The sequence below is a fragment of the Triticum urartu genome, chromosome 6A (genome assembly GCF_056163025.1).
Source record: "Triticum urartu cultivar PI428250 chromosome 6A, HENAU_Tu73, whole genome shotgun sequence".
NCBI lineage: Eukaryota > Viridiplantae > Streptophyta > Magnoliopsida > Poales > Poaceae > Triticum > Triticum urartu.
The window spans coordinates 383894314-384182671 of record NC_141878.1 but is presented as its reverse complement, the minus strand read 5'-3'; the positions used below and the strand labels follow the sequence as shown (position 1 = coordinate 384182671).

Here is a 288358-nt window from a genome sequence, read left to right as displayed (position 1 = left end):
CCATGGAAGGTATACTCTCTCCCTCCCCCTACCGTGGTACTACTCTTTGTGTCCACGGCGATTAAGCCGTGGTAGGTTCTATGTTGCTGTCCATGCAAATTTATAGCATTTGGGGCTGTAGGTTTCAGTGGATTTATTTAGCAATAATTAATTCTATTAGTTGACACAAAACAGTTTGACTATAGGTGTACAGAATTAGCAATGATTCTCTAGGCTGGTGATAACTGTAAATTCATTTCAGTGGATTTGGGTTGTAGTTTTGTTCCATAGTGTGGTGAGCACCTGTAGGTTTGTTTGTTTCCTATTGGATGACTGAAACTAACTAGAGCTAAATGTTTTGGTTCAGTTTCAGATGACTAAAACCGTTTTGGTTCAGTTTGCTAAATAACTAGAGAAGAGAAGAGAAGTGGTACTGTCACTGACATTGCCCTTGAATGCACACCAGCACTTAGGATATTGTCCGTATTATTTTATTGAGCCATGTTGTGCTGCAGGCTGTGTCATATATTGTGGCATTTGTATTAGTCATCAATGACAACTAACACTCATGCCGGTATCTTTTCATAATCTTAACAGGGTCATAGCTCTTGCTATAGTTGTAAGTTGTGATCATAAGTTTAAACTTGATGGTGCTAAAATTACAAATGAATTCGGGGTAGTGCATGTCAATATAGCACTTGTGAAAACTGAAGATTTGGTATGGAGTTGCAAAAGATGTAATACTCTTGATAATGCACAAAAAAAAGATTGCGTGGCCTTCAACCTTTGTATGTGCCTAATATCCTGCCTCTATCACTACTTGCATCATGTCAATTCATTATGTATTAACAGTTCATTTTGTTACTTTCTTTGTAGATTCAAAAGATATATGGATGATTATATGGGTATGTGGCAAGTATACTCCAATGATGATGATGATGTTTTGGTTCACGATGATGATGATGATGATGATGGATGCTTTTAGTTTTAGTTAAGTTGTAGGGATGATGTTCCTGTTGGATGATGTTCCTCGGTTAAGTTTAGTTATAAATTGTTAGGATGTTGATGGATGCTTTCTGTTTAATTTTCACTGTCAAAGAAAATATTTAGATTATGCATCACGTTTGGATGATGTTTCTATTGTATTAATATCCAACATTGTAATCCAGCTGCTTTATCCAATATATGAGTCCTCCTCTTATGATTATATTCTCTCTTTTTGTCCTCACTTGATATACATAATTATCACCATTATGTTGATCATTAGTTTAATTGTTGGCAATATTATTCACATTATTTATGTAACAACACCTCAAGTGTAGCAAATTCCTAGTTGCCAAGCAACGAGATTTGGATTCTTGTAAATTTAGCACCAACATATACAAGTGTTGTAAAAGTTGGCGTTATGTGTTGTACTCTTACAACGGTCCCTCTTACCAATGATGGTATAAGCGTTGCATTATGCGCTAGCAACACTGGATAAGGCTACGCATCCCAAACCGTTGGTAAAGACGTTAACAACGCATATATGGACTTATAGATACGGAAAGAAGCGTTGCTATAGGTGGGGTATTGTTGTAGTGAGTTAAGTTCAGTTTCGACAGTTAAATTCAGTTTCGACAATTAAGTTCAGAGATGAGCGGCTGATGTATCTTACATCTAGCACTTTTTGGTCATGTATTTTACGTCATGTATTGGAGATGCTATTAGAATTCCACTCAGGTTAACGTTGTTCGTTGTCTCTCTTGTCCTGCTTCAGCCTCGGCGTCGTACAACTCACTAGAGCTGCTCCAACGACAAAACCCTCCATTACAGCGGAGCAGTACCTCGGGCTCCATATCCAGACGCCTAAGATCTTCTTCCCCTCCTCCGAAAGCCAAGTCAGTCGGAGCATCCTCACCGGCCAACCCAACCACGCTGAGATCGACATGGCTTCGCCAAAGAGGTTGTACACTAGTTGCATCTCTTTTTACTCTACATGTTATATATATTGTCCACTGAGCACTCGTAGTAACGGGAAATACGATTATTTTATCCTACTATATGACAAGCAATGAGGTACCAGGCAACTTAGCTATCCGTGATGGACTCTCTTGAACGCCATCATTATTTATCTCTGCGCGTTTGAGCTGTGCATTTGTCGATGGGCCTGGGAGTTGAGCTAGTATGGCAGTGGCCAAGGTCCAAAGTAACAGAAGTAGCACAAAAACATTTTTTTAGTGTAGGATTTTCCTTGCTCAAGCCTGCCTACCAGAATCGCCAGTGCTTGAAAGGAAAAGTGAATGAAAAACATTGGAATTGGAAAGTTTCCTATGGTACTACTTTTCATGAATTTGGTGCAGAGGAATGGAGCAAAGGAAAACTGTAGGATTTGTTCCTTTAGTGTCTCCTTGAAAGAAAAACCGTACGAATTCTAATTTCCACTTCTCCACCTTTTCATATTCCTATTCATCAAGCACAAGACTAAGAGATAGTAGCATAATAGCATTATAACCATACATTTTCTTGTGGTTTGACTTAATCTCACCATGCTTTTTTGTATCCTGTGATCTTCCAATTGTTGTGAATCAAACACCCAGATTGGCAGAAATCCTGTGTTTTTAAATTCTCTGTTTTGCACGTGCATTCCTATCCTATTCCTGTCTATTTCCCATCCCTGCATTGTTAGAATCCTCAAATTCAAACAAGCCCTTACTCAATTACTTCTGTTACAGATATGTGTCAAAGAAAACCTTGTGTGGTTTGTCCTGCTCCTGCGGTGTTGTGTTCCACCCAAGCTCAGCTGCTCCAACGATGGAAGGGTTCACCACAGCAGGGATCCGCTCTCCAGACTGTCTTTCGCCGCCTCAGATCTTCTTCCCCGCCGCCGGCAGCCACGACAACTGCATTACCATCATCAACTGAGCAGATGACCTTGAGGACTACACGGGTCCGCAAGAGAGGTCGCACTCTTCCATGTCTGCTTATGTTATGTGTCGCTTAATATGATGCCATGCTACATTATCATCGTGTTCACCTATTAGACTCCGAGTCACGTCCAAACTAATGCTGAAACTTGAGTTTTTAAATGGTTGTGGGGTACATATTGGGGCAGCAATCAGTACTATCTGTCTACTATCTGGTTAATCTCCGGTGTCTACTATGAGTTTCATGTTGGGTGCAAACAAACATTAAAGGAGCCATTATTTGTATTTTTTTAACTAAAGCTAGTATCTGCCTGCTATCATTGGTTTTGGGTCTATCCATAGTTTTCTACCATCACTCTGGATTTGTGCATGCACTCCTTACATAATCTCACTATGTTTTATTCCTATGCATACCAGTTATTGTACACAATGGAACTGATCATGTAGAGCAAAAGAGACGAGCCTTGCGTGGCAATAAAATTTCATGCAGACGTCGGTCCATGGTGGGCGCAAAGGCAGGCCCCCTCCACTCATTTCGGATCATAATCAAGAGGAAGATAACTGTTATGAGGGGGATTCAGAAGGAGAAGACCACTCCTATTTACCCCATGAGGTCTTCGCTCTAACTTGGCATGCTGATGTTGGTAATATCATGCATATGGTGCCTTGCATTGCTTACTGTATACATTAAAGATGTCATCTGCTTAGTTTAGACATGCTTTGTGTCAATGCCATCTGTTTAGTTTCTTTATCGTATATGTGAATCATGCAATGCCATCTTGTCTAGCCAGGCATCATATATGTGAATTTTGCAATGCCACCCTGGTTAGCCAGTCATCTTATATGTGAATTATATCATGCCATCATTTTTTATTACGTGTTAAATTTGTCAACAATTTTAGTACATTCAATTACTCTTCCTGTGCATCAGCCATTTGGCATGGTCATGGAAAAATCTAGAGTGGAAACAAGGTCTTCAGAGCAGACAATGCTATCTGACGAAGCACATGTCTTGCTGGTTACCGATAGCTCCTCAGAGGAGGATTCAAAGAGATGACCAGTCATATTTCCCCCCCGAGGTGCATGCCCTAACTTGGCAGGGTTATGTTGCTCATATCGTGCGTATGGTATCTTGCATTGCTATGTCATTTGCTTAGTTTAGACATGCTTTGTGTGAATGCCACCTGTTTAGTGTCTAATTACCATATATGTGAATTATGCAATGCCATCTTGTTGCAAGACATTATATATGTGAATTATGCAATGTTATCTTGTTGCAAGGCATTATGTATGTGAATTATGCAATGCCATGTTGTTTAGGCAAGCGTCATATATGTGAATTATATCATGCCGTCCTTTTTTTGTATTTCTCATTGCTTTTGTCGACAATGTTTGTATATTCAACTGCTCTTCCTGTGCATCAGCCATTTGAATTGGTGATGGAGAAATCTGGAGTGAAAACATGGTCTTCAGAGCAGACAATGCTACCTGCTGAAGCAGATATCTTGCTGGTTACAGATAGCTCTTCAGAGGAGGATTCAGAGGCAGATGACTAGTCCTATTATCCCCCTGAGGTGTATGCTCAAACTTGGCAGGGTTATATTACTCATATAATGCATATGTTGTATTGCAATGCTTAGTTTTTACATCATATACACAATATTGAATGCCATCTCCTTAGTTGACACATCATATATGTGATTGCCCTCTGCTCACTTCCTTAGTATATAAATAATATATTTGAATTATGTCATGCCATGATGTTTACATAGACATCATGTATCTGAATTATGGCATGCCAACCCATTTTCTAAAGACATAATATAGTTATATCATCTCATCCTGTTTACATAGTCATCATATTTAAATTATGTCATTCTATCCGTGAATTATATCATGCCATCATGTTTCCATCGATGGCATGTTTTTGATTTATGGCATGCCAACCACTTTAATAGACACATCGTATAGTTATATCATGTCATCCTGTTTACATAGTCATCATACTTTGAAGTATGTCATTCTATCCTATTTAGTTAGCCATCATACATGTGAAATTGTGTCATGCTATCTTGTTTAATTAGCCATCATATATGTGAAATTATGTCCTGCTATTATGTTTTCTTAGACAACATAAATGTGAATTATTTCATGCCCTGTTTTCTTCCCTACTATCCATTGCACCTATCTATCTTACAATGTCTGTACATTCAATTACTTTTCTTGTTTATCAGCCATTTCAATTGGAGGGAGTGATGGCAGTATCTGTGGGAGTAAAAACACGGTCTTCAGAAAAGATTGTGCTACTTGTCGATGCAGATAGAACCACGGTTGTACTTGCCCAAGAACCAGCCCCACCACAAATAACCCACACTCATGCAGATTGTAGCCCTACCCAGTTGGACAGAGAACCAGCTACACCCCTTATAACCCCAACCCTAGCAGATAGACACCCAGTTCCCGTTGACACAGCACCATCTCCACCACAGAGCACCCGAACACGAGCAGTTAGTAAGGCAACTGCAGTGCCCAAATCACGAGGACCACCACTCCGAACCCGAAGTCAACACTTAAAGCAGAAGAAGAATTGTTCTCAGGTCAGGTTCCGTAGCTATGGTTCATACTACTTTGCTCTTGCATCATTGTATTTACAGGTACCAACTAATTTCAAATTTGAATGATGCAATTGAAACTCCAATGGCGCAGCAGGTATGTTCTAAACCTGTTTCTTCAACGTGTTTGGCTGTTTGTTGTCGTAACTTGCTCTATGTTGATTTCAGTTTCAATTGAATAAACAATTATGTTCTCATGCCATGCACATTACAAGTGTTGTTATTGTTGTGTAGTTTCCCACACTTATATTCTGTCTATGCTGCTTTGTCTTAAAAAGATATGATTCGAACTGTATCTATCATAATTTGGCAACATAAACTAGAATGATATAGACCATACAGTGACCATACTATATAGATATATGTTTGTTTCATGCTGTTATCCTATCCACCTTACTACTGAACTGGTTTACCAAAATGAGTTTCATATACTACATTGTAAACCTGAGATGTGTTTGTTTGTTTCTCTTTTAGAACGCGGATAAAACATTGGAGAAGAGTACCCTATTATGCAATGGTAAAGGAAGTAATGCAGATAAGGTTCAAGATAGTGAGACATTCCTGTTGGTCTCCAAGAAAGCTGATAAAAACTATATTGAAGACACTGAGACAACCCCAAAGTCTTGTCTTGATGTAGTGTTCCAGTTACTGGCTACCACTGCTGGCACCAGCTCTTCGAACTCATTGCCTGATTCAGTTCGGCTTCTTGAGTCTCAACTTCCAGTTGAAAGACATCGATCAGATGTTATGCGACAGGAAGCCGAAGGACTGAGGAAGTCCCTGCAAAATTCAGATGCATACTTTCTGGTGCAACAACAAGCGCTGGAGGACTTAAGCGCCAAACAAGAGAAAGTTAATAAGCTTGCTAAGCATCTTGCCAGCATTATGGGTACCCAGGGTATTGTTTCTTGAGCTCTTCTGAAGTGGTTTCAGTTCTGGACTTGTTTTGATGCGGCGTTTATATGCTGCTGTGTTCCCTATATTTGCACTGGTGGCGAACTTTGATGCCCAGTGGATGTAATATGTGTAATAGCCGTGATAGCCTAGTGTAAGTTGCTTGCTTATTTATTTCCTTGTTGTCTTGTTTATTTGTTTGCTTGTAGTCAGTGCAGTTCTTTTTCTTCTGTTTGCTAGTGGCTGCAATAACCTATTTTTTAAAACTAGGCCACAATAACCATGGGCTAATATTTACTGTAGTGACACTGGGCCTCCTACGGACCGTAGAAATAGTGGGCCTTCTACGGGCCGTATAAACACTGGGCCTTCTACGGGCCGTACAATGAGTGGGCCTTCTACGGGCCGTAGAAACAATGGGCCTTCTACGGGCCGTATCACCAATAGGCCTTCTACGGGCCGTATCATCAATGGGCCTTATACGGGCCGTATGATCGATTGGCCAAACATGGGCCAAAGAGATCGCATTATGGCCGTAAACGGGCTAGAGTTGGAATCGTCCGTTCATGGGCCGACCATAACGGGCCATCATTAATAGGCCATATTTGATGATGCTATGAAAACGGCCCAACGCATTAACGGACCACAAACGGGCCGACTGTAACCACGGGCTGAATTTGGCCCACAAGCAGAAAATGACAGTAACGGGCCGTAAGTAAACGAATGCTGGAAATGAGCCCAAGAATAAATGGGCTCTGAGAAGGCTGAAAGATAACATGGGATGGAGACGGCCCAACGGAATAACGGACTGTTAATGGGTATAAAGTGATACACTATTCATTACGGGCCAGTTTCACCATGGGCCGTTAATGGTGTAAAGTGATACACTGTTCATTACGGGCCAGTTTCACCACGGGCCGTTAATAGGCCAAGAGTTACATAGGGCCTCATATGGGCCGAAAGACGTCATGGGCCATACATGGGCCAGAAGTGAAAACGGGCTAGAATCATATTGGATGGCCCAGATGATGCTACTGGGCCTAATTTGGATAGGGCATAACGGGCCTTGGGTTAGCGGGCTGTAAATGGGCTATATGCGAACAGGCCGTTAACAGGCTTTCCATGGGCCGGCCCGCCACCTTTTGACCAAGTCAAACGGGCCGTCCTTTTCACAGGAATGGGCCTCTGTTGGGCCATGCCACATGTCAATGTATCATAGGAGCCTTTTGTCCAATGAGTGGATGACATCTGTCCCGACGATGAGCTGACACGTGTTTCCTTCAGCCAATGATGATTTTACACGTGGAGAATCCCCATTGGTCGGGGCTGTTAACGGGTTATCGGATCCAAAACCCAACCCAATAGCTTAACGGTGTTCCGTTACGGTGGATGCCACGTGTTGTTCACCCTTGACGAAAGCACTTCTGTGACGCACGATTTATCGTCATGGAAGTGGACACTTCCGTGATGATAATTTTGGTAATGTCATGGAACACTTCTACGGCAGCACATGTATGACTATCTTGATTCTATCATAAATTTGTCATGGATGTACATGCATGACAAAAAACGCGACCTACTGTGACAAACACGTATCATCACGGAAGTGTATTTTTTTCTAGTGCTAGTAGTGATGCTAAAGCTCACTAGTCGCATGTGCTAGTTGGAATCTGAATCACGGAGATTTTGCGGAGGGATGCTGACTTCAGTGGGAGTATTTCTGTTTAAGGCTAGAATTACTCTACATAAACACATTGCTTAGTGATTGCATATTTTTCTGTTGTAGATCAATGGCACCACCTGCTCAACCCAACTTTGCATTGAAATCAATTATTGAAAAGGATAAACTAAATGGAACAAACTTTACTACCTGGTATAGAAATTTGAGAATTGTTCTCAAGCATGATAAAAAGGAACATGTTCTAGAGGATCCGCTTCTTGAGGAACCTGCCGATAATTATAGTACCACAACCAAGAATGCCTACCAGAAACTCGTTGATGAATCAAACAAGATCAGCTACCTCATGTTGGCTTGTATGGAGCCTGATTTGCAGCAGCATTTTGAAGACGTTGGGGCTTTCGATATGATCGAGAGTCTCAAGATCATGTTTCAGGTGCAGGCTAGGACTGAAAGGTTCAACTTCTGGCGATCCTTGATGGATTGTAAGCTGAAGGAAGGTGATCCACTGAGCCCGCATGTGATCAAGATGATCGGATATGTGCAAGCTTTGGATCGGTTGGGCTTCCCGCTCTTGAATGAGCTGGCTACTGATGCAGTTCTGGGTTCTCTTCCGCCCAGCTATGGGACGTTCATCTCGAACTATCATATGCATGGCATGGATAAGAAGCTCACTGAATTGCATGGGGTGCTCAAAGTGGCAGAGCAGGATATTAAGAAAGGCACGCATCAAGTGTTGATGGTGCAGAAATCGGCAAAGTTTAAGAAGAGTTGGTCTAAGAAGAAGGCTAAGGCAAAGGGCACGGAGATGGTAACCTCCGCCGCTATGCTGAAGTCTGGACCGGACTCAAAGACCATTTGCTATCATTGCAAGGAAACTAGTCACTGGAAGAGGAACTGTAGCAAGTGGCTTGCAAAGCATGGCAAGAAGGCCGGGAATGCTACTTCAGGCAAAGGTACACTTGTTGCATATGTTATAGACATTTACCTTGCTGACATACCTAGTAGCTCTTGGGTATTTGATACCAGGTCAGTTGTTCATATTTGCAACTTGATGCAGGGGCTGGTAAGAACTAGGCGTGTGGCACAAGCGGAGATTGACATTAGGGTCGGCAACAAAGCAAGAGTTGCTGCATTGGAGGTCAGCACGATGCAGCTCCAGCTTCCTTCTGGATTTATTTTGGAATTGAATAATTGTTATTACATTCTTGCACTTAGTCGGAACATTATTTCTACCTCATGCTTGATGAGTCAGGGTTATGAATTCAATTCAAAGGACAATGGTTGTTCGATTTATTTGAATGGTATGTTCCATGGCTATGCACCCATTCTTGATGGGTTATTTATATTGAATCTAGAACAAGAACCAGTCTATAATGTGAATGTCAAGAGGCATAAGCCCAATGAGATAAATCCAACATACTTCTGGCATTGCCAGCTTGGACACATTAGTCTGAAACGCATGAAGAAGCTCCATGATGATGGACTCCTAGCTTCGACCGACTTTGGGTCGTTTGAGACATGCGAATCATGCTTGCTCGGCAAGATGACTAAGTGTCCTTTCGCAAAGAGTTGCGAGAGGGCATCCGAGCTGTTGGAACTGATACACAGTGATGTGTGTGGACCAATGAGCACAACTGCCAGAGGTGGCTATCAGTACTTCGTGACTTTTACCGATGACTTGAGTAGATATGGATATATCTATTTGATGAGGCACAAGTCAGAGACTTTTGAAAAGTTCAAAGAGTTTCAAAACGAGGTGGAGAATCAGCCCGGCAAGACTATAAAACTTCTACGATCTGATCGTGGAGGTGAGTACATGAGCCAGGAGTTTGATGATCATCTGAAAAGCAGAGGTATAGTACCTCAGCTCACACCTCCAGGTACGCCACAGAGAAATGGTCTATCAGAACGGAGGAATCGCACCTTGTTGGACATGGTTCGATCTATGATGAGCAAGTTGGATTTACCCTTGTCATTCTGGGGATACGCTCTAGAAACTGCAGCTTTCACACTTAACAGGGTACCATCATAATCCATAGACAAGACACCACATGAGATGTGGACCGGGAAGAGTCCTAGTTTGTCTTTTCTAAAGATTTGGGGTTGTGAAGCATTTTTCAAGAAACTTATGTCAGACAAGCTTACACCCATGTCGGATAAATGCTTATTCGTGGGATATCCGAGGGAAACCTTGGGATATAACTTCCACAACCGAGAAGAGAACAAAGTGTTTGTTGCTCGGAATGGGGTTTTCTTGAGAAAGAGTTTCTCAGTCGGGAGACCAGTGGGAGGATGGTCCGACTCGAAGAAATTCGAGGACCACTCGGGGACGGCTCGGCTGGTGATGATATCATACCGGAGTCAGTCAGGGAACCCGTAGTGGAAGCGGCACTGGAACCACAGAGGTCGGAAAGATTGCGCAGAATGCACAATGTATTGTTGCTAGAAAGCGACGAGCCGACCACATATGCGGAAGCGATGGTGAGCCTAGATTCCGAGGCATGGCTGGAGGCCATGAGATCCGAGTTAAAGTCCATGGATGAGAATCAAGTTTGGGACTTGGTTGATCCGCCGCCTAGCGTGACGGCCATTGGTTGCAAATGGGTCTTTAAGAAGAAAACCGATGTGGATGGAAATGTTCAGATCCACAAAGCTCGGCTTGTCGCTAAGGGTTATGGACAAGTTCATGGAATTGACTACGACGAGACTTACTCACCGGTAGCGATGCTAAAGTTGGTGACGATTGTACTAGCTATAGCTGCATATTTCGATTGCGAGATATGGTAGATGGATGTCAAGACGACTTTTCTTCATGGAAATTTAACCGAGGACATGTATATGATATAGCCCAAGGGTTTTGTCGATCCGACTAGCACTAGTAATGTATGCAAGCTCAAGAGATCCATTTATGGGTTGAGTCAAGCATCTCGGAGCTGGAACATTCGTTTTGATGAGGTCATCATTGGTTTCGGCTTCATCAAAAGCGAAGAGGACTCTTGTTTATACAAGAAGTTAAGTGGGAGCTCAATAGTGTTTTTTATCTTGTATGTGGATGACATACTACTGATCGGAAATGATATTTCGATGTTGAACTCGGTCATGGAGTCATTGAATGGCAAGTTTTCGATGAAGGACCTTGGTGAGGCAATGTACATTTTAGGCTTTAAGATCTATAGAGATAGATCAAGGAGGCTGCTCGGCTTAAGCCAGAGCACGTACATAGATAAAGTGTTGAAGCGGTTCAACATGAGTGAGGAAAAGAAAGGGTTCTTGCCACTCTCACATGGTATAAGGCTAAGCGAGACTTAGAGTCCTTCGACATCTGATGAGAGAAGTAGGATGAGTAGAATTCTGTATGCCTCGGCAATCGGATCCATCATGTATGCCATGAAATGTACGGGGCCTAATGTTGCTTTTGCAATAAGCCTCACAAGTAGATACCAGGCCAACCCAGGTGAGAGTCACTGGGCAGCGGTAAAGACTATTTTGAAGTAGCTGAAAAGGACTAAAGAGATGTTCCTAGTTTATGGAGGTGAGGAAGAGCTCATCGTAAGGGGTTACGCCGATGCTAGTTTCCAAACCGACAGAGATGATTGTCGATCATAGTCTAGATTCGTGTACGTCATGAACGGAGGAGCAGTGAGCTGGATGAGTTCCAAGCAAGATACGGTGGCTGATTCTACTACAGAAGCCGAATACATTGCGGCTTGTGAAGCTGCAAAGGAACTTTCTGGATGATCTTGGTATTTTCCCAGCCTCGGTAAAACCGTTGGACCTTTATTGTGATAATTCTGGTGCCATCGCACAAGCCAAGGAGCCGAGGAATCACCACAAGGTCAAACACATAGATCGGAAATATCACCTGATACGAACGATCGTAAAGAGTGGTGATGTAGAGTTATGCAAAATTCACACGGATGCAAATGTTGCGGATCCGTTGACTAAGCCGCTTCCACAACCCAAGCATGAGGGGCACGTTAGAGCTATGGGCATTCGATGTCTATTTGATTGACTCTAGTGCAAGTGGGAGATTGTTGGAGATATGCCCTATAGGAAATCATGAATGATGATATTTCCTATGTGTTTATGAATAAAGATAGTCCTTGGACATTATCAATGATGTGTATCAGCAAGTACGTGACTTGTTTGTGGGACTATGCATTGTATGATGACTGTCCTAAAAGGTTCCTAGTCGAAAGGGCTGTCTGGACGCGCAGGCAACTAGACTGGCATATGACACGGTCGATGGCTTGGTCTCACTAGCCATGGAGCATTGGATGCTAACCGGATAATATGGACTTGGAAGGATCTAGTCGGATTCGACGTAGTCGGATCCGAGTCGAGATAAGGTCCAAGTCGGACAGACCCAACTATGAGACGCAGTGATATGTCATCTGTGAGTCTCTAGTACAACATATATTCTATGTCCTAAGACCTGAGCTGACGCATGTACTCGGGATGGTGACAGACTTGCTTTGGGCCGACCAAACGCTACTCTGTAACTGGGTAGTTTTAAATGTAGGTTTCGGGTTTGTCCAGAACCATGCTGCGAGACGTGGTCGAGCAAGATGGGATTTGCCCCTCCGATCAGGAGAGATATACTCTGGGCCCCTCGTGTGATCCGACCAGGATAAGCATGGCCATGGGACAAGGATTATGAGATAATTTGGTTTGTGGTCGGCATCACTGGAACGAGAAAGAGGTCGGGCTAGCACAAGGATGACAGACTCGCCTTGAGCTCGACAACATATGTCGTGTGTCAAAAGGAATGGAAGTGTGATGTACAGGTTCGCTAACCAGCTTCATAGTCTGCTTGGTGTTCGACATGCCTTGCTAGAGGCCGCTACCAACCGTGCAGTTTGGAGGTGACCCGAACTGCGACCAGGCCGACTTGAACCTAAGGGGTCGCGCGCTTAAGGGAAGGAACCTACGAGGTTGGATCCGAGGACACTGGTCGGATGTGATCCGAACTGTATTCGGATTGTGGCCGAGTAGACTTATGGGCTTTAGGGTCCGTGCGAGGCCCAAGTGTTGAGCCCGTGACGGACGCCTATATATATAGTGGAGGTGCGGCACACTCATGGGCTGATCACTTCGGCGCTGTCACTAGGGTTTGCATGTGTTGTGAATAGACACCTCCACTCGCCGCCGGTTGTGTGATCGGACCTAGCAGTCCGCCGCACGATGTTCCTCCTGCACGCGCAGATACTATTAGAGGCGGTGCACTTGCGCCGCTCCGGCGAACCTGTACGTGGGAACCAACCACCGACGATCCACGCGGACGCGCTGCCCCAACTCTTCTTCCGCTACACGGCACTGCGCGTCTAGTGCTAACAAACTGTGATCCATCTCCCGTAGCATGTTCTTGGTTGTTCTGCGTGTAGGAAATTTTAATTTGCAGTCGACGCACCCTACCATAGATCCCATCAGGATGGAGCTCACTCTTGGCTCCTGAACCTGCAGCACGGCTCAATCTCCTCCTGGGACGAGATGCGTGACCGCTTCGTCGCGAACTTCCAGGGCACTCACGACCGCCCACCGGCCGTGGGTGATCTACGCCGCATCAGGCAGCAACCAGGAGAGACCCTCCAGAATTACATCCAGCGCTTCAACAACACCCACCTCAACATCCCCAATGTCACGGACGACGCCAGGTGGGCGCCAGCGCGCGCAACGTCCTTGTTTCCTCTTTGGTGCTAAGGAGGCCAGTGTTGGCGAAGAGTATCGAAGCATCGGGCAAAGGTTGCTATATTGGTGAACGAGACCAAGACTAGGAGGACGGCAAGACGGAGGTCATCTTGGAGCCCAAGACGGCGTCACCACCAGATCCTTTCGTAGGCGAAGACTAATTTTGTAAGGATATCTTGTACTAGTTGTCCCCTTCAAATTTGCCCGCCGTTGTTGGCTCCCTTCCCGCTCGATATCTGGGAAGAGGACCAGGGCCTATATAAGTAGAGCTAGCCACCACAGAGAAGAGAGAAGAGAGAGGGAGAGAGAGCTGAGCTGAGCTGGGCTGAGCTAATCACATCTCATCTCATCTTTGCTTGATCCAACCCAATCGAGAGCCTACTCACAAGAACACCTCAACCTCAGGAGGTGGTTCTTCCCTTGTACTGTTCATCATCTTCCCTAGAGGCAATCCACCACCACCACACTGGAGTGGGTATTAACCACAACGGTGGCCGGAACCAGTATAAACCTCGTGTCTTTCTGTGTTGCAAGTTCGTCGAGTTCGTCCGCGAGATCGTAGGAGCTAGGGCGTAGATTGGTGGGAAGGAAAGACTTCGCACACACCCCATTGTTCGAGCCTTAAGGGTTTGCCAGAACCCCACATCCGACAGGGCGACGGGGCGGCAAGGCCTTGCCGCGGTCTTGCTGATCTTCCTGGCAAGGGTCTTGCTAGGGCCTTGTGGGCGCCCTCGGCAAGAGTCTTGCCAGGCATCCTCGGCAAGGAGTGTCGGGGTTCTGGGAACGGGGGTCCCCAGACTTGCCTGCCTGCGGCCTACGGCGTGGCTCAAAGGGGGGCCCAGCACGGCCCATCTTCACCAACACAAACTCAAGACCATCGCGAGGGGCCAAGCCTCGCGGGGCGGACGACGCGGAGCTTCCTCAGGCACGGCCTCGTCAGGCTGGCTCACGAGGAGGCGGAGAGATCAAGGCGGGGTACCTCGCGAGGTGCCCGTGACGCAAGCCATGACGACTCAGGGCGCCAGGCAGGTGCCAGCCTGCGCAGTGTCCTCCTTTCCTCTTTGGTGCAAAGGGGGGCAAGCGCAGCCGCGGAGTACCGAGGCATCAGGCAAAGGTTGCCATTTCGGTGCAACGAGACCAAGACCAGGAGGACTACGACGGAGGTCACAATGGGGCCCAAGACGGCGTCATCACCAGAGCTTTGCGCAGGCGAAGACTACTTTTGTTAGGATAGCTGATAGTTGCTGTCCCCTTTCAAATTAGCCCGCCATTGTTGGCTCCCTTCCCGCTCAATATTTGGGAAGAGGACCAGGGCCTCTATAAATAGGACCGGCCACCCACGTAGCAAAGGGTTCGGCTCAGTCTCCTCCAAGGGCTCGACAAGTAGAGAGGAAGTAAGCAGAGAGAGAGAGAGAGAGAGAGAGAGAGAGAGAGAGAGAGAAAGGTGGCTGAACTCCTCCCAGCAGTTCATCACCCAAGCCAAGAACAGACCCTCGCGAGGCTGTTCATCATCATCAGCCCAAGAGGCAATCCACACACCACACACTGGAGTAGGGTATTACACCACAACGGTGGCCCGAACCAGTATAAACCCTGTGTCCCTTGTGTTGTTCTTTTGATAGCTTTGATCCTAGCGTGGCGGAGGGGTGCAGGAAGGTAGGAGGCGAAATCTCCGCGCGCACCCCAGTGTTCGAACCTCAAGGGTCTGCCGGAACCCGAAATCCGACATTTGGCGCGCCAGGTAGGGGGGCGCCGGAATTCGTCTTCCACCGCTCCGTTCTCCTCCGACCATCGCGCCCATGTCTGACGCACGTCGGGCCCGCGCGGAGCATCGGGCCGCCCTTGCTTCCCGCGTCGCCCAGACAGCCCCTGTCGGCGGGCGCCTCCACCGTTCCCCGTCACCTGCCGTCAACGCCGCCACCGGCCCGGCGGGGAACGAGCGGCAAGCATCGTCCCGGCATTTGTCCGTGCGGCAAGATGGCCGCACCGCAACTCACTCGCTCACCCCAGCTGGTTCTTCGTCCCGCGTGCTCCACACGCCCATGGAGCCCCGCAACCTCTTCCCCGCCTATCGCGCTGCACCAACACTCCCAGTCGTCGCGGCCCTCTTGGGCGGCTCGCAGGCGCCGCCTACAAGTTACCACGTCAAGCCGTTCATCCGCCGGGTCAGCGCCGCTTCCACACGGCAGGGGGCTCCCCTGGATCAGGCGGCGCCCGAGACCGGCCTGAGCTTCAGCCCGGAGGACCACCCCTCCAACTCGGCCTGCTCGGGCGCGCTCCCCATGCTATGCACCCCCACCATCTGCCAGGTGGCCGTCACCAGAACTCATCGATGGCGGGGCGGGCTTTAGCGTGCTCTCAGTCGAGGCCTTCAACCTCCTCTGCATAGCCCTGGAACGGTTGCAGCCCAGCCGGCCCTTCTCAGGCGTTGGGGGCAGGTCGTCCAGCTCCTTGGTGCAGATCCGGCTCCCAGTGACCTTCGGCACCTACGACAACTTCCGCACGGAGCTGGTCGACTTCGACATCGCCCCCATCGGCCTCCCCTACAATGCCATCCTCGGCTACCCAGCGCTGGCCCAGTTCATGGCCGCAACGCACCCGGCGTACAACCTCATGAAGATGCCCGGGAGCAGCGGTGTCCTCACCATGCACGGGGATACCGGTGACGCTCTGCGGGTGCTCAGGCTCGTCTTCAGGACAACAGCCTCGGCAGAGCCTGCCGACTTGGGGGCCCCCGAGCCCAAGGGGGCTGCGCCCGCCAAGAAGAAGCAGTTGTTCACCCAAGACAAGGCAGAAACCAAGCAGGTACCCGTCGATGAGGACGGGTCCACCAGTGCCACTTTCACCATAGGTGCCCACCTCAAACCCGAGCAGGAGGAGGCCCTGGTCGTGTTCCTGCGCGCAAACAAGAAGGTATTCGCTTGGGAGCCGGACCAGTTGGCAGGGATCCCCAGGAGCGTAATTGAGCATCACCTCAACGTGTGCCCCAACGTGCGCCCTGTGAAGCAGAAGGCCAGGCGGCAGTCCACAGAAAAGCAGGCCTTCATCGTCCAAGAGACCCGCAAATTAGAGGCCGCTGGGGTCATTCGCGAGGTCTGATACCCAGATTGGTTGGCCAACCCTGTCGTTGTGCCGAAGAAGGTAGGGAAGGAACACATGTGTGTCGACTTCACCAACCTCAACAAAGCGTGCCTGCAAGATCCGTTCTCGCTCCCCCGCATCGACCAGATTGTTGATTCCACTGCGGAATGCGACCTGTTGTGCTTCCTGGATGCCTTCTCTGGGTATCACCAGATCAAGATGGCGGTGGAAGACGTCGAGAAGATGGCCTTCCTGACCCCGTGCGGGGTGTACTGCTACACCTGCATGCCATTCGGGCTGCGTAACGCAGGGGCGACCTTTCAGCGGCTGATGCGTATCACCTTGGGCCCGCAGCTCAGGAAGAATGTTGAAGCTTACGTCGATGACATCGTGGTAAAATCTTGGGAGGCCAGGACCTTGATATAAGACCTGGAGGAAACCTTCGCTAGCCTCAACGCAGTGAACCTATGGCTCAACCCAGAGAAGTGTGTGTTCGGAGTCCCCTCGGGCAAGCTCTTGGGTTTCCTCGTGTCCCACCGAGGCATCGAGGCTAACCTGGAGAAGGTCAAGGCGGTGGAAGACATGAGCCCGCCAAAGACCCTCAGAGAAATGCAGAAGCTCACGGGGCGTGTGACCGCGTGAGGGCGCTTCATCTCCAAGTTGGGGGAACGAGCCCTGCCCTTCTTCAAGCTAATGAAGAAAAAGGGGCCCTTCGAGTGGACTGAAGAGGCCGACAAGGCGTTCCAGGATCTCAAGATATACATGACCAGGCCACCGGTCATGGTGGCCCCGCGCCCTCAGGAGCCCCTGGTGCTCTACCTCGCCGCCACTTCCTACACCACCAGCGCAGCCTTGGTAGCAGTCAGAGAGAAGCGCCGGATCAAAACCACGGCAGCAGCCCGGGATAAGGCAGAACAGGGACAAGGAAGGCCCACAGAAACCGCCATCACGGCTGAGGAGGATCAGCCGCCGCAGAGGGGCGCACCAGAGGCGGAAGAGGCCCCTCTTCCAGATGGCCAGTCTCAGGAGGCCCCATTGCCTCAAGAGGCGCCACGGTCTTTGAAGGGAGCCACCAGCACTGACGCACTCCACCTCGTTGAGCACCCAGTGTACTTCGTCAGCACAGTGCTGCGGGATGCAAGAGCACGGTACCCCATGCCTCAAAAACTCCTCCTCGCGCTACTGGTGGCTTCGCGAAAACTGCGGCACTATTTTCAGGGTCACCCCATCAAGGTCGTCTCGTCATACCCCCTGGAGAGGGTGCTCAGGAGCCCCGATTCAGCTAGGAGGGTCGCTGAGTGGAACATAGAGCTGCAAGCGTTTCAGCTCGAATTCAGCACGACCAGAGTCATCAAGGGAGAAGCATTGGCAGATTTTGTGGCAGAATGGATGGAAGCGCCAGGCCTCAAGGCCGACGAGGATTGGTCCCTGTCCCCAGGAAGCGAGGCGCCAGAAGGCTGGGTCATGTACTTCGATGGGGCGTTCTCCAGACACGACGCAGGGGCTAGGGCGGTACTTATATCGCCCACCCAGGACAAGCTCTATTACGCCGTGCAGCTTTGTTTCCAGCACGGCGAAAAGGTCTCCAACAACATAGCGGAGTATGAAGGTTTAATAGCGGGCATGAAGGCCGCAGCTGCCCTGGGGGTGAAACGCCTCACCATCAAGGGCGATTCGAAGCTCCTTGTCAATTTCTCCAACAAGGTGTGCGAGCCAAAGGATGAGCACATGGAGGCCTACCTTGCAGAGGTCTGCAGGATGGAGAAGCAGTTCTGGGGGTTGGAGTTGCAGCATGTGCCCCGTGGCACCAATCAGGAAGCCGATGACATCGCCAAACGCGCGTCCAGGCGGTTACCTCAGGAGCCTGGAATTTTCGAGGAGCGGCTCTTCAAGCCTTCAGCCTTACCGTCATTATCAAACACGGCTCAGCCCAGGGAGGAGCTCCCTTAGCCACCTGCCTCAGGAGCTCCGGCTTGTGGCCCGGCCTCGGGAGCACGCCTGCTCCTGACGATGGAACCTCAGGAGGGATGTTGGATCACGGAGCTCCAGAGCTACCTAACGCAAGGGACCCTGCCGGAGAAGGAGGAGGAAGCAGAGCGAGTGGCGTGCCAGGCCACGGCATACTGCATCAAAGATGGAGAGCTCTACTGGAAGGGACCGAACGATGTATCCCTGCGCTACACCTCTAGGGAGCAAGGGAAGGAACTACTGGAAGATATACATGGCAAAGACTGCGGACATCATTCGTCATCATGGACCCTCGTTGGCAAGGCGTTCCGCAGTGGGTTATACTGGCCCACCACGCTCAATGACGCCGTTGAACTAGTGAAGGCTTGTGAGGCCTGCCAGTTCCACGCCAAGCAGATCCATTAGCTGGCAGGGGGCTTGCAGACTATCCCCCTTTCGTGGCCATTCGCAGTCTGGGGGCTTGACATCTTGGGTCCGTTTCCTCGGGCGCTAGGGGGCTACCGCTACCTTTACGTTGCCGTGGACAAGTTCACCAAGTGGGCTGAAGTGGAGGTTGTCCGCACCATTCCTGCGGGTTCCGCAGTCAAGTTCATCAAGGGCATCGTGAGCCGGTTCGGGGTGCCGAATCGCATCATCACGGACAACGGTTCGCAGTTCACTAGTAACCTCTTCAAAACATACTGTGCTAACCTTGGAACGCAGATATGCTACGCTTCAGTGGCGCACCGCCGAAGCAACGGCCAGGCCGAGCGAGCCAACGCGGAGGTCCTGAGGGGCCTCAAGACCAGGACGTTCAAGAAGAAGCTGGAGGCTTGCGGCAGAGGTTGGTATGACGAACTGCAGTCCGTGCTGTGGTCCATCCGCACCACCGCGACCAAGCCGACTGGAGAGACCCCGTTCTTCCTGGTCTATGGAGCAGAAGCAGTCCTCCCTCACGAGGTCAGACGTCGCTCCACACGGGTCCTGGCGTTCGACGAGGCGCAGTAGGACGCCATGCGGGGGGCGGACCTCGTGCTGGGGGAGGAGCGTTGCCGGGAAGCCGCGCTGCGAGCGGCGAGGTACCAACAAGCACTGCAGCGATATCACTGCCGCAACATCCGCCCCAGGACTCTTGAGGTAGGGGACCTCGTGCTCAGGCGGGTTCTCTCCAGGGAGGGATTACACAAGCTCTCTCCCATGTGGGAGGGCCCGTTCAAGGTTGTTCATGTTTCCAGGCCCGGCTCCGCGCGCTTGGAGACTCAAGAGGGAGTGCCGGTCCAGAATGCATGGAACATCCAGCACCTCCGAAGGTTCTACCCCTGAAAAGGCCCAGATCCTGTGAAGCAAGGCGAGTGCCTGTGAAGCTATCGCATTTTGGAAAAGGCCTAGAGCCTGTGAAGCAAGGCGAGTGCCTGTGAAGCTATCGTGTTTTGGAAAAGGCCCGGAGCCTACGAAGCAAGGCGAGTGCCTGTGAAGCTATCGCATTTTGGAAAAGGCCCGGAGCCTGTGAAGCAAGGAGAATGCCTGTGAAGCTATCGCATTTTGGAAAAGGCCCGGAGCCTGTGAAGCAAGGCGAGTGCCTATGAAGCTATCGCGTTTTGGAAAAGGCCCAGAGCCTGTGAAGCAAGGCGAGTGCCTGTGAAGCTATCACGTTTTGAAAAAGGCCCGGAGCCTGTGAAGCAAGGCGAGTGCCTGTGAAGCTATCGCGTTTTGGAAAAGGCCTGGAGCCTGTGAAGAAGGCCAACGCCTGTGAAGCTCGCTGCCCGTGACACTCTCACGTAATAATGAGTTGGGGCTGTACACGCCCCGGAGTCTCAGGAGCGCCAGCCTCAGGCCCTGGGGCTCCCTCCCACGCCTAGTGGCAGCACTTAGCTCTGCGCTGGTGAGAAGACGTCGAAGACTAGACTAGGTGCCGGACGCGGCTTTTCATTTGCTTTCCGCAGTTGGCTTGTTCCTCTTCGTTTGGAGTTTTATTGAAGTTGTTGTCATCTTTGGCTTGCGGTTCTTCGGCTTTTCGCTCTCTTGCCTCGGTTTCTCTTGTGCAAGGCCTCGCGAGGGGGAGAGCCGAGCACCCTCGTGAGTGTTCCTATCCTAGTCACTCAAAGAGTTCGCGGCCTGGGCCCCTTACAGGAGCACCCCTCCAGTCCGTGCCCCACGGGCACCGCGACACAAACAAAGGGCCTGGGTCGGTCGCCCCCCCCCCCCACGGCCGGGGACGGGAACTATCCACGCTCGGGCACATAGCCGGAAGGTACGGTAACAAAAGCAAAACGATGATTAACAAGCAATAACCCAAACACGCCCCCGCGGGGCTCCGCACTATTGTCTTTGTTACGCAGGAAAAAGGGAAAAGGAAGAACAAATCCTGCGTGGCTCACCTCACAACGGCCCGCAGGGAAGGCCCGAGCTGCCTCCGGAGCTCAGGCGGACTCCCTCTCGTGCTTCACCAGGGCGCGGCGGCGGGCGGACACGTTGCCACCCCCAAGCAGATACGACGACGTGGAGGCTGATCGCGGCCACCGCTAGAGGAGTCGCCGCCTGAAGAAGAACCGGAGAAGCTTGGGGAACCCCGAACGCCACCAGCCATGCGAGCGCTGCTCTCTCCATCATCACCGGAGCTGGGTTCCCAGCCGCGGTCATCACCCTTGGGGCAACACCCTGTGCGGCGACCATCTTCCCCAAACACCCTCACGTAGAGGGTGGCGTCGCCGTCGAACATGAAGTGTAGGGTGCACCGACGGCTTAGGCCACGCTGCGCGGGCAAACGTCTGCCAACCGCGGGCCAGGGATAGGCTCCCGGCCGCGGAGACCTCCAGAGAGACCCATGAGGCCCGGCTGCAGTAGCCGTCGGCCTGGAGCTAGAGGGCGCCCAGGGCACTGGCCGGGAGCTCGCCGAGGAGGAAGCGAGGAAGCGGAAGCCGGGTGCTAGCCAGCTCCGCCGACCACACGATGAACTCCGGCAGCACTTCAGCAGCACGAACGCGCGACCTCGGGGGACACGCAGCCGGAGCGCCCCCCCCCCCCCCCGGCTACAGCAATCCGCCCGTCGCCGTGCTGAAGATCGCCTCCACGGCCGCGGGGAGCCACCGTGGTGGCCACAGGATGCTTGCGAGGGCGCCCTCGGCCGCGCTTGGGTGGGGGAGAGGCGGGCTCAACCCGGCAAGCCTTCCCCTTCTCGGCGGCTGAGTACCTCCTCGATGGGGCCATGAAGAAAAAGGAGAAGCAAGGGGGGATGAACTGGAAGGATGCGCACCGGTCCATACTTATGGCTGGCGATGGCCAACCAACGGCCCCCACGGTCGCAGGTAATTATGACCCACTTTGCATGCAGGGACTTGTCCAATCCGAGCAGTTGTCGAGGCGCCGTGGGGAAGTGGAGACGCCCACGTCCAGTCAACCGCCATGCGGCACCCAAGGCCGCAGGCTATTAGGGCCCGCGGCGCTTTGCTCTTTCCCTTCCGCCTCCCTACATGGCCAAGTCCAGGCGCGCCTTGGGCCCGGGGGCTACTGTCGGTGTTCTGGGAACGGGTGTCCCTAGACTTACCTTCCTGCGGCCTGCGGCGTGGCTCAAAGGGGGCCCAGCACGGCCCATCTTCACCAACACAAACTCAAGACCCTCACGAGGGGCCAAGCCTCGCGGGGCGGACGACGCGGAGCCTCCTCAGGCACGGCCTCGTCAGGCTAGCTCACGAGGAGGCGGAGAGATCAAGGCGGGGTACCTCGCGAGGTGCCCGTGACGCAAGCCATGACGACTCAGGGCGCCAGGCGGGTGCCAGCCCGCGCAGTGTCCTCCTTTCATCTTTGGTGCAAAGGGGGGCAAGCGCAGCCGCGGAGTACCGAGGCATCAGGCAAAGGTTGCCATTTCAGTGCAACGAGACCAAGACTAGGAGGACTACGAGACGGAGGTCACCATGGGGCCCAAGACGGCGTCATCACCAGAGCTTTGCGCAGGCGAAGACTACTTTTGTCAGGATAGTTGATACTTGCTGTCCCCTTTCAAATTAGCCCGCCATTGTTGGCTCCCTTCCCGCTCAATATTTGGGAAGAGGACTAGGGCCTCTATAAATAGGACCGGCCACCCACGAAGCAAAGGGTTTGGCTCAGTCTCCTCCAAGGGCTCGACAAGTAGAGAGGAAGTAAGCAGAGAGAGAGAGATAGAGAAAGGTGGCTGAACTCCTCCCAGCAGTTCATCGCCCCAGCCAAGAACAGACCCTCGCTAGGCTGTTCTCCCTTGTATTGTTCATCATCATCAGCCCAAGAGGCAATCCACACACCACACACTGGTGTAGGGTATTAAACCACAACGGTGGCCTGAACCAGTATAAACCCTGTGTCCCTTGTGTTGTTCTTTTCATAGCTTTGATCCTAGCATGGCGGAGGGGTGCAGGAAGGTAGGAGGCGAAATCTCTGCACGCACCCTAGTGTTCGAACCTCAAGGGTCTGCCGGAACCCGAAATCCGACAAGGAGCCTTGTTGTTGTCTTGTTTCTTGGTTCCTATCTAGGCCTCGCAGGCCCTTTGTCTTCACAAAGGTCTGTATGCCACCATGGAGGCGCCTCCCGAGCCTTGGTTCCGATGTGGTTGATGGCGTCAGGAATCTTAGACTCAAGGGTGGCAGCCTTGTTGGTGTTGGGAAAGTTTCCCCGACAAGACTCTTGTCGGGGCTATGCAAACTTCCCTGGCAAGGCTCTTGCCGGGGAAAGCCCACCTTGTCCCTCAGCTTCTCGCGCCTTCGGCTTGGCGCTGCTCTGGTAGTCTTGTGTCTTCGCTTCCTTCGCTCCACCAAGTGTGGCCGCAGGCGTGTTGTTGCGACTGCACGCGCACAAGTAAATGGGTACAAAAAGGACCCCTACTTTTGTACACCGACAGGAGCCCCCGGGCCTGGGCCACATATAAGCACGGAGCGTTATTGGGCCAGGCCTAGAATGGTGTGCGGGTACGCGTGCAGTGGAGTTTTACCGTAGTAACTCCCTCGCCAGTTGCGCTTCCCCACGACCCGCGTTGAATGCGTGACGTGGGGGTCGTGCGTAGAATGACCGGAGCATGCTCGCGTCATCCCGCGATGAATAGTAAAGAGGCGGCTTGCGTGTCCCTTTTAAAACTACAGGGCCGCTGCTCATTTTCTCTCTCTGCCTTGGAACCATCGTTCCACGTTTCCCACTACGCCCGCCCCTTGTGCCACGTACACTGCATGCATGGTGTGGGGTAGGTGACAGACGTACAGGATATGGGAAGGCGCGCGTGGCCAATTTTTACGCACCTTTGATTGGGCGGGGAGGGCAGTCGACGGCCCTGCTCGTTGCCAACTTAATGAGCCGGACCAGAATGGGCTCTTCAGAGGCATAGAGCCAGTCTTTTAGCCTTCCCTGCTCAGCTATAAAAAGGGTACTTGGGAGGAGGAGGAGGAGGAGGAGCATCTCCTCGCGTCTCCCCCTCGTCTCCATTCTCCATCCACCGCCATGGTGAGAGGGCGTGGTCGTGGCCGTTCTCCCGCGGAGGCGACCAGGTCTTCCTCCCACCAAAGAGCTGCGTCAGTCAAGGAAGAGCCGGACGCCCAGGGTGAAGATCATGCTCTAGGCAGAGGTGTCGGCCAGGGTTGCATTCGGTGAGGCGGTCGAGGCAGAGGTGGGTGTGGGTGTGGAAGGGGGGCACCCGCGTCGTCACCATCTCCTCCTACTTCGTCGAGCGGCCATGTCGGGGACACGACGCTGGAGTTCATCCTGCAGTTGCACGAGCCGCCGCGCAGCTGCCTTCGCCTTCCTGGGGCGTTTGCGAGGGTGCTGGAGATCGACCAGCTAGCGAGGTTAAGGCTTCACATGGAGGGGTGTTGCCATGGCGACATGTGGGTGAACACAGGGTTCCCCACCCCTCGTGTGATGCTCCTTTTCATTGGGGCTGGAAAATCTTCACGCGCGCCCATTGCTTGATGGATGGGCACGTCCTTTACTTCAAGCTAGCGGAGAGTGACCTGCTCTCTGTCAAGGTCTTCGGGCGCTCGGGACACAGGCTAGGGTGCTGTGCAGAGAGCTCGACCGATGACGAAAGCTCCTCCTCAGGTGACGGTGATGACGAGGACAGTGATAGTGACGACGAGGGTAGCGGGCGGGAGGATGACGGGTCCGACTAGGCATCAGACACACCGTTCTTGGGCGATGCCGGGAGCACCATCATCTGCGTCGCTAGCTCCTTGAACTTCTCGGGGTCGTCGCCTTGGGCGGATGGTGTTGGAAGGATGGGGACGATGAAGAAGGTAGGTGGAGGGACGTCAAGTCAGAGTACGATGGCATTTACGCCTTTGTCTCGTATTGCCGGCCCGCTACCTCGTCTTTCGGCTCTTCTTCCGGCACCATCATCACCGGCCTTCTTCCGGACGATTGCCGAGATGTTCTCTTGGTGTCTTCTCTGCTCGTACCTCGCCTAGGCACTCCTTTTGCCCTCCTACTATCTTGATCTGCTTCCTGGGGAGAGGGACAAGAAAAAGGGATTACGGGCATCTTATACTTTTTTAGTTTTTAAGCCTGCGGGCATTTGTCAGATTTAAACCTTCTAATCCCCTTGCTCATGTTTACATTCTGTATGAGTTGTACTTGTTCGCAACGTATTAATGAAAAAGGGGGCTTGTCGGGTTCTTTTGTGTGTGAGCAACGCTCACACCAAGGAACGAGTCCTTGTTATCTTAAGATAAGCACTGTTGCCCGGCAGCAGACCTTGCCGTCCTCCCACTTCATAGCTCGACCATACTCACGCTTTTGGCGGAGGCAGGGGCGAAGTAGGATTAGGCCCTTCGTTTGTTTCCTTGTCACCGCAACTACAACCAAGTTCCATCCCAAAGAAGAGTTCTTGGGCATAGGAAAGGGGGAGCACGGTGGCCCGGGAACAAACAAAGTCTCATACATCCAAGTCCCATACGGAAATGCATAACAAGAGATAAAAGACTTATCTGAATCTGCATCCCTCGGCAATGGCTTGTTGTGGTTGAGGATGTCGGTCCGTCTCCTTGATCTTAAATGGTTTGGCAGAAATGCCTGTGCAACCTGTGAACCAAAGAAAGGACTGGAAAGGACAGAAAGACACACAATCGACCTCTATTCTAGGGGTTAGTTGCCGCTGAGCACTATCAACCCTAACAAAGAGAGAGAGACTTAACCTAGCATGCATGCTAAAACTTAGGGTGCCGGTGCTTCATTTATTTGTGCTCAGGGTTTGCGACTGGCTCTGTACAAAGGGTTACATGCCTTGCTGCAAGGCTTGTACAAAAGGTGGTTTGCCGGGAGGCCCGGCAACCGCGCCTCATGGGTAAAACTTACGAAGATGTTCGATGTTCCTGGAATTTCTCACTGGAATACCATCTTCGGTCTCCAGGCGAACTGCGCCAGGCCTGGTGACTCGCGTTACACAATAAGGGCCTACCCACCTCAGCGTCAACTTGTCAGAATTCTTGGCCGACTGAACGTGCTGAAGAACAAGGTCACCTTCCTCAAAACTTCAGGCATGAACCTTGTGGCTATGGTAGTAGCGCAAGGCTTGCTGGTAGCGTGCAGCTCGCACAGCCGCCCAAAGACGATCTTCCTCAAGGAGCGTCGCGTCATCTTGCCGCAACTGCTCTTGCTCGAGCTCATCATAAGCGAGCACTCGAGGTGACCCGTATGTGAGTTCCGTGAGGAGAACTGCTTCTGCCCCGTATACCAGGGCAAAGGGTGTCTGGTCGGTGGCTCGATTTGGCGTTGTTCTAGTCGACCAAAGAACCGCCGGCAACTCATCAATCCAGCGTCTTCCACATTTGTGCAACCTGTCAAAAGTCTTTGTCCTCAGGCCTCGCAGTACTTCAGCATTTGCCCTCTCCTCCTGGCCGTTGCTCTGTGGGTATGCCACTGAAGCAAAACAGACCTTGCTGCCGAGGTCCTAGATGTACTGCATGAAGGTGCAGCTTATGAATTGCGTGCCGTTGTTGGTGATGACCCTTTTCAGCACACCAAAATGGCAAACTAGCCCCTTGAAGAACTTGACGGCTGACTGTGCTGTCACCTTCCTCACTACTTCCACTTCGGGCCACTTTGTGAACTTGTTGACTGCAACGTACAAGTACTCAAAGCCCCCGACAGCGTGGGGGAAGGGGCCAAGTATGTCGAGCCCCCAGACCGAAAATGTCCAGTAGAGGGATTGTTTGAAGGGCTTGAGCTGGTTGATGAAGCTTCTTTGAATGGAACTGGCACGCTTCACACTTGGTTACTAGTGCAGCTGCATCCTGGAGGGCCGTGGGCCAAAAGAAACCTTGTCAGAATGCCTTGCCGGCAAGGTCTCTCTACCCTATGTGGGAGCCACATACGCCTCCATGTATCTCTGCCAATAGCTCCAGTCCGTCCTCTTGAGGAATATACTTCAGCTTCACGCCGTTTGGCCTCCTTCTGTACTGGGTATTATCCACAAACTGGTACATGTTCGACCGACGGGCTACTCTTTCTGCTTCTTCATGTTCCTCAAGGAGTTCCCCTATTTGGAGGAAAAGGACGGTGTGTTGCACCCATGCCGGAGCCTAGGGCTCGACGGCGAGGACAAAAGGCTCATCTTCGGCTGTAGGGGTAGTTGTCTCTACGGTCAGGGCCTGAGGCCCTGACAGAGGTGGTTGCCCCTGGGCAAGCTTGGGGTACCCGGCAACCTCCTTGCCGGCGGCTGCTGGGAGCTCGGCGGGAAGGTACTTGTAGGGGCTTGTCTTCCTTCGCTTGTTCTGCCCTGCTGATGGCTCAATGAATGGCTGAATTAACTAAAGTACAAAGGTACCTGGTTCCACAGGAAACTTGAGGGCAACGCATTTCGACAGGTCGTCAGCAATGCTGTTCTCCGCTCAGGGAACATGCTCCGCCTGTAGGCTGTCAAAACGTTCTCCCAACTTCCTCACTTCCTTCACGTAGGCTTCCATCACCGGGCTCTGGTAATCCTTGTTAACTTGCTTGACGACGAGCTGCGAATCACCTTTGATGATGAGCTTCTTGATTCCGAGGTCTGCTACGATCCTGAGACCGGCAAGAAATCCCTCATACTCTTCCATGTTGTTTGTTGATTTTCTCAGGAAAAGTGCATCTGGACTACGTACTTGAGGTGCTCTCCAGTGGGCGCGATGAGTAGCACGCCAGCACCAGCACCTTGCAGTGAGAAAGCACCATCAAAGTACATAACCCAATCGTGGCAGGTCTCCTTGCCAGGAAGGGTGGTTTCTTGAACCTCTTCATCGGGCGTTGTGGTGCATTCCGCTATGAATTATGCCAAGGCTCAGCTTTTAATCATTGAAGTACTTTAAAACTTGAGGCCAAAGCTCGACAGCTCCAATGCCCACTCCACAATCCTCCCTGTCACATCTGGGTTGTGGAAAATCCGTTGCAAAGGGAGGTGGGTGACGACGGTGATCTCATGTGCTTGGAAATAGGAACGCAGCTTTCTCGAGGCCACGAGGAGGCCGAAAAGTAGCTTCTGCATACCAGAATATCTTGATCTAGCCCCCTGCAAGAGGGAACTGACAAAATAAACGGGGTGCTGCACCACCTTCTTCTTCTGTCCCACTTCGCCCATCTGCTCAGACTCTGCCTTGCCGGGGATATGCCTCGCCGGGGGTTCCTCCTTGCTGTCATCAGGCTCTGCCAGGGAGGGCCCTGGCCCGCCATCTGATGGCTCTGCTGCTATTGCCGCTTCTTCCTCAAGTTCCCTCTGCTCCACCAGTGCAGCACTGACCACTTGATTCGTTGCTGCTAAGTACAGCAGCAACGGCTCTTGCGGTTTAGGCGTGACTAGTATTGGCGTGGAGGAAAGGTACCTCCTCAAATCTTGCAGCGCTGCCTCTGCCTCCGGAGTCCACTTTACTGGACCCGCCTTTTTCAAAACTTTGAAAAAGGGGAGGGCACGCTCAGCAGATTTGGAGATGAACCTACTCAGGGCAGCAACGCAGCCGGCGAGCCTATGGACGTCTTTGACCCATTTTGGCACCTCAATCTGCTCGATTGCCTTGGTCTTGTTGGGATTTGCCTCAATTCCGTGTTGAGACACAAAGAACCCAAGAAGTTTGCCGGAGGGGACATCGAACACGCACTTCTCTAGGTTGAGCTTGAGGTTGATCTTGTGCAGATTTGCAAATGTTTCTTCTAAATATTGCACGAGCGTGGCCCTATCCTTGGTTTTGACCACTATGTCATCCATATAAGCTTCCATATGTCTATGTAGCTAGGGCTCAAAACCAATCTGGACTGCTCAGAAAAACGTTGAACCAGCGCTCTTCAACCCGAAAGGCATTCGTACAAAATAGTACGTACCACATGGGGTGATGAACGCGGTTTTTCTTCGTCTTCCTTCATCATGAAGATCTGGTGGTATACTAAATAGGCATCGAGGAATGACAGCAGGTCACACCCGGCAGTGGAGTCCACAATCTGGTTGGTGCGTGGCAGAGGAAAAGGATCCTTTGGATAGGCTTTATTGACATCTTGTAGTCAATACACAGCCTCCATTTCCCATTTGCCTTATGCACCACCACCGGATTGGCCAACCATGTAGGGTGGAGCACTCCTCTAACCAGGCCTGCCGCCTCCAACTTTCTGATCTCCTCGATGATGAACTCTTGTCGCTCCAAAGCTTGCTTCCTGACTTTTGGCTTGACGGGCCGCGCATGAGGATAGACGGCAAGATGGTGCTCAATCACCTCCCTGGGAACGCCGGAGATGTCGAATGCTTTCCATGCAAGACCATCGACATTCGCCCGCAGGAAGGCGACGAGCGTGCTTTCCTATTTGTTGTCGAGGGTGGAGCTTATAGTGAAAGCCCCGCCCGTGCCTTCCTCCTTGACGGACACCTTCTTGGTTTCTGGTGGTACAGGCTTGGACTTCTTGCTCTTGCCGGTGGAGCTCTCTGGCACGTCCTCGATGGGAGTGCAACACTCCGAAGAGGCACGCTTGCCGGAGTGGGTGCAAGAGGTCTTGCCGGAAGAGGTCTTGCCAGAAGGGGTCTTGCCGGCCTTCTTCCTTCCCGGGGCGACAGGAGCAAGTGCCTTGGTGGCTGTTGCTGCAACTGCCTCTTAGTAGAGTTGGTCAGCGCAGATGAGCGCGTCTTTCTTGTCAGAGGGGACGCTGATGATGGTCAGCGGCCCCGACATCTTCAGTGTGTTGTAGGCGTAGTGGGATGCCACCATGAACTTGGCTAGCGCTGGGCGGCCAAGAATCCCATTGTATGGCAAGGGGATTTCGACGACATCGAAAACGATCTTCTCCATCCTATAGTTTAGCTCACCCCCAAACGTAACAGGCAGCGTAATTTTGCCTTTTGGCTAGCTCCTTCCCCGGTTGACCCCTTGAAACGTGCCCGTCTCCTCGAGATCTCCATCGGGAATCTGCACCCTCTTGATCACAGCAGGCAAGATCAAGTTCAAACCGCCCCCATCGTCAACTAGCACTTTTGTCACCTTGAGGTTGCGTATTGTTGGTGAAACCAACAACGGCAAGCACCCGACCGCAGTTGTCCGATCAGGGTGATCCTCAGTGTCAAAAATGATGGGTGTGCAGGACCACTTCAGTGGCTTCTGGGCATCGAACGACGGCTCCGCCGCAGTGACCTCTCATGCCCACTGTTTTAGTTGGCGATGAGAGGTGTGCAACGAGGCGCCATCGTCGACGCACGTGGCCTCTGTAGCTTTCTGGAACTCGTGCTCGCCGAACTCGTCGTCCTCGTCGTGATTGAGGGAGTCCTGGACTAAGGGGTCCTCGAGTGTCCGATCTATTGGATATGGGCCGGACTGATGGGCCATAAGCATACAAAGACCAAAGACTCTACCCGTGTTCGGATAGGACTCTCCTTGGCGTGGAAGGAAAGCTTGGAGACCAACTATGAAGGTTCCTTTCTCTGTAACCGACCTTCTGTAACCCTAGATCCCTCCCATGTCTATATAAACCGGAGGGCTAGGTCCGTAGATAGGCCAAATCATGAATAATCATAGCCAGGTTAGACTCTTAGGGTTTAGCCATTACGATCTCGTGGTAGATCTACTCTTGTAATAATCATATTCATCAAGATCAATCAAGCAGGAACTAGGGTATTACCTCCATAGAGGGGGCCTGAACCTGGGTAAACACCGTGTCCCCTGTCTCCTATTACCATCGACCTTAGACACACAGTTCGGGACCCCCTACTCGAGATCCGCCGGTTTTGACACCGACATTGGTGCTTTCATTGAGAGTTCCACTGTGCCATCCTCAAAAGGTTTGATGGCTCCTTCAATCATCTACAACGGCGGTGTCCAAGGGGAGGTCTTCCTCCCCGGACAGATCTTGGTGTTCGGCGGCTTCGCACTGCGGGCCAACTCGCTTGGCCATCTGGAGCAGAACGACAGCTACGCCCCTGGCCGTCAGGTCAAATTTGGGAGCTTGAACTACGTCACAGATATCTGCTGAGACTTGATCTTTGATGGATTCGATACCACGCCAATCGCTCCCCGTCACCTCGATGAACATGACTTAGATCTGTCATCGGGCCATACCCAGGAAATTGCACCTGTAACCGCTCTGGCCTTAGATTCGGAGCAGGTCGCGCCATCCAAGGACAGGAAGCTTAACCCCGCCATGGAAGCCACAGACTCCACGGCGTTGGAGCCGCACACAGACCTAACCTCGGGTAATGCCTGTGTCACCGGAACCTCGGGCTCGTTTCCGCTTAAAAGTTCCAAACTATGTGCGTCCGTGCATGTCGAGCACGATCGATTATCTATCGCCGAATTCAGCACCACGGACATCTTCCGGCACTCACCCATGGGCGATGTGCTGAATTCCTTAAAAAAAATCTATCCTTAGCGGGGGATTCATAGCCGAACTATATCCAGTTCGAACTAGAAGTTGATGACAGGGAATTTCGCTCCCCACCCGCCACCCACTTCATAGCCACTGTCGAAGACTTAACTGACATGCTCGATTACTCTAATAACATCGACGGTATGGACGACGATGCTGGAGAAGAAGAGGCCCAGGACCCACCGTTCACCGGACGCTGGACGGCCACTTCCTCGTACGATGTATACATGGTGGATGCACCAAAAGAGAACAACGGCAATGACAAAGAAGATCCAGTTGAGGATAAACCTCCTGAGATACAATCGAAATGCCGGCATCAGCGGCGCCGCTCTAAGTCACGCCACAGTAAAGATAACAACACCGGCACAGGAGAAGATAACACTCCGGAAGGTGCCAAAGACAATGAAGACCCCGTTGACGCAGCTACTGAACAGGATGAACGGGAAGATGGGCAGGTTAGCCCTGGTAAACAGGCCACGCATGAGGACTCAAAGGACAGTAGTTATCTTCCGCTCTTCGAAGATGTGGCGAGCCTCGGCACCGAGGATTTCATCGTGCCTGAGGAACCTCTTGAGCAAGAGCGCTTCAAGCGCCAGCTAATAGCCACTGCAAGGAGCCTGAAAAAGAAGCAGCAGCAGCTTCAAGCTGACCAAGATCTGCTCAATGATAAATGGACTGACGTCCTATAAGCCGAAGAATACGGCCTCAAGTGCCTGACCAAAAGCTATCCGAAGCGCAAATTACTACCTCAGTTCGACAACGAGGCGCCAGAACACATACCACCATCGCGCAATGTGGCTGACCGACCACCACGTGGCTGAGACAAAGCGGCAACTCAAGCCAAACACCAGCCCGCCCCGCCTCATCGCAAAGGCAGAGGTAAATCAGCTCACGGTCATACATATGACCTTCGACATGACCTGAACAATAAAGCAGGACATACCAGATCGATCTACGGATCGTGAGGACATGCCCTGACATGCGACGACGGCCATCTGTTCGGACGTGACAAACCTAGTCATGTGCGGGATGAAAGCCGCATACGGACCCCATCAGAGCTACATCGCGATACGACCCGATATAGAGGCGCCGCACACCCTCATTGCTTCATCGACGAAGTCATGGAACATGAATTCCCAAAAGGGTTCAAACCCGTGAATATAGAATCATATGATGGCACCACAGACCCCGCGGTATGGATCGAAGACTTCATTCTCCACATTCATATGGCCCGCGGCGATGACCTTCATGCCATTAAATAACCCCGCTGAAACTCAAAGGACCAGCACGGCACTGGTTGAACAACCTGCCCGAAAACTCCATCGGCAGCTAGGAGGACTTGTAAGAAGCCTTCCTTGATAACTTCCAAGGTACATACATTTGTCCTCCGGACGCCGATGACTTAAGCCATATAGTTCAACAGCCTGGAGAGTCCACCTAGAAATTCTGGACCAGGTTCCTAACTAAAAAGAACCAGATAGTCGACTGTCCGGATGCCGAAGCCCTAGCGGTCTTTAAACACAGCGTCCGCGACGAATGGCTCGCCCGCCACCTCGGCCAAGAGAAGCCAAAGTCCATGGCGGCCCTCATGGCACTCATGACCCACTTTTACGCAGGCGAGGATAGTTGGATGGCCCATAGAAAAAACAATGCAAGCGACGCCGGCACCCCTGAAGCTAAAAATAGCAACGACAAGTCTCGACGCAACAGATACAAACGTCGAAAGAACAATGACAACACCGAGGACATGGCGATCAATGCCGGATTCACTGGCTCTAAGCCTGGTCAGCGGAAGAAGTCGTTCAAAAAGAACAATTCGGGCCCATCTAGCCTGGACCGCATACTTGATCGTCCGTGCCAGATTCATGGCACCCCAGACAAACCACCCAATCATACCAATAGAGGTGGTTGGGTTTTTAAACAGGCCTGCAAGTCAAATGCCAAAAACAAGGATAAGGGATCTCAAAGTGAAGACGACGACGAGGAGCCCCGGCCGCCGAACAGAGGTGTCACAACCATAGAATTTGATTGCAAATAGTTGCACAAGCATCCATGCATCATGTCTAAATTTCTTTGAAAGTTGAAATGGGGATTTGTTGAAACCCTAGCACCAAATGAATTCAACTAGGCTCAATAAATATATTTTCAATGAATCCAAATGCCCTTTAGAAAAGTTCATGATTTTTGATAAAGGTGAAAACCTCTGCCAAAAGTGATGCACATATTTCTAGGCCATTCTGGATTTTTGAACTAAATCTTATTGTATTTGACTTTGGGCATTTAAATACTATAAATAATTTAAATGTTCAAATAATGTTGGAACTATTTTTGGGCCACTCAAATAATTCAGAAAGTGTCCATGAATATTTTTAGGGTTTTAGAAAATTCCTTGGTATTTTTCCTAAGCTCAAAACTACAGCAGAAAACTAGAAAACAGAAACAAAAGTAGAAAGACAGAGAGAGAAAGAAACCCACCCAGGCCTTTTTACCTTGAAATCCTGATGGCCCAGCCCACTTGCCTCCTCGCTCATCGTCTTCCTCCTGATAGTAGGCAGGAGCGAACACGCACGCGCACCCGCGGAGCCCTCCACCTCCAGCTTCGCGCTGGAGGCCGCTCCTTCATCCTAATCTGCGTCTGGAGACGCCCGAGGCCCCCCTCTCACTTTCCCCTTACTCTCTGCTTTCTCCTTCGCCCTCTATCTCTCTATTACGCAGCCACCCGAGAGCAACCATCGCCGCTGTTCAAGCTTCCTGCGACCATCGTCGTCACCTCGTCGAGCCAGATGTACAGGACGTCGCCCTCGTCTTCTTCGACCTCTCCGCAAATGAACACGAGCTGAAGAGCTCCAAGCCGATGGGATCGGCGTCGTCTCCAACCTTCTGCCATGGAACACCGTCGATGGATTCGTCGTCGTCACGCCGTCCCCGAGGCCCCCAAGCTGTTCTTCCGGGTCCCTGTGAGCTCCTTCCCAGTTCCCCTCCCTCATTCTGCTGGTTCCCGTGCTGTTGCACCCTCGCCCACGTGCCCGAGCACCCCGTCCGCCATGGCCGATGCTATGCTTGATGCCGAGCTCGTTCCGCCCTGCACAGCTGCCCATCGTGCTCCGGGTGCTCTACTGATGCTGCCCCGCCGCTCCACTGGGTCGCTAGCTACCCGCAGCTCCGCGCCCGCGCACCACCGCAACCCGGCCGCCGCTCCGCCCGTCGCTGCCGCCGCTACACCCCATGCCGGCGGCTGCAACGACCACCACTGGACGCGCCGCACTGCGGACGTTCGAGCAAACCCACCCACATGCCCAGCTGCTGCCCCTAGCGCCACTCCGGCGAGCCGCCGCCGCTCTGGTTGGTCGCCTCGGCTAAACACCCACGTAACCGGCCATTAGGGCATAATCACCCCACTAACCAACCCCCTGGGCCATTGACGCATGGGCCCCACACCCTAATTAACCCCAGTTTTATTTCTTCTTAGATTAGTTATAACCCAACGGGACCCAGACGTCAGAGTTGACCATGCTGACGTGGTCGTTGACCGGACCCACCTGTTCATGACACTAGTGAGGCCGGGTCACAGACCAGTGGACCCCACTAGTCAGGTTTGACCCTGGTCAGCCCCAGTCGACTTGCTAATGTCATGCCACTGTCATGCTGACGCAGTAATCTGTTTCTGGATTTTAAATAAATGAGTAATGCTTTATTTATTTTCAGAAAATAACCTAAACTTTGAAAAATCATAGAAAATCAACCGTTGCTCAGAATGAAATAATTTATATATGAAAAATTATTAGAAAAATCCAATCTATCCATCTGTACAATTTTCATGCATGTTTGAGCAACTTATGCCTGCTGATCAGGTCAAATCAAATAAATGGCATATGAACTTTAACATATGGGGTTTGAATTTGAACCTAGGTTTCAAACCAGCTTCATTTAAATCATTGCTAGTTGCATTAGCTAAAATCACAACATATTGCCATGTTACATTCATGCATCATATTGTTGCATTGCATTGATTGTGTTCCCTCTTGTTTGCCGATGGTTGTTCCCCCTCGGTAGACGTATGTTCCGACGATGAGTTCGATGACACCGATGAAGAGCTATATCATCTTCAGATGTGCCAGGCAAGCAAAACCCCCTTGTTCATTTCGATACAATCCCACTCTCTCGCCCTGCTCTCTTTTATTTCATTAGGACAACAACGATTCAACGGTTACATGCCGCGGTAGTTGAACCCCTTTCCTCTGCATGACCTGTCATTGCCACAATAAATAGATGAAACCCACTAGCATGAGTAGGAGTTGTTTGAGCCCTGATGTGCCTACTCATTCATGCTTGTTGTCATGCCTACTACTTCTTAGAGTTCAGTCAGGTCTGATTCATCGGGGATGAATTGGAATGTGGTGAACATGTCCTATTGTTAAGAGCTAAGTGTGTGAACACGATTTGGTAAAGGTAGCGGTGAGAGGCCATGTAGGAGTACATGGTGGGTTGTCTCATTGAAACCATCCTTAGGAACTGAGTTCTGTGTTTGTGATCCATGAACAATTACTACCACACATTGGGTTCCGGTAACTCGACCCCTCTTGGCTTATTAATCGCCTCGATCTCTGTCCAGGAGTTGCAACTAGTTTTTGGTGTTTGTAGGATATGCATTGGGGGCCGTGCATAGCGCTGACCCTAGGGTGGGCTATGATGCGGTAGGGACACGAGGCACGGTGTACCTGAAAGTGCTAGTGATCGACTAGAGGGGGGTGAATAGGCGATTTTTAAGAAAGTCTTCAAAACATGGGAGTTTCAAAGACAAACGATAGAAATAAACCTATTACCATGCAGCGAAAGGTAGACTACACTAAGCAAGCCATAGTCAAGTATTCAATGAAGTGAAAGCACAACGACTAATGGCAGCTAGGTAGTATAGATCAGATAGGAAGATAGTATGAAGCCAATCAGAACAAGCAGTCACCCAGTGAAGACAAAAGATAATGCAAACAGACAATGACTTCACAAGGACCAACTATAAGTAAAGAGATGGGAAGGATAGAACAAGTGACTCGTTGAAGACAATGATTTGTTGGACCAGTTCTAGTTGTTGTGAGAACTGTAAGTCTGGTTAGGGAGGCTGAGATTCAACTCAGAAGACCGTGTCTTCACCTGATTCCTCTTGAGCTAAGGACACCCAGTCCTCGCCCAATCACTCTGGTAATTCTTCAAGGAAGACTTCCAAACCTTCGCTCAGCTTCAATGGATGAAGCAAACACTCAAGGACTATGGCATTCATCTGAAGCAAGTGCCACTCTATGCGACAACGAGAGCGCCATCAAGATTGCTAACAACCCAGTTCAGCACTTGAAGACAAAGCACATTGAAATTCGTCATCACTTTCTCAGAGATCATGTCATGAAGGAAGATATATTGATATCATACACGTCAACACTGAAGAGCAACTGGGAGATATCTTCACAAAGCCCTTGGATGAGAAAAGGTTTTGCAAGTTATAGTGTGAGCTAAATATCTTGAAATCCTCAAATGTCCTGTGATCAGGCACACTTCCTAACACTTGTGCATGTTGATGACTTAGATGTGCAACACACGAAGTAACATATGTCTTCAATCAATGAAGACTTGCATTCTGAGTGTGAATACATTAACGTGGAATTTGACTTCGGAGTGCCACAATAATTGTGCGCCGTGTCTGGGTCTAATACTCCCTAAGAAGTGTTTTTCACATGGCGTTACATTTGCAAAGTCTTCGCTTTCTGTTTGTCTTCAATGTTAACATGGATTCACGTTTATCTTCAACGTACGAATTTGGTTTCTGTCCTCTACAGCATTCACTTATAGCTATGAATTCTTGCTGAATCTTTTGAACTAAGTGAATGTGATCAGACCCTAACCCCTCTATGCTTCTTTCCTAAGTCTATCTGGTGCCAATTGAAAGTGCTAGTGATCGACAAGAGGGGGGGTGAATAGGCGATTTTTAAGAAAGTCTTCAAAACATGGGAGTTTCGAAGACAAACTATAGAAATAAACCTATTACCATGCAGCGGAAGGTAGACTACACTAAGGAAGCCATAGTCAAGTATTCGATGAAGTGAAAGCACAATGACTAATGGCAGCTAGGCAGTATAGATCAGATAGGAAGATAGTATGAAGCCAATCAGAATAAGTAGTCACTCAGTGAAGACAAAAGATAATGCAAATAGACAATGACTTCATAAGGACCAACTGTAAATAAAGAGATGGGGAGGATAGAACCAGTGACTCGTTGAAGACAATGATTTGTTGGACCAGTTCCAGTTGCTGTGACAACTATACGTCTGGTTAGGGAGGCTGAGATTCAACTCAGAAGACCGTGTCTTCACCTTATTCCCCTTGAGCTAAGGACACCCAGTCCTCGCCTAATCACTCTAGTAAGTCTTCAAGGTAGACTTCCAAACCTTCACAGACTTCGTTCACCGGCAATCCACTATGACTCTTGGATGCTCAAAACGTGACGCCTAACCGGCTGGAGGATTCACAGTCCTCAAGTGTAATAAGTCTTCAGATCACACAGACAGGAAGACTTAAGTGATGCCTAACACTCTTTGGCTCTGGGTGTTTAGGGCTTTATCCTCGCAAGGAATTCCCTCTCAAAGGCTTCGAGGTAGGTTGCTCTCAAACGACAAAAGCCGTACACTAACTCTGAGCAGCCAACCGTTTATGGTTGTAGGGGGTGGGCTATTTACAGCCACTAGGCAACCCGACCTGATTTGTCCGAAATGACCCTGGGTCACTAAGGAACTGACACGTGTTCCAACGGTCATATTTCAAACACACACGACAACTTTACTTGGGCTACAAGCAAAGATGACTTATCCAGCTCTAGATAAGATTTGCTCTCATTATCTTCGCTCGAAGACATAGGATTTTGGTTAAGCATCACTTCAGTCCTTCTGACTGGTTCTCTTGGACCCCACTTAACAGTACGGTGGTTCCTATGACTCAATGAAGAAGTAAAAGAATGACGAAATAACTAAGTCTTCGCACTCCATAGTCTTCACACGATGTCTTCTCTTGTCATAGTCTTCAATGTGAATGTCTTCACATCTCACCTTTGGCTTCTATGTCTTCATACATTTTTAGGGGTCATCTCTGGTAGGAAAACCGAATCAATGAGGGACTTCTACCTGTGTTATCCCACAATTCTCACAAACACTTTAGTCCCTCAACCAGGTTTGTCATCAATACTCCAAAACCAACTAGGGGTGGCACTAGATGCACTTACAGTACCGCGACGCCCGATTGGTGCCTCAGGAACCCTGCTCTCATCGTTTGGGCTGTGAGCGAAACCCCGGCCGGATCTCCTTGCGGATGGAACCCGAATAGGCGATAAACCCAGACTGGAGACCTGTGTGGTTAGTCAGGTCATGGCCGACTCCTTCGGCAGGCTTCCGCTTGAAGGTTGCCGAGATACACGATCTGTACATGGTGGTAAGTGGCGAGAGCGTGTGTGAAGAAGTACACCCCTACAGGGTTAACATCATCAATTCGAATAGCCATGTCCGTGGTAAAGGACTGCTGGGTTGCCTGTACAGTTCATAGACAAGTGAAAGTGGATACTCTAAAATGCACAAGATAAGCGTGAGTGCTATGGATGGCGTTCTCGTAGGGAGACGGGAGCGGATCCATAGTGGTGTATTGATGTGGTGAATATGTGGACTCGTGTGCGCCACCTCAAACGAGTTACTTGCAGAGAGATTTCAGTCTCACTAGTAGTTCCGTGTGGACTTTGACATTTAGCTTGTTACCTCAGCAACAATCTTGTGTCCTCGGCATGATTTTGTAGATAGTCAGGCTTCTCAGCCTTTTTCATTTGTAGATGTTTGTACTCAGACAAGATAAGCTTCTTCATGTGATATTGCTTGTATGACTTGAATGCTGGGTCATGAGACCCATGTTTGTAATATCAGACTCTTCGGAGTCTTATGAATAAATACTTTGAGTCATAGAGTTTTGTTGTGATGCCATGTTGTATTTCCACATATCGAGCATATTGTGTGTATGATTGAAATGCTTGGTATGTGTGGGATCCAACAACCTAGTTGTTTATCCTTGGTAGCCTCTCTTATGGGGAAATGTAGTCTAGTGCTTCCACTGAGCCATGGTAGTCTGCTACAGCCCGGTTTACAGGAGTCCTGCTAGCCCAGTTACTACTGCTCCGGAACACTTAGACTGGCCGACATGTGATCCACTTCGTTCCTGTGTCTGTCCCTTCGGGGAAATGTCACGTGGTGACTTCCAGAGTCCTGCTAGCCTCCTATAGCCCGAGTTCTCGGAGTCCTGTTAGCCAAGTTGCTACAGCCCGGATTCACACGCTGATGACCGACACGCTCGGTGCTGCTTCATGTATGCCTGTCCCCATAAGTCAGTGCCACTTTGGGTTCACGACTAGTCATGTCGGCCCGAGTTCTCTGTCATATGGATGCAAGCGACACTATCATATACGTGAGCCAAAAGGCGCAAATGGTCCGGGGCCAGGTAAGGTGGCACCCATGGGAATACCGTGCGTGAGGCCACAAAGTGATATGATGTGTTACATGCTAGATTGGTGTGACTTAGGATCGGGGTCCTGACAGCTTTGGTATAAGAGCCTGACTGCCTATAGGATTACCAAGCCAAACTGGTCGAAGTTGAGTCTATAAATGCTTTATTTATATAAGGGAATTGATTGTGGAAGGGAACGTAAGGCTCTTTTTACTCCTTTACCTTATGCCCTTCTGATCTAAGTCACCCTCATCTTTTCTACGGGGATAAGAAGCTAGGCCTTCTCTTCTTTCTATCAGGATGACGAGTTACTAATCCATAGACATATAGGATTGATGGATTCAAGTCTCAGTTCAGTTTCTACTACTTCCGTGTGTTCATAGTTGATCTTGGAACCTTGATATTGTGATGTTAAGTGGTTATGCCACCATTTTCAGGATGTCTCAAACCTTTTTCAGCAATTACAACTGTTATGTTGTCCGAGTCTTCCCAGGTTTCTAAATAATCTGATGCATTTGCAACTCCCTTCTTTCTGTTCTCGATGTTCTTTTGGGCCAGATTAACCACACTAATCAGTGTGTTGAGGTACTTCATTACTTCGGTATATATGTTGGAACAATTATTATGACTCTAGGCATCTTAGAGGATCACCTGGTAATCTAGACATGTTTTGTGTTCCCAGTGTGATGAATCTGGCCGCCATTCTTGAAAGTATCTCATGATGTTATTAGCTAGTAGGTATTCCATTCCTGGGTTCTTGAACCCAAGATTCACTCTACTTACCTCATGTTGATAGTGTTTTCTTGTTCCTTTAGGATATTAGTAAACTTTGCGATAGTCCTCGAGGTCCGTAGTATTTTCCTCTTCCAAATATGACGAACTACTTATGGCAGAAGTTCTTTGAACCAAAAGATCACAACCAGAGTGCTCTTAATGAGTTCTCCATTCTACATTGTGAATCTGCTAGTTCTACCTTCTGCATGGGTTATCCGGAAGAAATGTTGAGCTTTGCTCGACATACTAATCTATGCATCCACAACTCAGAAAGATATATGTTCCTTGAGTTGTTACTCTTCACTTGTATTCCGACCATTGTCTATCAATCGATAGTCTAGAGTATGTGTGCATTCGTTCATCGATACCTCATATCCTTGTGGTCTATCAAGCCATTCTATTATGGAATGACTAGGAGAAACAAACTCTAGTACCTTGTCCACTGCGAGGATTGGGTCAAAGTAGTTGTATTCAGTGGATCAAAATGCCAATCGAGCTTTTGCTCTGTTCTACCTTGGAGTGTTACCATCTTTATGTCAAGAATGTCATTAAGATTGCACCACCTCTTATGAACTCTTGACGCAGTGATACTTCTCGCCATCATTATTCATTCCTCGTTCCCGTGTTGTTGTAACCGGAATGCCGAAAAGTGAACTGTGATGTGTGAAATCAATACTCCTAGCAACCTCATTGCTTGGTAGTTAATGGACAATAATTTCATTCTTAGCGTGTTGGTTATTGAATCAGCATCCTAAGATCTATTGTGTGACCTAGTCCATTTTCCCTGGTGCACCCCTCGATCAATGAGATAAGATTGTGTCAATCCATCACTCTCTTGCTCACATCGTCTTGCCCTAAAAAGCAAGATTGCTCTCGAGCTTAGTAACATATTGGTGGTTCGTGATTTTCCGAATATCTTCTCGGAAGTGTTATCAGGTTGTCACCTGACTGCTATGTTGAGTTCGTGATCAAGTTGGTTTTTTTGTAAACCACACCTTTCTCCAAGAGTCTGTGTTGAATACCCCTGAGCTTGTTGGATAGGCTAAACAACAACTTGGAGAGTTGGAAGATAAAATCTTGTCTGACTTAGTTCATGTTAAGGGATATCTATTTATGTGTGTGTGTGTGTTGAATAAGGATGATATCTTCATCGATTGGTCCTCGTGATCAGTTATTGGATCTATTGTCTTGTCCAAACTTCGATTTGAGTGTGGGCTATCCTCAAATCAAATCAGAACAAATGATGTTCGTAATGTTGTCTTACTTATGGTTGATCCCTTGGGCATACACCATTACATCCTTTGGTCTGACCAATGCTATCACCGTGTTCACTTAATTGTGGAATTCCATCTATATGGAAGCCTGGATGGTTTGTTCTTGAGCCCATCGACAACATCCTTATGTTCTCCATGATTTTGTCGGGCATCAAGCTAGTGTTGCAAACTTGTGTAAGCATTTCTTCATGTTTCGTTCATGAAGCATATGTTTGGATGAAAGAAGTGACTACCTCTAATTCACGTGCATTTGGTGAAATTTGCCGCCGTGAATTTGAGAAAGTTAATTTTGCTTCCTCTCGAATCATCCCAAGTCAGTCATGCACAAGTGCAAAGTATTCTATGGTTTGGAGACTTGCCACCTTCATTCTATATGTATCCCCAGCACACGAAGCCACTGATTGATTTGTTCAAGGATAAGAAGTTTAAATGATATTCTCGAAGGGCCCAGACGGACATGCACAAGACTTTGTTATATTCAATGATGGTTCCCAACCAAAACTCGGTAGTGTTTTATTGTAAGACTACTATGTGGTCATGCTTGTTTGGACAACGTGTTCACATGTATGTAGCAGAACCAGCTCATGTTTTGGAGCTTGCTATCGTAGTTCATTTCCTGAGAATCTCACAACGTCATCTCGTCGGTTTGTGCTGCAACCTTTCCTTTTCAGACATGCCATCTGAAATATCCTGCTACCAACCAGATCTGAATCTCAGGTAGAAATGATGGTTGGGACATTCCCAAGAATTATAATATAGGTCTTTTGAACCATTAAGTGGATGTCATGGCCAACACACTTATCCGGGAGATCTCTTATTGTAGTAGTCAGCAATTTGGCCATTCTTCCATGAGGAGTTGGTATGACTTAATCCATAAGTTGTTCCTTATGGGTTCTTTGAGCTCCCAAAGTCAGACCTTTACTTGATGTTCCAGATACCAAATGGTATTGGGTAAGCTGGTACATCAAGGAGAACATTAGAAGCAGAGTGATAAATGTCTCTCGGCTGATCCTTCAGATTTCGTTTCCTTGGCATTGCTAAGGTGAAATCCGAGAAAGTGTTGCCTTCCTATGCATCTGCACCGTCCATCACTATTCATCATGGTAGTACGATGTGTTCCAGGATCCTCGGCACGGATGTTGGTAAGTCCCTGATGAATATGGAAATGCTCTAGTTCTTGAGAGCATGCTCAGACACTAGGTTATATCCTCGGTATCAATTGGAATGTGCCTTCCATTTGCCGAGTTATCTTATAACTCTAGTTTCCTTTCCAAACTAAGTATGCCATTCTTTCGAATTCCTTCAAATGATCAATTGTGAATTGCCTCAGGCTGGTATGAAGAGTTCAAATGATCTATGCATCAAAAGTAATTCTTTTTGCCACTTAAGGGAATAATTCTATGAGTCACCTTCCCTAAGGTGTCACGTTATGGAATCATGGCAATTATCTCCATGCTACTTTGAAACCATGCACCATCTTACTCAAGCGTGGAATCGTTGCCGACCAACTTGAACCTTTGTCATCTACTTATCCATCACCCCTGATGTGTGTTATGTGTCTCGGCCCAAGAGATGTTATTATGTCTCATTCCATGAATTGATCATGAGTTGCTCGATCTTCGAGAAGATTAAATCCCGTAGAGTTTATTTCTGTCGTCGTGTTGGATAAAGATCTCGAAAGCAAATATGTCAAGATCAAGATGATGATCGAATCAACGTTCTTATGAAATGCAAGTTGGATCATGAAGATCGTGTTAGCTTTGTATCCCCATTTGTCTTCTTACCTCATGTCTTGAATCTCGGGACGAGATTCTTGTTTAGTGGGGGTGAGTTGTCACAGCCCTAGAATTTGATTGCAAATAGTTGCACAAGCATCCATGCATCATGTCTAAATTTCTTTGAAAGTTGAAATGGGGATTTGTTGAAACCCTAGCACCAAATGAATTCAACTAGGCTCAATAAATATATTTTCAATGCATCCAAATGCCCTTTAGAAAAGTTCATGATTTTTCATAAAGGTGAAAACCTCTGCCAAAAATGATGCACATATTTCTAGGCCATTTTGGATTTTTGAACTAAATCTTATTGTATTTGACTTTGGGCATTTAAGTACTATAAATAATTTAAATGTTCAAATAATGTTGGAACTATTTTTGGGCCACTGAAATAATTCAGAAAGTGTCCATGAATATTTTTAGGATTTTATAAAATGACTTGCTATTTTTCCTAAGCTCAAAACTACATCATTAAACTAGAAAACAGAAACAAAAGTAGAAAGAAAGAGAGAGAAAGAAACCCACCCGGGCCTTTTTACCTTGAAAGCCTAACGGCCCAGCCCACTTACCTCCTCGCTCGTCGTCTTCCTCCTGCCAGTAGGCAGGAGCGAACACGCCCGCACACCCGCGGAGCCCTCCACCTCCTGCTTCGCACTCGAGGCCACTCCTTCATCCTAATCTGCGTCTGGAGACGCCCGAGGCCCCCCTCTCACTTTCCCCTTACTCTCTGCTTTCTCCCTCGCCCTCTAGCTCTCTATTACGCAGCCACCCGAGAGCAACCGTTGCTGCCGTTCAAGCTTCCCGCAACCATCGTCGTCACCTCATCGATCCAGATGTACAGGACGTCGCCCTCATCTTCTTCGACCTCTCCGCAAACGAACATGAGCTGAAGAGCTCCAAGCCGATGGGATCGGCGTTGTCTCCAACCTTTTGCCACGGAACACTATCGATGGATTCGTCGTCGTCACGCCGTCCCCGAGGCCCCCGAGCTGTTCTTCCGGGTCCCTGTGACACTACAAAAAAAAGACACATCCGTGACATTTTGGGCCGAACGAAAAAAAATTCTGTCATACATATGATACTTTTATGACGATAATTGTGAATAAAACCCGGTATGATCATAGATGTGGTGGGCTCCTACTTCTATGACAAAAGAACATGACAGAAAATGGGCTTTTCATCCTGGGCGGGCCGGAGACGCAGCTGCATGACATTCTTTGGGCCGTCCATGACGGAAAAAAACATGGTAGAAGCGAGGGCGAGGAAAATTCGGGGAGTTCCCAGTTACGGTGGGAGGTCGGGGGCCGAGCGATGCGTGTTTCTCTCGTACACGTACGCATGTGTGTGCGAGGCGTTGGCTCTAATTGAACCCGAGGGAGGCGTTGGGCTCTAACTGAACCCGAGCGATTGGACTGCAGGCTACGCGTTACTGAACCCGAGCAATCGATCGATGGCTGTTAACTGAACCCGATCGAGCGATTCCTTCGCTAGTGCTGCTAACTGAAGCCGATCGATGCTGCCTCTGGGATGAACAGTGAGTGTTGCGGGGGGGGGGGGGGGTTGGATGAACAGTGAGCGGTGGCGTTGCCTCTGGATGAACAGGACCCCGTGGTGTGGTGGAGGGCTAGATGAACAGTAGACAGTGGAGGGGTGCCCGTGGAGGGGTGGTTGAACAGGACCCCGTGGTGTGGAGGGCTGGATGAGCACTAGACGGTGGAGGGGTGCCCGTGGAGGGGTGGTTGAACAGTAGCCGGTGGAGTAGCGCATGGTGGACGCTGGAGGAGGTCGACGGTAGCCCGTGGAGGCTGGAGGAGGTTGACGGTGGAGATGAACAGTATCCCGTGGAGTCTCGTTTTGTGGTACGCCACACCCCTCCCGATGAACAGGACCCCCGTTTCGACCGTAGGAGGTCTGTTTTGTCCGTTTTGCGGTACGCCACACCCCTCCCGATCAACATGACCCCCGTTTCGACCGTAGGAGGTCCGTTTTGTTCGTTTTGCGGTACGCCACACCCCTCTCGATCAACAGGACCCCCGTTTCAACCGTAGGTGGTCCGTTTCCTCCGTTTTGCGGTATGCCACACCCCTCCCGATCAACAGGAACCCCGTTTCAACCGTAGGAGGTCCGTTTCCTCCATTGTGCGGTACGCCAGGCCTCGTTTCCATCGCCTGTTCCGTCCAAGCCCTCCCGATGAACACGACCACGCATTCCGTTCTGACCCAGCCGGTTGGCTCCCACGCGTTCCGTTGCCTCCTGATGAACACGACGCATTCCATTGCCTCCCCATGAACACGACGCATTCCGTTGCCTCCCCATGAACACGACGACGATGCTGTTTCTCCGTTCTGACCCAGCCATGTACACGAGCCCTGGTCGTACGTATGCGCGAGTAGGCATTCGAGACCCCGCCCGTATGTACACATACATGGCCGTATTTTCTTTCTTGCACCCTGGCCACTGTACGTACGTGTACATGCTACATGCGCGCCTCTACTACGACACGTGCACGCCTCTACATCCACCAGTATATATGTACGTACACGTTCGCAACCAGAATGACAACGCTACGTACGCTTCGACCAGGTGGGTTCCGACTGTCAGGCACTTCCTTGCCTGAGAAGATGTAGCCGGTGGGTCCCAGCAGTCTGGGGGGCGAATCATTTTTTTTGCCCGGACGCACTTCCTTGCGTGCGAAGATGTAGCTGGTGGGTCCCAGCAGTCAGGGGCAAATGTTTTTTCGTGAGATACGGTGGCCCGTCCGGTGTGTCCCCGCTGTCAGGTGGAGGAATAATTATTTTGCACGTAATAAGGAGGCACTTCCTTGCTGCGGCCGTGGACCCAGCTGTCAGCCTCTCCACGTACAGTCCACGTCCGATGGAAGCCGTTCCTTGACCACGTTGACCACGCCGCGCCGAGAGCACCAGGGCGGTGGACAACGGCGAGGCCTAGGAAGGGGACGACGTGGAGCCGGGGAAGACGCGGCAGTGGATGCCCACGCGTAGAGGAGTACGAGGGTTCACTGGTTCGCTGCGATGTGAGGCTGCCGTCGCCGCAGAATAACAGGGGTGTGGGTGAGTAGAGGGATCGCCTAGCTAGCGGTGGGAGTAGTAGGGGCGGTGAGGCCTCCGCCGCATCGTAGCCGGCCACGGGAGGCAGGAGCACGAGGCATGGCCGGCGCTAGTTTGGGCGGCTGGAGCAAGAAGACCAGATGTTGAAGAAGCACTATGGCCATTGGATGGACATCGTACGGTCACTGGAGCTAGAATCGTGCATATTGACTAAGTTGACAAAGCCCTCCATCCCCGTCAACTTAGTAGGCCCACAAGTCAGCCTGCCACTATACTGGGTCCCAGCTAACAGTGGGAGTATTCATTTTTTTGTGCGTAATAAGGAGGAACTTCCTTGCGTGCGAAGATATAACTGGTGGGTCCGAGCTATCAGCGGCGGTAACGTTTTTTCATGAAATACAGAGGCCCGTTCGGTGGGTCCCTAATGTCAGGTGGAGGAATCATTATTTTGCGCGTAATAAGGAGGCATTTCCTTGCGTGCGGCCATGGACCCAGCTGTCGGCCTCTCCACGTACAGTCCACTTCAGATGCATGTCGGACGTTGACCATGTTGACTAGGCCGCGCCGAGAGCACCAGGGCGGTGGACGACGGCAAGGCCTAGGAAGGGAACAACACGAAGGCAGGGAAGACTCGGCAATTGTTTCCCACGCGGAGGGGAGTACGACTATACGAGGGTTTACTGGTTCGTCTGCCGTCGCCGGAGAATAACGGCAGGTGTGAGTGAGTAGAGGGATGGCTAGGCCAGCGATGGGAGTACGGTGGGGCGGTGAGGCCTGCGCGGCAGCAGAGCCGGCCGCAGAGAGGAGGGAGCAGGTAGTCCCACCGGCGCTTGTTTGAGCGGCTGGAGCAGGAAGAGCAGAGATTGAAGAAGCACGATGGCCGTTGGATGGCCATCCAACAGTCACTGCTTATGTGTCAACCTTTTTTAGGAAAGCCTCAAATCTGTGGAAAACAGCATACAACCCATCTGCCATTATTTCTAAAAATTTACAGCCCATTTGCTAATTACTAAGGTTTTTTTGGAGCACATATTCTTTTTGTTAGCATTACATCCCATATTGTGGCCACGGTTAAAAAATTATACGGAATTTTGCATATTCCAGTGTGGTCCGAACTGTTTTTAATCCCGAAATTTTGACTCACATTCAAACTAATTTTAAAAATAAATGTATATCAATATAAAATCCAACAAATTCTCCACGCATAAAAATTAATGTAATTTAAAATCTGGAAATGAAAAAAAAAGATATTTGAAATTAATTGCTGGTTTGATGTGTTTTATAAATGTACAACCCATTTCTCATTACTGATGGGCCATTTTCTCGGCCAGCCGAATGAAAGCTCTCCTCGTCTTGAAAGATTTGCAGCCCAACAGGCCTGACAAAGTGACTTACTTGGCAAACCACGAAAAAACTGGGCTGTGGCCGTGGACCCAGCTGTCAGCCTCTCCACGTATAGTACTCTTCCGATGGAAGTCATTCCTTGACCACGTTGACCACGCTGCATGGAGAGCACCACGGCGGTGGATGACGGTGAGGCCTAGGAAGGGGACGACATGGAGCCGGGGAAGACGCGGCAGTGGAAGCCCGCGCGGAGAGGAGTACGAGGGTTCACTGGTTCGGCTGCGGTGTGAGGCTGCCATCGCCGCAGGGCCTGGCCAGCGGTGGGAATACTAGGGGGCGATGAGGCCTCCGCGACAGCACAACCGGCCACGGGAGGCAGGAGCATGCGGCACGACCGGCGCTGCTTTGGGCGGCTGGAGCAAGAAGACCAGAGGTTGAGGAAGCACTACAGCCGTTGGATGGACATCGTACGATCACTGGAGCTAGAAAAGTTCATATTTACTTAGTTGACAAAGCCCTTCGTCCCCGTCAACTTAGTAGGCCCACAAGTCAGCCTCCCACCAAGGCGGGCCCCAGCTAGCCGGAGGAGTATTCATTTTTTTGTGCGTAATAAGGAGGCACTTCCGGTGGGTCCGAGCTGACAGCGGGGGAACTTTTTTTCGTGAAATACGGTGGCCCGTCGGGTGGGTCCCAGCAGTCAGGGGGAAAACGTTTTTTTTTCGCAAAATACGGTGGCCCGTCCAGTGGGTCCCTGCTGTTAGTTGGCGGAATCATTATTTTCCACGTAATAAGGAGGCACTTACTTGCTGCGGCCGTGGACCCAACTGAGACTCTCCACGTACAGTATACTTCCGATGGAAGTCGTTCCTTGACCGCGTTGACCTCGCCGTGTTCCGTTGCATGCATGCGTCCATGGGCGTGGTGCGTCCCCATTGTCAGCCTCTCACGTACAGTCATCTTCCGATGACTCTCGGTTGTTGACCATGTTGACCACACCATGCCGAGCGCACCCAGACTGGAACGACCCAGAGATGGGGAAGACGGGGCAGTGGAGTCGCAGATGGAGAGGAGTGGGAAACTTCACTGGTTCGGGTGCGCGGCAGCATAGCCGCGGTGCCGCCCACGTGAGACATGAGCAAGAACAGAGGTTGAAGAAGGAGCACGGCTATTGGATTAACATCCAACAGTCCAGCTGCTAGAATCATTTGTTGATTAAGTTGACAAAGCCGTGCATACACGTCCGCTTAGTAGGTCCACAAGTCAGTCACCAAATCTGACAGGTCCCAGCTGTCAACGGGATGAATAATTTTTTTCGCAAAACAAGGAGGCACTTCCTTCCGTGCGAAGATACAGCCGGTGGGTCCCAGCTGTCAGGTGGAGGAAACATTTTTTTAGCTTAATAAGGAGGAACTTTCCTTGCGTGCGACCATGGACCTCGTGGGTCCCAGCCGTCAGGCTCTCCACGTACAGTCCTCTTCCGATGACTCTTGTTTGTTGACCACGCCACACCGAACGTAGCGATGCGGTGGACGACGGCGAGGCCCCGGACGGGAAGGACTCGGAGATGGGAAAACGTGGCAGTGGAGTCGCAGATTGAGAGGAGGAGAAGGGTTATAACTGGTTCTGTTGCGGCGTGGGGCTGTAGTCTGTTGAGAATAACAGGAGGTGTCGAGGGGTGGAGGGATAGCCTGGCCGGCGGTGGGGTAGCGCTTCGCAGCGATGCGTGCTGAGCAGAGCCGCTAGCCGCCGGAGGCCGGACCAGGCGGTCCCAGCGATGCTGGAGGAAGAAGACGAGAGATTGAAGGTGCATGCCGGCCGTTGGATATAAATCCAATGGCTGTGGATGACACAATCATTTGTTGACCAAGTTGACAATGCCTTGCGTAGGCTTCGACCTATTGGCCCACATGTTAGCCTGCAAAAATGTGGCATATATTTAACCCATGTTTTCTAGAATGTACAGTCCATTTGCTGGGCTGGATGAACAAATAATTTCGCATCAGTCAGGCCCATTTATATTTTCTAAGAAATCCCAGCCCATTTGCACTTCCTTGAAATACACGTATTAGGTGGGCTCGTTATATATATAATGTTATGTTAGAAGGAGCAATTAATATCAAAGAATAAACCGGAGAGGCACATTTTTTTATATATATAATTAAGAAATTAGCGAGTTATTGCTCAAAATAAAAATGAGCGTGTTATTATTAAATTGGTCCTTAAAATCTTCGCTAGCTTTTGTACGCAATCACCAGGATTTTCCTTGCCTGTGAGTCAAAAACAACCAGGATTTTCCTTGCCAACTTCCGTTAAACATTTACTTTTATAAGTTAATAACAGGTGGGATGTTTTTATAATGTATATATAAGTCTCTATAAAATATACTATAATAGTAATAATATAAATATATATAATGTGGTTAGAAGGGAAAACATAAATTGGACACAGCATTACTTTTATAAGAGACCTGCGTTTTATACCCCCACAGTAGGCATACTAACAAGTTCACACACAAATACAACAGAAAAGGTAAACATTCATATCAAACTCAGGTTCACAGGACATGTTCATATTCATAGCCAACATTCACTATCAACAACTCAAAAGATTCATATATACACAAGCTCGGCATATCTATGCATCCAAATGATTGATAGATCACACGACAATATTCATACATAATTCAGAAAAAGATTCAGATATACACATGTTTAGTATGTTAATGCATCCAAATGATTGAGATCACAGCCAATATGATCCGTGGACGAACTTTAATTACCTAGGGTACAGACTGGTAAATGGTGTTCAATTGGAGGTACTTCTTGCTAAAATTAGTTCTTTTACGAGTAAAATTTCGAGTACATAAGAGGCAGCACAGACAATCTGAACTTTGCTTGTAGGTTTATCCTCAAATAGTGGCCTCGTTCCGAGGGAGGTTTGAGCAACTTGGCCACTACTTTCATCCAACTAGTTTACTGGCTCATCTTGGTCCTGTATCTCGCCAAAATTCTACATTGCAGACGAGAAAGGAGATGGTTGAGAAAATGAACCACCCAAATTTTTTGTGCAGTTCAACTGAAATGGAGCATCCTTGGTGTGCAGAATGATTAAGTGCCAGATGAATATACATGTCAACCAACTTGTCTGGAATCTTTAGACTCCATGCCATATAGTTCGCTACCATATGTGCCGATAACCAAAAGGCAAAAGTTGGGACCAAAGACTGGACTGCGTTTTTCTGGGCTATGCACCAAGTAATATTTTTGGTGTTCACTCTCCTAATACTTGGATTTTGACAATTGGTTAATGCCGGTTGATACTCGAATGAATATAGGCACTTCTTGTCAACATCGATGCTTGTTTGAGTGAACTTTGGAGTACATAGCAGCAGCATAAGTACCTGTCCATCTGATCATTTTGTGCAGTTCTACTGAAATCACCCGATGTAATGATTTGCCTGCGAGTTCAGGCTCCAAATTACTCCTTTATGAAATCAGCAAACAGTAGCACAACACCAAATTACCAATATATATGACAGGCACAATAATCAGGATAAAGACCAGTACCAACCTGTGTGAGGTAGCATATCAATTACTATTTCCTTTGACTGGAAGCCCAGATAAGCCAAGCGACTGACAGCAAAGGAAGAAAGCAAGCGGAGATTAGCAACTAACAGGAAAGGACGGAAGCTGTCGAGGCAATGAAGCACCCAAAGTTTTTGTGCAGTTCCACCAAAATCGAGCATCGCTGTTGGCACATATATTGAGAGAGTGAGATTACTGTAATAGTGGGACTAGTTGATGAAACATACACTAACAAATAGAAGCACCCTCATTATCTTAATGGGTAAAGTTAGCAACATAGTAGTCTTGCTTAAAGAGAGGTATTAGTTTATTTAATCAGTGCCAATTAGCTCAACTCAACACTCAAAGCATTGCCATTTATCCTAGGTTGGAAAACTTTAACGTGCAAAGATAAAGGAGTTTCTCATGACAGTAGCAGGATACAAATAGAGATGAAAGCAAACTAATATGGATGAAGGCCTTAGGCCCGTACCAACCTGAGAAAAAAAGCTTATTCATGTAGTCCCATAAGAGATGATAAAGCACTCACTGGAATCACACAATAGTATATATTTTTGTGCACTTCAAATGTATGGTTGAAATCACTCTTGTTTACCAGTGCTGAGATTATATCGAAAGATTATCAAGAACTTCTAGCAGAGTTAAAGCACTGGCTGGGATATAGTTCATTATATTGTCTTGTGTAGTTCCACTAAAATGTATGATTGGCACAACATGATCCCTGTTTGCACAAGTAGGAACAAGGTGAAACCTTGATTAGCTTAGTGAGAAAGGATAGGAAGACATTAGCATATTACTCAAACAGTAGCATCAAATTCATGATGGACAATACGCAAAACATTGCCTCATTGAACCAATGGCAATAAATTGACATGCAAAACAATAGCACTATTATGTCATGACACTAATAATATTCCCTCCCCGCTCCACCACATGATTCACCTCCATAGACAAACATACACACGTACATGATTCAGCATAGGGTCCTACTAAAGATTTGTTTAACTCCAACAGGAAAATTAGGCAGTAATAAATTAGTGGTACTTAAGTACTCCTAATTAATTAAGTGAGACAGCAGAAGTGGAAGGGCTCCCTGGAGGATCATCTCACATGTAAGGTAGTCATTGCCGGAGCCCTTGAATGGCCTCGACTGAGGCCTCTGGCTTCGGCAAGATCGCCTTGGCACTGTTTATTCTTCTTCTTCTTCTTCCTCTTCATGCTCTGTTTCTCTTTCTCCTCACCACTTGGTGAAAGCAAGTACATGATTGGCCTTCTAATTCAGAATTGGTTTTGTCAGTGAGGGACTACAAGTGTACTAGTAAAAACAGCATTATTTTCTCATGGCAGTCGGAAAATAGAGATGAACACATGCATTAAATATCATTCTTACCTAAAGAAAGGTTATTGTCGGATTTCGGGTTCCGGCAGACCCTTGAGGTTCGAACACTGGGGTGCGCGCGGAGATTTCGCCTCCTACCTACCTGCACTCCTCCGCCTTACTAGGATCTAAACTAAGGAAAGAACAACACAAGAGACACAGGGTTTATACTGGTTCGGGCCACCGTTGTGGTGTAATACCCTACTCCAGTGTGTGGTGTGGTGGATTGCCTCTTGGGCTGATGATGATGAACAATACAAGGAAGAACAGCCTCGCGAGGGTCTGCTCTTGGCTGGGGCGATGAACTGCTGGGAGGAGCTCAGTCACCCCTCTCTCTCTCTCTACCTGACCTTCTCTATCTTTCCAACTCTCTGGCCAGCTCTTTCTTCCCCAGCCTCTAGCCTCTCTCTCTTCCTGTCTCTCTCCCTGCCTATGGGTGGCTGGTCCTATTTATAGAGGCCCTGGTCCTCTTCCCAAATATCGAGCGGGAAGGGAGCCAACAATGGCGGGCTAATTTGAAGGGGGACAGCTAGTATCAACTATCCTGGCAAAAGTGGTCTTCACCTGCGCAAAGCTCTGGTGATGACGCCGTCTTGGGCTCCACGGTGACCTCCGTCTCATAGTCCTCCTGGTCTTGGTCTCGTTGCACCTAAATGGCAACCTTTGCCTGATGCCTCGGTACTTCGCGGCGGCGCTTGCCCCCTTTGCACCAAAGAGGAAGGGAGGACGCTGCGCGGGCTGGCACCCGCCTGGCGCCCCTGTCGTCATGGCTTGCGTCACGGGCACCTCGTGAGGTACCCCGCCTTGATCTCTCCGCCTCCTCGTGAGCCAGCCTGACGAGGCCGCGCCTAAGGAAGCTCCACGTCGTCCGCCCCGCGAGGCTTGGCCCCTCGCGAGGGTCTTGGGTTTGTGTTGGTGAAGATGGGCCGCGCTGGGCCCCCCTTTGAGCCACGCCGCAGTCCATCCCTCCTTGCTTCTCCTTCTTCCCGATCCTTGCTCCGTCTTGCTGCGATGGCTCCGATCCGCAGGTTCTCAGCGGCAGAGAAGGGAAAAGCTCCTCGAGAGGAGCCAGACCCACTCCCGACGAAGAAACGGCTCGTCCCCCGTGGCCCGGACGAAGGGGCCCTTCAGGTGGTGTCGAGGCCTTGGTGCGAGCGGGTGCCGCCGGGGTTCCCGCTGCCATTGTACGCCCACGTCGAGGGCCCCGAAGGAGCTGATGCTGACCGCCATGGGCGGCGCCGCCGTCGGCGCCGATGGGTCACGAAGGTGTGGGTCGTCCCCCGTGGGGTCCACACCGAGGGCTCCTGTCGAGAGTTCGTGCTCCACGTCGCCATTCCTCTTCAGTCTTGGATCCGCCTTCCTCCCTTCTTCGCCTCCATCATCCCACAGGGGGAGCCCCTGGAGCTCAGGCTGCAGCACGCCGGCTGCAGCACCCTTGCGACCGAGGCAGAGGTTGCGGTTGTTGCCCCGGGCGAGGTCTTCATGACTCGGGGCTGGAGAGAGATCGCCCGGGTTTGCAGGGTAAGGGGCATCTTCGCGGTCCACTTGGATTACGACGGTGCTTCGATGATGCTCTTCAAGGTCTTCGATGCGAGCGGGCGCCGGCTGGAGTGCTGCCCCGGGGAAGGTGGCCTGGACCCTGCCGCGACGAGGACTGGGCCCGCCAACCGCTCCCTTGGCGGCTCCTCGGGCGGTGGAGGCGTCGGAGGCTCCAGCGACTCCGGTGAGATCTTTGTGATTCCGGAGACAAGCGACGACAGCTACGAGCCCCCGAGCCGGCGCCGCTCCTGGAGCAGGGCGGGCTCGTCAGGCCGCCGTCGTCTCTGATCTGGATGGGGTTAGCGTCGGTGCTCGATGGCCCACTATTGATGATGGCGTCTTTTGTAGGGTCGTGCGTAGTTTGTGTCCCTTTAGGATCTGTTCCCTGCGAGGAATCAAAAACGCGCCCCGTGGGGGCTTGTAAGGTGCCTGTGAGCCTGTTTTGTTAATATAACCCTTGTCGTAGAATTGTGCGAGTTGCTCATTCCGTCTTAGCTCAGTCCTCCCTTTCGAACCTCACGAGGGCTTGGTGCTCTGCGTCGACAGGTCCCAGTCCCAAGACGGCTTCAGCCGTCGCTGGTATGCCAGGTCACGATGCCGTGGTCAAGGCCAGGAGGTGAGCGACTCGGAGTCCGGTAAGAGCCCCTGAGTCGCGATGCTCAGGAGGTCCCCTTTGGTGCCCAAGCAGCCGTTGTTTGGTGAGAAAGGAGAGCAGCGTCGCTAACACAGGGTAGCATTAGGTGCGGGGATGGTGCCACGGCAGCTGGCGCTTCCGTGTGATGACTTATCTCGAGGATCAGGGGCCGATCTCTAGTGTGTCACCAGGTCCGTGCATCGGCAGGCGCGAGGTTGCTCGGCGGGGTCCTCATGTGTCTCTCCCCTCTCGCCTTTGCTCCCCTTTCTGCTCTACGTCCTCGGGTCCCGGCCCTCGAGCGAGTCTCAGCCGTCGCTGCTATGCCAGGTCGCGATGCCGTGGTCAAGGCCAGAGGGTGAGGGCTAGAGAGCCAGTAGGAGCCCTGAGTCGCGATGCTCAGGCACCCCCCTTTACCGTGCAAGCGGTTCGCACGGACGAGAGCGAAGGAGACACCACAAGGGCCTCGCCTGACGCAGCTCCTTCGAGAGGTCCTGCAGGTCCATCATAGAAAAAACAAGGGGTTGCCATGACAATTGACAGTCAACCGTTGGTTGCTTCCGAGGGGTAGTGAGGCACTGAAGGCTTGACGAGGTGACGCTATGCGGGGCTGCCGCGGCCAGAGCTCAGCCATCCAGGTTTGTCGGCGTTGCAGGGACGGACCCATGCGCAAGCGTCGTGCCGTTTGGGAGCAGCTCCGTTAGTTGGTGTCAGCTGAGCAGGCAACTAGGTAAAACACATTAGCCGCGAAGGAGTGGATTCGTTTAAATAGATGCTGGGAATGCGGACATTACTGGGTCAGGCCCGAGCGGCTTGGGGATCATGCAGCCCGAGGGGCGCCCCCAACAAGGTAAGCTAACAACATGGAATAAAAAGGGATACACACTGCAGGGACGGACCCACGCGGCCTGGGAATAATGCAGCCCTGGGGGGCGCTCCCAGTTGGAAATAGAACTCGAAAAGATGTCACCTGATGATGTCGAGGACGAAGGAGTGTTGGTGTAGCAAGCTCGGTGGGCTGCGGGAGCCGATCCTCACGAGCCCCCAGGCCCAGGGGCCTCGGGAGGCTCCGGAGGCGCTGGCGGCTCCTCATGGGCCATCTCCATCCCTGCCAGGGCTGCGGAACGCCTGGCCTCCCGTGCCTCCGTGACGCCCCTCATGCGGCGCTGGTACGTGTCAGCCGCGTTCGGCAAACCGTAGGGCATGCGAACGTAGCTGTGGGGTGGGCCTCCGCAGCGCCCCACTCGCGAGGGCCAGAGGCGCTCCAGAGAGGCGACTCGGTTGAGCCCTCGTATGTCGATGCAGACGCGCAGCCCACCATCCTCGCCTGGATGGGGAGCCACTGCTGGTAGGCGGCAGCCACCTTTCATGACTCTTGACTCATGTAGCTCCTGAATGGCCTTGCTGACGAACTCCTGAGGGTCTGGGTCTCCTTGCCTTGCTCCATCTTGAGGGAAACATGCTTTGAAACACACCTCCATGTGGTGCCCAAGCGCCTCCCTTGTGACCCTGGCTAGGTCGGTGGCCCTCCAGGAGAGAGCCCCCGAGCCCTGCCTGAGGAGGGCGCCGGGCGCGCTTTCCTATGCGATGGAAGGAGGTTCCCCCCAGGCAGGCGCGGGCCCAGAGGGGCCTGCCTCCTGAGTGGTCGGGCCGGACGATGTCTTCTTCTTCTTAGGGGCGGTCTCGGGAAGCCTCCTGCTTCCACAATCCGGGTCTTCCAGTGACGCGGCCTGAAAGGCTCGTTCAAGGGAACACACCACGTCCTTCTCTTGACATGGCACAGTGATGACTCCGCCGCTTCCTGGCATCTTGAGGACATTATAGCCGTGGTGAGTTACGGCCATGAACTTGGCCAGCGCTGGGTACCCAAGGATGGCGTTGTACGGAAGCGAATGTGACCGACGTCGAAGTCGATGAACTCGGTGCGGTAGTTGTCGCATGCCCCGAAGGTGAGAGGGAGGCGGACCTGCCCAATCGGGACCGTGGAGCCGTCGGTGATACCGGAGAAAGGCTTGGTTGGCTGAAGCTGGCTGTAGGGCACTTGGAGGTTGTTGAATGTTTCCACGGACAGGACGTTGAGCCCTGCCCCGCCATCGATGAGGGTCTTAGTGACCACCACGTTGCTGATGATTGGGGAACAAAGCATCGGGAGGACTCCGGCTGTAGCCGCACACTTCAGCTGATCTGCTGAGCTGAACATGATGGCGCACGCTGACCACCTGAGAGGGCGCGTGGCTTCGAGCCTGGGGAGAACTGCGTTCACTTCATGGGCGAACTGCTTGAAGATGCGCTGAGAGGCTGGGGCTTGTGCCCCGCCCAGGATGCAGGCGATCGCGCGCGGCTCCTGGAAGCCCCCAGCCCCCTCGTCCTGGTGGCGGTCTTCGTTTCTCCTTGGCTGCGGTGGCAACGGTGGGAGGCCTGCGTTGCCTTGCGGGCGATCCTCGCGAGGCTGATCCCTCCAGTCTCCCTCGCGAGGCTGATCCCTCCAGCCTCCCTCGCGAGGCGGGTCTTGCCAGCGATCCTCGCGAGGTTGATCACGCCACCCTTGGCGCGGGCCACGGTCTTCCCAGTGTCCTGTGTTCCTTCCTCCTCCTCGGCCGTAGCCCCGGTCACTGCGGTCAGGGCGACGGCCGATCCTTCCTTCTCGCATGACTCGGAGCTCTTGACATGCGTTGGTGTTGTGGGTGTGGAGGTCGTGGTACACACAGTACCGGTTGCCCTTGGAAGGTTCGGGCTGGTCTCTGCCCCGCTTGGTGTTTGGTTCTGCCACGAGCACGGTAGCCCCCTTGTGCTTCACATCCTTGGCCTTGGGCTTCTTCTCTTCTGGGTCTGCGGCAGGCAGCTTGAGGAGGGAGAGACGCCCTTCCTCGGCCCTGGCGCACTTGGTTGCCAGGTTGAACAGTTCCAAGGAAGTGCATAGGTCTTCATGCATCGCCAGCTCCTCCTTCATCTTGACGTCGCGCACGCCGTCGGAGAAGGCCGAGATGATGGCCTCCTCGGTCACCTTGGGAATCTTGAGGCGCGCGTTGTTGAAGCGCTGGATGTACTTCTGCAGGGTCTCCTCGGGCAGTTGCTTGATGAGGCGCATGTTGCTCACGGCGGGTGGCCGGTCGCGAGTGTCTTGGAAGTTGGCGATGAAGTGGGTGCGCATCTCGTCCCAGGAGGAGATTGTGCCTGGAGCCAGGTTCAGGAGCCAGGTGCAGGCCCCGTCCTTGAGTGCCATGGGGAACCAGTTCGCCATGACCTTCTCGTCTCCGTTGGCAGCTTCGATGCCCAGCTCGTAGAGCTGGAGGAACTCCGCAGGGTCAGCCGTGTCGTCGTAGCGCGGAGGCAAGTCTGGCTTGAACTTGCCGGGCCACGCGACGTTGCGTAGCTCGGCGGTGAAGGCGCGGCAGCCCGCTCTGGCCACGGGAGGCCTTGGATGACGGGGAACTTGGTCTTGCATGTCCCCACGCGCTGCAGCTAGGAGCAGCGCGGGGTCTTGACGCGCGGGAGCAGGAGCATGGTCGCGACGTGCTGGAGCAGGGAGCGCCCGGGCAGCTTCTTGCGGGCGAGGGACTTCTTGAAAGCTCTGCTCTTGCTGCGCTGGCGCCTGACGGAGCGGGTTCCGCCCAGGAGCCACGTGCCTTGGAGCCATGGCGCCTTCCTGAGGAGGAGGCGGCCGGGGCGCCACCGGAGCTTCATTGCCCGTGCGGGGCGGGGTGTGGTGCAGCGGAACAGACAGCGCAGGAGAGCCCCCTGTGGCGTGGATGAGCTCGGCGATGCGGTCGAGCCATTCGTCATAGACGTCGTCGACGGGACGGTAGCGCAGGAGCTCGTTCACCGCGATGAGTGCAGCCCGAGCCTCCATGGGCGCGCGGAGCGCGCGGGACGAAGAACCAGCTGGGGTGAGTGAGGGAGTCGCGGTGCGGCCGTCTTGCCGCACAGATTGGATGCTGGGACGATGCTTGCTGCTCGTCCCCCGCCGGGCCAGTGGCGACGTTGACGGCAGGTGACGGGGAACAGCGAGGATGCCCGCAAACAGGGGCCGTCTGGGCGACGCGGGCAGCGAGCGCGGCCCGGCGCTCGGCACAGGCCCGACAACCGTCAGACATGGGCGTGATGGTCGGAGGAGAACGGGGCGGTGGAAGACGAATCCCGGCGCACCCCTACCTGGCGCGCCAAATGTCGGATTTCGGGTTTCGGCAGACCCTTGAGGTTCGAACACTGGGGTGCGCGCGGAGATTTCGCCTCCTACCTACCTGCACTCCTCCGCCTTACTAGGATCTAAACTAAGGAAAGAACAACACAAGAGACACAGGGTATATACTGGTTCGGGCCATCGTTGTGGTGTAATACCCTACTCCAGTGTGTGGTGTGGTGGATTGCCTCTTGGGCTGATGATGATGAACAATACAAGGAAGAACAGCCTCGCGAGGGTCTACACTTGGCTGGGGCGATGAACTGCTGGGAGGAGCTCAGTCACCCCTCTCGCTCTCTCTCTCTACCTGACCTTCTCTATCTTTCCAACTCTCTGGCCAACTCTTTCTTCCCCAGCCTCTAGCCTCTCTCTCTTCATGTCTCTCTCCCTGCCTGTGGGTGGCTGGTCCTATTTATAGAGGCCCTGGTCCTCTTCCCAAATATCGAGCGGGAAGGGAGCCAACAATGGCGGGCTAATTTGAAGGGCGACTGCTAGTATCAACTATCCTGACAAAAGTGGTCTTCGCCTGCGCAAAGCTCTGGTGATGACGCCGTCTTGGGCTCCACGGTGACCTCCGTCTCATAGTCCTCCTGGTCTTGGTCTTGTTGCACCGAAATGGCAACCTTTGCCTGATGCCTCGGTACTCCACGGCTGCGCTTGCCCCCTTTGCACCAAAGAGGAAGGGAGGACGCTGCGCGGGCTGGCACCCGCCTGGCGCCCTGGTCGTCATGGCTTGCGTCACGGGCACCTCGTGAGGTACCCCGCCTTGATCTCTCCGCCTCCTCATGAGCCAGCCTGACGAGGCCACGCCTGAGGAAGCTCCGCGTTGTCCGCGCCGCGAGGCTTGGCCCCTCGCGAGGGTCTTGGGTTTGTGTTGATGAAGATGGGCCGCGCTGGGCCCCCCTTTGAGCCACGCCGCAGGCCGCAGGCAGGCAAGTCTGGGGACCCCCGTCCCTAGAACGCCGACAGTTATGGCGCCAATATGGATGATGAGGATTGGAACACAAATCTCCCTTTGTGCAGTTCCACCAAAATGAACCAACTGTTCCATTCTGACATTCCAGTTAAACAGCACAAAAGTCACTTCTTTTAAGAAGAGTTTTGTGCAGTGCACCAATAGGTCACAACAGCAACCAGGTGAATTGGATATCCCTGTTTGCACAAAAAGGCACAGAGGAAACAGTCAGAGTCTCAAACAATTACATGCAAAAACATTTTGGCTAAACTTGTCATGGCTTATAATAGTGGCATGGCTTCATTTTTACCAGGGACATTAGATTAAGAAAAGCTAAGGCTCCGTTAGGTTCACAGGTTTGGTGCAAGATTTTCATAGGAACACAATTCCTACGGTATTCTTTCCCTTCCAACCATTCGGAACACGGGAAAGGTGAATAGTGTTTCATAGGAAAGCTGGTCTAGTAGTACCGATTCCATAGGATTAGAAACATCCATGCGCTGCTCATTTTTTGGGCGGAAGCCCGAGGTAGGCGCTCGCTGCCATGCGTTAGACAGGTTGTTGTGCTGTGTTGCCGGAATAAAAAAATCAACCTGTGTGTGGTACGTGAGGTGAGGACAGGAGTAGTCACTGTGCAGCTGAATAAACAAATAGCATCTCATACTGCCAAGCATGCTACTCTAAAAAAACAAATCTGTACATTTCATAGTCCATCCAAACACATTCTCTTGAGAGTTTCCTCCGGTTCGTTGTTCCATAGTTTTATACCTACATTCCTTTCCTATTCCTCTATTTTCATCAAGACCTATGTTTTCTGCCCCTTTATTCCGAACGGAGCCTTAATATTTGGTATAAGGTCATGGGATAGTGGGTGCACCAGCAGTCCAGCACCATGTACATAAACATGGGCATAAAGTGGTGATTCATAGTTTGTTGCCCCGAGAAACAAACATCCAAGAAACATATCTGGGTTGGTCCCATTTTTGTTCACTCTAGCCACCTAATCCTATGTGTGGATAGCAAATCTAGTCCTGGTCATACCACTGTGTACAATGTTACCCCTATATTTCCCTTTTCGACCAAGAGACCGGTTGGATGACCAGTCTGTACTACTTTCACCCCCTTTCCTTCCTGTTTGTACCAAGTCCGATGTACATACTAAATTCCCCCACCCCCACTTTATTTCTTGTTTGAACCAAGTACTCCCTCCGTCTGGAATTACTTGTCATCAAAATGGATGTGTCTAGAACTAAAATACATCTAGATACATCCATTTCAATGACAAGTATTTTCAGACGGAGGGAGTACAAGATTCGACTCCATGAAGTAGCTTTACCTCTAACAATATAAGAAGAAAAATGTGACGTTGGACCATCCGATCGAGAGGGGCTGAGAGGTAGAAAATGATGCACAAGCAGCGATGTAGCAAGTGGGGGAAGTAGAGCTAAGGCGGTTTCGAACGAAGATATACCTGAAGGTCGTCGGGATGTGGATAGGTGGGTGGAGGGAGGCCGGATCCGCCCACAGGCAACAACGAAGGGATCGGAGAACCTCCCGCACCAGCGCTCGGCCAGAGATAATGGTGCGGCCGGCAGTGGGTCTCCTCCCTTGCTGTTGACGGCAGCCTAAATGCTGCCCCTCCTCCCCTTCATCGGTGGAGGGGGATACGTCCGGATCTGTAACCAGCGGTGAGGATAGAAAGCCAGTGTTTTTTGAAGGGAGAAAGACAGTGTTACTACCCCTATCTTGTTTAGATCTGGAGAGGATGAGAGTGTGTGAATAGAGCAACCCTAGCAAGAAAGCGCGGAGGCTCTGGCCTATATATACGTAGTGGGGTAGTTTTCCTTTTCCACTCCATCAAAACAATCGTTTAAAATTGTGTACTACTACATGCCAGGTCGCAGTTTTTTTAGTTGTTGATTGTTTTTTGAGATAGCTACCCACTTGTTCCAAGTGGTGTTACGGTGTGCCAGGTCGCACTTTGTATCGTTCAAGTCTGGTACTACAAGTCCCTCCATTAAATGAACAACCACCCCCTCGTAAAAATTGTGAACAAGCCCACGGCTAAAATTAGCAGAAACGTGGGTTGCCCCAACATGCATTATTATTTATATTTTCTACTGCCTCCCTTCCTAAATATAAGTCTTTTTTATTAGCCACACCTAAGACAAGAATTTTTTTATTAGCAGTGAACCCCACATGTCATAGACACAAAAATTGTGGCAAGATTCCCTTAGGCAAGCCAAAGTGTGTCTAACAATTTGAGCAACTCAGGTTAGGCAAGTGTGGAAAGTGTGGGAAAAATAATGTGGCAACATAAGACAAACATAGTCACAATCCAAACAGCCCCGTAATTTTTTGTGACATGCATGAAAATTTGGTTAGTTAAATTTATAGTCAAAATTTGGCAAGGTGCATCAAATCAACACATGCAAGTATCAAAAGGAAAGTCACGGCATGCATGCATGCGTTGTACTCCCTCCATTTCCAAATATAAGTCTTTTTAGAGATTGCAACAAGTGACTACATATGAATCAGAATATGTCTACTCCTACATACTAAGTAGCCCATTTGAAATGTGTAAAAAGCCTTATATCGAGTGCAGTGCTTTGATGTGACGCCCCGAGACCATTGCGCCAGGTGTCCTCCAGTTATTCGCTATTGTTGCCTTGTCATTTTCTTGCGTGTTGCATTTCATCATGTCATCATGTGCATTGCATCATCATGTTTTTCAAAACCTGCATCCGTTCGGTTTCCCCCAGTGCCATCCGTTGTCCGTTCTGAGCCCAACCACACTTGCACGCACCCGCGGCATGTCCGAAATATTATTTTATAAGTGGCCAGAAAATGTTTCATCGCATTCAGAGTTCGTTTGATAGCCCAACCGTTAAACTATAGCGACAATATAGTCGGTCAAATCGTCGGACGTTTCGGTCTCGAAACAATCGCCAGGTCTCTCTCTCTTTTCTCTCCCTTCAGCCCGAGGCCTCTCAGCAACCCACCTACAACACACTTGACTTGTTCGCCTAACCCCTCCTTGCATAGTGCATCGACCCCCTCGCGTGCGCGTCCGAAAGTTGTCCCGAACCCGACCCAGACTTTCGCCACCATTGTGTCCGGATCATCCCCAACCATCTACAAAATATCTCAGTTTTGTTAATTGGACTCCCTAGCTATTTATTCGCGACTGTCCGTTTCTGATCAGAGGGACCGAGGTAGCCCCTAACCTAATCTGCGAGGTATATATAGTCCACCCTTAGTCATTTTGGACAAACCCTAAAATCTAGGGACTTTGTCCCATCGCGCCGCCACCTACCTTTCTTCCTCGGGATCCCCTCATTTCCCCGATCCAATCCCACCAACCAGCTCCACCCCTCAATTTCATCACCGAGCCAACCGGCGGCCTCCCTGCGCAGCCGCACCGATCCCCTCTCCTCCCTCCATGGAGTCGTCACAGCCGGCGAACCCAGCCACCAGGATCGGCCTCCTCCCTGTCCTTCCTCCTCCTTCCCGAGGTTTCTTCTCCTCTAACCTCTCTCACCCTCCCATTCCTCTCACAGGAGCTCGCCGCCGCTGCCGTGGCTTTGGAGCAGCGCCGCCATTGAGCTTAGTCTGCGGCCGCCGTTGCCCGGATCCAGCGATGGTCGACTTGTTTCACTCGTTTCGCCGCCCGCCGGACCTCCCTCTGTGCTGCTCCCGTCCCAGGTCGCCAAGCCACGCCATGGATGCCACCACTAGGACCTTCGCCTGCGCTGCCGCCATGGAATGGATCCGGCCGGAGCGACTCATCCACCTCACCTCCCGTCCTCTGCTGCCTTCCTCCCCCATGCCTGGATCCGCCGCTGAGCCATCCCGGAGTCACGCGCCAAGTCTGCCGCCCGGCGCTCCTTGCTGCCTCGCTCGTCGGGGAGACGACGAGTACATGGCTCGTCAACGCTCCAACCCTTGACCGCGCCAAGGCCCAGTCGCCCGATCCCCTGCCTGCATTGACTCGCCCCTCGACCGCACGCGCAGGGACCGGCCTCGCCTGCCCAGATCCGCGCCTGGGCCACTTCTTGCACAAGGCCCAGCGCCACCCAGCGATCCAGCCGGCCCACTGCTCCATCGTCCGGGGCCGAAGCCCATGGGTGAGGCCAGCTCCAGCACCTCCCCTGTGCACTTCTGGGCCTGCTAGTTTCATCCCGTTCATTTTTTCCTCTGGTCTACGAATTTAGATAATTTCCTGTAAACTGCTATTTTACAGAAAACCCCTTGTAGATCATGCATATAATAACTTAATAACCGTGCATCGGATTAAAACAAACTTAATATGAAAGTTGCTTAGAGTTTTGTCTAGTTTAATAATATGCAAATTTCATCTATGTTTAAAATGTCTAAAATGCTGTTTGTTTAAATTTGCTCCTATGCCATGCTAAAATGATTTAATTCATAACTAAATAACCGTAGCTCCAAACCTAATAAACTTTATATGTAAATGGGGTAGAATTTTGCCTAGTTTAACATGGTGGCATCATCTTGCATGTTTAACAACTCAAAAATAATGTTTAGGGCAGAACAGTACCAAATCTATAATATGCTCATGAGGTTTTTCCGGAATTGTTGTTCGTTACTTCCGGCCTCATTTAAACTTGACTAGATAGGTAGTTTTACTTTGCTTCACCCTCTTGCCATGATAACAACATTTAATCTTGTTGGGTACATAAACGAGAGAGAACTAAATAAGTCATGTGGTGTTTTCTTCAATATGCAACTCTGTTGCATAATGAGCTCCACTTAATTTGTAGGATTGTTTGTGCACTTTGCCATGCCATGCATATTTAAACCGGACATGCATCATACTTGATTGTGCATCATGCCATGATTATGTGATGGTTGTTTACTATGTTGTTTGTTTTCCTTTCCGGTGTACTTCTTCTCGGTAATTCGGTAACGTCGCGTTTGTGAGGACCCGTTTGACTACGTCCATTTGTCTTCTTCATGTACTCGTTCTTCTTCCTTGAGGGATCTCAAGCAAGATGACCATACCCTCGAAATCACTTCTATCTTTGCTTGCTAGTTGCTCGCTCTTTTGCTATGCCTATGCTGCGATACCTAGCACTTGCTTATCATGCCTCCCATATTGTTGAGCCAAGCCTCTAACCCACCTTGTCCTAGCAAACCGTTGTTTGGCTATGTTACCGCTTTGCTCAGCCCCTCTTATAGCGTTGTTAGTTGCAGGTGAAGATTGAAGTTTGTTCCTTGTTGGAACATGGAGATCGTTCCTTGTTGGAACATTGTTTACTTGTTGGGATATCACAATATCTCTTATTTAATTAATGCATCTATATACTTGGTAAAGGGTGGAAGGCTTGGCCTTATGCCTGGTGTTTTGTTCCACTCTTGCCGCCCTAGTTTCCGTCATATCGGTGTTATGTTCCCGGTTTTTGGGTTCCTTACGCGGTTGGGTTGTAATGGGAACCCCTTGACAGTTCGCCTTGAATAAAACTCCTCCAGCAAGGCCCAACCTTGGTTTTACCATTCGCCACCTAGCCTTTTCCCTTGGGAATCACGCATCCCGAGGGTCATCTTTATTTTAACCCCCCCGGGCCAGTGCTTGTCTAAGTGTTGGTCCGAAACAGAGCCACTTGCGGCGCCACCTCGGGGAAACTTGAGGGCTGGTTTTAGCTGTACGTAGTGTTCATCCGGTGTTGCCCTGAGAATGAGATATGTGCAGCTCCCATCAGGATGTCGGCGCATCGGGCGGTCTTGCTGGACTTGTTTTACCATTGTCGAGGATGTCTTGTAACCGGGATTCCGAGCCTGATCGGGTCGTCCCGCTAGAAGGAATATCCTTCGTTGACCGTGAGAGCTTGTGATGGGCTAAGTTGGAACACCCCTCCAGGGATTTGAACTTTCGAAAGCCGTGCCTGCGGTTAGGGGCAGATGGGAATTTGTTAATGTCCGGTTGTAGAAAACCTGAACTTGATCTTAATTAAAATACACCAACCGCGTGTGTAACCGTGATGGTCTCTTTTCGGCGGAGTTCGGGAAGTGAACACGGTGTTGGAGTTATGCTTGACGTAGGTTGTTTTAGGATCACTTCTTGGTCATAGATTTCTCGACCGTGCTTTGCCTTCTCTTCTCGCTCTCATTTGCGTATGTTAGCCACCATATATGCTAGTCGCTTGCTGCAGCTCCACCTCATACCTTTTACCTTACCCATAAGCTTAAATAGTCTTGATCGCTAGGGTGTGAGATTGCTGGGTCCCCGTGACTCACAGATACTTCCAAAACCAGCTTGCAGGTGCCGTTGAACCGTGCAGATGACGCAACCAAGCTCAAAGGAGGAGCTCGTTGAAGATCGTGTTCTTTATGTTGTTCCATTTTCCAGTTGATCAGTAGTGGAGCCCTGTTGGGGTCGATCGGGGATCTGTGTAGCATTTGGGATAGTCTTCTTTTATTTTGGTTCCGTAGTCGGACCTTGATTGTATTTGGATGATGTAATGCTTTATTCATGTAATTGTGTGAAGTGGCGATTGTAAGCCAACTATGTATCTTTTTCCCCTATTGTATTACATGGGTTGTGTGAAGATTACCTCACTTGCGACATTGCTTTCAATGCGGTTATGCCTCTAAGTCGTGCTTCGACACGTGGGAGATATAGCCGCATCGAGGGCGTTACATTTGATGTGTCGCGTCAACTCGTACAAGACCAAGAAATTTGATTGCTAAAGCGCCCTCTCCCTCGCAGACTGAGCACCGGTGCCTTAACTGCACCTGCCTTTAACTGCACCACCTGTTGGGCCCACCTGTCATAGACATAAAGGCAGAAGCAGTAAGTATAAGCTTTCGCTACACGCTATCCCTCCCGCATGAGGTGGACGGACATGCAGCAGTGGATTCGATACTGTAGAATTAGGATTAACATCATTGTTCGTCTTCTCGAAGAGGCGAAGAGCCAAGCGCAACCTGAATGTGGCAGTTGCGAACGCTCGCGTGGTGCGGTTCCTTGGAGTACTAGCCAGGCTCTTGCATGAGACAAAATTGCTATTGTTTAACAACTAAACTCCATTATCCATTGGTTGATACTCATTCTGCATAGGTCCACGCGCTTAGCACTGTTTCCTCTTGGGCTCACCAGTGTTTATTTGCTAATTAATAGCATTGCATGCAATGAACTAGCCATTGCAAGTCATTAAAAGCATGCACACCTCTCATCTCTTATTGGTTGATATGTCAAGAAACAAGGTAGAAGTTAATGCATCGTGCCTAAGTGTTTTGGGACTATTTGGTTTTCGTAAGATGACTTACACACCTAGACGTAGGGAGTAGTATAGCCCTGTAGACCAGAAAGGAGTATTTGCCTTTTTAGAGATTTCAACAAGTGACTAGACTACACCGTGTGCAGTACTCCCTCCCTTCCGGTTTATAGGGCTCAAATCTCAAATCTCATGAACAGCGTGGTACCAATACTACTACTTACTACTGTAGTTTTTAGAGCAAATTACCAGTACATTAGCCTAGACTAAATGGAAAAATTCCTATCCTAAGCATCAAATGGCATCTCTTTCTCTATAGGAATTGAGATGCATGTCATCTCACTTCCTATGATTTTCATATTCCTATCCTATGAACGAAAGGAGGCCTCTGTTGGAGTAACTACTATAGCTAGCAGTACTGCTGGTATAGTAGTTTTCTTCAAGAAGCGGAATTCAACGAAGTCATGATGGTTCCTTCGTGCGAGCAACTTCAAAGTGGGAAGTGGGCCTGTGATTTGACGGCTCATTAGTCATTGTTACTGCGGCGCGACGACCTGGGTGACTCTCCCTTGGAGTTCTGCGTGCATGGCAAGTGAACCAGGATCGTCGACGTCCCACATGTTGGCGAACGGAAGTATTCTTTCCGATATCGAGGAGCAAGGAAACCGCGTGGTATAGTATCACTGCTGATTGGTTCGCAAAAAATAGTATCACTGCCGATTTATAATTATTTTTTATTTCTGATGAATGCTAGTGTTTCAACTCTTACGACGAAGGGTGCCAAACACGGCACGTGCTGGATGTCCCACACGTCAGCGAAAGGAGTGGGACATAAACAACGTGGTAGAGCCCAGCGTAAAAAACAGCGTGGTAGAGCATCTCCACTTCTTCCACTTCTGTGTCGGAGACCACACGTAGTAGTACTTAGTTTTATGAACGATACAAAGTGCGAACTGGAGAGAAACACACGTCTAGTTGTAAGGTCTCGGGGCATACACGTAAACAAATATACAAGTTAATATGTGCCTCCAACTAATATAGTAGTAGTAGAGTACTTAGGCACGTACTCCATAACATCACCGTGCATTGCACGTACAACATTTAGTGGTAGTACGTAGTAAGAGACAAATGCCACCCAAGAGTTCCCTTCTCGACCTAATTTTGGGTGTTTGGTAGAGTGTATGGAGGGTGGATGAGTCCACACTAGTTTAGCACAAATACACTAGAAGCATGCATGAAGAGGGGTGTTGAGTTGAGCATGCATGAAGAGGGAACAACTATGCTGAGACAAGAACACAACCAAACACACCCTATATGCCACGCATGTTCATACCATTTGTTCCTTTCTACTTCACTTACTGCCCTACATTACTCAGGTTCATACGTCCACTCCTGGGTACATGTCTGTCTCGTAGTTCTAGTCCCACGTGTTCTTCATATAGATGGAACGATCCTTGCATAACACATGCACCTTGATCCTAGATGTCTCGCATGTTGGCAAAAGGATGAACAAAGCTCACATAAAAAATAGAGTGGAAGAACATAGATTCCGGACGACCGAGAAGGAGCAAGGAACCTCGTGGTGGAGCATCTGCACTCATAATATTTAATATTATTCAGCGATATAAAAATAACCAATCATCTCCATAGTGGACTAGAAGAGTACGAAACACGGCAGCCCAGTGTAGTTACATCATACTAGTACATGGCTAACCCACGCTATCACCATATTTCTTGGCTTCCGTGCGACACCTATCTCTAGTAATCCAGCAGCCTGTATCGCTTCTCCCTCCTCGTCTCTATCAAAGTGCGGCGGGCTGGCGTTTCTGCCGTCTATTGAGGTTGGTTAACTATCACATGTTAGCGACATGCCAAGAGCATTCTAAAAAAATTCCTTTCACGTTCCGTTTTCAAAAAGAAAAAAATCCTTTCACGTACGAATTTGCTTGTATGCTTTGAGCAACTTGCATGTCCTATACTGCTCCTGTTTGATACTCTAACTTATCTAGAGGTTAGACTAACTCATGACTAACCCTGAACTAACTGTAGCCAAAGAGGTGTTTGGGTGACAGGGTTAGATTGACAATAAATGCACTTCATGGAGAGAGAAAAGTGATTTTTCAGTGGTCCCAATGAGAACTATCTCCAGTTAGCACCTCTTGGGTGGGATAGTTTTTTTTGGTGGGTTTGGTGCAACTTGATCCTATTTAAACCCTCATGCTTGGATACTTTAGGGCTATTTGAGCCCCAACTAGCTCAAACTAACTCTAACCCATGGATCCAAACAGGGCCTATGGCCAGTCTCGACGCGGAGCAGTCGCGTGCACCCGGAAGCGGCACTCTCTCAGCCGTCGCGCCACTTCAAAGTCGGCGCCGGTGAGAGGTCACCTCCGCTCTAGCCAGGCATTAATGCGGCACTGACGCTCTAGGGCGACGCTGACCGTTTCACGTGGGAAGTGCGCGCTGGCAAGGGAGTATAGGTTTTGAACCGTTTCAGGTGTAGTACTGGTAGTTTGCAAAGCTACTCAATTATTGCACTCAGTTCCCTAAGAAATTGTGGCAAAAAACATTAGTACACAGCCCGCTTCCCTTCTCCTTCCTCTTCCACCACCCGCGCACGTCCGTGGGAAGTGACCAGTCAACCCTTATATAGGAGTGCTAGCACAAAAAGATGCATGCATGACCACTAAAATTTCCATATTAAAGCGCCGCTCCGGCGGGAGTATGGCGTATGTTGTTACCTTCGGCCGGCCCATGGCTACCGGGCGACGGCGACCAGAGAAGAAGCGTCAGGAGGGGAATGAATGCAGCTACTGTTTGGGTTCGCCTTCCTGCTTAAATAAATGCGCAGCATCACGTGTACCCGCGGGTGCACAAATTGTAACATACGTGTCTGCTTAAGTGGGCGTCACATAACTGGTGTGTGTGTGAGAGAGATTCTGAGAGACAGAGTGCGTGTGTGACTCTACTCTTTGGACATGTACTCAACCTTTTGCATCGGGATATAAGTATAATGGTATTTACTTTAGCTAGTGATTTACGTGGCCATGTTAACGTGGTTGTGTCAAAAAAATGTCGCTTCCTGCTCATGATTTGCGCTATATAATTACAAGCAAGATTCTCGTGCATTGCACGGAACATCAATATGCATTTTTTTACAAAACACCTGTTGTGATTCACCCATGCAGGAGTAATCCCATGTGTAAAAACTAATGATATCTCGAGAAATTTATTGGAAAACTGGTATCTCGAGAATGTCATCGAAAAAATGAAAGATGAGAGATAAGGCGAGGAGGAATGGAGCATGGTGGTGACTGGTGGTCGGAATGGGCGGAGGCATGGGGATGGACGGCGCCGGCAGGCGGCAGCGGCCACCATGTATGCTAGATTGTTCCAGAGACTTATTCCTTTTTTTAATTGCTGAGCAATGAGGTTGCGGGAGATAATGATGTGGAGAGAGGTGCGGGTATCTTTTGTAAAATTATCATAGTTTGCTTTCTATCCTCGGATATAGATCATACGGTCTGTATTACAAGATGGCAGGCACACCATCACTGCCAACTCGTTTTTTTATAAGGGTACAGATGATAAGTTTGCTGACTACTAAAGTAAAGTGGAATTTGTCCATGTTATGCAAGTAAATAAAGGTGATTGTTTATCATACGGGTAAGGCTGGATGGAGGGTCGTAGGAACAAATGCTCTGCCTAGAGCATGTGTGTGTGAGATGGAGTCTTAGTGTGTGTGTGGGGGGTGTGAGAGAGAGAGAGGAGAGAGAGAGATGGAGTCTTAGTTTGTGTGTGTGTGTGTGAGTGAGAGAGAGAGATGGAGTCTTAGTGTGTGTGTGGGGGGGTGTGCGTGCGTGCATGTGTGTGTGTGTGTGTGTGTTTGTGCGTGTGTGTGTGTGAGAGAGAGATGGAGTCTTAGTGTGTGGGGGGTGCGTGTGTGTGTGTGTGTCGTGGGGTCCTCTGTGGCGGATGTAATTTAAGTGTGCATGGCTTCATCATAGAGAGGTGATGTGTATGGCAGAGGCCACCAACGATGGGGTGCGAGAGAGAAAATGCCCGTAGAGAGGGAAGAGAAGGTGTGTGCGCGTGAGAGGAGTCGACATCGAGAGAACGTGTTTGTTCGAGAGACACCGAGGAAGACTACTATATATCGATGGTGCATGTAGGTGGTAATTAAACAAAGGGATGGTCTTATTGGTTTCGACGATATAGGGGAATAGTGAGAGGCAGGGGGTAGCTAGAAGGAGATTGTTAAGTGTGGTGTGTGTTTTACCCATCCAGGAGGAAGTTATGTGCACAAAAGAGGAGAACGATTCAATGTGGCGTTAGGATTGAGGGTAATTAACTACGTATGCAGACATAGAGACCTTGAACGTGCATGTGTGAGAGGTATACATGTATACGTGGGATGTGTGTGTGTGTGCGCGCGCATGATCGAGATAAAAGAAAGAAGATAAGTCATAAGATCAACGACATGGGAGAGACGGATCGGTATGACAATATGCATGCATGTGAGAATGCAGGGAAGAAGGCCCGACAATTGAGCATGTGTTTTTGACTTTAAGAGATAGTGGTGTGGGCTGGAGCATGCATCTATGGCGAGCAGAGGGAGTGAGGCGCAATGATTGTGCAAAAGAGACCAACCTATAAATGCATATGTATGGAGAGACATATATAGTGTGGGTGATAGGAAGCAAGACTCCGTGCGAGAAAGAAATGTTGACGGAGAAACTATAGATAGATACAGAGATGGAGATGCTAGCTAGAGGGACATCCGCTAGTTTGGGTGTTGGAGATGACCGTTGGGTGGTTCAAAGGGTGAAGTTATATATGTGTGTGAGAGGGAACTTGACTGCATGAAGAGAGAAACATATGTAGTGTGCGTGATAGGAATCAAGAGTGAGGGCGAGAAACAAGGCTGATGGAGAAACAGATAAATAGAAATATGAAGATGCTAGCTAGTGTGTGTTGGAGATAGGAGTTGAGTGGATCAGAAGGATGGGTTATGTGTGTGGGTGTGAGAGAGATAGAGAGAGGGTGCATGTAAGTCACATACAAATAGATATCAGAGAGAAATGAGATCTAGAGAGATGGAGTTTTGTGTCTGCGAGAGAGAAAGATATTTCACAACGAGAGTGATAGCTAGAGAGACATACGAGGGAACGCAAGATATCTCTAGGGAGAGAGGGTGTGTGTGAGCGACATACAAGAGAACAATGGAGAAATATGAGACCCTGGGAGACAGAGTTTGTGTTTGTGTGTGAGAAAGAGATATTGAAGAGGAAGAGTCGTAGGTTCTCATATCTAAGGAGCGAAAGACATCTCTGTATGAGGGGTGTGCGAGTGGCACATATGGGAATAGTAGAGAGAAATGAGACCCCGGGAGAAAAAGTTTTGTGTTTGTGTGAGAGAAAGAGATTCCACATGGAGAATCATAGTTAGAGACACATAGCAGGGAGCGAGATATACTTAGAGAGAGATAGAGTGATGAAGGTCGAGGGAGAGAGTACCATCAGTGTGTTACGAAGATAAAAGATCATTGTCGACATACAGGTAGCACGAGAGATACCTGAGAGACGATGAACGCGTATAGGTCCAGAGAGATAGGCCTATATAAGCATGAGTGATAGCTATATGAGACGAATATCTGGATTAAAGGGGATTCAAATATTTAAACTGGAGATCACGACATCGATAATATCATAACACAAATTGGTGTATCAAACATGCATATTCATTTGAATTTGGGCACATGTGTAATGTTATATAGTTTATCAATATTGGTGATCCATAGATTCTTCAATTACAAACAATGCATGGTTTATATGCAATTAATGTATAAACGGTATTACACTATATGTTGCGTGTGTGAAACACATTATACATGTTTGAGAAGTAAAAAAAACCCGCATGAAACACACATTAATTGGAGACAGTTAGCGAGGAATGCATACATTGGATTTCAACATAAAGTGGTTTCAAATATTTGAAAATCTAAATTGATGGATACAACCTTATGAATCTGAGATCATGCCATTTGTAAACCATATTTATGTATAAATGGTGTTGTGCTTTTGAAAGTATATATAAAAATGATGTATATAGAATGTAATTCCAATTGAAAATGGATCCCGCCTGAAAAAAATAGAATACAAACGGGATTCGAATTAAGTTGGCACGGTAAACGTGCACTCTGCAAAATTTGAACGAAGCAGGGAAAGTCGCAATAACTGCCAGAAACCAAAATCTGCGAGATGGAAATCACTATTGCCTATCCCTGCCACGCAAAGCCTATCTACTGGATTTCTATAGGTTTTGATAGGGGTAGGTTTGTATCACCCAAACGTGACGTAACCGCCTCTCACCCAGATTCATACACGGTGGGCGCCAAAACACAGTGTGTCCTCGGCCGAAATCGACTCCCTCCCTGATTCATATTCATACACGGTGGGCACCAAAAACAAACTCTCGTCAGCAAATATTCGGTGTATGCGAGATTACCGTCCTATCCCCAACCGACTAATGTTGCTGTGATGTAGTAGAAATTTGAAACGGGGGCTTGTTTGTAAATTTCCTCGCATTTGAGACAAGCGCACCCTGAATACATGGTTCCCCCCTTCCTCTCTACCTCCCTTTTCCCCATTCGTACTCCGTGGGTGCCAAAACACCCTCTCCACCCCACCCTCCTCCGTCCGCCGCCGTCCGCCACCCCATCCACCACCGTCCTCCTCCACCATGCCGGAGCTGATACCCCGACGCCGCCGTCCATTACAAGAAATCGACCTCTCTCATCCACGGCTTCGGACCGGGATCCTTGCATCCCGTCCTCTCGCTTCATCCCCGTCGCCGTCCACCTTACCGGCGCCGCTCCTACGACCGTCTCGTCCACCGCGCCCTGCCGCCACCGTCTACCCTCCTAGATCTGCTTCCACGCCGCCGACAGCCATCGCTACCGCAACACCATCAAATTCTCAGCAGATGCGTACACTGCACCGCACCAGAGGCGATACTCTTTCGTATCTGCTCAACTTATTTATCGCAGCAAGAAAATAGATCACCACTGCTTTACTCTGATTTCTTGTCTTGGTTGCGAAGTTGCCTTTATCCGGTTTGCACCTTCAGATCCACCATGGAACACTCAACACTATACTCCCAATGCTTATGGTTTTCCCCTTTTATATTCCACACTAGTTAAATCAAAGTAGACTAAATTTCAAAATTGGGTCAGTCGATTTTTTAGAGCTCGCCGGAGTTCGCCAGTGCGATCGAAGGGGCTCGGGTGGTTGTGGGGCCTCGCCAAACGAAGAAAACTCGACGCGGGTGGGGGTTGGGGCGGGGGTGGGGGTGGGGGTGGCGGAGGAACACAGGCGGTAGGGGACGGTGGTCCGTCCGGCGGCCCATGCGGTGTTCTGTATGGGAAGAATCAGAGACGAGGAAGAATAAGGGTTAGGAGACGTAGGGTCTTCATCCAACCGGCTGAAATGGTCAGGAGACAGTTGGGAGTTGCATTATTAATGCGCTCTAGTTCATCATGTGTGGGCACTGCGCAACCAACATTTTATTATCCAAAATCTGCTTGCTCTTCTTTACCATGTTCCTCTTCCGTTCTTCTTTAATATGTACTCTCTCCGTTCCTAAATACAATTCTTTGTATATGTTCCACCATGGACTACATATGGAGCAAAATGAGTGAATCTACACTCTAAAATGTATCTGGATACATCTGTATGTGATCCATAGTGGAAATATCTACCAAGACTTGTATTTTGGAACGGAGGGAGTATGATAGTAATACAGTATGTTCCTTGTACTGAAGATGAGCAGGGACATTTGTAGTGTAGAGGTCTATACGGTCGGTTGTGATGGAAACTTTGAGCCTCTTTGATTCGTAGGATCTTGTAAACATAGGAATAGGATTTGTAGTGGCCTGTCCACCTGAATCCTATAAGAATAGCAAGGAAATGTGGGGAGCTGTGTCGCCTTTGAGAGTTACACTGATATTAACAGTACCGCACCTTCACTTGAAGAGAGATGGTATCTGAAGCCTTTCTAGCCTTACCGGCAATACTAGCACATATATTCCAGCAAGTTCCACTTTGCTGATTTTACTCTAATGCTTAACGTTTTCCCGTTATATGTGCACTATGATCTGTGTAGCTGCTTTGTGTCGCACTAGCAGCAGTCCACTCTTGAAGCTAAACACTGCAATGACTTACAAAATTGGCACCAAGGCATTGAGTGCCATTCTGGATGCAATGAAACTCATACGCTCCCCACCTGTTGATTCTTGTTCAGAATATGATCCTAATGACTATTCTAACCTTGAGGAGTCAAAGGTAGATGGCATGTCCTGTTCACCCATCAAGGTGCCTATTCTAATTTGGCAAGGTTTTATTGATTGCGGGTATCTTGCATATGTTGTCTTGCATTTCTTATACTTCGTTGCACCGCCATCTGCTTAGTTTACTCATCATATATGTCGAGATGCCATGCCCATACATTATCAATACATATTCCATCTGCCATCATACCATGTTTTTCCACTCAAATGTTGTTCTTGTGCATCGTACATCAAAAAGGAGGAGGGTGATTGCCGAACCTAAAGGAGCACCAACAAAGTCCTTGAAAAACATGGTGGTGCCGGAGAAATCAGACAGCACCCCACTTATATTGGTTGTACAACCAGTGACACAAAACGTAGGACCGACTCCAGCAGACTATACCCATACTTCACTGGCCACACACCACTAGCCCCACCACACAGGACCTGCACTCCAGCAAAAGGTATACCGATTTCATTTGCCATAGCACCAGCTATACCACAGAAAAATCCCACTTTAGCAAAAAGTACAGGAAGTCCACCGGCCGAAGACCTATCCCAACTGCAGAGACGGCCAATTCCTACAGATTGGAACCCCATTCCATTTATTCCTAGTCTAAAAGACAATGCTTTCAATGTTGTTAGGGACTACGTGCATATATTCCCATCATGGGAAGATTATTGTGAAGACAAACACCATTTTCACATCTTCCTGTCCAACTTACGTGTAAGTGCTATTATTCATGGTTATTATTTTCCTGTTTTCTACTGATTGAACACATCAATGATTTACATTACATTGTTTTAACTAGGCGACGGTCAATCTAGATAGTCATGACGAGCAAAGCTTGCTTGTGCTTTTCAAGGAAGCATTGCAGCAGTATCGGTGTTACCTGAGGAAATCACACTTTGATGGCAAGTCTATAAACGAATTTCCGGTGAAGTCTCTTGTGCTAAATTTAGAAGACATTGAATGGAAAAACCTTATTATGCACTGGTCTCGTTCCCAGGATGAGGTACTGTCTATGAAATCACATGACAATTTGAACATCTACTTTTCCGCATGTGCCTTACGGATCTTTTTTGCAGGAAATCTGCTCGAAGAAGAATTCCGGTTTGACAAGAACGACAGGATATTGCAAATATGCTGCCCGCTGCTTTGCTCTTGTTAGTACCTGTTGTCCGGTATCACTGTACGTGCATACATACCTGGTTCATTATGTGACAGCAGTATGCATGATAGCTTGCTTATCAATTGTTCGCTCCAAATTATTTGATTTGTATGAATGGTTACGTTAGTGTAGAGTATATCCAATGCCAATGTTTTTTTAGCTCTGCATTGTTCTTGTAAGTACATGATGTCCTTTATCAGTGTACTTATAATGATAGGTAGTTGTTCATGTACCATCACTCTGCAGCTTATTTTCCTTTGCCCTCCATTTTATACACATCAGATCTATATTTACTCTTACCATAAGGTTGGTACTGAAGAAGTTTAGCTGTGCATTGCTCTTGACTGTACCTTTTGCCTGCATCGCTGCACTTACATTTATAACTACTTGGTTATGTAGTATCACTCTTCATCTTATCTTATATATTCTGCATTTTTTCGTATATTATCACATCTATATTTACTCTTAACAAAATGTAGAATAAAGGCAATGCTTTTGAAGAAGATTCTGTGGTAAACTTCTTGAATTGCCCCCCCCCATCAGCATGGACAAGGCCTTTATAGAGCCTGTCTTCACCAGTAATGTAAGTTTGTCCATCTCAAGCCTTCAAACTTTGTTGTATATATTTGGTTAGGCATGACTGCAACAGCTGTTTATTTTTGGTGTTTGCATCAAATTGCTTGTTTAAAGTTTATTATGTAGTTCATAAACAAAAGTTTGTCCTTTCTCAATTTAATTTTTCAGTTGTACAACCAAGTTCCTTCTTCATACCATGTAAATTAAACTATACAGAGCAAGTGACCTTCTTTTTCACTCCATGTATGCTTCTGTTCTTCATCCGTAATCCAGTGGTGTGGTGAACCTACCCACTACAGCACAATGTCATATTCTGTAATGTCTTAACTATGAACAATGTCATATCATTCTACTATTATTTAAACCGCCTCTTTATTTGCTAATCTGAAATGGTATAAATTGACAGCACACTAACCATTGATACTTATGAGTTCTTGATCTGTAATCCAGTGGTGTCGTGAAGCTGCCAATTCCTTCACAATGTCATTTCCTGCCATGTCTTGACCTAAACAATACCATATTGTGTTAATGCAATTTTAAACTGTGTCACTTTATTCGCCAGTAAGAAATGTGATGAATTGTCAGCACTGATACTTTTATGTGCAAACCTGTCATCTGTCTGCTTGTTTATCTTTCAGAGTGAGGAAGATATAAGTGTTGAACAAGCGTAGTCTCATCATCTTGCTCAGCTACTTGCACTGGAGCTCCCTAGTAGGGCTAACCTTTCTTGAACTCTATTGAAGTGCTGTCGGTTTTGTATATTATTTTGTCAGCGTGTTTATTTGCACTGGTGGCAATCTTTGATGCCTAGTGTATGTAATCTACTATCTGCTTGTGCTTTATTACCATAGTGCCGAACTTTGATGCCCAGTGGATGTAATATGCCGTAATTTATTTATTGTATAGTCTAGGTTTTTTCTTATTCATGATGCTATAGTTATTTTACTGTATATATATCCTGTCTTCGCAGTAAACCGGCCAAACCGTAAAATTACGGTACATAATCGAGTCGTCATGCAAACACGATGTAGGTTGGGTCTGAAACGTGCCGAACAGCTCACTGGCCGGCAGCAGCCCAAAATGAACCCCGGCCCATGATTGTGCGAATCAAATCACGGGCTTTTAACAGGCCAAAATTGTCTCATCCTTGTTTGGCCCAATCAGATATCGGCTGCGAGCAGGCCGGATGCAAACCGGGCTGTAGTTAGGCCCAACTATATGACGGGCTTTTAACAGGCCGAAATTAATATGGGGCCAAAATGTTAAACGGGCCCTTAACAGGCCAAAACTAATATCAGGCCGAATTACTAAGTGGGCCTTTAGCAAGTGGGCCCAAAAGCATAGTGTCCAGTTGACGGGCCGAATCTGATATGGGCCATAATTGAGCCCAAAGTCTGTTAAAGGGCCAGACCTGATCTGGGCCGTAATTTGGCCTGAAACGTGGTAGGCTTTTAACAGGTCGGATCTCATATGGGCCACTATTAGGCCCGGAGCGTGGAAGACCATTAATGGACTGGATCAAATATGGGCGACATTTGGCCCAAAAGATGGCAGCCAGTTAATGGGCCATCCTACTAGGGTCCTCAAAATCTTGTGGGCCTACAGCTGGGCCGGCCCATTAATGTCGGTGAAATCTCATGGGCCTTTAGCTGGGCCGGCCCATTATGATCCGCAAGAATCTTGTGGGCCTTTACCTAGGTCGGCCCATTATGGCACACAAAAATCTTGTGGGCCTTTACCTGGGCCGGCCCATTATGGCCCGCAAAATCTTGTGGGCCTTTAGCTGGGCCAACCCATTATGGTCCGCAAAATCTCGTGGGCCTTTAGCTGGGCCGGCCCATTATGGTCCGCAAAATCTTGTGGGCCTTCAGTTGGGCCGGCCCATTTAAACTTGATGGGCCGGTCCATGTGTCAACATATCATAGGCGTGTCTCGCCCATTGGATGAGTGACACCTGTGCCAACGCGGAACTGACATGTGTCTCCTCCAGCCAATGATGATTTTACACATGGAAAATCCCCATTGGTCGGCGCTGTTAACGGGTTATTGGATCCAAAACCCGACCCGATAGCTTAACGGCGTTCTGTTATGGTGGATGCCATGTGTCGGTCACCCTTGACGAAAGCACTTCTGTGACGCGCGATTTATCGTCATGGAAGTGGACACTTCCGTGATGATAATTTTGGTAATGTCATGGAACACTTCTACGACAGCACATGTATGACTATCTTGATTCTGTCACAAATTTGTCATGGATGTACATGCATGAAAAAAACGCGACCTACTGTGACAAACACGTATCATCACGGAAGTATATTTTTTGTAGTGTGAGCTCCTTCCTAGTTCCCCTCCCTCGTTCTGCTGGTTCTCGTGCCGTTGCACCCTCGCCCATGTGCCCGAGCACTGCCGTCCACCATGGCCGATGCTCTGCTTGATGTCGAGCTCGTTCCACCCTGCACAGCTGCCCATCATGCTCCAGGTGCTCTACTGATGCTGCCCCGCCGCTCCGTTGGGTTGCTAGCTACCCGCAGCTCCGCGCCCGCGCACCACCGCAACACGGCCGCCGCTCCGCCCATCGCTGACTGCGCTACACCCCATGCCGGCAGCTGCAACGACCACCACTGGATGCGCCGCAGTGCGGGCGTTCCAGCGAACCCACCCGCGCGCCTAGCTGCTCCCCCTAGCGCCACTCTGGTGAGCTGCCGCCGCTCTGGTTGGTCGCCGTCGGCTAAACGCCGGCGTAACCGGCCATTAGGGCATAATCACCCCACTAACCAACCCCCTGGGCCACTGACGCATGGGCCCCACGCCCTAATTAACCCCAGTCTTATTTCTGCTTAGATTAGTTATAACCCAATGGGACCCACACGTTAGAGTTGACCATGCTGACGTGGTTGTTGACCAGACCCACCTGTCCATGACACTAGTGAGGCCGGGTCACTGACCAGTGGACCCCACTGGTCAGGTTTGACCCTGTTCAGCCCCAGTTGACTCATTGACATCATGCCACTATCATGCTGACGCAGTAATCTGTTTTTGGATTTTAAATAAATGAGTAAACCTGGAGTAGAGACTTGTGTGGTTAGTCAGGTCGTGGCCGACTCCTTCGCGAGGCTTCTGCTTGAAGGTTGCCGAGATACACGATGTGTACATGGTGGTAAGTGGCGAGAGCGTGTGTGAAGAAGTACACCCCTGCATGGTTAACATCATCTATTCGAATAGCCGTGTCCGCGGTAAAGGACTTCTGGGTTGCCTGTACAGTTCATAGTCAAGTGAAAGTGGATACTCTAAAATGCGCAAGATAAACGTGAGTGCTATGGATGGCGTTCTCATAGGGAGACGGGAGCGGATCCATAGTTGTGTATTGATCTGGTGAATATGTGGACTCGTGTGCGCCGCCTCAAAAGAGTTACTTGCAGTCGTAGTTCAGGATAGCCATCGAGTCAGAGCTGGCTTGCTGCAGTTAAACTCCACCACCCCCTTTGTTGATAATGATGCATATGTAGTTAGTTCTGATGTAAGTCTTGTTGGGTACATTTGTACTCACATTGCTTAATTTGTGTTTTGTAGAGAGATTTCAGTCTCGCTAGTAGTTTCGTGTGGACTTCAACATTTAGCTTGTTACCTCAGCTACGATCTTGTGCCCTCGGCAGGATTTTGTAGATAGTCAGGCTTCTCAGCCTTTTTTCATTTGTAGCTGTCTGTACTCAGACAAGATAAGCTTCCGCATGTGCTATTGCTTGTATGACTTGAATGATGGGTCATGAGACCAATGTTTGTAATATCAGGCTCTTCGGAGTCTTATGAATAAATACTTTGAGTCATAGAGTTTTGTTGTGATGCCATGTTTTATTTGCACATATCGAGCATATTGTGTATATGATTGAAATGCTTGGTATGTGTGGGATCCGACAACCTAGTTGTTTATCCTTGGTAGCCTCTCTTATGGGGAAATGTAGTCTAGTGCTTCCACTGAGCCATGGTAGTCTGCTACAACCCGGTTTACCGGAGTCCTCTAGCCCAGTTACTACTGCTCCGGAACACTTAGACTGGTCGGCATGTGATCCACTTCGTTCCTGTGTCTGTCCTTTCGGGGAAATGTCACGCGATGACTTCCGGAGTCCTGCTAGCCTACTACAGCCTGGGTTCCCAGAGTCCTGTTAGCCCAGTTGCTACAGCCCGGATTCACACACTGATGACCGACACGCTCGATGCTGGTTCATGTATGCCTGTCCCCGTAAGTCAGTGCCACTTTGGGTTCACGACTAGTCATGTCGGCCCGGGTTCTCTATAATATGGATGCTGGCGACACTATCATAGACGTGAGCCAGAAGGCACAAATGGTCCCGGGCTAGGTAAGGTGGCACCCATGGGAATACCGTGCGTGAGGCCTCAAAGTGATATGATGTGTTACATGCTAGATCGGTGTGACTTAGGATCGGGGTCCTGACAGCTTTGGTATCAGAGCCTGACTGTCTGTAGGATTACCAAGCCAAAATGGTCGTAGTTGAGTCTAGAAATGCTTTAGTTATATAAGGGAATTGATTGTGGAAGGGAACGTAAGGCTCTTTTTACTCCTTTACCTTATGCCCTTCTGATCTAAGTCACCCTCATCTTTTCTACGGGGATAAGAAGCTAGGCCTTCTCTTCTTTCTATCAGGATGATGAGTTATTAATACATGGACTTATCGGATTGATCGATTCAAGTCTCAGTTCAGTTTCTACTACTTTCGTGTGTTCATAGTTGATCTCGGAACCTTGATATTGTGATGTTAAGTGGTTATGCCACCATTTTCAGGATGTCTCAAACCTTTTTCAGCATTTAAAACCATTATGTTGTCCGAGTCTTCCCAGGTTTCTTAATAATCTGATGCATTTGCAACTCCATTCTTTCCGTTCCCGATGTTCTTTTGGGCCGGATTAACCACACTAACCAGTGTGTTGAGGTACTTCATTACCTCGGTATATATGTTGGAACTATTATTATGACTCTAGGCATCTTAGAGGATCACCTGGTAATCTAGCCATGTTTTGTGTTCCCAGTGTGATGAATCTGGCCACCATTGTCGAAAGCATCTCGTGATGTTATTAGCTAGTAGGTATTCCATTCCTGGGTTCTTGAACCCAAGATTCACTCTACTTACCTCATGTTGATAGTGTTAGCTCGTTCCTTTAGGATATTAGTAACCTTAGCGATAGTCCTCGAGGTCCATGGTATTTTCCTCTTCCAAATACGATGAACTGCTTATGAAGAAGTTCTTTGAACCAAAAGATTACAACCATAGTGCTCTTAATGAGTTCTCCATTCTACATTGTGAATCTGCCAGTTCTACCTTCTGCATGGGTTATCCGGAATAAATGTTGAGCTTTGCTCGACATACTAATCTATGCATCCACAACTCAGAAAGATATATGTTCCTTGAGTTGTTACTCTTCACTTGTATTCCGACCATTGTCTATCAATCGATAGTCTAGAGTATGTGTGCATTTGTTCATCGATACCTCATATCCTTGTGGTCTATCAAGCCATTCTATTCTGGAATGACTAGGAAAAACAAACTCCAGTACCTTGTCCACCGCGAGGATTGGGTCAAAGTAGTTGTATTCCGTGGATCAAAATGCAAATCGAGCTTTTGCTCTGTTCTACCTTGGAGTGTTACCATCTTTATGTCAAGAATGTCATGAAGATTGCACCACCTCTTATGAATTCTTGACGCACTGATACTTCTCGCCATCATTATTCATTCCTCGGTCTCGTGTTGTTGTAACCGGAATGCCAACAAGTGAACTGTGATGTGTCAAATCAATACTCCTAGCAACCTCGTTGCTTGGTAGTTAATGGACAATAATTTCATTCTTAGCGTGTTGGTTATTGAATCATCATCCTAAGATCGATTGTGTGACCTAGTCCATTTTCCCTCATGCACCGCTCGATCAATGAGATAAGATTGTGTCAATCCATCACTCTCTTGCGCACATCGTCTTGCCCTGAAAAGCAAGATTGCTCTCGAGCTTAGTAACATATCAGTGGTTCGTGATTTTCCGAATATCTTCTCGGAAGTGTTATCAGGTTGTCACCTGACCGCTATGTTGAGTTCGTGATCAAGTTGGTTTTTTTGTAAACCACCCCTTTCTCCAAGAGTCTGTGTTGAATACCCCTGAGCTAGTTGGATAGACTAAACAACAACTTGGAGAGTTGAAAGATAAAAGCTTGTCTGACTTAGTTCATGTTAAGGGATATCTATTTGTGTGTGTGTGTATTGAAGAAGGATGATATCTTCATCGATTGGTCCTGATGATCAGTTATTGGATCTATTGTCTTGTCCAAACTTGAATTTGAGTGTGGTCTATCCTCAAATCAAATCAGAACAAACGATGTTCGTAATGTTGTCTTACTTATGGTTGACCCCTCGGGCATACACCATTACATCCTTTGGTCTGACCAATGCTATCAACGTGTTCACTTAATTGTGGAATTCCATCTATATGGAAGCTTGGATGGTTTGTTCTTGAGCCCATCAACAACATCCTTATCTTCTCCATGATTTTGTCGGACATCAAGCTAGTGTTGGAAACTTGTGTAAGCATTTCTTCGTGTTTCGATCATGAAGCATATGTTTGGATGAAAGAAGTGACTACCTTTGATTCACATGCTTTTGGTGAAAGTTGCCGCTGTGAATTTGAGAAAGTTAGTTTTGCTTCCTCTGGAATCATCCCAAGTCAGTCATGCACATGTGCGAAGTATTCTATGGTTCAGAGACTTGCAACCTTCATTCTATATGTATCCCTAGCACACGAAGCCACTGATTGATTTGTTCAAGGATAAGAAGTTTAAATGATATTCCCGAAGGGCCCAGACGGACATGCACAAGACTTCGTTATCTTCAATGATGGTTCCCAACCAGAACTCGGTAGTGTTTTATTGTAAGACTACTATGTGGTCATGCTTGTTTGGACAAGGTGTTCACATGTATGTAGCAGAACTATCTCATGTTTTGGAGCTTGCTATCGTAGTTCATTTCCCGAGAATCTCACAACGTCATCTCGTCGGTTTGTGTTGCAACCTTTAATTTTAGAAATGCCATCTGAAATATCCTACTACCAACCAGATCTGAATCTCAGGCAGATATGATGGTTGGGACATTCCCAAGAATTAGAATATTGGTCTTTTGAACCGTTAGGTGGATGTCATGGCCAACACACTTATCCGGGAGATCTCTTATTGTAGTATCTTGAGTCAGCAATTTGGCCATTCTTCCATGAGGAGTTGGTATGACTTAGTCCATAAGTTGCTCCTTATGGGTTCTTTGAGCTCCCGAAGTCAGACCTTTACTTGATGTTCCAGATACCAAATGGTATTGGGTTAAGATGGTACATCAAGGAGAACATTAGAAGCGGAGTGCTAAATGTCTCTCGGTCAATCCTTCAGATTTCGTTCCTTGGCATCGCTAAGGTGAAATCCGAGAAAGTGTTGCCTTCCTCTACATCTGCACCGTCCATCACTATTCATCATGGTAGTACGATGTGTTCTAGGATCCTCGGCACGGATGTTGGTAAGACCCTGATGAATATTGAAATGCTCAAGTTCTTGAGAGCATGCTCAGACACTAGGTTATATCCTCGGTATCAATTGGAATGTGCCTTCCGTTTGCCGAGTTATCTTATAACTCTAGTTTACTTTCCAAACTAAGTATGCCATTCTTTCGAATTCCTTTAAATGATCAATTGTGAATTGCCTCAGGCTGGTATGAAGAGTTCAAATGATCTATGCATCAAAAGTAATTCTTTTTGCCACTTAAGGGAATAATTCTACGAGTCACCTTCCCTAAGGTGTCACGTTATGGAATCATGGCAATTATCTCCTTGCTACTTTGAAACCATGCACCATCTTACTCAAGCGTGGAATCGTTGCCTACCAACTTGAACCTTCGTCATCTACTTTTCCATCACCCCTGATGTGTGTTATGTGTCTCGGCCCAAGAGATGTTATTATGTCTAATTCCATGAATTGATCATGAGTTGCTCGATCTTCGAGAAGATCGGATCCTGTAGAGTTTATTTTTGTCGTCGTGTTGGATAAAGATCTCGAAAGCAAAGATGTCAAGATCAAGATGATGATCGAATCAACGTTCTTATGAAGAGCAAGTTGGATCATGAAGATCGTGTTAGCTTTGTATCCCCTTTTGTCTTCTTACCTCACGTCTTGAATCTTGAGACGAGATTCTTGTTTAGTGGGGGTGAGTTCTCACAGCCCTAGAATTTGATTGCAAATAGTTGCACAAGCATCCATGCATCATGTCTAAATTTCTTTGAAAGTTGAAATGGGGATTTGTTGAAACCCTAGTACCAAATGAATTCAACTAGGCTCAATAAATATATTTTCAATGAATCCAAATGCCTTTTAGAAAAGTTCATGATTTTTGATAAAGGTGAAAACCTCTGCCAAAAATGATGCACATATTTCTAGGCCATTCTGGATTTTTGAACTAAATCTTATTGTATTTGACTTTGGGCATTTAAATACTATAAATAATTTAAATGTTCAAATAATGTTGGTACTATTTTTGGGCCACTGAAATAATTCAGAAAGTGTCCAGGAATATTTTCAAGATTTTAGGAAATGAAGCACAAAACTACAGCACAAAACTAGAAAACAGAAACAAAAGTAGAAAGACAGAGAGAGAAAGAAACCCATCCGGGCCTTTTTACCTTGAAAGCCTCACGGCCCAGCCCACTTACCTCCTCGCTCGTCGTCTTCCTCCTGCCAGTAGGCAAGAGCGAACACGCGCGCGCACCCGAGGAGCCCTCCACCTCCTGCTTCGCGCTGGAGGCCGCTCCTTCATCCTATTCCGCATCTGGAGACGCCCAAGGCCCTCCTCTCACTTTCCCCTTACTCTCTGCTTTCTCACTCGCCCTCTAGCTCTCTATTACGCGGCCACCCAAGAGCAACCGTCGCTGCCATTCAAGCTTCCCACGACAATCCTCGTCACCTCGTCGAGCCAGATGTACAGGACGTCGCCCTCATCTTCTTTGACCTCTCCGCAAACGAACATGAGCTGAAGAGCTCCAAGCCGATGGGATCGGCGTCGTCTCCAACCTTCTGCCGCGGAACACCGTCGATGGATTCGTTGTCGTCACGCCGTCCCCGAGGCCCCCGAGCTATTCTTTCGGGTCGCTATGAGCTCCTTCCTAGTTCTCCTCCCTCGTCCTGCTTGTTCCCGTGCCGTTGCACCCTCGCCCACGTGCCCGAGCACCGCCGTCCACCATGGCCGATGCTCTTCCTGATGTCGAGCTCGTTCCGCCCTGCACAGCTGCCCATCGTGCTCCGGGTGCTCTACTGATGCTGCCCCGCTGCTCCGTTGGGTCACTAGCTACCCGCAGCTCCGCGCCCGCGCACCACCGCAACACGGCCGCCGCTTTGCCTATCGCTGCCGCTGCTACACCCCATGTCGGCTGCTACAACGACCACCACTGGACGTGCCGCACTGCGGGCGTTCCCAGCGAACCCACCCGCGCACCCGGCTGCTGCCCCTAGCGCCACTCCGGCGAGCTGCCGCCGCTCTGGTTGGTCGCCCTCGGCTAAATGCCAGCGTAACCGGCCATTAGGGCATAATCACCCCACTAACCAACCCCCTGGGCCACTGACGGATGGGCCCCACACCCTAATTAACCCCTGTTTTATTTCTGATTAGATTAGTTATAACCCAACAGGATCCACATATCAGAGTTGACCATGCTGACGTGGTCGTTGACCGAACCCACCTATCCGTGACACTAGTGAGGCCGGGTGATTGACAAGTGGACCCCACTGGTCAGATTTGACCCTGGTCAGCCCCAGTCGACTCGCTGTTGTCATGCCACTATCATGCTGACGTAGTAATCTGTTTCTGGATTTTAAATAAATCAGTAATGATTTATTTATTTTCAGAAAATAACCTAAGCTTTGAAAAATCATAGAAAATCAACTGTTGCTCAGAATGAAATAATTTATATATGAAAAATTATCAGAAAAATCCAATCTATCCATATGTACCATTTTCATGCATGTTTGAGCAACTTATGCCTACTGATCAGGTCAAATCAAATAAATGGCATATGAACTTTATCATAGGGAGTTTGAATTTGAACCTAGGGTTCAAACCAACTTCATTTAAATCATTGCTAGCTGCATTAGCTCAAATCACAGCATATTGCCTTGTTACATTCATGCATCATATTGTTGCATTGCATTGATTGTGTTCCATCTTGTTTGCCGGTGGTTGTTCCCCCTCGGTAAACGTATGTTCCGACGATGAGTTCGATGACACCGATGAAGAGCTATATCATCTTCAGAAGTGCCAGGCAAGCAAAACCCCCTTGTTCATTCCGATACAATACCACTCTCTTGCTCCTACTCTCTTTTATTGCATTAGGACAACAACGATTCAACTGTTACATGCTGCGGTAGTTGAACCCCTTTCCTCTACATGACCTTTCATTGCCACAATAAATAGATGAAACCCACTAGCATGAGAAGGAGTTGTTTGAGCCATGATGTGACTACTCATTCATGCTTGTTGTCAAGCCTGCTACTGCTTAGACTTGAGTCAGGTCTGATTCATCGGGGATGAATTGGAATGTGGTGAACATGTCCTACTATTGAGAGCTAAGTGTGTGAACACGATTTGGTAAAGGTAGCAATGAGAGGCCATGTAGGAGTACTTGGTGGGTTGTCTCATTGAAACCGTCCTCAGGAACTGAGTTCTGTGTTTGTGATCCATGAACAGTTACCACCACAGATTGGGTTCTGGTAACTCGACCCCTCTCGGCTTATTAATCACCTCGATCTCTGTCCAGGAGTTGCAACTAGTTTCTGGTGTTTGTAGGATATGTGTTGGGGGCCGTGCATAGCACTGACCCTAGGGGTGGGCTATGATGCGGTAGAGACACGAGGCACAGTGTACCGGGACGCCCGTTAGCTGCCTCGGGAACCCTGCTCTCATTGTTTGGGGCCGTGAGTGAAACCCCGGCCGAATCTCCTTGCGGATGGAACCCGAATAGGCGATCAACCTGGACTAGAGACTTGTGTGGTTAGTCATGTCGTGGCCGACTCCCTCACCAGGCTTCCGCTTGAAGGTTGCCGAGATACACGATGTGTACATGGTGGTAAGTGGCGAGAGTGTGTGTGAAGAAGTACACCCCTGCAGGGCTAACAACATCTATTCGAATAGCCGTGTCCACGGTAAAGGTCTTCTGGGTTGCCTGTATAGTTCATAGTCAAGTGAAAGTGGATACTCTAAAATGCGCAAGATAAGCGTGAGTTCTATCGATGGCGTTCTCGTAGGCAGACGGGAGCGGATCCATAGTGGTGTATTGATGTGGTGAATATGTGGACTCGTGTGCGCCACCTCAAAAGAGTTACTTGCAGTAGTAGTTCAGGATAGCCACCAAGTTAAAGCTGGCTTGCTGCAGTTAAACTCCACCACCCCCTTTGTTGATAATGATGCATATGTAGTTAGTTCTGATGTAAGTCTTGCTGGGTACATTTGTACTCACATTGCTTAATTTATGTTTTGCAGAGAGATTTCAGTCTCACTAGTAGTTCCGTGTGGACTTCGATGTTTAGCTTGTTACCTCAGCTATGATCTTGTGCCCTCGGCAGGATTTTGTAGACAGTCAGGCTTCTCAGCCTTTTTCATTTGTAGTTGTGTGTACTCAAACAAGATAAGCTTCCGCATGTGCTATTGCTTGTATGACTTAAATGCTGGGTCATGAGATCCATGTTTGTAATATCAGACTCTTCGGAGTCTTATGAAGAAATACTTTGAGTCGTAGAGTTTTGTAGTGATGCCATGTTGTATTTGCACATATCGAGCATATTGTGTGTATGATTGAAATGCTTGGTATGTGTGGGATCTGACAACCTAGTTGTTTATCCTTAGTAGCCTCTCTTATGGGGAAATGTAGTCTAGTGCTTCCACTGAGCCATGGTAGTCTGCTACAGCCCGGTTTACCGGAGTCCTGCTAGCCAGTTACTACTGCTCCGGAACACTTAGACTGGCCGGCATGTGATCCACTTCGTTCTTGTGTCTGTCCCTTCGGGGAAATGTCACGCGGTGACTTCCGGAGTCCTTCTAGCCTGCTACATCCCGGGTTCCCGGAGTCCTGTTAGCCCAGTTGCTACAGCCTGGATTCACATGCTGATGACCGACACACTCGATGCTAGTTCATGTATGCCTGTCCCCGTAAGTCAGTGCCACTTTGGGTTCACAACTAGTCATGTCGGCCCGGGTTCTCTGTCATATGGATGCTAGTGACATTATCATATACGTGAGCCAAAAGGCGCAAATGGTCCCGGGCCAGGTAAGGTGGCACCCGTGGGAATACCGTGTGTAGGCCGCAAAGTGATATGATGTGTTACATGCTAGATCGGTGTGACTTAGGATCGGGGTCCTGACAACAGGGGGACAGAAGAGGTTCCCTCCTCAGGTCAAAACGGTAAACATGATATACGCTACCCACATCCCCAAGAGGGAGCGCAAGCGCATGCTCAGGGACGTCTACGCGATAGAGCCAGTCGCCCCAAAATTTAATCCATGGTCGTCATGCCCGATCACTTTTGATCGTCGGGATCATCCGACCAGTATCCGTCATGGCGGTTCAGCCACACTGGTCCTGGACCCAATAATTGATGGGTTCCACCTGACGCGAGTCCTGATGGATGGTGGCAGTAGCCTCAACTTGCTCTATCAGGATACAATGCGCAAAATGGTCATTAACCCATCATGGATCAAGCCCGCAAAGACTACCTTTAAAGGAGTCATACCGGGCGTAGAGGCCCGCTGCAAGGGCTTAATCACACTAGAGGTTGTCTTCGGGTCTCCGGACAACTTCCGAAGTGAGGAGTTAATCTTTGATATAGTCCCCTTTTGCAGCGGCTACCACGCACTGCTCGGACGAACTGCATTTGCTCGAGTCAATGTGGTGCCACACTACGCTTATCTCAAGCTTAAGATGCCCGGACCGTGCGGCGTCATAACAGTCAATGGAAATACGGAACGCTCCCTCCACACCGAGAAGCACACCGCTGCCTTAGGGTAGAGGTACAGGGCGGCCTTGTCAAGCAGAACCTCAATTCAGCGGCCGATCCCTCGAACACTGTCAAGAGAGTCTGAACCATTCCGCAGAAGGACAGCTAGGCTCGTCAGGAGCTCGACTAGCAATTTGGCCTCTGTCCCCGTCCTGACCAAGTGGCGGCCATCATACCACGCGTACATAATTATGCACTAAAAATACCATGGACCCAGATGGAGGTATAATCAGCTTGTTATTCGCAATACGGTTTGACCGCCCCGGACACTCATACTTTCAGTATTTCCCTTATTTCTTTTGTTTTTCCTTTTTTAAAGGCCCTTCCTGGAGGCTTGACCATCGATTCTTTTCGAAGGATAAAAACACCAAGACAACAAGAAGCATGGACGTACTGGGAAACTCTTAGGTGGTCTCTTTAACGATCCCTTTACCTATCTTCAGGACCCATACACAGCTCTCTCTTGGTGAAGGCATAGTAAATAGCCTTCCTTCTTATTGCACTACTTGTATAAATGCGCTTTAACGCACCAATGAAATTATAATAGAAACAGTTTGCGGCCCAAATTTTCACGGCTCTAGCTTACCACTGGTTCTTCCTTTTTCTTACTTTTTGCCTTATCCTTTCTGGTAATTCTATCAGATAACACCCGTACACTCAGGTGCGTTTCAATTTGCCAGGGGCATCATAGCGCCCCACAACATGGCAACAAAAGTCCAAACACTTTTACAGTATAGTTCGGCACCCCAAATTTAGCACTATATGCATTGGCTCCGAATCATGTCTTTGGTCAATAGTTGGGTTGCCCGGATCCTCTGCTTGCTACCTTACGTTCCGCTATATCAGCTAAGGTAGTAACGGGAGAACTACTGCGATTGTGCCTTGGTTTATCCAAAGGAGCACCTTAGTAGAGAAAGCCGAAAACTGATTGTCATGATGCGGCGAGAGCCGGTCAGCTGTTCGGAGGTTACAAATCATTAGAGATTTCTTCTGCATTACGTGAAGGATCGGTACTTCCTGATCAGACGCTTATAGCACTCTGGTTCGGATACTAGGGGTTGCGCCCATGTTTTATTGTCAAACTCCTATGGCTAAGTGAGGGCGTTAAAGCCGCATAGTCTGATTGCCTGGTTCGTTGCGCTAAACAACTCCTTCAAGGACCATATAATTGGATCAAAATTATTTAGATTCCATACCGAACACCTCCATACTACCTACGTGGGGGCAGGAGCCGACGATTGGCTAACCCTCAGACTTCATACAACACGACCGCACATGAGGAAAAATTTAAAACATAACAAGCATTGTATTACAAACCCACTTTGTTTTATCATACAAGGTAGAAGGAACTTGAATACATTCAGTCAAAGATAATGTCCTGCGAACGCTGCGTCGTTACAATACGAGACCCCTCCAGGACGTCGCCAAAATACTGCTCGGGTATACGGTGCTCCTTGCCCTCTGGTGGCCCCTCGGTCGTCAGCTTGACGGCGTCCATCTTCGCCCACCATATCTTGACGCGGGAAAAGGCCATGCATGCACCTTCAATGCAGGCCGGTCGCTTGACGACGTCTAGCCGAGGAGAGGTGTTCACCAGCCGCTTCACGAGTCCGAAGTAGCTGCCGGGCATAGCTTCGGCTGGCCACAGCCGGATTATCAAATCCTTCATGGCTAGTTCGGCCACCCTATTCAGCTCCACTAGTTGTTTCAGCTGATCGGTGAAGGGCACGGGATTCTTTGGCGCAAGATACTACAACCAGAACAACTTCTCCGCCGAGCTTCCTTCTTCGGCTCGGAAGAACTCCGCGGCGTAGGACACACTACGCGACAGATTTGCAAATGCCCTTGGAGAACTCCGAATCCGGGTTAGTAGGAGATATTTCTTCTTCACGTGCTTGCTTTGCATACTAAATGCCTTACACGCTGCGATCTTCTTGGCCTCCTAGATCTCCTGGAGGGCACCCTGGGCTTCAACCCGGGACGCTTCCGTGCTTTGGCGAGCCTTTGAGAGTTCGGCCTCTTGAGCCGAAACATCTCCCTCCAAGGCCTCGTACTTCTTGACAGCATCTTGGAGCTCTTGCTGGACCTCGTTGACCTGGGCCTTCTGGTCGGATTTGGGAGCTTGAACTACGTCGCCGACATCCATGGAGATTTGATCTTTGCCGGATTCGAGACGGCGGCGACCGCTCCTGGTCACCTCGATGAACATGACCCAAATCTGTTATCAGACCGCATTCAGGAGATAGCTCGTGTAACTGCTCAGGCCTTAGATCTGGAGCATACTTCGCCATCCAAGGACCGGAGGCTCAACCCCACCATGGAGGCCACAGATTCCCTGTCGTTGGAGCCGCACATGGACTTAACCTCACACAATATCTTTGTCACCGGAACTCCGGACTTGTCTCTTGTTATAAGTTCCGCACCATGTGAGTCCGCGGACGCCGAACTTGATCGCTTATCGATCTTCGAGTTCAGCGCCGCGGACATCTTCCAGCACTCGCCCTTGGGCGATGTGCTAAACTCATTAAAGAACCTGTCCTTGGTGGGGGACCCATAGCCGAACCATGTCCGGTTCGAACTAGGGGCTGGCGATGGAGAATTTTGCTTCCCACCCGCCACCCACTTCATAGCCATGGTCGAGGATTTAACCGACACGCTTGATTACGGCTCCAAAGATATCGACGGTATGGACGACGATGCTGATGAGGAGCAAAACCAAAATCTGCCATTTATTGGACGCTGGACGGCCACTTCTTCGTACGATGTGTACATGGTGGATACACCCAAAACAACCAACAACGATGACAAAGAAAATCTAGTCGAGAATAAACCTCCTGAGACACAGCAAAACATCGGCGTCCTCGGTGCCGCTCTAAGTCATGTCCTTCAAAAGATAGCAATGCTGGCACCAGAGAAAATAATACTCCGGACGACGCCGAAACAATGAAGACCTTGCTGAGGTAACATCTGTACAGGAGGAGCAAGGAAACGGGTAAGCTAGCCCCGACGAACAGGCCAGGCCCAACGACTCGGAGGACGGTAGTTATCGTCCGCTCTTCGAGGATGAGGAAAGCCTCGGCAACGAAGATTTCATCGTGCCTGAGGAACCTCTCGATTAGGAGCGCTTCAAGTGACAGCTAATAGCCACCGCAAGGAGCCTGAAAAAGAAGCAGCAGCAGCTTCAAGCTGGCCAAGATCTGCTTGTCGACAGGTGGACTGATGTTCTCGCAGCCGAAGAATACGGCCTCAGATGCCCAGCCAAGAGTTACTCGCAGCCACTTCTTCGTACGAAAGAAGAGGCGTCGTAGCCCATACCTCCCTCGCGTAGTGCGGCCAATCGACCACTACATGGTCGGGACATCAGGTCAGATTTGGGAGCTTGAACTACGTCGCGGACATCCATGGAGATTTGATCTTTGCCGGATTCGAGACCGCGTCGACCGCTCCTGGTCACCTCGATGAACATGACCCAAATCTGTCATCAGACCGCATTCAGGAGATAGCTCCTGTAACTGCTCGGGCCTTAGATCCAGAGCATACTTCGCCATCCAAGGACCGGAGGTTCAACCCCACCACGGAGGCCATAGATTCCCCGGCGTTGGAGCCGCACATGGACTTAACCTCACACAATATCTGTGTCACCGGAACTCCGGACTTGTCTCTTGTTATAAGTTCCGCACCATGTGAGTCCGCGGACGCTGAACTTGATCGCTTATCGATCTTCGAGTTCAGCGTCGCGGACATCTTCCAGCACTCGCCCCTGGGCGATGTGCTAAACTCATTAAAGAACCTATCCTTGGTGGGGGACCCATCGCCGAACCATGTCCGGTTCGAACTAGGGGCTGACGATGGGGAATTTTGCTTCCCACCCGCCACCACTTCATAGCCATGGTCAGGGATTTAACCGACATGCTTGATTACGGCTCCAAAGACATCGACGGTATGGATGACGATGCTGATGAGGAGCAAAACCAAAATCCGCCATTTACTGGACCCTGGACGGACACTTCTTCGTACGATGTGTACATGGTGGATACACCCAAAACAACCAACGACGATGACAAAGAAAATCTAGTTGAGAATAAACCTCCTGAGACACAGCAAAAACACTGGCGTCCTCGGTGCCGCTCTAAGTCACATTGTTCAAAAGATAGCAATGCTGGCACCGGAGAAAATAATACTCCGGACGACGCCAAAACAATGAAGAGGTCCCCTAGCCATCAGGTCAGATTTGGGAGCTTGAACTACGTCGTGGACATCCATGGAGATTTGCTCTTTGCCAGATTTGAGACCGCGGCGACCGCTCCTGGTCACCTCGATGAACATGACCCAAATCTGTCATCAGACTGCATTCAGGAGATAGCTCCTGTAACTGCTCGGGCCACTACACGGTCGGGACAGTGCAGCGGACCGACCACCACGTGCTCGGGATAGAGCGGCAACTCAGGCCGAACAGTAGCCTGCCCCACCGCCACGTAAAAATAGAGAAAAAATAGTTCGGGGTCATACATACGACCTTCGGCAGACCCTGGATAGTAGTGCGGGATATACCCGATCGATTTATGGATCGCGAGGACGTTCCTCGACACATGATGACGGCTACCTATTCGGACGTGACAAACCTAGTCACGCTCGAGCCGACAACCGCAGACGGACTCCATCGGAGCTACGTCGCGATGCGGCCAGGTATAGAGGCACCGCACACCCTCTTTGCTTCACTGATGAAGTATTGGATCACGAATTCCCCGAAGGGTTCAAACCCGTGAATATTGGATCATACGACAGGACAACTGATCCTGTGGTATGGATCGAGGATTTTATCCTCCACATCCACATGGCCCACGGGGATGACCTCCATGCTATCAAATACCTCCCACTAAAGCTTAAAGGACCAGCTCGGCACTGGTTAAACAGCCTGCCTAAGAATTCTATTGGCGGCTGGGAGGACTTGGAAGAAGCCTTCCTCGACAACTTCCAAGGTACATATGTCCGGCCACCACACGCCAATGACTTAAGCCACATAGGTCAACAACTTGGAGAGCCAGCCAAGAAATTCTGGACTAGGTTCCTAACCAAAAAGAACCATATCATCGACTCTCTAGATGACGAAGCCCTAGCGGCCTTTAAACATAGCATCCGTGACGAATGGCTCGCGCGCCACCTCGGCCAAGAAAAGCCAAAATCTATGGCAACCCTTACGGCACTCATGACCCGCTTTTGTGCGGGTGAGGATAGTTGGCTGGCTCATAGCAAAAACACAGCCAGCGAGGCAGGCCCCTCTGAGGTCAAAAACAACAATGGCAAGCTCCGATGTAACAGACACAAACGCCGAAGCAATGGTGATAATACCGACGACACTACAGTCAACGCCGGATTCAGTGTCTCCAAGTCCAGCCAGCGGAAGAAACCATACAAAAGAAACAATAAGGGACCATCCAGCCTGGACCGCATACTCGATCGCCCATGCCAGATACATGACACCCCAGACAAACCAGCCAATCATACCAACAGAGATTGTTGGGTTTCCAAACAGGCCGGCAAATTAAACGCTGAGAACAGGGAAAATGGATCACAAAGAGAGGACGACGATGAGGAGCCCGGCAACCAAACACGGGGGGACAAAAGAAGTTTCCCCCTCAAGTCAAAACAGTGAACATGATATATACTACACACATCCCCAAAAGGGAGCGCAAGCGCGCACTAAGGGACGTCTACGCGATAGAGCCAGTAGCCCCAAAATTCAACCCATGGTCGTCATTCCCGATCACCTTTGATCGTCGGGATCATTCGAATAGCATCCATCATGGCGGCTCAGTCGCGCTAGTCCTCGACCCTATCATTGACGGATTTCACCTGACGCGTGTCCTTATGGACGAGGGTAGTAGCCTCAATCTGCTCTATTAGGACACAGTGCGCAAAATGGGCATTAATCCATCATGGATTAAACCCACAAAGACTACCTTCAAAGGAGTCATACAAGGTGTAGAGGCCCGCTGTACGGGCTCAATCACGCTCAAGGTTGTCTTCGGATCTCTGGACAATTTCCGAAGTGAGGAGTTAATCGTCGACATAGTCCCCTTTCGCAGCGGCTACCACGCACTGCTCGGACGGACCGCATTCGCCCGATTCAACGCAGTGCCACACTATACTTATCTCAAGCTCAAGATGCCCAGTCCACGTGGCGTCATAATAGTCAATGAAAATACGGAATGCTCCCTTCGTACAGAAGAGCACATAGCCGCCTTAGCAGCAGAAGTACAGAGCGGCCTCCTCAAGCAGAACCTTAATTCGGCTGCCGAGCCCACGGACACCGTCAAGAGGGTCCGAACTACCCTGCAGCAGGACAACTCGGCTCGTCAGGAGCTAGACTAGCAATTCGGCCTCCGTCTTAGTCCTGGTCAAGTAGTGGCATTCGCACCACGCATACATAACTATGCACTCAAAATTCCATGGGCATCGACTGAGGCATAGCTAGTTTGTGATCCACAGTACAGCTCGACCGACACCGGATACACACATACTTTCACTTCTATTTGTTTCCTTTTTAGGTTTCAATCCCCCAGGCCTCATTTGATGGCCTGATGACCAGTCCTCTTGAAGAATAAACACACCAAGACGGCGAGAAACGCAGACATACGGGGGATTTTCAAGGTGGTTTCGTTAACAATCACTCTACCTGTTTTTAGGACCCACATGCAGCTCTCCCTTGGTTTTTGGCATGTTAAATAGCCTGTTGCTTATCACACTACTTGTCTCAATGCGCCTCGACGTATTAATCAAATTAAAATGAAAAGAGTTCGCAGCTGGAGCTTTAAGGCCCTAGCTTATCACCTTTGCAACCTTTCTGTTTTGTTTCTTTTTTTCTCTCTTTTTCTCCCCTGTGGGTAACCCTATTAGGTAGCACCCGTACACTTTGGTACGTTTGATGTTTGCCAGGGGCTTCATAGCACCCCACACTACGGCAACAAAAGTTCGAACACTTTTTATAAGTATAGTTCGGCACCCCGAATTTAGCACTATATGCATTGGCTCCGAATCATGTCTTTGGTCAATAGTTGGGTTGCCCGGCTCCTGTGCTTGCTACCTTATGTTCCGCTATATTGGCTAAGGTAGTAAAGGGAGAACTACTGCGATTGTGCCTTGGTTTATCCAAAGGAGCACCTCAGTAGAGAAAGCCGAAAACTGACTCTCATGATGCGGCGAGAGCCGGTCAGCTCTTCGGAGGTTGCAAATTGTTGGAGATTTCTTCTGCATTACGCGAAGGGTCGGTACTTTCCATCCAGATGTTTGTAGCACTCTGGTTTGGATACTAGGGGCTGCGCCCATGTTTTTATTGTCAAACTCCTATGGCTAAGTGAGGGCGTTAAAGTGGCATAGTCTGATTGCCTGGTTCGTTGCGCTAAACAACTCCTTCAAGGACCATATAATTGGATCAAGATTGTTTAGATTCCATCCTGAACACCTCCGTACTACCTACATGGGGGCAGAAGCCGATGACTGGCCAACCCTCAGATTTCATACAACACAGCCGCACAGGAGGTAAAATTTAAAACATAACAAGCATTACATTACAAACCCACTTTGTTCTATCATACAAGGTAGAAGGAACTTGAATACATTCATTCAAACATAATGTCCTGCGAACACTGCGTCGCTACAATACGAGACCCCTCCAGGACGTCGCCAAAATACCGCTCTGGTATACGGTGCTCCTTGCCCTCGGGCGGCCCCTCCGTCACAAGCTTGATGGCGTCCATCTTTGCCCACTAGACCTTGACGCGGGCAAAGGCCATACGTGCGCCCTCGATGTAGACGGACCACTTGACGGCGTCCAGCCTAAGACAGGCATCCACCAGCCGCTTCACGAGGCCGAAGTAACTGCTGGCTATAGCTTTGGCTGGCCACATACGTATTATTAAATCCTTCATGGCCAGTTCAGCCACCCTGTGCAGCTCGATCAGCTGTTTTAGCTGATCGCTGAAGGGCACAGGATGTTCTGGCGCAAGATATTGCGACCAGAACAGTTTCTCTGTGGAGCTCCTTTCTTCGGCTCGGAAGAACTCCGCGGTGTCAGACACACTACGTGGGAGATCAGCAAAAGCCCCTGGAGAACTACGAATACGGGTTAGTAAAAGATACTTCCTCTTCACATACTTGCTTTGCATACTAAATGCCTTACCCGCCGCGATCATCCTGGCCTCCTGGATCTCTCGGAGAGCGCCCTGGGCCTCACTCCGGGCCGTCTCCGCACTCTGACGCGGCTTGGGGAGTTCGGTCTCTTGAGCCGACGCATTGCGCTCCAAGGCTCACACTTCCTCACCGTGTACTGGAGCTCTTGTTGGACCTCGTTGACCCAGGCCTTAAGCTTCTTATGGGCGGCCTGGTCCTTGACAGCCTTCCCTCGGCTTCGGCCATGGCCTTTCTTAGGGCCTCGACCTCGGTCGTCGCTTCTATACATATCATGACACTTCGGTCAATGCATATCATTTTACTTTTTTCGAATACATAACGAGTTCTCACATACCTTGTTTTTCTTGGAGTTGCCTCCTCACCTGGCCGAGCTCCTCCTCGGCATGCTCCAGTCTCCGCTTCAGTCCGGAGACCTCGGCAGTATGCGAGGTTGCGGCCAACAGCGACGCCTGCGTATTCATTTCAGACAAATTTAGTTAATTTCCTGGATTGATCCTCTGTCCAGCTTTTTTCTTTCCGAACACCGGACAGTGTCTCAGGGGCTACTATCTATATTGGGATTTTCTTTTTATTCATGCTTACCTCAAAACATGTTAGCAGGCTGCTGTAGGCTTCGGTTAGTCTGCTCTTGGTGGACCAAACCCTTTCAATTACCGTTCCCATGAGAACACAGTGCTCATCCACAATGGAAGCGCCTCGCAGCGCTTCTAGCAGATTATCTGGTGCCCCTGGTTGGACAGGGGTCACCGGCAGAATAGGCATACCCTCTTCTTTCAAAGGAGGTTGCGCGCCGGATTCCGGAGCTGTATCATTCTCCAGAATCAAATCCGGTTGAGGGCCGAACTAAATACGGCCCTCACCACCAGTCTCCATGGGGATTGGCTCCCCCTGGTGTCCGGCGACGGAGGCCTCGCCTTCTGGCACCTCCTGAGCCTCCCCCAGCCTCAAAAAGTCCTTCGGAACAGCAGTCGCCCTTGGCCTTGGGGGAGTAAGCGGTCGGCGGTGACTCGCTAGCCATTGCCCTTGAATCCAACGAACCTCGTGACAAGGATCGATGGGAGCTGTCGTGGGCCGAACTGCAATAGCATAACTAATCATGTCAATACAACAAAGAGGAGAGGATAGATTTATGGGCATGCATCAGTCTTAGCACTTACGATGCAGCCTGAGGCTTAGTGCGGGGGCATCGCTTCAGACTGCTGTCGACGTCCCATGCGGAGTTGCCCACGAGTGGGCCTTTCCCCTTCTTGGGCGCCTCCACCTCCAGAATTGTGGAGGCCGCCCTCTTCTTCCTCCCCCCATCAGGGGGAGAATCGCTCTGCTCCTCCTCCTCATCGTCGTCATCTTCGGCGGCGGAGGAGCGGGTCTTGTCTTCGGACGTCACGTCCGAAGCGCCCTTGCGGCGGGGGCCACTCCAGACCCCCTTGGCCTTCTCCTCCGGCGCCTTATAGGGCACCGGCACCAGCATCTTCGCTAAACGCGGGATGACTGGTTCTTTAGGCAGCGGAGCCGGACACTGGATCAGCTTCGCCCTCTCCATCCATTCCTGAAGAAGCAATGATAATAAAAACTCATATATCATCCTTGAAACAAGAAAGTAGGGGATGCACCCTTGAAACAAAAAATGTCATGCCCGTTGTCCGAGTCTGTGGCCGGCGGTGTCTCGTTGCCCCTGAAGAGCAACTTCCAGGCGTCTTCGTGAGTGGTTTCGAAGAGCCACTTTAGGGTATGGTGCTTCCTCAGATTGAACTCCCATAGAGGGCGGCTTTGGCTTTGGCACGGGAGAATCCGGCGAACTAGCATCACATGAATTACATCGACAAACTTGATATCTTTGTCCACCATGCTTTGAACGCGCGTCTGCAGCGCTATCAGCTCATCTAGCGAAAACTAGTTCGGGCTCTTCTCAACCCAGGAGGTGAGTCGCATGGGAGCACCGGAGTTGAATTCGGCAGTCGCGGCCCAGGTGGCGCCGCAGGGTTTTGTGATGTAGAACCACTGTTTCTGCCATTCCTTGACAGTCTCTATGAAAGTGCCTCTTGGCCAGGAGACATTGGTCACCTTGCTCACCATGGCGCCTCCGCACTCCGTGTGCTGGCCATCCACCACCTTCGGCTTCACGTTGGAGACCTTGAGCCACAGCCTGAAGTGGGGATGGATGTGGAGGAAGGCCTCACACACGATGATGAACGTCGAGATGTTGAGGAAGTAGTTCGGGGATAGATCATGGAAGTCTAGCCCATAATAGAACATCAGCATGCGGACGAAAGGGTGGAGTGGAAACCCTAGCCCGCGGAGGAAATGGGGGATGAATATCACCCTCTCATTAGGCTTCAGTGTGGGGACGACTTGCCCGTGGGCTGGAAGACGGTGGGCAATTTCCTTCACCAGGTACCCAGCCGCCCGAAGCTTAGTATTGTCCTTCTCCTTGATGGAGGAGGCCATCCACCTGCCTTGACCTCCGGATCCGGACATGGTTGAGTGCTTGCTCGAGTGGGAAAAAGATGAGAACTTGGGCGCTAGAGCTCAAGAGTGGAAGGGCAGAGGAAGAGAGAAGGCGTGGGAGAAGAAGGGGGAATCCTTATCCCCTTATAAAGGCAGTGAATATCGAACGCCTCCCCACTCGCCCCAAAACTCGCCTATTCCCAAGGGCTGTGTGAACGGCACGGTTGGGCTACCCACACCCGTATTGATGAGAATCCTGCAATAAGGGGACATGATCTCTACTTTGACAAGACGTGCCGATGGCAACCGCGTCTCGAAATGTGGAGCGTCAGACGAAAAACAGTTCGAAATTATGACCGGGCGGACGTGATGTCATGTTGCAAAAAGTTTTCAGCGGATTGGACTCATGCATTATTATATTCTCTGTGGTTGTGTGTGGTGTGTGTGTGTGTGTTACAAGTCCAGACACGGCCATTATGTCCGAAGACCATCTTAGAGTTCAGAAGGAGGAACCCGCCTTGCAATGCCGAAGACAGATCTACACGTCGGATACCTTGTCATTGAAGCCAGGTTCAGGGGCTAATGAGGGAGTCCTGGACTAAGGGATCCTCGGGCGTCTGGCCTGTTAGCCATGGGTCGGACTGATGGGCTGTGAAGATAAAAGACCGAAGACTGCATCCGTGTCCGGACGGGACTCTGCTTGGCGTGGAAGGCAAGCTTGGCGATCAAATAAGTAGATTCCTTTCTTTGTAACCGACCTTGTGTAACCCTAGATCCTCTATATAAACCGGAGGACTTAGTCCGGAGAGAGGAGAATTATTACCATACTCATACATGCTAGGCTTTTAGGGTTTAGCCATCTCGATCTCGTGGTAGATCAACTCTTGTAATACTCATATTCATCAAGATCAATCAAGCATGAAGTAGGGTATTACCTCCATAGAGAGGGCCCGAACCTGGGTAAACATCGTGTCCCCTGTCTCCCGTTACCATCGACCTTAGACGCACAGTTCGGGACCCCCTACCCGAGATCCGCCGGTTTTGACACCGACAGTCATGGCCCTTAGTGCGGTGGATCTTGCAGTACTGCTTGTAGGAGCCTCGTGGCTTGTCGGCGCCCGCCAAGGCCCGGCGGGCGGCGCACCAGGCAACCTCCTTGTCGGGGTCATCAGCCATGGCCTTCTTGGTGGCGCCGGGGTCGCCGGATCCCTCAACGGCAAGCACAGTCTTTCCCTTACACTTCCTGTTGCAGCGCCGGCCCTTCTCATCGAGGCGGCGGCACCTTCGTCCGTGGAGTCGGTTTCCTCACCGGCGTCCTCGCCGGGGTACTTCCTTCCTTCTTCAGCCCGAGCACATCTATCTGCCAGAACATAAAGTTTGGCTACATGTTTAACCTTGCTCATTGCCAGCTCTTCACGCATCTTATGGTTGCGTACGTTCTTATGGAACGCACTGATGATAGCGGTAGGATGAATATCTGGGATGGTGTACTGCACATGGCTGAATCTTTGTATGTACTTACGCAGGGACTCACCATCCTTCTGGGGATGACATGCAAGTCACTTGCCTAGCCAAGAGCTTGGTGGCCTCCAGTAAAGGCGCCAACAAACTCATGGCACAGATCCAACTAGTAAGAGATGGAATCCACTAGCAGGTGCATCAACCACGACATGACGTTGGGCTTAAGTGCAAACGGAAAGTAGTTGGCGAGCACCTTGTTGTCGCGAGCCCCGACGGCTTGCATCGCATTTGTGTAGATGTTGAGGAACTCCGACGAGTGAGTCTTGCCATTATACTTTTCCCCAACATCAGGCTTGAACGTGCAGTGGGAGGGCCACTGGAACTACCGCAGCTCTCGAATAAAGGCCGGACAACCCACCTCGTAAGGCAGGTTGCCAGAGCCCCTGGCACTGGGTGGTCCATAGCAGGCCCTGCACACTGATCCGACTAATGGCGCGCCTCCCGCCATTGCTCGATGGTAGTCCGAGAGTCTTCCTGAGCTCACTCTTGAAGAATTCGACGTTGGTTACAGCGGTTTTGTGGGTCGGACGACGTTGTGGAAACATTGTCACAGGCATCGGCCCGATGAGCCGGTGGCTGCTGTCGCGGCCGTGGGGGAGGAGAGTGCACCGTGCTCACAGAGGCTCCGGTCCTCCCACCTCCAGCATGCACTGGCTCGACAAAACGCCGGCATGAGGGTCCCGCTGGGAGCGGCTCGTCTTTATTGGCGAAGATGATAAGGCTTCGGATGGTGGCCCTCTACTCGTCGAGCTTCTTCGCAGCGGGGGGAGTCAAGGAGTAGTTGCACGTGCGCCAACGCTTCTGCTGGCGTGGGTGGTGGCGAAAGCCGCATGGACCGTGATGCGCTCTGACTTCTAACCAAGTCAGAAGGAGCCCTGTCACGGTCTCGCGGTCGCACGCTGCTTTCGACGGCATCCGGGCGCGTATGTCGGCCTGGTGCGTCCTAAGAGTGGCGCACAGGGCTCTTCCTGAGGCGGTGCCCAGGAGCTCTGGCGTCGTGGTGTTGCTCATCGCGTGTGGCCTAGGAAGGCCGTGGCACGGGTGCCAGCTGGGGCACCGTAGAGGTTGCCGCGCCGCCCATGGGCAGCACGGCCCTGCCCCCAGACCCAGTGGCGCGCGGCTCGTCGTCTTGGATCCGAACGACGCCGCTTGCCTGGCTCCGATTTCCAGAATGTCGTGGATGCTCGCGGGCCATGTCTTCGGCACCATCCGTGGCCACCCGGTAGCCTGCTCGCGCTGGTGTGGACGAGCCGGCTTCGGACGACCCGATCACTGTGATCCCCTTTTCGTGGGGGCCATGGTGATGATGAAGTCGATGCGCTAACTTCCAAACCGGATTTTCACAGCTTGCGCCCCCTACCTGGCGCGCCAAAGATGTCGGGTTCAGGAACGACACCTATGGGATCACGGGAATCCCTTCAACGGTTGGCGAGCGCGGGGCTGTGGAAAGAGCAAGTTTAGAAGATCAACACGAGGGAGTTTATCCAGGTTCGGGCCGCAAGTGATGCGTAATACCCTACTCCTGCTGGTTTGTGTTTATATTGTGTTCTTGGACTAGCTACAAAGCGTGCAGGGTCCAAAAAGTCTGAATCCCCTCACAGTATGCCGCGGGCCTCCTTTTATAGTCAAAGGGGCTGCCACAGTGGCACACAGGAGGTGGAAAGTTGTACAGTAGTCCAGTTTATCGCCTGGCATTATGGGACAAAACACATTAAATGCGCTACTTAAGTGTCCTCTTGCTTTATCGGGGATGGCAGCAAACCTCATCCCATCTGTCGTCGCTTAACCTTGCTCCGACACGCGTCCAGGCCAACGAGGCATGCAACGCCATGTTGGCTGGCAGGCTGCTGAGCTGGCGTGGTGGCAGGGTCTTCACGAAGATCTGCATGCCACCACATAGGTGCTTGACGAGTTGACTTAGGAGCCACGTACTACCACGCGGGTACCTGTTTAGTTGGTGGGTCGGCTGCTAAGATGGGGTGGTGATGGGGCGGCAAGGCCTTGTCGCGGTCTTGCTGATCTTCCTGGCAAGAGTCTTGTCGGGGCCTTGTGGGCGCCCTCGGCAAGAGTCTTGCCGCGGCCTCATGCGTATCTTTGGCAGGAGCCTTGCCTGGGCCTCGTGGCCATCCTCGGCAAGGAGCCTTGTTGTTGTCTTGTTTCTTGGTTCCTATTTAGGCCTTGCAGGCCCTTTGTCTTCACAAAGGTCTGTATGCCACCATGGAGGCGCCTCTCGAGCCTTGGTTCCGATGTGGTTGATGGCGTCGGGACTCTTAGACTCAAGGGTGGCGGCCTTGTTGGTGTTGGGCAAGTTGCCCCGGCAAGACTCTTGCCGGGGCTACGCAAACTCCCCTAGCAAGGCTCTTGCCGGGGAAAGCCCACCTTGTCCCTCTGCTTCTCGCGCCTTCGGCTAGGCGCTGCTCTGGTAGTCTTGTGTCTTTGCTTCCTCCGCTCCGCCAAGCTGGCCGCAGGCGTGTGGCTGTGGCTGCCCACGCACAAGTAAAGGGGTACAAAAAGGACCCTTACTTTTGTACACTGACAAGAAGATTGAGAAACTTGGTTTTTTAATTCCTATAAATACAAAATACGCCTGAAAATCATGAAACTTGGCATGGTTTCATGACATGGTACCAGCATGTTGCGGTAAATTTTTTGTCCAAATTGGGACAAGCTATGGTGTAAGCTTCTTGCAAACCGGAGCTTCCCTCAAGAAGGCTCGTGGTTCCGAGAGGGAACATGTCACCTCTGTGTGTGAAACGACATACGTACACTGCCTTCTCCCGCCTTAATCTTTTTACACAGGCAGATTAGACCAAATAGAAGTATCGTGCTAAATTTTGGAATTATTCCGGGTTCGTTTGGCCTTTTTATACATTAATTGAGTTTCTGGGCATTTAATGGGCATAATTCAAATTTGAACTACAAGCACATGCTCCAGTGCACCAAAGTTAGTTGAAAAATCACATGTGTGTCCTTGGGTAAATTTCTAGGTCCCATGCAAGAAATGGGAATGAAATTCAAACATCTGGGCGTCGTGGCTCGGCCGGAAAGTTTGAGAAACTTGGTATTTTAATTCCTGTAAATCCAAAACATGCCTGAAAATCATGAAACTTGGCATGGTGTCATGACATGGCACCAACATGCTGCGGCAATTTTTTTGGTTAATTGGGACAAGCTTTGCTGTAAGAATCTTGCAAACCGGAGCTTCCCTCAAGAAGGCTCGTGGTTCCGAGAGGGAACGTGTCACCTCCGTGTGCGAAACGACATATGTACACTGCCTTCTCCCGCCTTAATTTTTTTACATAGGAAGATTAGACCAAATAGAAGTATCGTGCTAAATTTTGGAATTATTTTGGGTTTGTTTGGCCTTTTTTATACATTAACTGAGTTTCTGGGCATTTAATGTGCATAATTCAAATTTGAACTACAAGAACATCCTCCAATGCACCAAAGTTGGTTGAAAAATCACACGTGTGTCCTTGGGTGAATTTCTAGGTCCCATGCAAGAAATGGGAATGAAATTCAAGCATCTTAGCGTCATGGATCGGCCGAAAAGATTGAGAAACTTGGTTTTTTAATTCGTGTAAATCCAAAACACGCCTGAAAATCATGAAACTTGGCATGGTGTCATGACATGGCACTAGCATGCTGTGGTAATTTTTCTGTCCGATTTGCGAAGGCGCACACATTAACAATCAAGAAAGTCATTTTGTAACAAGTGTTGTCACGTTACAAATCGGAAACACAAGTATTATTGAAACCGCGGACATTCTACTTAGCAATTACTTGCCGCCACGCGTCCCCTTTTTTAATTGGCTAGGAGGTACCGTGCGGGGTAGCTATTTGAGTACGGGAGGCGTGCGATTAGACCCCTGCATGCTCATCGGGAGGAGAGCCCTTTGACCTCTACCCACCGCACACCTCCCTCCCAACGTCTCCATTAATGGCACCCGAGCCCCTGTTCTATGACGTGGCTATATGTCTCACTGGACTGAGATTTAAGAGAAAAATGAAAATCTGAAAAGAAACTTTTGCGTGGATCTTGATGTAAGATGCCACGGACCTATATAGCATCGACTGCGACTTATAGCAAGCATGATGAATATAAGGACGATGACAGTGGATAATAATTGACTTACATATTTAGGAACATAATTAAAATCCTCGCAAAAAGGGAACATAATTTAAAAAAAGCCACATGCGGCAACGCCCGAAATACACAAGGGCGAAAGAAGAAGGAAGACAATGATCTGGCTCACTGATCTCTACTTTCTTGATGTGTTGCTGCAGGCCGAGGAAACTAGTCTCCATGGCGAGCGGCGATGAGCACTTTCTTGTGCTCAAGATGCTTCTTGAGAGCATCCACGAATTCCTCCACCAGCCTTCTGCGCTCGATGCGCAGCATGGCATTCTTGTCCATAAGTTTCTCGACGATGATGCCAGTCCTCTTCAATAAGGCAGTGGTCTCCTGCTGCTCCGCACTTCCGACGATCTTCGCCCTCAGCAGGTCACGCTCGGCCGGAGCTTCGCGTTGCTCTCATTTAGTTGCCGGATGACGTTGGTAGCCTGTTCAAAAGAGGCTTTCATGTCATCCTGCAACCTCGCCTAGCCGAAGATCTGATCCATCTGGCTATGGACGATTGCATGCATGCGTCTGTAAGAGTCCTCGTCTACACGTGAGACATTTTCCCAGGCCGCCGCGGCGTGGGAGGACATCTCTGCTGCATTCGCGGCGCGGCGGGACATCTCTTCTGCTTCCGCGGCGCGGCCGGACCAGTCTGCCGCATCGACGGCGCGCGGGGCCTCCGTGCTGCTTCGGCGGCATGGTGGGAGCTCTGTGCTGCTATGGTCGTGCGGCGTGACATGCCAGCTACATTCGCCGCGAGGCGGGACATCTCTCGTGCTTCCGCTTCCATGCTCGCATCTCCCTGGTGGCAATCTCTCGACCCGGAACTCACACTGGCCATGGCTGATGCAAGGGAACGATGATGAATGACTTGTTTGTTTTTTGTGGATGAGGAATTGAGGAGGAATGTGCAGTCATCTTGGAGTAGTGGTATTTATAACCGAGTACTAATACGCTCCTAAGTGGGAAATAGTTTAGGTTTTGATTGGTGTGAACAGGTTTGCAATTTGGAATGTGACGGGACACGGCTCAAAATTTACTGACGGTTATAAGTGCAGTACTATTCACGGAAGGCGTAACGTGAGGTACGCCTTCTCGGTCACGTACGTGGCATTTGCACCATAGGGTGCACTGCAATAGGCAATGTCAGCACACGTCTTGTTCCAACAACTGTGCACGCTCGTTATTACCATCGCGCATGCTTCTTTTAATTAGAATGTGTGTGTGCCCGTCTAGCGCACACACGTTGATCTATCTAACTGTTTGAGTTTGTTGTGGCTAATCACAAATAGTTCATCCGTGTGAAGTGTATGCCATCAATCGCAGACACTTTGATCTGGCTGACCCGTTCCTGTTCTGTTTCCTAATCGCAAACAATTAATCCTTATGAAGCATATGCCCTCAATCACACACACCTTTATCTAGCTGCCCATTTCTATTGTTCCTCCTCATCACAAACAGTTCATCCGAGTGAATTGTATATTGTATATCACACACGCCTTCACCTGGTTGCCCATTTCTTTTGTTCCGCCTCATCGCAAACAGTTCATTGAACTGAACCGTATGCCCTGCATCGCACAGGCAACTAAAATCTGAACCGTGTTTGATGGCTCCGGCATTGCAAATGTTTTGCACCTTTTTGATGGTTCTTTTACACCACCGTTTGTGATTAGTGCATCGCACACAGTTTCGTCGAAGGGTCTTTGATCATAGTGTCGCATTAGCAGCATCCTGCAGTAGTGCTTGGTCGCTGTCGGTGTCAAAACCGGCGGATCTCGGGTAGGGGGTCCCGAACTGCGCGTCTAGGCCGGATGGTAACAGGAGACAGGGGACACAATGTTTTACCCAGGTTCGGTCCCTCTTGAGGGAGGTAAAATCCTACGTCCTGCTTGATTCATATTGATGATATGGGTAGTACAAGAGTAGATCTACCACGAGATCAAAGAGGCTAAACCCTAGAAGCTAGCCTATGGTATGATTGTTGTTCGTCCTATGGACTAAAACCCTCCAGTTTATATAGACACCGGAGAGGGCTAGGGTTACACAGAGTCGGTTACAATGGGAGGAGATCTACATATCCGTATTTCCAAGCTTGCCTTCCACGCCAAGGAAAGTCCCATCCGGACACGGGACGAAGTCTTCAATCTTGTATCTTCATAGTCCAAGAGTCCGGCCAAAGGTTATAGTCCGGCTATCCGGACACCCCCTAATCCAGGACTCCCTCAGTCGCGGGTAATCCTAGGATGGCAGCCGCCGCCATTGATGCATTTTTCTTCCTACTGAATATAGTGTGTTTCATTTACAGTGCCCAAAGTGCTAGGACCCTACAGGTTTCTACGCCCTTAGCAAGACATCACACTTGTTCCTTCTTATCCTAACACGGGATTTTAAAATGCGCATAGTATGTTCCTAGAATCATCTTTTCTATCCGGGAGGGTGGGGGTTTTCGAACATGCTGTCGACTAATTTGGAAATTTGGATTGCTATATTTGGATAAAAGGTACTAGTACCATGGTCAACACTGACATGAAGGAGGAAAATATTTCTAGATTTGGATAGTGAATACATTGTGTTCGCATATTATTTTTCCTATAGTGCATTCCTTGCTCTGCCAGAACACATGTACTCACGATGGTTGGCCTTGCCATAACTGAATACACCAGTTTAATGGTCACACTGAAGACAAGCCATGGATATAAGTTCCGAGTTGGGTTCATGAACCAAGAAAATCGCTGCTTTTTATGGCCGAACTTGGATAAACTTTCTCAAGTGTTACGGACTAAAAGTTGGCGCACGAATGTTGATGGAAATAGTAGAACCTGGTCTCATCTTCACTATGATCTTCCACCCCGACGTCATTCCAGTAGTTCATCCATGTTAGTTTTATATTTGGTTCTTGCTTGTTGCCTCGATTACTTCTTAATCCACCTATTCTGTCTAACTAATCACAATTTAACTTTAGAAGTAGCAACGATTTGTGATTCCCTTCTCTCATGAAGATGCTACTTCTAACTAATATTTCTTATAATTAGTGGCACGTGTAGGTTATTTCAAAGTTAAGCACGCTACTCATTTGTTATTCTAAAGAACTTGACTATTACTTATGGCACTGAAGTTGACTGGGACGACATCCACACGTTCCTACACTTTATTGATCATCTTGAGATCCTTGTGGGGCGTTTCAATGGTGGAAGGCCACATGGGATATGCGTGTCACTGCTGCACATGTTGAACAGGTTCAACTGTGTCAAGAAACTTATGGTACGAGTTGTTTTCTGTTATATATGTTGTTCATAAACTCTTGCTTATACACAGTTTTACAGTTGTGATCTTCTTGAAATAGAAACTGCCCAGTTCTATTGTTCCTATACATATGCCTGACCATGGTCGAGTCAGACTTGTGCTTGGTCACAACATGATGTTTATATCGACCTACTCCATTCCCCTTGGAGGTGAAAAGATACTTATTCATGGGTGGTCTCAAATAATGAAGGCCCGTCCATCTTGGAGAATAGGACAGAAGGTTACGCTCATGCTTTTCCATGGCTCTAAAGCGAATATCCCATTTATTGACCACATTGGGAGATGAAGCCGCTTTCAGAAGGTTGTTGATGCGTGGGGTGGTGCCTGGGCCTTTTCCTGGGGCTAGGTGGCTTCACCCTTGGTTAACTGTGGGCAAAGTAGCACTGTTCGAGGCGTGCTTTGTACGGTTGAACCTGTATAAGTACTCATACTGCTTTCAACTATGGTTTTTAAGTGCCCCTGCTGGCTTTTACAGTATGTCGTGTTTCTCCAATCATGTCTTCCTCCAGCCGCCAAAACCAAACCAGCGCCGGCAGGGCTGCCTGCTTCCGCCTCCCACGGCTGGCTGCGCCTCAGCACATGCATCCCTGCCCCACCGTCTCCTAAATCATTAACGCCGACGTTCGAGGCCTCACCATCATCCTCTCCGCGCTTTGGTGCGCTTGCCGCGGCGCCGCCCTCTCGCGTTGTCAACATGGCCAACAAACAAGAGGAATCATACGAGGACTGTACGTGGAGAGGATGACGGTAGGGGCCCACCATGTCCATGGCCGTATGCAAGGAAGTTCCTCGTTTTTTGTTATATATACTCCATTGTCAGTGTATAGAAAAAGAAAATGCTTCCTCCTAGTGGTTTCCTAACATCTTGGACCCACGACATTGTCAGCGTATATAGTCAATAGACAACAGAACAACACAAGATCGGCTGACACCTGGGACGTAGCTACTCGAGCAATATTTTTTAGGGAAGTATCTTTTTGTTATTGTTGAGATGGAGCAGGGTTTCAACTGGGTTGTGACCCGTCTAGCCCAGGCTTGTATTTTACGTTCACCACATGACCAGCCCAGCTATTTTTTCTTTGTGAAAATGAGTCTAGTTTATTTTTTCTGCAGAATACCCAATCCAGGCCTACTTATTTTTCTACGCCCTGATGGGCTGCAACTCTTTCAAGATGGCTGCAAAACTTGAAAGTAATATGAAATGGGCTATAAATATAACAAACAGACGACAAATTGGCAATTACTTTATAATTTCTGAATTTTTTTCACATTTTCAGATTCCAATTTCACTGGGCTTTAACCTAATTTGAATATATCTTCAAAGTACTTTAAATCTGGCTCGACATTCGATATTAAAAATCGTTTGGACCCCACCGAAATATGTGAAATTGTGTTTAAATTTTTAACCCTGGCCCTGGCCAACAAAAAATGGACCGCAATAAATTGCATAAGAAGTTGCAATGAGTTGTAAATTATTAAAAAAAATAGGTAATGGTCTGACTTGTGGGCCTATTAAGTTGACACGTATGCAAGATTTTTTTACTTATTATATACGTGAACAAACGATTCTTGCAGACGTAACCGTTGGATGTCAATCCAACGGCCGTCATGCTTCTTCAATCTATGATCTTCTTTCTCGAGCCACCAAATCCGGTGCCGGCGGGGCCGCCTACTCTCGCCTTTTGTGGCCGGCTGTGCTGTCGTGCAGGCCACACCGCCCCCTACTACTCCCACCGCTGGCCAGGCCATCCCTCTACTCACCCACATCCCTCCACTGGTGTGGCTTCGCCGCCTCCGGGCCATTCCCTTCATGGGTCTCGCCATCGTCCATCGTGTTGGTGTTCTCGGCATGGCGTGGTCAACGTTGTCAACAAACGACAACATCAGAAGAGGGATGTACATGGAGAGGCTGACAGTTGGGACCCACATGGTCCATGGCCGCACGCAAGCAAGTACCTCCTTATTATGCCAAAAAGAATGAATCCTCCCAATGACAGCTGGGACCCACCAGCTATATCTTGGCACGGAAGGAAGTGCCTCCTTATTAAGCAAAAAATAAAGAGTGCTCCCCATGAAAGATGGGGCCCACCAAATTTGGAGGCTGACTTGTGGCCCTACTAAGTTGACGCGTACGGAGGGTGTTGTCAACTTAGTCAACAAACGATTCTATCACCAGTGACCGTTGGATTGTTAACATCCAACGGTCGTCCTGCTTCTTCAACCTCTGATTTTCTTGCTCTAGCCATCCAAACCACCGCGTGCTTCTGCCTCCCGTGGCCGTTTGTGCTGCCGTGGAGGCCTCACCACCCCCTACTACTCCCACCGCTGGCCAGGCCATCCCTCTACTCACCCACACCCCTGTTATTCTGTGGCGACGGTAGCCTCACACCATAGCTGAACTAGACAACCCTCGTACTGCTCTCCACGTGGGCATCCACTGCCGCGTCTTCCCCGGCTCCACGTCATCCCCTTCCTAGGCCTCGCCGTTGTCCATCGCCTTGGTGCTCTCGGCGCGGCTTGGTCAATGTGGTCAAGGAACGACTTCCATCGGAAGAGTACTATACGTGGAGAGGCTGGCAGCTGGGTCCACGGCCGCAGCAAGGAAGTGCAACGTTATTACGCGTAAAATAATGATTCCTCCACATGAAAGCAGGGACCCACCGGACGGGCCACCGTATTTCGTGAAAAAAATGTTCATCCCCTAATTGCTGGGACCCACCAGCTACATCTTCTCATGCAAGGAAGTGCGTCCATATTACGGGCAGGAAAATGATTCTCCACCTGACAGTTGGGACCCACCAGCAATAACTTCGCACGCAAGGAAGTGCCTCCTTATCCTCCCTAACAGTCAGGACCCACCTGGCCGAAGCATACATAGCGTTGTCATTCTAGTCGGGAACGTGTACGTACATACTGGTCGGTTCATCTGTCTGCAGGCTATAGTGATGAACCGTGGCCGAGCAAGGAAGGGCACGTGTCATAGTAGAGGCGCGGACGTAGCATGTCACACACTCCCATCAATATCATGTACGCTACGTATAGCCAGAGTGCAAGAAAGTAAATACGACCACGTACGTACATATGGGTGGGGTCTCGAACGCCTACTTGCGCATACGTACGGCCAAGGCTCGTGTACATGGAGAGGCAGCGACGACGTCCTATTCATCGGCAGCCAACCGGCTGGGTCGGAATGGAGAAACTGCATGGTGTTCATCGGGAGGCAACGGAATGCATCCTGTTCATCGGGAGCCAACCGACTTGGACGGAACAGCCAAACCGAGACCTGGCGTACCGCAGAACAGAGGAAACGGCCCTGTGTTCGACCACCTACGGTCGAAATAGGATCTTGTTCACCGGGAGTGGTCTAGCGTACTGCAAAACAGAGGAAACGGACTTCTCTTCGACCTCCTACAGTCGAAATGGGGTCCTGTTGATCGCGAGGGGTGTGGCGTACTACAGAACGAAGGAAACGGACTTGTGTTGCAGCGCCTACGGTCAAAACGGGGGTCCTGGTCATCGGGAGGGGTGTGGTGTACCGCAAAACGGGACTCCATGCGCTACTGTTCATCCACCGTCTACTGCCTCACTCCAGCCTCCACGGGCTACTGTTCCTCCACCATCGACCTCCTCCAGCCTCCACCTGCAACTGTTCATTGACGGCATATCCCTCCTGCCTCCACCGGCTACTGTTCATCCATGGGCTCCTGTTCATCCAGTGCCTACTATTCATCCACCCCTCCACGGGCTAATGTTTATCTAGCCCTCCATCAGCTACTGTTCAACCAACCCTCCATGGGGTCTTGTTCATCCACCCCCAACCGGCTCGATCCGGGTCGTGTTCATCCAGCGGCAACGGCCTCTACTACTAGGGGTCCTGTTCATCCAACCACCACCGAGAACTTTTCATCCAACCCCCAACAACGCTCACTGTTCATCAAGAGGCAGTAGGTTCGACCGGCTTCAGTTAGCAGCGGTAACGAAGGAATCGCTCGGGTTCAGTTAACAGCCAGGGATCGATCACTAGGGTTCAGTAACGTAGCCAGTGCAATCGCTCGGGTTCAGTAAGCAAACGCCTCGCTCGGGTTCAGTAAGAGCTCAACGCCTCACACGCACACACACACACACACATGTACGTGTATGAGAGAAACGTGTGAACCGCCGTGCATCGCTCAGCCCCGACCACCTACCGTAACTGGGAACTCCCCGAAATTTTCCTCGCCCTCACTTCTACCATGATTTTTTCCGTCATGGACGGCCCAAAGAATGTCATGCAGGTGCGTCTTCGGCCCGCCCAGGACGAAAAGCCCATTTCTGTCATGATTTTTTGTCATAGAAGTAGGAGCCCACCACATCTATGATGATACCGGCTTTTTTCACAATTGTCATCATAGAAGTGTCATAAGCATGACTGAAAAAATTAGGTCGGCCCAAAATGTCACGGATGTGTCTTTTTTGTAGTGTAGGTCTGTGGTAAACTACTCATGCTTCATCGGAAGGGCAACAAGGTTGATGTAGATGCCCTCCGTGATCGAATCCCCCTCCGACAGGGTGCTAGAAAAGGTCCCAAGATGGGATCTCATGGGAACAGAGGCTTGCGGCGGAGGAAAAGTGTTTTGGTGGATGCCTCTGATGGTTTGGGAATATTTGGGAATTTATAGTGCAAGAATTAGGGTTAGAAGACTCCCGAGGGGCCCACAAGCCCTCAGCCCCCCCCCTGCGGTGCGCCTAGCAGCCTTGTGGCCTCCTCGGGAAGCTTCTGACCCCCTCTCCAAGTCCACTGGATGTCTTCTAGTCCAAGAAAAATCATCGTGAAAGTTTTATTCCATTAGAACTCCGTTTGATATTCCTTTTCTATAAAACTCAAAAACAACGAAAAAATAGAAACTGACACTGGGCTCTAGGTTAATAGGTTAGTCCCAAAAATAATATAAAATAGCATATTAATGTATATAAAACATCCAACACAGATAATATAATAGCATGGAACTATCAAAAAGTTATAGATACATTGGAGACATATCAAGCATCCCCAAGCTTAATTCCTGCTCGTCCTCGCGTAGGTAAATGATAAAAACAAAAAATTCGATGTGGAATGCTACCTAACATATTTATCCATGTAATCTTCTTTATTGTGGCATGAATATTCAGATCCATAAGACTCAAAACAAAAGTTTAATATTGACATAAATACAATAATACTTCAAGCATACTAATAAAGCAATCATGTCTTCTCAAAATAACATGGCCAAAGAAAGTTATCTCTAGAGAATCATATAGTCTGGCTATGCACCATCTTCATCACACAAAGTATTTTCATCATGCACAACCCAATGACAAGCCAAGAAATTGTTTCATACTTTTATAGCTTCCATCATCCTTTCATCACATGGGACAATGCTCCAATAATGATAATCATCCTTAGACCTCCCTAGAGAGGACCTGCCTCAGGACGAGGTCTCCAACTTTGAGGGTTTGAGAGAGGATGTTGCGGCTATGTTGTTACCTTGCAGCATGGAGGGGGGCTTGGCGACGGGCTTCCTCACCGAGCATGAGATCGGTTCCTCGCGCGGCATCCTGGCGCGCCCCGTGGAATGCCAAGACCCATGGAAAACCATGCCTGATCTCAAGAGGGAGGACCGCCTCAGCCCCGTAGATGAGGAAGAACGGAATTTCACCAGTGGGCTTACTCGCAGTGGTGCGGATGGACCACAACACGGACTGCAGCTCGTCCAGCCAACCCCTGCTGCAAGCTTCCATCTTCTTCTTGAAGCTTATAGTCTTGAGGCCCCTGAGTACCTCCGCGTTTGCATGCTTGTCCTAGTCGTTGCTTCGTGGGTGTGCCACCTGTGTGTACCATATCTGCGTTCCAAGGTTAGCACAATATGACCTGAAGAGATTGCTTGTAAACTGGGAACCGTTGTCGGTGATCATGTCGTTAGGGACGTCGAACCGTCTCATGAGGCCCTTGATAAACTTGACAGCCGAGCCCACTGGGATGGTGCACATGGGTACCACCTCTGCCCACTCGGTGAATTTGTCAATGACAACCTATAGGTAGCGGTAGCCGCCGACCGCTGATGTTGCTTGAAACTGCGTCGGTAGTTTCCCAAAGAGGAAGGGGTGATGTAGTACAGCTACAATAGGTATTTTGCTCAGTTATCAAACCAAGGTATCAAGCTAGTAGGAGAACCAAGCAACACTATGTAAACGGTACCTGCCCACAAAGAACAAATAATTGCAACCCGAAGAGTATGAGGGGTTGTCAATCCCTCTTCGGGTAACAGCGCCAGAAATTGTCAAGTTGACGGGATAAAAATTGTGGTAGATTGGATAAATATATCTTGATAAAATGCAAAATAAAATATGCAAATAGAAAGTGCAACAAGGTATTTTTGGGTTTTTAGAATAATAGATCTGAAAACAAAAGCAAATAAAAATAGATCTCAAAGGCAAATAATAGATCAGAAAGCAAAACGATAAAGAATAGACACAGGGCCGTAGATTTCACTAGTGCCTTCTAGAACTTGCGGCAGCTAGAATTGTGTTTCATCCATTCCCCTAGGGTTTCTGGAATATTTGGGGATTTATAGGGCGAAGAGGCGGTGCGGGAGGTCACCGAGGGGGGCACAATCCCCCTGGCACACCTGGGCCTCCTGGCGCGCCCTGGTGGATTGTTCCCACCTTGGGCCTCCCCTTTGGTATGTCTTTGGCCGACTGGGTATCTTCTGGTCCAGAAAAGTTATCCAAAAAGTTTCATTGTGTTTGGACTCCATTCGGTACTGATATTCTGCGAAGTAAAAAAACAAGCAAAAACAGCAACTGGCACTGGGCACTATGTCAATAGGTTAGTCCCAAAAAATGATATAAAGTTTCTATAAAATGATTGTAAAACATCCAAGAATGATAATATAACAGCATGGAACAATAAAAAAATTATAGATATGTTAGAGACGTATCAGCATCCCCAAGCTTAATTCCTGCTCGTCCTCGAGTAGGTAAATGATAAAAAGAGGATTTTTGATGTGGAATGTTGCCTAACATGTTCATCACATATTATTTTCTTTTGTGGCATGGACATTTGGACTTTTATATGGTTAAAAGCAATATTCTAGTTTTGACCTAAAGATTTCAATACTCAAGCATATCAACAAGCAACCATGTCTTTCAAAATAGGGACATTTACATTTTCCCCCTAACTTCGCCCCGACCTCATATTTACCCCTAAAATAAAACGGTGCTCGACTATACCCCTCTTCCATCTCTGACGCTAATGAAAATACCCCTCCGTACCCTTTCCGTCTGGTCAATGTGCTTTGACCATGTTAGGTAGTTATTCTGGACATCTTTGCCCTTCCTTCTTACATGTGGGGCCTGCACGCATCTCTCCAACCCCATCTCATTTCCCCCCTTCTCCTCTCTTCTGTTCTCTCTCGCGACACAAACCCTAACCCTAGTTCATCGATTTCCCCTATCGCGGCGGCTACCGACGGCGAGCTCGTGGATCCAGATGCGGAGGCGGTGGATCTGATTGCCCTGCTCATCGTTAGTCTTTAGAAGTGGTAGAAGCGGCGGCGACTAGACAAAATGGCCGTTGATTGTGGTAGCGGCGGGGGCGGCAGAGCAGAGAGCTCGCAGACCACGGCGGCGACTACAAGGGCGGGGCCAAGAGGGTATGTCTCTATGCACACTCATCATTTGCTTGCATGCACGCTTGTTTAGGGTAATTTCGTCAAGTGTTCCCGTGCTTGTGCTCTGTTCATGAACTTGCTTTTTCTTCTGAATATTTTCCGTAGGATGGACCCAGCTAGAGCGTTTAATCTGAACTGTAGAATGGAAACAAGTGTGTTAGGCAGTTCTGGTACCAAAGGATCTGGCACAGGATTTTCTTTCCCATTGGTTGTTGACTGTACATCAACTTTTATCAAGTTTAGAAGTTCTATATCAGAGAAATATCCATGGGGGTTATATGATGTTGTTGAAATTAGGTGTTGGGATATGGCAAATACTGCTTGGGTGCCTGTCCAGTGTGATGATGAGCTAGCTATCATGTTTGGAACATATGCAGAAAGTAAGTCAGTAGAGATTGAAATCAATGTAATACAAAGAAGCAGAGGAGAGATTGAGAGGAGAACTACTAGATCACAAGCTAACAGTTCTGAAGCTAGGTGCAGCCAGACAAGAGGGAGGGGTAGAAATGCAGGTGGGAGAGGAAATGCAGGTGGGAGAGGAAATGCAGATAGCAGAGGAAGTTCTAGTGGTAGAGGTAGTTCTGGTGGTAGGAATGCAGGACCTTCAGAGGCTATTTCAGTACATGAAACAACTGGAGCTGGTCCTAGCAGTAGCAAACAATCATATGCTGCTCCTATCATAGAAGAGGAAGATCCTGATGATGTTCCCATAGATGATGAGGATGAAATCTTGCATCCACTATTTGTAATTGGGAAAGTGCCTAAGGGGAAAGAGGCAGTTCCAGAAGATCAAGATTCTATCCCCCCCCCCCTCAATTTGAAGAGATAGATTTAGATGAGAGAGAGGAGGATTATGACATGGCTTATTCTGAGAGTTCTGATGAGGATAGGGCAGAAGTGCAATTTAACAGAGATGATCCTTCTTTGGCAGAAGGAACTATATTTTCTGATGTGATAGAATGCAGAAATGCACTAGCAACTTTCTCAATCAAGACACAAAGTGAGTTCAAAATTGACAAAAGTGAGCCAGGTAGATTGACAGTTCACTATGCATATCCAAGGTGTAAGTGGAGGATGCATGCCTCCTTAATGAGAAATAGCAAATTATTTCAGGTACTAAGAAGAGGAAATAACAATACTAATTGCATGTTATTTGTTGTTTCAGCACATACAACTATAGAATTTCTATGCTCATTTGTGTGTCTGACTTGCTTGTTAATTGTAATTGCAGGTGAAAGTTAACAGACATCCTCACACATGCCCTAGTGTGACAAGAAGGCAAAGGTTGAGGTCAGCAAAATGCAGATGGGTTGCAGATGCAGTTAAGAACTGGGTCAAAGAAAATTCAAATATTTCTGTGCCACAGCTTCAAACTGATCTGAAGAAGAAGTATGGGGTTGAACTGCCATACATGAGAGTCATTTAATTCCAAGATAAGAAAATGGAAAGGATTGCACATTGTAGATCTGTTTGACAAGATCAGGCAATATTTGATGGAGAAATTTGACCTGAGGCAGAGCATTGCTGCTGCTACTTATGTAGGGCACATCATAGTCCCTAAAGTGATGAAAATGCTACTGCTGAAGTCCAAGAAGGGCTTGGACATGAATATTGTGAAGAGAAGTACATTTTCAGGCAAAGGTGACTGCAATTGACAAAGAGAAGAGGGAGTGGAGGTATCCTGTGGATCTGCAAGCAATGACATGTAGTTGTATAAAGTGGCAAATTACTGGACAGCCTTGCATACATGCTCTCTATTTCATTACTTCAATGAGAGGTCCAGTAAGTGAGATAGATCAGTATGTGCATGAATTTTACTTAGTTAAAAGATTCAATCTCACTTATGCTGAAAATTTGCCTACAATGGAGGGAAAACAATAGTGGGACGTTGTTAACCCTAGGTTTAAACTCTCTGCACCTGTGCAACACAGACCTCCTGGCAGACCAAGGAAGACTAGGATAAGGGCATAGTCTGAAGGAAAAGGCCTAGGAGGCAGGAGAAAGAAGTGCTCTCGCTGTGGAAGACTAGGACATCGTGGGACCCACTGCAAAGAGTCCATTGATCCTGCTTTTGGAGAAGATGAGAATTAGGGTGCTGATAATGCTGGAATAGATGCTCCAGAATCTACTCAAGCAACTGCTCAAACTGAAGCTCCAGAAGAAGGAACAAAAGCTCCTAACTCTCCTTCAACTGCTACTAGCTCTCCTTTTGCTCCTGGCTCTCCTCCACCTGCTACTTCCCCTAAGGCTGTTGATACTGATCTGGCTAGGTATGCAATATATTATACTGGATGTACATTACTGCATGTACATGCATCAATTATATAGCTATTTTTTTGCTGACTGATCTTGATTGTGTTCATGTTTCTCAGCCCAAGGAAGAATTTCAAAAGGCCAGCTACAAGAGGTACAAAGTGGGGTTCACCACAGAAGAAGGCGAAAGGCGGCATGCAACCAAGTGTAAGCACAAGGAGCAAGGCTGCTAATCCTGCAGCCAACACAAGGAGCAAGATGGGCAAACTGTAATGCTGGAGTGTGTACTGCTGTCTTAATGTTAGATGTTGTCCAACAACTATTGGTTTGTAATGCTGGAGTGTGAATTGTTGTCTTAATATTGTCAAACTGTTGTTTAAGGGCTGGTGTGCTAGATAAGACCAGCTTGTTTTGTAATGAATTGCCTTGAACTACCCCTACTCCAGTTTCATGTGCTGCAAAATGTCCCTGAACTATTGATTTGTGCTCATATTTGCCCCTAACTATCATCTGATTGCTCACTTTTGCCCCTAAATATCTTGCTACGTGCTCAAAATTGCTCCTTTTGCTGTCATCATTGTTGAGGAAATCGTTAACTGGTAGCTGCTCGGTTGGCTAGCGAGTAGGGTATTAATCGGCTAATCGGCAAGTTAATCGGCCATTTAATCAATTAATCGGATGATTTTTTGGTTTATTGGCTACTCGGTGACCCTATGAGTAGGGATTAATTGGCAAGTTAACTGGTTAATCGGATGAATTCTTGAACAGGGGCTGTCATTCTGTGCTGAACACTGGAGCACACCTTTTTTGTTACTACTAGGAAACATTGCTGGCAATACCAAATTAAAGCATTGGTGACAAATTTAACACAAATTTTGCATTACCAAGAGAAAGTAGCTCCAATAGTGCACAAATGATAGAAGGGCTCCCATGATAGAATTACATCTGCTTAAGTTCCCAACATGATAGAATTACATCTGCTTAAGTTCCCAACATTACATCTTCAACACACTAGCAGAAACATAACACACACACTGCCACTTAATTGGCTTGCTTAGTCCAAATAGAAACTAAACTAGCCACCATGTTGATGCCAAGAACAAAGAGAAAACCCATTGTTTCCATCAGCTCATTCCTTTTCTTCAACTTCAATTGCATTTTCTTGTTTTCATTGTTCAGATCCATGACCTTCCTCTCCATCCTACTAGCTTTGATCCAACTACGTTCAAGGCCACCATGGAGCTCCTCAAAAGCTTGCCCCACTAGCTCAGTGGGAGGGGGGTCAATCCAAACAACCCAATCACACTCATCAGGAAGCTATGAAATCAGAGTTCACATAATAAGATGAAATTCATAACTTTGCAATAAATCAACGAAAACATAGTACCAAATGATGTTTTGAGGTCAGATCAATTACATGGAGTGGACAACCCAAAAACCTTCTTCCCGTGCTTGCTCCACCCCAAGAAACATGGCGCGCAGGAATTAGCCCATGCCCCGGGCAACGGTGCTTTGAGCGCTCCTCAAGGCCATAGAAACTTGGATTGGGAATGAAAAACTCGGATTGGAACTGCACAATCCCACAGTTGTCCACCTACGAGCCAAAAAGGCGCATATTACGGCCCATCCCGCGAAACCCTAGATGAGAAATCCCCAAATCCAATGTCAACCCAAAATCCAAATCGACTTACCTCACTGTCTGTGGAGGAGCTTACAGACGACATTGCGGACGTACACATGGACGGGCCCCAGTCATGCCTCCCTCCCACACCTCCAAATCACCAGTGCTCTGCTGCCTTCCTGTCTCCTATGGTCGTCGGGAGGTTGAAGAAGACGAGTGAGATAGATAACTGTTCGGCCAGGTCCCACTTGTAAGGAGGGGCATACTTGTCCAGAAAAAGTCCCAAAGTCAGTCAAACTCCTTTGACTGGACGGAAACGGTGCGGAGGGGTATTTCCAAAGCGCCATCTAACGGAAGAGGGGTATAGTTGAGCACCGTTTTATTTTAGGGGTAAAGATGAGCTCGGGACAAAGTTAGGGGGGAAATGGAATTGGCCCTTCAAAATATCAACACTAAAGAAAGTTATCCCTAGACCATCATGCTTAGTCATTGATCCATTCATGAAACACACTCGCATATTAGCTACATCCAATGCACAAGTACGATCATAGTGCTCCTCTAGTTGGTGCTTTATAGGAGAAGATGGAGACTCAAATAAAATAAAAATTGTATAAAGTAAATAGAATGGCCCTTCGCAGAGGGAAGTAGGGATTTGTAGAGGTGCCAGAGCTCAAAGCTTAAATTGAGAGATAAGAAATTTTGAGAAGCATACTTTTCCGATCAACGAAAACGACCGAGTAATTCCCAACACTTTCCATGCTAGATATATCATAGGCGGTTCCCAAATAGAAAATAAATTTTATTCCTTTTTCGACCATTCTTTCACAATCCATGGCTAGCCGTATCCATGGGTCACTTCCATACCAACACTTCTCGAGGAATTTATTATTTGACGACATAAAGTAAATTTCTTTTTTCGGGACTAGGCATCCCTATTACCGCCGTACTCTCGTGCATGGACATATTGGCCACCCCATGCCGCTTCATGAGCGGTATGAGCACACAAAAAGGAAATTCATTTTGAAAATTAGAGATGACACATACAAATTTGCTTAGAACGGCATGAAAATACCGCATATAGGTAGGTATGGTGGAGTCATATGTAAAAACTGGGTTTAAGGATTTTGGATCCACAAGTAGTATTTCTACTTAGTACAAGTGGAGGCTAGCAAATAGATTGAGAAGCAACCAACCAAGAAACAAAAAATCACATAAGCAAGCATTAAGTAAATCTAACACCGAATAATGCACCATAAGTAGGATGTAATTTCATTGCATAACTATTGACTTTCGTGCTTGCATAGGGAATCACAAACCTTAACACCAATATTCTTAAAAAAGCATAATTACTCACCAACATGACTCACATATCACTATCATCATATCTCAAAACTATTACAAAGAATCAAGTTTAATTTGTCTAATGATCTTCGTGAAAGTTTTTATTATATCCCCATTGAATATATATATCACTTTGGGACTAGTTTCATATGTTACTTTTGATAACCTCAAACAAATTTAAGTGAAGAACATGAGCATAAAAAATTTCTTCTCTCAAAATAATATACGTGAAGCATGAGAAAATTTCTTCAAAAATTTACTAACTATCCAATAAATCTAAGTGAAGCATGAGAGAATTTCTTCAAAAAAGTATATTAAAGCACATCGTGCTCAAAAAGATATAAGTGCGGCACTAGAGCAATTTGATAGCTCAAAAAAATAAGTGAAGCACGTAGAGCAATTCTATCAAATCATAGCATAATTTTGGCTCTCTCAAATAGGTGTGTCCAGCAAGGATAGATGACACAAACTAAAAATAAAAACAAGCAAAGACTCATATAATACAAGACACTCCAAGAAAAACTCATGATATGTGACGAATAAAAATATAGCTCCAAGTAAAATACTGATGGTCGTTAGAAGAAAGAGGGGATGCCTTCCGGGGCATCCCCAAGCTTAGTTGATTGGTTCTTCTTGAATAATAACTTGGGGTGCCATGGGGCATCCCCAAGCTTATGTTCTTTTCACTCCTTATTCCTTCACTCATCGTGATCTCACCCAAAACATGAAAACTTCAATCACACAAAACTTAACAAAACCTTCATGAGATCCGTTAGTATAACAAAGCAAATCACCGCTCTAAGTACTGTTGCAAACCCATTCATATTTTATTTTTGCATTATATCTACTGTATTCTAACTTTACCATGGCTTATACCCCCCGATACAATCCATAGATTCATCAAAATAAGCACACAATGCAAAGAAAACATAATCTGTTAAAAACAGAACAGCCTGTAGTAATATGGAAACTTTGTAAACTTCTATAACTCCAAAAATTCTGAAAACTTAGGAAACATAGGCAATTTGTATATAAATCTTGAAAATTATTTTACAGGGCACAAAAGTTTCTGTTTTTCAACAAGAACAAATCAACTATCACCCAACATGATCCCAAAGGATTTACTTGGCACAAACACTAATTAAAACATAAAAACACAATCATAACAGTAGCATAATTGTTCAAAAACTCAAGAACAGAAAGAAAAAGGCAAAAATAAAATTTCTTCATTGGGCTGCCTCCCAACAAGCGCTGTCGTTTTATGCCCCTAGCTAGGCATAATGCAAAGATTCAAGTATTGTCGTCTTTGGTTTTTGGTCCATAGGATGCCCTCATGATTGATTCATATGGTGGCTTAATTCTTGTTCTAAGGAAATGTTCCATACCTTCTCTTAGTGGAAGCTAAAATTTAATGTTCCCTTCTTTCATATCAATCACAGCACCTATAGTGCGTAAAACGGTCTACCAAGTATAATAGGACAAGATGGATTGCAATCAATATCAAGAACAATAAAATCTATGGGCACATAATTCCTATTTTCAAGAATAAGAACATCATTAATTCTTTCCATAGGCTTTTTAATAGTAGAATCCGCCAAGTGCAAATTAAGAGAACATTCTTCAATATCGGTAAGACCAAGCACATCACATAAAGATTCCGAAATTGTGGAAACACTAGCACCAAATCACATAAAGCAAAACACTCAAAAATTTAAATCTTGAATTTGATAGTAGGTTCCCATTCATCATGTAATTTTCTAGGAAGTGAGGTCTCTAATTCCAACTCTTCTTCTAAAGCTTTCATCATGGCATCTACAATATGTTTAGTAAAAGCTTTATTTTGTTCATAAGAATGGGGTGAATTTATCATGGATTGCAGCAAAGAAATAAATTCAATCAAAGAGCAATTATCATAATTAAAGTATTTGTAATCCAAAAGAGTGGGCACATCACTAGTTAAAGTTTTGACCTCTTCAAACCCACTTTTATCAATTTTCTTATCAAGAGTTTCAACCTACGAATTATCGGGATGCCTTCTAGATAAAGTTGACTCTTCTTCGATCCCTTTATCATCAATTTTAATTTTACTAAAAAATAATCAATAGAAGAAACACCAATTATTTTAAGGTCTTCATCATTTTTATGAAAGCAATCACTACAAAATGCTCTTTCTAAATATTTTCATTTAGCTCTAAGCATAGCGGTTCTTTTCTTACTTTCATCCATAGAAACATATAAAGCTTTAATTGATTCATTAATATCATACTTAGGTGGAAAAAATTTAATCTTCAGATATTCCACATCATGCGAAATTATATCAATACTCCTAGACATATCATCAATCTTATTCAACTTTTCTCCTATCATAGTATTGAAAGCTTTTTGGGCATTGATAAATTATTTTATATTATTCTCAAGATCAGAGGTGTTCCTATTATTATTGTAAGAAGAATTACCATAGGAATTACCATAATTATTAGAGGAATTTCCAGGAAAAGGCCTAGGACTAAAATTACTTTATAAGCATTGTTATTAAAATTGTTTCGCGAGACAAAATTCACATCTACGGGATCACTATTTTGCTCAATCAAAGTAGGCAAAGGCACATCATTAAGATCAATAGGAGAACTTTTACTAGCGATCAATTTAATAAGAGCATCAAATTTTTCACTCAACGTACTAATTTCTTCAATCAAATTAACCTTCTTACTAGTGCGTGCTCTTCCAGTATGCCATTGTGAATAATTTGCCATAATATTATAAAGAAATTTAGTAGTTTCAAGCAAAGTAATTTCCATAAAAGTACCACCCGCCGTGGAATCTAAAAGATTTCTGGAAACAAAATTCAATCCCGCATAAAAAATTGTATACTCATTCAAAGATTTAAACCATGAGTAGGACATTTCTTAGCATCAATTTCATTCTTTCCCAAGATTGCGGAACATGTTCATGCTCAAGCTGATTAAAATTCATGATCTGAGTTCTAAGGGAAATAACTTCCGCGGGTGGAAAATACTTAGTAATAAAAGCGTCTTTGCACTTACCCAAAGCATCGATACTATTGCGAGGCAAAGAAGAAAACCAAATTTTTGCATGATCCCACAAAGAGAAAGGAAATAATTTCAACTTCACAATATCATTGTGCACATATTTCTTCTTTTGCATATCACACAATTCTACGAATGTGTTTAGATGAGATGCGGCATCCTCATTAGGAGTACCGAAAAATTTCTCTTCCATAACAAGATTCAACAAAGTGGCATTAATATCACAAGATTCCGCACTAGTGGCAGGAGGAGCAATCAGAGTGCTAATAAAATCATTATTATTGGTATTGAAAAAATCACACAACTTGGTATTTTCTTGAGACATTGTGATTACGCAAGCAAGATTGCAAACAAAAACAGATCTGACGAGAAAAGGCAAATGAAAAGGAGGGCAAATAAAACGTGATAGTTTTGTGAAGTGGGGGAGATGAAAATGAGAGGCAAATGGCAAATAATGTAAATTGCAAGGAGATGAGATTTGTGATTAGGAACCCGATAGATGTTGATGATGTCTCCCCAGCAACGACACCAAAAATTCCTTTTGATGTCGCTTGAAACTGTGTCGGTATTTCCCCAAAGAAGAAGGGATGATGTAGTACAACTACGGTAGGTATTTCCCTTAGTTATGAAACCAAAGTATCAATCCAGTAGGAAAACCAAGCAACACTATGTAAAAGGTACCTGCACACAAACTTGCAACCCGATGCGTATGAGGGGTTGTCAATCCCTCTTCGGCTAACGGCGCCAGAAATTGTCAAGTTGACGGGATAAAAATTGCGGTAGATTGGATAAATAGACCTCGATAAAACACAAAATAAAATATGCAAATAAAAAGTGCAGCAAGGTATTTTTGGGTTTTTATAATAATAGATCTGAAAACAAAAGCAAATAAAAATATATCTGAAAGGCAAATAATAGATTAGAAAGCAAATATGATAAAGAATAGACCTGGGGGCCGTTGATACGTCTCCAACATATCTATAATTTTTTTATTATTCCATGCTATTATATTATCTGTTTTATATGCATTAATATGCTATTTTATATTATTTTTTGGACTAACCTATTAACCTAGAGCCCAGTGACAGTTTCTTTTTTTTCCTTGTTTTTGAGTTTCGCAGAAAAGGAATATCAAACGGAGTCCAAACGGAATAAAACTTTCGCGGTGATTTTTCTTGGACCAGAAGACACATCTGGGACTTGGAGTCTATGTCATAAGACCCTCGAGGATACGACAAGCTAGGGGGCACTTCCCTAGGGCTTGTGGCCCCCTAGAGACCCCCTGACCTCCTTCCTTGGCCTATAAATTCACAAATATTCCCAAACCCTCAGAAGCATCCACGAAAATACTTTTCCGCTGTCGCAACCTTCTATGCCCGTGAGATCCCATCTTGGGGCCTTTTCCGGTGATCTGCCAGAGGGGGATTCGATCACGGAGGGCATCTACATCAACCCTCTTGCCCTTCCGATAAAGCGTGAGTAGTTTACCTCAGACCTAGAGGTCCATAGCTAGTATCTAGATGGCTTCTCTCTCTGATCTTCAATAACATGTTCTCCTCGATGTTCTTGGATTTCTATCCGATGAATTGTGGATTTATGATCAGATTATCTATGAATATTATTTGAATCTTCTCTGAATTCTTATATGCATGATTTGATATCTTTGTATTTCTCTTCGAATTATCGGTTTGGTTTGGCTAACTAGATCGGTGTTTCTTGCAATGGGAGAGATGCTTAGTTTTGGGTTCAATCTTGTGGTGTTCTCACCCAGTGACAAAGTAGGGGTAGTGAGGCACATATTGTATTGTTTCCATCAAGGATAAAAATATGGGGTTTTCATCATATTGCTTGAGTTTATCCCTCTACATCATGTCATCTTACTTAAGGCGTTACTGTTGCGAAACGTTGCATGGAAAAACAAAAAAAATCTATGCAACGCAATGATCTATCCATGGAGATGCATAGCAATGAGGGGAGAGTGTGTCTACGTACCCTCGTAGACCGTAAGCGGAAGCGTTTGACAACGCGGTTGATGTAGTCGAACTTCTTCTAGCTCCGACCGATCAAGTACCGAACGTACGACACCTCCGAGTTCTGCACATGTTCACCTCGGCGACGTCCCTTGCCTTCTTGATCCAGCAAGTCGTCGAGGTAGTAGATGAGTTCCGTCAGCACAGGGCATGGTGATGGTGAAGTGATCTTCGCAGGGCTTCGCCTAAGCACTACAAAGATATGGCAGTGGGAGTAAATGGTGGAGGGGGACGCCGCACACGGCTAACAATTGTCTGGTCTGTGCTAGGGGAGCCCCTCCCACATACATATAGGTGGGAGGGAGAGGGGAGGCAGCCAAGGAGGCGCCCAGGTAGGCCAAATCCTACTTGGGGCCTTCCTATGGCTGGCGCCCCCACCCCTTCCTTATCTGCCGAAGGGGGAAGGAAAGAGGAGGGGGGAGGGAAGGAAGGGGGAGGCCGAATACCTCCCCTTTCCTTCTCCCTTCCCCTCTTTCCTTCTCCTCTGGTTCAGGGGGGGCACACCAGCCCCTGGTGGCTGGTGCGTTTCCCCTCTTGGCCCATTGGGCCCATATCTTTTGTCGGGGATGCCTGGAACCCCTTCCGGTGACCCGATAGGTACCCGGTACCCTCGGAACACTTCTGGTGTCCGAATACCATCATCCTATATACCAATCTTTACCTCTCGACAATTTCGCGACTCCTCTCATGTCCGTGATCTCATCCGGGACTCCGAACAACATTCGGTCACCAAATCACATAACTCATATAATACAATATCGTCATCGTATGTTAAGCGTGCGGAACCTACGGGTTCGAGAACTATGTAGACATGACCGAGACACCTCTCTGGTCAATAACCAATAGCGAAACTTGGATGCCCATATAGGATCCTACATATTCTACGAAGATCTTTATCGGTCAAACCGTTATGATAACATACGTAATTCTCTTTGTCCATCAGTATGTTAGTTGCCCGAGATTCGACCGTTGGTATCTTCATACCAAGTTCAATCTCATTATCGGCAAGTCTCTTTACTCGTTCCGTAATACATCACCTCGTGACTAACTCCTTAGTAGTTTGCTTGCAAGCTTATGATGTGTATTACCGAGAGGGCCCAAAGATACCTCTCCAATACTCGGAGTGACAAATCCTAATCTCGATCTATGCCAACTCAACAAACACCTTTGGAGATACCTGTAGAGCATCTTTATAATCACCCAGTTACGTTGTGACATTTGTTAGCACATAAGGCATTCCTCTGGTATCTTGGAGTTGCATAATCTCATAATCGAAGGAATATGTATTTGACATGAAGAAAGCAATAGCAATAAAACTTAACGATCATAATGCTAAGCTAACGGATGGGTCCTGTCATGTGATCCCGTTATCAAATGATAACACATGTTTATGGTTAGGAAACCTTAACCATATTTGATCAACGAGCTAGTCTAGTAGAGGCTCACAAGGGGCACGGTATTTGTTTATGTATCCACACATGTGTTTATGTTTCCGATCAATACAATTCTAGCATGATAATAAACCTTTATCATGTATAAGGAAATATAAAATAACAACTTTGTTATTGCCTCTAGGGCATATTTCCTTCAGTTACTCCGTTCTTTCTGAACTAAATACTCTAGATGCATGCTGGATAGCGGTCGACGTGTGGAGTAATAGTAGTAGATGCAGGCAGGAGTCGGTCTACTTGACACGGGCATGATGCCTATATGCATAATCATTGCCTTGGATATCGTCATAACTTTGCATTTTTCTATCAATTTCTCGACAGTAATTTGTTCACCCACCGTATTATTTGCCTTCAAGAGAGAAGCCTCCAGTGAAACCTATGGCCCTCGGGTTTATTTTCCATCATATATTTTCAGATCTATAAACCAAAAATACAAAAAATACCTTGTTGCAATTTATTTACTTTTATTGTGTTTTACGTTTTCGCAATCTTTTATACCTATCTCTGTCAGATCTCACCTTTGCAATTGATCGTGAAGGGATTGACAATCCCTTTATCGTGTTGGGTGCAAGTGTTTGATTGTTTGTGCAGGTACATAGATTGGAGACTTGCTTGTACCTCCTACTGGATTGATACCTTGGTTCTCTAACTGAGGAAAATACTTCTCTCTACTTTGCTGCATCACCCTTTCCTCTTCAAGGGAAAAACCAACGCAAGCTCAAGAGGTAGCAGGAAGTATTTCTGGCGCCATTGTCGGGGAGGTCTACGTCAAGCCTACCAAGTACCCATCATAAACTATCATCTCTTGCATTACATTATTTGCCATTTGCCTCTCGTTTTCCACTCCCCCACTTCTAAAATGATTTCAGAAAAATACAAAAAGATTTGCCTTTTTCTTCGCCTTCTTTTCGTATGTGTTTTTGCCTGTTTGCTATCTTTGCTTGTGTTGCCATGTGCCTTCTATTTGCTTGCATCTTTGCTTGCTAAAAATCTATTGATATGGATCCACTTAAAGTGTTCTACTTGGATCATCTTTGATCCATATGTTCTCGTGCTGAAACTCCAACTAGTTTATTTGAGAGAAAACTTTTAGATGAGCATGCTCATTTTGTGCGTCACCGTTTCTCTGAAAAAGGGAGACTCTTCTGGAATAAAATATATTTTTGCTTTGTTATTCTTGGAATCTTTCTGAACTTTGTGATTTTATTTGTTGCTCTAAGAACCCTAAAAACACCTTCCCTACCTATGTGAGTTCAGTGATAATGAAATCTTATCTTCTTATGAAAAGGGTGTTCATAGTTACTATGATATCAAACAAAGTAATAGACGCATGCTCCTAGGATGATCATCATTATTGGAGCATTGTCCCATGTGAGGAAAGGATGATGGAAGCTATAAAAGTATGAAACAATTGCTTGACTTGTCATTAGGGTTGTGCATGATTTAATACTTTATGTGATGAAGATGGAGCATAGCCAGACTATATGATTTTGTAGGGATAACTTTCTTTGGCCATGTCATTTTGAGAAGATATGATTGCTTTGTTAGTATGCTTGAAATATTATTGTTTTTATGTCAATTAAGCTTGGGGATGCTTGATACGTCTCCAACGTATCTATAACTTTTTATTGTTCCATCCTATTATATTATCTGTTTTAGATGTTTTATATGCATTGATATGTTATTTTCTATTATGTTTGGGACTAATCTATTAACCTAGAGCCTAGTGTCGGTTTCTTTTTTTTGAGTTTCGCAGAAAAGGATATCCAACGGAGTCCAAATGAAATAAAACTTTCGCGATGATTTTTCTTGGACCAGAAGACACACGTGGGACTTGGAGTCCGAGTCAGGAGACCCTCGAGGAGACGACAAGCTAGGGGCGCACCCCTAGGGCTTGTGGCCCCCTCGGAGACCCCCTGACCTCCTTCCTTGGCCTATAAATTCACAAATATTCCCAAACCCTCAGAAGCATCCACGAAAATACTTTTTCGTCGCCGCAACCTTCGGTTCCCGTGATATCCCATCTTGGGGTCTTTTCCAGCGATCTGCCGGAGGGGGATTCGATCACGGAGGGCATGGACATCAACCCTACTGCCCTTCCGATGAAGCGTGAGTAGTTTACCTCAGACCTACAGGTCAGCTAGTAGCTAGATGGCGTCTTCTCTCTCTTTGATCTTCAATGCCATGTTCTCCTTGATGTTCTTGGAGTTCTATCCAATGTAATCTTCTTCGCGATGTGTTTGTCGAGATCTGGTGAATTGTGGATTTATGATTAGATTATTTGTGAATATTATTTGAATCTTCTCTGAATTCTTATATGCATGATTTGATATCTTCGTATTTGTCTTTGAATTATCGGTTTGGTTTGGCGAACTAGATTAGTATTTCTTGCAATGGGAGAGGTGCTTAGTATTGGGTTCAATCTTGCGGTGTCCTCAACCAGTGACAATATAGGGGTAGCGGGGCACGTATTGTATTTTTGCCATCAAGGATAAAAATATGGGGTTTTCATCATATTGCTTGAGTTTATCCCTCTACATTATGTCATCTTACTTAAGGTGTTACTCAATTCTTTATGAACTTAATACTCTAGATGCATGTTGGATAGCGGTCGATGTGTGGAGTAATAGTAGTAGATGCAGGCAGGAGTCGGTCTACTTGACACGGACATGATGCCTATATGCATAATCATTGCCTCGGATATCATCATAACTTTGCACTTTTCTATCAATTCCTTGATAGTAATTTGTTCACCCACCGTATTATTTGCCTTCAAGAGAGAAGCCTCGAGTGAAACCTATGGCCCCTGGGTCTATTTTCCATCATATATTTTCAGATCTATAAAACAAAAATACCAACAATACTTTCTGCAATTTATTTAATTTTATTTTGTTTTACATTTTAACAATCTTTTATACCAATCTCTATCAGATCTCACCTTTGCAATTGACAGTGAAGGGATTGACAACCCCTTTATCGCATTGGGTGCAAGTGTTTGATTGTTTGTGCAGGTGCGTAGATTGGAGACTTGCTTGTACCTCCTAATGGATTGATACATTGGTTCTCTAACTGAGGGAAATAATTCTCTCTACTTTGCTGCATCACCCTTTCCTCTTCAAGGGAAAAACCAACGCAAGCTCAAGAAGTAGCAGGAAGTATTTCTGGCGCCATTGCCGGGGAGCTCTACGTCAAGCCTACCAAGTACCCATCATCAACTATCATCTCTTGCATTACATTATTTGCCATTTGCCTCTCGTTTTCCTCTCCCGCACTTCTAAAATGATTTCAGAAAAATACAAAAAGTTTTGCCTTTTTATTCGTCTTCTTTTCGTATGTGTTTTTGCTTGTTTGCTATCTTTGCTTGTGTTGCCATGTGCCTTCTATTTGCTTGCATCTTTTCTTGCTAAAAATCTATTGATATGGATCCACTTAAAGTGTTCTACTTGGATCATCTTCGATACATATGTGCTCGTGCTGAAACTCCAACTAGTTTGTTTAAGGGAAAATCTTTAGATGAGCATGCTCATTTTGTGTGTCATCATTTGTTTGAAAAAGGGAGACTCTTATGGAATAAAATATATTTTTTCTTTGTTATGCTTGGAATCTTTATGAAATTTGTGATTTTATTTGTTATTCTAAGAACCCTAAAAACACCTTCCCTACCTATGTGAGTTTAATGATAATGAAATCTTATCTTCTTATGAAAGGGTGTTTATAGCTATTACGATATCAAACAAATTGAAGAATTTGTTGCTTTTAAGGGTGCTTATGAAGTTCCTTCTTTGATTGAAAATTATGATATTACTCTCCACAAATCTGAAAATTTTGACATACTTAGATATTGCTATGAAAAATATGCTCATAATGCCTATGTTAAGGAATTTATTGAGAGAATGACCATTGCTTTGGAAGAAAATAATGATATGCATGAATCTATAGATAGTTATGATTCCGTTGATTTGATTGAAATATCCCTTGATGAACATGATGCTTGCTATTCTTGTGGCCATGATGCCAATATTTATGGAGATGAATTTGCTGTAGTTCCTTATGTTAAACATGAGACTATTGCTATTGCACCCATACTTGATAGTTCCTTGAATCAAAAGCATGATTGCAATGATGTTATTATAAATTCTACTAATGTCAATTGTGCTAATGGTATGCAAAACCCCAAGCTTGGGGATGCTAGTTTTGCTATGTCCTCTACTTATTGCAATGATCATGATTGGGGTGATAATGCTGTTGGGTAACGTAGTAATTACAAAATTTTCCTACGCACATGCAAGATCATGGTGATGCATAGCAACGAGAGGGGAGAGTGTTGTCCATGTACCCTCGTAGACCAAAAGCGGAAGCGTTAGCACAACGCGGTTGATGCAGTCGTACGTCTTCACAATCCAACCGATCAAGTACCGAACGCACGGCACCTCCGAGTTCAACACACGTTCATCCCGATGACGTCCCTCGAACTGTGATCTAGCCGAGTGTTGAGGGAGAGTTTCTTCAGCACGACGGCGTGGTGACGATGATGATGTTCTACCGATGTAGGGCTTTTCCTAAGCACCGCTACAGTATTACCGAGGTGGACTATGGTGGAGGGGGCACCGCACACGGCTAAAAGATCAACAGATCAATTGTTGTGTCTCTAGGGTGCCCCCTGCCCTCGTATATAAAGGAGCAAGGGGGGAGAGGCGGCCGGCCAGGAGGGGCGCGCCAGGAGGAGTCCTACTCCCACCGGGAGTAGGACTCCCTCCCTTTCCTTGTTGGATTAGGAGAGGTGAGGTAAGCAGAGAGGGGGGAAAGGAAAGGGGGCGCCGCCCCGCCCCCTCCTTGTCCAATTCGGACTTGGGGGGAGGGGCACGCGGCTGCCCCTTGGCTGCCACTCCTCTTCCACCAATTGGGCCCATGAGGCCCAATAACCTCCGGGGGGTTCCGGTAACCCCCCGGTACTCCGGTATATATCCGATAACCCCCGAAACCATTCCGGTGTCTGAATATAGTCGTCCAATATATAAATCTTCATGTCTTGACCATTTTGAGACTCCTCATTATGTCTGTGATCACATCCGGGACTCCGAACAATCTTCGGTGCATCAAAACATATAAACTCATAATATAACTATCATCGAAACTTTAAGCGTGCGGACCCTATGGGTTCGAGAACTATGTAGACATGACCGAGGCACGTTTCCGGTCAATAACCAATAGAGGAACCTGGATGCTCATATTGGCTCCCACATATTCTACAAAGATCTTTATCGGTCAAACCGCATAACAACATACGTTGTTCCCTTTGTCATTGGTATGTTACTTGCCCGAGATTCGATCGTTGGTATCTCAATACCTAGTTCAATCTCGTTACTGGCAAGTCTCTTTACTCGTTCCGTAATACATTATCCCGCAACTAACTCATTAGTTGCAATGCTTGCAAGGCTTATAGTGATGTGCATTACCGAGTGGGCCCAGAGATACCTCTCCGACAATCGGAGTGACAAATCCTAATCTCAAAATACGCCAACCCAACAAGTACCTTCGGAGACACCTGTAGAGCACCTTTATAATCACACAGTTACGTTGTGATGTTTGGTGGCACACAAAGTGTTCCTCCGGTAAACGGGAGTTGCATAATCTCATAGTCATAGGAACATGTATAAGTCATGAAGAAAGCAATAGCAACAAACTAAACGATCAAGTGCTAAGCTAACGGAATGGGTCAAGTCAATCACATCATTCTCCTAATGATGTGACCCCGTTAATCAAATGACAACTCAAGTCTATGGTTAGGAAACATAACCATCTTTGATCAACGAGCTAGTCAAGTAGAGGCATACTAGTGACACTCTGTTTGTCTATGTATTCACACATGTATTATGTTTCCGATTAATACAATTCTAGCATGAATAATAAACATTTATCATGATATAAGGAAATAAATAATAACTTTATTATTGCCTCTAGGGCATATTTCCTTCAGTGTCCCACTTGCACTAGAGTCAATAATCTAGTTCACATCGCCATGTGATTTAATACCAATAGTTCACATCACCATGTGATTAACACCCATAGTTCACATCGACATGTAACCAACACCCAAAGGGTTTATAGAGTCAATAATCTAGTTCGCATCGACATGTAACCAACACCCAGAAGGTTTTGTCAATCCCAAAGAGTACTAAGGTGTGATCATGTTTTGCTTGTGAGAGAAGTTTAGTCAACGGGTCTGCCACATTTAGATCCATAAGTATTTTGCAAATTACTATGTCAACAATGCTCTGCGCGGAGCTACTCTAGCTAATTGCTCCCACTTTCAGTATGTATCCAGATTGAGATTTAGAGTCATCTGGATCAGTGTCAAAATTTGCATCGACGTAACCTTTACGAAGAACCTTTTTTGTCACCTCCATAATCAAGAAACATATCCTTATTCCACTAAGGATAATTTTTGACCATTGTCCAATGATCTACTCCTAGATCACTATTATACTCCCTTGCCAAAAACAGTGTAGGGTATACACTAGATCTGGTACACAGCATGGCATATTTTATAGAACCTATGGCCAAGGCATAGGGAATGACTTTCATTCTCTTTCTATCTTCTGCTGTGGTCGGGCTTTGAGTCTTACTCAGTTTCACACCTTTTAACACAGGCAAGAACTCTTTCTTTGACTGTTCCATTTTGAACTACTTCAAAATCTTGTCAAGGTATGTACTCATTGAAAAACTTATCAAGCGTCTTGATCTATCTCTATAGATCTTGATGCTCAATATGTAAGCAGCTTCACTGAGGTCTTTCTTTGAAAAACTCCTTTCAAACACTCCTTTATGCTTTGCAGAATAATTCTACATTATCTCCGATCAACAATATGTCATTCACATATACTTATCAGAAATGTTGTAGTGCTCCCACTCACTTTCTTGTAAATACAGGCTTCACCGCAAGTCTGTATAAAACTATATGCTTTGATCAACTTATCAAAGTGTATATTCCAACTCCGAGATGCTTGCACCAGTCCATAGATGGATTGCTGGATCTTGCATATTTTGTTAGCACCTTTAGGATTGACAAAACCTTCTGGTTGCATCATATACAACTCTTCTTAAATAAATCCATTAAGGAATGCAGTTTTGTTTATCCATTTGTCAGATTTCATAAAATGCGGCAATTGCTAACATGATTCGGACAGATTTAAGCATAGATACGAGTGAGAAACTCTCATCATAGTCAACACCTTGAACTTGTCGAAAACCTTTTTGCGACAATTCTAGCTTTGTAGATAGTAACACTACTATCAGCGTCCGTCTTCCTCTTGAAGATCCATTTAATCTCAATGGCTCGCCGATCATTGGGCAAGTCAATCAAAGTCCATACTTTGTTCTCATACATAGATCTCATCTCAGATTTCATGGCCTCAAGCCATTTCATGGAATCTGGGCTCATCATTGCTTCCTCATAGTTCGTAGGTTCGTCATGGTCAAGTAACATGACCTCCAGAACAGGATTACCGTACCACTCTGGTGCGGATCTCACTCTGGTTTACCTACGAGGTTCGGTAGTAACTTGATCTGAAGTTACATGATCATCATCATTAGCTTCCTCACTAATTGGTGTAGTAGTCACAGGAACAGATTTCTATGATGAACTACTTTCCAATAAGGGAGCAGGTACAGTTACCTCATCAAGTTCTACTTTCCTCCCACTCACTTGTTTAGAGAGAATCCCCTTCTCTAGGAAGGATCCATTCTTAGCAATAAAGATCTTGCCTTCGGATCTGTGATAGAAGGTGGACCCAACATTTTGGGTATCCTATGAAGACACACTTCTCCGATTTGGGTTCAATCTTTCATGTTGAAACTTTTTCACATAAGCATCGTAACCCCAAACTTTAAGAAATGACAACCTTGGTTCTTGCCAAACCACGGTTCATAAGGTGTCATCTCAACAGATTTAGATGGTGCCCTATTTAATGTGAATGCAGTTGTCTCTAATGCATAACCCCAAAACGATAGTGGTAAATCGGTAAGAGACATCATAGATTGCACCATATCAAATAAAGTATGGTTATGATGTTCGGACACACCATTACGGTGTGGTGTTCCAAGTGGCGTGAGTTGCGAAACTATTTCGCATTGTTTGAAATGAAGACCAAACTCGTAACTCAAATATTCTCCTCCATGATGAGATCGTAGAAACTTTATTTTCTTGTTACGATGATTTTCCACTTCACTCTGAAATTATATGAACTTTTCAAATGTTTTAGACTTATGTTTCATCAAGTAGATATACACATATCTGCTCAAATCATCTGTGAAGGTCAGAAAAACAGTGATACCTGTTGTGAGTCTCAACATTCATCGGACCACATACATCTATATGTATGATTTCCAACAAATCTGTTGCTCGCTCCATACTACCGGAGAACGGTGTTTTAGTCATCTTGCCCATGAGGCACGGTTCGCAAGTACCAAGTGATTCATAATCAAGTGGTTCCAAAAGTCCATCGGTATGGAGTTTCTTCATGCGCTTTACACCGATATGACCTAAACGGCAGTGCCACAAATAAGTTGCACTATCATTATTAACTTTTCATCTTTTGGCTTCAATATTATGAATATGTGTATCACCACGATCGAGATCCAACGAACCATTTTCATTGGGTGTATGACCATGGAAGGTTTTATTCACGTAAACAGAACAACTATTATTCTCTAACTTAAATGAATAACCGTATTGCAATAAACATGATCAAATCATATTCATGCTCAATGCAAACACCAAATAACATTTATTTAGGTTTAACACTAATCTCGAAAGTATAGGGAGTGTGCAATGATGATCATATCAATCTTGGAGCCACTTCCAACACACATCGTCACTTCACCCTTAACTAGTCTCTGTTCATTCTGCAACTCCTGTTTCGAGTTACTAATCACAGCAACTGAACTAGTATCAAATACTGAGGGGTTGCTATAAACACTAGTAAAGTACACATCAATAACATGTATATCAAATATACCTTTGCTTACTTTGCCATCCTTCTTATCCGCCAAATACTTGGGGCAATTTTGCTTCTAGTGACCAGTCCCTTTGCAGTAGAAGCACTTAGTCTCAGGCTTAGGTCTAGACTTGGGCTTCTTCACTTGAGCAGCAACTTGCTTGCCGTTCTTATTGAAGTTCCCCTTCTTCCCTTTACCCTTTTTCTTGAAACTAGTGGTCTTGTCAACCATCAACACTTGATGCTTTTCTTGATTTCTACCTTCATCGATTTCAACATCATGAAAAGCTCGGGAATCGTTTTCGTCATCCCTTGCATACTATAGTTCATCACGAAGTTCTACTAACTTGGTGATGGTGACTAGAGAATTCTGTCAAAAACTATTTTATATGGAAGATTAACTCCCACTTGATTCAAGCGATTGTAGTACCCAGACAATCTGAGCGCATGCTCACTTCTTGAGCTATTCTCCTCCATCTTTTAGCTATAGAACTTGTTGGAGACTTCATATCTCTCAACTCGGGTATTTGCTTGAAATATTAACTTCAACTCCTGGAACATCTCATATCGTCCATGACGTTCAAAACGTCTTTGAAAACCAGATTCTAAGCCGTAAAGCATGGTGCACTAAACTATCAAGTAGTCATCATATTGAGCTAGCCAAACGTTCATAATGTCTGCATCTGCTCCTGCAATAGGTCTGTCACCTAGCGGTGCATCAAGGACATAATTCTTCTGTGCAGCAATGAGGATAATCCTCAGATCACAGATCCAATCCGCATCATTGCTACTAACATCTTTCAACTTAGTTTTCTCTAGGAACATATCAAATTAAAACAGGGGAGCTAAATGCGAGCTATTGATCTACAACATAGATATGCTAATACTACCAGGACTAAGTTCATGATAAATTAAAGTTCAGTTAATCAAATTATTAAAGAACTCCCACTTAGATAGACATCCCTCTAATCCTCTAAGTGATCACGTGATCCATATCAACTAAACCATGTCTGATCAACACGTGAGATGGAGTAATTTCAATGGTGAACATCACTATGTTGATCATATCTACTATATGATTCACGCTCGACCTTTCGGTCTCCGTGTTCCGAGGCCATATCTGTTATATGCTAGACTCGTCAAGTTTAACCTGAGTATTCCGCGTGTGCAACTGTTTTGCACCCGTTGTATTTGAACGTAGAGCCTATCACACCCGATCATCACGTGGTGTCTCAGCACGAAGAACTTTCACAACGGTGCATACTCAGGGAGAACATTTGTACCTTGATAATTAGTGAGAGAGCATCTTATAAAGCTACCGTCAAACTAAGCAAAATAAGATGTATAAAAGATAAACATCACATGCAATCAAAATATGTGACATGATATGGCCATCATCATCTTGTGCCTTTGATCTCCATCTCCAAAGCATCGTCATGATTTCCGTCGTCACCGGCATGACACCATGATCTCCATCGTCTTGATCTATATCAATGTTTCATCACATGGTCGTCTCGCCAACTATTGCTCTTGCAACTATTGCTATCGCATAGTGATAAAGTAAAGCAATTATTTGGCGCTTGCATCTTATGCAATAAAGAGACAACCATAAGGCTTCTGCCAGTTGCCAATAACTTCAACAAAACATGATCATCTTACACAACAACTTATATCTCATCATGTCTTGACCATATCACATCAAAACATGCCCTGCAAAAACAAGTTAGACGTCCTCTACTTTGTTGTTGCAAGTTTTGCGTGGCTGCTACGGGCTGAGCAAGAACCGTTCTTACCTATGCATCAAAACCACAACGATAGTTTGTCAAGTTAGTGTTGTTTTAACTTTCTTAAGGACCGGGCGTAGCCACACTCGGTTCAACTAAAGTTGGAGAAACTGACACCCGCTAGTCACCTGTGTGCATAGCACGGCGGTAAAACCAGTCATGCTTAAGCATACGCGTAATGTTGGTCCGGGCCGCTTCATCCAACAATATCGCCAAACCAAAGTGTAACATGCTGGTAAGAAGTATGACTTATATCGCCCACAACTCACTTGTGTTCAACTCGTGCATATTACATCAACGCATAAAACCTAGCTCGGATACCACTGTCGGGTAACGTAGTAATTTCAAAATTTTCCTACGCGCACGCAAGATCATTGTGATGCATAGCAATGGGAGGGGAGAGTGTTGTCCACGTACCCTCATAGACCGAAAGCGGAAGCGTTAGCACAACGCGGTTGATGTAGTCGTACGTCTTCACGATCCGACCGATCAAGTACCGAATGCACAACACCTTCGAGTTCAGCACACGTTCAGCCCAATGACGTCCCTCGAACTCCGATCTAGCCGAGTGTTGAGGGAGAGTTTCGTCAGCACGACGGCGTGGTGACAATGATGATGTTCTACTGACGCAGGGCTTTGCCTAAGCACCGCTACAGTATTATCAAGGTGGACTATGGTGGAGGGGGGCACCGCACATGGCTAGAAGATCAACAGATCAATTGGTGTGTCTCTAGGGTGCCACCCTACCCCCGTATATAAAGGAGCAAGGGGGGAGAGGCGGCCGGCCAGGAGGGGCGCGCCAGGAGGAGTCCTACTCCCACGGGGAGTAGGACTCCCTCCCTTTCCTTGTTAGATTAGGAGAGGAGAGGGAAGGAGAGAGAGGGGGAAAGGAAAGGGGGGCGCCCCCCCCCTTGTCCAATTCGGACTTGGGGGGAGGGGCGCGCGGCTGCCCCTTAGCCGCCTCTCCTCTTCCACCAATTAGGCCCATGAGGACCAATAACCTCTGAGGGGTTCCGGTAACCCCCTGGTACTGCAGTATATATCCGATAATCCCCGGAACCATTCCGGTGTCCGAATATAGTCGTCCAATATATCAATCTTCATGTCTCGACCATTTCGAGACTCCTCATTATGTTCATGATCACATCCGGGACTCCGAACAATCTTCGGTACATCAAAACATATAAACTCATAATATAACTGTCATTGAAACTTTAAGCGTGCGGACCCTACGGGTTCGAGGACTATGTAGACATGACCGGGACACGTTTCCGGTCAATAACCAATAGAGGAACCTGGATGCTCTATTGGCTCCCACATATTCTATGAAGATCTTTATTGGTCAAACCACATAACAACATACGTTGTTCCCTTTGTCATCGATATGTTACTTGCCCGAGATTCGATCGTCGGTATCTCAATACCTAGTTCAATCTCGTTACCGGCAAGTCTCTTTACTCGTTCCGTAATACATCATCCTGCAACTAACTCATTAGTTGCAATTCTTGCAAGGCTTATAGTGATGTGCATTACCGAGTGGGCCTAGAGATACCTCTCCGACAATCGGAGTGACAAATCCTAATCTCGAAATACGCCAACCCAACAAGTACCTTCGGAGACACCTGTAGAGCACCTTTATAATCACCCAGTTACGTTGTGATGTTTGGTAGCACACAAAGTGTTCCTCCGGTAAACGGGGGTTGCATAATCTCATAGTCATAGGAACATGTATAAGTCATGAAGAAAGCAATAGCAACAAACTAAACGATCAAGTGCTAAGCTAACGAAATGGGTCAAGTCAATCACATCATTCTCCTAATGATGTGATCCCGTTAATCAAATGACAACTCATGTCTATGGTGAGGAAACATAACCATCTTTGATCAATGAGCTAGTCAAGTAGAGGCATACTAGTGACACTTTGTTTGTCTATGTATTCACACATGTATTATGTTTCCGGTTAATACAATTCTAGCATGAATAATAAACATTTATCATGATATAAGGAAATAAATAATAACTTTATTATTGCCTCTAGGGCATGTTTCCTTCAAATGCTTCTTATGATCTTGAAAATTTATTTAAGCCTCATGATGAATATGTTTTCTATAGTAATAAAAGTGGGTTTGGAGAGGTCTTGACTCTGTTTTATGATAATCCCACTATTTTGGAAGAGTGTCAACTTTGCATGCATGTGGATCATGTTGAGAATATTTTATGTGATAGTTATATTGTTGAATTTGATTATGATCCTACATGTAATTATTATGAGAGAGGAAAACATGGTTGTAGAAATTTTCATGTTACTAAATTACCTCTCGTTATGTTGAGATTGCTATTGTTCCTTTCTTCTTCCTTGCATATGCTAGTTTTTGCTTGCCTTGATAATTTGTTTGCTTATAAGATTCCCATGCATAGGAAGTATGTTATACTTAGATGTGTTTTTCACATGCTACATGATGCTCTCTTCATGTTTCAATCGCTATCTTTCATGTGAGCATCATCGAAATTATCAATGCCTAGCTAGGGGCGTTAAACAGTAGCGCTTGTTGGGAGGTAACCCAAATTTTTTTTGCTTTTTTGGTTCTGTTTTTCAATAAATTTTTCATATAGCCTCTGGTTGGATGTGTTTTTATGTTTTAATTAGTGTTTGAGCCAAGTAAGACGGTTGGGATGGCTTACGGTCATAGTTGATTTGATCTTGATGAAAAACAAAAACTTTTGCGCCTAGTAAACGAATTTACATTTTTATCAAAAGCGCAATAAAATACTGAATCTTTTTGCACAAGATTTATATACAAATTGCCTCTATTTTCCTAATTTTTCAGAATCTTTGGAGTTATAGAAGTATTCAAAGTTTAAAGATTACTACAGACTGTTCTGTTTTTGATAGATTATGTTTTCTATGTGTTGTTTGCTTATTTTGATGAATCTATGGGTAGTATCGGGGGGTATGAACCATGTATAAGTTGGAATAGAGTAGATATTACACCAATATTATTTAAGAATGAGTTAACAACAATACCAAAAGTGGTGATTTTATTTTCTTATACTAACGGATCTCATGAGTTTTCTGTTGAGTTTGGTGTTGTGAAGTTTTCAAGTTTTGGGTAAATATTTGATGGACTATGGAATAAGGAGTGGCAAGAGCCTCCAGGTAATATTCAAGGAAAACCAAGAGCCCAAGCTTGGGGATGCCCCGGAAGGCATCCCCTTCTTTCGTCTTCATCCATTGGTAAATTTACTTGAGGCCATATTTTTATTCACCACATGATATCTGTTTTGCTTGGAGAGTCTTGTATGATATGAGTCTTTGCTTTTTAGTTTTCCACAATCAACCTTGCTGTACACACATTTTGAGAGGGGCACGCATGAATCGTGAATTTATTAGAATACTCTATGTGCTTCACTTATTTCTTTTTAGCTAGGCAATTTTGCTCTAGTGCTTCACTTATATCTTTTTAGAGCACGACGGTGGATTTATTTTATAGAAATTGCTGAACTCTCTTGCTTCACTTATATTATTCTGAGAGTCTCTATAAACAGCATGGTAATTTGCTTTGGTTATGAATTTAGTCCTAATATGATGAGCATCCAAGAGGGATATATAAAAACTTTCATATAAAATGCGTTGAATAATATGAGAAGTTTGATTCCTTATGATTGTTTTGAGATAGAAAGATGGTAATATTAGAGTCATGCTAGCGAGTAATTCTGGACGGGTAGAAATACTTGTGTTAAAGTTTGTGATTCCCGTAGAATGCACGTATGGTGAACCGTTATGTGATGAAGTCGGAGCATGATTTATTTATTGATTGTCTTCCTTATGAGTGGCGGTCGGGGACGAGCAATGGTCTTTTCCTACCAAGCTATCCCCCAGGAGCATATGTCTATTACTTTGTTTCGGTAGCTAATAAATTTTGGCAATAAGTATGTGAGTTATTTATGACTAATGTTGAGTCCATGGATTATACGCACTCTCACCCTTCCACCATTGCTAACCTCTCTAGTACCGCACAACTTTCGTCGGTGCATTAAACCCACCATCACCTTCCTCAAAATAGCCACCATACCTACCTATTATGGCATTTCCATAGCCATTCTGAGATATAGTGCCGTGCAACTCCCACCATTCCGTTTATTATGACACGCTTCATCATTGTCATATTGCTTTGCATGATCATGTAGTTGACATCATATTTGTGGCAAAGACACCTTTCATATTTCTTTATACATGTCACTCTTGAGTCATTACACATCCCGGTATACTGCCGGAGGCATTCATATAGAGTCATATATTTGTTCTAGTATCGAGTTGTAATTCTTGAGTTATAAAGTAAACAAAAGTGTGATGATCATCATTTTTAGAGAATTGTCCCATGTGAGGAAAAGATGATGGAAGCTATGATTCCCTCACAAGTTGGGATGAGTCTCCGAACTTTACAAAAAAATAAAAGAGGCCAAAGAAGCCCACCAAAAAATGAGAGTCTCCTTATTTTTACACACTTGTGCTTCAAAGTAGCACCATGATCTTCATGATAGAGAGTCTCCTATGTTGTCACTTTCATATACTAGTGGGAAATTTTCATTATAGAACTTGGCTTGTATATTCCAATGATGGGCTTCCTCAAATTTCCCTACGTCTTCATGAGCAAGCAAGTTGAATGCACACCCACTTAGTTTCTTTTTGAGCTTTCATACACTTAAAGCTCTAGTGCATCTGTTGCATGGCAATCCCTACTCACTCACATTGATATCTATTGATGGGCATCTCCATAGCCCATTAATATGCCTAGTTGATGTGAGACTATCTCCTTCTTTCTGTCTTCTCCACAACCACCATATTCTATTCTACCTATAGTGTTATATCCATGGCTCATGCTCATGTATTGTGTGGAAGTTGAAAAGGTTTGAGAACATCAAAAGTATGAAACAATTGCTTGGCATATCATCGGGGTTGTGCATGATTTAATACTTTGTGTGATGAAGATGGAGAATAGCCAAACTATATGATTTTGTAGGGATAACTTTCTTTGGTCATGTTATTTTGAGAAGATATGATTACTTTGTTAATATTCCTGAAGTATTATTAGTTTTATGTCAATTAAGCTTGGGGATGCTTGATACGTCTCCAACGTATCTATAATTTTTGATTGTTCCATGCTATTATATTTTCTGTTTTGGATGTTTTATATGCATTAATATGTTATTTTATACTATTTTTGGGACTAACCAATTAACCTAGAGCCTAGTGCGAGCTTCTTCTTTTTCTTTTTCTTTTTGAGTTTCGTAGAAAAGGAATATCCATTGGAGTCCAAATTAAATAAAACTTTCGTGATGATTTTTCTTGGACCAAAAGACACACGTGGGACTTCGAGTCCAAGTCAGGAGACCCTCAAGGAGACGACAAGCTAGGGGGTGCACCCCTAGGACTTGTGGCCCCGCCGGAGACCCCCTGACCTCCTTCCTTGGCCTATAAATTCACAAATATTCCCAAACCCTCATAAGCATTCACGAAAATACTTTTCCGCCGCCACAACCTTCTGTTCCCGTGAGATCCCATCCTGGGGCCTTTTCCGGCGATCTGCCGAAGGGGGGTTCAATCACGAAGGGCATCTACATCAACCCTATTGCCCTTCCGATGAAGGGTGAGTAGTTTGCCTTAGACCTACAGGTCCATAGCTAGTATCTATATGACTTCTTATCTCTCTTTGATCTTCAATACCATGTTCTCCTCGATGTTCTTGGAGTTCCATCCGATGTAATCTTCTTTTGCGGTGTGTTTATCGAGATCCGATGAATTGTGGATTTATGGTCAGATTATCTATGAATATTATTTGAATCTTCTCTGAATTCTTATATGCATGATTTGATATCTTTGTATTTCTCTTCGAATTATCGGTTTGGTTTGGCGAACTAGATTAGTATTTCTTGCAATGGGAGAGGTGCTTAGTGTTGGGTTCAATCTTGCGGTGTCCTCACCCAATGATAATGTAGGGGCAGCGAGGCATGTATTGTATTGTTGCTATCAAGGATAAAAATATGGGGTTTTCATCATATTGCTTGAGTTTATCCCTCTACATCATGTCATCTTACTTAAGGTGTTACTCCATTCTTTATAAACTTAATACTCTATATGCATGCTGGATAGCGATCATTGTGTGGAGTAATAGTAGTATATGCAGGCGCGAGTGGGTTTACTTGACACGGGCGTGATGCCTATATGCATAATCATTGCCTTGTATATCGTCATAACTTCGCGCTTTTCTATCAATTGCTCGATAGTAATTTGTGCACCCACCATATTATTTGCCTTCAATAGAGAAGCCTCTAGTTAAACCTATGGCCCCGGGTCTATTTTCCGTCATATATTTTCAGATCTATAAACCAAAATACCAAAAATTCCGTGCTGCAATTTATTTACATTTTTTATGTTTTAGCAATCTTTTATACCTATCTCTATCAGATCTCACCTTTGCAATTGACCGTGAAGGGATTGACAACCCCTTTATCACGTTATGTGCAAGTGTGTGATTGTTTGTGCGGGTGCATAGATTGGAGACTTTCTTTTACCTCCTACTGGATTGATACCTTGGTTATCTAACTGAGGGAAATACTTATCTCTACTTCGCTGCATCACCCTTTCTCTTCAAGGGAAAACCAACACAAGCTCAAGAAGTAGCAGCCGTAGATTTCACTAGTGGCTTCTGGACCTTGCGACGGCTAGAATTGTGTTTCGTCCACTCCCCTAGGGTTTCCGGAAAATTTGGGGATTTATAGGGCGAAGAGGCGGTGCGGGAGGTCACTAAGGGGAGCACAACCCCCCTGGGCGCGTCTGGGCCTCCTGGCACGCACTGGTGGGTTGTGCCCACCTCAAGCCTCCCCTCTGGTACTTCTTTGGCCCACTAGCTGTCTTCTGGTCCAGAAAAATTCTCCAAAAAGTTTCGCTGCGTTTGGACTCCGTTTGGTACTGATATTCTGCGAAGTAAAAAACAAACAAAAAACAACAACTAGCGCTGGGCACTATGTCAGTAGGTTCGTCCCAAAAAATGATATAAAGTTGCTATAAAATGATTGTAGAACATCCAAGAATGATAATATAACAACATAGAACAATCAAAAATTATAGATACGTCGGAGACGTATCAGCCGCCCAAGGGAACGACCCAAGTATGTCTAGCCCCCGGACCGCAAAGGGCCATGAGGGTGCGATCGTCTGGAGCCCCTGCGTCGGTTGGTGAATTTGCTTGGCATGGAACTGGTAGGCCTCGCAGGACTGAACCAACTCAGCAGCGGCGTGCAGTGTCGTGGGCCAGTAGAACCCGCTGCGAAACACCTTGCCCACGAGAGTGCGCGACAAAGAGTGGTGAACGCAGTCTCCCTCGTGTATATCGGCCAGCAGCTCACGCCCTTGATCTTCTGAAATGCATCTTAGTGAGATGTTACTAGGGCGCCTGTGGTATAGCTTGCCATCCTGCAAGCAATAAGTGGTGGCTCGGCGGGCCACACGCTCCGTGTCCTCCTCCTTTTCAGGCAGGGTGCCATGGAGTAGATATGCCTTGAACTCCTGCGTCCAGCTGCCCTCTTGAGGCGCCAGCGCCCAGAGCAGGCGAGCTCCTGAGGTCAGGCCACAGGCCTGGGCGCCTGTGGGTGGCGCGGAAGGCAGCTCCTCCTGAGGCAGCATTGTTCATGTTGTCAGGGGCGTGGCTGACGGCCTGAAGAGCCTTTCTTCAAAGACACCAGGGCTTTGGGGTTCGCGGTGCAATGCTCGTTTGGCGATATCGTTTGCTTCCTTGTTTGCCTCGCTTGGGACGTGCCTCAACTCCGAACTCAAGAATTGCTTTTCAATTTCATGTACCTCCTCCAGGTATGCCGCCATGTGCTCGTCTTTCGGCTTTTACTCCTTGTTAGAGAAGTTGACGAGGAACTAGGAATCGCCCTTGATGGTGAGGCGCTTGATCCCTAGGGCGGCCGCGGCTTTGAGCCCGGTGATCAAACCCTCGTACTCCGCGATGTTGTTGGAGACCTTCTCGTCGTGCTGGAAGTAGAGCTAGATGGCGTAGTAGAGCTTGTTGTTGGTCGGGGAAATGAGCATCACTCCGGCTCACGCGCCCTGCCGCGCGAAAGCTCCATTGAAGTGAATGACCCAACCGTCAGGTGCCTTGTCGCCCAGCGTCAAGGACCGGTCCTCGTGCAGTTCTTGGTTGTATGCGTCCGTCCATTCTGCCACAAAGTCGGCGAGCGCCGCTCCCTTGATCACCTTGGTCGTTCTAAATTCTAGCTGGAAGGCTTGCAGCTCGATGTTCCACTCGATGACCCTGCCGGCAGCGTTGGGGCTGTGCAGCACCCTCTCCAAGGGGTATGCGGATATGACCTTAATGGGGTGTCCCCGGAAATAATGGCGCAATTTTATTGAGGTGACCAAGAGCGCGAGGAGGAGTTTTTGCTGCATAGGGTAAAGCACGCGCATCCGTGAGCAGTGTGTTGATGAAGTACACCAGGTGCTCGACGAGGCGCGGGACATCGGCGGCGTCCTGCCCTGTGCGGGGTGCGTGGGGCCCAAGGACATCATCGGGCAATAGGGGGGCGGAGCCCCCCAGGGGCGCCGCCCTGGGGTGACGAAGGCTCGGGGAGCTTCACAAACCCATGCGGGTCGGGGGCTTCCCTCGGGTGCTGACGCATTCCTCTCGGATTGCTACGGGCGCTGCGCTAGCCGAATGTGTGGTGGTGCCAAGTAAAGCACCAGGGTATCGCAGGAGCAGGGCGCCACCATGATAGGTGGGCTCGTGAAGTATTTCTTGAGATCTTAGAAGGCTGTCTCTGCCTCGGGAGTCCACTCGAAGGGGCCCTTTCTCTTCATCAGCTTGAAGAACGGCAATGCGCGCTCGCCCAACTTGGAGATGAAGCACCCCATGGAAGTCACACACCCTACCAGCTTCTGCATCTCCTTGAGGGTCTGAGGAGGGAGCATGTTCTCAATAGCCTTGATCTTCTCTGGGTTGGCTTCTATTCCTCGGTGCGAGACGAGAAGGCCGAGTAGCTTGCCGGACGGGACCGCGAAAACATACTTTTCGGGGTTAAGCCTCAGGCTCACCATGCGCAGGTTGGCGAATGTTTCCTCTAGGTCCTCGACCAGGGTCCTCGCCTCGCGTGACTTGAACACGACGTCGTTGATGTATGCCTCCGGGTTTCTCCCCAACTACGGCCCCAGCGCGATGTGCATGAGTCACTGGAAGGTGGCACCACCGCTTCTCAGCCCGGAGGGCATGCAGGTGTAGCAGTACACGCCACACAGGGAGATGAAGGCCGTCTTCTCGACATCTTTTGCCGCCATCTTGATCTGGTGGTAGCCCGAGAATGCGTCTAGGAAGCACAACAGATCGCACTCCGCGGCAGAGTCCACGGTCTGGTCGATGCGCGGAAGCGGGAAGGGTCTTGAGGACACACCTTGTTGAGGCTCGTGAAGTCGACGCACATGCACTCTTGTCCGCCCTTCTTGGGGACGACAACTGGGTTGGCGAGCCACTCCGGATGCCGCACCTACCATATGACCCTAGCTTCGTGTAACTTCCGCACCTCTTGGACAATGAACGCCTGCTTATCATGCGCCTAACGCCGCGCCTTATGCTTTCCCGGATGGGCGATGGGGCACAACACCAGGTGGTTCTCGATTACCTCCCTCGGGACGCTGACCAGATTAGATGCCTTCCATGCAAACACGCCCTTGTTCGCCTGGAGGAAGCGGGCGAGCGCCTGCACCTGGTCCAGGGGCAGGCCGGCGCCGATGGTGAAGGTAGGGCCCGGTTTGTTGTCGTCGACGGGCACCCTCTTCGTCTTGGGACGGTCCTGGGAGAACAGCTGCTTCTTCCTCGCGGGTGCGGCCTCGAGATCCTCCTGGGCCCCTACGACATCCGGGCACGAGGCTGCCGCGGCCCTGTAGGTGATCTTGAGTGCTCGGACCGCATCCTTCTTATCTCCGGCCATGATGATGACGCCGCCACTGCCCGGCTTTTTGATGATGTTGTAGCCCGGGTGGGTTACCACCATGAATTTGGCGAGAGTGGGGTACCCCAAGATGGCGTTGTAAGGGAGGCCGATGCGGGCCGCATCAAAGTCGATGAGCTCGGTGCGGTAGTTGCCACTCTTGCCGAAGGTGAGGGGAAGGCGCACCTGACCCAGGGGGTGGCGGAACCCTTTGCCACCCCAGAGAACGGTCTGGTGGGAAGGAGTTGATCGTAGGGCACCTGAAGCATCTCGAAGGTCTCTACGGAGAGCACGCTGAGACCAGCGTCGCCGTCGTTGAGGGTCTTGGTGACAGAAACGTTGCTGATGGTCGGCGTGCATAGCATGGGGAGCTCACCGGCGGCTGCCGCAGACTCGGGGTGATCCCTGGAGTTGAAGGTGATGGCGACCTCATGCCGTGCGCGGCTTCGTAGGTTCTCCGGCTGAGGCCGGGCGGCATTCACCCGGTGGAAGAGCTACTTGGCATGGCAATCAGATGCAGGTGCTTGAGACCCGCCGAGGATGCACGCGGCAGCAGGGGGCGGAGCCGCGAAGCGTGCGATGAGTTGGCTGCGGAACTCTTCCCAAGAGGACACCGAGGCCTCCGGGAGGCCACAGAGCCAAGAAAACGGAGCTTTCGTGCGGGCCAGAGGAAACCAACTTGCCATGGCCTTGTCGTCGCCACCTGTCGCCGAGATGCCCTAGACGTATAACTAGAGGAACTCCTCATGGTCAGTCACGCCGGCATAGTGCGGGGGCAACACCGGCCTAAACCTCACTGGCCAATGCACCCGGCATAGGCCAGGAGCAAAGGCTGGGCAACCCGTAGCGATGTCGGGGACGATGGATTGGGCGGTGGGGTGGACGGCGTCAGCCATGAGGGTGATGAAGCGAGGGGGAGCGAGGCAGAAAAAAAACCTTGACAAGCCCCCTACCTGGTGCGCGAAATGTTGGAATTAGGGCTCCGCGGACCCAAACAAGGTTCGAACTCTGGGGCGTGTACGAAGATCTAGCCTAGTTGTAGCCCCAATCTCACTACCTCATGGCTTGGCCTCGTCAAGTTCGTGCGAGCGGGGATAAGAGTGGAAACGGTAGTTTACCTAGGTTCGGGCCACCTTGCGGTGTAAACCCCTACTCCTTTGTGGTGGATTGCCTCGCGAGGAGGATGAGTATGAAGTAGTACAAGTGTGAGCTGCTTCGGGAGATCTCAATGGCCAGAGGGCTCGATCGAATCTGGTCCCTCTCTACGGTGGAGACTAACCTATATTTATAGTGGTCTTGGTCCTCTTCCCTCATAACTTAGGCAGGAAGGGATTCACAATGGCCAATTTGAAAGGGGACAAGAGTACATCTTATCCTGACGAAAGGTGGTCTTCTCCTGCAAAGCTTCTGGTCGTGACGCAGTGGTGGGCTCGGCGATGACATCCGTCCTGCCGAGCTTGTGGTCTTGGTCTCGTTGCACGGGAATGGAAACCTTTGGGGGATTCCTTAGGAACTCGCGTACATCCTTGCCTCCTTGGGAACTGTCCTGGACTGCACCCACTAGCGCCCGCCTGGCCTTGGTTGTCATGGCTCACGTCATCACGCGCCTCGCGAGGTGAGGTACTTGCATAGAGATCTCCGCTCCTCGGGAGGCAGGCTCGGGAAGCTGATCCTTGGGAGGTCTTGGTGTCGTTTGCCTCGCGAGGCGGGGGCCCTCGTGAGGGTCTTGCTTGCGGGTCCTTGGAGCTGGGACACGCTGGGCCATTGATGGAGCCACATACTAGGCCACAGGAAGGCGGGCCTGGGTGCCCCTGATCCCAGAACACCGACAACTATGACTACGGTATATCTTATACCCCTGGCGAGGCTAATGTCATGGCCGATACCTTGAGTCGCAAATCTTATTGCAACAACCACATGGTTCAGAAAGCTCAACTCCTCCATGAAGAACTTTGCAAGTTGAACGTTCACATTGTTCCACAGGGTTCTCTTAATAACCGTGTCCCGGAACCAACTCTCCAGAGAGCTATCAAGTCTGCGCAAGAGAATGACACTAAAATTGATCAGATTAAGAGTGATCTTGCCTCTAAAAAGGACGAAGACTTCTTGATGGATGAAGGTGGAGCTTTGTGCTGGCCTCCCCAAATCACAAAAGGGTTATGATGCTATTTTTGTTGTCATTGGCCAATTCTCCAAAGTTGCACACTTTCTGCCAATCAAGGAGACAATCACTGCTAGTCAGTTAGCGAACTTATGTCTCCAGAATTGTGACACTCCATGGCATTCCTAAGGAGATCAGTTCAGATCATGGTAGCATTTTCACCTCAAAGTTCTGGGTAGTTTCCAAGAAGCTATGGGGACTCATATAACCTGGAGCACTACTTATCACCCCCAATCCCAAGGTCAAGTTGAATGAGTTAACCAAGTGCTTGAAGATATGTTGTGTGCTTGTGTCATCTCATTTGGCAAGAAGTCGGAAGAATCTCTCCCGTATGCTGAATTCTCGTACAACAACAGCTATCAAGCTAGCTTGAAGATGGCACCCTTCGAGGTATTATATGGACGTAAGTGACGCACCCCTCTGAATTGGTCAGAAACTGGGGAATGGCCGCTCATTGGTCCGGATATTATCCAACAAGCTGAAGAGCAAGACCGCATTGTCCGGGAGAATCTCAAGGCGGCCCAGTCCCGCCAGAAGAGCAACTATGACCATAAACACTAGGGATCTACCTATCAACCTAGTGAACAAGCTTATCTGTGTGTCACTCCTATGAGGGGCACTCCTCGTTTTGGGGTCAAGGTCAAGTTAGCTCCTCGCTACATTGGTCCTTTCCGCATTCTAGCCAGACGTGGATATGTGGCTTATAAATTGGAATTTCCACCATAGTTCTCACATGTCCACGATGTCTTCCATGTGTCGCAACTTCGTAGTTGCTTCAAGGATCCGCAACATGAAGTGGATCATAAAATGATCGAAGTACAAGATTATCTCTCTTACAAAGAGCATCCAATCTGTATTCTTGATCAAGCTAAATGTCAAACCCGTCAGAAGGTTACCAAGTTCCTTAAAGTGTAGTGGTCGAATCATACTGAAGATGAAGCCACTTGGGAACTCGGGGAACATCTTCGGGAAGAATATATTTTCCCTTCTACTCCCTCCGTCCGATAAAAGTTGTCCGCGATGACAATTTGTGAAAAAACCCCTCGCATTAATCTGAAAAATGACACAGCCTGCACCGCGTCCCCCCATCCTCCCCTCCTCAATCTTGCGACGGTGACAGCGACATCCTCACCCCCGGCCGCCTGCTCCGTCACCTCCCCACACGCCGGCCACCTTCTCCCCTTCATATCGCCGCCTTTCTTCGTCTGTGTTGCCTGATCCCGACGAGGGGGGAGGGGAGGGGAGATCAAGAGGAAATGGATCCCCTTCTCTGCAAAGCTGTCAATTTACCGGCTCCGACATGCTGTGTGCCGAGGCCGGGCGGACCTGAGCGCGCTGCTTCTAGCGGCCGCCGTCAGATCGCTGGCCTCCGACGCCCCCCTCCGTGCCTCCGGATACACGGCGGTGTCGCTGGCCTCTGACATGCTCCTCCTCCTACTGGCAGTGCTCCTCCGACGAGGCAAGACGCCAGCGTCACTACAGAGCCAGGAGACGCAGGAGGAGCCCTACGTGTACAAGGACGAGGCCACCGACGGCACCAAGAAGAGGCTGACCTCAGAGGCGTCATGGCTGGCGCAGTACGCCTCACCTCCCCTGCAAGCTCCCCTGCATGCTCGCCAAGCATGTCCTAAACTGCAGTGAAGATCCATCGGAAGAAGGGCAGCAGGGTGGCATGCTCTGGAAGGTTGTACTGCATGCTCGCCAAACACATGATGCAGAAGGTTCAGTCTAGATAGACTGAATATGTTGTTGTTGTGGTCACAGAGATCAAATTTGTGCATGTATATAGAGTATGATAATTTTAACTCTACTGTCAAAAGTTAGTGCAAGTTCAGTATGTTCAGTTCAGTTCTTTTTGCTGCAGGATCAAATTTGTTTCTCCCATTTTACAAAAACAAAATGTGTCCAAAACTGAAAATTTTTGTCATTTTAACTGAATTTGGTAAACTAAAAACTGAAAACTGATGTTATTTTAATTGAAGATATAATTGCAGTGGCTAATCCTCGATATTGGTGAGAATCACAGTCTTGTGTGGTTGAAATTCTTCCACAAGTTCAATCATTGGCTTTATAACGTTTTAGTTGTTACAGTACAGTCTATTGGTTCATGACAACTAAAAGATCAAAATTTAGTAAATTCAGTTTAACTCTGAATATGTACTTTGATGTAAATTTGGACATGACTACAACCCATCTAAGTTAGACAATATTCTGAAGAAGAGAAACTTAAAAGTGTAAGTTGTTGTGTCCAAATACTCCTGAAGCAAATTTGATGGAAATTACTCCTTTTGTGATAATAAAGACTCAGGTCCATGGGGATTTGCTTTTGTAATTAACTACTCAAGCTCAATTTGTAAAGTGGAGTACTGCATCAGATTGAATTCTCTCACGGACTTTTTCAATGATCATCATCATTCTCAGTTTCAATGATCATCTAACTGAATTTGATTTATTCTTTTTGGTACAATCATCATTCTAATAATAATAAGAAGAAGAATCTAATCCTTGTAATGACCTTGTACATGTGAACTTCACAGAGAGGGAATATTTATTGAAGATATTATTTCTCTCAACTGGAGTTTTGTCTTTACATCTTATCATAATATTCAAATAAATCCAGATAATCCAAATAATTTGAAATAATTCTACTATATTCAAATAATTCAAATAATCTAGCTAATTCTAAAAGAAGAAGAAGAAGAACAACAAGAAGAAGAAGAAGAAGAAGAAGAAGAATCTAGCTAATTCAAATAATTCCAACTTAATTCAACTAAATCCAACTTAATTCAAATAATTCCAACTTTTTCTTTTCCTTTTCCTCTAACTCTGTTGTGGCTGGTTCTTTGTGCCTCGGTCTGTACCACGAACAGCCAAATGCCAAGCTTTCCATCAAATGTTATCTCCCCATCTTTTTTTTTTCGAAACAGAGGCAAAAGCTTTGCCGCATCTATTAATTAAGCAGAAGAGAATGGCCCAGTTAATTAGTGGAAAACCGGGCGAAAACCGATACAACAAGGGCCAAGTCCACTCCCACACAATCAAGCACACATGACTAAGCCCACTCTTGCCGACAACATGTCGAACACACAACTTCCACCAGTGCCGGAAACAAGAATCCATGACTACTAGAGATTGCTAGGAACATTTTTTAGATGATACAGTACAATGGATCGACTTAATTAAGCATAAGAATCCACTCTCTGTCAGTTTTGGGATGGTACAGTACAATGGTTTCAGATGATAGAGATTGCTTGGAACATTTTTTCTCTTGGGAAATTGATCCATTGTACTCTACTGTATCTGATGATATTTGAATTAAATGGATCGACATGTTTGTTAACTGAAACTGTTCCTAAATCTGACCAAGAGTACAAAAGATGAAAGGAGATCTTGTTGTGGCCAAATTGCTCTTTTATTTGAATTTGTTTGTTCTGGCCAAAAGAAAATGGATGGATCTACGTAATGTTCAGTAAAGGGGTATAGCAACTTTTCTTCTTCTTTTTTCTCTAGTGTGCCATGTCTTTTCTTCTCCTGTGTAGAATTAATAAATGTTCAGAATTATGTTGTGTATGCCAGTGTTGTGTTAACACTTAACCTGCATCAGTTTTGAGATATCTGTAATTATGCAAGCATGGAATTCAGGTAGCAACAGTAACAGCAACATGGTTATTTGTTATGTTCTCACTGCTCACAAGCTAATAGTAACATCAACATGATTTAGTTTCTGAAGCTAACTGAATTTTCTCAAGCTAGCAGCAACAAGTCATCACACACATAGCTAACTGAATCTTGTCCATGATTTGGCAAAGCAGAATAGAGGTTTCCATGATTATGGACATGAATATTGTCTAGGTTTCTTGAAGTTTGATACTGTTTGTTTGAAATCTGTAAATTTCAGACACAAGACACTGAATGGAGTATGATTGACAGACACAGAACACTGTAAATTTCAGATAACATCAGCAGTAGATCAGCACTGCAATTGACAATTTTAATACTGCAATTAACACTGCAATTGACGCTGATGGAGTACTTCATTGACAAACTGAAATTGATACTGCAATTGGCACTGTACCTGCAGCCAACAGCAGCAGCAGAGGCAATCCACAGTCGAGGTGGTTGAGGGCAGAGGCAATCAGCAGTGGAGGCCAGGCGGCAGTGGCATCAGCATGTCTGCGTGGTCATCTCGCCACCGGAGAAGATCCGCCTTGCCCTGCATGGCTGCCTACTGAATTCTTCAAGAGGGGAGCGGCGACCGGGTCGGCAGCGGCGGCTGGGGTTGCCGCGCGGGTGAGGAACTGGCGAGCAGGGCCACGAGCCAGACCAGGGACGCGAGCAGGGCGACGAGAAGGAGGCGCCCGTCGAGGTGGTCGCCTTGGAGGAGCAGCCTCACCTGGGCAGCGGGGCAGCTTGCCTTCGTGCGGGCGGCCGACGTTCGCAGAGGCGGAGCAACCGCAGGTGGGCGACTGTGTAGGTGGTCGCCCGCTCTTTCTACGGTGGCTGCCGGGGGTGGCTACGACGGCCGCCGGCGGTGGCTACGACGGCTGCTTGGTCGAAGGAGGAAGAAGCAGAGGCGAGGGGGGATTAGCACTAGATTTAAAAGCGGAAGGATTATTCTGTAAAATTTGACATGAACTAAGTTGTGGACAACTTTTTTCGGACGGAGGGAGTACCTCTTAATTCTCGGGACGAGAATTTCTTTGAGAGGAGGAGGGTTGTAACACCCCTGTGTAATGAGCTACAGTGATCCTCATCATTAAGCTGGGCTACTTTGGTTTGCAGTGCCTGATCACCTGTGGATCAAATCTCATTTCAAATTCCACCTCTAAATTCTATTCAAATATAAAGTGAGAATTTAAATTCACAAACATGGTGCGAAAATAGTTCACCATTTAGCAAATATTCCAAAACAAATATTGGTAAAGAATAACATCACTTGTTAGCTTGTTTGGGCTCTAGTAGTTAAAACGGGGCGAAAACAGTAATTTAAATGCTTTTCTAAATTATGAAAAATTCAAACTATTTTAAATCCCTCCCATACTTTTTATGGCAGTGCCTAAAATTGCAATATGACTAATGAGACAAAGTCTCATATTTTACAAAACCTATTTGTTGTTTAAATTAAATGCAAAACAAAGGAATAAAAAAAGAAAACAGAAAAAGAAATGAAAAAGGAAAAAGAAAAATAGGGCATCCCACTGTGCACTTGAGCCACTAGTGCACAGTGTGCAGGCCCAGCCCACCTCCCTAGCTTTTCTCTCCTCTGTTCACAGAAGCCCCCGTGGACGAAGGGCGCGCGTCCATGGCGCTGATTGCCACGCGGTGGCCATCCGTCTTCTCTGCGTGTTGGATAAGATGCTCCCCGGCCCCAGGTGAAATCCTAGCTCGCCCGAACCCCCTCTCCCTCGCTCCTCCTTCCAATCCGGACAAACTTGACGCCGTCGTCGCCATGGCTCCGGCATAGCCACGACCATCGTCGCCCCCGTGCCCCGCCAGCGTGTCCTGGAGCTGCGCCGAGTTCCGCTACATCGTCTGCGCCCTCGACGTCGAGCTCGAGGCCACCGCATCGCCACCACGCCCCCTTCTTCCTCCTCTACTCCGCCGGTCTCCATCGTCAAATCTGGCACCGACAAGCCCTCCCCGAGCCCGCTACCCTCCCCTACAGATTCACCGTGAGCCAGCACTTCCCCTCGACCCCTTTCCCCTCTGTTCCCGTGCATGTAGTCGTAGTCGCCTCCATTGCCGTACCCATTGCTGCAGTTGAGCTCGTCGTCATGGTCCTCGTGACCGCCGCCCGCGTCCAAGCCCGCCGTCGTGTTCAGCACGCTCCCAAGAGCTCGTAGCCCCCTTATGCTCGCCCTCCCGTGCCACCTATCATAGTCCCCATCGAGCCCATGCTTCGGTTGCCGCCTTAGCTCACCGTGGATGTCGTTTCTGGCAGCCGCAGCTCCGGCCGGTAGCACCACTCGATGCAGCATCGTCTCCCCGTTCGAACGCGTCCCACCACATCAGTTTTGGTGGATTGTAGCCAAATCCCACGGCCTCCCATGCATCGCCGCCGTATTTGTGGTCACCGGCGGCTAAATGTTGGCGCCGTTGACGTGTTCGGCTAACTCAGACACTATTGACGCCCAATGCCACTGACTGCTAGGACCCGCACCCTAATTAACCGCATTTTAGTTAAAAGGACTAATTAAACTAACCTAACTAGCCACTGACAAGTGGGGTCACTTCCTAATTAACCTCCTATTTAGTTTAAATATTAATTAGCCCCTCCCCCAAGTGTCACTGACAGGTGGGTCCCCTCCACTGTTATAGTGGATAAGGCTGACCCACTAGTCAGCCTCTGCTGACTGGGAGTTGATCCAGTCAACAGGGCCCACCAGTCAGCCCCTGTGTGGCCTGGTTGGGTACACTTCTCTGTACATACAACATTTTGCTATTTATTTTCGAAATTAAAAATAATTCCAAAATTGTTTAAATCTTTGAAAATTCATATAAAATAATCTATAACTCGGATGAAAATAATTTATATGTGAAACTTGCTTAGAAAAATACGATGAATCCGAATATACCATCCACTTAGCTGTTACATGCCTCTAACATTGCCAAGATGGAACCTTCCCCTCCATTTCATTTGTCCGATAATTGCCTAAGAACAGGGAAATATCCACAGATACTTTCTCGCTCCGTGTGTAATTCGTACCACTGCGTTAGGTCACCCTTAGCACAGCATATTGCCATATCATGCATCGTGATGCATTTGATTGATTTATATTTACTGTTCCTTCCCCCTTTTCTCTCTGGTAGACCCCGAGACTGACGCTGCTCCCGAGTATGACTACACACCTGATGACTAGTCCCTTTCCACAGAGCTTCTAGGCACGGAAAACCCTCTTGATCATTCCTATATCGCCCATTCTTTCTCTCCCATGCTCGCATTAGATTTTGCTACTCTTGTTCGATAGCTCCTATTCTGATGCATAGCCTGCTTTTGTAACCTGCTATTGTTACTTTAGATGTTAACCTATATGCTTAGTATAGGTTGGTTAGTGATCCATCAGCGACCCCTCATCCTTGTCCTTGTTGCCCCGCTTTATTACCGGTGACTCGATCAACGTGATTGATGTGTGCAGAGACCGACACATCACCACACCCCCCCCCCTTAGTTCTATGACTCTGTAGGGCTACTATCAAGTGTCGAGGGTGACACCTCCTACCTCACTTCGATGATACCTCTGTAGTATAGCTAATTTGTCGTGGATTACAGAGGGCCTCGTTCACCACCTCTGATGATGCCTTTGTCGTGCAGCCCCTCAAGTGTGAACCTATCGAGGGTGATTCCTTCAAGTTCACCTTGACGGTTACATCGAGTGGGAATCCATCGAGGGTGATTCCTCAGATTTCCCCTTTGATGTTATGGACACACGGATACCTTGACTTTACCTCAGTCCCTTGTTGAAGTCGGGTCGGCCCCAAGGGTTACCCGCGAGAGTTACTGAAGTCGGGTTGACTAGGAGGGTACTCGCGAGATAATTACGAGGCACGGCCGGGCAGGCAGACCGCGCTAGAGAGGGCTGGGCCTAACCCTTGTTGTAAGTCCTCGAGACGGGGCGATGGGATCACTAATTGTCTCTGCGCGCTCCCAAGTCACTAACTATTTGGATATGTGATCAGAGTAGGCCTCTTGGCCTTTTCGCACTAACCACCATGCAGGAATAAGTATGGGCACTCGGCGTCATACGATTCTCCGAAAGCTCTTCGGACGTCGGCGATTGAGCGGCGGGGGCCCGGTTGGACGGTAACCACCTGCGCTTGTATAAGGGGGTGGGTCTGCTCCAAGCCGCGTACGCAACACGCAGGAGTGCAAAGGGCGATGGGCCCAAGACCCCTGAGCGCTTAGGATGTAGACCGGCATGCTGGCCTCTCTGTTGAGCCTAGGTAGGTCCTACGGTGTGTCGATCATCCAAGGCCGGGCATGACCCGAAAAGTGTGTCCGGCTAAAGTTAATCGAGCAGGTTGGGTAAGTTGGTGCACCCCCGCAGGGAAGTTAATCTATTCGAATAGCCGTCTCCACGGTAACGAACGCTCAGAGTTATATCCTGATCTATTACAACTAGAACTAGATACTAGAGACACTAAATGGATATGATGGCTCCGGGATCGCTTTCTCATAGGGAATCGAGGAAGGATCTCTGGGCATTACTAAATATACTTGTTACTTTATGATATGCTAATCTACACTCTTCTAATGCTGCAAGGCATTGCAAGATGCTAGTCTTCGATAGGCAAGACCTTCCCTTCTATTCTGGCATTTTTGCAGTCTAGTCCAAAGATATAGCCCCATTCCTTTGATATTGATGCATACTTTGTATAGATCTGATGTAAGTCTTGTGAGTACTTTGGATGAGTACTCACCGTTGCTTTGCTACCTCTTTTCCCTTCTACCCGATTGTCGCGATTAGATGACGTAGCCCAGGAGCCAGCTGATCCCGTCGATGACTACTACTACCCCGACGGAGCCTACTACTATGTGGTGACCGCCGACGACCAGGAGTAGTTAGGAGGCTCCCAGGCGGGAGGCCTGCGCCTTTTCGATCCAGTTATCGTTGTTATGCTGGCCTTCTTAAGGCAGACTTGTTTATCTTATGTCTGTATTCAGATATTGTTGCTTCCGCTGACTTATGTATTCGAGCCTTCGTGGCCTTGCTTGTAATATAAAGCTTTACGTTTGATTTTGTGTCTAGAGTTGTGTTGTGATATCTTCTCGTGAGTCTCTGATCTTAATTGTGTGCATTTGCGTGTATGATTAGTGCACGATTGAGTCGGCGGCATCACATCGTGTCATCTTGCTTGAGGCATTACTTCGTTTTTATAACTTAATACCCTAGATGCATGCTGAATAGCGGTCGATGGGTGGAGTAATAGTAGTAGATGCAGGTAGGAGTCGGTCTACTTGTCTCGGTCGTGATGCCTATATAGATGATCATTGCCTCTAATATCATCATAACTATGCGATTTTCTATCAATTGCCCAACGGTAATTTGTTTACCCACTGTATGCTTTGTGTTCGAGAGAGAAGCCACTAGTGAAAACTATGGCCCTGGATCTACCTTTATCATATATAAAATCCAAAAATACCTTGTTGCCGTTTTCTTTCCTTTATTTTATTTTGCAATTTACTTTATCTATCTACCACTACGAGATTTGATCCTTGCAAATAACCGCCGAAAGGATTGACAACCCCCTTGTTTGTGTTGGGTGTTAGTATTTGCTTTTGTGTGTGCAGGTGCTGCTAACGAGGTTCTGCGTGGTTCTCCTACTGGATTGATAACCTTGGCTCTTAACTGAGGGAAATACTTATCTCTATTGTACTGCATCATCCTCTCCTCTTCAAGGAAATCCCAACGCGGCTCACAAGTAGCAGTGGACGATGTAGATCTCTGGACTGCTCGCGTCATCATCCACCAGGGTGCTTCTAAACGGGATCCCAGGAGAGATAATCTATAATTGACAAGGTTTGCGGCAAGGGGACCCTATATCATCGCTCTTATTTGTCTTGATCATGAAGAGCCTCCACCACCTATTGCACATGTCGACAACAGCTGGTGTGCTTCCGCCGCTAGTGCCCACTGGCTTCCGGCACCACACGTCCATTTATGGCGATGATGTGGTAACCTTTATCAAGCCGGATTTGCAAAGCCCCCGAGCCTGCACCATGTTGCTATGCGACTTCGGTGTGGCATCGGGGCTGCACATGAACTTGATGAAGTGCTCTGCACACCCAATAAGATGCTCAGTGGAGCAGTTTCAACTGATAGCGGCAAAGTTGGAGTGCGAGATCTTGGGCTTGCCTTGCCAGTACCTCGGGCTGCCGTTGGGCTTGCGAAAGATCTCGGTGGCCCAGTTGCAATATTTGGTCGATAGGATGACCGACAGACTGCCCGCCTGGCAAGCCAGACTGCTCTACCGTGCAGGCCGACTAGAGCTGCTGCGAACACTTTTGCGTCCATGTCGATACATGCCATGATGGCATTGGACCTGCCAATCAAGACCATCGTCGTGGCCAACAAAATATGTCGTGGCTTTTTATGAAAAGGACGTCATGGTGTGCATGGAGGACATTTCATGGTGGCATGGGATCAGGTGTGCACGCCAAAGGATTTAGGTGGTCTAATCGTGCCCAATCTACGGCTGCTCAACACAGCTATGCGACTTCGGTGTGGTGTCGGGACTGCACACGAACTTGATGAAGTCCTTCGCACACCCAATAAGATGCTCCGAGGAGCAGGTTCAACTGATAGTGACAAAGTTGGTGTGCGAGGTCTTGGGCTTGCCTTGACAGTACCTCAGGCTACCGCTGGGCTTCCGGAAGATCTCGGTGGCCCAGCTGTAATATTTGATCGATAGGATGGTCGACCGCCTGCCCGCCTGGTAGGCCAGACTGCTCTACCGTGTAGGCCGACTAGAGCTGCTGTGAACCACTCTTGCATCCATGTCGATACATGCCATGATGGCATTGGACCTGCCAATCAGGATCATCGCGCGGCCAACAAAATATGTCGTGGCTTTTTATGAAAAGGACGTCGTGATGTGCATGGAGGACATTGCATGGTGGCATGGGATCAGGTGTGCACGCCAAAGGATTAGGTGGTCTAGGCGTGCCCAACCTATGGCTGCTCAACACAGCTCTACGAGCTCGATGGCCCTGGCAGGACATCTCCCCTGACATTGAACTATATGTGTATGATTTGTAGCTGCAATATGAATCCTCGCCTGTACCTATACAGGTACAGTGAGGATTCATGTTGACTATTTAGATTCTACACAAAAAGATCAATGATGACCAATGTATATTTTTGATGTTTTCACAATGCTTAGACTTACAGCATTTTTTCAGGACAAAGTGTTACTGATTTTGGGATAAACAAAAGAAATAACTGCTTCCATTAGCAGTAGCGTTTTTATGTAAAACGCGCTATAGATAAGTTAGCTATAGCGCGTTTTCCTTACGAGCGCTACTGCTAGTTCGACTTAACCACCACCCCCGGCTCAAAATTTCGCTAAGTCCTCCTTTCCACCTGTTCCGCTACTCCTGTCGCGCTGCCCGAGCCCAAGCCTCCCCTCACCGCCGCCGCCCGAGCCCGCCCTCAACCTCACCGCCGCCGCCCGCCGCCGCTCTCGACCTCACTGCCGCCGCCCTCGACCTCACCGGCACCGCCCGAGCCCGCCCTCGCCGCCCCTACCTCCGTCGCCGAGCACCTCCCCGCTACCGTCTCTCCCCTCTCTGTAAGCCCCCCACCCCTCCCCCACCCCCTCTCTCTTTGCTTAGTTAGTAGATGATTTTAGTAGTAGTAGATGTTAATTTAGGGTTCATAGATAATGATTTTTAGTAGTAGTAGATATTAATTAGTAGTAGTGATGGTAAACTAGTTGTATAATTAGCAGTAGTAGATGTTAATTAGTAGTAGATGTAGTAGTAGATGTTAATTAGTAGTAGTAGATGTACTAGTTTCTTTCTATTTATAGTAAGTTTATATTTAGTAAGAACGAGTTGAATTAATAGAACTAGTTTAGTTTTAGTTGAACTAGTTTAGTTTTAGTTGAACTAGTTTAGTAAGTAAATTAATAAACTAGTTGAATTAATAGAACTAATGTATTTTTAGTAAGAAAATTAAAATAACTAGTTGAACTACTTTATTTTTAGAAAGAACTAGTTTTTTTCTATTTATAGTAAGTTTATATTTAGTACGAACTAGTTGAATTAATAGAACTAGTTGAACATGTCATATTTGTTGTTATTTTTTTAGTTTAAGCAATTACTCGGGATGTACTAGTTGAATTAATAGGGTTTTTGCTTTTGCAGAAATCAAGGAGCCCCTCCATCATCCCCGTTGTCATCCCCGTCACCGACCCCCTCCGACCTCGAGGTGAGACCAGGCAAATCTCCATGTCAATATGAGTCCTTTATGAGTTTCAGGCGCTTGTTTTGCCGAAGTGCCCGGTCATGTTTTGGTTACACCTCCGAGTGGCCTATGTTTTGCCGGAGTGTTGATTAATTTTCGTTCCAGCAAATTTCAGGCGTTCGATATGTCCTTTTTTAGCAAAGGTCATGCCGGATTTTTCCGTGAATTCTGGCATGACTTGTGCTAGAATATGTAGGAAATATCGAGTGGCCTGGATTTTCTCAAAAAATAATGATCTAATTTAGGTTTTTTAGTACATATATTTAATTGTACAAGTTTAATCTTTGAATTATGAACGTAGGAAATGTCGTACTCGGACGACGACAGTCTCCCGGGGGAGTGCAGCTGGTGCCACGACGATCGAGGTATGTGCGACAGGTTCGTTGAGCTGGATGAAGATCGGCGCTTCAGCATTAAGCTCGAGGAGACCTTCGATGTTGAAACGGTACGCAACAACGACAAGTGTTTTTTTCGTAATTAAGCATGACTTCAACTATTTCAACGTCTAATTTTCATCTTTTACAATTCGACTAGCTTATCCCATGCCATGCAAGACGCTATGTCTTGGAGAGGATGGGTTTTGAAGACCATGAAAATTTTGAAACAAAGAAAATACACCTAAGGACCCATCATGATATCGATTTTGAAGTAAATCTGTACAATTCTCAGAGCGTAACCCATTTTGGTCGCCAAAATTGGGAAGCACTTTGCAAAATGTATGGTTTTTATGAGGGTATGATTGTCACCATGGATCTTGGTAATCCTGACATCGAGCAAGACAATATGGACATTTGGGTCCTTGTTGATACGCTTCCGATTCTACCGCAATGTGAGTTTCTCAAACATAGTTATTAACTAATTTATATTGTTTATTTCAAAATAGTTGACAGCTTATTTTCATTGACAGCTTATTTTGAATCTTCAAAGAATGTGCAGAAGATGGTAGACAAAACTCACTACACTGATGGCTCCGAATTAACTTATAAGGAGAAAAGTCATCTGATTGCTTATTGTACTTTTCTTGAGAATTACAATACCTATTATCGAACTCCTCCAAATTATGGTGAATACGTGCCACTAGTGCACGTGTTGAACCACGGTAACTTCTATGGAGATACCCTGGTAAGATTTTTTACTATTACGACATCCGTGCATCTTTTGCATACTTCTAAAACTAGTACATCATTGCTAACTACGAAGTTATTACTATGTTTTTCAACAGGAAATCCCGATGGATTGTGTGCCTCATCTGATGTATCAGAATGGTCGCCTTGCAGTTATGAACCTACATCCAGGTCAATCTAAGGAGCTCACCTGTGCATATCGGATTTCTAAAACCGGTGAACACATGCTAATCAAAGAATGGAAAAAATGTTTGGACATTCGCAAGGAGGTTCTTGGAAGTAACATTAAGCGAAAGGCAAGAATTGGAGACAGGATAATCTCCATTGTCCATAATGGAGAGTCAGGGGCTATCTTGTTTTTTGCTATTTTACCTTAGAGAATATAGTAGGTCCTAAGAGAATGTAGTAGGTCCTATGAGGTACAATATGTTTATTATGTGATACAATGTGTTAGAGTTGATGATGAGGAGTACTTGTGATTACGACTAGTGACCAATTTGCTATGTGATGTCTCATTGATGAAAATGATGATCTTGAGGAGGTGTTATATGACAATGGTGTATTATGATGATAAGTTGTTAATGATATGATGATGATGATGATATTTATTACATCACGGGGTGAAAGAACCGCGGATTAGTTTCAAGTGGATGTCCATCCACTTGAAACTAGTCCACGGTTCTTTCACCCCGTGATGTAATAACTCATTATGATTTCAAAACAATTTTTAAATTCCTCTTGTATGAAAACTTGTGTAAAGGTGTACGAATACAACATGAAATAAAAAAGAAATAAAATACGAAATAATACTAGCAGCGCGGGCAGGGAGAAGCACTACTACTAATTACCAGTAGCGCACCTCCAGGAACACGCTACTACTAAGCCGATTTAGCAATAGCGCGGGCGGAGGCATGCTACTGCTATACGTTAGCTGTAGCGCCTTATCAGTAGCGCATCGACCCGCGCTACTGATAGGCCTAAAACCCGCGTTGCTGCTAGGCTTTTTCCTAGTAGTGAGGACCCAAAACCTAGAATTGTTGGAAGGCATGGAGGATAAGATCAATTGGGCTTGGGAAAACAAGGGTGAATTCTCCGCCCGATCGGCATACAGGGTGTGCTTTGCGGGCAGAGTGGAGGCCGACGACGCCACCCAGATATGGAGGTCACGGGCGCCAGCAACCTGCAAGTTTTTTACTTGGTTAGCGGCGAGGAACCGATGCTGGACAGCCAGTAGACTGCAACGCCAACAGTTGTCGCACCCACCGGTGTGCCCCTTCTGTGATCAAGCCACGGAGACAATCGACCATCTCTCACTGGGATGTGTACTAGCAAGGCAAGTGTGGACGAGTATCACCAACACTTGGGGTAAGCCTGCTTGGATGTCGACGGTAGATGCCAATTTAGTTCAATGGTGGACAGCTCTGAATCCGCAAAAGCAAGTAAGGAAGGAGATGTGGAAAATGATTACACTTGTGGCCTAGATGCTATGGAAGCATAGAAACGACATCATCTTCAACGGAGCCTCTCCGTCGGTGAAGGTCATGCTTAGGAGGATTGAGTTAGAGGGACAAGATTGGAAGGCGGCGGGATTGCTCCATGAACAAGGGTCGTTACCATGCATGGTTGATAGGTTGGACAGTGACGAGTAACCCGCATGTGGTTCGTTTTTATGGCTTTCAAAGCCGTGGCTAAGTTGTAACAAACACAAAGCCTTTCTTGGCTCCTTCTACCTAAGCTTCCGATACGTCAATACTTGAAAAAAGAAGACCAACAACCTAGATCAAATGACCACACAATCAGATGGGTGTTGTTTTTCAAAGCCCGGAGGAGAACATCATGCTAAGAGCATCTCCAGTCGCGCCTCTAACAGGCCCTTCCTAGGCGTTTTTGTCATGCCGACGCCAAAAAATCAGCCCAGTCGCGTCCCCAATAGCTCGTTTTTCGCCGCCTTGGGCCGAAACTAGCGCCAGCGGACCCGATCCGAACCCGGTGCGCGGGGGGATGCTTGGGGGCGCCGGCACAAGCGAAAAGGGGTGTGGGGACGCTCTGTCGGCGAGTTGAGAGCCTCTTCCCGCTCCCCCCCACACACACTTCCCTCTCATTCTCTCCATTCCTCCCGCCAACCTCCCTCCCGCTCGCCTCCCAGCCGGCCGCCATGCCGCCGAAGAAGTACGTGATCCCCCGCGTCACGACAACTGCGACCGCCACCGTCGCCCAGCCGAAGCAGAGAAAGCCGAGGGCGCCGTCGTCCAAGCCACCGGGCATGCCAAACACCGACTGGAGGGCGGAAGTTCAGCGCCGGGAGGCTGTCACCGCCGACCGGCGGAACAGGGCCATCGCCAAGAAGGCTCGGGACAACGCGGCGCGTGCGGTTGCGGCCGCGGCGGATCAAGCCGAGGCCGAGGCGGCTCGCATGGGAATGATGAATCCACCTGGCGGCCATGCCCAGTACGCGCCCTAGAGCCAGCAAAGCGTCGGCTCTCCGGCCGGCTTCTCGTCGTCGCCGCAACCATGGGGATGCACGCCGTCGCCGGGCTACTCCGACGGGGACGCGCACGGTGGGTTCAACCCCAACGTCACCTTCCCCCATGGACACCCGGCCCAGCGCATGCCCTCGCCCGCCTTCGCCGGTGTGCAGTACCCTCCATACAACTACTCGTCGCCGGCTTACGCGTCCTCCTCGACGCCCCCTCTCCGCCGTGGCGCCCTGCCCTTCTCACAAACTTCCACGTCGCACCTCGGCGACACCGACGAGACCGATGCCGACATGGACGACATCATCGCGACAGGCTCGGCCGCGGCCGCCGCGTCCCCTGGGTTCGCTACCCAGGACGACACAATGGACCTCAACGGCGGCATGGACGGTGAGCTCGAGTACGGCGAGGAGGAGCCGAAGGAGCACGACGAGGAGGAGGAGGAGGAGCTGGCGACTGTTCCCGCGAGGAGGCGCAAGAAGAAGGGGGCGGCCAGGACCGGCGAGCCGCGCATCAAGTGGATGTCCAAGGAACAGGAATGCCTCGCTGAAGCGTGGAAAGTCGTCTGCCTCGACCCGACCACCGGCACGAACCAGAGCATCAAGACGTACTTGGAGCGCATCAAGGCCGAGTTCGACGAGCGCAAGCTCGTCGACCCCTACTTTAAAGGCGTCTACATGCAGCGCGGGTCGAAGCCAATGGCGAACCATTGGGGGCTCATCCAGGCGGCGTGCAACAAATGGCATGGAATCGTCGAGGAGATCGCGGCTCGCCCGGAGAGCGGCGCCAACGTTGAGCATCAGGTATGGCACACCGGTCTCTCGCTTCTCTTCGTCGTGTGCGCACGCCAACTGTTTGTTCCTCGGCGCAGCTACTGCGCATGTTCGCCTTGTATCGCCTGGGCAACATCGACAAAGATTTCAAGTACCTCCACGTCTACAAGCAAATCGACAAGTGCAAGAAGTGGGCGAAAGTCCGGCGCACCCTCGACAAGGCCAAGAAGACATACAAGCCGGACACACCGACGGCGGGCGCGTCAGAAGGGCGTCGGACGGCAACAAAGGGGCCAAGAAAGGGAAACACGCCGACGCGGCAACCGCGCGAGTGCAGGAGTCCATCGAACACTGCCTCGCCGACGCACAGGCCCGGGCTGCCCTGCGTGAAGAGAAGACCGAGGCACGGTGGTCGGCGTTGATGACGAACAGCGCCGTCAAGCTCGAGCTGCTCCGGACCAACGTCGCCGCGAAGAAGAGGAACACCGACCTGGCTTTTCTGATGGGCGGTGCGGACATGCTCCAGAGCAACGATGAGAAGCTCAAGCCGTCGTACATGGCGGAGCGCGGCCTCATCCTGAACCAGCTGACGACGACGACGCCGCCAACTCCCGCGCCCACGCCGACGCCAAGCCCGAATGTTGATGCCTCCATGACGCCCAGTAGCACCGAAGCCGCACCGACTCCGCCCAGCACAGAAACAGCTCCGACACCGCCTAGCCCGCGCACGCCGACTACGCCGACGCCGGAGGCCGACCCCGCCAAGTAATGTGTTGCGCACGCGTCCAGACTTGTGACACTCTTTTTTTTGTACGTCGGACTATTTATCCGATCGCCGAACTGTGTCCTATGATCGCCGGACTTGTGGCGTCTTTTGAGCAGGAACGACCAAGTTCGAAATTGCCGCGTCCTGGGGCCAGCGCCTGGGGGCGTGACTGCGAGCTAGGTCACCCCCAGGGGCCAATCTAGCGCCGGTTCGCCCCTAAGCCGCTCTTTTTAGACGCCCTGGGGGGCCGAACGACTGGAGATGCTCTAAGATGGCGCCACAGTTACAAAGCCACCAAACATTGACTCAAAGCCGAAAAGATATATCAGAGAAAAACTCGCAACTCCTATACACAAGCGCACCAGAGGGTAATGAATATTTTAGAACTAAAGGAAGAATAAAAGTTGATGATTCTCCAACCTTTATTCGTGGGTGTTGTGCCTGAGTTGGGCTGTAGAGATGCTAAAACCATAATAAAACCACCTCTGCGATCAAAGCTTGTTCAATATGGTTTCGGTTTTGCCCCTTCGTCAGCGTATATATCAGAAATCTTTGATAGGCCCTAGCTAGATCCCTTGCATCGGTAGCCTACGCGAGCAGGTCTTGCATAGCCCTTTGGAATACCCAAATCTTGGCCAAGTTCCATCCACGAATACCCAAATCTAGCAACCAGTACTAGTCTCCCTTTCGCCATCATCCATCATGCTTTGCATAACCTCACCACCTTTCGGGAAATTACCTGAACCCGATGCCTAACTGATCATCAGTACATTAATCTCTCTGAGTGTGCTGTGTCATGCATGTTGCTCGTCTTCAAAGAAAAAGAAAGCTTGGCCGCATCGAATAGAATTCGCACGGTGACATCGTTGCTTGTATGATTGAAATCTCATCATGACCGATCGCTTTGAATCCGGCAGCGCGAGTGCGCTCGCGCGCAGCTAATGACATACTGCGAAGCTCTTTGGAACTGACCAGCTCCGTCAATTGGAGGTGAGAGAGAACTTCCTTTTAGGCAAGAAGAATGTCTCAACTTTGTTGCTTTCCGTCTTCCGCACTGCAACTTGGGTCTCATTCCTGCAGGAGATGGAGGATGGTGGTGGCCGTGGCTCTTCACGGCTGCGTAAGCTCATTATTGCAGGGCTTCCTTTAGGGACGAACAATATCTGAGCGTGACGTTCCCGACGATCTGTTTTGGACTGCATCTTGTTTCCACGATATATAAGTTTACATACGCATCGCATCGCATCTCGCCGCGCCACGACAGCGACGGTCAGACCATACGAGCCTATCGACGAGGCAGCGTATCGACGAGGCAGCAGCGCCAAGTTGGCGGCGATGATGTTACGCTTCACATGGGATGATACGGCCCTCTTTCTTCACCAACACAAGTTGCCGGCGGCCAGTTACGCTGAACCGTGGCTGCGTGGACACGAGGCGTCCGGCCGGCTGGGAATCCGGCGGCCACCCGCGCGCCAGTGGATGCCACGCGCAGAAGCCATAATTGGTCGATCCGGGTGTGATTGATCATTGCCCGGCCGGTTCAGGAAATATCTCAACAGGGAGAGGCCGTAGATAGTGGTGGTCCTTTGGGGAATGTCAGATCGGAGCGCCTGGTCTTCCTGCTGGTCTCGGAATCGGAAGAAGCAAGGACATGGATTTGCCACGAACTCCACTCTTTCGCCTTACCCTCCCTTCCTTGTGGACCGAGACAAATACCATCACCTCTTAGCTTTCCATGAAGCCATAACTCTTTATGCGCGTTTAATCCTGCCGCAACCGCAAGCAGGTGGACATAACAATGTAATCTTGCAGCTTTCTTTTTTGTGTTTCCATCATGTGAATTAATCCCCACAAAAGAAATACTCCCTCTGTCTCATAATATAAGATGCTTTGTGTCTTATATTTACCTGCAAAAAAGACGTCTTATATTCTGGGACAGATGGAGTGTCGTCTGAATTGAAGAGACCCTCGGAAAGAAATTTTCTGCTTTGTGTATGCTTTTCTTGCAAATGAGCTTCTTGACAGGTCGCCTCTTGTTGATCTGCAGAAAGAAGCGCTCGGCATCACAAAACTTCTTCAAAGTTCCAAAATGGTGAAGATAAATCGGAAGGCAAATATGATTACGCATGAGTTAGCTAAGTTTAGTCTTGATAATGGTGGTTCTGATGGGATTCTGGTTAGTAATGTTCCGCCTTGCTGGTGTATTGCTGTAACAAATAATTGTAGCAACATTTTAATTTAATCAATATATGAGGTGGTGTTTTGCAAAACAAGGAGAAAGAAAATCTGCTTCTGCCTGCCGTAAGAATCTGGGGATCGAAATCCCGACAACCCACAGCCGACATCCTGGCCCACCGCGGGCTTGTAACGATAGGCGGCCAGTGTTTGCAAATTGCAAAGACAGAAGATCCAACCAAACCGGCCTACACCAGAATAGGCCAGAGAGGGTAAGGGAAGCTTTTGCGCCCATTTCTAGTACGTACTATTACAAGCATAGGCATACACGGGCCATAACATTGACCTCCATCTCCTTCCAGATGTGTAGGAAGCCGATAAGACCATAAGAGCAACTAGATCAACCGAGAAAGCACATCAAGCAAGCGGCACTCCACTCGAAACGCTCATCTGACCAGGCGCGGGTCTGCATGCACAACTTGCAGCACATGTACCGATGCCGCAATCCGTAGATATACCCAGCACCAGCAGAGAAGCTTCCTACTTTAGCCCTCTGTCTTGTTTTCCCCTCTAAAACACACTCGTCTTCAACTTCAAACCCTGATGAACTCAACGAGTACAAGGCAGAAGCGCCGGTGACACATCTGGTGGCCGCCGCGGCAAGAAATGACGAGCCACAGGCGCCGGAACAAGACACAGAGGCCAGCCTTAGATTGAGAGGCTTAAGACGGAAGATGGCTGAGAAAGAATAAAGAGGATATCTAACAAATCTACTACTTGTATGATTTAAAATTTAAAAACAATCACCCGAGGGAGGCATAGGCGACCCCGTACGTACCTCTCTTTGCCCCTGGCAGCTATAGTCGAATAAAATCCACCCTGTGTCGAAAAAGCTATAGTCTCCAAGTAGCTTAACTCTTCAACTGCGGTGCTAGTTGTTTCTGGAAGGATTCCCCCAGTACATGCCCAGATTCTGCGTGATCGGTTCAACTCTCAAGGCATTGGCAGCCTACGAAACCATCAAGAGAAAACAAAATTGCTGGCACTGCCCTAGAGGCAACGAAAAAAATAGCTAGGCAGTGGCAGTGGTAGATGATGCATGTGTGCTACTGTAGTATATTACCAGTATTGCGACCAAATAATCTTAGTCGTCGTCTCGCTGCTTGATCAGTTACTTGTGTGCCATGTCCGAATTCTCACAGCATAGTAAACAGATTTGCCATGCCAGAGGCCCAGAGCCCCTACCTATCTTCACGTAGTACTCATAGACGGTGTGATCAACTGATGATTGCCTACAGCTTTTCTCTACGAGAGCACAGAACCAGAAGGCAGCAGAATCCAACTTTTCAGCAGCCACCAATGGAAGAACGCAGCAATCAAGCAATATCCATATTTTTCACAAAATCCAAAACCTCACAGGATTATTATTTTTCCTTTTCTGGAAGTTTTTCCCTCCATATTGATGTCTGTTTCATGTAATTCCAAGCTGGAAGTATCTCTGTCAAATGTCCATGTCTGTACTTGGGTAGCCCATGTGATGTCTATCATTCTCCGCCGAGTTCGATGCACTATTCAGGTTCCTGGACCAATGGGATATGCCCACGTGAAGGGCGGCACTGCTTTATTCGTTGGTCAAGGATCAAGACCGTGTAGCCACAAAACAAACCAAAAGGCAATCCACATATTCTATCAACTTTAAGGTTCACCATCTTATATCTAAACTCTTTGCCATTCTTTGTTTGGACTCACGCAATTGAAATTCAGGCCTGAGAAATAGCACCATGCACAATTGAAGTTTATTACCTTTGAACTCAAGTGCGGTGGTACTTCTCTAAATGTAATAAGACTTCTCTTTCTAGCTTTTGGAAATTGCTTACGATTTTTTATTCATAAACGGTTCAAACTTGCGAAGCTGAAAACCTACAGAATGCAGCAGTATCAGGAGAATGAAGTCCACATAAACTTTACTGTAAAGTACAGGAATAAAATTAGATTCTATGGTCCCCTACTAGTCAAGATTAATGTAGACTTAACCTTATCTAACACACCTTTGCCTCATCTTTTATCTGAAGTCCGTATAAGTTGACATATACAGTTCTATTTATTAAGACAAAAGACCAGCAACTGAAGAAGAATCTTTTGCAAATGATATTCCATCACACAGTTGGAATGGCATATATGCCAAAGAACAAATAAACTTCTGCAAGTATTCACAGAACTTATATTGAGGTAATGAGGTCGAATGCTCGAACATCATATTCCATCAAATAAACTACTAAATCAGCGACAATTAATATGGATCCGAGGGAGTAGAATATAAGACATAAATTAAGTAGAATGTTGTTGCGTGGATGTATTTGCGACACATACATATTAGACATCAGAAGAATAACCTTCACGTAAATCATTTAGGTATGATATGGAGGTTTTCAACTTCAGTCGATTGTACTATGATAGACTTTGGGCAATACTACTTCCAGTTAATTATGAGATCATTTACTTTCCTAATAATTAATAGTACTACTCCAGAAGGTAAGAAGTACAGCTACATGCATATTTCCCAAATGCAGCATGATCTAGGATAACATTATATTGTGCCAACAGAACAAATGCCAGTAAAATTTTAAGGAAGCAAAAGCAAATGAATCAACGATTTACATTTATCAGTTCCTAAAAAAACATTTTGCTATAGAATAAGGCGAAAAGCTAATGTTACCTTTGTCCACAATCTATGTTGGTAAATCAGAAGAGATCTTAAAAGTGCCGCGCTGCCAACACATGACTTTTGCTCTTTCCAACAGCTTTGAGGAGAGAGGCATTCTGTCTGTTTCTAGTGTTCGATCCATAAGCAAGACTCGAGAACTACTGGCTAACAGAATAGAGAGAGGCAGTTTCAGTGGCAAGTCTATGGCAAAATTAATTGAATTAAAAGGAGACTAAAGTTAATTTTACATTTTATGGGAACTAAAGTTAATATATTTGAAAACAATAAGTTCCTGTTATAAACTTTTTGTTGGACGAACTGGAAATGATTTCAATTTCAGTTCATGGCATGCAATGGAATAGACCATACACCTGTACCACAGATTGGCATCTCAAGCATTAGAAGTGCTATCCAGGGGTATCAAGATTATTGTCAAAGCAGAAGACAGCAAAAAAAAGGATAGATTTGTCAGGAATACCCCCTACCACTTTTTAACATCGCAGTATAATATTCTCGTCCCACCATGCTTACACTTTTTTTGACGGAACACCATGCTTACACTAATTAATAAACCTCCTAGTTACTCATCTTACTTACAGCTAAACAATACACTCTACAATACATAATCGTCTATTTACCATTTAGACATAATACAAGGCAGGGGGTGGGGGAGAGGGGGGGAGACTCACCCAAACACTAAGCTTAAATGTTTGAAGGGAAAAAGTGTACATAAAGAGGGTGGGAAAGTTTATAGCTGAAAACAAAGAACATAATGCATCAGTCTGGGAGATAAGTCAAAAGGCAACCCCCTTTTCGGTAGGGGCACCTATTTGTTAGGCTCTAGGTATAGGGAATAAGTGAGTGCGATTACATCAGATTTTATTCACCTACGTGGAATGGTAGCGAGCACTTCTTCTATTGGTGTAGGCCCGGAGGGTGGATAGCCCTAAATATTACAAGTGACGGCAATCCATATCATTGTTTGCAGTTTAAAGATACCATGGCGTACAGAAGTAATAGTTTCGGTCGTCACGACTGGCTCAGCATCTAGGACTGAGAGTATATATAGAGCACAGGCCTGCACCGCTCACTTCACCCAAGTGCACACTTCGAGGCCAAGTAGCTCCTCTTGAGCAATAGTACTCAATCTCCTCGACACCACCAATTGTAGGTAACCATGTCAAGGGATCCACTTGTTGTAGGCAATGTAGTTGGAGATATCTTGGACCCATTTATCAAATCAGCATCACTCAAAGTCTTATACAACAATAGGGAGCTGACTAATGGATCTGAGCTCAAGCCTTCACAAGTAGTCAATGAGCCACGGATCGAGATTGCTGGGCGTGACATGAGAAACCTTTACACTTTGGTGAGTTCATAACTCCTGTCTACCTCATTTGACCATTGAATATGATTGGAAATTAAGCTTTCTGCATTTAACGTTTAACCAAACAAAACAGTGATTACTGCAACTGAAGTGGCTATCAGGTCAAGATTATTATTTTTAGAGTGTGTCAGGTCACCATTTTCTCTCTCTAAAGTATCACGCTGTAATAACATTTAAAAGCTGTAAGAGTACACCCATTAAACTGGAAGGCAAGAATCTTCACTCTTAAGATTTAAAAGCTGTCCTTGTTGCGTGAGAAAGACCTTTTGCAGTTCTATATTTTATTAAAAATATATCCTATGATGGTATTCGACATGTTTTCGCTGGTGTCAGCACATATACCAGCACCTTTGCATGCAGACACACAATAAAATCGAAGTTATACACATTGGTCTAGACTCGCAATAGGAACATGGAACCACAATGGTTACTTCCAGCAATGCATGTTATATGTAGTGAAGATCCATGTACTTTGCTGGCCAACTTAAGATGGTGCAGAAATAGCACTGAGAAACTAAAATTTGATTACATTCATTACACTTCATTTCGTTTAAGAAGAGCATTAAACAATTGGACAGCTCAGATCCTAACCATCAAATTATACAAGCACAGTAATTTAGAAGAACAATGAAATTGCCATCACAGAAGACAAGCAATAAATCAATCATGGCAAACATTTCAAAGACATATGCATACACAATTCAACATCATTTTTACTTGATTGAATTATTTATATAATGAGAGCTCCAGTTTATATGCTTGTAACAACGAATGATGACAAACTTACCAATAGGTAATGGTGGATCCTGACTCACCAAGTCCAAGCAATCCAACCAAAAGAGAATACCTTCATTGGTAAGACCTGAAACACTTACAATGAATGATTTTAAATATCAAATAATAAACTCTTTCTTACAGTTGTGCGCATGTCACACAGGTTAGTGACAGACATTCCGGAATCAACAGATGCAAGCTATGGTGGGTTGTTCCCTTCCTTTTGCGTATTTGTTTCCACGATTTAAATGTTTCGAAGTATTGAATGGACATTTATAATAAACCTACTTACGGCAGTCCGGATGATGTCCACACCTAGTTCGTATTGACATAGAACAAAATAAAATGAAAATATTACTCATCCATAGAGTAAAGATCGACAGTTCATCACTACTGAAATGGTGTGCAAAGTTAAACTATATTACTCACCATACAGTAGGAATCTAGCACAATAGGCAGCTTATATTTTTCTGACCTCCACATTTATTATTTGTAGAGATTTATTCAAATGACTGGCTTAAGTTTGTATAATCTGGCAGCCAGTCTGCAGTATATATCATTTGGGCAGATAAAGGTGAATTTGAACCTTGTAGCACCATTGAGATTCTACACTGAAACCAACAAAATGTTTGTAAGCTGAGGCACAATATTGCATAACTTGCTCTGAAAAGTTATAAAAACTGCATTTCAGGAAACGAGATAGTCAGCTACGAAAGCCCAAAGCCAACAGCAGGAATACATCGCTTTGTCTTTGTGATTTTCCGCCAATCTGTCCAGCAGACCATTTATGCACCAGGATGGAGACCAAATTTCAACTCAAGGGACTTCTCAGCACTTTACAGTCTAGGCCCACCTGTGGCTGCAGTATTCTTCAACTGCCAAAGGGAGACCGGATGCGGTGGCAGACGATACATCAGATGACAACTGGGATAACTGCATTCCAACACTGCAAAAATGAGGGTGAATTGAGTGATGATGCATAAGGCCAAGCGCTCCAGGTGGGCGTTGTGTATGGCGCAGCGTAATGTAGTTTAATTCCTAGATTACTTTATCTCATGTACAGGCACTGACTATGGTGTCCCAAAATACCATGTAACAAATCTCAGCCACTGCTCCATCTCTTCTTCCTTGATGAGGAAAGCTTAAAGTTGATGTATTAGGACAATGAGAGTAAAGATCTCTCATGTTTCCTAAAAACTATTAGATTTGACGCCAATAAATGATAAATTGCAGATTGCCTGTGCAAGAAAGGCAGTGCAGTGAAAACTGTAAGGTCCCGCAGCCACAGTTTACTGGTGTCATAGTGCTAGGAGTCTTTTCATCACCTGACCTCCAATGATTAATCCAATGAGGATTTATGCTGATGACCTCACTGAGAATCAGAATTCAGAACCCTCTCCCCATCCACCAGTCATGCTCTCAGATTCCACCAACACCAGCAAAGCAAATCTGCGTAGAAGCGGGTCATTAAAGGTGTAAATCCAAATAGCCCTGACATGTTAGTGCAGTCCTGGTCAGATTATGCTCCAGAACTGATCAAGAAAACCAAATTAGTGTGGTCACTTTTCCTGCCTGCCTTTGGTAGACAGGCTTAGCAACAGCAGGAAGGGAATCAGGTACCTCAATGACAACAGAGAATATGACCATCTGAACAGCTAAAGCCTGGCTTTGAATGAAGTGGTACACAAAATGCATCTGCTTTTGCCATGACATGGTAAGATAAAGGTGAGCTATCTGTTTCCAATTTTCAAGGTGCATCCATATTGTGGCTGCTTCTCTGTTATACCAGAACTGGCATCACACTTCTCACAGCATAGGCACACACTGCTTGTCAGAGCCGGTCAGTGGCAGTGCCGGTCTGGCGGAGCTACATCCCGGCAAGCCTGGGCAGCTACCCGGGCTCAGCTGGTGAACCCCACTGAAACGGTACAAGAGAGCAAGGACTCAACAAGGAGCTCGCACAGGAAAACACTGAAAAACGCAATTCCAACTATACATTGCCTAGGCTCTGATAACGGGCTGGCTCTGCCACTGGTCTAGGACCATAGATCCCGTCGCAGCACCTGTCGTGGGAGCTGACTCAACCTCACCGACAATGTGCTGATACCAACCCATGGCAGGTTCCATGATGGCGCCACCCACTGCTCCAGCATTTTGTCGAACACCATCCATTCACCTCTGCACCAGTGCTTAACAGCCTGCGAGAACAGGCTGCGCAGAAAGCGGCTATACCACATGAGGAGGCCAGGGCATATGGACCGTGCTGCAAGTCCTCCACACCTTCCTCTTTGGTGCCACAGTTGTCGCAGCATCCACGATGATGACACGCCATGCCATGGTGTGAACGGCCCTCACTCTTGCATTTCATTGAGCACCTTTCCTGGCTTAACAGTCTGCAAGGGCAGCGAGGTGCACAGAGAAATGGCTTACCCCAGATGAGGAGGTGATGAAGAACCTATCGCATTTGCTGCATGTCAATCATGTCTTTGGTGCACACTCTTCTTGCCTTCATTATTGCATGCTTGTAGAACAACCTCCATGGCGGGCATGTCCTGTGACCAGCTAGAAATGTATTCGAACACAATGCACAAAAAACCTTAATAAAGGGACTGAAAGAAAACACGACCTAACCAGTTAATCGGTGCTTACGGAGTGAAACTGCAGAAGTGCTAGCTTTCATTTGTTCAGTCCTTATGATCAAAATTGCTAAGACAAAGCCTCTTTGATTCTCATCAAAAACATAGAAATAAGAAAATTAAGAATTGCAATGTCATGTAATCTTGAATCTCCGCAAGAAACCATGTCTGATCGCCCCATAGAAAAAGCATTGAAAGCATTCCTAGAAATTTAAGTAAATGATTTTTCCTTTGAAATTTAGTACAGAAACCCTGTAGAAAAATTTCCTATGGAATACAACAGTACAAAGCATAGCAGGTTATACATATAGGGATACAGCTACCTACAAGCATACAAATCGGCAAATCGCAGAAGGTAATACACGTGGCTAGCTACAACCATACAAATCGCAGCAGGTTATACGTGTACTGAATTTCTTAGAGCCTTGCAATGTAGAACATAGAGGAGATTCAAATAAGAAAATTTGTACTTGTTGACCATAAAGTAAACCGTAATTACATCGAGGAGAAGCAAATTCAATTAGCAGAAATTACAGGTTGCTTCCTCTTCTGGCAGCAAACAATAATATTAACCCTGAATTTGCTGTGGATTCCTCAATCTTGTCTCTTCATCCATCTACCCTATAAAAAGTGACACCACAGCAAAATTAGATATAGATGCATTCGGTCACAGATTATACGCGTGCTCTTACTGACTTATTGCATTAAGTATTCCAAAGTCAGGATTACTGAAATCTCTTTCTTATTTTCAGTAAGAAAAGTACCTGTTCTATGCAAATGTGCAATTGATGTCTGCTAAATTCACTGCGTCCTTATTCCGTCGCTTGGCTAGCAAAATGTTTACCTATTGTCCAAGGTAACATTGTGTTAAAGCCTTGTCTAGTTGACCCCTAACCATCCCGGCATGTCAATGTGAACGGGCCTACGGAAGGCAGACGGCTACTCTGGAATGTTTATCCGACGTTTTCCAACCCGGTGAAGAGGGCAGAACGGCGACCAGAGGAAATGCACCCAAGATGCCAGCCCCTGTTGTGACATTCTGACAGATTAGAGCCTTGGCTGAGCTAATCTCCTTTGCCACTGGCGAATTTGATCCTAGAAGTGACTGCGTGGAGGAAGTTGAGAGTATCTCCTTCGGAACGGAAATTGGAAGGCCGCTGCACGAGTGACATTTATCTGGCAACCGGTGTCTTCAGGTGCGGCAGTGGCACACTTCCTCTTGGTCTGCCTCTGTGCGTGCCTGCAATGGAGCTCGCACCCGTCGAACACCTTCCTGGGCTCCTCAAGCCCCTTGGCGATCCCCTCGGGAGACTTGTAGAGGAAGGTTGCGTACCCACAGAACTGCCCGGTTGCGTGGTCGGCGACGAGGGATCCTGCCTCGATCTCTCCGAACTCGGAGAAGAACCTCCTCAGCTCGTCGATCGAGGTGCGGGCGGGCACCCTGTCCACTAAGAGCTTGCGGCCCGTGCCTCCGGGGGAAGGGCCGGCGGGACCGACCGAGGCGAACTGGCAGGCAATGGGGCGGCCCCCGACGCGCTTGGAGGAGTCCGCGAGGGCGCGGCGGCGGGATGAGCATCGGCGGAGGATGATGAAGCCATAGCCGCGGCAGCGGCCGGTGGCGCGGTCAGCGACGGCGTGGCACCCATCGAGGACCCCAAAGGGGACGAAGGCGGCGGCTAGCGCGGCGGAGGTGCCGCTGGGGCTGAGGCCGTGGATGTAGAGGCGGCGATGCGCGGCGTCGGAGGCCGCCGAGGTGGCGAGGCGGGAGAGCAGGGTGGGATCTCGGAGGCGGACCTGGACCAGGACGTCAAGGAGCTCGTCCCTACTGAACGGCTCAGGAAGCCCCTCGATGATTTCCTCCTCCTTGCACTCATCGGCCGCCGGCTGTTGTGGGTTCGTCGCGGAGTTCGTTCTTCCCCTTGTCCTAGCTTTGTCACAACCCCTGCTACCTGGTTTCCAGCAAACACAACTTGAGGACAAGTGTGATCTCCACGGGGAGCATTGTCACAACCCCTGCTACCTGAACTTGTTGGCGCAGTGCCGGTTCTTCAGTCCATCAGTCAGCGCTTGGCTCAGTTATGTAGATCGGACGGTGGAGGGAGTTATCTTGGATCCAACGGCTGGCAGCCATCGTCTAGTTTTCGCTGCTTAAACTGTAGCTCTACAATTGTCGGGCATTCTGACAGTAACTCTGTAACTCTGCACTATATAAGTCCTCACCCAGCTCTCAGCTCAGCTATGAAATGAGATATCCAGTTATTTTTCCGCTTATCTGTACTTATTTTCGGAGCTAGGGTTCTTTTTAAAATTCCAAATCATAGCGGGTGCTCTAACATCAGGAGTAAAAGTTGTCGGATTATAGGTTCTGGCAAAATCTTTGAGGTTCAAACTCTGGGGTGTGCATGAAGATCTCACTCCCCCTAGCTCACGCTCTCGCAACGATCTCAAAGTCTAGCTCGCCAAACCCGAGGAACAAGAGACACAAGAGTTTATACTGGTTCGGGCCACCGTTGCGGTGTAATACCCTACTCCAGTATGGTGTGGTGGATTGCCTTATAGGCTGAGAATGAACAAGTACAAGGAAAGAACAGCCTCCTGAGGAGAAATATTCTTGAGCTCGATGAGCTTGTGTGTGTCCGAAGGGTCTGAATGATCTGTCCACTCCTATGGTGGTGGCTAGTCCTATTTATAGACCCGGGTCCTCTTCCCAAATATTAGGCGGGAAGGGATCCCACAACGGCCAATTTGAAGGGGACAGCTAGTACAAGCTATCCTGACAAAAGGTGGTCTTCACCTGCCAAAGGTTCTGGTGGTGACGCCGTCGTGGATTCCGTGATGACCTTCGTCCTGTCGTCCTGCTGGTCTTGGTCTCGTTGCACCGATATAGAAAACTTTGCCTGATTCCTCAGGACTCCTCGCCTATGCCTGCCCCTTTAGCACCAAAGAGAAAATTGGCACTCTGCGCCCGCTGGCGCCCGCCTGGCCTTGGTCGTCATGGTTCACGTCATGCGAACCTCGCGAAGTGCCCCTCTCCTTCATCTCTCCGCTCCTTGATGTCTACTACACAACATTCTTTTTATAGACGTTGTTGGGCCTCCAAGTACAGAGGTTTGTAGGACAGTAGCAAATTTCTCTTAAGTGGATGACCTAAGGTTTATCAATCTGTGGGAGACGTAGGATGAAGATGGTCTCTCTCAAACAACCCTGCAACCAAATAGCAAAGAATCTCTTGTGTCCCCAACACACCCAATACAATGGTAAATTGTATAGGTGCACTAGTTCACGAATAGATGGTGATACAAGTGCAATATGGATGATAGATATAGGTTTTAATCTGGAAATATAAAAACAGTAAGATAGCAAGTGGTAAAAGTGAGCGTAAACGGTATTGCAATGCGTTGAAACAAGGCCTAGGGTTCATACTTTCACTAGTGCAAATTCTCTCAACAATAATAACATAATTGGATCATATAACAATCCCTCATGCAACAAAAAGTCACTCCAAAGTCACTAATAGCGGAGAACAAACTAAGAGATTATTGTAGGGTACGAAACCACCTCAAAGTTATTTTTTCTGATCGATCTATTCAAGAGTTCATAGTAAAATAACACGAAGCTATTCTTTCTGTTCAATCTATCCTAGAGTTCGTACTAGAATAACACCTTAAGACACAAATCAACCAAAACTCTAATGTCACCTAGATACTCCAATGTCACCTCAAGTATCCGTGGGTATGATTATACGATATGCATCACACAATCTCAGATTCATCTATTCAACCAACACAAAGAACTTCAAAGAGTGCCCCAAAGTTTCTACCGGAGAGTCAAGACGAAAACATGTGCCAACCCCTATGCATAAGTTCACGAGGTCACGGAACTCGCAGGTTGATCACCAAAACATACATCAAGTGGATCACGTGAATATCCCATTGTCACCACAGATAAGCACATGCAAGACATACATCAGGTGTTCTCAAATCCTTAAAGACTCAATCCGATAAGATAACTTCAAAGGGAAAACTCAATCCATTACAAGAGAGTAGAGGGGGAGAAACATCATAAGATCCAACTATAATAGCAAAGCTCGCAATACGTTAAGATCATGCTGAATCAAGAACACGGGAGAGAGAGAGAGATCAAACACATAGCTACTGGTGCATACCCTCAGCCCCGAGGGTGAACTACTCCTTCCTCATCATGGAGAGCGCCGGGATGATGAAGATGGCCACCGGAGAGGGATCCCCCCCCTCCGGCAGGGTGCCGGAACAGGGTCCCGATTAGTTTTTGGTGGCTACAGAGGCTTGCGGCGGTGGAACTCTCGATCTAGGTTTATTTCTGGGGGCTTCTCTATTTATAGGAATTTTTGGCATAGGTCTCACGTCAGGGGGGGTCTCTGGATCGTCCACAAGATAGGGGCCCACGCCCAGGGGGTAGGGCACGCCCCCACCCTCATGGACAACCCGGGACTCTTCTGGCCCAACTCTTTTACTCCGGGGGCTTCTTTTGGTCCATAAAAAATCATCAAAAATTGGCACGTCAATTGGACTCCGTTTGGTATTCCTTTTCTGCATACTCAAAAACAAGGAAAAACAAAAACTGGCACTGGGCTCTAGGTTAATAGTTTAGTCCCAAAAATCATATAAAATAGCATATAAATGCATATAAAACATCTAGGGTTGATAATATAATAGCATGGAACAATCAAAAATTATAGATATGTTGGAGACGTATCACTCCTCGCGAGCCAGCCTAGTGAGGCTACCCCTGAGGAGGTCTTGGTGTCGTCCGCCTCGCGAGGCTTGGCCCCTCGCGAGGGTCTTGAGTGGTTGCTGATGAAGATGGGCCGCGCCAGGACGCTGGTGGAGCCATGCCCTGGGCCGCAGGCAGGCAAGTTTGGGTACCCCCGTTCCTAGGACGCCGACAGTAGCCCCCGAGGCCAAGGCGCGCTCGTGCTTGGCTTCGCGGCGAAGCCAAGGGTCAAGTGCGGAGCACCACGGGCCCCAATAGCCTGCGGCCTCGATCGACGCATGGCGACTGACGGGACGTGGGCGCCTCCACTTCCCCACGCAGCCTCAATTTCTGCCTGGCTAGGCAACCACTGTCGTCTTCGTAGCTCCGCCTCCTTTATAGGCAGCACTCTCCGCCGCTCCCTCATCTTCCGAAAGGCAGCGGATCTCTTCCCCTGGTCCAATCTGACGCCAACTCCCCCCGCCGCCATGGCACCAAGCCGGAAGAAGAAAGGGAAGGAAGGAGTCCCGTACCTCGGCCCCCGCGACGCCGGTCTTCGAGCCCGCCATCGAGCGGTCGGTGGTGCTCAACCAAGAGGCGATGGGTAAGGTGCGCCCGGCGCTTGCCGCCGATTTCAATGAGTGGGGGGCGATGGTGGCCTAGCCTGCTTCCTGCGCCGAAGTTGACAAGACGGCCACTGAGGTCCCCATCCATCTTCACGCCCTCTCGGCAGGCTTGCTTCCCCCCTTCTCCAATCTCTTCAATGTAGTGCTCTCGCATTACCAGATCAACGCGCTGCATCTCGATCCCCAATCCATCATCCTCCTTGTTGTCTTTTCTTTCGTTTGCGAAGCCATGGTGGGCATTGCCCCTTCCGTGGCCCTGCTTCACCACTTCTTCTCGCTGCATCTAACAGACCCTCTCCAGCGCTCAGGGTGTGTGTCCCTTCAGGCCGTCGCGGCGACGGGCGGTTAGGGGATCGACTTCGAGCTCTCGCCGGTCGTCGGAGGCTTCAGGAAGAGGTGGGTGTTTGTGGACGTTGGCATGCGCAGCCCCCTGCTGCTTCTCCCTTGGATTCCAGTCGCTCCGAGCTCCGGTTGGGGGCACGCGAAGCTCACCGATCGGCGGCTCGCCCATGTCTAGCTCCGGCTTACCAGGCTGAAGGACCTTAGAGTGACGACGCCCATGGTGGTGAAGGAGTTCATCCGGTGTTGCATCGCTCCGCTTCAGCGCCACTCTCGGCAAATGTGGAGCTTCTCTGGCTACGGGGACCACATGAGGCTTCAGGCTCCGACTGTTCCTCCTGAGGCGCGGTGCATGGTGCTCGAGCTCCTGACTGGAGACCCGATGCCAGCCAACCTGTCGGAGGAGGGCTGTCTTCTGTACTGCTGCTCGAACAAGGTGGAGTTCGTGAAGCAGATGCCCCTCTTCAACGAATGGGGACCATGCCCAGTTGGCCTTGAAGGGCCTCACGAGAGCCCTGCCTTCGTGGCCCCCCTGCCGGCCGCGAGCGCGATGCCCGCCCCAGGAGCGGGCGTAGGGGGGCGGTCGCGGTTGAGCGATTGCGGCGCTGCTGCTGAGGAACGGGCACCACTCGGGGTTCCTGAGGTGTCGTCCCCCGGGACCTTGGAGAGCCGTCCTGAGGAAGCGGCATGGGGGACGGCACAGTCCGATGCTCGTGAGGTCGGAGCCCCCGAGGTCCCGGTGAACCTCCATGAGGCGAGTACCGAGGTCTCCGCGTGGTCCAGCACCCCTGAGGTCGCCTCCTCAGGAGTCACACCATCCACGCCCGGCCTTGGTGACCGCAGCCAGGGCTTCGGCCGGCTCCGACCGAACTTCGCGGCGCTCCGCAAGAGGAAGGGGTCTCCAAGCTACAGTGGTGACGCCTTTCGACCATTGAAGCATAGGAAGTACATTGCTATTGATGAGTGAGTACCTTATCTTTGCAATTTCTCGAGTACCACTTCCCCTCCTGACTGTGGTCCCTCAGGGTCCCTTCTGCTAAGGCGACGAAGTCTCCCGAGAAGCTACCTCCTCCTGCCTCGAGTCATCTGCTTACCTTGAGCGCCCCAAGCCAGCCTGCCGCACTTGGTGCGAGGTCGGCCAGAGAGGCAAGCACGCCGGCTTGGCGTCTCGACCCCATGTTCTTGCCGTCCGTCCTTTGCGGCCTTGCCCGGGATGCGGAAAGTGTGCCAAGGGCTCCTCCTCTGGTTATTGACCGTGGCTAGGTGGCCTCGGCTCTGGCCTCTCCTTCGGGTGACGAGCCTCCACCCCTCCGGAACCCCGACGGGGCCCGTAGGGCGACTGGAAGGACTCCGGCCTCTAGCCCCCTGCTGGGAGGAGGTGAGCCTCCTTGAACTTCTTCAACGACTCCCAGCGTGGAGGACGGACCCGGTCGTGCATTCGAGCTTGCGCGCAAGCGGGGTACTGTCCGTCACGAGCTCTTCCGGGAAGCGATGGGTGCACTGAGCCGGCTTGGGGAAGAGCTCGTGGACGTCGACGCCCGCCTTGAAACTGAGGGTCTCTGGCTAGTGGATGAATGGCATCAATTGAAGGTAGCCATCAACCTCGGGCGCCTCTAGTGTGAGCACGCCAACGCGAAAGCCAAGGCATCCCTCGCAACCTCGCGCGAGGCCAGTGCCCGAGCCTTGGAGGAGGCCAGGGAGGCAGACCACCGCCACGATGTCACCGAGAAGCGTAGGAGGGAACTCCAGGCCCTGAATGCCTCCCTGGAGTAGCAGGTGGAGGCGCGTAGAGCTGCCTTGGCATCAATGAAGGGGGCACTGTCCCATGAGGAAGAGATCTTGAAGCGCAATGAAGCGCTAATGTTGGAGGCCACAGAGCGCAGCCTCAAGCTTGAGCGGTTGGAGATGAGGGAGCGTTAGGTTGCTCAGGCGGAAGATGACGCCATCGTGCGCGAGGCCAGGATCCAGGAGGAAGTGGACCGCAGGGTGGCGGAGGCTCGCACTGATCTTGCCAATAGGTACGACCTAAAGCTGAATGTAACGCCCCGAGATCGATGTGCCAGGTGTCGTCCAGTTATTCGCTGTTGTGGCCTATGCATCCAAGCATTTTCCCCGTTGTCCGTTTTGCATTCCGGCGCTCCTATCTCCCCCGGTGGTCTTTTCTACCTTCTTTTCATGTGTGGGGGTTAAACATTTCCGGATTGGACCGAGACTTGCCATGCGGCCTTGGTTTACTACCGGTAGACCGCCTGTCAAGTTTCGTACCATTTGGACTTCGTTTGATGCTCCAACGGTTAACCGAGGGACCAAAAAGGCCTCGTGTGTGTTGCAGCCCAACACCCCTTCAATTTGGCCCAAAACCCACCTAAACATCCTCCATCATCTCGGTCGTTCGATCACGATCGCGTAGCCGAAAACTGCACCTCATTTGGACTCTCCTAGCTCCCTCTACCTATAAATATGTGGCTCTCCCCGAATTTTTGCGCAGTCCAAACCCTAGCAAACTCCTCCTCGCGCCGCCGGACATAACTCCCCACCACCGGCCGGACATGTCCGCCGCCACCGCCACCTCAGTTCGCCCAATAGCGTCGTGCCACCTCAGCTCCGCCGCCGCTCCGGGCCAACCGGCTCGCGCCACCGGGCCTCCTGCCTCATCCCCGCCGCCGCGGTTCACCCGCCGGCCCGCCAGGGCCCGTGCGGGGCCCTCCGGGCCCGGTCGCCGCCGCCAGCCGCTCGGCATCGCGCCCGCCCGAGCCGCCTCCTGCGCCGCTCCGGCCGCCGCCATGCGCCGCCGCGGCCATGCGCCACCGCGCCTCGCCTCCTTCCCGCCGGCGCCGCCCTTCGCCGGCGTGGCCCCGCCGCCGCCATGCGCCCTGGCGCTGCTTTGGGTCGCCGGGTCTGCCCCCGGTGCAACTCCGGCGAGCCCCGCGTCCTCCTCCACCGCGCTCCGGCGAGGTCTCCTCCAAGTCCGGCCATCTCCATCGTCTCCGGCAGGTTCGTGGATCGGGACCAGATCCACCACTCCCCCGATCCAAACGCCCCGTCCAGATCCGGATCCCTCTGTCCTGCACGTCTCCGTCCCGGGTTGACTTTCTCGGAGAGGTCCAATTTCTACAGTCCCCGAGATTTCCATGTTTCATATGCCCATGTTCATCATGTCGTAACTTTACATCCGTAGCTCCGTTTTGCGCGTTTAGCATATCAAAATGTTCGTCTCAGAGAGCACATCATTTCATCTCATTGCATAATTTTCATTTGAGTTCATAGTGATGCCCGAAATGCTGTTGGAAGAGTGCTATTTGAGTTTATTGTCAGATCTGCTGCACCAAATAGCTATTTGTCATTTTTTCCATGATTATTGTGTGCATGATATGCTCTTGAGCTCTACATGTGTTTTGTTATATGCTATGCCATATTTCCAGGGGTGCTATCCATGTATTTTTGTGATGTGTGTGGTGGCTAGAACAAGCTTGCAAAGTGGAGCATTCGTTAATGCTGATTTCAGGGACTTAGCATTTCCACTAAGTCCTTGATCTGTTTGTCTCAATATGCCATATGTTCATGTTGTTTCCTAGTGATCCGTGCCTCTTTTGAGGATGATCACTAAGGATGATTTGTTAATCTTGTAGTTCTCTATCCATCATGTCTTTGTTTGCAATTATGGAGCACCCTAGCTTGAGTCAATCGAGATCTACTTTTGCTATTTCGTGAATCTGGGCAGATTGTCTACTTGTTAGCGATTTTGCCGAGGATGTTGTAGTTCATCCGTGCATGCTATGTTGTTTTTCTTGCCATGTCTAGCTTGTATAATGTGTATTCTTGTTGGGTGTATGCTTATATTGTCGTGCCTTGCTCTATAGTGAGTGCATCGAGCTCGTAAACATGCCTACTTGATATCTGTTTTCAGCATGCTCCAGTTTTCACATGCTTGCAAATGTATTTTCTGATCCCTTTTGGCTCAAGGTCACTAAGGGACTTTTGTTAAGCTCCTTGAGTAGCTCCATGCCATGCTTTACTTTGCCATGTTCAGGTCCTGTAGCATATAGTTTTCATGCTCTAAAGTGTGCTACCTGATCTGAAATTCCAGACAAGTGTTAATTTCACTAAGTCTGAAATCTGTTTACCAAATGCATTTTGCCATGCTTGTTTGAACCTGTTAATGGATGATTTGGCCGTAGCTCAGTGTTCATCTTTTGTTAAGAATCATGAATGGATCCCTGCCATGTATTTTGTTGCCATGTTTGTGTGCTGTAGCATGTTTAACTTGTTGCATTTAGATGGCTACTTGCTGTTTATCACGGACCGGTGCCATATTTGAATTGCTTGCCTTTTCCAAACCGTAACTCCGATTCCGGTGATCTTTATATAGTTTTCAAGCGATTTCACCTCACCTTTCCAATCGCACACTTGGATTTCCAAGTTAAGGCCAGGTTCATTCATCTCTTGTCAAATCATGCATATGCATCGCATTCCGCATCCCGCATATCATATCTTGTTCATGTGTTGGTTTGTTTACTACGTTGTGTGCTTCTTTCCGGTGTTTGCTTCTTCGGGTTGGTTCCGGTAATGTCGCATTTGTGAGGACCCATTCGTCTACGTCCGTTTGTCTTCTTCATGGACTCGTTCTTCTTCCTTGCGGGATTTCAGGCAAGATGACCATACCCTCGAAATCACTTCTATCTTTGCTTGCTAGATGCTCGCTCTTTTGCTATGCCTATGCTACGATACCTACCACTTGCTTATCATGCCTCCCATATTGTTGAACCAAGCCTCTAACCCACCTTGTCCCAACAAACCGTTGTTTGGCTATGTCACCGCTTTGCTCAGCCCCTCTTATACCGTTGTTAGTTGCAGGTGAAGATTGAAGCTTGTTCCATGTTTGGAACATGGATGTTTTGTTGCGATATCACAATATCTCTTATTTAATTAATGCATCTATATACTTGGTAAAGGTTGGAAGGCTCGGCCTTATGCCTGGTGTTTTGTTCCACTCTTGCCGCCCCAGTTTCCGTCATATCGGTGTTATGTTCCCGGATTTTGCGTTCCTTACGCGGTTGGGTTATAATGGGAACCCCTTGACAGTTTGCTTTGAATAAAACTCCTCCAGCAAGGCACAACATTGGTTTTACCATTTGCCACCTAGCCTCTTTTTCCCTTGGGTTAGGCCAGCCCAAGGGTCATCTTTATTTTAACCCCCCCGGGCCAGTGCTTGTCTAAGTGTTGGTTCGAAATGGGCAGCCTGCGGGGCCACCTCGGGGAAACTTGAGGGCTGGTTTTACTCGTAGCTTGACCTATCCGGTGTTGCCCTGAGAACGAGATATGTGCAGCTCCCATCAGGATGTCGGCACATCGGGTGGCTTTGTTGGACTTGTTTTACCATTGTCGAGGATGTCTTGTAACCGGGATTCCGAGTCTGATCGGGTCTTCCCGCTAGAAGGAATATCCTTCGTTGACCGTGAGAGCTTGTGATGGGCTAAGTTGGGACACCCCTGCAGGGATTTGAACTTTCGAAAGCCGTGCCCATGGTTATGGGCAGATGGGAATTTTTTAATGTCCGGTTGTAGAAAACCTGAAGTTGACCTTAATTAAAATGCATCAACCGCGTGTGTAACCGTGATGGTCTCTTTCCGACGGAGTCCGGGAAGTGAACACGGTGTTGGAGTTATGATTGACGTAGGTTGTTCTAGGATCACTTCTTGATCATAGTTTATCGATCGTGCTTTGCCTTCTCTTCTCGCTCTCATTTGCGTATGTTTAGCCACCATATATGCTAGTCGCTTGCTGCAGCTCCACCTCATACCTTTACCTTTCCCATAAGATTAAATAGTCTTGATCGCGAGGGTGCGAGATTGCTGAGTCCTCATGGCTCACAGATACTTCCAAAACCAGCTTGCAGGTGCCGATGAGTACGTGCAGACGACGCAACCAAGCTCAAGGAGGAGCTCGATGAAGATCTTGTCCTTCATGTTGTTTTGTTCTAGTTGATCAGTAGTGGAGCCTAGTCGGGACGATCGGGGATCTGTGTAGCATTTGGGGTAGTCTTCTTTTATTTTGGTTCTGTAGTCGGACCTTGTGTGTAAGTGGATGATGTAATGCTTTATTCATGTATTGTGTGAAGTGGCGATTGTAAGCCAACTATGTATCTCTTTTCCCTTATTGTATTACATGGGTTGTTTGCGAAGATTACCTCACTTGCGGCATTGCTTTCAATGCGGTTATGCCTCTAAGTCATGCTTCGACAAGTGGGAGATATAGCCGCATCGAGGGCGTTATACTGAAGCTCGTGGAAGCCGAAGCTAAGGGCAGGACCACCGCCCTCGGGTCGAGGTTGGCTGAGGCGGAGCAGCGCGAGAAGGCCGCTGCAACTGCCTTGATCTCCATGCAGACCGAGTTGGCCTCCGCCCATGCTGAACTACTCCCGCTTCAGTAGCGAGTTACTGCTGCTGAGTCCCTCGCGCAGCAGAGTAGGGAGGAGGCGATCCGTCGACAGACGTTGCAGCGCGAACACGCCCCCATGCTCTATGACCTCAGGGTGAGGGCCAATCGGGCGTTGGGCATCATCTGCGACGAATACGCCCCTCATCCTCATGCAGAAGACTATGCCAACCATCTTCGCTTCTTCACCGACGTCGTGACGCGCCTAGAGGATCGGGCTGAGAGGGCTCGCGAGCTCGTTGACGAAAAGAGCCGTGGCCTCCTTGGGCGCGCGTTTTCCCGCGTTTCAGCCATCTTCAGAATGCCGACCCCAACTTCGACTTCCATGCCGCCATCGCTCGAGTGCCCGGAGCTATCCGGGGCAACATGGTGCGCTGGGTGGATGATAACGCGGATTCTCTGGTCAGAGCTTTCGCTTCTGATGACGACACAGTGGTGTTCGTGGCGGATGAAGGCGACGCGGTCGATGATGGTGAAAACGACGCAGGCGACGACGCTAGTAGCATGTCCGGGAGGGATTCAGAAGATGTTGCGAGCGACATGTCCGATTGAGCCCGCGCTCCTTGTTTTGAACCTGCGCACAAAAGCTTGGGCATAGCCCCCAAAGATGTAAGTGCATTTTGGGGAGGGGGAGCCCCTCATGTAATCAGACCATTTTTTTATTCCCTGAGCCAGACTTAAGACGTGCTTTTTTGAGTTCTCAAGTTCCTCCGTAAAATTGCTGCAGTAACTGAGGTCTAGGCGGGCCTCAGACCGGCCTTGTAGTTGTTGATGTGTAGTTATCCCGAGAGGAGTTCTCGCGGGCTCGCAAGGTTTCGGTCTTCTGAGGAGCCCGCTGGTCCGCCTGAGAGGGCCTTGCGAGAGACGAGCGTTAGATCACGGTGAGATGCGCATGCATACCACGCCCAGCCCCCGCTCGTGAGGCGTTCGTAGGGGAGGGGCGGTAGGCGCTGGCCTCGAAACAAGGCATGGAGCCAGAAAACTCAAGAAATCAACATGAATGAGAAAAGATGCCCCCCATGCTTTGCCAATGAAAATACAACCGCGAGTTGAAATCCAAAAAGGCGGCAAATCGAGCTATAGAAAAAGGGGTTGAAAGCACATGGTCGCGTCCGGCACCTAGCTAGTCTTCTTGTCTTCTCACTAGCACGGAGCCTAGTGCTTTTATTGGCCGTGAGCATAGTCATTGGGGGACAGCGTCGACGGCCAGTGCTGAGCATGGTGCTTCCACTAGGACATGGGCAGGAGCCGCCGAGGCCCGAGGGCGGCTCTCCGGAGACTCTGGGGCATGTACAGCCCCACTCATTATTACGTGAGAGTGTTATGGGCGGAGACCTACACAGGCGCGAGCCTTGCTTCAGATTGCCAGACAAGGGCCCTGCCTTGAGCCACCCTCGACCACCGTTGGGGTGTCCGGAAACTAGGACGATGCCAAGGGGCAAAGGGGATGCTAGAGGCGCCCTCGGCGACCACGGTCCCTCTGCCCGGGGAGGGCTCGCCGGCGCCTCCCCGGCAAAGGACCTACCTCCGGACGACGCCTTCCGTGCAGCCCCCAGTGCGCCGCCCCTGCCTGGAGTGGGGCTGCCGCACTAGGGTCGCCGCCCGCTGCTGTGGCTTGGTCCACCTGCGACCCATGGTTAGCCTAAGCCTGCTCCTGAGATATCAGTGGTACTGAGGGAGTCCTGGATTAGGGGGTCTCTGGACGGCCGGACTATATCCTTTGGCCGGACTGTTAGACCATGAAGACACAAGATTGAAGACTTCGTCCCATGTACGGATGGGACTCTACTTGGCGTGGAAGGCAAGCTAGGCAATACGGATATGTATATCTCCTCCTTTGTAACCGACCTTGTGTAACCCTAGCCCCCTTCGGTGTCTATATAAACCGGAGGGTTTTAGTCCGTAGGACAACAGACAATCATACCATAGGTTAGCTTCTAGGGTTTAGCCTCTCCGATCTCGTGGTAGATCTACTCTTGTACTACTCATATTATCAAGAATAATCAAGCAGGACGTAGGGTTTTACCTCCATCAAGAGGGCCCGAACCTGGGTAAAACATTGTGTCCCCTGCCTCCTGTTACCATCCGCCTTAGACACACAGTTCGGGACCCCCTACCCGAGATCCGCCGGTTTTGACACCGAAATTGGTGCTTTCATTGAGAGTTCTACTGTGCCCTCGCCATAAGGAAGGATGCCTCGTCTCGTTGTTAAAAACAACATTACCGCCGGGGGAGCCCTGGCTGTCGGCCAAACTCTCCGGCTAGGCAGTTTCATCATGACCGCCTGTTCGGCTGCTGCACCGACGATGACTTCTCGGGTCATCAAAAATAGCCTCCACGTCGGCTCGGAATTCATCGAGCAGATGGATCCAATGGAGCTCTCTTCCCTAAACGAGCTCTTGGATTGCATCGCCACCTTGGGAGTCGCTACGGACTACGATCAGATTGGTCTTAAACCCGATCAAAGGGAGATTAACTCTCCACCAGTCACCCATCATGTTGCGGTGGTGGAGGAACAACGCGGTGATTCTTCCTCTATCTTGAGGACTAACTATGTCTGGATTCCCGAGCTCTCTGAGCCGGATACCCGTTCATGGGAGGACATCACCCAAGCCCTAAACCTAGAGTCAGGCAGTGGGCCAGACTTATCGGGCAACACTTCGGAATCCGAACTTCCAAGATTGGAAACTCCTCGGCCCATGGGTCTCAGATCGGGTGGAGGTTCGAACTCAAATCCACCCACCCACCCACACATAAACGATCTTTCCCACATCAGGCAAGAGCCCCATGAAACAGTACATCATTATTAGGCCAGATTCCTCCTTGTGATGAACAAGGTTAAGGACTGTCGTGAGGAAGACGCAGTCTCATTTTTCTGCAATAATTGCATGGCCAAGGGAATCCTTAACGCATTGAGTCGCCATGACATATCACGCTTCGCTGACTTGGCGTCCATAGTATGAAAGTGCTGTGCAATGGAAAGCGCCTGGAAAACCGAAACGAAATTTTGGGATAATCCGGCTCAGAATATACACCCAGTCCGAAGTAAAAGGGTGCACTATCATAAGACACCCGAGTTAGTTACAAAGAAACAAAAACCCTCTACAGGGCATGGAACCGTATTGGAGGGATGGCTTAACGGACCCTGCAAAATTCATAGTACAGCGGATACCATACCAACACACAGCCTTAGAGCATGTTGGATACTCCGGCAGGTGGCCAAAAGCGGTGAGGATCTTCTCATCCCAAATGCCACAGAGCACCATCTCATGGATAACAATACGGTATTAACAATCTTTGAAACCTTCGCATCAAATAATAGGCGCAAGCGAACACTCCACAGCCTCGCCGAAATTTGCCACGTGGCAGCAATAAATCCATGGAGCGACACAACTATTACCTTCAATGCCAGTGACGAACCTAAATTCCGAACAGGCCGAGCACCAGCTGCACTGGTCCTCAGTCCAATTGTGGACGGCTTTCGACTCACCAAAGTACTCATGGACGGCGGCAGTGGATTGAACCTCATCTATGAGGAAACTCTTCAAAAAATGGAAATAGATTGGAACCGCATTGAGCAAAGCAGCACAACCTTCAGAGGAATCATCCCTAGTCGAGAAGCACGCTGTGCTGGGAAAATCACACTAGATGTGGTATTCGGCACGCCGGAGAACTATAGGTCCGAAGAAATTACATTCCAAGTGGCCCCGTTCAGTAGTGGATACCACGCCCTTTTAGGACGGGATGCATTCACGATCTTCCAAGCCATACCCCATTATGGGTACATGAAGTTCAAAATGCCCGGGCCCAACGGAATCATCACTCTCGCTAGTGATCCGGACACAGCACTCCGCGCCGAAAACGAAACAGCCGCATTGGCCCTCGAGGCATTATCCGAAGCCCTTTCGGCCGAGGAATTAACCACGCTACGCTCCATAGTGGACAGGGATGACGTGATACTTGACAAGAGATCCAAGTCCACCTCTTTTAAACCAGCGGATGAAATAGTCAAATTCCAAGTCCACCCAACGGACCCTACAAAAACAGCCTCCATCGGGGCACAGTTAAACCCCGCCGTGGACGCCGCACTACGAGAGTTCCTGCGCGAGAATTGGGACATATTCACCTGGCACCCCTCAGACATGCCAGGAATCCCATGCAGGCTGGCCGGGCACAGCCTCAATATCCTAAAGGGATTCAAGCCGGTCAAGCAGACTCTTCGGCGTTTCTCTGAACCTAAGAGACAAGCTATGGGGGAGGAACTAGCCAAATTATTGGAGGCCGGATTCATTAGAGAAATAAAACACCCGGACTGGCTAGCAAACCTGGTGATGGTACCAAAGAAGGACAAATCATGGCGCCTATGTGTCGACTTCAAGGACCTCAACAAGGCTTGCCCAAAGGATCCCTTCCCCCTCCCCCGCATTGATCAAATTATCGATGCTACCGCAGGACACGAGTCATTGTGTTTCCTCGACGCATACTCCGATTACCATCAAATCAAGATGGCGGAGTCCGACCAAGCCGCAACGGCATTTATCACACCATACGGCCCCTTCTGTTTCAACACAATGCCTTTTGGGCTCAAAAACGCCGGCACAACATATCAGTGCATGATTAAGACATGTCTGGAGAAATAGATCAGCAAAACAGTAGAAGCATACGTGGATGATGTGGTCGTCAAAACCAAACACGTCGACTCTCTAATAGACGACTTGAGGCTCACATTCGACAACCTCCGAACATACGACATCAAGCTCAATCCGGAAAAATGCGTTTTCGGCATACCAGCCGGAAAACTCCTGGGCTTCATTGTCTCCAGTAGAGGAATTGAAGCTAATCCGGCCAAAATCCGGGCTCTGTCACAGTTGGCTATCCCAATGGACCTCAAACAAATCCAGAAATTAACTGGATGTGTGGCGGCTCTAAGCCGCTTTATCTCCCGCTTAGGAGAAAATGCATTACCTCTTTATCGCCTCCTTCGGCGAACTGAACACTTCAAGTGGTCGGACGCTGCCATAGCCGGATTGGAAGAAATAGAAGCCATACTAGCAACCAACCCAATCCTGGCCGCGCCAAACATCGGCGAACCAATGTTGTTCTACATTGCGGCAACTCATCAGGTTGTAAGCGCAGTGCTCGTCGTCGAACGAAAAGCGGACGGACATAAATTCCCTCTTCAAAAGCTAGTATATTATGTATCCACTGTCCTCACTCCATGCAAATCACGGTACCCACATTATCAAAAGATAGCCTATGCGATATTCATGGCATCCCGGAAGCTGCGACACTACTTTCAAGAGTGTTTGATTACAGTAGCCGCGGAAGTGCCACTTAATGATATTATAAACAACCGCGACGCCACGGGCCGGATTGCCAAATGGGCCATTGAGCTCCCCCCCGTTTGACATAACATACAAACCTCGGCGAGCCATTAAATCGCAAGTATTGGCCGATTTTGTCGCCGAATGGACGGAAGCCGAACTCCCTAAAGAGTACGACGCATACTCCAATTGGATCATGCACTTCGACGGCTCCAAAATGCTGGCTGGTCTGGGGCTGGCGTCGTCCTGACGTCCCCAACCGGAGATACTGTTCAATACGTACTACAGATACTGTACACAGACTCCAACAATGCAGCCGAATACGAAGCCTTGTTGCATGGTCTTCGGATGGCAGTTTCCATGGGCATTCAACACCTGGAGGTGCATGGGGATTCGAACCTCGCAATATCCCAAATAAATGGATACTTCGATGCCAAGGATCCGAAGATGGCGGCCTATCGAAACGCCGTCCTAAAGATGTCAGCTCGGATCGAGGGGCTCGAATTCCACCATGTGGCTCGGGAAAACAATCAGGCGGCGGATATCCTCGCCCGCATTGGCGCAAAACGCGATGCGGTCCCCCCCCCCCAACATCTTTTTGGAGAGGTTGTTTAAACCATCTGTGGTATGGGAAGGGGACACTGGTAACAATAGTCCGAACCCGGCCAAAATGCCCGGTACCAAACACTCTGACATAATCGGAGGCTCTGCCACCGAAATAACACCTTCATCCCATGTAATAATGGCCGTCATTGCCCCGTGGACAGAACCATTCCTGGCCTACCTAACTAGGCAGGAACTTCCTGAGGACCAAAATGAGGCACGCTGCATAGTGCGGCGATCTAAAGCCTACAGCGTCCATGAGGGAGAACTGTATAAAAAAGCACTACCTGAGTCCTTCAAAGGTGCATCTCCGAAGAGGAACGGCGGAAACTTTTGGCAGAAATTCACGCCGGACTCGGCGGCCACCACGCCGCAGCCCGGGCCCTTGTAAGCAAGGCCTTCCGTACAGGTTTTTATTGGCCGACGACCTGGGCAGACGCACAGGACTTGGTCCAACACTGCGCCGGTTGCCAGCTTTTTGCAAATCATAGCCACATGCCACCCACCGCCGTCCAAACAATCCCCATTACCTGTCCCTTCGCGGTCTGGGGGCTTGACATGGTTGGACCCCTTAAAGGGGGAACCCATAAGAAAAAATACTTACTGGTCATGGTGGATAAATTCACCAAATGGATAGAAGCCAAACCTGTTAAAATGGCCAAATCCGGACTGGTGATAGACTTCATATCCGGGGTTGTACACCGTTATGGCGTCCCCCACAGCATCATCACTGACAACGACACGAACTTCACGGCCGACGAGGTAAAACTCTGGTGCAGCAACATGGGCATCAAGCTCGATTATGCTTCAGTCTATCACCCACACACCAATGGCCAAGTTGAGTGAGCAAATGGTCTTATCATGAGCGGCATTAAACCCAGACTAGTGCGGTCCTTAAAGGAGTCTAACACGCACTGGGTAGAGGAGCTCGACTCCGTACTCTGGGGGCTGTGGACCACGCCGAATCGTACTACCGGACACACACCCTTCTTTATGGTGTACGGCGCGGAGGCGGTTCTGCCCTGTGACATAATTCATGACTCACCTTGAGTGTGCATGTACGAAGAAAGAGAAGCCAAGCTCGATCGACAGGACAGTCTGGACACACTGGAGGAGGAGCGCGACGTGGAAAAAGCCCGTTCCGCATTCTATCAGCAACAGGCTCGAAGATACCAAAGCAGAGAAGTACCGGCCAAAACTTATAACATTGGCGAGCTAGTTCTACGCCTGCCGGAGAAGAAAAAGACCAAGCTCGAGCCCAAATGGGAAGGTCCCTTCATTATTGACCAAGTTCTGACCGGTGGAGCGTACCGTCTGCGGGATGCATTGAATAATCGACTTGAGCCGAACCCATGGAATGCAGCCAGGCTCCGAAGATTCTACGCCTAGTGCCGGACTCTATGTTCGTCTCCTTCCTCTGTCCATTTTTCGCATTTACATTGACTGTCTTTTTTTCTCTTTCTTTCTTTTATTCTTTCTCAAGGCCTCTAAGGGCCAACTTGTGCCTTGCTTGCACACTATTGACGCGCTAACCGCGCTCATTATACCTGGGGGCTTCTTACATGGAAGCTTAATTATTTATCTGGGCTTCATGCCCCACACATGTGTTATTCTTCCGCATGTACCTTTTCTTCGCCATTATATGCATCGATATGACTTAAGTTTTGGCCAAGCTGGGTTGCCTGGCTCTTGTATTTATGCACTACGTTCTCGTTAATTCGGCTAGGGCATAAGGGGAGCACCTCTACGATTGTTACTGTCGGGTCAGCCGGATGTGTACCTCAGACTGGGTGAAGCCGAAAGCTAGCGTTCGTAAGGGAATATTCGGTCGGTGAACAAAAGATGATTTTTATTTATTTTCCATATGTGCCCCCAGATGTTTTTTCCTGCGTTTCCTCTCGCAGTCCGGACATGCACTTTAGGGCATGCGTACCCAGGGAAAGGAACCCTTGACGGAACTATTATCCCTAGAAGATGTTTCTTACTACCCATGTAATATAACATAACTAGTTGGGCACTTGTCTGTTCAAGCACTAATGACCCCTACGCCTGGTCTCCATGCATACCCCGGTTCTTATATAACTGAGCGGGTATTCGGATACACTCCGGACTATCAGGTCCCGAGGTTGAAGCGAAAAGGTCCGCCATGACAAATGATTTACAATCCGGCTAGAAGGCATTATACATGTCACTTTAATTACATAGTCATGCAGACCGACTAAATTCCTCTTCTATACCATCCAACAGGCGGTCTAGCCTACAATCCTGTTGGGAATACTTTGCAGCTAATTCTACTTGCCCATAGACTAAACTAACGGGGATCTCTTTCCCATCAGGCCCCACAGGTCCGACCTCGGCCATGTGGTTTGGGTCAGCCTTGGTATACCGCGTCTTCACCATGGCCCAGGCTTCCTTAGCACCTTGATGGCAGGCCGATATCTTCCATAATCGGAAGCGCCGCCGTGCTCCCTTGAGCTTCTCCGCAAGCTCTCCAATGCCTTCTGGCAGGGAGACGGATGGCCACAAGGCCTAGGCAATACCTTGCATCACCTGCCGAACTTGTTTGTGCAGTTGTGAGAGCTCGGATAGAAGATCACCCGCAGACCCGGGCATCTCCTCCGCGGGACGACCCGTCAGCATACCTACAGACATAACTCTGTTAGCCGGCTTCTCCGCCGTCCCCTTTTTAAGGGTTCGTTCAAGCACTTACTGAATATGCCGCGTCGAAGCCACTTATTCTCTTTCTCGAAGTCCGCAAGCTGGGCTCGAACATCTTTCAGTTCCACGCTCAACTTGGTATTGGCGTCTTGGAGATTGTTTTTCTCCCGCCTAACCTCAGTCAGCACGTGTTCGCCAGCCTTTAGCTGTCGTACGACATGCTGGTCCTCCGGATTCTCTCTGGATTCATCTGCAACATCTATTGTTAGATCTGCAGCCATGCCACACGCTATATGGTACCCATTATTCTTTGAAACAAATGTTACCAGCTGGGGACTTATTAGGTTCCTACAATGCGGCAACAGCGGCCCGAAGTTGGGTCTTGCATTCCTCCAGCTCCTGTGACAGTTGAGTATTCTTCTCTGTAAGAACCTGCACAATAGATGATCCTTAAATCAGTTCTGCTAACTGTTTCAAGTCTCAGGGGCTACTGATACATATAATCGTCAGATTTGCTTACCCGTACATCCCTTACATACTGGTCCGTGGCTCTGGCTAGACCATTTTGAGAAGCACGGAGGTATGCATCTCCAGAATTGAAGGCATCAAATGCCTCTGGTGAGAAGCAAGCGTCACGGAGTACGGCCCGGCGACGCCTATGATTCATGGCCCTCTCCACTTCTGAATTTGTAGCGGACAGTCTGTCCGCATCCTTTATAGGAGGAGTATCCGGCGTCCGCCCCATGTCGGCTTCCGCCTCTATGTCCGGCCCTGGAGCCCGACTGGTGGAAGCATGATCGGCAGCCTCGCCGGACATATTCCGGCGAGCGTAATTTCTATTAAAGAAACATGGACGTCATTACATTTCAAGAAAGACGACAACCACGGAGCGGGGTCTTTTTTGTCATACCTATGCACCGACGTCTCCATCCTGACTGCCTTCCTTTTTGGCCTGCCCAGCCTCGGTGCCTCTTGTTGGCGAGTTGCTGCAGGTTTGGCATGGTGTCCCGAATGCCTTCCCTATAAAACGCCATATGTATATGGTAGGTGAAGTGTCTAAAAGGGGATCCTAGTTTTTGCAGTTGGGATTTTTGGTTTTTCTTACATGCGACACAGGAAGCAGTCTGGGATAGTCGGCCGTAATGGCCACCATGGCTTCATCACAACTTAATTGATAGACTACTGGTCTATCAGCTCCACGAATATGTCCGGATCTTCTTCGAGTCCGGGACCAAGGGCCCGGTCAGGGTCCTTTGGTTGTGGAGATGGGCTGTTGACCTCCCTTATGGCTTTTTGCAGTTCCTGCCGCAAAATGGCAAGGTGAGTACCTACGACAAAGAATGCGGGAAGAATGTGAGTAAGGAGATATAACTCACCCAGCTTGGAGGGTTGTACATGGAGAATCCATCCCGTGGCTTGATGCGGATGAACTCCTCCTCCTCTCCCTTGAACAACTCGGACAGAATTTTTGCTAAAGCAGCAGCGTTGTCCGGACCCTTACGCCCGCAACGGGTGGCATCATCTTCCCCGTTAAAACACCACAGGGGGTGCCCTCGATATTGAAGTGGCTGCACTCCCTGCATTATGCATATTGACATAACCTCGATTCCTGACAATCCTGATTGAGCCAGCGCTTTAATCCGGTTCATCAGGTAAAGGACTTCTCCGTTGTCTTCCTCCTGGGGGCTCTGTGGGTGCCAACTTCGGCGTTTCTTCAGAGGAGCATTGTTGAACTCAGGAAGACCCCGCCGAACAGGGTCCGGAAGGGGGACGTCCTCCATATAAAACCATTCCGAAGGCTAGTGTTCGGACGTCTTCTTTGAGTGCTGGACAGGTATCCGGTTTCGGCGATGCGCCATATTTCGGCTCCGCCCACTTGATAAAGTGACCCCTTCTGTGTGCTGGGGACGAGGCAAAATAACCTTTTCCACAGCTTGAAATGAGCCTCGCAGCCTAGGAATAACTCACAGAGGGCAACATAGCCAGCAATGTGTAATATGGAAGCAGGGGTGAAATTATACAGTTGGAGGCCATAATACTCCAGGAGCCTGCGGAGGAACGGATGAATTGGAAATCTGAGTCCCCTTAATAAGTAAGGAACAAGGCATACCCGCTCCCCCGTAGAGGGACTGGGGAAGCTCTCTGCTTGCTCCCCGCCATTGTAGGTGGCGAGCGCGGCTCGCACGGGAACCATATACGCTGGAGGGAGAAAACCCTTAGTCTGCAGTTCGACTAATCGACTGTGTGGGACAGAACACCTCTCCCAATCACCGGGCTTGGGGCTACGGGGGCGGGAGGAGGAGCTGCGGTTGTCGGCCATGCTGGAGTGGATTTTTCCGAAGCGCGCTCCGATGGATTCTCACTGGGGGAGGATGATATGGATTGGATCTAAGAATCCCCATCCCTTTAATAGACAATTTATTTATCTGTCTAGGGGAGCGAATGTAAAAACACCCTGGCTCCTCGTATTCATTCGACGCATGGAAGATAGCCCTTATTGGGCGCAGAAGCCAAGAGGTTCAACATTTATGGGGCCGGACACTGCTTAACAAACATTCGAAATTTGGAGAAGAACCTGCCTTGCAATGCCGAAGACAATACTGCATGTCACTTGACGTCATTGAAGCCTGGTTCGGGGGCTACTGAGGGAGTCCGAGATTAGGGGGTCTCCGGACGGCCGGACTATATCCTTTGGCCGGACTGTTAGACCATGAAGACACAAGATTGAAGACTTCGTCCCGTTTCCGGATGGGACTCTACTTGGCGTGGAAGGCAAGCTAGGCAATACGGATATGTATATCTCCTCCTTTGTAACCGACCTTGTGTAACTCTAGCGCCCTCCGGTGTCTATATAAACCGGAGGGTTTTAGTCCGTAGGACAACAGACAATCATACCATAGGTTAGCTTCTAGGGTTTAGCCTCTCCGATCTCGTGGTAGATCTACTCTTGTACTACTCATATTATCAAGAATAATCAAGCAGGACGTAGGGTTTTACCTCCATCAAGAGGGACCGAACCTGGGTAAAACATCGTGTCCCCTGCCTCCTGTTACCATCCGCCTTAGACGCACAGTTCGGGACCCCCTACCCGAGATCCGCCGGTTTTGACACCGACAGGCACCCTGCGGTGGTTGTCGTTGGCGGGGTCGGCGAGGCTCCTGGGTGGCTCATGGAAGGCCTCGGCTTCCAGCATCTTTCTTCCCAGCCCGGCTGGAGGAACGTGCAGGGGTCGTCCTCTGGCGTGTACTCTTTATCCACCATGCGGGGCACATAGGCTACCTGAGCTGCCTCTCCGGAACCTCAGCCAAGGCGCCATGTGCCCCACACCGCTGAGCCCGGCACGCCGCTTTAGTGGCTGTAGGGTGGCACTCAATTGGGACCATGAGGAGCAACGCCCACACCTATGCCACCCGGGGGGCAAGGGCGCAGCCGGATGTGTGGCACCGCTAGTTGTGCTGGCGCTGGCGAGCCCTCCTGGTGCACCTGAAAGCACGTGGGCGTGACGAGGCCCGTTGTGCGGCCTGGTGATACGTCTCCAACGTATCTATAATTTTTGATTGTTCCATGCTATTATATTATCAACTTTGGATGTTTATGGGCTTTATTATACACTTTTATATTATTTTTGGGACTAACCTATTAACCTAGAGCCCAATGCCAGTTTCTGTTTTTTCCTTGTTTTAGAGTATCGCAGAAAAGGAAAATCAAACGGAGTCCAATTGACCTGAAACTTCACGGAACTTATTTTTGGAAGGAAAGCAACCCAGGAGACTTGGAGTCCACGTAAGGGAAGCAACGAGGAGGCCACGAGGCAGGGGGGCACGCCCACCCCCTGGGCGCGCCCTCCACCCTCGTGGGCCCCTCGTGGCCCCCCTGACGTACTTCTTCCGCCTATATATCTCCATATACCCTAAAAACATCTGAGAGCACAATAGATCGGGAGTTCCGCCGCCAGAAGCCTCCGTAGCCATCGAAAGCCAATCTAGACCCGTTCCGGCACCCTGCCGGAGGGGGAATCCCTCTCCGATGGCCATCTTCATCATCCCGGTGCTCTCCATGATGAGAAGGGAGTAGTTCTCCCTCGGGGCTGAGGGTATGTACCAGTAGCTATGTGTTTGATCTCTCTCTCTCTCTCTCTCTCTCTCTCTCTCGTGTTCTTGAGGTGGTACAATCTTGATGTATCGCGAGCTTTGCCATTATAGTTGGATCTTATGATGTTTTCTCCCCTATCTACTCTCTTGTAATGGATTGAGTTTCCCCTTTGAAGTTATCTTATCGGATTGAGTCTTTAAAGATTTTAGAACACTTGATGTATGTCTTGCCGTGCGTATCTGTGGTGACAATGGGATACCACGTGATTCACTTGATGTATGTTTTGGTGATCAACTTGCGGGTTCCGCCCATGAACCTATGCATATGGGTTGGCACACGTTTTCGTCGTGATTCTCCGGTAGAAACTTTGGGGCACTCTTTGAGGTTCTATGTGTTGGTTGAATAGATGAATCTGAGATTGTGTGATGCATATCGTATAATCATACCCACGGATACTTGAGGTGACATTGGAGTATCTAGGTGACATTAGGGTTTTGGTTGATTTGTGTCTTATGGTGTTATTCTAGTACGAACTCTAGGGCTGTTTGTGACACTTATAGGAATAGCCCAACAGATTGATTGGAAAGAATAACTTTGAGGTGGTTTCGTACCCTACCATAATCTCTTCGATCGTTCTCCGCTATTAGTGACTTTGGAGTGACTCTTTGTTGCATGTTGATGGATAGTTATATGATCCAATTATGTTATATTGTTGAGAGGACTTGCACTAGTGAAAGTATGAACCCTAGGCCTTGTTTCCTAGCATTGCAATACCGTTTGTGCTCACTTTTATCATTAGTTACATTGCTGTTTTTATATTTTCAGATTACAAAAACTATTATCTACTATCCATATACCACTTGTATCACCATCTCTTCGCCGAACTAGTGCAACTATACAATTTACCATTGTATTGGGTGTGTTGGGGACACAAGAGACTCTTTGTTATTTGGTTGCAGGGTTTCTTGAGAGAGACTATCTTCATCCTATGCCTCCTATGGATTGATAAACCTTAGGTCATCCACTTGAGGGAAATTTGCTACTGTCCTACAAACCTCTGCACTTGGAGGCCCAACAACATCTACAAGAAGAAGGTTGTGTAGTAGACATCAAGCTCTTTTCTGGCGCCGTTGCCGGGGAGGTGAGTGCTTGAAGGTATATCTTTAGATCTTGCAATCGAGTCTTTTAGTTTCTTGTTTTTATCACTAGTTTAGTTTATAAAAGAAAACTATAAAAAATGGAATTGAGTTTGTCTCATATGCTTCACCTTTTTAATATCTTTCGTGAGGATGATGGAAAGGATAATTGTGCTCAAGTGCTAGAAGAAGAAATCTATAAAATGTTTGGCACTAATATTTGAATGATGAGCATGATTGCAATGTTGTTAGTATGAATTCCTTGAATATCCATGATGCTAATGATATGCAAAGCCACAAGCTTGGCGAAGCTATGTTTGATGAAGACGATATTTTTTGTCCCCCAAGTTTTGATGAGCAAATTTATAATGATGATAGCATGCCTCCTATTTATGATGATTATTGTGATGACACGTATGCTTTAAAGAACAATGATAACCATGAAACTTGTCATCTTGATCTTAATTTTCAATCACATGATAGTTATTGTGTTGAGTTTGCTCCCACTATTATTCATGAGAAGAAATTTGCTTATGTGGAGAGCAGTAAATTTTCTATGCTTGTAGATCATGAAAAGAATGATTTAGGTGCTGGTTATATTTTTGAATTCATTCATGATGCTACTGAAAATTGTTATGAGGGAGGAACATATGCTTGTAGGAGTTGCAATAATATCAAGTTTCCTCTCTATGTGCTTAAAGTTTTGAAGTTATGCTTGTGTTACCTTCCTATGCAAGTTGATTATTGTTCCCATAGGTTGTTTTCTCACAAAACCCCTATGCATAGGAAGTGGGTTAGACTTAAATGTGCTAGTCATATTCTTCATGATGCTCTCTTTATATTTTAATTCTTATCTTTTATGTGAGCATCATTGAAATCATCATGCCTAGCTAGGGGCGTTAAACGATAGCGCTTGTTGGGAGGTAACCCAATTTTATTCTTATTCCTTGATTTTTGCTCACTTTTAGTAATAAATAATTAATCTAGCCTGTGTTTAGATGTGGTTTTATGCTTTTAATTAGTGTTTGTGCCAAGTAGAACCGTTGGGAAGATTTGGGGAAAGTCTTGTTGATCTTGCTGTAAAAAACAGAAACTTTAGCGCTCACGAGAATTGCTGCAATTTTTTATTGGAGAGTGCTATTTAGTTAATTATTTTTGCAGATGATTAATAGATAAATTACACACGTCCAGCAATTTATTTGAGAATTTTATGAGTTCCAGAAGTATACGTTTGATCCAGATTACTACAGACTGTTCTGTTTTTGACAGATTCTGTTTTCGATGTGTTGTTTGCTTATTTTGATGAATCTATGAGTAGTATCGGAGGGAATGAACCATAGATAAGTTGGAATACAGTAGATATTATACCAATATGAATTTAGAATGAGTTCACAACAGTACCTAAGTGGTGATTCATTTTCTTATACTAACGGAGCTTACGATTTTTCTGTTAAGTTTTGTGTTGTGAAGTTTTCAAGTTTTGGGTAAAGATTTGATGGACTATGGAATAAGAAGTGGCAAGAGAGTAAGATTGGGGATGCCCAAGGCACCCCAAGGTAATATTCAAGGACAACCAAAAGCCTAAGCTTGGGGATGCCCCGGAAGGCATCGCCTCTTTCGTCTTTGTTCATCGGTAACTTTACTTGGAGCTATATTTTTATTCGCCGCATGATATGTGTTTTGCTTGGAGCGTCATTTTATTTTATTTTGCTTTGCTTGATGTTTGAATAAAATACCAAGATCTTAAATTACTAAATGTTAGAGAGTCTTCACATAGCTAAATAATTATTTAACTACTCATTGATCTTCACTTATATCTTTCGGAGTAGTTTGTTGTTGCTCTAGTGCTTCACTTATATCTTTTTAGAGCACAGTGGTGGTTTTATTTTGTAGAAATAGATGAACTCTCATGCTTCACTTATATTATTTTGAGAGTCTTTAGGACAGCATTGTAGTTGGCTTTGGTTATGAACCTAGTCCTAATATGATGGGCATCCAAGAGGGATATAATAGAAACTTTCATATAAAGTGCATTGAATACTATGAGAAGTTTGATACTTGATGATTGTTTTGAGATATGAGGATGGTAATATTAGAGTCATGCTAGTTGAGTAGTTGTTAATTTGAGAAATACTTGTGTTAAAGTTTGTGATTCCTGTAGCATGCACGCATGGTGAACCGTTATGTGATGAAGTCGGAGCATGATTTATTTATTGATTGTCTTCCTTATGAGTGGCGGTCGGGGACGAGCGATGGTCTTTTCCTACCAATCTATCCCCCTAGGAGCATGCACGTAGTACTTTGTTTCGATAACTAATAGATTTTTTCAATAAGTATGTGAGTTCTTTATGACTAATGTTGAGTCCATGGATTATACACACTCTCACCCTTCCACCATTGCTATCCTCTGTAGTACCGCACAACTTTCGCCGGTACCATAAACCCACCATATACCTTCCTCAAAAGAGCCACCATACCTACCTATTATGGCATTTCCATAGCCATTCCAAGATATATTGCCATGCAACTTTCCGCCGTTCCGTTTATTATGACATGCTCCATCATTGTCATATTGCTATGCATGATCATGTAGTTGACATCGTATTTGTGGCAAAGCCACCGTTCATAAATCTTTCATACATGTCACACATGAGTCATTGCACATCCCGGTACACCGCCGGAGGCATTCATATAGAGTCATATCTTGTTCTAAGTATCGAGTTGTAATTCTTGAGTTGTAAGTAAATAAAAGTGTGATGATCATCATTATTAGAGCATTGTCCTAGTGAGGAAAGGATGATGGAGACTATGATTCCCCCACAAGTCGGGATGAGACTCCAGACGAAAAAAGAGAAAAAAAAGAGGCCATAAAAAAAGAGAAAAGGCCCAAATAAAAAAACAAAAAAAATGAGAGAAAAAGAGAGAAGGGGCAATGCTACTATCCTTTTACCACACTTGTGCTTCAAAGTAGCACCATGATCTTCATGATAGAGTCTCCTATATTGTCAATTTCATATACTAGTGGGAATTTTACATTATGGAACTTGGCTTGTATATTCCAATGATGGGCTTCCTCAAAATGCCCTAGGTCTTTGTGAGCAAGCGAGTTGGATGCACACCCACTTAGTTTCTTTTTGAGATTTCATACACTTATAGCTCTAGTGCATCCGTTGCATGGCAATCCCTACTCACTCACATTGATATCTATTGATGGGCATCTCCATAGCCCGTTGATATGCCTAGTTGATGTGAGACTATCTTCTCCCGTTTTGTCTTCTCCACAACCACCATTCTATTCCACCTATAGTGCTATGTCTATGGCTCACGCTCACGTATTGCGTGAAGATTGAAAAAGTTTGAGAACATCAAAAGTATGAAACAATTGCTTGGCTTGTCCTCGGGGTTGTGCATGATTTAAATACGTTGTGTGGTGAAGATGGAGCATAGCCAAACTATATGATTTTGTAGGGATAGCTTTCTTTGGCCATGTTATTTTGAGAAGACATGATTACTTTGTTAGTATGCTTGAAGTATTATTATTTTTATGTCAATATTAAACTTTTGTCTTGAACTTATGGATCTGAATATTCTTGCCACAATAAATAGAATTACATGGATAAATATGTTAGGTAGCATTCCACATCAAAAAATTTGTTTTTATCATTTACCTAATCGAGGACGAGCAGGAATTAAGCTTGGGGATGCTGATACGTCTCCAATGTATCTATAATTTTTGATTGTTCCATGCTATTATATTATCAACTTTGGATGTTTATGGGCTTTATTATACACTTTTATATTATTTCTGGGACTAACCTATTAACCTAGAGCCCAGTGCCAGTTTCTGTTTTTTCCTTGTTTTAGATTATCGCAGAAAAGGAAAATCAAACAGAGTCCAATTGACCTCAAACTTCACGGAACTTATATTTGGAAGGAAAGCAACCCGGGAGACTTGGAGTCCACGTAAGGGAAGCAACAAGGAGGCCACGAGGCAGGGGGCGCGCCCACCCCCTGGGCGGGCCTTCCATCCTCGTGGGCCCCTCGTGGCCCCCCCTGACGTACTTCTTCCACCTATATATCTCCATATACCCTAAAATCATCTGAGAGCACAATAGATCGGGAGTTCCTCCGCCAGAAGCCTCCATAGCCACTGAAAGCCAATCTAGACCCGTTCCGGCACCCTGCCGAAGGGGGGATCCCTCTCCGGTGGCCATCTTCATCATCCCGGTGCTCTCCATGACGACGAGGGAGTAGTTCTCCCTCGGGGCTGAGGGTATGTACCAGTAGCTATGTGTTTGATCTCTCTCTCTCTCTCGTGTTCTTGAGGTGGTACGATCTTGATGTATCGCGAGCTTTGCTATTATAGTTGGATCTTATGATGTTTTCTCCCCTCTCCACTCTCTTGTAATGGATTGAGTTTCCCCTTTGAAGTTATCTTATCGGATTGAGTCTTTAAAGATTTGAGAACACTTGATGTATGTCTTGCCGTGCGTATCTGTGGTGACAATGGGATACCACGTGATTCACTTGACGTATGTTTTGGTGATCAACTTGCGGGTTCCGCCCATGAACCTATGCATAGGGGTTGGCACACGTTTTCGTCGTGATTCTTCGGTCGAATCTTTGGGGCACTCTTTGAGGTTCTATGTGTTGGTTGAATAGATGAATCTGATATTGTGTGATGCATATCATATAATCATACCCACGGATACTTGAGGTGACATTAGGGTTTTGGTTGATTTGTGTCTTAAGGTGTTATTCTAGTACAAACTCTAGGGCTGTTTGTGACACTTATAGTAATAGCCCAATGGATTGATTGGAAAGAATAACTTTGAGGTGGTTTCATACCCTACCATAATCTCTTCGTTCGTTCTCCGCTATTAGTGACTTTGGAGTGACTCTTTGTTGCATGTTGAGGGATAGTTATATGATCCAATTATGTTATTATTGTTGAGAGGACTTGCACTAGTGAAAGTATGAACCCTAGGCCTTGTTTCCTAGCATTGCTATACCGTTTGTGCTCACTTTTATCATTAGTTACCTTGCTGTTTTTATATTTTCAGATTACAAAAACTATTATCTACTATCCATATACCACTTGTATCACCATCTCTTTGCCGAACTAGTGCAACTATACAATTTACCATTGTATTGGATGTGTTGGGGACACAAGAGACTCTTTGTTATTTGGTTGCAGGGTTGCTTGAGAGAGACCATCTTCATCCTACGCCTCCTATGGATTGATAAACCTTAGGTCATCCACTTGAGGGAAATTTGCTACTGTCCTACAAACCTCTGCACTTGGAGGCCCAACAACGTCTACAAGAAGGTTGTGTAGTAGACATCACCTGGCCACAACTTGAGATGTAAGTAGGGAGCAGAAAGGCGGCATACCCCTGGCTGCAGCATCCAACAGCTCAGCGACGAGTTCCAGCAACGTGTCGCGGCTGCTTTCCATCAGCCGGCACCGCAACAGCTCCCGAGCCACCACGAGAGCGGCTCGCATGTTCGCATGTTCCCGTTGGGTGTGTGGCACCGTCGCTGCTGCGTAGCTTGTGGATCTTGCGGCGGCCCGCGCACGCCGCGTTGTGAGGGTGGAAGGCGTCGGTCTGCGCCACCCATGTCCCGCGGTGTTCGGCGGTGTGCGGGCCGCCTGGAGCGTGGAGTTGAGGTCTCCTTGGGAGGACGGTGCCGCCCTGACGAGCCCAACAGCCCACTGGTCGGCGTTGGTCCTCGGGTCGCCGGACATCGAGATCGCGGGGTGTTGGCAGATCAACTAACGGAAAAGAGGCTTCAGCGCACCCCTACCTGGCGCGCCAAATGTTGGATTACGGGTTCCGGCAAAACCCTTGAGGTTCGAACTCTGGGGTGCGCACAAAGATCTCTCTCCCCCTAGCTCACACTCTCGCAACAATCTCAAAGCCTAGCTCGCCAAACCCGAGGAACAAGAGACACAAGAATTTATAGTGGTTAGGGCCACCGTTGCGGTGTAATACCCTACTCCAGTGTGGTGTGGTGGATTGCCTTGTAGGCTGAGGATGAACAAGTACAAGGGAAAAACAGCCTCCTGAGGAGAGGTGTTCTTGAGCTCGATGAGCTTGTGTGTGTCCGGAGGGTCTGAATGATCCGTCCACTCCTATGGTGGTGGCTAGTCCTATTTATACAGGCCCGGGTCCTCTTCCCAAATATTAGGCGGAAGGGATCCCATAATGGCCAATTTGAAGGGGGACAACTAGTACAAGCTATCCCGACAAAAGGTGGTCTTTGCTTGCCAAAGGCTCTGGTGATGACGCTGCCATGGGCTCCGTGATGACCTCCATCCTGCCGTCCTGCTGGTCTTGGTCTCGTTGCACCGATATGGAAGCCTTTGCCTGATGCCTTGGGACTCCTTGCCTATGCCTGCCCCTTTAGCACCAAAGAGGAAACTGGCACTCCGCGCCCGCTGGCGCCCGCCTGGCCTTGGTCGTCATGGCTCACGTCATGCGAACATCACGAGGTGCCCCTCGCCTTGATCTCTCCGCTCCTCGCGAGCCAGCCTAGTGAGGCTTCCCCTGAGAAGGTCTTGGTGTCGTCCGCCTCGTGAGGCTTGGCCCCTCACGAGGGTCTTGATTGGTTCTGATGAAGATGGGCCGCACCAGGCCACTGGTGGAGCCACGCCCTGGGCCGCAGGCAGGCAAGTCTGGGTACCCCCGTTCCCAGGACGCCTACAGAAGTTCCTGTCTATCCCCAATGGAATCTAACAATTGGTATCAGCAGTCACTACAAAAAAAAGACACATCCGTGACATTTTGGGCCGAACAAATATTTTTTTCTGTCATACATATGACACTTCTATGACGATAATTGTGACAAAACCAGGTATCATCATCGATGTGGTGGGCTCCTACTTCTATGACAAAAAATCATGACAGAAAATGGGCTTTTCATCCTGGGCGGGCCAGAGACGCAGCTGCATGACATTCTTTGGGCCGTCCATGATGGAAAAAACCATGGTAGAAGCGAGGGCGAGGAAAATTTCGGGGAGTTCCCGGTTACGGTGGGAGGTTGGGGGCCGAGCGATGCGCGTTTCTCTCGTACACGTACGCGCGTGTGTGCGAGGCGTTGGCTCTAACTGAACCCGACCGAGGCGTTGGGCTCTAACTGAACCCGAGCGATTGCACTGCAGGCTACGCGTTACTGAACCCGAGCGATCGATCGATGGCTGTTAACTGAACCCAATCGAGCGATTCCATCGCTAATGCTGCTAACTGAAGCTGGTCGATTGGATGAATAGTGAGCGTTGCGGGGGGGGGGGGGTGGATGAACAGTGAGCGGTGGCGTTGCCTCTGGATGAACAGGACCCCGTGGTGTGGTGGAGGGTTGGATGAACAGTAGATGGTGCAGGGGTGCCCGTGGAGGGGTGGTTGAATAGGACCCCGTGGTGTGGAGGGCTGGATGAACAGTAGACGGTGGAGGGGTGCCCGTGGAGGGGTGGTTGAACAGTAGCCGGTGGAGTAGCGCGCGGTGGAGGCTGGATGAACAGGAGCCCGTGGAGGCTGGAGGAGGTCGATGGTAGCCCGTGGAGGCTGGAGGAGGTCGACGGTGGAGATGAACAGTATCCCGTGGAGTCCCGTTTTGCGGTACGCCAGACCCCTCCCGATGAACAGGACCCCCCATTCGACCGTAGCGCTCCAACACAAGTCCGTTTCGTCCGTTTTGCGGTACGCTACACCCCTCCCGATGAACAGGACCCCTATTTCGATCGTAGGAGGTCCGTTTCGTCCGTTTTGCGGTACGCCACACCCCTCCCGATCAACAGGACCCCTGTTTCGACCGTAGGAGGTACGTTTCCTCCGTTTTGCGGTACGCCACACCCCTCCCAATCAACAGGACCCCCGTTTCGACCGTAGGAGGTCCGTTTCCTCCGTTCTGTGGTACGCCAGGCCTCATTTCCATCGCCTGTTCTGTCCAAGCCCTCCCGATGAACACGACCACACATTCCGTTCCGACCCAGCCGGTTGGCTCCCACATGTTCCGTTGCCTCCCGATGAACATGACGCATTCCGTTGCCTCCCCATGAACACGACGTATTCTGTTGCCTCCCCATGAACACGACGCATTCCGTTGCCTCCCCATGAACACGACAACGATGTTGTTTCTCTGTTCTGACCCAGCCATGTACACGAGCCCTGACCGTACGTATGCGCGAGTAGGCGTTCGAGACCCCGCCCGTATGTACACATACGTGGCCATATTTTCTTTCTTGCACCCTGGCCGTTATACTTACGTGTACATGCTACGTGCGCGCCTCTACTACGACACGTGCGCGCCTCTACATCGACCAGAATGACAACTGTCGGTGTGAAAACCGGCGGATCTCGGGTAGGGGGTCCCGAACTATGCGTCTAAGGCGGATGGTAACAGGAGGCAGGGGACACGATGTTTTACCCAGGTTCGGGCCCTCTTGATGGAGGTAAAACCCTACGTCCTGCTTGATTTATTCTTGATGATATGAGTATTACAAGAGTTGATCTACCACGAGATCGGAGAGGCTAAACCCTAGAAGCTAGCATATGGTATGATTGTGTGTTGTCCTACGGACTAAAACCCTCCGGTTTATATAGACACCGGAGGGGGCTAGGGTTATAGAAGGTCGGTTACAAAGGAGGAGATATACATATCTGTATTGCCTAGCTTGCCTTCCATGCCAAGTAGAGTCCCATCCGGACACGGGACGAAGTCTTCAATCTTGTATCTTCGTAGTCCAACAGTCCGGCCAAAGGATATAATACGGCTGTCTGGAGACCCCCTAATCCAAGACTCCCTCAGTAGCCCCTGAACCAGGCTGCAATGACAACGAGTCCGGCGCGCAGTGTTGTCTTCGATATTGCAAGGCGGGTTCTTCTCCAAATTTCGAATGTTTGTTAAGCAGTGTCCGGTCCCATAAATGTTTGGACCTCTTGGCTTCTGCGCCCAATAAGGGCTATCTCCCACGCGTCGAATGAATACGAGGCGCCAGGGCTTTTTTACATTCGCCCCCTAGCCAGATAAATAAATTGTCTATTAAAAGGATGGGGATTCTCAGATCCGATCCATACCATCCTCCCCCAGCGAGAATCCATCAGAGCGCGCTTCGGAAAGATCCATTCCAGCATGGCCGACCTCCGCAGCTCCTCCTCCCGCCCCCGTAGCCCTAAGCCCGGTGATTGGGAGAGGTGTTCAGTCCCACACAGTCGATTAATCGAACTGCAGACTAACGGATTTCTCCCTCCAGCATACATAGTGCCCGTTCGAGTCGGGCTTGCCACCTACAATGGCGGGGAGCAAGCGGAGAGCTTCCCCAGTCCCTCTATGGGGGAGAGGGTCTGCCTTGTTCCTTATTTATTAAGGGGACTCAGATTTCCAATTCATCCGTTCCTCCGCGGGCTCCTGGAGTTCTACGGCCTCCAATTACACAATTTCACCCCTGCCTCCATTTTACACATCGCCGGCTATGTTGCTCTCTGCGAGTTGTTCCTGGGCTGCGAGGCTCATTTCGAGCTGTGGAAAAGGCTATTTTGCCTCGTCCCTCGCACACAGAGGGGGTCACTTTATCAAGTGGGCGGAGCCGAAATATGGCGCATCGCCAGAACCAGATACCTGTCCGGTACCCCGAAGAAGTCGTCCGAAGACTGGCCTTCGGAATGGTTTTATATGGAGGTCGTTCCCCTTCCGGACCCTGTTCAGCGGGGTCTTCCTGAGTTCAGCAATGCTCCTCTGAAGAAACGCGGAAGTTGGCGCCCACGAAGCCCCCAGGAGGAAGACAATGGAGAAGTCCTTTAATTGATGAACCGGATTAAAGCACTGGCTCAATCAGGATTGACAGTAATTGAAGTTATGTCAATATGCGTAATGCGGGGAGTGCAACCACTTCAATATCGAGGGCACCCCTTGTGGTGTTTTAACGGGGCGGATGATGCCACCTGTTGCGGGCGTAAGGGTCCGGACAATGCTGCTACTTTAGCAAAAATTCTGTCCGAATTGTTCAAGGGAGAGGAAGAGGTGTTCATCCGCATCAAGCCACGGGATGGATTCTCCATGTACAATCCTCCAAGTTGGGTGAGTTATATCTCCTTACTCCCATTGTTTCCCGCATTCTTTGTCGTAGGTATTCACCTTGCCATTTTGCGGTAGGAACTGCGAAAATCCATAAAGGAGGTCAGCAGCCCCTCCCCACAACCAGAGGGCCCTGACCGGGCCCTTGACTCCGGACTCGAAAAGATCCGGTAATATTTGTGGAGCTGATAGACCGGCAGTTCTATTAGTTACGCTGCGATGATGCCATGGTGGCCATTACGACCGACTATCCCGGACTGCTTCCTACATTACACGTAAGAAAAACCAAAAATCCCAACTCCAAAAACTAGGATCCCCTTTTAGACACTTCACCTACCATATACATATGGCGTTTTTATAGGGAAGGCATTTGGGACGCCCTACCGAACCCGCAGCAACTCGCCAACAAGAGGCACTGAGGCCGGGCAGGCCAAAAAGGAAGGCGGTCAGGACGGAGACGCCGGCACAAAGGTTTAACAGAAACCCCACTCCGTGGTTGTCGTCTTTCTTGAAATGTAATGACGCCCGTGTTTCTTTAACAGAAAAAACGCTCGCCGGAATATGTCCGGCGATGTTGCTAATCACGCTTCCACCAGTCGGACGCCAGGACCGGACATAGAGGCGGAAGCCGATATGGGGCGGGCGCCGGATAATCCCCCTACAAAGGATGCAGATAGATTATCCGCCACAAATTCAGAAGTGGAAAGCGCCATGAATCATAGGCGCCGCTGGGCCGTACTCCGCGACGCTTGTTTCTCACCAGAGACATTTGATGCCTTCAATTCTGGAGAGGCGTACCTCCATGCTGCTCAAGATGGTCTAGCTAGAGCCACGGATCAGTATGTAAAGGATGTATAGGTAAGTAAATCTGACGATTATATGTATCAATAGCCCCTGAGACTTGAAACTGTTAGCAGAACTGATTTAAGGATCATCTTTATTGTGCAAGTTCTTACAGAGAAGAATACTCGGCTGTCACAGGAGCTGGAGGAATGCAAGACCCAACTGCAGGCCGCTGTTGCCGCATTGAAGGAACCGAAAAATTCCCCCGCTGGTAACATTTACTTTAAAGAATGATGGTTACATATAGTGTGCGGCGTGCCTGCAGATCTAACAATAGATGTTGCAGATGAATCCGGAGAAAATCTGGAGGACCAGCATTTCGTGCGACAGCTAAAGGCTAGCGAACGCGTGCTGACTGAGGTCAGGCGGGAGAAAAACAATCTCCAAGATGCCAATACCAAGCTGAGCGTGGAACTGAAAGACGTTCGAGCCCAGCTTGCAGACTCCGAGAAGGAGAATAAGCGGCTTCGACGCGGCATTTTCAGTAAGTGCTTGAACGAAACCTTTTGAAGGAGTTCGACGAAGAAGCTGACTAACAGCGTTATGCCTGTAGGTATGCTAACGGGTCGTCCTGCGGAGGAAATGCCCAGGTCTACGGGTGATCTTCTATCCGAGCTCTCACAACAGCACGAACAAGTTCGGCAGGTGATGCAAGGTGTTGCCCAGGCCTTGTGGCCATCCGTCTCCCTGCCAGAAGGCGTTGCAGAGCTTACAGAGAAGCTCAAGGGAGCACGGCGGCGCTTCCTATTATGGAAGATATCGCCCTGCCATCAAGGTGCCAGGGAAGCCTGGGCCATGGTGAAGACGCGGTATACCAAGGCTGACCCAAATCACATGGCCGAGGTCGGACCTATGGGGCCCGACGGAAAAGAGATCCCCGTTAGCTTAGTTTATGGGCAAGTAGAATTAGCCGCAAAGTATTCCCAACAGGATTGTTGGCTAGACCACCTGTTGGATGGTATAGAAGAGGAATTTAGTTAGTCTGCATGACTATGTAATTAAAGTGACATGTATAATGCCTTCTAGCTGGATTGTAGATCATTTGTCATGGCGGACCTTTTCACTTCAACCTCGGGACCCGATAGTCCGGAGTGTATCCGAATACCCGCTCAGTTATATAAGAACCGGGGTATGCGTGGAGACCAGGCGTTGGGGTCATTAGTGCTTGAACAGACAAGTGCCCAACTAGTTATGTTATATTACATGGGTAGTAAGAAACATCTTCCAGGGAGAATAGTTCCATTAAGGGTTCCTTTCCCTGGGTACGCATGCCCTAAAGTGCATGTCCGGACTGCGATAGGAAACGTAGGAAAAAACATCTGGGGGCACACATGGAAAATAAATAAAAATCATCTTTTGTTCACCGACCGAATATTCCCTTAAGAACGCTAGCTTTCGGCTTCACCCAGTCTGAGGTACACATCCGGCTGACCCGACAGTAACAATCGCAGAGGTGCTCCCCTTATTCCCTAGCCGAATTAACGGGAACGTAGGGCATAAATACAAGAGCCAGGAAACCCAGCTTGGCCAAAACTTAAGTCATATCGATGCATATAATGGCGAAAAAAGGTACATGCGGAAGTATAACACATGTGCGGGGCATGAGGCCCAAATAAATAATTAAGCTTCTGTGAAAGAAGCCCCCAGGTATGATGAGCACGGCTAGCGCATCTATAATGTGCAAGCGAGGCACAAGTTGGCCCTTGAAGGCCTAGAGAAAGAATAAAAGAAAGAAAGAAAGAAAAACAAGACAGATAATGTATATGCAAAAAATGGACAGAGGAAGGAGACGAACATAGAGTCCGGCGCTAGGCGTAGAATCTTCGGAGCTTGGCCGCGTTCCATGGGTTCGGCTCGAGTCGATTATTTGATGCATCCCACAGACGGTACGCTCCACCGGTCAGAACTTGGTCAATAATGAAGGGACCTTCCCATTTGGGCTCGAGCTTGTTCTTTTTCTTATCCGGCAGGCGTAGAACTAGTTCGCCAATGTTATAAGTTTTGGCCCGTACTTCTCTGCTTTGGTATCTGCGAGCCTGTTGCTGATGAAATGCGGAACGGGCTTTTGCCATGTCGCGCTCCTCCTCCAGGGTGTCCAGACTGTCCTGCCGATCGAGCTCGGCTTCTCTTTCTTCGTACATGCGCACTCGAGGTGAGTCATGAATTATGTCACAGGGCAAGACTGCCTCTGCGCCGTACACCATAAAGAAGGGTGTATATCCGGTACTATGATTCGGCATGGTCCGCAGCCCCTAGAGTATGGAGTCGAGCTCCTCTACCTAGTGCATGTTAGACTTCGTTAAGGACCGCACTAATCTGGGTTTAATGCCGCTCATTATAAGACCGTTTGCTCGCTCAACTTGGCCATTGGTTTGTGGGTGATAGACTGAAGCATAATCGAGCTTGATGCCCATTTTGCTGCACCAGAGTTTTACCTCATCGGCCGTGAAGTTCGTGACGTTGTCAGTGATGATGCTGTGGGGGACGCCATAACGGTGTACGACCCCGGATGTGAAGTCTATCACCGGTCCGGATTTGGCTATTTTAACAGGTTTGGCTTCTATCCATTTGGTGAATTTATCCACCATGACCAGTAAGTATTTTTTCTTATGGGTTCCCCCTTTAAGGGGTCCAACCATGTCAAGCCCCCAGACCGCGAAGGGCCACGTAAATGGGATTGTTTGGAGGGCGGTGGGTGGCATGTGGCTTTGATTTGCAAAAAGCTGGCAACCGGCGCAGCATTGGACCAAGTCCTGTGCGTCTGCCCGGGCCGTCGGCCAATAGAATCCTATACGGAAGGCCTTGCTTACAAGAGCCCGGGCTGCGGCGTGGTGGCTGCCGAGTCTGGCGTGAATTTCTGCCAAAAGGTTCCGCCCTTCCTCTTCGGAGATGCACCTTTGAAGGACTTTGGTAGTGCTTTTTTTATACAGTTCTCCCTCATGGACCCTGTAGGCCTTAGATCGCCGCCCTATGCAGTGTGCCTCATTTTGGTCCTCCGAAAGTTCCTGCCTAGTTAGTAGGCCAGGAATGGTTCTGTCCAAGGGGCTATGATGGCCATTATTACGTGGGTTGAAGGTGTTGTTTCGGTGGCAGAGCCTCCGATTATGTCAGAGTGTTCGGTATCGAGTGTTGTGGCCGGGTCCGGACTAATATTGCCGGTGTCCCCCTCCCATACCACGGATGGCTTAAACAACCTCTCTAAAAAGATGTTGGGGGGACCGCATCCCGTTTTGCACCGATGCGGGTGAGGATATCCGCCGCCTGATTGTTTCCCGAGCCACATGGTGAAATTCGAGCCCCTTGAACCGAGCTGACATCTTTAGGACGGCGTTACGATAGGCCGCCATCTTTGGATCCTTGGCATCAAAGTCTCCATTTATTTGGGATATTGCAAGGTTCGAATCCCCACGCACCTCCAGGCGCTGAATGCCCATGGAAACTGCCATCCAAAGACCATGTAACAGGGCTTCGTATTTGTCTGCATTGTTGGAGTTTGTATACAATATCTGCAGTACGTATTGAATTGTATCTCCGGTTGGGGACGTCAGGATGACGTCAGCCCCCAGTCCAGCCAGCATTTTGGAGCCGTCGAAGTGCATAATCCAATAGGAGTATGCACCGTACTCTTTAGGGAGTTTGGCTTCCGTCCATTCGGTGACAAAGTCGGCCAATACTTGCGATTTAATGGCTCACCGAGGTTTGTATGTTATGTCGAACGGGAGGAGCTCAATGGCCCATTTGGCAATCCGGCCCGTGGCGCCGCGGTTGTTTATAATATCATTGAGTGGCACCTCCGAGGCTACTGTAATCGAACACTCTTGAAAGTAGTGTCGCAGTTTCTTGGATGCCATGAATATCGCATAGGCTATCTTTTGATAATGTGGGTACCGTGATTTGCATGGAGTGAGGACAGTGGATACATAATATACCGGCTTTTGAAAAGGGAATTTATGTCCGTCCGCTTCTCGTTCGACGACGAGCACAGCGCTTACAACTTGATGAGTTGCCGCAATGTATAATAGCATTGGTTCGCCGATGTTTGGCGCGGCCAGGATTGGGTTGGTTGCCAGTATGGATTTTATTTCTTCCAATCCGGCTGTGGCAGCGTCCGTCCACTCAAAGTGTTCGGTGCGCCGAAGGAGGCGATAAAGGGGTAATGCCTTTTCTCCTAAGCGGGAGATAAAGCGGCTTAGAGCCGCCACACATCCAGTTAACTTCTGGATTTGTTTGAGGTCTGTTGGGGTAGCCAACTGTGACAAATCTCGGATTTTGGCCGGATTAGCTTCAATACCTCTACTGGAGACAATGAAACCCAAGAGCTTTCCGGCTGGTACGCCAAAAACGCATTTTTCTGGATTGAGCTTGATGTCGTATGTCCGAAGGTTGTCGAATGTGAGCCTCAAGTCGTCTATCAGAGAGTCAACGTGTTTGGTTTTGACGACCACATCATCTACGTATGCCTCTATTGTTTTGCCGATTTGTTTCTCCAGACATGTCCGAATCATGCGCTGATATGTTGCGTCGGTGTTTTTGAGCCCAAAAGGCATTGTCTTGAAACAGAAGGGACCGTATGGTGTTATGAATGCCGTTGCGGCTTGGTCGGACTCTGCCATCTTGATTTGGTGGTAACCGGAGTATGCGTCGAGGAAACACAATGACTCGTGTCCTGCAGTAGCATCAATAATTTGATCAATGCGGGGGAGGGGGAAGGGATCCTTTGGGCAAGCTTTATTGAGGTCCTTGAAATCGACACAAAGGTGCCATGATTTATCCTTCTTTGGTACCATCACCAGGTTTGCTAGCCAGTCCGGGTGTTTTATTTATTTGATGAATCTGGCCTCCAATAACTTGGCTAGTTCCTCTCCCATGGCCTGTCTCTTAGGTTCGGAGAAACGCCGAAGAGCCGGCTTAACCGACTTGAATCCCTTTAGGATATTGAGGCTATGCTCGACTAGCCTGCGTGGGATTCCTGGCATGTCTGGGGGATGCCAGGCGAATATGTCCCAATTCTCGCGCAGGAACTCTCGTAGTGCGGCGTCCACGGCGGGGTTTAACTGTGCCCCGATGGAGGCTGTTTTAGTAGGGTCCATTGGGTGGACTTGGAATTTGACTATTTCATCCGCTGGTTTAAAAGAGGTGGACTTGGATCTCTTGTCGAGTATCACATCGTCCCTGTCCACTGTGGAGCGTAGCGTGGTTAATTCCTCGGCCGAGAGGGCTTCGGATAATGCCTCGAGGGCCAGTGTGGCTGTTTTGTTTTCGGCGCAGAGTGCCATGTCCGGATCACTGGCGAGGGTGATGATTCCGTTGGGCCCGGGCATTTTGAGCTTCATGTACCCATAATGGGGTACGACTTGGAAGATCGTGAACGCCTCACGTCCTAAGAGGGCGTGGTATCCACTACTGAACGGGGCCACTTGAAATGTAATTTCTTTGGACCTATAGTTCTCTGGCGTACCGAATACCACATCTAGTGTGATTTTCCCAGCGGATCGTGCTTCCCGATTGGGTATGATTCCTCTGAAGGTTGTGCTACTTTGCTTAATGCGGTTCCAGTCTATTTCCATTTTTTGAAGAGTTTCCTCATAGATGAGGTTTAATCCGCTGCCACCGTCCATGAGTACTTTGGTGAGTCGAAAGCCGTCCACGATTGGACTGAGGACCAGTGCGGCTGGTGCTCGGGCTGTTCGGAATTTAGGTTCATCACTGGCATTGAAGGTAATAGCCGTGTCACTCCATGGATTTATTGCTGCTACATGGCAGATTTCGGCAATGCTGCGGAGTGTTCGCTTGCGCCTATTATTTGATGCGAAGGTCTCAAAGACTGTTAATACCGTATTGTTATCCATGAGATGGTGCTCTGTGGCATTTGGGATAAGAAGATACTCACCACTTTTGTCCACCTGCCGGAGTATCCAACATGCTCTAAGGCTGTGCGTTGGTATTGTATCCGCTGTTCTATGAATTTTGTAGGGTCCGTTAAGCCATCCCTCCAATACGGCTCTGTGCCCTGTAGAGGGTTTTTGCTTCTTTGTAATGAACTCGGGTGTCTTATGATAGTGCACCCTTTTACCTCGGACTGGGTGCATATTCGGAGCCGGATTGTCCCAAAATTTCATTTCGGTTTTCCAGGCACTTTCCATCGCACAGTACTTTCGTACTATGGACGCCAAGTCGGCGAAGCGTGATATGTCAAGGCGACTTATGGCGTTAAGGATTCCCTTATCCGTGGAGTTATTGCAGAAAAGTGAGACTGTGTCTTCCTCGCGGCAGTCCTTAACCTTGTTCATCACAAGGAGGAATCTAGCCCAATAATGATGTACTGTTTCATGGGGCCCTTGCCTGATGTGGGAAAGATCGTTTATGTCTGGGTGGGTGGGTGGATTTGAGTCCGGACCCCTACCCGATCTGAGACCCAGGGGCCGAGGGGTTTCCGATCTTAGAAGTTCGGATTCCGGTATGTTGCCCGATGAGTCTGGCCCACTGCCTGACTCTAGGTTCAGGGTTTGGGTGATGTCCTCCCGTAAACGGGTATCCGGCTCGGAGAGCTCAGGAATTCGGACATAGTTAGTCCTCAAGATAGAGGAAGAATCGCCGCATTGTTCCTCCATCACCGCAACATGATGAGTGACCGGTGGAGAGTTAATCTCCCTTCGGTCGGGTTTAAGCTCAACCCGATCATAGTCCGTAGCGACTCCCAAGGCGGCAATGCGATCCAAGAGTTCATTTAGGGAAGAGAGCTCCATTGGATCCATCTGCTCGGCGAATTCCGAGCCGAGGTGGAGGCTGTTTTTGATGACCCGAGAAGTCATCGTCGGCGCAGCGGCCGAACAAGCGGTCATGACGAAACTGCCTAGCCGGAGAATTTGGCCGACAGCCAGAGCTCCCCCGACGGTAATGTTGTTTTTAACAACGAGATGAGGCATCCTTCCTTACGGCGACGTCACAGAGGAACTCTCAATGAAAGCACCAATGTCGGTGTCATAACCAGCGGATCTCGGGTAGGGGGTCCCGAACTGTGCGTCTAAGGCAGATGGTAATAGGAGGCAGGGGACACGATGTTTTACCCAGGTTCGGGCCCTCTTGATGGAGGTAAAACCCTACGTCCTGCTTGATTTATTCTTGATGATATGAATATTACAAGAGTTGATCTACCACGTGATCGGAGAGGCTAAACCCTAGAAGCTAGCCTATGGTATGATTGTATGTTGTCCTACGGACTAAAACCCTCCGATTTATATAGACACCGGAGGGGTCTAGGGTTACACAAGGTCGGTTACAAAGGAGGAGACATACATATCCGTATTGCCTAGCTTGCCTTCCACGCCAAGTAGAGTCCCATCGGACACGGGACGAAGTCTTCAATCTTTTATCTTCATAGTCCATCAGTCCGGCCAAAGGATATAATCCAGCTATCCGGAGACCCCCTAATCCAGGACTCCCTCAACAACGCTACGTATGCTTCGACCAGGTGGGTCTCGACTGTCAGGCACTTCCTTGCGTGCAAAGATGTAGCTGGTGGGTCCCAGCAGTGAGGGGGGCTAATCATTTTGTTTTTTTTGCCCGGACGCACTTCCTTGCGTGTGAAGGTGTAGCTGGTGGGTCCCAGCAGTCAGGGGGTAAACGTTTTTTTCGCGAAATACGGTGGCCCGTCCGGTGGGTCCCCGCTATCAGGTGGAGGAATAATTATTTTGCACGTAATAAGGAGGCACTTCCTTGCTGCGGTCGTGGACCCAGCTGTCAGCCTCTCCACGTACGGTCCACATCCGATGGAAGTCGTTTCTTGACCACATTGACCACGCCGTGCCGAGAGCACCAGGGCGGTGGACGACGGCGAGGCCTAGGAAGGGGACGACGCGGAGCTGGGGAAGACGTGGCAGTGGATGCCCACGCGTAGAGGAGTACGAGGGTTCACTGGTTCGCTGCGGTGTGAGGCTGCCGTTGCCGCAGAATAACAGGGGGTGTGGGTGAGTAGAGGGATGGCCTGGCCAGCGGTGGGAGTAGTAGGGGCGGTGAGGCCTCCGCCGCATCGTAGCAGGCCACAGGAGGCAGGAGCACGAGGCACGACCGGCGCTGGTTTGGGCGTCTGGAGCAAGAAGACCAGAGGTTGAAGAAGCACTACGGCCGTTGGATGGACATCGTACGGTCACTGGAGCTAGAATCATGCATATTGACTAAGTTGACAAAGCCCTCCGTCCCTGTCAACTTAGTAGGCCCACAAGTCAGCCTGCCACTATACTGGGTCCCAGCTAATAGGGGGAGTATTCATATTTTTTGTGCGTAATAAGGAGGCACTTCCTTGCGTGTGAAGATATAGCTGGTGGGTCCGAGCTGTCAGCGGTGGTAACATTTTTTCGCGAAATACAGAGGCCCTTTCGGTGGGTCCCTGATGTCAGGTGGAGGAATCATTATTTTGCGCGTAATAAGGAGGCATTTCCTTGCGTGCGGCCGTGGACCCAGCTGTCGGCCTCTCCACGTACAGTCCACTTCAGATGCATGTCGGTCGTTGACCACGTTGACCAGGCCGCGCCGAGAGCACCAGGGCGATGAACGACGGCGAGGCCTAGGAAGGGAATGACACGGAGGCAGGGAAGACTCGGCAGTTGTTTCCCACGCGGAGGGGAGTACGACTATACGAGGGTTTACTGGTTCGTTTGCCGTCGCCGGAGAATAACAATAGGTGTGGGTGAGTAGAGGGATGGCTAGGCCAGTGATGGGAGTACGGTTGGGCGGTGAGGCCTGCGTGGCAGCAGAGCCGGCCGCGGGGAGGAGGGAGCAGGCAGTCCCGCCGGCGCTTGTTTGAGCGGCTGGAGCAGGAAGAGCAGAGATTGAAGAAGCACAACAGCCGTTGGATGGCCATCCAACAGTCACTGCTTGTGTGTCAACCATTTTTTAGGAAAACCTCAAATCTGTGGAAAACAGCATACAACCCATCTGCCATTATTTCTAATAATTTACAGCCCATTTGCTAATTATTAAGGTTTTTTTGGAGCCCATATTCTTTTTGTTAGCATTACAGCCCATATTGTGGCCACGGTTAAAAAATTATACAAAATTTTGCATATTTCGGTGCGGTCCGAACTGTTTTTAATCCCGAAATTTTGACTCACATTCAAACTGATTTTAAAAATAAATGTATATCAATGTAAAATCCAACAAATTCTCCATGCATAAAAATTAATGTAATTTAAAATCTCAAAATGAAAAAAAGATATTTGAAACTAATTGCCTGTTTGATGTGTTTTAAAAATGTACAGCCCATTTCTCATTACTGATCGGCCATTTTCTCAGCCAGCCGAATGAAAGCTCTCCTCGTCTTGAAAGTTTTGCAGCCCAACAGGCCTGACAAAGCGACTTACTTGGCAAATCAGAAAAATACTGGGCTGTGGCCGTGGACCTAGCTGTCAGCCTCTCCACATACAATACTCTTCCGATGGAATGTCGTTGACCATGTTGACCATGCCGTGCCGAGAGCACCAAGGCGGTGGACGACGGCGAGGCCTAGGAAGGGGATAACGCAGAGCCGGGGAAGACGCGGCAGTGGATGCCCACGTGGAGAGGAGTACGAGGGTTCACTAGTTTGGCTGCGGTGTCAGGCTGCCGTCGCCGCAGGGCCTGGCTAGCGGTGGGAGTAGTAGGGGGCGATGAGGCCTCAACGGCAGCACAGTCGGCCACTGGAGGCAGGAGCAGGCGGTCTCCCCGGCGCTGGTTTGGGCGGTTGGTGCAAGAAGAGCAGCGATTGAAGAAGCAGCAGGACTGTTCGATTCAAATCCAACGGTTACTGCTGGTAGAATCGTTTGTTGAATAAGTTGACAAGCCCTACGTACGCGTCAACTTAGTAGGCCCACAGGTCAGCCTCCCAACTGGTGCGCCCCATATGTCAGTGGGAGGAATCATTTTTTCCGCGTAATAAGGAGGCAGTTGATTGCATGCGGCCAGGCCAGCGGAGGGAGTAGGGTGGGCCGGGGAAGCCTGCGTGGCATCACAGCGGGCCACAAGAGGAGGGAGCAGGCAGTCCCGCCGGCGCTAGTTTAGGCGGCTGGAGCAGGAAGATCAGAGATTGAAGAAGCACGTCGGCCGTTGGATGGACATCCAACAGCCACTGCTGCTAGAATCGTGTGTTCACTGACAAAGCCTTGCGTAAACAAGTCAGCCTCGAAATCTATGGCGTGTACAGCCCATTTGCTATTATTTTTATAATTTTTACGCATTTTCTAATTCATATGGAATTTATTGCAGCCCATTTTCCATTTTTAGAATTGCTAGCCATTTTCTGGTCAGTACTAGGGTCAAAAAAATAACTAAATATGTGGGAAATTTTGAAAATTCGCAAATTTTTGCTGGGGGACGAAATATTCTTAATCCAAAAATTAATAGCCAAATTAGTACTATGTCATGTTAAATCCAATGAAATACGTATAAGATATCAGTGAAGAACAAAAACAAAAAAAGAAACTTATATCCCATTTGCTATAATTTTTTGGAATTTTCAACCCCTTTTGATATTACTTTTAACAGACATTGACCATACTCTTAAGCCAGGCCGGAATGCATCCCTCCTCGTCTTGAAAGATTTAGAGCCCAGTAATTCGGAGAAAACAAATAGGCCTAGCTTGGGTATTCTTCAAAAAGAAATATTGGGCTACCTATTTCCCAAAGAACTGGTGCATGAGCATTTAGCTTTATTTATTTATTTATTTACTTATTTATGTTTAGGGGACCATGAGCATGTACCTGGGCCGGATTCATACGAGAGCCTCACTTCTAGTTAATTATGGGCTTCTCTATTGGGCCTTCATCAGTGGGCTGCATGTTATCAACAAGTGGAAAATGTGTTCTGTATGAAAAATAGTATGTGCTACGTACGGTACGGGGCACTAAAGGATCGAACCGTGCAACGAATTCCAAAACATTGTGTTTGTCGTTCTAACACCACATTTATTCAACCAACAGACGAAATATACTACTGATTGTACATTGAAAACAACACCAGCAGCAACCAGGGCTGGGGGTGCAGAAGAAGCAGTAAGCAGGCCAGAAGAGTGAAGACGCGGCTCTCTCTTCCAAACCAAACATCAGCCATCATTACAAAAGGGCTACCAAAAAAGAACAAGTGTATGCATCAAACTAAATAAAGATCGTACTACACCAAGTGTACGCATCTAACTAAGTGGCTTAGTTAGACGTTACTATTTATTAAGCTGTGGAGATTGGCTGACGGCTTGGACCAGATGGGTGCCTGACGGGGAAACTCCAGCCAGCAGGTCGAAGTCTGATACTTGCGACCCTCTCTCCTACTTTGGGCTGCAGAGCGTGGCGGCACATATCAGGGTATGGTGCATGCAGAGACGCATGGTACGCTGTGTATAGACAGTTTTGCCTGATGAACGAAACCGTGCTGCCATCACTACTAGGAAAATGCCTACTAATGGCGCACCAGTTTTGCGTACTAATGGCGCACTACTGGTGCGCCATTAGTATGCCTAGAGGTGCGCCATTACTATCTGACTTAGTAATGGCGCACCACATAGAAGTGCGTCATTAGTAATAATGTTTTTTCAAACTTTTTTAAAAAAATTCAATTTTATTTATTTATTTATTTTCTTAATCTCGGGTCACTATGACTAATCTTAGGTCAAATCGTACTCTGTGGTCAAACTTCCCGGAAGGTCACCCATCCTCACACTACTCCAGCCCAAGCACGCTTAACTTCATAGTTCTATCCAACCCCAACACCACCTCACTTCACATGCACTTGTTGATATATCTATCATATCAATCCTATTAAACCTTGCTGATGTCTAGGACTTTGTTCATGTTCATGAGTATGATGAAATTTTGAAAAAATATTTCAAACTTCCCGGTCATATTACGTATCATATTTTGAAAAATAATTCAATTTTTTTTGAAACCAATTTTTTTTCTGTTACTAGTGGTGCACCTAGCAAACGGTGCGCCACTAGTAAGTTTGAAATTTTTTGAATTTTTTTCCCTCCGGATCTTAAAAGCCCCGTAACTTTTTTCTGTTAGTTTTTTGGGAATTTTGAAAATGTTTAACGGGGTTCCTCCGGTTAAATTTGGATGTAACTTTTCGAGTAGATGATTTTTCATATAAAAAACTTTTTAATCCGAGTTCGTATGCAAAAGTTATGCCCATTTTACAAATTTCAGAGAGATTTTGCAAATAAAGTCGAAATTCATATTTGTAAATTTTCCCAACAACTAGACCACATATCACATAGGAAACTTATTTTCTTTTATTTTTTTGACATTTCCATCATTTTCTTTTATTTTTTTAAAAACTGAAAAGGCGGTCCACGGAGGGGGGGGGGAGGGTGCATTCGGTACGTTTTGGGCCAAGTTAGTAATGGCGCACCGTGGGCCCACGGTGCGCCATTAGTAGTTTTGAAAAAACAATAAAACAAATTCTGAATTTTTTTAAAAAAACTTAGTAATGGCGCACCAGTTGACAGTGCGCCATTACTAGTTTTAACTAGTAATGGCGCACTGTCTACTGGTGCGCCATTACTAGTTTTGAAAAAATAAATAAAAAAATTTGGAATTTTTTTTTGAAAATAATTTACTAGTGGCGCACCGTGGATGTGGTGCGCCATTACTAGTTTAACTAGTAATGGCGCACCACTCTCACGGTGCGCCATTACTAGTTTTGAAAAAAATGAAAAAAAATTTGTTACTAATGGCGCACCGTGGATGTGGTGCGCCATTAGTATTTGGACACTAATGGCGCACCAACACATGGTGGGCCACATGTCTGGTGCGCCATTAGTGTCATTTCCATCTATAGCCCTTTTCCTAGTAGTGCATCATGATCCTTGCCGTCGGTTATCTCCTGGTTAATCAGATAATTCAGTCCGACAAACAGAGAGCGTGTACCAAGGCTACTTACCAGCCTCCAGTCAAAAATTCCTGAAGGCCCAGAGAAGCTGGGATCCTGCTCAAAGACCTTGCAGTGACTGTGATTATATCCCGCGAAACAACACGTCCGGTACCTACGAACAATCATCAATCTTTCGCTGTCATCTGATCGAGTCAGGAACCACCTGCAACTGCCATGCCGCTTTTGTTTGAATGGTTCTGGGATTAGGAAGAGTAGGGACACCAGGCGGCCTACAACATCATATCAAGTTGGAGTCAAATAAAAAAGGGCTCTTGATTTAGTTAATCTTAAGAATAGCATGTTATGAGCATGAATATTTTTTCAGCAAATGTTGACAGTAATATAAGCAAGCCATCATGATATCATAGGAAAGTAACATATTGCTGTAACAACCGTTTGTAGCGATGACTGGAGTAGGCCAGCAATACGTCCAGCCATAGAAGGAGTCGATAGCGTAAATGAAGCCCTTGTGTTCAATGGCATCAGAGAACCATGGAGGATGTATGATCCAGCAATGGACGTGCAAATTTATCCACTTACCGCAGTGACCTGTCAGATAGGCGAGACCGCGGTTGAAGAACGCAATTAGCCTAAAGTCTTTATAATTCACAGATCTTGTGGGCACTTGGCAGATTACAACCTTGAGCAAATCAAACTTGGTATCATGTTGGCTAATGTAAGATTCCGAGTATTCTGGGCCGCGGTGCCAAAGCAATGCAGTGTTAATCGAAGGAAGGGGATCAATCGCCGGGTGTAGACCTCCACGAGCATCCAGCTGCCGTGACCGTCGACGAGCACCATCCAAGACATGTTCATGCCGACCCAGTACATACCGTTAATGTAGTTGAGGCTGACGGGGACCGGATCACAGTCAAGGGGGTTGATGCTCGCCACCCTACGATCGTTATGCTGCGTGACACGCCATTTCTGAAGATCAGGCGGCATCAGCAAGCAAGGAGCTGGCTTAAAAAGCTCCGGCCTGAGGGCTTTGAGTAAACGGTACAGCCCCGACGAGCACGTGGTGAGCGGCATGGTACTGAGATTGTCCACACGCGAAACAATGAGCTTGATTACCTCTGTGGGGAGCGAATTCCAGCCACTCTTTCGGCGGACGCTGCTCGGTTCTGCCATTGTTAGTGCTTGCGTTTCGGACGAGGGGGGAGGCGCCTTAGCGGGGATGGAAGATTGGACGAGATTATGTGCGGACAAAGATGGAGAAGCGAATATGTGCTGCGGGAAGTGAACAGGTGATGATGACTACAGCACGCCGCTTGACTTACGAGACACATACCAGCAGCGTAGGGTCATGTCGATGCCAAACAACTTGCTTGAGTGATCACAATACTGGTACTCCCTATAGTGCTATGCCCTAACTTGCTTGAGTAGAGTAGTAGAGTGGGACTCTGCTCTACTACTAGCACCGGAGGAGTAGTATATTCTAATCTAAAATAGTTACAAACTTCAATGCCCGAGCGTGGAACGACTACGAACCATTCTCAAAGACCGTGTCTACGTGGTGTTTGGACATGGGCGACAACCTCAACGCCACCGGTGCTGCTCCCGTTGCACCGTATGTGTTTCTGTCCTTCCTGTTCGAAATCGTGGTAGAATTCATGATTTATTTTTTGCTTATTTGGATTAAATCTTGTAGTAACTTGCTCATATATTCAACTGGTGCAGCATCCCCTACAGCCACTCCTGTTTCATGGACAGCCTGGTCGATGCCTCCAAGGAGCCCTTCGTCCACTGCTATGAGTGCCCGATGCCGTTTTGTGGCTCGCCGGCGGACATGGTGCATCACCTCATGGATGCGTGCAGCGGTCACTGCTGGCCCTTGGAGGAGAACATCAAGTACGAGATGTGCTACCCGTTCACCATGCCGGAGTCGCTGGAGGATCGATGTGAGAGGGAGGGGGAGGAGATAGCGATGAACGTGAACGTGAGGGGGAGGAGATAGCGATGTCGTGGGAGGCGCAGTATTTATAGCGAGCAATGGCACACCTATGTAAGATATGGACTGAGTTGCACTGACTTAACTGCAGGTCTAGTTGTGTCACTGACATGTGGGCCAGACCCCTGTTGGGCCCATATGTCAGTGACCCAATGCACCTGCAGTTAAGTAACAGCTACGTGCGCATATTTGTTGGAGTAAATTACGGGGGAGCGAAGGGGTGGAAATATTGCGGTCACAACGGATTGGATGAGCGTGGGGGAGGAGAGTCATGCATGCAGATTTTTTCACACGGGGTGGAGTGGTGGGACCGCCAGAGGGAGAAGGAGAGTTTGGCAGGCATATTGTTTCCACACATGGAGAGGAAACGATTTGGAGACGAACGAGCTTCCTGCAGGTATGGGGAACGGTGCATAATAAGTCATCTTGCATGCCGGGCTAGGTATAGTCTCAAGTCATTAAAAACATACACGCCCCACACATGTTCATATTTCAAGGTGCACTAAATTATTTCTTGCGATGATTAAGGCTGGCCATAATGGTGGTATCTTAGCTGGTATCATGCACACGGGAATAGCAAACTTACTGATGTGGCAAAGAATTAAAGAAGAGAGGGGGGTTAGAGTAACTAGTGTTCATGCATGCATTGGTAAACACATTTTTTTGTGAAGAACGACAACACTAGTTGAGTACTTTTGCAGACTTCAAAAACTATTCCACCGCCTCTACTATCTTGATAAGAGTAGGTGAAAATTTTGAATCGAGCCCTTTAAACTAGAAGGGAGGTAGTGGTACTCTAATAGCTAACCTTGTTGTGATGACAAGATAGGACATGGCACACACCTGGACGGAGGAACTAGTCTGCATTGTGCATTTAAGTTTTGTCTGAAGTCAATGTACCTCTACTTTCGCCGGACTTATAGAAAAATGTGTCAACATTCACAATGTCAAATCAATATTTTTACACTCATTATAAAACGTAGTTCTTATACTCATTATAATCAGTATTGTAGATATTGATATTTTTAGTATAAATTTGGTCGTGGGATTTCATTGATGCCTATCAAAGCGTGGAGGAAGCGAAGCTTAGGGCTTGCATTGCCGGTCTCTACATAGGTATTTCTCTTCATAATCCTGTAATTTTAGAGACTGATTGCGCTTTTGTGGTAGCGTCTCTTGCATCGGGGGACTATGACAAGTCTGCTATGCGTGACCTGAAGATGAAAGCGTTGAGCATCTCGAAGTTGATCAACAATCTTCAATTGTCAAAGATTAGCCGTTCGGCCAATAAGGTGGCACACTTAATCGCTAAGTATATCTTTGACAATAGATTAGATGGTATTCTTGTAAATAACGTACCGCCCTGTGTGGTGAATATTGTATCGAATGAGTGTACTGGTGTGGCTGGTTAATTAATATAAGGTGGTGTTCAAAAAAAAAGTATAAATTTGGTCAAACACTTTGCAAACGGTTGACGGGAGTAAAAAGGACCAGAGGGAGTATCATGCATGCAGAGTAGGCAAAAAAATTGCTTGTCTAAAAAAAGGCAAAAAAATGCTCATTTATAGCCGGTCGAAGTCTCAAAGGGCGCGACCACGCGAGGGAGGCGAAGGTCGTGGGAGGCGCGACGTTTGATGGAATTAAGTGAAGTTACATCCACGCGCCGGCATGGTGTGCGAACAGGCAGAAGCTATACCGTCAGGCCTACGATATGGGTTTAGTAGACATGACATCTAGTGAGTCCCGCATAGTTCTTGAGAACTCTTTGGGGGCTTGTAGCCGTTTATCCACCGGGCAAGCCAGCAACCCCATGCCGTTCGCACGCCCTACTCGTCCCCGTCTTCTACCTTACAACAGTTCGCTCCCAGTCGTCCTGTCCTTTCACATTAGTTCGCTCCCAGTTTTTTTGCGGGGTACAACAGTTCAACTTCTCCTAACTCTCCTCCAAAATCCATGGCCTCCCAAATCTCCATGGTCGCCGCTGAGTACCAGGTTAGAACCATCACCGGCGATCAGCTCATCGTCATCTACACACGTGGATCCGAGACGGTGAAAGCATGGCTTGCTCGCTTCCTATGCATGTTCAACAGTTCAACGGATGAGTGGGTCGCTGGGCTAGATGTTAAGTACACCACAGTCCTGGGACGAGAGAAGGATCTAAAGGACGAAGAGAGGAAGAAGCCCGCCATGATCCAGATTTGCGTACATAACGTTTGCTTGGTCTACCACATATGCCATGCCGACGTTGAGTGCCAGGATTTTAAGAACTTCCTCAAGGACAAAAGAGTGAAATTCGTTACTGTAGGCTTTAAGAACGACAGGGATGTCCTGCGTCGGATAGGTCTCGTTGTAGGCCAGCCCTTCGATCTCCAGAAGGCAAGCCTGGTGTCCTCCTCTCAACCTTCAATGCTGACCCTGGCAGCAGCCATGATTGAACCTTCGTACGCTAAACTGAAGAAACCTCATCACGAGTTTCATCATGCATGGGAGTCGAAGACATTAGATGAAGATCATGTCCTGTACGCAGCAATGGATGCCTACCTTTGTTTAAATATCTACAAGGGTTGGATGAAGAAGCAGAGCCCAGTGTCCGGTTCAAGCAAAGAAGCATCGGCGAAGAGGAAGAGGAAGAGGGACGAGGACGAAGTCGAGGACGTGGACTCGGACTCCGAGTAGGTGGCAGTGCCGTCGCTCATGCTGGTTCTACTGCAGTGTTAAGCAGACTAGTTGCTTAGTTTATTTTCAATGGTGTGTTGTGCTGAGGCCCCAGCAGAACTATGTTTATGTTCTTTCTCGTTATTTGAACTCTTTAGTACATACAGTAGTACAAGTACTATGTCTTACTACTGTTCTTCTTGCAGTTGGTACTACTGCTCGTATCTTCGTGTTCCTACTGTACTTAATACGTTCGTACTAGTAGTATAATTTAGGTCAGTCGATTTGTGAAAGAAGTTCTACGGAGCGAAGGAAGAAGATGACAGAAGAGGTGGAAGAAGCCCTTCTAGCCATCCATGTTTCATCAAACGGCTCACATGAGTCGACTGACCCAAATTGCTCCTTCAGATTGCAGGATCCACGTGGCATTCAAGGTCTCGAAGGTAGATTCTGCGTCCGCACCCGGTTTGCGGGCTCGACGCGCGCGCGACCGACTTCTGCCGCGACAGCCACCATGCGCGCCTCCTCCGCGCGGCCGGAGACGACAATGACAAGATACTTCCTCCTGGCCGGCGTGCTGGAGCACGCGCTCGTCCTCCTCTTCGTACGCTGCGTGCATAGACGGGGCTCCACCAGCTGCTCGAGGAGGGACTACAGACGACGTGAGCGGGCGAGCCTTCGGCTTCATGGCACAGGATGGCGGCGACACGGCGATGATGGGCAAGAAATTGTTGGCCGGAGCAGGCGGGCGCTGACATGCGCTACGGCGGTGGCGGCATATTGATGAGTGCGCGTGTGGGAGCTTACTTTAGTTTTATATATACTAGTAAGTTGGTACGTGCATAGCACGTGCAAAGTTTTAATTTATGTGTTTCGATGGAAAGTCTAAGGAATCAGCCGTCTTTTTGTGTGTGTATGTAAAGCTCTTGTGATAATTATTATAATGAGATAATTCCATTAACCAGTACTACAATGGGGTTCCGATGCACCTTAATGGGATAATCTCTCGTAGTTACATTTGTTCCCAGAATTTTTTTATGTATTTCTTTTTAGAAAAAAGGTTGGACCATGGCCTTTGCATCATTAATTACCATGCACAAAAATTTGAGAGAAGGATGCATTTGAAGCTAGTTTATGCTCTAATCACAAGGCTACTTGTAATGAGCTGCTAATTCTGCCATATCATGTACAGTTCGGCCTAGTAAATCCCATGAAGCCTTTGGGACAGGCAGACGGCATCACCTGCTCATCCATTAAAATATTGATCTTATTTCAGCTTCTAGAGCCATCGTTCTGCCTACACAAGGTATTGCAAGTACTGTCGTCCATGTGACCTACAGTGAATGCCTTGGGAGGGCCTAGAATTTTCAGGAATGAAGCGAGATGATACACTGGTACTATAGATGTGAATCCCTTCACTCTGAGCCATAGGATTGACCTTCATCAACGGCTCAAGTTGCTTCTTAGGCTTAGGATTCAAAATTTCAAAACTCATACACTATATAGTAGTAAAGATAAAGATAAGGTTGGTCAAACTTAAAAGAAAACCGTACTAGTACACGTAAACATTAGACTTAGGCAGCGCTTTGATTAGTTAGTACCACAGCCACGATACGGAATCCTGTGCAAGCGCGTGAACCGCGGCCGCGCGGTCGATCAAACGGCGCGTCACCGTGTCGCGCTCGAAGGACATCCACCGAACCTTTTTGTGTGTGTGAAAACAATCCTCGAATACTACTCAACTTTTTTTCCTATGAAAGTTCTTGATGCTGCAATATTTCCATATATTTGAATTTAGCTCCAGTTCGTGTTTATTTGGATTTGGACGTTTTAGGTGTGCCCTAGTTTTTTTAATACTGATTTTGTGTGTGTGACTGAGAGAGAACGTGTGTATTTTTCCATATGTGTGTTGTGGTAGAAGGGCAATGTGGAGATGGTGTGCGTGTGATACATACATAGAGAGGTGTGAATGTGCAAATGATCATGCATGAGTGAGACATAGACAGATGCCGATACGTTGTGTATACATGAGAGAACGTCTTCTAGTTTAGGGCCTGTTTGGTTCCAATAAGTCACCTGACGTATAAGTCAGGTGACTTAAAATCATTGACTTATAAGTCACGCCTGTTTGGTTGTCATCTGACTTATAAGTCACCTGACCACACCTTCCCACCTTGTTTTTATATGTAAAGGTGATGGGACCCACGTAAAAAGGGGTGACTTATAAGTTTTAAGTTGGGGTGGAGCAACTTATGACTTATAAGTTGGGTCCGTTTGGCAAAATAAGTCACTTTTTTGCACTTTTCGACTTATAAGTTGGTGACTTATTTGGAACCAAACAGGGCCTTACTTGTGTGTGTGTGTGAGAGTGAGAGAGAGAGAGGGAGAGAGAGATAGAGATAGGAGCATCCGTAACACAACAACCATCTCTCTCGATTCGTCCATCCCTCACACGGTCTCATGCAACACATGCATCAACGCGCACATTTTGACACCCTCACCCGGCCCGTGCCCACCTCAAGGCCCGCACAATCTCTTCGTGAATACCCATTTCTCTCCTTAGGTTTGTTTTCCCTCAATATCTGACACACACACACACACACACACACACACAGAGACACATGCAGCACACCACACACACACACACACACACTCCCCCGAGCACACAATTCATCCCCATCCAAGGTTATACGGTGACCACTCTCGCTTGTGCTTCTTTGCACCCCAACATGCACAACACCTCAATCTTCAAAGAGGGCATCGAGCAGATCGAAGACGGTGACCACACTGCGCTAGAGAATGCGGGGTCATTTGGAAGCAGGGTGATGTGACGACGGCTGACTGACTCCTCCCCCCACCCTCTCTCTCTCTTGCACAAAATTACCAATCCCTCTCTCCCCCGCACAAAATTTTCAATCGCTCAACCCACGAGATCCTTCCCCTCTCGTCCATGTTTTTCCAGCTCTCTCATCAAACATGTTGTCTCTTCTCCTTCCACGTATACAGAATCCAGATGCACACGCATCTCATGTATATTACATGTATCCATATTTCTCACAAACCTAACTTCTTCCTCTCTCTTTCTCTCTCTATCTCTCTCTCTCTCTGTCTTGTTAGGTTTGTCTCCAACTCTCTCATCCACATACATACAATCTTTCGCGCCCTATCTGCTCCATCTTCAAAAGCTCTCTCTGCACGTTTCATTCACACATTGGGATATGTCAAAATGTTGCTTCTATAATGGCTGATGTAGAGTTATGGTTGTTTTTGTTGCATCCTACAAAGCAATAACTATGAAATGCATTTAGATTCTCATTTGACTGGGATTATGTGAGTTTGAGCATGTTGTGAAGTACTATAGACCTTGTATACATCTTGGGATTCAACAATGATTGTAACTATTGAATTGTATAGACCATTACATTCGAAGTCAATAGCCTAATATATTTATTTCACAATTTCAACAAATGATTAGTTCACTACAAACTAAGAAAACAAATGTGTACTCCCTCTATTTTTATTGAAGTCCGCGTATTAGCATTGGTCAAAGTCAAGTTTTGTAAACTCTCAGAAAGCTTATAACAAAAAATATCAACATATACAATAACAAATAAATACCATTAGATTCATTATTGAATGTACTTTCACATCATACATATTTGTTATGGTAAATGTTTATATTTTTCTATAAACTTGGTCAAACTTTAGGAAGTTTGACTTTGGTCAAACCTAATATGCAAAGTTTACTACTACTACTCGCTAGTTGCTTAGCCGAATCACTCAACACGCCACATGGGGAGTCCAGTGTCACAAAATTTTGAGGTCGGCGGGAAAATCTCCCATGGCCTTGATTCGAGCAGTGGGAAGTTACCATCATAGCCTTCGAAAGAGGCCTACGGATGACGCTTGGTAGGGGGCTGTTTTCGTAACTTCAGGTTCACCCTACCCAGCCAATCCCACCCCGGCACCCAGAGTAGTACACCTAAATACTCCCCATTTTCTATCCCCACCGCAAAATAGACTTCTCCATGGCACCACAACCTTTGTGCTCCTCCCCTTTACATCGGCGCACTCGTCCACCGCAACGCATCTGCCTCATCGACGACCTCGTACACCGCACTGGAGCCGGTCCACCGTCGTCGTCATACACGGAGCCTCTTCCCCGGCATCGTCTTCCACGGTCTCGGATCTGCTTCCCGGAAGCCGACGCTAAGCGCAGAAGTACCACTGTCGTGGACAATGAACTGACTCCCGTTGCCGACCATGACTCACAGAGGCCGCCGCGACCATCGTTCTCCTCCTCGATTGGTAATGTGTGTATTGAATCACTTAGCAGTACATGTGCAGTTCCAATTTTGTTCATACCTACCCTTAAAATTTCCTGGGTGCTATTGTTCCCGTAAAAGTAATTGGTTATAGCCTCCATTGTCCAACAGAATATCAACTTGTAATTGTGCGTCACTCCTGTATCGCGCTGTGCTTGGGTAGGTTTTTCATCTGCAACTAGTAGTGTGGCAAATGATGGAAAGGTTTTTAGAACTAGCAAGATGCCTATGTGTTGCACGCATCAAGATGCATTTGTATGAGTAGTTTATCTTGTGGGAGAAAAGGATGAACGAGGGAAGGCCTTATTTGCAAATCTAGAGAGGGGTATGGGTATCTTTTTGCAAAATTCCAATTTGTTTCCTTCCTATCTGTCAGATATAAATCGGACGACCTATATTGCAAGAAAAAAAAGTATAGAGAAAAAAAGTAGATAGTAAAGGAAGTAGAGATAAATATTAAATATAAAATATAAAATAAATATAACAGCAGAGAAGAGAGTAGAGATAGCATGTTGAGATTTTTAAAGCGCCGCGCGTTGCGATTCTGTTGGAGATGCTCTAACATGGCAGACGAGTGCTTTAATGTTGCCCACAAGATGCGCGAGTATTACTAGTAGTATATTTTTCTTGCCATGTTGAGATTTTAAAACCACAAGTGCGAACATGCAGAGGAGCAATGAAGACCAAACACGGGATATTTGGGACATCTTCAAGGAGCGTGGCAAGTTATAGAGGAGCTGCATCGAACCTGTAAAACGAGCTTTGGTAAGTAACACCCTTTAAATTACTTTCGTGTAGCCTCGTGTTCTTCGATGTGTATATGTTGTAGTTTCTGTTTCTCTTAAGTGTGGTGTTCTTTGATGTGTAATAAGAAGAGTCTTAATCGTCCTAATGCTTTCGTTTTTAGCTTGAAGTAGGAAATGGGTGTTCTCACCTTGTAGTCTATTCTTATTTTTTCCCTTTTGAATTCACTTTTCCGAGTTCTGTTTATTTGGCTTCTACTAAATGGATCTGGGTTGCTCTGAGTATTGATCTAAAAAAGAAGTAACTTCATGTCAGGATGCAGTTCCTGCGAGGAGGGAAGTATGGTCAACCTCGAGATCATGTTTCCAAAATGAGGCTGGATTACACACAAGGTGCCAGTTCCCTAATGATGCTGGATTAGACACAATGTGCAAACTCCTAGATGATGCTGGATTACGCACAAGCCAGGTGGAGTCATCAGCTTTCGTGTCCTTGTGGCATTAGTAAAGGCTGAAAGAAAGCGTGCAGCAACCCTTGAGAATGTAGCTGAGTTCCTGAAGAAGCGAAAAGAGCAATCAGATGCTCTCTTCACCCAAGCCAAAGAAGAGATGGAAGAAGCCAGAAATAAGCTAGCAGAGGCAGAGCATGCTAGGCGTCTCCTGCTATCTAAAATTGTTGTCAATACAAAATTTCCTTCACAATAGCTAGGTTCAAATGTTTATCCAGTCAGCATGCCTGTTGTGATGTCCGTGCATCTACTGATGTGGCACAAAATGTATTTTTTCGGGTCATGTAATAACAGCAATTACTTTCCAAACAATAATAGACGAAGCATTGGACATGGTATAGTTCACGCGCAAGCCCGACATTCCAAGTTCAACTTCCACATCAAACTCATGTTCACAGATATCTGCACATTCATACATAATGTCCACAACCGTGATTCAATTCAAAGCCAAAAAAATGCGAGGAGAGTTATAAATAAAGAAAATCCTCTACTAGTTCCTGCTACCAGTGCGAGCACAACAAGTCAAGACCATGCGTAAATTAATTATATTTTAGTCATTTTTTGTGTTCTAAAATGCCTGCCGGCTCGCAGAAGGACGTGTTGCTGGCACACACGCAGATTCAATGAAGGCAGGCGGGGCAGTCTTAAGCTAGTTGCACACGACGAGGAGGCATGCTCAGCTGGGCCTGCAGCGAGTGCGGCCCTCTTGGCCGACGCGCCGGTTCAATTCCTGCGCTACGAGAGGTCGTGTCCGTGTCAGAGCAATTACGCGGCGAGGAGGCGTGCTCAGCTGACTATTCCTACAAAGGTGCTCCACCACGTACCCGGTACCCGCGAATGCAGCAATCGTGCACCTAGGGTTTTAGGGTTTATTTGTTAACGTCGCCTTTACATAACACTCATGTGTGCGAGACAGCGAGAGGCCGACTGCGTGCGTGCGCCTCTTCTGTTCGTATATGTACTCCACCATTTGTCTGGTGTCCAAAAAATTATAATAACTACTAGCAATGTGCCAATGCGTTGCCACACGATCAAAGTAGATTAATACATATTCACCGATTTGATAGAAAAAAAGTCTAGTTTTGAAATACGTATATCACTAAAAATATGTTATGTTTCACTCAAAATATATTCCTTTGGCGGTTTTGATGAGATAAGGGAGGAATGTTGTTGGTTTCAAGATTCGAGAAGTGGTATATGTCTAATTTCTACTCTTACTAGCAAGATGCCCGTGCGTTGCACGGAACATCAAGATCTTGTGGGAGAAAAGGATGAACAAGGGAAGGCCTTATCTGCAAATGTGGTGAAGTGTGCGGGTAAATTGCCATATTTTCCTTCCTATCCGTCAGATGTAAATCGGACTACCTACATTGCAGGATGGCAGGCCCACCATCATCACCAACTCTATTTTTTATCCCTACTCTTATAAAAAGCATTGTCGGTGATGATCGTGTGCCTACCATCCTGCAATATAGGCCGTCCGATCTATATCTGATGGATAGGAAGGAAACTATGGCAATTTTGCAAAAAGATACCAACACCCCTCTCCACATTTGCAAATAAGGCCTTCCCTCGTTCATCCTTTTCCCCCACAAGATAAACTACTCATACAAATTCATCTTGATGTTCCGTGCAATGCATGGGCATCTTGCTAGTTGTTGCAAAAAGCCCATGTGTGTGTGAGAGAGAGGGAGAGTGGAGGAGGACAGAGTGCATGTGTGACAAAGACACAAGGAGTGTGTGTGCGATAGGTATCAGCTTAAAATGAGGCGATAGTGTGTGTGTGCATGATCGAGAGGGCGTGTCTCAAGAAGGGAAAAAAATCTACATAGATACAAGGAGCGGGAGAGAGACATATATGCGATGGTGGAAGCACGAGTGTGAAGGTGTATAAATCTATCTAGAGGCTAGCTAGTCAATAAATGTTTGTGAGAGAAATACGAGTCGGGGTGCGAAAGCGAGAGTTTTGTGTGTGAGAGAGAGAGACGTAGTCGGGAAGGGGAGTGGAAGCAGGAGTTGTGTGTGTGTGTGTCTGTGAGAGAGAGAGGAGATGGTAGTCGGGGTTGTCTGATCGGTAAACAAATGAATAATGTCAATCTGGGATGGAGACGAAAAGTCGACCGCAACAAATGTTGTGTCTACAGGAGAGAGAGAGAGTAATTTTAGTGGTATGAGTCATATGTAGAGACATATAGGGTGTGTGAGAGAATCCCATAGAGAGAAAGACAAAGTGAAAGACGAGTGGAGACTGTGTGTGTGGCGGTGAAAAAGAAAGCTTAGGTACCGAGTGATACCAGAGAACAGTAGAGACGTGAGAGATAATGAAAACCGTGTAATGTATAATGATAGGGAGAGTGTGACACTTCTCAAGGGAGACGTCGAGAGACCATGTTTGCGAGGATAGGAGAAACATGAAGTGAGCGTGCGGGTGAGCTGGAGAAAAGAGAGTGATAGCTACCTGAAGGAGCATGCATGCGAGAGAGATGGGCATGAAAGGAGTGAACAAAAAAGGGATTCAAATATTTGAATTCGAGATGATGATACATGTAATCCATAATCGAACCAAAATTGATCTATCAAACATGCATACTCATATGAATTCACGCACATCTATGTTATTTAATATGTAGATATTACTGATCCATACATTTTAGTAGAACATAATTTGGTTAAATTTTTTCGAATTCAACCTTAAGATTTCGAGATCGTTGTATTTGTAAATCATATTATACATATAAAGGAGCAGAATTCTTTGTTGTGCTTTTGAAAGTATATATAAAAAATGATGTATATAGAATGTAATTCCAATTGAAAATGGATCCCGCCCGAAAAAATAGAATACAAACGGGATTCGAATTGAGTTGGCACGGTAAACGTGCACTCTGCAAAATTTGAGCGAAGCGGGGAAAGTCGCAGTAACAGCCCGAAACCAAAATCTACGAGATGGAAATCACTACTGCATATCCCTGCCACGCAAAGCCTATCTGCTGGATTTCTATAGGTTTCGACAGGGGTAGGTTTGTAATTTCACCCAAATGTGACGTAACCGCCTCTCACCCGGATTCATATACGATGGGCGCCAAAACACAGTGTGTCCTCGACCGAAATTGACTCCCTCCCTGATTCATATTCATACACGGTGGGCGCCAAAAACAAACTCTCGTCGGCAAATATTCGGTGTATGCGAGATTACCGTCCTATCCCCAACCGACTAATGTTGATGTGATGTAGTAGAAATTTGAAACGGGGGCTAAGTTTGTAAACTTCCTCGCATTTGAGACAAGCGCGCCCTAAATACATGGTTCCCCCCTTCCTCTCTACCTCCCTTTTCCCCATTCGTACTCCGTGGGCGCCAAAACACCCTCTCCACCCCACCCTCCTCCGTCCGCCCCCGTTCGCCACCCCATCCACCACCGTCCTCCTCCACCATGCCGGAGCTGATACCCCGACGCCGCCGTCCATTACAAGAGATCGACCTCTCTCATCCACGGCTTGGGACCGGGATCCTTGCATCCCGTCCTCTCGCTTCATCCCCGCCGTCGTCCACTTTGCCGGCGCCGCTCCTATGACCGTCTCGTCCACTGCGCCCCACCGTCACCGTCTACCCTCCTAGATCTGCTTCCATGCCGCCGACAGCCATCGCTACCGCAGCACCGTCAAATCCTCAGCAGATGCGTACACGGCGCCGCACCAGAGGCGGTACTCTTTCGTATCTGCTCAACTTATTTATCGCAGCAAGAAAATAGATCGCCACTGCTTTACTCTGATTTCTTGTCTTGGTTGCGAAGTTGCCTTTGTCTGGTTTGCACCTTCAGATCCGCCATGGCACGCTCAACACTATACTCCCAATGCTTATGGTTTTCCCCTTTTATATTCCACACTAGTTAAATCACAGTAGACTAAATTTCAAAAAAGGGTCAGTCGATTTTTCAGAGCTCGCCGGAGTTCGCCGGTGCGATCAAAGGGCTCGGGTGGTTGTGGGGCCTTGTCGAACGAAGAAAACTCGACGCGGGTGGGGGTTGTGGCGGGGGTGGGGGTTGTGGCGGGGGTGGGGGGTGGGGGTGGTGGAGGAACACAGGCGGTGGGGGCCGGTGGTTCGGCCGGCGGCCTGTGCGGTGTTCTGTATGGGAAGAATCAGAGATGAGGAAGAAGAAGGGTCAGGAGACGCAGGATCTTCATCCAACCGCCTGAAATGGTCGAGAGACAGCTGGGAGTTGCATTCTTAATGCGCTCTGGTTCATCATGTGTGTGCACTGCGCAACCAACATTTTATTATCCAAAATCTGCTTGCTCTTCTTTACCATGTTCCTCTTCCGTTCTTCTTAAATATGTACTCTCTCCGTTCCTAAATACAATTCTTTGTATAGATTCCACCATGGACTACATATGGAGCAAAATGAGTGAATCTACACTCTCAAATGTATATGGATACATCTGTATGTGATCCATAGTGGAAATCTCTACCAAGACTTATATTGTGGAACGGAGGGAGTATGATAGTAGTATAGTATGTTCCTTGTACTTAAGATGAGTAGGGAAATTTGCAGTGTAGAGGTCTATACGGTCGGTTTTGATGGACACTTTGAGCCTCTTTGATTCGTAGGATCTTGTAAACATAGGAATAGGATTTGTAGTGGCCTGCCCACTTGAATCCTATAAGAATAGCAAGGAAATGCGGGGAGCTGTGTCGCCTTTGAGAGTTACACTGATATTAATAGTACCGCACCTTCACTTGAAGAGAGCTGGTATCCGAAGCCTTTCTAGCCGTATCGGCAATACTAGCACATATATTCCAGCAAGTTCCACTTTGCTAATTTTACTCTGATGCTTAAGGTTTTCCCGTTATATCTACACTATGATCTGTGTAGCTGCTTTGTGTCACACTAGCAGCAGTCCACTCTTGAAGCTAAACACTGCAATGACTTACAAAATTGGTACCAAGGCATTGAGTGCCATTCTAGATGCAATGAAACTCATACGCTCCCCACCTGTTGATTCTTGTTCAGAATATGCTCCTAATGACTATTCTAACCTCGAGGAGGCAGATGGCATGTCCTGTTCACCCATCAAGGTGCCTGTTCTAATTTGGCCATGTTTTATTAATTGCGGGTATCTTGCATATGTTGTCTTGCATTTCTTCTACTTTGTTACACCGCCATCTGCTTAGTTTACTCATCATATATGTCAAGATGCCATGCCCATCCATTATCAATACATATTCCATATGTCATCATACCATGTTTTTCCACTCAAATGCTGTTCTTGTGCATCAGACATCAAAAAGGAAGAGGGTGATTGCCAAACCTGAAGGAGCACCAGCAAAGTCCTTGAAAAATGTGGTGGTGCCGGAGAAATCAGACAACACCCCACTTATATTGGCTGTACAACCAGTGACACAAAACGTAGGACCGACTCCAGCAGACTGTACCCATACTTCACTGGCCACACCACTAGCCCAACCACACATGACCTGCACTCCAGCAAAAGGTATACCAATTTCATTTGCCATAGCACCAACCGTACCACAGAAAAATCCCACTCCAGCAAAAAGTACAGCAAGTCCACCGGCCGAAGACCTATCCCAACTGTAGAGATGGCCAATTCCTGCAGATTGGAACGCCATTCCATTTATTCCCAGTTCAAAAGACAATGCTTTCAATGTTGTTAGGGACTATGTGCATATATTCCCATCATGGGAAGATTATTGTGAAGACAAACACCATTTTCACATCTTCCTGTCCAACTTACGTGTAAGTTCTATTATTCATGGTTATTATTTTCCTGTTTTTTGCTGATTGAACACATCAATGATTTACATTACATTGTTGTAACTAGGCGAGGGTCAATCTGGATAGTCATGATGAGCAAAGCTTGCTTGTGCTTTTCAAGGAAGCATTGTAGCAGTATCGGTGTTACCTGAGGAAATCACACTTTGATGGCAAGTCTATAAACGAATTTCCGGTGAAGACTCCTGTGCTAAATTTAGAAGACATTGAATGGAAAAACCTTGTTATGCACTGGTCTCGTTCCCAGGATGAGGTACTGTCTATGAAATCACATGAAAATTTGAACTTCTACTTTTCCGCATGTGCCTTACGGATCTTTTTTGCAGGAAATCTGCTCGAAGAAGAATTCCGGTTTGACAAGAACGATAGGATATCACAAATATGCTGCCTGCTGCTTTGCTCTTGTTAGTACCTGTTGTCCTATATCACTGTACTTGCATACATACCTGGTTCATTATGTGACAGCAGTATGCATGATAGCTTGCTTATCAATTGTTCACTCCAAATTATCTGATCTGTATGAATGGTTACATTAGTGTAGAATATATCCAATGCCAATGTTTTTTTAGCTCTGCATTGTTCTTGTAAGTACATGCTGTCCTTTATCAGTGTACTTATAATGACAGGTAGTTGTTCATGTACCATCACTCTGCAACTTATTTTCCTTTGCCCTCCATTTTCTACACATTAGATCTATATTTACTCTTACCATAAGGTTGGTACTGAAGAAGTTTAGCTGTGCATTGCTCTTGGTTGTACCTTTTGCCTGTATCGCTGCACTTACATTTATAGCTACTTGGTTATGTAGCATCACTCTTCATCTTATCTTAAATATTCTCCTTTTTTCATATATTATCACATCTATATTTACTCTTAACAAAATGTAGAACAAAGGCAATGCTTTTAAAGAAGATTTTGTGGTAAACTTCTTGAATTGCCCCCCCCCATCAGCATGGACAAGGCCTTTATAGAGCCTGTCTTCACCAATAATGTAAGTTTGTCCATCTCAAGCCTTCAAACTTTGTTGTATATATTTGGTTAGGCATGACTGCAACAGCTGTTTATTTTTGGTGTTTGCATGAAATTGCTTGTTTAAAGTTTATTATGTAGTTCACAAGCAAAAGTTTGTCCTTTCTCAATTTAAGTTTTCAGTTGTACAACCAATTTCCTTCTTCATACCATGTAAATTAAACTATACGGAGCAAGTGATCTTCTTTTGCACTGCATGTATGCTTCTGTTCTTCATCCGTAATCCAGTGGTGTGGTGAACCTACCCACTACAGCACAATGTCATATTCTGCAATGTCTTAACTATGAACAATGTCATATCATTCCACTATTATTTAAATCGTCTCTTTATTTGCCAATCTGAAATGGTATAAATTGACAGCACACTAACCATTGATGCTTATGAGTTCTTGATCTGTAATCCAGTGGTGTCGTGAAGCTGCCAACTCCTTCACAATGTCATTTCCTACCATGTCTTGACCTGAACAATACCATATTGTGTTAATGCAATTTTAAACTGTGTCACTTTATTCGTCAGTAAGAAATGTGATGAATTGTCAGCACTGATACTTTTATGTGCAAAACCTGTCATCTGTCTGCTTGTTTATCTTTCAGAGTGAGGAAGATATAAGTGTTGAACAAGCGCAGTCTCATCATCTTGCTCGGCTGCTTGCGCTGCAGCTCCCCAGCAGGGCTAACCTTTCTTGAACTCTATTGAAGTGCTGTCGGTTTTGTATATTATTTTGTCGGCGTTTTTATTTGCACTGGTGGCGATCTTCGATGCCCCGTGTATGTAATCTGTTGTCTGCTTATGCTTTATTATCATAGTGGTGAACTTTGATGCCCAGTGGATGTAATATGCTGTAATTTCTTTATTATATAGTCTAGGTTTTTTCTTATTCACGATGTTGCAGTTATTTTACTGTATATATATCCTGTCTTCGCAGTAAACCGGCCAAACCGTAAAATTACGGTACATAATCGGGCCCTCATGCAATCACTATGTAGGTTGGGCCTGAAACGTGCCGAACAGCTCACGGGCCGGCAGCAGCCCGAAATGAACCCCGGCCCATGATTGTGCGAATCAAATCACGGGCTTTTAACAGGCCAAAATTGTCTCAGTCCTTGTTTGGCCCAATCAGATATCGGCTGCGAGCAGGCCAGAACTAATATAGGGCCGAAATGTTAAACGGGCCCTTAACAGGTCAAAACTAATATCAAGCCGAATTACTAAGTGGGCCTTTAGAAAGTGGGCCCAAAAGCATAGTGTCCAGTTTTCGGGCTGAATCTGAAATGGGCCATAATTGATCCCAAAGCCTCTAAAGGCCGGACCTGATCTGGGCCGTAATTTGGCCCAGAACATGGTAGGCTTTTAATGGGCCGGATCTCATATGGCCACTATTAGGCCTGGAGCGTGGCGGGCCATTAATGGACCGGATCAAATATGAGCCGACATTTGGCCCAAAACATGGCAGCCAGTTAATGGGCCGACCTACTAGGGTCCTCAAAATCTTGTGGGGCTATAGCTGGGCCTGCCCATTAATGTCGGCAAAATCTCGTGGGCCTTTAGCTGGGCCGGCCCATTATGATCCACAAGAATCTTGTGGGCCTTTACTTGGGCCGGCCCATTATGGCACACAAAAATCTTGTGGGCCTTTACCTGGGCCGGCCCATTATGGCCCGCAAAATCTTGTGGGCCTTTAGATGGGCCAGCCCATTATGGTCCACAAAATCTCGTGGGCCTTTAGCTGGGCAGGCCCATTATGGTCCGCAAAATCTTGTGGGCCTTCAGTTGGGCCGGCCCAGTTAAACTTGATGGGTCGGTCCACATGTCAACATATCATAGGCGCGTCTCGCCCATTGGATGAGTGACACCTGTGCCAATGCGGACCTGACACGTGTCTCCTCCAGCCAATGATCATTTTACACGTGGAAAATCCCAATTGGTCGGGGCTGTTAACGGGTTATCGGATCCAAAACCCGACCCGATAGCTTAACGGCGTTCCGTTACGGTGGATGCCACGTGTCGGTCACCCTTGACGAAAGCACTTATGTGACGCGCGATTTATCGTCATGGAAGTGGACACTTCCGTGATGATAATTTTGGTAATGTCATGGAACACTTCTACGACAACACAGGCATGACTATCTTGATTCTGTTATAAATTTGTCATGGATGTACATGCATGACAAAAAATGCGACCTACTGTGACAAACACGTATCATCACGGAAGTGTATTTTTTTGTAGTGAGTTATCGGTCTTCGAAGGTGATGACCCACAAGTATAGGGGATCTATCGCAGTCCTTTGGATAAGTAAGAGTGTCAAACCCAACGAGGAGCAGAAGGAAATGACAAGTGGTTTTCAGCAAGGTATTCTCTACAAGCAATGAAATTATCGGTAACAAATAGTTTTGTGATAAGATAAATCATAACGGGTAACAAGTAAATAAAGTAACTATGGTGCAGCAAGGTGGCCCAATCCTTTTTGTAGAAAAGGACAAGCCTAGACATACTCTTATATAAAGCAAAGTGATCCCGAGGACACATGGGAATTGTTGCCAAGCTAGTTTTCATCATGCTCATATGATCTGTGTTCGTTACTTTGATAATTTGATACGTGGGTGGACCGGTGCTTGGGTACTGCCCTTCCTTGGACAAGCCTCCCACTTATGATTAACCCCTCTGGCAAGCATCCGCAACTACGAAAGAAGTATTAAGATAAACCTAACTGTCGGTGTCAAAACCGGCGGATCTCGGGTAGGGGGTCCCGAATTGTGCGTCTAAGGCGGATGGTAACAGGAGGCAGGGGACACGATGTTTACCCAGGTTCGGGCCCTCTTGACGGAGGTAATACCCTATGTCCTGCTTGATTGTTCTTGATGATATGAGTATTACAAGAGTTGATCTACCACGAGATCGTAGAGGCTAAACCCTAGAAGCTAGCCTATGGTATGATTGTATGTTGTCCTACGGACTAAACCCTCTGGTTTATATAGACATCAGAGGGGGCTAGGGTTACAAAAGATCGGTTACAAGGGAGGAGATCTACATATCCGTATTGCCTAGCTTGCCTTCCACGCCAAGGAGAGTCCCATCCGGACACAGGACGAAGTCTTCAATCTTGTATCTTCATAGTCCAACAGACCGGCCAAAGGATATAGTCCGGCTGTCCGGAGACCCCCTAATCCAGGACTCCCTCAGTAGCCCCTAAACCAGGCTTCAATGACGATGAGTCCAGCACGCAGTTTTGTCTTCAACATTGCAAGTCGGGTTCCTCCTCCAAATACTCCGTAGAAGATTTTGGACCCAAGGATAGTGTCCGGCCCTGCAAAATAATTTCCACATACCAGCGTAGAGAGAATAATATTTCCACAAAGCTAATCTGCTGACGTGTTTTGACAGCATGACGTTACGTCATGGCCCAGTCATTATGCGAACCGTTTTTCTCAACCAGCACCGCACATACCGCGAGGCGGTTTTCTTGACACGTCTTGTCGAAGCAGAGATCGTGTCCCCCTTATTACGGGATTCTCATCAATACGGACGTGGGTATCCCAACCGTGCCCGTTGGTATGACTCCTCGATTTTAGGTGAGTCCAAAACGGCCGCGAGGAGGACGCTTGACATTCACCCTCTTTATAAAGAGGCCAAGACCTGTCCCTTTTCCCTCTCGCGCTCAATCGAATCCTTCCCCCGCCTCGAGTTCCAACACCCCAGGCTCAGGTCAGGCACTTCGGACCTTCAACCATGTCCGGATCCAACCTCCAAGGTCCGTGGATGCCTTCCTCTGTCACAGAGGAGGACATCAAGAAGCTGAGAGAGGCCAGATACCTGACCACCGAAATTTCACACAGGCTGCCCGCCCGAGGGCAGGTCATCCCCACTCCCGAACCCAGCGAGAGTGTTGTGTTCGTCTCTCACTTCCTCCGAGGACTAGGCCTCGCTCTGGATCCCTTTGTTAGGGGACTCATGTTCTATTATGGGCTGGATTTCCATGATTTGGCCCCGGATTCCCTCCTTCACATCTTGTCGTTCATCATCGTATGTGAGGCCTTCCTCCGCATTACCCCTCACTTCGGCCTGTGGCTCAAGACCTTCAATGTGAAGCCGAAGATGATCGAGGGGCGGCACGCAGAGTGCGGAGGTGCCGTAATAAGCAAAAGCGCTGATGCTCCATGGCCAGAGGGTTCCTTCCCAGAGGTGTCCAGTTTGTGGCAGCGGGAGTGGTTTTATATCACAGCTCCCCGAAGTGCCAAGTGGGCAGCTGTCCCTGCCTTTCGCTCGGGCCCCCCATCGCAACTGATGTCATGGATCAGCGAGGGGCTAAACTGGGGTCCAGTAAAGGATGTGCCGATATTGCAGAGCCGCTTCCGAGATCTCATTGAGAGAGACGTCAACCTGGTCACGGTGATGCAGTTCATGCTAGTTCGCCAGGTCCTGCCTTGCAAACGTAGACCTCTCCGTTTGTGGGAGTTCAACCCGGAGGGACCGCGAATCATTCATCACTTCCTCGACATGAAGCTCGAGGAGATGTACAAGTTGTTCTTCATATCACAAATAAAGTGTCCGGACACCACCGAGGAAGTGGGTCTGAGCTGTAATCGCCCGGATACCCAAGTAAGTAATCCCATGGTCGAACACACCGTTTCTCTTATTTATCATAACATCATTCTGAAAAGTCGCTCTTTGACCAGGACTGGATAACAAAGGCGAAGATGATCAGGTGTCCGACCCCCCTTCCCGAGGGCTTGGCCAATCCGGTACTAGACAGAATGTTGGAGCCGACGCCTTATTAGGTGCCCACGAAGGAAGATAAAGGGGGAATAAAGAGGCCGAAAGCGAGCCTCACTCACTACTCGTCCCAACCGGGGGAATGAGCGCCTCCGCCAAGGAGGATAACCAGGGAGAATAATCTGACATTCCCTCTCCCCGAGGAAGGAAGAGGACCACCTATGAAGATTCGGAAACAGAGGTTTCCAAACGAGGGAAGAAATCTTCACCAGAGGGTCCTGCCTCGGGGGGTACCCTTGCCGCACAGTGTCCGCAAGGGACGAGTACAGTAAGTAATCGGAAAGTAATCGAAAAGTAATCGAAGCTGTAAGTAATCGAAAAGTACTTAGTAGAGAAAATATCCTACCTTACTTCTGAAGACAATAACCGAAACTTATATCTTGTAGTTCGGATCGTAGCCCTTCTCGACAGAGTTCGTCTTCGGGGGATCTTCTTCCGGAGATGATGGAGAGTGAAACTCCTCCCCCTGCCACCCCGCCTCATGAAGCGGGTGACCCTGAAGTGTCGTCGCAGAGGGTTTCTCCTGATCCACCAAGGCTAGGGGGTAATCCCTTGGCCACCCGGAGTCCTCAGTATTCGGCTCCTAAAGAGAGCAACAGAAAGAGTCCGGAACCGTACAGTGTGCGGTCGGACGTACTGAAGGATCTTCTGGTGCAAGCGGCCATCTCAGAAGCGCATCGTACGCTAATGAGTACAGTAGTTGAAAGGATTTCCTCCGCTGAAAGCGGATTGCATGAAGCTTTTATGAGTCTGTTGAAAGGCTTTGAGGTACGTGAAATAGTGTATGTTTTTGACGGTACCACACACGTTAGGTGTGCCCTATGCAGATAGTAGCCCCTGAGACTCTGGTTGTCGTTGAAAACAGCGGCAAACAGAGGATAATAGTCCCAGGTAATAACCAGATTGCCTTTATGTGCAGGTGGCCGAAGCTCCGGTGGCTAGCCGGACTAATGGATTTGCCAAGCTAAAGCGGCAACTTGATGCGGCAGATGCCGACATTGTGCTTGTCAACAAGCGGCTTGACGAGGCACAGGGTAAGTGATTTCTCCGGTGATCAACACATAGTAAGAGGAGCATGATGCCAGTATCTTTAATATGTTGTGACTACAGATGGAGCTGCCACCATGGAGACCCTTCGGGCAGAGCTTGCCCGAGCCAAGGAACAAGCAAGGAATAGTGATGCGGCCGCTCTAAGGGCGGTCGAAGAGCTGCAAGCCGAACAGTCCGTGCATTGCCAGAGCAAGGAAAGGATAGCCAAGATGGCCATTGAGTTGAAAGATGCCGCTAACCGTTACCAGCTTCTTGAAAAAGAAAACCGAGCGAGGGCGACGGACCTAGAAAAGGCCATGGTAGTAGCCAAGGAAGCCCGCTCTAAAATCAGAGCGACGAAGGAGGAGCTGCATCAAGCTGCGGATATCGTGGCTGGGAAGCCCTTCTTGTTGCAGACTAAGTTCGGAAATCCGAAGTATGCTCCTCTTGATCAACTATGGAGTTATGCGGATGCCTACGTGGATTTGGCGGCAAGTGCTGCTGATGCGGCCGAGTACTTCAAGGATCAAGGAGATCGCGAAGTGGAAAAGCTGTTCTGGTCACACTTCCATGCTCCAGTGCGTCCGCTGCTGTTGAATGAGCGAATGGCCGAGTGGGCCGAGCTCCATAGGCTGTCCGGAGTCGCCATGAGGTCCGTTGTGGATCATCTATGGCCGGGAGGGCCAAGGTCGAATAGTTACTTTAGTTTGGTGCAACAATTCCTTGGTGTTGTGCCGCACATTGATTCTATGAAGAGGTCGGCGTGCATAGAGGGTGCGCGGATGGCCTTTGTCCGTGTTAAGACATACTGGGCAGAGATGGAGGCCACCACTATTGCAACACAGGGTTCGGCCATGGGCCGAGTGGCTGCCGAGCACTACTTTGAAGAAGTTCTTGAAGGCGCTCGTTCGATAGAGGCTCAGTGCTCGAAGAATATTATGTTCTAGTGACATGTAATCCCATTGTAAAAACAATGTTTTATTGAGTTATCAAGGATGTGTTTATACTTTTGCCTAAAAGTATTATGATGCCTCCTGTGCGGCCGTTTATGTATATATGTATATAACCTGAAAGTTTGCAGTCGTCAGCTTCTGCCCCCACGCATATAATGCAGGGGTGTTCGCAAAAACGCGTATTCACACTTGATCCAACGTCTTGGTCCATTAAGGAGGTGGTAGCGCAGCGAACGAGGCAATCGGACTATATTGCTTTAACACTTTCACTTAGCCATAGGAGTTTGACGGTGGGGCTACTATATAGCCCCTGGTACTTCTGCGCTCGTCCGAATACGGGGCGCATATGTACATGACCGGGAAACGGCCCTTCGTTAATGCGGAGGAATCCCGAAGATTCTGCTGAGTCATCGAGTGGTTGACCAGTCTCGCGCTATATCATGACAGTTAGTTTTCGGCTTTCTCTACTGAGGTGCTCATCCGGATGAACCAGGGCACAATCGCAGTAGTTCTCCCAGTGCTACCTTAGCCGATATAGCGGAACGTAAGGTACCAACACATGGGAGCCGGGCAAACCCAACATTTGACCAAAGACATGATTCGGAGCTGATGCATATAAGGCCAAACTCGCGACACTGAACACTCCCTAAGGTATTTGGTCTTTATAACATATGGCGGGCTGAACAATGCGCTTAGTAATAAACCACGGGTGTCCAGGTACATGCAATATCCTGACGTGGCCACATGCCAATATGTCGGCATCCTTCTCGGTTGTATTGAGTATCCGGAGGATGTGAACAATAAGGGACAGTAAAAAAGGTTTACGCAGGGTCTTAATCTAAAAAGAAACCTTTGAGCGGGTCTCTACTGCACGTCTGCGCCTGTGTCTCCGTTGTGCCGTGTCCTGGACGGGTGTAGCACGATTGTCATATAAAAGAGAAGAACTTAGGTGAAAGTTGCCGTTCCAGAAAATTGGTTATTATAAATAAACCATTAAAATTCAAGATAAGTCAAGTTGAGCCGGACTAGCCCTGATTACACGTGGGAAGCCCCTGGTACCGTCTAGGAGGGCTTGATCATCAAACCAATCTCATGTATATGTAGCGGTGCACCGGACTCGTCTAACCGTGTCCGTGGTCTTGACGACCTGTCATTTTTTCTGGTTGGTGAGGCCGTCTTGTGCTTGGCGGCTAAAGCCGCCGCACATTCTTCCGTGCATAGAGCACGCTCAATATTTCCGCTAACTGTGATGGTGCCACGTGGACCGGGCATCTTAAGCTTGAGAGAAGCTTAATGCGGGATTGCATTAAAATGAGAGAAAGCCACTCTTCCGAGTAGTGCCTGATAGCCACTTCGGAATGGAGCGATGTAGAAAGTTAACCTTTCACTTCAGAAGTTGTCGGAAGAACCGAATACAACCTCTAGTAATAGAGAGCTGGTATTACTCCCTTGAAGGTAGTAGTACGGTGGCTTATTTTTGTCGGGTCTATCCCCATTTTGTAGACTGTGTCCTGATATATCAGATTTAGACCAGTGCCGCCGTCCATGAGGACTCGTGTGAGATGGTATCCGTTTATTATTGGGTCTAACACCAAGGCCGCCAATCCTTCGTGCCAGATGCTTGTCGCGTGATCCCCGCGATCAAAAGTGATCGGGCAGTCCAACCAGGGGTTGAACCTAGGGGTGACGGGCTCTATGGCGCGTGTGTCTCGGAGTGCATGTTTGCTTCTCCTCTTCATCACATGGATCATGTTGACTGTTTTAACCTCTGGTAGGAATTTTTTCTGTCCTCCAGTGCCTTGCTGGCAAGGCTCATCCTCGTCTTCGCTTGGTGTCTCCCCCCTTGTGCTCAGCGTTTAGCTTACCTGCCTGCTTGAAGACCCAGCATTCTCTGTGGGTGTGATTTGCAGGTTTATCGGAGGTGCCATGAATCTGACATAGTTTGTCAAGAATCTTGTTTAGGCCAGACGGTCCGTCTCTGCTGCCTTTGGAAGGCTTTTTCCGCTGACCTGGTCGAGAGCCCCTGAATCCTGCGTTTACCGCCATATTATCTGGGCTATTTTCTTTATTTTGACGCTTGCTTTTACTGCATCGTGGTTTTCCATTGCCATCCCTGACTTCGGATGTGCTTGGGTCGCCGGTGCCACTACGGGCTAACCAGCTGTCTTCGCCCGCGTAGAAGCGGGTCATGAGACTTGCTAGAGCTGCCATTGTTCTCAGTTTTTCTTGGCCGAGGTGTCTGGTGAGCCATTCGTCTCGAACACTGTGTTTGAAAGCTGCTAAGGCTTCGGCGTCCGGACAGTCAATGATTTGGTTCTTCTTGATGAGAAACATGTTCCAAAGCTTTCGGGCGGACTCTCCGGACTGTTGATTTATATGACTTAAATCATCTGCATCCGAAGGTCGGACGTAGGTCCCTTGAAAATTAGCCTGAAAAGCGTCCTCGAGCTCCTCCCAACTTCCAATTGAGTTTTTGGGGAGGCTTTTCAGCCAGTGCCGAGCTGGTCCTTTAAGCTTGAGGGGCAAGTATTTAATGGCATGGAGATCGTTTCCGCGAGCCATATGGATATGGAGGATAAAGTCCTTAATCCAGACCCCAGGGTCTGTGGTCCCGTCATACGCCTCTATGTTCACTGATTTGAATCCTTCTGGGAATTCGTGGTCCAGCACCTCATCGGTGAAACATAGGGGGTGTGCGGCACCCTTGTACTTGGATGTACCATGCCGTTCGGACGGTTGTGGTATTTGGTTTTGATTTTGTGCCGGAGCACGCTTCCTAGATCCGTAGATGGATCTGGTCGTACCAGATTTTGGCGCAAGTCCTCACGTACATCGTGTGTTGACTTATGTGCGTATTTGTTATCCGCTCTATCGCGGTCACAAGGTGTGTGGGCTCTAAGGCCTCGTCGTCGAATTCAGGTAACAGCTTGCGCTTTGGATAGCTCTTTGTGTGGTAACTTCCACCATACATTGCTTCGTAGTCGGGCACTTTGTTCCACCTGCTGTTGAGTGTATTTTGTGCGGCCTTAAGCCTTTGCTTCTGCTTCTTTAGACTCCTCGCTGTGGCAATAAGCCTTCTGCGGAGGTTCTCTTGCTTCAAGTGCGTTTTTGGGATGATGTGTGCATCTTCGTCCGGACTATTTTCCTCCCCAGAGGGTGTTTGATGAGGTTTATACTCGGCGTCGCCGTGTTCGGACATCGGATCCATACTATGTTCGCCGCTTGCAGCTTCATCGTGCTCTGCCGCCGGGGCAATGTGGTCGTCGTTTCCTCTGGAGTCGACTGGAGTATTATTTTCTCTTGCGCTGTTATCGCTGTTTTTGCTATGGCAGGACTTAGAGCGGCGCCGCTGACGTCGGCTCTTGGGATGCTTCTTAGATGGGCCATCCTCCGCTGTCCCTTCGCCATTGCCTTCTTTGGGTGCATCCACCATGTATATGTTATGTGATGAAGTGGCTGTCCGGCGCCCTGTGGGCGCTGGTTCCTGTTCGTCTCCTGCATCTTCGTCCATGTCGTCGATGTCTTCAGAGTCGAAATTGAGCATGTTGGTTAAGTCATCGACAGTGGCTACTAAGTGGGTGGTGGGCGGGCAGCAAATTTCTTCGTCGTCCGTATCCCATTCTAGCCGGACATAGTTCGGCCAAGGTTCTCCTGACAAGGAGAGGGACTTTAATGGATTTAGCACATCGCCGAAAGGCGAGTGCTGAAAGATATCCACGGAGGTGAACTCCATGATCGGCGCCCAGTCGAATTCGATGGGCACGGATGCAGGCGGCTCGGAGTTCGTGGCCGGAGACGAATCCAGTGGTTTGGCGACACGGCTCTCGTAAGGGGTGAAGTCAGTATCCGGCTCCATTGCCACTGAGAGTGCGGCCTCCATGGTGGGGTCTATCCCTCCGTCCTTGGATGGCGCAATTTGCTCCAAATTGAAGGCCGGAGTAGTTGCAGATGCGATCTCCCAAATACTGTCCGACGGCAGAGTTACGTCGTGCTCGTCGTGATTGTGCAGCGCACCTGACACGGGATCGAATCCGTCGAAGATCAAGTCTCCGTGGATTTCGGCAGTGTAGTTTAAGTTTCCGAATTTGACCTGATGGCCAGGGGCATAGCTCTCGATCTGCTCCAGATGGCCAAGAAAATTGGCCCGCAGTGCGAAGCCGCCGAATAAAAACATCTGTCCGGGGAGGAAAACCTCACCCTGGACCGCATCGCTACCAATGATCGAAGGAGCCATCAAGCCTTATGGTGATGACACAGTGGAACTCTCAATTAAAGCACCAACATCGGTGTCAAAACCGGTGGATCTCGGGTAGGGGGTCCCGAACTGTGTGTCTAAGGCGGATGGTAACAGGAGGGAGCGGACACGATGTTTACCCAGGTTCGGGCCCTCTTGATGGAGGTAATACCCTACGTCCTGCTTGATTTTTATTGATGATATGAGTATTACAAGAGTTGATCTACCATGAGATCATAGAGGCTAAACCCTAGAAGCTAGCCTATGGTATGATTGTATGTTGTCCTACGGACTAATCCCTCCGGTTTATATAGACACCGGAGGGGGCTAGGGTTACACAAGGTCGGTTACAAGGGAGGAGATCTACATATCCGTATTGCCTAGCTTGCCTTCCACGCCAAGGAGAGTCCCATCCAGACACAAGACGAAGTCTTCAATCTTGTATCTTCATAGTCCAATAGCTCGGACAAAGGATATAGTCCGGCTGTCCGGAGACCTCCTAATCCAGGACTCCCTCACTAACCATAGCTTGAAACATATGGATCCAAATTAGCCCCTTACGAAGCAATACATTAACTAGGGTTTAAGCTTCTGTCAATCTAGCAACCCAATATCTACTTATTCCTTCTCAACGCCTTCCCCTAGGCCCAAACAATGGTGAAGGTCATGTAGTCGACGTTTACATAACACCACTAGAGGAAAGACAAACATACATCTCATCAAAATATCGAACAAATACCAAATTCACATGATTACATATAACAAGACTTCTCCCATGTCCTCAGGAACAAATGTAACTACTCACAAAACATATTCATAATCAAGATCAGAGGAGTATTAATTATCATTAAGGATCTGAAAATATAATCTTCCACCGGATAAACCAACTAGTATCAACTACAAGGAGTAATCAACACTACTAGCAACCCACACGTACCAATCTGAGGTTTTGGGTGAAGATTTGATGGATTTTGGAACAAGGAGTGGCAAGAGCCTAAGTTTGGGGATGCCCAAGGCACCCCAAGATAAATTTCAAGGTCAACCAAAAGCCTAAGCTTGGGGATGCCCCGGAAGGCATCCCCTCTTTCGTCTTCGTCCATCGGTAACTTTACTTGAGGCTATATTTTTATTCACCACATGATATGTGTTTTGCTTGGAGCGTCTTGTATGATTTGAGTCTTTGCTTTTTAGTTTACCACAATCATCCTTGCTGTACAACACCTTTTGGAGAGACACACATGAATCGGAATTTATTAGAATACTCTAATGCTTCACTTATATCTTTGAAAAGCACGGTGGTGGTTCTATTTTATAGAAATTATTGATCTCTCATGCTTCACTAATATCATTTTGAGAGTCCTCTAGAACAGCATGGTAATTTGCTTTGGCTATAAAATTAGTCCTAATATAATAGGCATCCAAGATGGGTATAATAAAAACTATCATAAAAAGTGCATTGAATACTATGAGAAGTTTGATACTTGATGATTGTTTTGAGATATAAAGATGGTGATATTAGAGTCATGCTAGTTAAGTAGTTGTGAATTTGATAAATACTTGTTCTAAAGTTTGTGATTCCCGTAGCATGCACGTATGGTGAACTGTTATGTGATGAAGTTAGAGCATGATTTATTTATTGATTGTCTTCCTTATGAGTGGCGGTCGGGGACGAGCGATGGTCTTTTCCTACCAATATATCCCCCTAGGAGCGTGCGCGTAGTACTTTGTTTCGATAACTAATAGATTTTTGCAATAAGTATGTGAGTTCTTTATGACTAATGTTGAGTTCATGGATTATACGCACTCTCACCCTTCCACCATTGCTAGCCTCTCTAGTACTGCACAACTTTCGCCGGTACCATAAACCCACCATATACCTTCCTCAAAACAGCCACCATACCTACCTATTATGGCATTTCCATAGCCATTCCGAGATATATTGACATGCAACTTACCACTGTTCCATTTATTATGACACACTTCATCATTGTCATATTGCTTTGCATGATCATGTAGTTGACATTGTATTTGTGGCAAAGCCACCGTTCATAATTCTTTCATACATGTCACTCATGAGTCATTGCACATTCCAGTACACCGCCGGAGGCATTCACATAGAGTCATATTTTGTTCTAAGTATCGAGTTGTATTTTTTTCGAGTTGTAAGTAAATAAAAGTGTGATGATCATCATTATTAGAGCATTGTCCCATGTGAGGAAAGGATGATGGAGACTACGATTCCCACACTAGTCGGGATGAGACTCTGAACGAAACTAAAAAAAGGGAGAAAGGACATAAAAAAGAAAAGGCCCAAAAAAATGAGTGAAAAAGAGAGAAGGGACAATGTTACTATCCTTTTACCACACTTGTGCTTCAAAGTAGCACCATGATCTTCATGATAGAGAGAGTCTCCTATGTTGTCACTTTCATATACTAGTGGGAATTTTACATTATGCAACTTGGCTTGTATATTCCAATGATGGGCTACCTCAAAATGCCCTAGTCTTCGTGAGCAAGTAAGTTGGATGCACACCCACTTAGTTTCTTTTGTTGAGCTTTCATACACTTATAGCTCTAGTGCATCCGTTGCATGGCAATCCCTACTCACTCACATTGACATCTATCGATGGGCATCTCCATAGCCCGTTGATACGCCTAGTTGATGTGAGACTATCTTCTCCTTTTTGTCTTCTCCACAACCACCGTTCTATTCCACCTATAGTGCTATGCCCATGGCTCACGCTCATGTATTGTGTAAAGATTGAAAATGTTTGAGAACATCAAAAGTATGAAACAATTGCTTGGCTTGACATCGGGGTTGTGCATGATTTAAATATTTTGTGTGGTGAAGATGGAGCATAACCAAACTATATGATTTTGTAGGGATAACTCTCTTTGACCATGTTATTTTGAGAAGACATGATTGCTTTACTAGTATGCTTGAAGTATTATTATTTTTATGTCAATATTAAACTTTTGTCTTGAATCTTTCGGATCTGAACATTCATGCCACAATAAAGAAAATTACATTGAGAATTATGCTAGGTAGCATTCCACATCAAAAATTCTGTTTTTATCATTTACCTACTTGAGGACGAGTAGGAATTAAGCTTGGGGATGCTTGATACGTCTCCAACGTATCTATAATTTTTGATTGAGCAGACTAAGGCATAGCCTAGTGGTGGGAAGGGGTTGATGCCTTCCCACCCACCCAGGTTCAAGGCATGGTACTTGCAATTTGGGTTTGTTGCACCAATTATACTGTAGGGGGTTCCCTTACAGTCTTTTTGTCAAATTTTTTTTTGATTGTTCCGTGCTATTATATTATCTGTTTTGGATGTTTAATGGGCTTTAATATACCTATTTATATTATTTTTGGGACTAACTACTAACCAAAGGCCCAGTGCAAATTGCCGTTTTTTTGCATATTTCAGTGTTTTGCAGAAAAGGAATATCAAACGGAATCCAAACGGAATCAAACCTTCGGGAGAGTTATTTTTGGAACAAACCTGATCCAGGAGACTTCGAGCTTATGTCAAGAAAGAAGCGAGGAGGCCACGAGGCAGGGAGGCACGCTCAGGGGGGTAGGCGCGCCCCCACCCTTGTGGGCCCCTCGCAACTCCACCGACGTACTTCTTCCTCCTATATATATACACATATACCCCGAAAACATCCAGTAGCACCACAAAACCCTATTTCCACCGCCGCAACCTTCTATACCCATGAGATCCCATCTTGGGGCCTTTTTCGGCGCTCGGCCGGAGGGGGAATCGATCACGGAGGGCTTCTACATCAACACCATAGCCTCTCCGATGATGTGTGAGTAGTCTACCACAGACCTTCGGGTCCATAGTTATTATCTAGATGGCTTCTTCTCTCTCTTTGGATCTCAATATAAAGTTCTCCTCGATTCTCTTGGGGATCTATTCGATGTAATTCTTTTTGCGGTGTGTTTGTCGAGATCCGATGAATTGTGGGTTTATGATCAATATTATCTATGAACAATATTTGATTCTTCTCTGAAATATCTCATGCATGATTTAAATATCTTTGCAAGTCTCTTCGAATTATCAGTTTGGTTTGGCCTACTAGATTGATCTTTCTTGCAATGGGAGAAGTGCATAGCTTTGGGTTCAATCTTTCGGTGTCCTTTCCCAGTGACGCAGGGGCAGCAAGGCACGCATTGTATTGTTGAGATCGAGGGTTAAAAGATGGGGTTTATATCATATTGCTTGAGTTATCCCTCTACATCATGTCATCTTGCCTAATGCATTACTCTGTTCTTATGAACTTAATACTCTAGATGCATGCTGGATATCGGTTGATGTGTGGAGTAATAGTAGTAGATGCAGAATCGTTTCAGTCTACTTGTCGCGGACGTGATGCCTATATACATGATCATGCCTAGATATTCTCATAACTATGCGATTTTCTATCAATTGATCGACAGTAATTCGTTCACCCATCGTAGAATTTGCTATCTTGAGAGAAGCCACTAGTGAAACCTATGGCCCCCAGGTCTATCTTCCATCATATTATTTTCCTATCAATTTGCTATTTCTATTTTGCAATCTTTATTTTCCAATCTATACAACAAAATACCAAAAATATTCATCTTATTATCTCTATCAGATCTCACTTTCGTAAGTGATTGTGAAGGGATTGACAACCCCTTTATCGCGTTGGTTGCGAGGTTCTTGTTTGTTTGTGCAGGTACTAGGGGACGTGTGTTTTACCTCCTACTGGATTGATACCTTGGTTCTCAAAACTAAGGGAAATACTTACGCTACTGTACTGCATCACCCTTTCCTCTTCAAGGGAAAACCAACGCAAGCTCAAGAGTTAGCAAGAAGGATTTCTGGCACCGTTGCCAGGGAAGTTTACACCAAGTCAAGTCAAGCTTTGATCTCCCACCAATGTGCGGATTTATGGCGCCGATACCAAGTACCCATCACAAACTCTTATCCCTCGCATTACATTATTTGCCATTTGCCTCTCATTTTACTCTCCCCCACTTCACCCTTGCCTTTTCTTTGCCTTCTTCCCGTATGTATCTTTGTTTGTGTTTCCATGTGCCTTCTATTTGCTTGCATCTTTGCTTGCTAAAAATCTATTGATATGGATCCATTTAAAGTGTTCTTCTTGGATCATCTTTGATCCTTATGCGCTCGTGCTGAAACCCCAACTATCCTGGTTGATGGGAAATCTTTAGATGAGCATGCTCATTTTGTGTGTCACCGTTTGTCTGAAAAAGGGAGACTCCTATGGGATCAAATAAACAGATTGTTGTGTTATGCTTGGAATCTTTGTGAAATTTGTGATTTTACTTGTTGCTCTAAGAACCTTAAAAAACACCTCCCCTACCTATGTGAGTTTAATGATAATGAAATCTTATCTTCTTATGCAAAGGGTGTTTATAGTTACTATGATATCGAACAAATTAAAGAATTTATTGCTTTTAAAGGTGCTTACGAAGTTGCTTCTTTGATTGGAAAGTATGATATTACTCTCTACGAATCGGAAAATTTTGACATACTTAAATATTGCTATGAAAACTATGCTCATAATGTCTATGTCAAAGAGTTTATTGAAAGAATTATCGTTGCTTTGGAAGAAAATAATGATATGCATGAATCTATAGATAATTATGATTCCGATGATTTGATTGAAATGTCCCTTGATGAACATGATGCTTGCTATTCTTGTGGCCATGATGCCAATATTTATGAAGATGAATTTGCTATAGTTCCTTATGTTGAACATGTGATCGTTGCTATTGCACCCATACTTGATAGTTCCTTCGATGAAAAGCATGATTGCAATGATGTTATTATAAATTCTATTAATGTCAATTGTGCTAATAATATGCAAAACCGTAAGCTTGGGGATGCTGGTTTTGCTATGTCCTCTACTTGTTGCAATGATCATGATTGGGGTGATTCTTCTTTTGATCTTGAAAATTTATTTAAGCCCCGTGATGAATATGAGATTGATAATAATGTTTGCAATAATATTGAAAGTGGGTATGGAAGAGTGTCAACTTTAGATCCCACATATTTGGAGAATTTTCAATCTTATGAAGTTTTTGATAAAAGTGTGTTTGGAGAGGTCATGACTTTAGTTAATGACATTCCCACTATTTTGGAAGAGTGCCAACTTCGCATGCATGTGGACCATGTAGAGAAAATTTTATGTGATAGCTATATTGTTGAATTTGATTATGATCCCACATGTAATTATTATGAGAGAGGAAAATATGGTTGTAGAAATTTTCGTGTCACCAAATTACCTCTCGTTATTTTGAGATTGCTATTGTTCTTTCCTCTTACTTGCATATGCTAGTTTTTGCTTGCTATGATAATTTGTTTGCTTATAAAATGCCTATGCATAGGAAGTATGTTAGACTTAGATGTGTTTGTCATGTATTTTGTGATGCTCTCTTTGTGCTTCAATTCTTGTCTTTCATGTGAGCATCATTGAAATTATCAATGCCTAGCTAGGGGCGTTAAACGATAGCGCTTGTTGGGAGGCAACCCAATTTTATTTTTGATTGTTCCTATTTAGTAATAAATAATGCATCTATATTATTTTTATATGTGATTTTATGTTTTTAATTAGTGTTTGTTCCAAGTAGAACCTTTGGGAAGACTTGGGGGAAGTCTTTGCGATCTTGCTGTAAAAAACAGAAACTTTAGCGCTCACGAGATTTGCCGTCATTTTTTTTACTGGAGAGTGCGATTAGGTTGATTCTTTTTGAAGATGATTAATAGACAAATTCCTCACGTCCACCAATTTATTTCAGAATTTTTGGGGTTACAGAAGTATTCGAAACCTACAGATTACTACAGACTGTTCTGTTTTTGACATATTCTGTTTTTCGTGTGTTGTTTGCTTATTTTGATGAATCTATGGCTAGTATCGGGGGGTATGAACCATAGAGAAGTTGGAATACCATAGGTTTAACACCAATATAAATAAAGAATGAGTTCATTACAGTACCTTGAAGTGGTGGTCTGTTTTCTTATACTAACGGAGCTCATGAGATTTTCTGTTGAGTTTTGTATTGTGAAGTTTTCAAGTTTTGGTTAAAGATTTGATGGATTTACGAACAAGGAGTGGCAAGAGCCTAAGCTTGGGGATGCCCAAGGCACCCCAAGATAAAATTCAAGGACAACCAAAAGCCTAAGCTTGGGGATGCCCCGGAAGGCATCCCCTCTTTCGTCTTCGTCCATCGGTAACTTTACTTGAGGCTATATTTATGTGTTTTGCTTAGAGCGTCTTGTATGATTTGAATATTTGCTTTTTAGTTTACCACAATCATCCTTTCTGTACACACCTTTTGGAGAGACACACATGAATCGGAATTTATTAGAATACTCTAATGCTTCACTTATATCTTTTAAAAGCATGGTGGTGGTTCTATTTTATAGAAATTATTGATCTCTCATGCTTCACTTATATCATTTTGAGAGTCCTCTAGAACATCATGGTAATTTGCTTTGGCTATAAAATTAGTCCTAATATAATAGGCATTCAAGATGGGTATAATAAAAACTATCATAAAAAGTGCATTGAATACTATGAGAAGTTTGATACTTGATGATTGTTTTGAGATAAAAAGATGGTGATATTAGAGTCATGCTAGTTGAGTAGTTGTGAATTTGAGAAATACTAGTTCTAAAGTTTGTGATTCCCGTAGCATGCACGTATGGTGAACTGTTATGTGATGAAGTCGGAGCATGATTTATTTATTGATTGTCTTCCTTATGAGTGGTGGTTGGGGACGAGTGATCGTCTTTTCCTACCAATCTATCCCCCTAGGAGCATGCATGTAGTACTTTGTTTCGATAACTAATAGATTTTTGCAATAACTATGTCAGTTCTTTATGACTAATGTTGAGTTCATGGATTATACGCACTCTCACCCTTCCACCATTGCTAGCCTCTCTAGTACCGCGCAACTTTCGCCGGTACCATAAACCCACCATATACCTTCCTCAAAACAGCCACCATACCTACCTATTATGGCATTTCCATAGCCATTTCGAGATATATTTCCATGCAACTTACCACTATTCCGTTTATTATGACACACTTCATCATTGTCATATTGCTTTGCATGATCATGTATTTGAAATTGTATTTGTGGCAAAGCCACCGTTCATAATTATTTCATACATGTCACTCATGAGTCATTGCACATCCCGGTACACCGCCGGAGGCATTCACATAGAGTCATATTTTGTTCTAAGTATCGAGTTGTAAGTAAAGAAAAGTGTGATGATCATCATTATTAGAGCATTGTCCCATGTGAGGAAAGGATGATGGAGACTATGATTCCCACACAAGTCGGGATGAGACTCCGAATGAAAATAAAAAAAGGGAGAAAGGCCATAAAAAAGAAAAGGCCCAAAAAATGATAGAAAAACAGAGAAGGGACAATGTTACTATCCTTTTACCACACTTGTGCTTCAAAGTAGCACCATGATCCTCATGATAGAGAGAGTCTCCTATGTTGTCACTTTCATATACTAGTGGGAATTTTACATTATAGAACTTGGCTTGTATATTCCAATGATGGGCTTCCTCAAAATGCCCTAGTCTTCATGAGAAAGCAAGTTGGATGCACACCCACTTAGTTCCCCCACAAGTCGGGATGAGACTCCGGACGAAAAATTAAAAAAAAGAAAGAAAAGAGGCCATAAAAAAGAGAGAAAAGGCCCAAAAAATGAGAGAAAAAGAGAGAAGGGACAATGTTACTATCCGTTTACCACACTTGTGCTTCAAAGTAGCACCATGATATTCATGGTAGAGAGTCTCCTATGTTATTACTTTCATATACCAGTGGGAATTTTTCATTATAGAAGTTGGCTTGTATATTCCAATGATGGGCTTCCTCAAAATGCCCTAGGTCTTCGTGAGCAAGCGAGTTGGATGCACACCCACTTAGTTCCTTTTGTTGAGCTTTCATACACTTATAGCTCTAGTGCATCCGTTGCATGGCAATCCCTACTCACTCACATTGACATCTATTGATGGGCATCTCCATAGCCCGTTGATACACCTAGTTGATGTGAGACTATCTTCTCCTTTTTGTCTTCTCCACAACCACCATTCTATTCCACCTATAGTGCTATGTCCATGGCTCACGCTCATGTATTGTGTAAAGATTAAAAAAGTTTGAGAACATCAAAAGTATGAAACAATTGCTTGGCTTGTCATCGGGGTTGTGCATGATTTAAATATTTTGTGTGGTGAAGATGGAGCATAGCCAGAATATATGATTTTGTAGGGATAACTCTCTTTGGCCATGTTATTTTGAGAAGACATGATTGCTTTGCTAGTATGCTTGAAGTATTATTATTTTTATGTCAATATTAAACTTTTGTCTTGAGTCTTTCGGATCTGAACATTCATGCCACAATAAAGAAAATTACATTGAGAATTATGCTAGGTAGCATTCCACATCAAAAATTCTGTTTTTACCATTTACCTACTCGAGGACGAGCAGGAATTAAGCTTGGGGATGCTTGATACGTCTCCAACATATCTATAATTTTTGATTGTTCCATGCTATTATATTATCTGTTTTGGATGTTTAATGGGCTTTAATATACATTTTTATATTATTTTTGGGACTAACTACTAACCAAAGGCCAAGTGCAAATTGCCGTTTTTTGCCTATTTCAGTGTTTCGCAGAAAAGGAATATCAAACGGAATCCAAATGGAATGAAACCTTCGGGAGAGTTATTTTTGGAACAAACGTGATCCAGGAGACTTGGAGTTTACGTCAAGAAAGAAGCGAGGAGGCCACGAGGCAGGGAGGCACGCCCAGGGGGGTAGGCGCCCCACCCTCATGGGCCCCTCGTAGCTCCACCGACGTACTTCTTCCTCCTATATATACCCATATACCCCGAATACATCCAGTAGCACCACAAAACCCTCTTTCCACTGCCGCAACCTTCTGTACCCGTGAGATCCCATCTTGGGGCCTTTTTTGGCGCTCAGCCGGAGGGGGAATCGATCACGGAGGGCTTCTACATCAACACCATAGCCTCTCCGATGATGTGTGAGTAGTTTACCACAGACATTCGGGTCCATACTTATTAGCTAGATGGCTTCTTCTCTCTCTTTGGATCTCAATACAAAGTTCTCCGATTCTCTTGGAGATCTATTCGATGTAATTCTTTTTGCAGTGTGTTTGTTGAGATTCGATGAATTGTGGGTTTATGATCAAGATTATCTATGAATTATATTTGATTCTTCTCTGAAATCTCTTATGCATGATTTAAATATCTTTGCAAGTCTCTTTGAATTATCAGTTTGGTTTGGCCTACTAGATTGATCTTTCTTGCAATGGGAGAAGTGCTTAGCTTTGGGTTCAATCTTGCGGTATCCTTTCCCTATGACAGCAGGGGCAGCAAGGCACGTATCGTATTGTTGCCATCGAGCATAAAAAGATGGGGTTTATATCATATTTCTTGAGTTTATCCCTCTACATCATGTCATCTTGCCTAATGTGTTACTCTGTTCTTATGAACTTAATACTCTAGATGCATGCTAGATAGCGGTTGATGTGTGGAGTAATAGTAGTAGTGAGTTTATCCCTCTACATCATGTCGTCTTGCCTAATGCGTTACTCTTTCCTTATGAACTTAATACTCTAGATGCATGCTGGATATCGGTTGATGTGTGGAGTAATAGTAGTAGATGCAGAATCGTTTCGGTCTACTTGTCGCGGATGTGATGCCTATATACATGATCATGCCTAGATATTCTCATAAATATGCGCTTTTCTATCAATTGCTCGACAATAATTTGTCCACCCACTATAGAATTTGCTATCTTGAGAGAAGCCACTAGTGAAACCTATGGCCCCCGGGTCTATCTTCCATCATATGATTTTCCTATCAATTTTCTATTTCTATTTTGCAATCTTTATTTTCCAATCTATACAACAAAAATACCAAAAATATATATCTTATTATATCTATCAGATCTCACTTTCGTAAGTGACTGTGAAGGGATTGACAACCCGTTTATCGCGTTGGTTGCGAGGTTCTTGTTTGTTTTTGCAGGTACTAGGGGACTTGTGTGTTACCTCCTACTGGATTGATACCTTGGTTCAAAACTGAGTGAAATACTTATGCTACTGTGCTGCATCTCCCTTTCCTCTTCAAGGAAAACCAACGCAACCTCAAGAGGTAGCAGTGGCCCCCCTCTGGTACTTCCTTCGCCCAATATTTTTTATATATTCCAAAAATAAGCTCCATGAAGTTTCAGGACTGTTGGAGTTGTGCAGAATAGGTCTCTAATATTTGCTCCTTTTCTAGTCCAGAATTCCAGCTGCAGGCATTCTCCCTCTTCATGTAAACCTTATAAAATAGGAGAGAATAGGCATAAGTATTGTGATATAATGTGTAATAACATCCCATAATGCAATAAATATCAATATAAAAGCATGATGCAAAATGGACGTATCAACTCCCCCAAGCTTAGACCTAGCTTGTCCTCAAGCGAAAGCCGATATCAATAAATATGTCCACATGTTTAGAGATAGAGGTGTCGATAAAATAAAATATGGACATGAGGGCATCATGATCATCTTTAGAACAGCAACATATATTGTCATATAATTTCTTATGCTAAAGTAATAATTCGTTCACAAGGTAGAGTATGAATCAGAAACTTTATTGAAAAACTAACAAACTATGATCTCAGTCATTGAAGCAATTGCAATTTGTTATAACATCGGAAAGAGTCAATAAAAGAGCTTTTCAGCAAGTCCACATACTCAACTATCATTTAATCTTTCATAATTGCTAACACTCACGCAATACTTATGGGTACGAAGTTTCAATCAGACACAGAGAAAGATAGGGGCTTATAGTTTCGCCTCCCAACTATTTACCTCAAGGGTAATGTCAACAATAATACTTTATGATAGCCTACATCCGATTGGATATATATATATATATATAGGATAGGGCTATTCTGTTACTAGTAACAGAATATTATTCTGTTACCCCTCGGCCCTATAAGGAGCGATCCGAGGAACTTTGAGCTAAAAAAAGCCCACCTAAACTACCCTGCCCGACTTGATCCGCTCCCCCAGTGCGCCGTCGCGACCTCCCCTTTCACCAGCGTGCCACCGTGGCCTCCCCCTACCCCAGCACGCCGCTGCTGTCTCCCCCTCCCCCAGCACGCCGTCGCGGCCTCCCCTCTTCCCCAGTGCGCAGGCCTGTCCCCACCTTCTCCTTTAGCTCCGGCCGCCGCCCCACACATTCTCCCTCGGCTCCGGCCGCCGCCCCCACCTTCTCCCTCGGCTCCGGCCGCCACCCCCACCTTCTCCCTCAGATCCGGCCGCCACTCCCCACCTTCTCCCTCGGATCCGGTCACCGCCTCGCACTCCAACCACAGATCGAGCTGTCGCCGTTGCGTTGCCCCAGATCGTGCTGCCCAAAACCATCCATCACCACCAGGGCCACCCGAACGACGTCCTCCCCGCGCCGCCGCTATCTCTCCTTTCTCCGCCTTGCTCCAGCCAAGCACCTCCTCACCTCCATTGATGTTCAGCACTTCGTCCAGTTCATCCCATGGCGGCTGCGCTCGTGGCCGAGCTCACTCCAATCCCTTCACCATGCTACCTCCTTACGCTGGTGAGGCTTCATCGCTGCAATGCCCTGGTCATTCACTGTCGCCACCCCGGGCCGTTCAACGAGATGGCGCCAAGTCGTTCGACGCTGCAACTCAGGAGCCTGCCTCCTTTGACAACTCCTGATCTCCGGAACAGCCATGGCTCCCTGCCGGCACAAATCACCGTCAACGACCTCCTTTGACAACTTGCCTCTGAGGCCCATCAGACCCACACTGACGACGCTGGCCGTCCATAGCCACCACCATAGGCCGTTCACACTCACCACTCATGGCCGTTCTCAAAACCATTCCAAAGTGTAGATCGTGCATGAGGACATGGACGAGGTATGTGCTTGCCCGTGTCAAGTGCTTTGTGCCAGGCTTTCACCAAAATTTTATCTCTATCCTCAGCTCTAACATGGAAATAATTTTCAATTGCAGGCAGAGGCAGCAAGGAGCTAAGCAATCCAGTAGAGTTTATTGATTGAAGGTGTTCACATTTTCCGTAATTTTCAGTTCACATTTTCCGTGGTTTTCAGTTCTGCGTCTGATAGAATATCTCATGTTATAACTTATAAAAATGTCTAGATGCAAGGAACAAAATTTCTGGCCAACTTTTGCTTTTGCTTATGCTTTGATCTATATATTCTTAATCACTATTGTCAAATCATTCTCAAGGGAAAAGCATGCTTGTGTCAATGAATCCACGTAGTCTGCCTCGCCTCTCAATCGCAAGTGAGCGTTAGTTCATGTGTGTTGTTCTAGTCAGTCCGTATGTGTGTGTGTACTCTCATTAGTCACTCGCTTCTCAGTCCGTCTCTCGACAGATACCTAGTGTCGCCTTGTGTATTTTCATCAGTTCATGTGTGTTTGTTCTTGGCACAGATTAGCCTGGTACTTGGATTAGAAAAAAATCTCCACATCATGTCTACCTGAATTATTCTAGTGTGGTGTCCCAATCCAAGCATACTTCAGTTCAAGAAAATTCTCGAGACAAGTTCAGAGTAGTTCGCACTAAAGGTTTGATCCTTTTTTATTTGTTTGTTTTTGTTCAGAAAAGCCCCATGGCGTTTCTTGGGCTGCAGCACGCCCCTACAAAAAACTGTAAGTTTGAATTAGGAAAGATATATTCAGCCAAAATTAAAACTGTTAAAAAACATACTGATTGTATGTGTTTCCATATCGAACCACGGACGTCACACTAGATCGATGCCTTCATCTATGCTTGTATCCTTTTTTTAGTTCACTTTGTTAGGTTTTTTCAGCTCACATTATAGCTTTTTTCAGTTCAATGAATTCCAAAAAAGAACAAACTACGGCTAGGTGATGATTCATTAGTTTACATTTCTTCTAATAGTTTGCTACATGGAACAAAAAGGTGGTACAGTGATGATTCAACTTGGGCAGGCTCTCAAACTCATGGACAAAATAACTAACAAAAATGTAGCTGCACTATACATTCTCTCTAGTTTCAGACATTTTGGTAACTCTTGTCAACTACATATGTTAAAAACATGTGCCAAAAGAGGCTCAGCTGCATGTCCCAACTGAGTACAATTCCACAACAGGAGCTGCAGTAGTTCATTAGTACATATCCACCTACAGTCCTGGTGGTCGCCTTGGCCGCCCTGGGCCATGAGCTCATCTGCCATGGCTACTGGCAGCTGTCCAAGTGGAACACGGACAAATACTGCAACTAGAATCGCGGCCACCATCTTCACAAAGTAGGCCTTTTCAGTTCATTGTAGGTTGTTTTCTTTCTCTTTTTGCTTAGCACAAAATTGCGCAAATGCCTAGCAGAAATAAAACTTGTTCGTATACATGGGTAGGTTCACGAAAATTTGTAGTAGTAGTTCGGTGAAAGGATTCACATCAGTTCAAACATTTTTGAATGTTCAGTAAAATTTCAAATAGACCAGAGGCCTTCACCTCATCCTAAAAAGCCTAAAGCAACAATACAATGATAGAAAAAAATCAGTTCAAAAAAATATGTTGGAGGTTTGTCAAGATGAGAGAAAAACATTACTTCAATTTTTCCGTACCATCGCTTTTATTGCTAAATGATTTAGACACTTGTTTTCTTGATGCCATCAGGTATTTGCTGAAGTACTTCAGCTCAACAAAAAGCTCCAGAAAAGTTCAGAGTTTGTTTCCATAAAAGCTCCATGGTGTTTCTTCGGCTACAACATCCATGCATCCAAGTCGAGCTCTGACCGCAGTCCAAGTGGAACTACGACCACCATCTTCACCCAGCGCTGCACCCATTGAGCACCCACACAGTGAGAACACCATCTCATTTTTCTTTGAACATTTTCTCAGCTGCAAGCAATAGTTTAGAGTTTTGCTTTTTCACTATGTCTACACTTCATTATAGTTAACCATTGGTCCATTTCTCAGCTGCAAGTAAAAATGATCTTGCACTTCATTATAATGCCCTCCTCCTTTGTTTCTCTTCCTCTCTAAATCTCCTTTGTCACTAATTTATTTTCTCTCCGAATGCAGCACGAGGGAGGCTGGAGCGACTACAGACCGGTGACGAGAACCACTTCAGTTATGTTGTTCGTGTATTGGAAGTACGTATCCTCTATCTAGGCAGGAGGTAGAGGTAATATCTCCCCTAATGTAGACCTACAAGTAATAATTCACCTATCTAAATCTGATTTCACTCACTTATGTTACTATGTTCTTTCTAGCACACAAGATGGTGTGTTAATCTCTATGAGAGCATAGGATGTCTAAATGCAGTAGTTCCATAAAATGTCATTGTGTTAAAAAAATGCACAAACTACTCTATTTTTGGGTACCTCACGACAGTGTGTAGCTCGTGTATTTCTTCTGAATACTGATGCATGATGTTCTTTGGTACATGTTTTCAGTACGAGTTTGGAAGGGCAGGAAGTTCTACTACTGGCAAAACATACACTCTCTACAAAATAAAAACACACTAGGTCTACCAGTTCACTATGTATTTATATTATCAGTTCATAAATAAGCACATATAGAAGTTCAATTTGTGTTATTGAACCAGTTCGGTTCATCGGTTTCATATTGTATGACAATTTGCTACATGGGGGATTTTTGCATCAGTTCGACAAAAAAGTGTACAATAGTTCAAACTCTGAGAGCTATTAAATTTTACTTTTTTAGAATGGGAGTTGTATGTTTACTCTCTGCCTGTACAATGCATTTTGTATTCCTGGTCTTCGTAGTTTTTTTTGTGTTAATAAAAATGAATTTATGTATTCTATTAATCATTCCTCCACTTCCACCAGAAGAAAAGTGATTTAGACTCTTTATTGCAATTAGTTAGCTGGCTATCTTAGTTCAACGAGTTAACCGTATCGATTCACTTTTCTTGCTTCCAGGGCCAACGACGGTCGCCGCTCCTCGACCCTATTCCCGTTCGTCCGATGGTGCTCTTGTTTCAGGGCATGGGGAGAAGGCAGAACCTCTAGGTGCATGATGGAAAAAAATTGCAAGTTCTTGTTTAGATGTTCAGGATACCCTTCTCTCATTTCATTTATGTTCAGGATAGCAGGTGCATGATGGAAAATTGTGTATCATGTAGTTCTTGTTTAGATGTCGTGCAAGTTCAAAAAATTTCGATTTTGCCACTAGAGAGAACACGTTGGTTGCATTGTGTTTTCCAGTGTGACGTCCCTTGGTATGTTAGGAGTATTGTTATTGTTGCTCTGCATGCAAATGACTTAGCTTGTCTTGCTAAGATGAGGATGCTTGTGCGTGAGTCTTGAAATTTAAGAGGTCGGGGGAGATGAATAATTTCTGTCATATGAAAGTACAAAAAGGTTTGAACTAAAAGTATTGATCAGTATGAGTTAAAAATGGGGATCAGTTAAGAATAAAAAGAAATTGCTAAGATGAGAATGTTTGTGCTAATTTCTGTCCTTTGAAAGTACAAAAAGGTTTGAATTAAAAATATTGATCAGTACGAGTTAAAAATGGCAATCCGTTTGGAATAAAAAGAAATTGTCAGTTTGAATTAAAAAGGAAACACACATAGAAATTCAAGTATACAAATTTGGTGCCAATAAAGTTTGCATCAGTTCGAGAGGCACAGAAAAGAAATTTTGGTGCCAATAAAGTTTGAGGAAAAAACTACACGCGATGAAGCACCGGCGTGCGTGGTCTGCCGCCACCAAGCACCGGCGTGCGACCCCGACACCGCCTCCCTCCATGAAGCACCGACGCGCGATCCCGTCACCTACCTCTGGTACGCCGTCGTGCCTCCCCTGGGACCTAGGCTGCCCCCGACAAGTCGCAAAATGAGAGAAGTTCAGAACAACATTGTCAAAAAATGTTGAGTTAAAAAAAGGAAACAAAACAAACACATTTTCTTTTTGAATAAAATATCATTTAGTTCGATGATACAAACCATTCAAGTACAGGGGTGACGATACAGTAAACCGTTGAAAACTTACGAGAGAAATATTACCAAAAAAATAGAGCAAAGTCTAGTTAGTGAAAACACGCTTAGTACAAACCCATGCAAGCATCAGTACAAGCACCCTTTTTCGGAACTATTCAAAATTACTCTACAAAAAATAGCTCAGTACAAACATACATATATATCAATACGACTACTCTGTTTTTCACACGAGAAAGCAGCAGGATCCGTCATGCCGTATTCAAAATTACTCTTAAACGGTTTCGAAGTAGAGAAAACGTTCAACATGACTAAGTTTCGCATTTTCGATAGCTATCCAACGGTATTTTATTTGCCATATTTCGACAAACTTTTTTAAAAAATCACGTTCAAAATCAAATTTGACCGTATTCGAATTCATTTTTAAACCGTAAGGAATTAGAAAAACATTTCTATACGAAAAAGTTGCACATTTTACATAGATTTCCAACGCCGTATCATTTGCGTCAATCCGACAAACCGTTTGCAAAAAATCGCGAAAATACGTTTCGCCCAGAATTTCACCATTTTTCAAATTACTTTTAAATTATATAGAATTAGAAAAAACAATACATATATGGAAGATGCGGATTTTCACCAGCTTTCCAACGCCATCTTATTTGCTCAATTCCGACAACCCGTTTGAAAATTGAGTCCAAAATACGATTCACGTTTTCGGTTTTGAAAAAAAATGGGTTTTTCAAAACTGCTCTTAAACCATAATGATTTTGCAAAAACGTTCAATATACTTGAAATATGGTTGTCAAGAGCTTTCCAACGATATATTACACGCCACGTTCCGACAAAAAAATTACAAAAAGTTTTTGAACTAAAGAAGACGATCTGTTAAACACAACTGAAAGCATCAGTTCGGCCGCTTCGAAAACATAAGTACAACCACCTGAAACCATCAGTTCAAAAAGGGTAACAGAATAATATTCTGTTACGCGTAACAGAATAGCCCAGATGTGTATATATATACACAGCCGGTCTATTATGATAATATTATCAGAATAACTATTCTGATAACACGTCCGCACTGCACGCTCAATGCAAGTGCACGTCATTGTTTGAACCAAGTGTGCTGCAGTACTGAGGCGAGCGAACTTCCCGTGGCAAAAAACTGCACACAGTGTTTTTTCTGGTACTGTTTTCGCTCTAGTTTTTTAACCGTTTGTCGGAACAAGGCGTGTAATATATCTTTGAAAAGCTATGAATTAGGCGCAACTTCACCATGTTGAACACTTTCCAAGATTCCTCATGGTTTAAGAGCAGTTTTGAAAATGGTGCGGCCCACAATGAGTGACAGCGAGCGTTGTTTTTGCATTTTTTTTAAACCGCTTGTCGAAATGAAGCAAATGATACACCGTTGGATAGATATCGTCGAGGCGCATCTTTTTGATATCTATTTCTTTCTCTAATTCGTTACGGTTTAAGAGCAGTTTCAAATTTACTAAATCGCGGAATTCTGTTTTTAAAAAAAAATTCAAATTTTCGGTACTGTTTTCGCTCTAGTTTTTTAACCGTTTGTCGAAACTAGGCGTGAAATATGTCGTTGAAAAACTATGGACGAGGCGCAACTTTGGTATGTTGAAATGGTTTTAAGATTCCTTACAGTTTTAAGTTAATTTTGAAAATCGTGTGGCAGACGACAAGCGGCAGCGGCCGTTTTTCGCAATTTTTTTAGAAAACAGTCGCCGAAATGATTCAAATGATATGCCGTTGGAAAGATATCAACGAGACATAAATTTTTCATGTAGAACACTCTAATTCCTTACGGTTTAAGAGTAGTTTTCAATTTACCGAAATGCGGACACTCTGTTTTTCGCGACACCCAAATCGACGTGGGTACTTCATCTGACTGAAAACAGCACTGCATCGGACGAAAAACCGCACTGCATCGGACGGGTAGGAGAACTGCATGGTTTATTTTATTCAAACATAATTTTTTCAAGGACGAGGAAGTGGACCGCACTTCACGTCGGGCGTAAGTAAACCGCAACACTATCGAGCAATGAACCTCATTACTTTTTTTGTCGTTTCGGTAACATTTTTTCTTTTACACTTACGAGATGAACAACATCATACGCCCGACTGCACTGCTTCAGAACGAAAACCGCACTGCATCAGACGGGCAAGCAAGCTGCATAATTTCTTTTGTCGGACATAAACTTTCTTAGATGAGTTTTTGTTGTCTTTTTTAACATTTTTTACGAACGAGAGTGGACCGTAGAGACGAGGGAAGTGAACTTCGACATATATCAAAGTGAACGTCATTGCCTTTTTTTGTTTCGCAAATTTTTCGCACTTCCATGTTGTGCGCAAGTGAACAGTGTCACTCATAAAAATGAACCACATCCGATGACCAAACACACTGCAAGGTGTTCCATTGATATAGAGAACCACGGAGGAGTTCTATAGTGGAACCAAGTGGGAAACCAAAGTGAGCTTCAAAACATATATATCTTTTCTTTATTTTTACAGACACACACACACACACACACACACAAAATCAACACTGTCACCAGCCGAACAACAATTGAGGACTAGCTGTGCTGCACTACATCACACCTCAGGGGCATACTACACCTGCAAAGTCGCCAAAATGGCCAATGGCAACCTGGGAGGTCGGTGGAGACCAGGAGAGACCATGTCCCTGAACTGCATATTCGAAATAAAATATGCTACCTGCGCATGACGAGAGAGATGAAACATTTTTCTATACAAATAAAAGACAAAAATGCCGCCCGCGCCACCGAACTACACTGTGTGCCGAACCATGCTGCCGCAAACTAAATTTTGTGGAACTCCCCTCAACCAAAAAAGAAAGAAAGCAATCAAGTCCCGGGGAGTGGCTCGCGCGGCCAACCATAGTGGCCACGCACGGCCGTGAGCACCGCACTGCATGTGCGGCTCTACCGCACTACATGCGCTGCCCTGCCGCACTGCATCCGCCCACTGCCAATGCATCATCGTTAATCATCGGAGCGAACTGCAGGGGATGCAGAGGAGGAGGTGAATGGTGGAGGAGCTCCGACCAGACAGCTAGCGTTGAATGAATCGGGGTCGCCTGCAAAAAAAGCAAAACAGTGAACTGCAAAGAAGACACATGGAACGAATCGGGGTCGCTTGCAACAAACCAAAAATTGATAAAAGTGAGCTGCAGATGGGTGTCGATTCCCCATGTTCCTCGTCTCCCATGGCGAGCAGAGAATAGGAGTATCCCACTGTCATTGAGACAATCACAGGGCAAATCATCCAGCCCCTTGTAAAGTGGGGCAAATCATCCAATCCCCCCTTCAAGCTCCCTCCTCCCCTACAGCATAAGAGGGGCGCGGCCCCAGCTCCCTCCTCCCCTACAGCACAAGAGGGGCGCGGCGTTCCCTCTAGGGGGATTGGATGATTTGCCCCACTTTACAAGGGGTTGGATGATTTGCCCTGTGATTGTCTCTATGACAGTGGCCCCGGGCCCCACCCGGTAGCCTCTCAGGGGGCGGCAAATGATCTTATGGAGAAGTAAAGTGGGGCAAAAGATCCAATTTCTCGGAGGGGGCTGGGCAGTGGTGGATCTAGGCATTTGTCGCCGGCAGTCCCAACCACCGCACGACCAGACAGCCGCAGTTGGAGCAGGACTCGATCTCGATCCATGGGGCGACATGAACTGCATAAGAGGGCCCGATCCGGTGGGGATGGGGTGCAGCTGCTGGTGGAGATGGGGTGGGAGTGCTGGTGGATTGGGGGTGGGCGGCGCGCCCTACTGTCGGTCGTCCGCGTCGCTGCAGATCGAGGCGAGGGGAAGTTCGGTGATACCTGGGGAAGGGGAAGAATATGGATCGGGGGAGGGTGGCACCGGCGAGGGAAGAAGGTGGATTGGGGGAGGGCGGCGCCGGCGGGGAAAGAAAGTGGAACGGGGGAGGGCCGCGCTGGCGGGGGAAGGTCGCCAGGCACGGGGGAGCCGCACGCGTGTTGCTCCGGGCGGGGGTTGGCAGGGCAGAAGAGATTGCGGGCAGCAGCAAGGCTCTGGCATCGGAGGCACGAGCCCCTAGTGTCGCCGGCAGTGGAAGGTGGAGGGGAGGTGGGAGGAGGTTGTGCAGGAGGAAGAAGGTGGGAAGGAGGGGATCGGGCACGAACAGAACATGGGAGGAGAGGGGTAGGTGCGTTGACTCTTTTTGTTTTCGGATCGGGGTGGAATCGGTGGTGGGAGGTGTTATCAGAATAAGGGACAAGTGTTATCATAATATACGGATCTCTCCAACACATAGTGCTTGCCAAAGGAAAATGTGTGAAAAGGAAAGGTGATGATCACCATGATTCTTGTATAAGGGTAGAAGATAAAAGTAAAAGATAGACCCTTCGCAGAGGGAACACTAATGCAGGATGCTGCTAACACGACACTACGATCAGAGACCCTTCGAGAAACTGTGTGCGATGCAATAATCGCAAACGGTGTTGTATGAAAACTGTCATAAATGTGTAAAACATTTGCGATGACGGATGCATCAAACACGGTTCAGGTTTTAGTTGAGTGTGCGATGAAGGGCATACGGTTCAGTTCAATGAACTGTTTGCGATGAGGAGGAACAAAAGAAACGGGCAGCCAGATGAAGGCGTGTGTGATACACAGCATATGGTTAACTCGGATGAACTATTTGTGATTAGGCACCACAAAAGAAATGGTCAACCAGATCAAAGGTGTGTGCGATATACGGCATGCGGTTCACTCGGATGAACTGTTTGCGTTGAGACATGAGAACAGAAACGGTTCAACTTAACAAGATGTGTGTGTTACGTGACAAACAGGTCTGTAATCAGAAATGTGTGTGAAGACCGATAATAACACAGACAGTTGCTGCTAATAAGACGTGTGTGTTGTGCGATGAGATTGCACACAGAACAACAACACATATATACACACACACACTTATAAGGACATGCTTACATAACCAAATTAAACATCCACTTACATAGGTGGCTACTACAACCATGGCATTTGCACACACCAAAGTAAACTATTAGATGCATAATTACATAGGTGGCTACTACACACATGACATTTCCACACACACCAATAAAGTAAACTATATATTACATGCATGATTAACTAGCATAAACGATCATCTGATCATCATCTACTTCTTGTGATGCTTGCTCTTCTTGTGGCTCGATCCGGGCTCATCGATTTGGGTAACAAGGCACTTCCTCATGTCAACGATCCGCCTGTGCATCTCGTAGCATGTGTACACGCTCTTGGCCGCGAACCTGAGGTGAGGTTCATCCAATTGCCGCATCTAGGCCTTGTGCCAGGATACGTGACTTGTTCTTTGGGCATCCTGCTTCATCTTTTCGTAGTAGGGGTCGATGATGGCCGAGGCGAGTTCGATCAGGGAGTCCTACTTCGTGCTGCCCCAGACCCTGTAGTGGTCACGGATTTCGACAAGGTTCTTGCACGCCAAGCCCGTAACACTGAGCGCTTTTACATCATCTTTGGTATCCACCATGGCGAACTTGTAGTCGGTGTTGTTGACAAACCTGTTGAAACAGTCGCAAGGCTCCGTGGCCATGCAGTAGTGGTAGATGAGGACATGATGGCGCACACACAACTGGGCGACGACAACCTTCTGATCTATGCCGGGACGACCGGCGGTGTACTGTAGGTCGATGCCGACCACCTTGTACTTGTGTCCAGCAAGAAACTGCTCAACTCTATTGATGTAGTCGTCCACCACAGCCGGGTCGATGGTGTACACCACCAAGAGATCCGTCTCCCTCACGTGGGTCTCCACTCTATGCTTGCCGAACTCCATTGGAGCACCGCCAAACATCCCCTCTCTATGTGTCATCGTGGGTGTGCTTGTTGTGTTGTGGGGCGCGACCGAAAGGTTGAAGAGACTAAGGTTATAATGGCCGCTGGAACTAAAGGGGAAGCCTGACGGCCAGGAATATCGGCAGGCCCTGATGGCAGTTCTAATTTGCAGCGCGTAACTCCATCGTGCCGCATGTAACTACATCGCGTGGCAACGCGCGCGGCGCAACCGCATGCATATGAGGCCCCTGACGTGATCGTGTGCACGCGCAACCGCTGGCAGAGCGCACACGGAGGGACGCGAGCAGAGCGCTCCGCGGTCGCCTCAAGGAAAAGCTGTCCACAAGCCAAGCGCGCCGACGAACGCGATAGAGCGCACCGCGGCGCCTAACAGCGAGCACAGCATGCTGCGGCGCCTAACGGCGAGCAGAGCTTGCCGAGGGACGCAAGCAGAGGATGGCACAGTGATACCTGGAAAATAAGACGGACTATGCGAGCGATGTCGGAAACATCAAGCACGAATCAGATTAGAGTTGCGTGTGCGATACGTGGCAGACCATTGATCCATCAGAGCTGTTTGTAATGGAATAAGCCGTGTGTGTTGCGGGGAAACGCTTGCTGGCGTATAACCTTAAATTAACCAAAAAAGTGTTAATGCATGTTACAAAAATTGTATAGCTGGAAACTATGTTCAAATACGACTCCAACGATATAATCTATGGCGACATGCATTCATATTTTATTAGTTAAATCCGACTTATAAACCAGGACGGGGGTATAGTAGGTAATTAAATCGCAAACGTTTTTTTATTAATTGTATGTGTACGTGTCCTCTTGTCCTCCTCTCGCACGTCTTGTCACCCCGCTGCCGCAGATGGCTTACATCGCAAGCTTGCGCAGCGCGCGGGGGCATTCTTTTGGCCAAACAGTGGCGCCAATGAATCGTCGGTGAGCCCATTCCCACGAAACCTCGTAGGTTCCCACGCAAGCTTCCCGCTTGACTCGGTGAAATCCCCCAAAACCCAATGCTTACCGGCCTGCTATAAAAACACTCACGGCCGGCGAGTCCTGCGGAACACCCACCACACGCTCCGCCACCGCTGCCTGTCGGCAGCTATTGCCGGCCTCCGTTGCCGCCACACCACCATCGAAAGCCAGGGCCATCTCCCACTCCGCCGCCGCGGCCCAAAGGCGGGAGGTGGCTGTCGTGGCCGCCACCCCACTGCCAGCCACCGTGGCCATCACCTGCTCCCCCACCGTGGCCCGAAGGCGGGAGGTGGTGGTCGTGGCTGCCACCCCATCATCGGCCGCCGTGGCTGCCAGCCCACCATCGACCCCCGAGATCATCACCCGCTCCGCCACCGCCGCCCGAAGGAGGGGGCGGAGGTGGAGGCCCACACGTGCGTCAACGACCTTGGACGCTACATCGAGTTCCTGCGGGAGGAGGAGGAGGATCGCCTCGTCAAGCACGCAAAGAGCCTTACCGCAGATGTGGCCGCAGCACACGCCGACACAGAGGCGAGGAATCAGGAGATCTATGAGCAGTCTGGCCGCTTCGAGAGGGATCGTTTGGAGTGGCAGTGGGTGTTCAAGCCGGCGAGCGTCGCTGAACCTGCAGCAGCGGCAGGCACTGTATTGCATTTGTCCAGCTCGTCGGTAGGCTCCTCCTCCTCCTCTGCCTCTTACTGAGCGCGCTCGGCAGAGGAGAGGCTGCCGGAAGTAGCACAAAGCCCCTGCGTGGTAGTAGTAGTATTTAGGGGCTATTTTGTTTAGTTCATCTAACTATAGATGTGTGGTCGAACTGTAAAACATACTTAAAATTAGCTAGTATATATAGTTGAACTAGCTATTTCAGTACGTGGTTGACAACAATTGGGGAGAAGTTTGGTCGGTTCAGCTGTCAAGTTGAACTGCTTGTATAAATTAAGAACGACTGCTTAATCTATGAATGAAATCTATGCTTAATTACTGAATTTTAGTTGCAAAAATTACATAGTGCTAATGATTTCTAGCTGCATATTTCGACAAATCGCAGTGTTACAAGGATTGACAAATGGCAACATTACTAGATCAACAAATGTAAATCTTTCTAGTTTGACAAATGGCAACATACCCAATATGACAGATGCAAATCTTGCCAAATTGTTTATACGTGGTTTCACACGGGTCATCCAGAACAACCGTTTGCGTTGAAGGGATGCACAAATCCTGCGCTGCTCTCACTTTGCATACGGGTGTTCGATCTAAATCGTTTGCAATCAAGAGCTGCAGAAATCCTGCTCATCAGATTTTCTCTTGGCTTCCTGGGGAAGCTGTCGGTTTGCATACGACTGTACTAACCAAAACATTTGCGATGAGTGTTTTATATTTAAAAGGCGAATTAAACTACGGCTTGGGCGCCATTAAAGGAGAGGACGCGAGCAAGGCGGGCGGCCATGGAAATCAAAGGGCTCGCTTCCCAGTGAGCCTACGCAGCATACATCTCGCATGCTTCCCGGTGAGCTCGCTCACTCGAGGACAGGTTGCACGCCTCTCGGTCAGCCTGCGCATTGGACGATGCTTGCACGCCTCCCGTTCAGTCAAGGTCAAGCAGCTGTCCGCACAACACCTCCTACATCCATTAAAACCAAGACACGTGGCGTCACATGAATGGTTAACAGAATTTGGATTTACTAGAATTTAAAAACCAGGCATCTCAATGTTTTGCCGGCAATCAACGGTGCCCTGGTGTTTGAAATTCATGCCCATTTCTTGCATGGGACCTAAGCATCCACACAAGGACCCATATTTGATTTCTCAACCAATTTATATGCACTTGAGCATGTGCATGTAGTTCAAATTTGAATTATGCACATAAATGCATTGAAAACTCAGTTAATGCATAAAAGTGTCAACCCCGAAAAATCACAAAAATTCACACAACACTCCTATTGTTCTATGTTGACACGAGAAAAAAATTGAAAGCAATAAGAGGCAATGGATATCCTTTCGTCCCCAAAGGTGGGACGTTCCCTACCGAAAACCATCATGCTTGTTGTGAGAAGCTCCGGTTTGTGAGAAGCATATCCCCAAACCTGCCCCAAATGGGACAAAATTAGTACCACGACATGTTGATGCCGCTCCATGATAGCATGCCAAGTTTCATGAATTTCAGACGAGTTTTGGATTTACTATAACTTAAAAACTAGGAATCTCAATGTTTTGTCGGCAATCAACGGTGCCCTGGTGTTCGAAATTCATTCCCATTTCTTGAATGGGACCTAAGAATGCACCCGAGGACACATATTTGATTTTTCAACCAATTTATATGCACTGGAGCATATGCATGTAGTTCAAATTTGAATTATGCACATAAATGCATTGAAAACTCAGTTAGTGCATAAAAATATCCAAACGAACCCCGAAAAATCACAAAAATTCACACAACACTCCTGTTGTTCTATGTTGACACGAGAAAAAAAATTGAAAGCAATAAGAGGCAATGGATATCGTTTCGTCCCCAAAGGTGGGACGTTCCCTATCGAAAACCATCATGCTTGTTGTGAGAAGCTCCGGTTTGTGAGAAGCATATACCCAAACCTGCCCCAAATGGGACAAAATTTGTACTACATCATGTTGATGCCGCTCCATGATAGCATGCCAAGTTTCATGAAAATTCAAATGAGTTTTTGATTTACTAGAATTTAAAAACTAGGCATCTCAAAGTTTTGCCGGCAATCAACGGTGCCCTGGTGTTTCAAATTCATTCCCATTTCTTGCCTGGGACTTAAGCATGCACACAAGGACACAGATTCAATTTTTCAACGAATTTATATGCACTAGAGCATGTGCATGTAGTTCAAATTTGAATTTTGCACATAAATGCATTGAAAACTCAGTTAATGCATAAAAATGTCCAAACGAACCCTGAAAAATCACAAAAATTCGCACAACACTCCTGTTGTTCTATGTTGACACTTGAAATTTTGAAAGCAATAAGAGGCAACGGATATCGTTTTGTCCCCAAAGGTGCGATGTTCCCTACCGAAAACCATCATGCTTGTTGTGAGAATGTCAGGACCCCAATCCTAAGTCACACTGATCTAGCATGTAACACATCATATCACTTTGCGACCTCACGCACGGTATTCCCACGGGTGCCACCTTACCTGGCCCGGGACCGTTTGCGCCTTTTGGCTCACGTATATGATAGTGTCGCTAGCATCCATATGACAAAGAACCTGGGCCCAGATGACTAGTCGTGAACCCAAAGTGGCACTAACTTACAGGGACATGCATACATGAACCAGCATCAGACGTGTCGATCATCAGCGTGTGAATCCGGGCTGTAGCAACTAGGCTAACAGGACTCCGGGAACCCGGGCTGTAGCAGGCTAGCAGGACTCCGGAAGTCACCGCGTGACATTTCCCCGAAGGGACAGACACATGAACGAAGTGGGACACATGCCGGCCAGTCTAGGTGTTCCGGAGCAGTAGTAACTGGGCTAGCAGGACTCCGGTAAACCGGGCTGTAGCAGACTACCATGGCTCTGTGGAAGCACTAGACTACATTTCCCCATAAGAGAGGCTACCAAGGATAAACAACTAGGTTGTCAGATCCCACACATACCAAGCATTTCAATCATACACACAATATGCCCGATATGTGTAAATACAACATGGCATCACAACAAAACTCTACAACTCAAAGTATTTATTCATTAGGCTCCGAAGAGTGCTACCTCTTGAGCACAGCGTTGGTTTTCCCTTGAAGAGGAAAGGGTGATGGAGCAAAGTAGCGTAAGTATTTCCCTCAGTTTTTGAGAACCAAGGTATCAATCCAGTAGGAGGCCACGCGCGAGTCCCTCGCACCTACACAAACAAATAAAATCCTCGCAACCAACGTAATAAAGGGGTTGTCAATCCCTTCACAACCACTTACGAAAGTGAGATCTGATAGATATGATAAGATAATATTTTTGGTATTTTTATGATAAAGATGCAAAGTAAATAAAGCAAAATAAAAACGGCAAAAGAAATATCTTGTTGATGGAAGATTAATATGATGGAAAATAGACCCGGGGCCATAGGTTTCACTAGTGGCTTCTCTCGAGAGCATTAGTATTACGGTGGGTAAACAAATTACTGTTGAGCAATTGACAGAATTGAGCATAGTTATGAGAATATCTAGGTATGATCATGTATATAGGCATCACGTCCGAGACAAGTAGACCGACTCCTGCCTGCATCTACTACTATTACTCCACACATCGACCGCTATCCAGAATGCATCTAGAGTATTACATTCAAAAGAACAGAGTAACGCTTTAAGCAAGATGACATGATGTAGAGGGATAAAATCATGCAATATGATATAAACCCCATCTTGTTATCCTCGATGGCAACAATACAATACATGCCTTGCTACCCCTACTATCACTGGGAAAGGACACCGCAAGATTGAACCCAAAGCTAAGCACTTCTCCCATTGCAAGAAAGATCAATCTAGTAGGACAAACCAAACTGATAATTCGAAGAGACTTGCAAAGATAACCAATCATACATAAAAGAATTCAGAGAAGAATCAAATATTGTTCATAGATAAACTTGATCATAAACCCACAATTCATCAGTCTCAACAAACACACCGCAAAAGAAGATTACATCAAATAGATCTCCACAAGAGAGGGGGACTACATTGTATTGAGATCCAAAAAGAGAGAAGAAGCCATCTAGCTAATAACTATGGACCCGAAGGTCTGAAGTAAACTACTCACACATCATCGGAGAGGCTATGGTGTTGATGTAGAAGCCCTCCGTGATCAATGCCCCCTTCGGTGGAGCTCCAGAAAAGGCCCCAAGATGGGATCTCACGGGTACAGAAGGTTGCGGTGGTGGAATTAGGGTTTCGGCTCCGTATCTGGTAGTTTGGGGGTACGTAGGTATATATAGGAGGAATAAGTACGTCGGTGGAGCAACGTGGGCCCCATGAGGGTGGAGGGCGCGCCTGGGGAGGGGGGGGGGTAGGCGCGCCCCCTACCTTGTGCCTTCCTAGTTGCTTTCTTGACGTAGGGTCCAAGTCCTGTGGATCACGTTCGTTCCGAAAATCATGTTCCCGAAGGTTTCATTCTGTTTGGATTCCGTTTGATATTATTTTTCTGCGAAACTCTGAAGTAGGCAAAACCAACAATTCTGGGCAGGGCCTCCAGTTAATAGGTTAGTCCCAAAAATAATATAAAAGTGTATAATAAAGCCCAATAATGTCCAAAATAGAATATAATATAGCATGGAATAATCAAAAATTATAGATACGTTGGAGACGTATCAAGCATCCCCAAGCTTAATTCCTGCTCGTCCTCGAGTAGGTAAATGATAAAAAATAGAATTTTTGATGTGGAATGCTACGTGGCATAATTTCAATGTAATTTTCTTAATTTTGGTATGAATATTCAGATCCGAAAGATTCAAGGCAAAAGTTTAATATTTACATAATAATAATAATACTTCAAGCATAATAACTAAGCAATTATGTCTTCTCAAAATAACATGGCAAAGAAAGTTATCCCTACAAAATCATATAGTCTGGCTATGCTCCATCTTCACCACACAAAGTATTTAAATCATGCACAACCCTGATGACAAGCCAAGCAATTGTTTCATACTTTTGGTGTTCTCAAACTTTTTCAGTCTTCACGCAATACATGAGTGTGAGCCATGGACATAGCACTATATGTGGAATAGAATGGTGGTTGTGGAGAAGACAAAAAGGGAGAAGATAGTCTCACATCAACTAGGCGTATCAATGGTCTATGGAGATGCCCATTAATAGATATCAATGTGAGTGAGTAGGGACTGCCATGCAACGGATGCACTAGAGCTATAAGTATATGAAAGCTCAACAAAAGGAACTAAGTGGGTGTGCATCCAACTCGCTTGCTCACGAAGACCTAGGGCATTTTGAGGAAGCCCATCATTGGAATATACAAGCCAAGTTCTATAATGAAAAATTCCCACTAGTATATGAAAGTGATATCATAGGAGACTCTCTATCATGAAGATCATGGTGCTACTTTGAAGCACAAGTGTGGTAAAAGGATAGTAGTATTGTCCCTTTTTTGGGACAATACTCTATGAATGATGATCATCACACTTCTATTTACTTACAACTCAACAATTACAACTCAATACTTAGAACAAAATATGACTCTATGTGAATGCATCCGACGGTGTACCGGGATGTGCAATGATGCATGAGTGACATGTATGAAAGAATTATGAACGGTGGCTTTGCCACAAATACAATGTCAACTACATGATCATGCAAAGCAATATGACGATGATGGAGCGTGTCATAGTAAACGGAACGGTGGAAAGTTGCATGGCAATATATCTCGGAATGGCTATGGAAATGCCATGATAGGTAGGTATGGTGGCTGTTTTGAGGAAGGTATATGGTGGGTGTATGATACCGGCGAAAGGTGCACGATATTAGAGAGGCTAGCAATGGTGGAAGGGTGAGAGTGCGTATAATCCATGGACTCAACATTAGTCATAAAGAACTCACATACTCATTGCAAAAATATATTAGTTATCGAAACAAAGTATTACACGCATGATCCTAGGGGGATAGATTGGTAGGAAAAGACCATCGCTCGTCCCCGACAGCCACTCATAAGGAAGACAATCAATAAATAAATCATGCTCCGACTTATTCACATAACGGTTCACCATACGTGCATGCTACGGGAATCACAAACTTCAACACAACTATTTCTCAAATTCACAACTACTCAACTAGCATGACTCTAATATCACCATCTCCATATCTCGAAACAATTATCAAGTATCAAACTTCTCTCAGTATTCAGCACACTCATAAGATTTTTTTTTCTAATCTTGAATGCCTAGCATATTAGGATTAATTTCCCAGTTTAAGTAAATTACCATGCTGTTTAAGACTCTCAAAATAATATAAGTGAAGCATGAGAGAATAATAGTTTCTATAAAACAAATCCACCACCGTGCTCTAAAAGATATAAGTGAAGC

General features: G+C 47.4%; 2 protein-coding genes and 1 pseudogene across 2 annotated transcripts; 2 read left to right on the top strand and 1 right to left on the bottom strand.

The window, feature by feature from the left end:
• Nucleotides 1-168191: 168191 nt before the first annotated feature.
• LOC147965342 (uncharacterized) lies at nucleotides 168192-169705 on the top strand (annotated as a pseudogene).
• A 5513-nt stretch (nucleotides 169706-175218) lies between these two features.
• LOC125513728 (protein FLOWERING LOCUS T-like) lies at nucleotides 175219-180129 on the top strand. The gene is made up of 4 exons (XM_048678907.2): nucleotides 175219-176297; nucleotides 177109-177170; nucleotides 177253-177293; nucleotides 177781-180129. Exons 1-4 carry the CDS (start codon nucleotides 176106-176108, stop codon nucleotides 178008-178010), a joined length of 525 nt encoding a protein of 174 aa, XP_048534864.1. The 5' UTR covers nucleotides 175219-176105; the 3' UTR covers nucleotides 178011-180129.
• A 51-nt stretch (nucleotides 180130-180180) lies between these two features.
• On the bottom strand, nucleotides 180181-181729 carry LOC125516808 (UBP1-associated protein 2B; the record flags this gene model as incomplete). Its single annotated transcript, XM_048682116.2, is given in 3 exon segments — nucleotides 180181-180346; nucleotides 180490-180889; nucleotides 180892-181729. Coding segments are annotated over 2 exon segments (1080 nt in total), but the record flags the coding sequence as incomplete, so codon positions are not given.
• Between the last annotated feature and the right edge of the window lie 106629 nt (nucleotides 181730-288358).

Excerpts from the sequence above, each read along its gene's own strand:
- LOC125513728 (XM_048678907.2), top strand. The coding sequence starts at position 176,106 with ATGTCAAGGGATCCACTTGTTGTAGGCAATGTAGTTGGAGATATCTTG. Across the intron at positions 177,171-177,252 it reads AAAAGAGAATACCTTCATTG|GTTAGTGACAGACATTCCGG; the intron begins GTAAGACCTGAA and ends CATGTCACACAG. Across the intron at positions 177,294-177,780 it reads ATCAACAGATGCAAGCTATG|GAAACGAGATAGTCAGCTAC; the intron begins GTGGGTTGTTCC and ends ACTGCATTTCAG.